This window comes from Tyto alba, unplaced genomic scaffold (assembly GCF_018691265.1).
Source record: "Tyto alba isolate M040663 unplaced genomic scaffold, T.alba_DEE_v4.0 Super-Scaffold_29, whole genome shotgun sequence".
Lineage (NCBI taxonomy): Eukaryota > Metazoa > Chordata > Aves > Strigiformes > Tytonidae > Tyto > Tyto alba.
Window position 1 is genome coordinate 6,108,216 of NW_024881303.1, and position 287,292 is coordinate 6,395,507.

General features: G+C 42.6%; 4 protein-coding genes and 2 long non-coding RNA genes across 22 annotated transcripts; 5 read left to right on the forward strand and 1 right to left on the reverse strand.

The window, feature by feature from the left end:
* Positions 1–3,214: 3,214 nt before the first annotated feature.
* Positions 3,215–51,858, forward strand: LOC104357332 (AT-rich interactive domain-containing protein 4A). Of its 4 annotated transcripts, none has more exons than XM_042799172.1 (24): positions 3,215–3,358; positions 4,343–4,414; positions 5,690–5,800; positions 8,309–8,374; positions 9,327–9,417; positions 19,136–19,215; positions 19,319–19,413; positions 20,038–20,170; positions 22,098–22,177; positions 23,899–23,975; positions 25,811–25,977; positions 34,333–34,405; positions 36,968–37,062; positions 37,207–37,304; positions 38,804–39,032; positions 40,985–41,235; positions 43,102–43,299; positions 44,480–44,564; positions 44,741–44,942; positions 46,313–47,443; positions 47,649–47,753; positions 48,960–49,175; positions 49,402–49,548; positions 50,048–51,858. In XM_042799172.1, the coding sequence occupies exons 2-24, from the start codon at positions 4,409–4,411 to the stop codon at positions 50,149–50,151; spliced, it is 3,840 nt and encodes a 1,279-aa protein (XP_042655106.1). In that variant the 5' UTR covers positions 3,215–3,358; positions 4,343–4,408; the 3' UTR covers positions 50,152–51,858. The 4 variants fall into 4 exon arrangements, with proteins under 4 accessions (XP_042655106.1, XP_042655109.1, XP_042655108.1 ...); XM_042799175.1 differs by having other exon boundaries at positions 44,741–44,873; XM_042799174.1 differs by lacking the exon at positions 3,215–3,358 and adding an exon at positions 3,795–3,813.
* Positions 51,859–52,037: 179 nt separating this feature from the next.
* On the forward strand, positions 52,038–63,161 carry LOC116965620. The gene is made up of 3 exons (XR_004409499.2): positions 52,038–55,203; positions 55,588–56,186; positions 63,033–63,161. It is a non-coding gene; the product is annotated as an uncharacterized LOC116965620 (long non-coding RNA).
* TIMM9 (translocase of inner mitochondrial membrane 9) lies at positions 60,329–68,829 on the reverse strand. Of its 8 annotated transcripts, XM_042799179.1 has the most exons (6): positions 68,709–68,829; positions 65,622–65,701; positions 64,143–64,211; positions 63,709–63,804; positions 63,168–63,263; positions 60,329–61,012 (listed from the first exon to the last, which is right to left on the reverse strand). In XM_042799179.1, exons 3-6 carry the CDS (start codon positions 64,179–64,181, stop codon positions 60,878–60,880), a joined length of 366 nt encoding a protein of 121 aa, XP_042655113.1. In that variant the 5' UTR covers positions 64,182–64,211; positions 65,622–65,701; positions 68,709–68,829; the 3' UTR covers positions 60,329–60,877. The 8 variants fall into 8 exon arrangements, with proteins under 8 accessions (XP_042655113.1, XP_042655110.1, XP_042655112.1 ...); XM_042799176.1 differs by lacking the exon at positions 65,622–65,701 and having other exon boundaries at positions 68,709–68,828; XM_042799178.1 differs by lacking the exon at positions 65,622–65,701 and having other exon boundaries at positions 68,608–68,711.
* A 310-nt stretch (positions 68,830–69,139) lies between these two features.
* KIAA0586 (KIAA0586 ortholog) lies at positions 69,140–142,082 on the forward strand. Of its 4 annotated transcripts, XM_033009756.2 has the most exons (33): positions 69,140–69,501; positions 71,319–71,398; positions 72,478–72,547; positions 73,790–73,856; positions 74,529–74,706; positions 75,074–75,307; positions 75,849–76,020; positions 76,536–76,703; positions 77,743–77,863; positions 78,781–78,925; positions 80,382–80,423; positions 81,873–82,099; positions 83,045–83,117; positions 83,408–83,662; positions 84,105–84,279; positions 89,837–90,025; positions 90,948–91,135; positions 92,385–92,492; positions 93,673–93,753; positions 98,518–98,714; positions 98,916–99,034; positions 99,614–99,795; positions 102,307–102,466; positions 103,061–103,286; positions 103,814–104,055; positions 104,542–104,618; positions 107,304–107,438; positions 109,075–109,255; positions 112,321–112,460; positions 117,136–117,223; positions 137,009–137,074; positions 141,733–141,893; positions 141,933–142,082. In XM_033009756.2, exons 1-32 carry the CDS (start codon positions 69,183–69,185, stop codon positions 141,876–141,878), a joined length of 4,851 nt encoding a protein of 1,616 aa, XP_032865647.2. In that variant the 5' UTR covers positions 69,140–69,182; the 3' UTR covers positions 141,879–141,893; positions 141,933–142,082. The 4 variants fall into 4 exon arrangements, with proteins under 4 accessions (XP_032865647.2, XP_032865646.2, XP_032865648.2 ...); XM_033009755.2 differs by having other exon boundaries at positions 141,733–142,082; XM_033009757.2 differs by having other exon boundaries at positions 112,324–112,460; positions 141,733–142,082.
* A 41,292-nt stretch (positions 142,083–183,374) lies between these two features.
* On the forward strand, positions 183,375–198,242 carry DACT1 (dishevelled binding antagonist of beta catenin 1). 4 transcript variants are annotated; one of them, XM_033009795.2, is made up of 4 exons: positions 183,375–183,800; positions 185,994–186,126; positions 187,751–187,906; positions 190,276–198,242. In XM_033009795.2, exons 1-4 carry the CDS (start codon positions 183,453–183,455, stop codon positions 192,126–192,128), a joined length of 2,490 nt encoding a protein of 829 aa, XP_032865686.2. In that variant the 5' UTR covers positions 183,375–183,452; the 3' UTR covers positions 192,129–198,242. The 4 variants fall into 4 exon arrangements, with proteins under 4 accessions (XP_032865686.2, XP_042655131.1, XP_042655130.1 ...); XM_042799197.1 differs by having other exon boundaries at positions 190,390–198,242; XM_042799196.1 differs by having other exon boundaries at positions 187,751–187,813.
* A 21,109-nt stretch (positions 198,243–219,351) lies between these two features.
* Positions 219,352–237,510, forward strand: LOC116965633. Its single transcript, XR_004409508.2, has 3 exons — positions 219,352–219,427; positions 222,866–222,984; positions 237,433–237,510. It is a non-coding gene; the product is annotated as an uncharacterized LOC116965633 (long non-coding RNA).
* Positions 237,511–287,292: the final 49,782 nt, after the last annotated feature.

Genomic DNA, 287,292 nt, shown 5'->3' on the forward strand with positions numbered 1-287,292 from the left:
CAACAGTTTTATCTGGCTGCTACTTATTCTGCTATTCTTACAAAGAATACTGTAAGATACAGACATTCCTACACTTGCCTTTTCCTATTGAATGCCATATATATGGGAGACTTTGGGCAAAATTTCTGTATATTCTGCAACTAATACACCAAAAACATTTTAAAGTACATTATTTTTCTAAGTCACTTGCAGCCATCACCTAAGCTCTAGAATTATACATGACCAAAGACCCGTGTCACACTTAAGAGTGCCCTGATGCTTTCGTGTGAAGTTTCTAAATTAAGAAGCCTTGCACTGATTTGCACAAGCTAATACCAAAATGCCTATCCCACGTGAACCTCCGTACTGCATTTACAAGACTTTTGGTACCAAGAATGTACACATAATACAAGTACTGCTGCTTTGAACAATGATGTTACAAAATTTTCTACCTTATTGCATGTCTATTTACAGGGAGATTAGGTACTAAAAGGACTTACTATGATTGTCTCATTCTAGAACTTCTGAAGCATGAACCTTGTAAACTAAACAGAGTGGCTCATTGCAAAGTCCACTACTCATTTCTTCCACTCATTCCAACCGTTTCCCTATAAGGAACTGCACTGGGGAATGGGGCACAGCTGTAAGGATCCTGTATAGCCAAGCTGTCTTGAAGTCTCAGGGCTAGTTAACACTGACATACATTTAGGACGTAAAATTTCAATATTGTGGTGTAACTCCGAGTCCTGAAGCTCATTTTCCACTGAAAAGTTATTTTAAACCAAAATTAGACCCCTTCTCAAGGCTTGCCAAAAGCAGAGCTTTTTCATTCCATTATACTAGACATCATCCCCAAGTTGTGCGAGAGTGTTTATGCTCTTTGTTGAGCTGCCTAGCTAGCATTCTTAGGTGCTTTAAATACCATAAAAGAACAAGTCACTTCTCCTGCTGACTGGCTATACAGAAAGAGTCCTTTTGCTCACAACAGCCAGATGGGTGATGTGCCAAGAAATTCATAAGCATGCCAGCTATAACAGATACATTCAGGTAGACAGGCTTTTTCTGCTAGAAATCAGAAACAAGACTGATTAGTTTTATCACAAACTTATTTATTGAATGGTACTACACTTAGTACAGAAATACAAATCGTGCCTCAAAAAAGCTCACAATCTAAGTAATGATTTGGCTAATACATTACATGGAGAGATCAGAAGGTCACATTCAAAGTGAATTTTTGCAACTTTGTTAACATTTGGGTTAGATTTAATATGGTCTAGACAACAACTTGCTCTTCAGTTTATCCACTGCAAAAAATGGAACTACAGCACAGAATCAAAGTTCCCTCAGCACTAAATGCCTCAAACCTTTAAACGTTTTGTATACATACTCAAGAATCTTTACATACAACTGAGGTCCAAATACCAGAAGACATCTCACACAGCCAATTCTAAACATGCCTTCTGTGCATTATGCCTTACTAAACCTTGGGGACTTATCTATACTATAGACTGCTGCTCATTTAACTCTCCAGAGAGCCATCCCTTTGCTTGCTGTTTTCCAAAGCATCAGATTTAATTCAAAAAATAAAAATACAAAACCAAAAACCCACCTTCAAAACAGAACTTACACGGAAACTATACCTAAACTAACAATCCATTTCTGTCAAGTTAGCACAATGGATTGCTCAACTATTGGTAGGTCCCTCCACTGCTGCTTTAGATAAAACTAAGATATGTCTTGCAGCACTGACAAACAGATGCTCATTACTTGTAGAAGAATAATAGATCTGCATTACAGTCAACCATGGGGCATATTTTCTGTCAGAAGTCAAAACGTGAAACTGACGTTAAAATCATTATTTTATTAGAAGCGTCAGTCAGTAACTCCTATTTCGTAGTGCCAAAGCTACCCTCTAAGGCCAAATTCTCTTAGAGGACCTCTAACAGGCACAGACACCCCGCCTCATAAGACTGCGCCTTCCGAAAGCATCCATCGCAGGTACGGAAGGACCGGACAAGACTACAATCCGCCCCACATGCCCCGAAAACCGCTGAGCCCCGTCAACGCTAGGCTTCCCCCGTCCTTGCTGCATCCTCCTGCGAAGAGATGACCTCAGCCGCCTGGAGCGAGGCCAGGCGGCCCCCGCCAACACGTGGAGAAAGCGACCGGGCGGCGGGAGACGGGCACGTCCCCCTCCCCCGGGCTTCACCCCAAATGCGTCACGGGCAGGCGGTTAATGGCGCCGGAGCAACGCCTTCCTCCGGGGGAAGCGCAGCCACCCGCGTCCCGCCCGCACCGGCGGAGGGAATGGGCGGCGCGGGCAGCCCCTACCTGCAGCCCCGGCGGTGTCTCTACTGGGGCGCTCGGCAGCGACCGCGGCGGCGGGCGGCCCCTCGGCGGGGAGCGGCCGGCTCCCCCGCTACCTCCCGGCGGGGCGGGCTCCCCCTGAGGCGCCGCCGCCGCCCCGCCATGGCCGCCGCTTCGCTTCCGGGGCCGCTCCTGCGCCATCGCCGAAGCCGGAGAGAGGGCGACGCGGCTGACGCCCCCCGAGCCAAGGCGGGGATGGCGCTGACAGAGAAGAAACCGAGGCGCGGCCGCTTCAGGAAGGATGATTCCGCCCGCGGGGTGGGTACCGACCGCTCTCGCCGCCGTCCTCCCGCGGCCTAAAATGGGAAAGAGCCTCACACAAAATGGCGCCGGGAGGCCGCGCCGCGCTGCGGCGCATGCGCGCTCCGTGCCCCCCTCCCCTCCGGCCACCGCCTCCCTCCCTTCGCCTTCGTCCCCTTCTCCTTCGTCCCCGCCCCGCCGCGTCTCCAGGAGACGGCCCGTACCAATCACACCGCGCCGCTCTTCTTCCTGTCCCGGCCTGTCGTCCCTCCCCCCCAGGTCTCAGCCAATCGCCGCGCTCAAATCTCCATCCGGATGCAGCTCCGACCAATCAGCCGGCGGGGGTGGTGGGCAGGGGGGGAACGCTGACTTCACTTCAACCTCCGCCAATCCGGAGGAGCGCCAATCAAAAGTCTCCGTGGCGCTACCTGCGCCGCCGGCCGGCCAATGGCCTCCGCCGGCCTCCCTGTGACCAATGGGGGTGCTGTCCGCGGCGCCCAATCCGGGCGGGGCAGAGCCCCCGGGGCGTCAGGAAAGGGCCAATGGGAGCTCAAGCAGGACCGATTCTGCTCAACAGCTTGTTATTGGGCTCGGCGCTGGTGATTCGGTGCGAGTCCGGGCTGGCGGGGGGCGGAGCGGGGCCGCGCTCAGCCGCCGCCGCCGCTGCCGCCGCTCGCGGGGGCTGTCGTCGTCTCGGAGGGGGCCGCGGCGCTGGGGCCGGGCCGGGCCGGGCGGCGCTGGGGGGCTGCGCGATTCTGCTCCTGGTTTGCAGGTAGGGAGGCGGCGAAGGTGGCGGGCAACTCCGCCGCCGGTCCCCCCCTGGCCCCGGGGGGAAAGGGGGTGCGAAGCGGCGTTTCCTCCCCACCCCCCCCCGCTTGTATCCTCCCCTCGCACCAGCGCGCCCTTCCACCCGGGAGGGAGCGGGGACGCCCGCCGCTCCCCTCACGATGGGGCCGGGGCCGGGGGGGTGGGGAACGGGACTCCCTTCCCCGCCGAACTCCACCCGTGTCCCCTCCGAGCGCCCCGGGGCTGCCCCGATGCTTGGCGGTGGGGACCGCCCGTCCGCGCCGACCTCCATCCTTAACCCGCCCCCCCCCCCCCCCCCCCCCCGCCGCCTCAGCCGCGCGGAGCCGGCCCGCCCCCGTCGCACCACCACCCCCCCCCCCCCGCTCCTTCAGCTCCCCGGGCCGGGGGCTGCCTGGGCGGGTGTCCCGGGAAGAAGCGGGGGTGAGGGGGGGAGCAAGAAGTCCGCCCGGCCGGCGGGTGAGGGGAGCGGGGAGGAGGGGCTCAGCGGCGCGTCCCTCCGCGGGCCGCAGAAAGTTGCGAGGGCCGGGGAAGGGGCGGGGGAAGGCGGCGGCGGCGGGCCCCGCCGCCCCTTCCCCCCCCCCCAATCCCCATCCCCGGCGAGGAGCTGCCCGTGTGGGGCCGGTGGGTTTCCTCCCCAACCCCGGGAGGGGTTGAACGCGCGCCCCGGCCCCCTCCGCCCTGAGGCGGGGAGCGGGAGCAATGGCGACGTGACACAACCGAGGGGCCGCCGGGCGGGAAGCGGCGGGCGGCGGCCGCGGCCCGGCGGGGCTGGGACAGGCGGTGGCTCCCGCCCGCCCGCGCTCTGCTCCCCGCGCAGCCCGGCCTCCCCCGCACGGGGAGACCCACGCTCGCAGGGCTGAGCCTTCAGCCTTCCCCCCCCCCCCCCCCCCACCCCCCCCCCCCCCCCCCCCCCCCCCCCCCCCCCCCCCCCCCCCATCTTGTTTTGCAGTGTTTTCCCGTGTGCTCGCGGGGAGGAGAAATCTTTGAGCTGGAATCCCTCAAATAACCTTTAAAGATGAAGGTAAGCTGACTCCGAAGTGGGGAACGGCTCCCTTTCCCCCCCTCGCTCGCTGCTCTGGCGATTTCATTTTTTTTAATCGCATATCTCGGCTGAGCAACAGTAGGTAACGCTGGCCGGGGTTGCGGTGCATGCTGTAAATCCTCTTTCTGCTTTCCAGCGGAGGTCTGGGTGAGCTAAGCTCTTATCGTCTTGCTGTAGTAGTCTGAAAATTCACAATGTCTTTGAGTTGTTGTCCTTTGGGCTACTGTCTTTAAATGCTTCCTGTATCAGCAGCTGCTATTGCAAGTTTGCAAAACCACAGCTTTTGTCCTGCCTTAGTTGCCGTTTTTTTTTTTTCAGTACAAAGGCTCAACAATTGCTGTATCATTTACAAAAGAGAGAAAAACTTTTTTTACCTTCAGAGTTGAAGAAATAACAATAAAGAAAAAAAAACCAAAGAACAAAAAGCACCAGTTATTTTATATTCTGTGCTGATTTTCTGTCTTGATAGGCATTTTCAACGTGGTAATTTTGACCCTGTTTATCAGTTGCTACAAGCACAATAAAGTGAAATGTTGAGTAATAAAGTCCAGACTAAGGAAAGCATGATGAGAAATATTTCTCTCTCTTAAAATGCATAAGCAATTAGGATTTGATAAAGGCTTTTCAGGAAAGAAAAATACTAGTTAACAGCTGTTTGAAAGATTACAGCAGATTTCTATGGATGCTTCCTTTAGTCAACTGGAAAAAAAAATCCTGTATATAGCATGTTACAGACTTAATTGTAAGTATTGGGATAATAGCAATGTAAAACGTTTTAAATAATCAGTGTCATTGGATTGTTTATAGCTGAAAAAAGTGCAACTATCTTTTATACTGCCTTTTTGAAGTTGAAATACTTTCCTTTTGTATGCTGTATAGGAATGTCTTGAATTAATAATTGCTCCTAGATGTTACTACCATTTTTATAAGGAGATGTTCCAAATACCTGTTCAATACTCTGAGTTAATTCTGGGAGAGTAATTAAGCTAGCTGTATTGAGCGGGAATATGGGGGGGTCAATATGTCTGGTAAAACAAAACTTCCTGTAACTTGTTTGTTGGTTTCTTTTTTTTTTTTTTTTTTTTTCTTTTCTTTTAAAGAACAGTCTGATTGCAATTCCAAGTGCAGACATTGCTTATCACTTGAAAGTCAGTAGGTCTAAAAGTTTAGATGTAAAATTGAATACTTAATGATGTAGCTGTAAAAATAAATAAGAAGAACTAAACTTTGTTCTTATTTTTTGTTTCTTAATAGGCAGCAGATGAGCCTGCCTACCTGACAGTGGGAACTGATGTCAGTGCCAAGTACCGTGGTGCCTTCTGTGAGGCAAAGATTAAGACAGTGAAAAGGCTTGTGAAAGTCAAGGTAGTATACTGTGGTCATTGCTGGTTTTATTAAAGCATTGTGTTGAAAGGACTGTCAGAGAAGATCCTGGTTCTGAAGACTAGGAAATGTTCCATCGCCTCACTGTATGAATTTTAGAGAACACTTGAATGTTGTTTTTCATATTTCGGTGTTGAGTTTGAGGGTTCTTTTGTTCTTTTTTTATGGAGGGCTGTGGTGTTTGTTTTCAGATTTTTATTTTTTTTTAAAAGGAGGATGCTGGAACAAGAATGAGCTTTCTGATTACCTATTCTTTCTACTTCTTTCCTGAACACAGTTGTCTTACATTTGTGAATGCATCAGTTCCACAGCAATTGGTTTTGGTGTCACACATAGAAGATTATGGCTTTACATGAGCAATAAGGAATAAGAGCAGCCTCATAAGAAGCAGAAGTTTAATTTCATTCCAACTGATGTTCTCAATTTTATAGCTTGGAACTTAAGAGGCAGTGCCAGGATAAATCAATGTAGCAGCAAAAAAGATGGCAATAATTATTTTCTTAGACGAGGTTTTAGAAATGTCCAGGATAATGTTTGTTAAGTTCTGAGCATCTTGCTGTTGCTTCTAAAATGGCATGCTTTGGCTGTAGCTGAGATTCTACACGTGCATAATACTGGCCCATTAGATTCATCCACATTTATAGGTCTTATGCCAAAACAGCCAAAAAAGAAAGTAATTATTTTGGTGTTGCAGTACTGTTGTAAATGCTACTGTGGGAAAACAAGAATAAAATATAATTAAATAAAAGTTAAGTATTCAAAGTAAGTACAGAAATTTTTCTTCTGCTTTGTTTTGTCAAAATCTTCTCACTTCCTACTTTCTTGTCTACTGTCCAGGATATGTAAATAGGACATTAGTGACCCAAAACCCCCTAGTAAATAGAGATGAAAGCTGCTTTTTATAACTACACATCTATGTTTTTGTGTGCTTTGGTGCTTAGACCAAGCAGAGCAAGCTATCAGCCTCTTCAGTTACATATATAGATTATATATCACTGTATCAGACTGCTTTTCATTAAGAGAAAAAAAAAACAAAAACAAAAAACCAAACCAAACCACCCGATTCAGATATTGGAGTCTTTTTTGCTGTTCTTAATGAGTACTTACAGAAATTTGTGATGTTCTTTGAAATCTGTGTTAATGAGAAGCTCCGTAGGAAGCATTGTGCTGCCCTTCCTGGTCTGACGTCCTTAATTTTCTATCTGTATCTTTGGTCTGATAGAGTATCAAGACTGTTAATAGGTGTGAGGGTTTTTTTCTCATTAGAATCATATGCTGTGTTACTCCATGATAAGATTTGGAAGTATATGAGACTGCTGTGACTTGGTGGAAATGCCTGTCACTGTATCTCAATTATAACAATTGAAGTTTTAACAAGCTAAGCCTGATATTGTAATTAAGAGTGTGTAGGCACACCCCAGTATGCTTGCCAAGAGTGCAAAGAGTCCAAAAAGTCCAGTATTTTCCTGAATAGCAGGACAACCTCTGTTCATCTCAATCCTAATGTAAAATCTTAAATTAAAAATCCATAAAGTGCATTATTAACCTGAATATACCAATACTATTTTAGCATGCCACTAGTGTTGAATTTATAAATACAGCTACAATGTAGACTATGGTTGGGGGATAATTGGGGGAGCCAGAAAACTGAACATCTTTAAAGGTGGAAAGGAAGCTCCTGGAACTTTTGTTTCCTGAAAAGAAATAGGAATTATGGCATTTTTTATTAAAACACCATAGGTGGTTTTGCTATAACAGACAGCAGTGGAACAGTTAACTGTTGACGTCTCAATATTCATGTTTTATGTTTTTAAACTGGGTCTCTGCAAACTCAGGAATTCAAATTGCGTAGGCTCACATTCACGCTGTCTCATCAGTGTTACCTTCTTAAACAGGATTTTAAAGGGAGAAACATAGTTTACTTACACTGTAACTGATCCTTGTTTTCATTACACTTGTACATCTTTACCATAAAAACTTGTTCAAGGTAGTAGAAGTGGTGGTATTGTGATCAGCTTGGTGATTTTTTTTTTTTATATGTATTTAATAGCTTTTTATTTTGGTTGTAGTATAGTACTCAATTTGTTGTCAATAAAGTGCTACGGTTAAAGTAGAGAGACAAAAAGCTGCTTAATTTTCTGATATGACCAAACTCCTGGTATGTCCTGGTTTGCATTAATATCCAAACTCAAGTCAAAATGTATTTTCTTTGCCCTGGGATGGCTGCTGTTTGATTTGCCCCGTTCTTTAATTATGATGTTTCAGATTAAATATTAAGTGTTATGCCTGGGGCTTCCTGTCTGTAAAACTGTCTATGCCAAGTATTTTGCATTCAATAATGTTGGAGTCAGTTTGATTGATAAAGATCTTATTTTCCAGATTAGTATTATAAATACACTTTCATTCGCTTTTTGTATGCTCTTAAAAAGAAGATAGAAAATATATTTTGAAAAAGATATACATGTAAAAAAGCTCTTTAATATCTTTCAGGTGGTCCTGAAGGGGGATAACTCAACTCAGTTAGTGCAAGATGACCAAGTGAAAGGACCTCTGAGAGTATGTATATTGCATGCCTTTTTTTTTTTTTCTTGAAATCACATAATTTATTTGTAAAATTCTAAATTTTGATGTTGTTTACATGGGTACCTGTTCTGCAGAATTTGCATCAACAGAAGGACGCTCTCATTGCTTTAGATCAGATTGATTCTGAGTAATTAGTCTTAACTCTTGTAGCTTGTAGAGTCTGTTTATGCTTTTCCATGTAGTACACTTATGCAGTTCTGCATGCACGATGATTTTTGTATCTTCCTATAAGATACAAAACTCCTTATAAGTCATGAAGCTTTGAAACTTCTTATAAGTAATCGAGAACTTGACTACAAAGCTAAGTTCAAGCCCATTAGACAATAGTAAGTACGATTGCTCTAACAGTGTTCTGAAATAGTTGGTGTATTTTGTATAAAAATATGTGATGATTTGTCTTTTTGTGATATGTAACGGTTGTCTGCTAAAATACATAGCTGTATTATTAAACACTGAACACAGATAGAGCTCTTTAGAGGAAGTTGTCTTTTTTGTATTTGTCTTTTGTCTGTAGCCACTGCAAGAACACCAATGCATGCTGTAGGCTGCTACTGTAGTTCTGATATAGCTGACAGTTTAACAGTGTTTAAAAGGAGTAGTAGTAGTTGCATGCATATCAGTAATAAAGTAATAATTTCTTTGAATATTTATTTCCAATTAGCCTTCTATATTTCTTCTGATAAGTCATGCTGAAATTAGATGTTCTGAGTCTTCTACTGCTTTACTGTCTACTTGCAGTTCAACCATTATAGTTAAGGAACTTTGTTCTTAGAAGCTAAGTAACTAAATTTTAAAGTAACATTTAGCTAAAATGGGTCTAAAAAGTCATAAGTTTAGCTTGCTGGAAGAATTAATGCCTTCGTGTATTTTTCTCCATTATATGAGTTTGGGATTACATGTAACCTTGACATACTCCTTTTTGCAGGTCGGTGCAATGGTTGAAACCAAAATGCCTGATGGATCCTTTCAAGAAGCTGTTATCAGCAAGTTGACAGATGCCAGTTGGTATACTGTAGGTGAGCAGCTTTCGTTTACGGTCTGTAATCTTTGCACAATATATTTTTAATTATAGGTAATAATGTAAGTAATTATATCTTGTATTGTAAGACCTGAGATAAATTTTGGAGGGGACTTCTTAGTCTTGTAGGCCTTGTTTTCTTTTCCACTTAAAAATGGATGATGATTATTTGATGTTCAGGGAAGCTGTTGCACAGGTAATCGCAGGGCTGAACAACGAAGTTTTATTTGGCACAGTGTATATATTCTGATGTCAATTTTGCTTAGTGGAATTTCGGATAATTTTTGCAGTTCTTAAGACAAAGCTTGCAGTTGCACTTCTAGCTGAAAACCTGAGGCATGTAATGACTGAAATGCAAGCCTTCTTTCACTGTATGCAGTCTTGTACACAAGAAAAACATTGGTAGTACCACTATGGAATCTGAAGTTATTCCTCTGTTTTGTGTAGAGTTGAGCGTCATGTTTTGTATGAAATAATAGAAGACAGGATTTAATTTTTTTTTTTTTTTTAAGAGAAGAAATGACATGTCACACCTTAAAAAGAAAAGAGGGGGTGTTAATTTATAGCATGAATAACTGTTTGCTTTAAAATAGTTTTCAATTAAAGATTATATTAAGTGAAATAGAAAACTATTTTGTTTCTCATATTGGAGGCTTATGTGTTTTTCAGTTATTGAAATACAAACCTCAGTGCAGGGTCAGCAAAATTTCACTGTTGAACAAGAATTCATTGCAAGATAAATTTATTTATTTTGAATTATTAGAATTGCTCATTCTGATGTCTAGGCTTTTCTGAAAAAGCTTTCACAGGAGAATGACAAGACCCAGCAACATTGAAGTGATACTAGATAAGCAAATAAAAACCCGCAGTGTTTGAATCAGAGAGCTTTGCAAGTACCTGTCCTTTTTTGCACAACGTTCTTACGGCAGTGGAGTGTTATTTTCATGAATAGTAGCATGGGGGGAACATGCTTCTTGTAGTTGTACTGTACATGCTACTCTTTGGCATTGCTTTTGAGATAGTACTTTTAAATTTAAGCTGACTGTTCCTAACTGCCTTGTATACCACATGTATTTATCTTTACTCTTGAGGAGTCTATCACATGAAGTGTCAAATATTTTGATTCATTAACCCTTTTTTTATGATATAAGGAAGATACTTTAAGTAATCTAACATTTCCATTGCGGTTAGGTGAGGTCATGTCATCTTTGGTGGGATCAGGATAAAGCTCTCACTGCAGATCATTTGGAAGGATTTATTGCTTTATGATTACTACTGTTGCTGCGTGCTTTAAATATAAGCCAGTTGACTTAGCAGTTGACAAAGCTTATTGCTCTTTGCAATTTTCTTCAAGATTATAGCATTGCTGTAGAACTGTAGATTTAGCTGTAAAATTGTAGCATATGTCAGGTCAGGGAGGAAAGGCAGGATTATTTTGGAGTGCAGAAGATTTAAAATCAACTTGGTTTAGCACTATGATGTGACTACTCAGTGAAGAACACTGGACCTTCAACTTTGCTTTGTACTGACTTAGAGGTTCACTTTCTGATACAGAAGAGATAGGAAACACAGTCCTGCACTAACAATTTCATGGTTTATGAATTAGCACTTCCATTTTTAAACTCTTATTTATTTCAGTTTTAAAATATCATTTTTAGCTAATTCTGTTTGAATTTGGACCAGAATATTTATATCAGTAAACCAACTCTACATATTCCTGCTTCAGTGATTAAAAAGGGCTTTAAACTATTAATTGTTAAAACAAGCATATTTGTCTTCTTGCATTTGACAGGTGAACTTTAAATCCCCTGTTTTGGGGGTGAGTTTTGTCTGGGGTTTTTTTGTTTGCTTGTTTTTGTTTTGTTTTTTTCCTTTTGAGCAGTATACTTCTGTCAAAAATTTTAACTTGATGAGCATGTAATTTGAATGGTGAATACATGCTCTGCCCTGTATTAGTGGATTGTTGTTTAGATTTAACAAGTTGTTGAACTTTTGCTGATAATGTGAGAGATAAATCGTGCATGCAATGATTTTTACTTTATACATTTATTAAAGTGCATTTCCTCAGAAACTTGAACCAATGCATTAATTTATTATTGTAATTTTCTTTCCCCCAAAAATATTTTTTGACAGGCGGAATAGGGAAAATAAATTCATATGTTTTCCATATGCAAATGTATTAAGACTGCTAGGATTTTGAAAAAATTTGGAGCTGGGGGTCTGTGTGAGATTTAAGTAATCTTATGGTAAGTTAACATGCAGTACTGTAATACAGCATGTAGAGTATATATATCTATGACTATGAATACACAATTGTATTAAGAACATTTTTGTGAGTTGTATGTGGTGGTGTGCTTATTGGTGTTGATGAAAGCGCAAGCAACATTGACCAGAGTAAGCAGATCGTGAAGTTTGTGTCATTAAAAAAATTGGTTATTTTCCTCTTAAAATTGGGGACATCCTAGGATGAGTACAGAAACAGTGAGGTGTGAAAGATAAGCCTTATCTTTTCCCCGCTGCTTCTGTTGTATCTTTGCAGAAAGTTTTGGATGCGTTTTAGGTATATAGTTCATGTTGCTGTGAAGCAGAGTGTTGAATTGGTTCCTTTTTAATAGATTGCGGGCCATACTACTTGGCAGTCTTCTTGACTGGTTCAGTAAAAGCTAAAGAGTTGAGAGGGAGGTGGATTAAATAGCCTTCAGTTTTCTAGAACGTCTTGCTGTATGTGGTCAGGCGTGAGACGGAAAGCACAAGGGAAAGCTTGTGTTTAGTAGTATGTGTTTTTCTTGTACTATTTACGTTGTGTTAGGTAGGATCTCTTTCTTGGTGATCTAAAATAGACTGATACAGATAGGGAGACCAGCAATGTATACCGACAAACATTTTCTGAGTATTAAATGCAAATACCTAAAAAATACACCAAAACAAACTGCATGCTTGTCTAGTGAGGAGTAATGATGTTCACTTTTACAAATCAGGTTCTGTGTTTCAGATAGGTATCTAAAGAGGAAAAGTCAGTTCAAACAACTTTGCTTTGTTCAGTAAGTTGAACCAGTAGAAATGGTATTGAGTTTGCTGCAATAGGCTACTTTGCCACCAACATAATGAAAGAGCCACAGGGATGATCAGTTAGTCTATTTTAACAGTATCTCCTGACTATTAATGATGTTCAAGTACCCAAAAGAAATGAAGATTTATTTTTATTGTAGCTGCCATGGAATCACTTTCTCACCTATTTTTACATAATAATGATGTTACTGTAGCCATTTAGTCATATGGAAATTTTCAGCTGTGATTTGGAAATACTTTAGACATTACCTTTCAAAGTCAGCTTTTAGGTATAAGTAGGTGAAGAAACAAAAGCTGTTTGGAGTGGAAGTTTAACAATGTCTGGAAGATGGTATTGCACAAGTCAGCCCTCTCATCTGCTCAGTTGGATCTAAAGTGGGGTGACAGTAATAGTGGTATAAGTTCTTTGGACAACAAATGGCTCAGCTGGATGTCTTAATCTTTAAAATGAACTTAATTTACAAATTTTAAAGTGCTGTATTGGTGCTTTTGAAGTGCTGAATATATTGGTGGGTGAGAATTGCATAGCATTAGAATGGTCCATCAGATCTGATTTCAGCTGAGCCAGGTTTGAATTATGGCTTACTTAGTGTACTATCTACCTGATTCCCTGTTGACTAGTGAAATACTTCAGGTAACTACTGAAATAATGTCTGAAATATCTTAAAAAAAAAAAAAAAAAAAAAGCATAACCTAGACCACGTGTTACAAAGTGTACAGCTGTATTTTCCTTCTTTCACATTCTTTCTGGAATCTTACAAGCATTACCAGAATTTCAGAAAACAGAAATCCTTACATTTATGTTCTTTAAGGAGACACTTTTGTATCACTTCTGTACAGAACTAGAAGCAATGTATTGTCTATGTAAAGGTAAGAAACAGTATTTCAGTTGAGTAAGCATCTGAAGAGTTGCTGTTGGAATGGCCTTTTTTATTGCCCCATCAAAACCAGTGTCATCTCTCTTTTGACAAAACTCAGGTCAGTAGTCTGTATGTGCCCAGATCTCATTAAGTGTACGTAATTTAATCATATCTATAACTTTAAACAAAAGAAAAAAACAGATCAAATACATTGAGCCTTGTGCCTTGTATTTTGCTAGATGAAATCATGGAAAAGTGTTTCTGAAGAGAGAAAGAAGAAACATGTATTAATTTTCTGTAGTTTTTCCTCTGAAATGAGTAGGAAATAAGGAGAAAACTCCCAAAACAGTGAGAGGCATTAGCAGTTTCTAGCAGACATTGCTGTCAACAGTAGGACTTCATATATGGTTTAGTGTGAAAGGGAGCAGGAATCCTTATTTTTTGAGAATCGTGGCTTTCAGGCTTCGTCTAGTACTTTTATGTAAAAGAAGATACGTCTTTTACAAAAAGTTACCATGAAATGGCAGAACATTTTAACATAAATAGTAAAGAATTCGTTTATCTCCTTCTTCTCAACGCTGCATGAGGTTGCAAAGCCAACAGAATTTTTCCTCTTTGGCCCCAGTATGGTGTTGTACATCAACACAGCCCAGCTTTGGCTGTGCTGTAAGCCAGATGCTACTTCTGAGACACTTCTGTGAGCTCCATCCCTGTTTGTGGTGCTCTCTGGCCTCATGTCGTGGTACCTTCCTCCCCTCACGTAGTCACTGTGACAGTTTACAGGGAATTCTGAGTGAGTGCGTGCTGAGAGGAGTTCGGTACTTGAGTGCTCGTCCTTGTGCAAGTGAAGTTTTGGGGAGTCTGCTTGAGTTGTTCTGGAAATGGAGTATAGCATCACTTGGGGGTACTGTGTTTAGGAGGGCAGGTGACAGAAATGAGAGGTGTTAAGTATTTGGTTCTAGTCATCTTTCAGGTTGCATGGATTTAGAAAATTCCAGTTCATAATTCTGAGATTATTTATCAGAAAATGAACCAACAGTGATGTCCTAGGACTTTTGGGAGCCGAGTTGCTAACAGGAGCTATTTATCATCATATTTCCATATTTTTTAAATAAGTTTTCCTCTTCCGATGCTTTATGGAGGTACCTATGCTAACAGGAAAAATTGACTTGGTTCTGGCTTCGTTACAACTTTAAGCTCTTAACATGTCTTGTTCTTGCGTGCAGGGTGATAGGAGCTAGCAGTGCCACTGCGGTCAGTTGATTTCATCCATGCCAGAGGCCTGTTGGTTTGTCTTTTTATAACTTGAACAGCACGCATTTTGTAGTATGTGCAAAGCACTAGACATGTTTGTGTGGCTGGTTTGACCAGTTCTTCCCAGCATCCTGTTGAGTTCTACATCCCAGAAGCACCACTTCATCTTCAGGCTGTGCATGTGTCATCCAGGAATCCAAAACCACAAGTGTGTCAGGGGAACCCACCAGTTGCCCCCACTTTGCTGGTGCTGTGTGCCACCCTGACCTGCCATAAATTTGTCCTTTTCATCTTCAAAATGTTGCTTGAGTGATTTTTGAGGAAACCCTGTATTTGCATGGGGTCCTTCCATGGGACATATCATTGTTTAAGTGCACCTGTGGCCCATCAAAACTGGGCAATAGCTGTGTTGGTTGCTTTCTGGAGTATCTAGAAAAAAAAGAATAGCACTGCATTTTGTGCTTACATGTATTTAGCAAACCTGCAGGTAGAGTAGCAGATGTGATGGTGAAAAAGTATATTAACTGAACCATGTTACAAATCAACTGGATAGAGCCCTTGATTATAAAGCTACCTTTGTTACAGTGTGGACTGACTGTTAAAAAAAAATTTAAATTGTGTACAAACAATACTGTCGGGAAAGGAAGGAGATAGATTTTTTTTTTTCTCTAATCTCTGTATATGTAACAATAGTAAGGTTACTGTAACATCTCAGAAAAAACAGTTTCAGACAGTAGGTTTGTGTTTGTAAGGTGATAGTCTGTGAGTAGTCAAAGTTTGCACTTGTGTGTTTTCAGAACTGAGGCTCATTTAAAATGATTTTTAAAAAAAACCCCAAGTTCTGTGGGCTCTCCACTAGCACAATACACTGCAGAATCTTGCTTTTAAGCCCTCATACATTGATGAATCAGTAGTTAGTACAGTCCTTGTCTACAAGGTCATTCAACAAGTATTGCATGATTCTTAGTACTTTCTATTTTTCTTCCACAGCAGAAAACCAAAAATCTGCAAAACTTCTGTACATTCATCTAGACATTCATAGATAGCATCTCTGGTAGTTCACAAATGACTACTTTGACAGGCAGCTAGTGAAAATAATTAAGTATGCATAGTGACACTGGAGCAGTTCTTATTTCTTGGTAGTTACATTCATTGTCTCAGTAGGTTTAAAAGTTTCTGAATGGGATGGAGAAGGAGAAACAAATGTTTACTTGTGCACTGTAGAATCTTTCCTCCTTTGGGCAGCAGCAGTGACATGACTTGTTGGATTTGAAGTTAGCAAGCAGATGCAATCTGGAGGGTTGTTTTCCTATTCACGTGTCTGTTACAGGACTGCTTTGTTCTTGTAACTGTGATTGTGTATAAGTAATATTGTAACTATTATGAGGATATTATCACTGGTGTCCTGTTGTGTTGTCCTTTTTTTTTTTTTAAAATCCTAGGGATATTTATAAATAAGATGTAGTTAAACTGATCTGCAGTATTTTGTGGTAAGTTTCTTCGCAGTTCCTAAAAACTATTTTGATCAGTCAACTTGTTAATATTATATAAATAAATGAGAACCAATGTTGAGATTGTGTTTGTCAGGACAGAGTTAGTATTATTTTTGTTAATGGCATATATGGGCGTGCTGTAGATATGAGCTGTATGAAATAGAGGATTTTTTTTTTCTAACTTTTGGGAAGCATTGCACTGATTCCCACTGGGGAGCTTTGTTTTTCTGTCATAGCTTGAGCTTGCCTAGGCTTCCACAAACAGAAAAAAACCCAATACTGTTTCTTTCCTGTTACTTTTGACAAGATTGGGATGCAGCAGAATTCTGAAAATTTCCATTTTATTTTCACTGTTTAAATATGCTTTGTATGGAGCATATTGAACTCCATTCTTGGGACTAGAACAAGGATTATAACAGAGACTGTTCCTCCAGGTTGTGCTGCTTAGTCATATTTTTTCCCTTCTGTTGGTGTTCGTCATTAAGCAATGTATTTAGAAGGCAGGCCTCCGGCCAGCAGGAACATTGCTTTTCTATCATTCTTACTTCCTTATATTGACTCTTAAATAGTAGTATGTAGGTTCCTGGCTAGTATGTATCATTCCCTTTCCAGAAACATTTACTAACTACTCAGCTGGTACACCCTGATTTCTCAACAAGTGCATGCCCGCTACAAGATGAGGCAATGGTAGTACCTATGGGGCTTCTGCTTTCTCATACTTGTTTCTTTGGAAGGACGGGATTGTAAGTTCCTCTTCTAAGATAAATGTTGTGGCACTGTAAACATACCTTTTGATCACTACATTACATGTGTGTGGGGAGATATCGCCCTGTCTTCCGTTCCTGTTTCATTGCCTCTTTAACACACCTGATACGGAATACAACCTCTAGCATTGCTGCTGGAGAATTTGGAGTTGTAACAATAACCTGGTTAAGCAATGATCAAAGAATTAGTACAAGTTATTCAACAGTAATTTATTAGGTTTTAATCTGCCTGTTTGTTAGGACTAGGCATTTTAACTAGAGTTAAACAGTCTTACTTCTGGATGAGTTTAAAAAGAGGAATGAATTTGCAGCTTGGAGTGTATTAAGTTCTTCTGACATGACTGCTATCATAGTATCAAAGTATTTGGCAAAGGGTAATGATGCTAATCCACTTCAGAGTCTCTTCAGAGTAGTGAGAAATGGCACACACTGTAGGGTGCACAGAACATTTTAAAAAGCAAAAAAAAAACCCTCCAATCAGCCAACCATATTGTTAGCAAATTGTACAGAGAGAGCTGATGAGTGACACATTTGGAGTGGGTAATGAAACTGAAAGGGTTATCACAGAGATTTTTTTAATTTTTTTTTATTAATATAAACTTGTGACAACACTGAACTTCACAATTATTTTGAGCGCTGCTCTCTTCTTTTCACTTAGCTGATCAATGGGTACCAATGCTGAGCTAGTAATGCAGAGGGGAAGAGCTCATATTTTGTTTTCCCAGTTAGTGTGAAGTGTTGCAGTGGTGGCTTCCTTGATCTGTAAGCTAAACTAGAAGATTTTGAGGGTTAACATACTGACGTTGGAGTTGACAGGTCTTACTGGTATTTATATTTTGAAAGTTTAAAAAAGATTATTAGCTGGTATCGCTAATTAGGCATGTAGGTATCTGCTGTTCTTAAAATATTAGTTTTTTGGAGGGGGAAAAAAGTTAGTTGCTTTGTGTGTACAAGTATTATAATATAAGCTATTAAGAATTCAATAGTGGAGCATACCACAGCAGTATCTCTACTCTGAAGATGGAGGAACCTTAAAGCTTAGCTTATCAAGCTTAATTAAATTTGTATTCATACCTTTTTATGTATTTATTATTGCAGTCTATTACTTTAACTTAAGATTACAAGAATGTGACTGTTCTATTTAGTTATTTGACAAATAAAATAAGTGCTTTTCTTGTTGCGACCAGTCTGTGTTTTTGCTAACAATACACATATATTTGATATTCATGCTAGCTCAAGCGATTATTTTTTTTTATTAGTAGAGGTATGCCAAAATTATCATACAAATAGGCACAGCACTTCAAACTTTTTTTTTCTTCCCTTCAAAGTTACTACTGGACAAAGCACATGTGAAGTAGTTTAAATATAGAGTAGAATTCTGCACTTTGACCCCGTACAAATAAACTTTTACCTTATTGGAATGCCAGACTGCAGCCACCTGGTCTCTGCTCTTTGAAAAGGGCTTGTTCACATGGCTCAGACAGTTGGATCTGAACCAGTGCAGGGGAATTAGTGACTTTTCTTTCCTTCTCCTCAAGGAAATTTTAATGAAAATATTTTATTTAAACTGACTAAAGAGTAGATCTTTCTCAGGCAAAGCTTGCAGCGGCCTCATATCATTCTAGTCATACTCAGCTGTGTATTAATGAAAATTAATTGAACTTCCCTTTCACTTATACATGGGTTTTAAGAGAACAGGATGTCTACTAAGTGTTCTTTATAAATTGGTCAGACTTGGAGTTGCAAGTTTCCAGTACTCCCAGTCTGTCGGTAGCACAGTATTGACAGTGTAGCAAAAGCTATCACACACTTGTTTTCTTTCCATTCATTTGTCTTTTTGTGGGGTTGTTTGGAGCAAGATGGAGGATTAAAAGATAGCATAAATAAGGAATAAATGAGTAGCGTGAAAAAAACCCTCAAAACCAAACCAACCCCTAAGATTGTTAGATAATAGTAAATGGTATGCAGCCAGTAGCTATGGTATAAAATGTGCAGTGTATTGATAAGAAGGATGTCTAAATTTAACTGAGACTATTGCATCCAAAAGCCTTACTTTATACTGGCTTGAATCTCTGTGTGAAAAAGTTATCTATTCTTAGACTAAATCTTGAATACCACCCTTCATTTTGCTTGTGAATTAAATAAATGTTTAAATGGAGATCTTGAAAGTCACGTTTTAGAGAATAATCTGGATTATGAGATAAATAGTAGATTTGTCATCTTGGGGAATAGATCTGATCATCTTGTGCCAATGTGTTTTCTTGGTTTCATCATAGTTTTTGATGATGGTGATGAAAGGACCTTGAGACGAACTTCATTATGCTTGAAGGGAGAAAGGCACTTCGCAGAAAGTGAGGTAAGACAATGAAGGTCATGTAATGAAAACTACAGTAGTTAGTTTATTTTTATATAGTAAGAAGACATTGCAAACTAATTTTGTTTCCTCTTTTTCCATGTAGACACTTGATCAACTGCCACTAACCAATCCAGAGCACTTTGGAACTCCAGTTATTGGGAAGAAATCTAATAGAGGAAGAAGATCTTCTCTTCCTGTGTGAGTTTTGATAGTGCTCTGTTGCTTTCCTTTCTTACAGGGTCCGTTGCTGAAACTGAAGTAGTACCATTGAAACTGTAGTGGTCTGAAAGTTCTATCATCTGAGCTGTGTACACAGCTTAGGGACCTAAGTAATTCAGTTCTTGCAGACATGTTCATATGTTAGCAGTATTATGAAATTGATGGTTTTTTTCCTTGTAGTAGCCTTAAGAATGTTCATACTTATTTCATGTAGTAGGAACTAATGAGTGAGGACAAGTAGGATTTTTAACCTTCCTTATATTGCACTACGTAGGAAAAGAAGGTGCTTTTAAATTTCTGGGGTAGAGGCCATTTGTTTTTGTTTCATGTCTGTACACAATCAAATTGCGATTCATGCCTCCAATTCCAACATGATGCTGTTGTAAAATACTACTACCTGGAAAAAATTGCTACAAAATTCCTCTCGTTAAGTAAGTACACTTAATATTTAAGTGTATTTCAAGCAATTTCAGCTCTTAAAATTCTAATTTTGGTTTTGAAGCTTTGCAGAACAGGGAGAAAGATCTGGTTGTAAGCTGTCTTTGCTTTCAAATACTAAATTCAGACAAAAACTTTAAAATACTGTATGTTTTAATAATTTAGTACTGAAGATGAAAAGGAAGAAGAAAGTAGTGAAGAAGAGGATGAAGATAAAAAGCGTCTCAATGATGAATTGCTTGGCAAAGTTGTGAGTGTGACTTGTAATTCTGAGAAGGCAGACTGGTATCCAGCTTTGGTAAGTTGCTTAAGACATTGACATCCTTAGTGTCATGCTGCTACTGTCTCTTTAGACAAGAGTGTTACCTGACTTGTTAAATTGTTTGTACAGCGGTTTGCCTGGATAGGATGGTTTCCAGACTTCACAGCTTTTACAGCAAAGCTGTGAATGCAGTCACGTGCAGCTCTGCTCCCCATACTTGCTGCAAATACAAATATTCTACAATATTTATGAGGAGTAGGAGAGCAAAGATTAACGTATATGTGTAAGTTACAGTTTCATAGCACTTAAGTCTTTCAAAACTGCACACAAAATGATTGGTATGTAACAGTATTTGTCTTCTAAAAATACAATACGTTAGGACTTGCACTCCCAGGCAATTTAAGTACAACTAGATGTATGAATTTTAATTGCAGTGGAATTTTTATCTTTTTGTATTTAATGATTGCCTTTTTCCTTAGACTTTCAATTTTATGAAATACTGGTCTCTCTCATGCTTGCATTTACATAAAGAGCCAGTCACTCTAGCAGTAGAGGTTGGTTATTATTTTTATTTGACTGAATATAAGATGCCGCTGTTCATTGGTATTGCTGATAATAAATATATATTAAATAAATTCAAGTACAAGTAAACTTGCACTGTAAAGGTAGACACTTTTCAGATTCTTCATACACACAAAAGAGTTTAGGGATGCATATTAAAAGTTGCTTTCTGTAGTAAACTTCTTGGTATTGTCAGACAATCCGAATATGCATCTTCTGTTATCTGTCAGAGAGGTGTTTGTTTTTTAAAAAATAAAATTATTTGGAGCATTAAGCAGGCACGTTGGCTTCACTAATTTTTTGGAGATTTTTACCTACTTAACTGTATGTTCTGTAGTTCTTTATTTTGAGTCTTCAGGGTTAGCTGGAACGAGCACAGCTGTTACAATCTTCTAAATTAGTTTAACATTTTACTTCCCTGCATGAATCCAGGATCAAAAGGTAAATTAACTACACAGGCCAGTTGTCTTCCCTTCCTTGAAAGAACATTATGGTGTAATGTAGGGTGAACAGTTGACACTGACTTACCCATCTGTATGTTTCTCAGTTTAAAATGTGAAGTGGGGTATTGTTGTGCATGTTCTGATTGTTCTATATCCCCTTACTAATGACAGATTTTAATTTAACATGGTTCTAACTAGGGGATTAAGTTACTAGAGGCCATGTACCTGTTCTGTTCTCTGCTACCTGAGAAACAGGAATGTCTTATCTTGATTTTTTGGGATAAAACTTCTGACTCATTTGAATGGTGTGTCACAGCCTCCGCTGAGTCCTGATAAATCCAGAAGTTCATCTGCATTTGACATTTTCTGTCTGTATTCGGTCTAGAGCAAAGTGTTAACTTGTTCTGTTTGTGGTAGTACACCTACTGCAAATGTACTTTTATCACCTTTTTAGACTTAGAGATGATGCTGCAATGGAAGGATGTGCTGGATTCCATGCTGGCTTATATTATCCACACCTTAAAAAAACCTGAAAAACCTACTTACCTCTCAGTTTCAATACCAAAGATCAGAAGGTGGTATAAAATAAGTGGGTCTGTGACTTTTTAAATAGGTGCTTTAAACAGGTTTTGGATGAACGAGAAAAAAAAAGCAGAGTGAATAAACAGGTTCCCACGATGTCACCCCAGTAGATTAGTTCTGAATTTACAAATGAAATTGCAAACTTTTCTGACTTGTATTTAGGAAGCAAAGTTAATAGTGCGATGTGAACTGCTTCTTGAAATTTGTCATTGTTGGCCTTAGTAATATAAATTGGAGTAGCTTTCTTTTCTCAGAATTGGAAATTAGAATAGAAGAAACAGGAAAAGAGCGGTTTTCCTGCTGTTCATCTTTCTTTCCTTTTGAGATCAGCTTTTTTTATTTCTCCCTTAAAAAAAGTGTTTTATTTGAAACTTCAGGTTGTGTCTCCCAGCTGTAATGATGACGTCACAGTGAAAAAGGACCAGTGTTTAGTTCGATCCTTTGCAGATTCCAAATTGTAAGTAACAGCTTACTCTCAATAGAAGTATATGGGAGAAAAATGCAAACCGAGAAACAATGTGTAATGAAGACATTATTTCTTCCAAAATGAAAGGGTAGAGTTTCGTGTAATGCTGGTTGTACGTATTTGTCATTCATAATCCATTTCTGCTATTATGCTTACTCGCCCACCTTTACCTTGTGTGTACTGATAAGAGTTCATTGAGTTAGTAAAGTTTCTGGTGTTTCTTCATTTTAAAAAAAAATCAACAACTTTGAAAAAAACCCAGTTGTTAACACTTTAGATGATTCCTGTTCTTTGAAGTGTGAGTTTTGGTTCCAATTATTTCCCTTAATGTCTTAATTGTTATGTCTTTATGGGTGTCTGTTGTAGTAGTTAGGATATCTGACTGACTCATTACCTCTAGTGCCCAGATGTCCACGGCAGTTTAAGTAGCAAAGTTTAAAAGTGTTTAATCTACTTTTTAAAATTAAAAAAGTGAATATAAAGTAGCTTTAATTAAAATTTTTACAGAATCTGAACAAAGATTCCTGCAATAAGAAAGAAGATCCCCAAAAGGGGGGGAGAGGGAACAGAGACAGAGATATGTGTCTTAGTTAAGGAATAATATATTCAAAAGAGTACAAAGACTGTTTTTTAAAGCTATTTCCCTTTATTTTTCCTCACCCTTGCTTCTAATGCATCTGTCTCAACATATTGTAACTAAAAACTTTCTTGCCGAAAGCCAGCTGTCACCTCTCTTTCCCTCTTTCTTTCAAATTGAACAATTTGTGATTTTTTTTTTTTTTTTTTTTTTTTTTTAATAGCCACGATTTTGAGTAGGGTGCAAGTACTTGATTACTGAAATGTATTTCAAGTCACTGAGTTATTTTGGCCTCTTAATGTAGACATGTATCATCAGCCTTCTAGATAATTCTGGGTTTGTATATACTGAAGGTAGAATGTTATTGGAGAAGCATGCAGACTTGCTCTGTTTTACCTTTTTTTTCCCCATAGTCTTATGGCTTTAACTTCAGAAAATGGCTGCCTCCAATTCCTGAGGTTTTACTCCAGTTTTTCTGAAATAATGAAAGAAGAAAAAAAATCTTATTATAATAACTCACTTGTAAGGCTTTCCTTGCAGGTTGGTTAGCATTTCTATTGTAGTAATTCATTAAATATTCAATATAACTTTAGAGCAGAGCAACTTCCATATATTTTGCTCTGAGAACACTTTTGTAATTTAAAAATAAAAATCAACTATTTGTCAATGCAGTTACATGAATTTGGCTTCAATGTTGTTCTGTGCTAGTAGAAATGCATTTTGAAAATAGAGGGCTTGTTTCTTTCATCTTAGCTAGATTGCTATTTTGGGTCGCAACTGTTGATTTGTCTGAATATTTTCAAGTTAGAAAATGTTTTTTGCCTACATAGAGTATTTTATCTTTGCAAATTTGTGAAGGTTAAACATTTAAAATGAACCTTTACAAACTTTTATTAATTATTCAATTACAAGGGGTTTTTTAGTGTCTGAATTTCAAAAAAAGATTGGAAACTTACTCTGGCTTTGAATCTTGTATTAGGACCAACACTAACAACTGCCTTATGCAGTTAGTTCTTAGAAGGGACCTTGAAAGTGAATGATAAATCTTGAAAATTTTAGAACTTGCTGTTTTTCTAAGTCAAATATTTGCTTTACTATGAGTTAAAAATGATAACAGAACCTTATTCTTTTTCAGTTACTCAATAGCAAGAAAAGACATTAAAGAATTAGATGTTCAAAACTTACCAAAATCTGAGTCCTCTCCTAAAAAAGGTAAATAAGAATAAATTCTAGGTGTTTTTTTAAAAAAAAGTAACCTCGTGCAGTAGTGCTTCTAACTTTTGCAGATAAATGATGGCCTGTTGATTTCTGATAATTGCTCTTGGATATTTTGCAAACTATTTTAAATGTCATAAATTAGAGAACTTTGGATACAGCTGCCTTATTATTAAAATAGCACCTAGTAGAAATCTCGTTTGTTTGATTTTATTTCCTTCTTTTGATCCACTTCAAATTCCTGGAAAGCAAATAGAATATTTTCAAGGTAGTGTATTTGAAATGTTGTTGAACAATGGGATATATAGTTACGTCTCCTAACACCAAAGTCTTTACATTAAAAATATCCAGACAGTAAGGTGTAAACTTCATTAGAGCAGCCTGCCTGTGATTAGTGTTTGATTTAAAAGTATAATTTCAGAACTTGATTTCTGGGTGGGTGGATGGATGGATGATGTGACTGCAACAATCCATGTTTTTAGTGAGCTTGTAAAAGGACAGATTCTCAATTTAATGTAAATAATTCTTAAACTTTTAATGTTGTTTCTATTGACCAGACCTCAAAACACAAAATTTGTTAAGGAGAAATGTTTAAAATGTATTTATTAAAAATAAAATCCCAAATCAACAAAAAACAAACACAATAAAAAAACCACCACAAACTCACTCAAGAACAGCAGTTCCTCCAGTTTGAGTAAAGATGTGGAACAGTTCCTTAACAAGTGAAGATTTAACGTGATATAAATGAGAGTTTGAGGTGGGTTTGATTGATTCATGTAATTTTTAAAGATTTCTCTTATACTTGATTCTTAATAACTATTTTGCAGTACAGGGACTTTAGAACAGCCAAAAAAAAACTATCAGATGCCAGGTTTAAGGTAAACTGAAGAAAGGGATTTTTTTTTTTTTTTTTATACAGAACTTAATTGAGATTCATTGCTATGAGGGAATATTGCGGAACCAAAGTACTAATGGTTTCAAAAAGAGTTTAGACAAATTTCTGGAGATTACTCTATCAGCAGCTACTAAAAATTGGTGCCTTTTCCAGCAACACTGTGAATGGTTAATTATAATAGGTCCCTCTTTTGGGTATTTTTCTGAATCATCTTTACTAAAGCCTTTTATTGTGACTAGGGGGCATATTTTGGGGTTATCTGGGTTTGTTTTGCTTTTGCTTTTCCCCTTCGAGCACCTCTTCAAGGAAAAGAATTTGAGGTATTTCCATTGTACAAGTGTGACTTCTCCCTGTCCCATCACTCCCTTATTCACTACTGTATTTTTCTTCTGTTCCAGACATTAATGTAGCATCTATTTAGGCAGTGCTCTTCAACAAAACATTTGTGTTTTTTTTGCAATCTGAATTTTAAAACGTGAAGATATTTTGAAAGGAACATCTAACTGTGATGGGTTTACTTTTATAAATAGCTTTATGAGAGTATTTGTCTCTTCCCTACAGAAACAGAACAGTTCAGTTGCACAGAATATATGTGCATAAGTATAGGTGCTTATCTTTGGTACTGTTCACGTGCATAGGTGTAAACCTTAGTAGTGTTCGTGGGAGACCCATACCTAGAAAACAGCTGGATGCTGTGTGTGGGATGGATGTTCTCTACTCTAAACTTGAGTTGCTGATACTCAATTTTTAAAATTTGACAGTCTTGAAATGTAAAGTGTGTAAACTGGGTGTTTAAAGCTTGAAGTATCTATTTCATTACTTAGTTCCATTTTTGGTTTAAGTTGGCATTATGATTTGCAAGACTGTCAAAAGGAAATTAAAAATGCTTTGACTGAATACTGCAGATGAGGTAAAACCAGGGCCCTTTCTTCTGTAGGGCTACAGGAGGCAAGCATGTTTCTCAGCACAAAGGTGGTTCCTCGGAACTGGAAAATGGACATAAGTGAAATTCTGGAGTCTTCTAGCAGCGATGAGGAAGATGGTGGTGCTGCAGAAACTGATGAAGAGGAAGAAAAGAGAGAGGAGAAAACCGAAGAAGTAGTGGTAAGTCTAAGCAATTTCAGTCATTCTTCAAAGATAGTTGAATAACTTGTATGTCTGGAGATCCTGTGCTTTCCAACATATTATTCTTGGATGGAGCTTGCTCACTTCAGTGACTTTTCAGATCTGTTCATCTTCCCTCTCTATGGTTGTCTTTATTGAGATTTGTGAGCAATGGCAGATTGCTTCCTATTACACAGTGGGGACAAATTGGGGACAAATCTCAGAAATTAAGAATTCAAAGCAGAGAAGAGTGATAGAATCTGGGTCAAAAGGAAAGACATAAGCGGGAAAAAAAAAGATGTTGAGCCTAATATTAGTAATGCAACCTTAAATAAAAGTAACTTTGTATTTTTCTTTTGTGCTTTATGTGTAGGTTATGTAAAAAGTAACTTGTTTCTGAGAACAGTAGTTTGATTTAAAAAAAAAAAGACAAACTATTCAAGAAGTAGGCTGAGGGTCTGAGCTAATGCACAGTGCCTGTTAAAGCTGTTTGGTGTCTCAGGGACTACTGAAGAGCAGTACAGGACTTGCCTTTGTAAGTGCTAGGATTTTTCTGAGCACAGGTTGGGAAGCACAGAATCATACGCTGCGATGTGGATGGGCTTTCAAATGCTTAGAGTAAAATGTTTTTCTGCATTGGAATACTTTGAGTGACTCCTTTTCCACCATGTTAGCCAGTTCATGTCATCAAACCGGTATTTACAGAATTTCCTTTTATTCCAGCTCCCCGTTTTTAACCTTGATGTTACATTTAGAAGGGTGGGTGGGTGCGTTCGGCGGTGCCGTTGGTTGGTAGGTTTTCTCATCGTGCGATTTGCCCAACCCGCTCGGAAACATTCCTTTCTGTAGAAAAACCAAGTGCAGTTTGTCTCCGGAGGAAGGTCAGCCCCCCGTTTCCCTGCCGCTTCCCCCGCAGCGGTGCGGTTTGTCAGCCCGGCCGTGGAATGGCCGCTCGGCCTCGGAGGCGGCCCACAGCGTTGCCACGGCAACCGGCTGTTGGCGGGCAGCGCGCATGCGCGGGGGGGGAGCGGGCGCTGCGCGGAGGCTTGGCCGCCGTCCAGGGGAGGCTTGCCAGATGCTTTGAAATGGGCTGTCCCTTTTCTTTGCCTTTCATGTAATGTCTGGGGGGCTTGTTAATTTTTTTTTTTATTATTTTTTTAATATACATATATATATATATATGGAAGAGAATGTAAGTAATGCCGTATAACTGCGGATGCCGTGCAGGGAGAGGGAAAGCGAGCAGATATTTGGAAGTCAGGCTGAAATATGTCCAGGCAGTGGGCAGATTAGATAGAAAGGAAGTAAAACCATTTTACATTTGAAAGAATGCAGCTCCTAGGTAAGGACTCTGTGTTTTAATCTGTAATGTTAACATGGTTGTTAAGAATGTGGGTTTGACTTAGATTTCTGATCTGGGAACTGTCTGGTGGAGCATGCAGCCAGGGTAGATCTTTCCAGGTAAAAAAAAGACAATAAGAATCTATTTTTAGGTGTTAATTTTATGTCTTGATAACAGTGCTGTGGAAAATGGAGTGGATGTCTGTCTGAGAATAATGGTATGATTAGATAAATGTAAGGATAAATGTGTGCAGAATATAAAATCCTTCGTTTTTTTTCCTCTGTTTGCAGTGAAAAGGACTGGATAGGCCACATTTTGCAGGGTGTGAACTGTTGCAGTCTGTATTGGTCTGTTTGTATTAACATTGGTTAAAATTCCAGAGTATCAGTCACTAAAAATCAAGGATTGCTATACTAGTTTTCTAATATCCATTTTTAATACAATTTTTCGTGACTATTGCATTAAAAGTGCGGTGTGTTTCAAACAAAGAAGGGGGAGGGGGGAGCTTGGTGGTAAAAAAAAAAAAAAAAAAAAGGCATTCTTTTAAAAAAAATAGAGGTTATTTTTAAAGAATAATCTAAATGTAGAGTAGCGAAGCAAAGGATCCTAGACAGGTAGATGTGCTGGTAGGAGAAGCTGTAGAATCCATTATTTCCAGGTGACAAGTAGGCATGTAGAAATAAGGTGAGCATCTTCGTGCTGAAGCTATGTAGCAGAGGATAGATAGTAATCTTTTTAGATTATGTCAGAGCAGAACTGTCATTCCGGCACATTAAATCAAATTCCTGATTCCACCATTACAATACTTATTTTAATTGTGAGCCATGATAGATATTGCAATTAGACAGCATTTAGGGAATTTATCATAATTCCTTTTTTCTTTTCCCTTAGAAAGGCAGTAACACCGGTGGCAGAGAGAATTGACAAGTGAATGATTTTTTGCCGTTATTTGACTGTGGATGCTGAATTACTCAAGTTTTGCATTTGTATTTTGCAGAGCTTCTCCTTTATTAATCAAGGTCAAAAATATATTCTGTCCACCTTCTCCCAGAATATTCTCAGTGGACCTTTTGTTTTAGAATTGCAAATTGTTATATTACTAGAGATGGGAGGGAGATTTTAAAACTTAACTCTCCCTATCTTCTGAAATGTACAGCAGCTTTGCTGTCAAGGCCTGGCCAGCTGCTGACCAGCCATGATAGGCCTTCATTAAATCAGATGGACACAGACCTACTTAATATATAACGAGGGAGTAAAGTCAATCAGAAGAGTCTAATTCTGTGAATGGAAAAGATCCTATTTTTCTGAAGTAGGATTTTTTATCGAGATAATGGAGCAGAGAGATCTACTATATCTGGTGATAATAGATCCTACCATTTTTCCAGTAGCTAGGTTAAAATCAGTAACTTTGTTTTGACAGAGGCTGTCTTTCTAATTATGCTGCCTTTCATGACATCTTAGAGTATGGTAGAATTGATTGATACAACAAGGTTTCCAGGCTTTACGTGGTTGTTCTTTGATGGCTTTTGTAAACTAAGGAGTGGGAACCAGTATGGTAGTGGCAAGATGCTGATCCTCTGCATCAGTGGTAACCGACTTGTGTGGTCCAGAGTTGACTGCCATGGAGAACAGCGTGGAAATGGCTTGACACTGACTTTAACAGGGATTGTGTTACATTGAGTTGCTCACCACGTTAAAATTGTTGGATTTTTGGCAATAATGGTAATATATATGGTGCAACTCAATTACTTGTCATTCACAATGTGAGGTTTGAAGAACAGAAGATATTGCTTGTGTCATAAAAAGTGAAAAAATCTGGAGGTACTATAGAAAAACATTTTTATCAGATGAAAATGTAAAGAATCACTCAATTGGTTTGAATCAAAATAAAAATGTGGATATTGCTTTTGGTTCTTATCCAGTTTTCAACATGTCAGAATAAGAGAATTAACTGTGTTTTGAGGGTACATTTGGCAGTCAAAGAAGGCACTGCAGCTAAAAGGAAAGAGAAAAATCTAAACTCGAGTATCTCCACATAAAAATAGAAGCTTTTGAAATTCTTTAAAAATCAGATTATATATACTACTGTATTTGCTTGTATTTAAGTTGTTCTGTCAGGGAAGAAATCATACCTATTTGTTTCTCAGGATTAAATAGTCAAATACTCCCCATTTTTCAAGGGAGCATGTAGGCAACATTTGGTTTTGCGCCTCAGTCTCTCTGTAGGACATTCTGGTTACAAAAAGAAAAATTAAGATTTTAACATGCAGTTACTTGAAATACATATTCAGTACATGTTATTAATAGATACATTCACATAAGATCAGACTAAAAGTAAGGAATTTGTTGTTTAGAGTTTGAATTTTGCAAGTTTCAAAATTATATCTTTTTATAATGTCAAGAGCTAGAAAAAGGGATTTCTCTTACCTGTAGAATTGATCATAACGCCATGTTTGAGACACTTCCAACTCATTTGTGTGACTTTAATAGTAGTTCCTTGTTCTCTCACTTTTTCCCCTGCTACTCAAGCATTCAAAAAGTGTTTTGGGGGCAAAAAAAATCTAGCTAGCTGGTCTCCATGCTTCTCATTGAAGAAAAAGTTGTAGCACTTTCAGGTGTATGCTTAGAGGAATTTTCTCTTAGTCTTCATTTTGACAGTCATCTGAAGGGTGTATCTATAATATGTTTAATAGTGTGCATTCATTTAAAGTTTGTAGGGTTCTCGCATCACAGCAGCATCAAGAAACATTGGTCTCAGTTGCTTTATGATGTTGAGCAGGGAAAATCCCAGAAGCGTCTTCCAATATACCTACTCTGCAAATAAGGTTCTCATGATAAGTCATTGCCATATATTTTATTAGCACTAAGTTAATAAAGGAGATATGAGTGTATGAAATCCATGATATGAGATTACTACAAATGATCAGTAGTCATCTATTAAAATATTTACATTTTGCTTCAAAGTAGTTCTTGTTTCCCATGTAGTCTTTTCTCTAAGTGACTGTAGGAGACCACATAAAATGATACCTGAATCATCCATTTCTGTTGCAACCTATGTGTATTTTAAGAGAACATTGAAAAAGCTCGCTCTAAAAGTTACATACAGGGATACCATGCTTCATTAACTTTGAAATGACTGTATCTAGAAACAAGTGGTTTATTTCTATATGTAAAAAAACCCTAAGCAGCTGTGATGTGTAATGAGCAGAATACCTTTTAAAAAAATAGCTAACCATTGATTAGCTGGTCATCCTTTCCATGCATGCAGTTGTAGGAGTTTGGGTTACTGTGGAGCATGGCCTGCATCATACCCTGCTCAGATGTTCTTTAGAAAGACTTCCTTGCTCACAATTTTATGCTAACAGGCATTCTCAGAATGTTCCTCAAAGAGCAGCGAAGAAGTTGGAAACTGCTGAGGCACAGCTCTAGAGTATGTCATTGTTGAGGATGGTTGAATTCCAGGTCCTTGCTGGTAGAAATTAACATTTTAAGACCACTCTCATCTCCACATGGTGTAAGACTGTTAACTTGTTGAAATCGGTTTAATGCTTTCCATTTCCTTAATTAGTGTTCAAACTTGGCGTCAGAAAGCAAATGTGCAAGTGATGAAAACACATTTAAGTACTCTACAGCAACAAAATTACATTAACTCTAATTCTGGCAGTTTATCTTGATCATATACTCTTCTGAACTCCAAATCCTGTACATACTGTTCTTCATCTTAGCTTGCATTGATTTCACAGAACAGTTTATGGGATTGTCTGTCATTAATAACATAAAAGAAAGATCTGTCCCTGGTACCTTAGCCCAATATTGATTGAGTATCTGGTGTAAGTGCTTGTAAGTAGGGATTCATTGTTTTGTGAAAGAAACTGTTTAATCCTTTGCGTTCCCACTCAACTCGACGGGTTAGCATTTGTAGAAGATTTAACATCTTTCTGTGGAGTAAACGATGAGTCAGGATAACAGAGCTATATTCTTGTTTAAAATCATGCTAAAGACAGAGGCAAAACTCATGGTGATGAATAAAGTGGCTTGAAACCAAATGAAGCAAAGCCAGTGGCAAGTTTTCTGCAAGTTTGTGTTTCATATTGTGCTTACTTGCTGGTTGTTACTCAATTTTACAAAATACCTGAACACTGTTAGTATTATTCAGAAGCCAACAAGAAACTGAGTTGGGAAAGGAGGATGTCCCTTATACAGAGACCCTGTGTTCATTGTTGATTTCATTGCTTTACTGTTTACGTTATTCTCTAACTGATGTGATCAGCTAGTCAGAAAGAAATCTCAAACCCATACAATTTCAACTTTTTAATTGTAAGCAAAAAAAGGTATCTTGGAGATTACTTTTTTTTTTTTTTTAATTAAGTTCAGCCACTTGCCCTGAGACAAACAATATTTTCTTATGTTGCATTTAGTTATGGGTATTGGGTTAACAACAGAAAGGTCTCAATTTTTAACTCCTGCCACTTAAAAATTTTATATTGTTTTGCTTCTCACTTGGACTTATCTTTGGCTACATTTTCCCCCTTTTGCAACATCTGTATAGGAAAAAAATGAAATGGAGAAACCGAACTCTCTTAAGTAAAACTGACTTGGAATAATCATCACTGTGAATTTACATTATGCCCAGTCTAGAATAGACATAAGTGTCTGGACAGGAGAAGTGAGTTTTGGAGGGTAGCAGTGTCGCCCCAGTGCCTGCTGGAAAGAGATGCTAAGGATTTTAGCTCTCCAGTCGCTTGCTGATGGTGATCACAGGTTGTGGCATCAACATTTCTCAGGTGTTTTCTTGACTTCAGGTGCAGATTTAAGATGTCTGATACAGCAGCTTAGATGGTGGTTGATGTATTTAAAATAAAACTTAACTCTAACTCAGAACAGTAGACACTTCTGGGAATAGATAACCTTGATAAAAAATGACCTCTTGGAAAAATCCATGTATCTTAATGCTGCAATAAGTGTATCCATGAAGGGTTGGTCTTTTTCATTTTGGCCAGTAGCAAAAAAAGACTGAAATAGCTGATAATGATTTATTCCTTGGTGGCAGTTATTCAGGTCTTATTCAGATCACCTCTCAGAAGGATTTGGTGTCTGCTCTGGCATTGGTACCAGGCACAGTTCAGACTCTCTCTGTCAAGGGGTGCCAACCTGGCTCGTGCATCATCAACAGAGAGCAATAGGTACGGGATTCAGGATGTCTCTCACAGGTGGATGAATATTGCAGTCAGGTTTTATGCCCTGGTCCTATAAGTACATAAAAACTTTTAATCTTTCCTCCTTGCTTTTCTTCAGCTGAAAATACTTGGTATCAGTGAAATGGTTAACATTCTGTTTGTAAGAGTGCTATTTCTAACCTGCATCTCTGCTGTTCCTGACCTACAGTTCTGGTTTGGCATTATGCCTACTAAAAAGAAATGGTTTGAATTCAACTATTCAGAAGTATTTCTGAATGTTTACTGTTATTTAGATATATTTAGATTGCATAGTTTGAATTGTATTGCCTTTATTCAGTAAACATTACAGTAGATGGTAGAAATTTCTCGATCTTGAAGTTGGTTCGCAATCTACATGGAGAGAAAAAAGCTGTGGTTTCTATAGCAATAATTCATTTGTTAACCTGGAAGAACACACTAATTCTATAGATAACTGTTTCTCTTTATATAATCCCGATAATATGCAATATGAGCAAATGGTAACAGATGCTGTACAATGTTGTGATGATTTATTTAATTTCCTCCAATTATTTCCCAAGAAAAAAATAGGAAAATAAGAAACAGAGATTGTGTCTGCCTGATTGTAGGTGATCCCTGTTGGGCTTTGAAGCTCAGAAATCACTGAAGCAAGCAGGACTGAAATCCATTCTGATGCTGGGCAGATTGCTTTCTGGTTAACAAGGCAGTAGCATATACGTTTACATTTCACTGCCTATCTTCCTGCCTTGAAGCTTAAAGTTTATAGAATGCAGAGGCGACTGAAATTGAAAATGCTGTTCTGGTTTCCTTCTGGAACTGCTTGTGACTTTCCTGTTATTTTTAATAATGTAATGATAAGATTTTTTTTGACACATACTGTACATCTCTCCTTCAAGACAGCTGCGGTCTTCCTTGTGAAAACTGCCTTACCAGCAATCCCTATGATTGCCAGGCTGGCAGGAAGAAAGTGGCATGTGTAAAGTGTTGCAGGGAAAAGACTTTTTTGTTGTTGTTGTGGGTTTGGTTTTGTTTTTTGTTGGGTTTTGTTTGTTTGTTTGTTTTTTTGTTTTTTAATTTTGGTCTCTGCTAGAATCTCAGAATTCCATGAAGTATATGTAGATACGTAGACATTATTTCCTCTCCCCACACTCCAATAAATTTACTTCATTTTCATGGTTTCCACATAAATAAAATAAAATCTTTATATCACACTGTGGACTGCTTACCATAAAGTTTGTAAGTGTTTGTCTCTTTGAGGCTTTCGGTTGTAAAGATAAAACTAAGGAATTCCGTAATTTATTACTATAAATGACTCTAGAAGTGTTTCCCAATATGAGCTGAACTCAAGTATTGGAGCTTGATCATAAAACAAATACTGTCTGGAACATCAAAAACAGAAACGGTTGGAGAAGGAATTGTTCTGCAACCTTAGCTATAGGTGGGGTAAGGAAGATGAGTTAAACAAAAAAACCCAAACCATCAAACCTAGAGTTCCTGTGAACTGCTTCAGTCTTGTAAATAACAGACCTTTTCTGTATTAGAACATTATGTTAAGTATATTAGTGTTTTCATTTTGAGAATCATGCTTACATTCTTTCTGTCATGGATTCAGGCTTTCCCTGACCTGCATTTTCCTTTTCTCCTGAGGTACACACTTCGGTCTCCTGAATAAATGTTTTCTGCATATTTCACCATTATGTGGGTACAGGGCCAAATGGGAAGCGGCTTGGGTTTAGTTCTTGCTGTTGGGCTTTTGTACAAATAAATTGTTACTTTGCATATTTTCTGTTTTCATTATGACTGCATTTGTTTTTACAGCCTGAGGAAGAGCTTGATCCTGAAGAGAGGGACAACTTCCTCCAACAGCTTTACAAGTTTATGGAAGACAGAGGTAACACTGATTTTTATTTATTCATTTAATCTCTAGTCCACTTTTTAAATGGCTTTTAAAAATCGCTTTTAAATTTAGTGGATGCTATTTACAGGCATATTTTTATGTCAGTGAAAAAAAAAAAAAGCAACAGCTATTTTGGTGCAAGGAAAAATACTTCTACCCATTTTCACATGTGGCAGGTCTGCTTCCAGTACTTTGAAACACAGCACTGAAAGGAAACTCAAATCCTCCCTGAGGTGTTTTGGTTTTATTCTGCTTTCACAAAACCTTTTTTATGTTAACAATCCCTGTTAAATAAGCTCTTGGTTGATTTCTTGTTGTGACAGCCATGGCTGGGAACTCTGCTGCTGTTAATCTCAGGCTGGAACCTGAGGAGGCTATTCATGGATGGTGAAATTCAACCAGCAGAGAATGGGAGATGTGCCATCTTCAAGTCTCCTTGCAGAACATGACTTAGTCATGCGCAGATGTAGCAGTGATATTCACCTCAAGAGAAAACTTAAAAGATTTTATTTTGTCCTGTAGCTAGAGCAAGAAAATAGCATATTTTAGATGTCTGTTTGTACAGAATTAAGTGAGCCTGTAATAAATTGGAATAATTAAAATGCTGGCATAAGAAATATACTGGAAGTGCATGTGCTATGTATAGAGAGCAGGATATACCTGCTGACTTGGGAGAACTGTTGTTGCATAAGCCACTCACATTTGCAGTTGTGATGAGACGATGAGACTGACATTTAAATGGAAGGTTTTCTGTTCCTTGGCTGCACACATTCCTCCCCCCTCACCCAAACCTTTTTTTTCCCTAAGCATATTTAAGCCTGGAAAGAATTTTATCTTTTAGAGTATATTTGTTTATTCATTTTAGTCGTGAACTCGCTATTTCAGTTGGACTACTGTGTTAGTCCTGCAGTAACATCGGTGGAGGTAGATGACACGTGCAACTACTGCCTTTCTACTTTTTTTGTTTGTTTGTTTTTTTTCCTTTCTTGACAAAAGTTACTGGAATGGTATTTCCATAGAAGCATGTAGTACAGCAAATGCCGATGTACTTGAATTTGAAATAACTAAGATTTGAAATTTGAAATTACTAAGAGTAAAATGTAAAGTGCATGTATTGTCTGAATACTTCCCCCTTTCTTTTTTTATTTCGGTTTTAAAATGGGGGGAGGGAGAAACCGAGTTACCTTTGTAAAAAAGGCTCTGCATCCCTTTTAACAAGGTGTTTTCTAGACCACAGAATCATAAAAGAGCAGTTCCAAGTCTGTTCAGTATTGCCAGTGCTTATCACAGGTTTAGAAATTGACTGTGTATTATAGCAAAATACATTGGAGTTCATCCAGTGTAGTATTGAGGCCTCCTGTGTTATAACCAGCATTTCTGGAGAATAACCTGCCTTGGGGGAATAAGAGGCTATGTTGGGGGTGGAAAAAAAAAATCCCTAGGCTGCTGGACTAATCCACAATTTTCTTTCTTTTCTAGTAGCCTGATTGTTCCCCATTTTCTGTTTACCTCCTTGATCACTCCCTTTCTTAAGCACTCTTAGACTACAAACCAAATAGGAATCATGTCAGGAACTTGTAGAGGCAAAAGAAGAGAGCATTTGTGCACTGAATTTGAGGTCAGAAACTATTCTTCAAGCTAGTGTGTCAATTGAGCAATGTACAGGAGTTTTTCAGGACTGCATCTTTCCTTCTGCCTGTCTACTTTTTTTTTCCTCTGTCCTTATAGCAAGATTTCTGTTCCCACCAGATTTGTTCTAAATTCTGTGCTCTCAGTATGAATGTTTTGATTCATGTAATCATGACAGTATTCCCAAAGTCCTATAAAATTATTTTAATGATTCCAAATATAATTGCATGAAGATGAATGAAGATGAAAAGCAGCAGGGAAGAGGTTTGATATTCTTCCTTGCTGGGAAGAATACTGTCTAATTACACAGCCACTTGCCCCAAGTCACCTTTGTTTTCTCCTTTTCCAATTAATTATTGTTCTTCATATCTTTGCCACTCTTCCGATTTGAGTTCTTTCTTTTCCCCAGAACTGTCCCACATCTTCATGTCTTGTCAGGGCTTTGTGTTTTTTCACATTCTGACATTTTGTAGATGTATTTTTTTCTAACCCAACATTTCTGATTCTTTCCCATTCCTTTCAGACTGCAGAGTTTTGAGTTAATCTCTTTGTACATTGCTATATTCCGGCATTCATCAGGTGTTCTGTAGATCTTGTTGCAGTTCTGGCTTTCCCTCCATTCCAGAGACAAACAGCAGGATGCAGCCAATTGGATGAGGTTATAATCTGAAAAGGAGGTTGAGAAATCATAGTTATCAAGCAGCTGGTGCCAGTCTAATAAACCACCCAGAAATAAGGGATGCGTTCAGAAAGAGAGTGAAACCTTAATTGATGGTTGGAAACTACTGACTTGTGACATTTCTTTGAAGTATTAAATACAGATTTAAAAATGGACAAAGATGTTAGTTATCAGATGTGTGCTAAAGGAACAGAAGAAGCAGTTTGCTGTTCTTTGTGATAACTTACTTTTGATTCTGTTATGTTTAGGTACTCCTATCAACAAACCACCTGTTCTGGGCTACAAGGACCTTAATCTCTTCAAACTTTTTAGACTGGTGTATCAGCAGGGTGGGTGTGACAATGTAAGTGTTGGATGTTTCCTGAACTAAGTATGTCTGTTCATTCTTAAAGGCTGTGGCTTGTGGCTGTGTTTAGATATCATTCCTTAATGTTCTTGGTTAACAAAACCTGAAAACTTGCTCTTTTTTCTTTTTTTCTTCCCAAAGATTGAGAGTGGTGCTGTATGGAAGCAAATTTATATGGACCTTGGCATTCCTATTTTGAACTCTGCTGCTTCCTACAATGTAAAAACTGCTTATAGAAAGTAAGTTCTTATATCATATAATGGTGAAAACATTTTTCCTTTTTTTTAGTAGTATGTACAATATTCAAGCAATTTTTGTTAGTTTAGTGAAACAGCAGTTGATATTCTTCAGTTAATGAGCAGTTCTGAGCTTTTTACAGTGCCAAGGATTTAAAAAGTGGAGGAAAGGAGGGAATGGTCAGGGCTGCATAAGTTCCTGTTGCTCTAATACATTAGAATTCCACTCATTTTCTTACCAAGAAGCATTCATTTTCAGCATGTGATGATGCCATTTCAGAGTACAACAATGAAATTTATAAAAAGAGCTTTGGCAAGTGCAGCTTTGCAATTTATGATGATTAACAGGAACAGATTCTGTCCATAGTTGCATGCTGACTGAATGTGTAGATGCTGCATGGAATGAGGAGAAATTTATACCAGTTTCTTTAACTTCCTGAAAACCACTGTTAAAGATAGACGTGTTTCAGATTTTGTATTTCAATATCATCCTTGTGTAATCTGTAGAATAATGGCTTTAGGGCATTACATAACTATGTACGTTGCTATGGTGGATGTGACAATACTGAGTAGTAAAATCACTGCTGCAATAAAAAAATGCACAAATCTTTTTATTCTGACCTTGGTTTTCAGTTGTGTGTTAACTTTTGAAATGGAAACCTTTTAGGAATTACACTTTTCAAGCTCATTTTCTAAATAAAGGTTATTTTTATTATTTATTCTCCTGGAAGTTTGACAAGAAACAGTTGGGCTTTTTGAGTAAAAGGGAAGAATGAGGTTCTCTTGACTTGAACCTAAGGAAATTTGGCTGGTTGAATAGGGATGACTAATGACTCAACTCATGTTAATGTTGATGAAGATGAAACTATTCCGACTATCTTCAGTGGGATTTGAACTGGGCACATATTTAAGGTCTGTATTTTACAGAGAAGAGTATCATATAAAGAGTAATTGGTAAATATGTATAAGGTTGCTGTTACAGTGGAGATAATTATGTTGTACGGCCATGATAGTACATTGTAACTTGCATGTTTATTCTTTAACAAATAAGCAAGTTCCTATTTCTCTTACCTACAACTGGATTAGAGGGGGCACACAGGCAGTTACCAGAGAACAAGCTGATGCATGGCAGTTTGTTACCATGCGGTAACGTATTGTATGCCCATATTCAATTACTAGGCTGATTTTAGCTACCGTGCATTTGCAAAACAGTGTACATGTTCTTAGGCTTTACTGTCATGAATTCTTCACTGAACGGAGATGAAGTTAAATCTGTGGCAAGCAACTGTGTGTATTCTTTATCACCATTTGACTTGTGTACATAATTGTGTCATTTCAAAATCTTCTGGTTTTTTACTTTTTGTGTGGTTTTTTGTTTGTTGTTTTTTTTCTGAAGTTACTGCTCCTCTTGCTTTTCTGTGAGCGGGAAAATAGGGTTTATGCATTTCAATAAATAGAAAATAAAACATGAAATGTAAATGAAACTTTATTTGTATCTGTAGGTATCTTTATGGTTTTGAAGAGTACTGCCGTTCTGCAAACATTCAGTTTAGGACCATCCATCACAATGAACCAAAAGTGGTAGAAGACATACAGAAACACGTGGAACCAATGGAGGAGAGTGTAAAAGAGGAAGAAAAAATGCCCCCAACAGAAGTTAAAAAAGAAGCAGAAGAAAATTATTCCAGCAGTGAAAGTGAAAAAGAAGAAATAGAACTAAAATCCCCAAGGGTAAGTGGTTTGAACTGATTTCTATTTAGTACTTAACAAAACCCCTTTGTATAGTGAACAGTTCACATAATGAGTTTTCCCTTGTGGAGTGATTGTACGTTTGAATTGGCGTACTTGTACCAGCGTAGGACAGGGCTCTGCGAACGCAGAGTTGGTGTTAACTGTTAATTACGTTCTACCTGTGAATAGTATCCGTTTTGATTGCTGCTTCATATTCTAAACCTTCCATGGGATTTGCTCAGTCTGTATTGGATGTCAGATGTGTTTCGATTCAGGCTTGAGAGCTAATGAGAGCTGTGTATCGTCAGCAAAACTCAGCAGAACAGTCTTGGTTGTGGGTGAGAATTTCCACAGGCCCATGGAATATGGACCTTTCTGGCAAGAAGCAGGAATATCAAGGGACTGCTACAGCTTTAAGAATCAAAGGAAGACCCATTTCTCTGAGTTGGTTTTTATCACAATATCGCTCATTTTATTAAAGAAACAGCAATTTTGCAGTATGTAGGGAAAAATAAAAGGAACACTTCAGTTTTGTCATCTTTTGTCTCCAGTCTCACAGGTGGCCACCCCTATAGTCCCTTGCCCTGCTACCAAAAAAATCCCACCACTCACTCAAACCCAGGACAGCTGTAGAGTGAGGGTTGCATTAGTAGTTACACAGATAAGACCAGTGACCCATCAGCTAGCAGATACTGAACTTGATGGAGAATAGAGGAATACTTCTAAGGTATTTGAATGTGACTGGCTTGGTGCTCTGTGGCACTCCTCTTAATTCTGTTGAAAGGACATTCTGTGTTCCTTAATAGAGCATGATTACTGAAGGACAAGGAATTGCTACTTTTTAAATTGTTCAAGTTGTAAGGATTCTGTTCAACTAGAAAGTAACTCTAATAAAGTACTCCTTGCAAACCAGCTTTCCAAACAAGTGTATGACCTTTAAACTAATAGATGAAAACTCTGTGTAAACATAAGTTTAGATTTGTATTACATATTACACTTCTATCTAACTGCAAGTGGTTTTTCCAAGCTGTATCAGCCCTAATGAACTTCCTGGTATGACACTAGCTTTGTTGTTAGTTAATTTTTTTTGGTTTTGGAGAAAACTGTTGAGAGGATGAAGGAATGGGAGAATTTTGTGGTGTGGTTTGTTTGTTTGTTTGTGTTTTTTTAATCATTATCTGTCTATGTTAATTTGTTGATATTGAAATATTATTCTATTTCTTAACCCAGTCACCAGGTACCTATAAATGATTATTTTCCCAGTTTCCTACCATAAATTTTAATTATTATAGTGCCTTCATTACTGTCATCTTTGCATGGCCTTCAAATAATTAATTTTGCATTCATAATGTTTTTTAAATGTTCTGATTACAAAGCAACGGCCTTATACAAGATTAATAGCAAAATGATAAACCCGTGCCAGATCCCCCAAGTTACCAGTCACAGATAGTGCCAGACAGCAGTTGTCTGGCTACTCTACCTTTTAAAAATGTGGTATTTACAGATTCTCCAGAGCTGACAAATTTCTGTTCTGTGAAATCAACAGGTGGCTATCAGGATGGAAGATGCTGAAAGGAAGATGCCTTCTCTCAGCAGTCCTACACAAGAACATAATTAATGCTATTGCTGTAGTTGAACAAGGAATTTTGGTCCTTTCTATTGGGCCAACAGACCTTGCAGGTCTAAATGAATGTCCTGAAATCCTCCAGAAGTTAATCAAAAGCTCATCCTCTCTATTCCAAACCAAGCAGAATGGCTTTATTTTGCTTTTTTTCCTCGATAACAAGACTTAAAGCTATTGCCTTAACACCAAAAAGCAAAATATTCTAAAATGTTATCTCCAGCCTTTCTTCTGTACAGGGATAGTATGTTTCACTTTTAGCTGAGATTTGGAGAGGCTGTACAGAGACCAATTGACAGGAGTCACTAAACTGATCTTACTTTTATTCTAGGGACGAAGAAGACTTGCCCGTGATGCAACCCCTGCTAAAAAAGAAAGTGAAGAGGATAAAACACAAGACAAATTAAAAGACGGTAACAAAGAAAACAAAGATATAGAGGAAACGCCTGATAATGCAGAAAAGAAAGAAAATGAAACTCCACTTGGGAGAAAAAGTACACCAAAGCAAAAAGAGAAAAAAATGAAAAAACAGGAAGATTCTGATAAAGAGTCAGACGAAGAGGAAGAGAGGCAGAGGGAGAGGTAAAGATTAACTTGTGCCACCTTCTTACGAGTATGTCTGTGTCATGGTTGAGCCATAAGCCAAGCAGGAGTATTCACAGAGTTGGAGATCTTACCAACTGCAATGTTGAAACTGGGGGCCTAATTCACTCAGCCAGACAGGAAAGGGAAAATTTTATTTCTAGCTTGTAAAGTCTGTTGCACTTTATGGAACCATCTTTTTCTGGTAGATGCCAGACAGTATTTTTCACTTTCATTTTCTTGAAGGTCTTGCCAAGGTTGTGTTGGTGTTTTATCACGCTGGTACGTACAGACACCAAGTAGCCCAGGCTGTGAGTGTGCCAGGTGCTGCATGGATGGTGAGCAACCATTCGGGCAGATTGTTCGGGGCAGTTGAAATAGAACTGGAAAAGAGAGCCACTCTTCTCACATGCTTTTGTGTGTTTAGTGATGGCTGGTGAACCAGCATTGCTTGTTTTTATTGTTCCTTGGTGTGCTGTAGGCAGGCGGGGAGGGGATCAGCTAATAAGGCAAAGGAGAAGGAAAGAGGGAGTTTGAATGAAACCTGAATGTTTCAACCAGAGGAGGGGAAGGAGAGACATAGAAGGGCAAAGGGAAAATAATATCCAGAGACTAAGCTTGACAAGTTGAATTGGATTTAAAGTCCTGGTTATGAATGAGTTGTGACTAGGTGACTAATTTATTATCAGAGTAGACCTCTTGGCTAACTTTGGCTGTGGTCAAGGGCAGTGTCTTACCTGCTTAAGCTGGCTTTCCTACCTTGTTTTTCTTGTCCATGTGGCTAAGTAGTGTGGACACAAGTTGATACCAAATAAAGCCTGATAGGGGTATTGCATATTTTCTTCTAAAAATCTCTGAGGAATGGGAAAAGCACAGAGTTTTAAAGAAAGTGTCACTGCAGTCTAAAAAAAATAATCTTGCAGTAAACCATAGCATGCAGAAGTACCTCAAATGAAGGTACAGAGTGAGTGTGTAGCAGGTCGCAGAGTTAATGTCAGATGACTAAGGCATCAAAGAGTTTTAAGTGGTGTAGATGGTGCTTGTCCTCTTAATTGTTTGCCACAACAAAATATTTCATCTTTCACTGAAGGCTAGTAGATATATTTAATTAAAAGCAAACACATAGTCTTTTTCAGTATTTTCTCCCTTGATGACTTTTTTTGTAGTTTTAACTTTTACGTTATGCGAAATTCACCCTAAAATAAGGAGAGAAATATAGATAAAAATAAGTTAGATTGTAATTCTTGAAAATATGTTTAAGTAGAATGTTTAAATATTAGATATAGCTATCCTAAGAGGTGGATATAGCTAATAAGAGCTGCGTAGACACTTTCAATTTTGGTTAAACACTGTTGCAATGATCTCTTTTCAATGGAATGGTGTTTGTGAGTGGGTCGCTCTGATGGTGATTCAAACTTAGGTGCACTGTTGGTTAGCTGTAGCCTATTAAGCAAACTGTAGAATATTTTCTTAGATAGTATGTCAAAAGCAAGTCTGTTTTAAAAACTATAGTTCTTCCTGTCTTATTTAGGAGCTAGAAAATGAATTAACTTAGTCCTCTTTTGTATTATCAAAATACTAATTTTAAAAAACTACTTTAAGCTTTGAGGTAGTTATACACCTAATAAATTGTGTTTAAATTATAATTTCTCTGGATATATTTGGCACTTACCCCTATTCTCTCCAAGTTCTTTCCTTGATTTAAAAAGCTGTGTCTGAGCTAGCTTCAGAGGTAGTGCAGGATGCAGAAAATGAAAAAAATTTTTCTTGCAGTCTTTTTCTTTTGTAGTAGCTTGGCTGCACTAGTTAAATGTTAAAACATGATTGTTGATAATTAGTGGGCATTTCAAATACACTTTACTGTAGGGAGGAAATTGAGAACAAAGGAGAATCAGAAGGTGAAGAGGATGAGGAAGACACAGAACCCTGCCTGACTGGAACCAAAGTGAAAGTGAAATATGGACGTGGAAAGACTCAAAAAATTTATGAAGCCAGTATTAAAAGCACAGAAATTGATGATGGAGAAGTCTTATATTTAGTTCATTACTACGGTTGGAATGTAAGGTGAGGATAACAGATTGCTTGTTGTTTCTTTACTTGTTAAAAGGATTACTTGCAAAAGAATTTTTGTCTTAAAGAAAAAAAGACATATGATCAGTGACTTGGCTCCAAATTGAATGACCAACATAATATCAGGATCTGACTCTCTTACACCTTTCAGTGTTAGTTCATGGTATGACACTATTTTATTGAAATCTCAGAAAATACTTATTTGTGTGTTTCCAAATTTCAGTCCGTCTTAAAGCGAGTAATCCTCGCTCCTCAGAGGAGAACCCTTGTAATTTATTGTGTCAGCTAGTGTTAGCACTGTCAGACTGTTTTATTTAAGGGAGTCATTGATAATGATGAAGGCATCTACAATTAAGTGTATCAAGCATTGAAATTTTGGCAACAAAATTTATTCTCGTACTGAGTGTTAACTGTGATTATAAAGAACGGTTGTTACATGTAGAGAGGGTAGGAGAGGGCTAAGCAACAAAGAACTGCAGAAAAAAATCATCAAATGTTCTCTTGGCAGCCGTGCTTTGTATTCAATGTTGCTGTTCTTAAGAGCATTGTGATTATGTAGTCAAAAATAGCACAAAATTGATTATTTTTAAAAAAATAACACTTTGGTATATAACTTGATGGTCCAAATCCATACATTTCAATGTAAACTAAGCGAATTTTGTTACATGGCAACATATGTTTATGTTTGGGGGCGTGTCCCCCAAATACAAACACGTGTCTCTTATTAACTCAGGAGATTTTGAGGAGCACTAGCAGTGTATTTGTGCTTTTCAGAATCTCATACAGTTTGTAGCTATAATTTAAAAACTTTACCTTAAAAAAAGAAAAAGTATATTTTGCTGTTGAGGCATGGTGTGGTAAAAACTGCCTTTTGTATATGATGTGAAATAATTGACAGACTTTATAGCTGACTCAGTCCCCTGAGTTCCAGTGCTTTGCTAGCAAGAGACAGGGAAGTTTGCACCTTCATTCCCCCATCCCATAAATATTTTCTTATGGGCTAGACAGGCAATTCAACTTTCTAATGCCAGATACTTCATGTGTTTGTAAACATATGCTCTGCCTTCCTGTCGTGCCTTAGTAAGTATTTTCTGTAACTCAGTCTTTTAATTCTCATATTGCAAACAACTTTTTTTACATGTAGTGGTAACAGTATGTTGTTGTTCACTTTTAGATATGATGAATGGGTAAAAGCTGATCGGATTATCTGGCCTGTGGACAAAGGAGGACCAAAGAGAAAACAGAAGAAAAAATCAAAAGTAATTGTTATTTCAATAAGTTTCTCGTACAATAATTAATGATTATTGCAGTTCCTTATTCACAAAGTTATTCAGTCCACAGTCTGTTTTTTTAATAGAGGTGTAGAGCAAAAGGAGGAAAGGTTTGATGATCAGCAGTGAAACATATTAATAAAAATTAATTGTTTTACCCTCAGAATAAAGAAGATAGTGAAAAGGATGAGAAGAAGGATGAGGAGAAACAAAAATCCAAGCGTGGGCGACCCCCTCTGAAATCTACTCTTCCATCAAACACATCTTGCAGTTTATCCAAAACACCTAATAGTGAAGGTAAATCAGGAGTCAGGAGTGCACGGAACAACTTGTCAGATTCCTCACCATTACCAAATGGAACAGAAGGTACATCTGGTGCACTCGTGTCTGGCATGGAAGTGCATGTAAACAGTGATGTAATGCGGTGCCGTAACATGACAGCTTCAGCGAACACAGCGCTGCCAGCAGCTTTAAAGTCCTACTTAACCAGTCAGTGAACGAGCAATATAACAAAACACATTTTTGGCCCAGAATTTACTCAATAAAAAATAATACTTTCGATTTGGGTTTTAGCAACACCTCGCAGGCAGACAAGACGTAGCTCAGGAATCTTTGATTCTGGTAGAGGATCAGATGGTCAGTGATCTCAGTCCTGTGTATGCTTTTGAGGTTGTTTTTTTTCAGTACCTTTTTGAAAAGAGGTTTGATTTTTATTTTTCGCTGCTCCTTTTTTTTTTTTTTTTTTTCTCCCTGTGAATTTTACTGAGCATGTAGTTGAGCTGACACTGCTGAGGAGTGCAGTTTGCTCACAGAAGAGCTGTGGCATGAAAATGGCTGTGCAAGTCATTCCATATTCTTTAGCCAGAGCCTTTCAGTCCTAATCTTGAACAGACCAAATCTAGTGGTATAATGATAGTCTTTATTGTGGTAATTAAGTCCTCAACCGCAGCACTACATCATCCAGCAGAGTTGTTAATTATATACAAATGGCAGCAATATTTTTGGTATTTCTAAGCCTCCGTGAATAAGAACCGAAGTGAAATCACTGTCTCCTTTTAGTACAGGTCCCCGAATAATCTTCTGGTAATGTAATAATGTTTGCTCTGTATATGGTGCGTGATTCATACACTGGTTTAGCAATGAAATGTTCATATTGTGGTGTGGAAGGGTTTGGGTTTTTGTTTTGGGTTTTTTTTTGTTTTGTTTTTGTTTGTTTCTTTGTGGGTGCATGGAGGGGAGAAGTCTTGTTTTTTGATTTTGTAATGTCAGGTGGGTGAGGCAGTATCCACAGGTAGATACCAGATTGCGGGAATCTAAAACTATTTCTGCTACTATAAACTGTAATTTGTTTATATTGGCTATGTGGGAAATAGTAGTAGAATCATAGGATATCTCAAGTTGGAAGGGACTCGTAAGGATCATCAGGTCCAGCTCCCTGCTCCTTGCAGGGCTACATAAACATACATACTACATAAAATCATATTCCTAAAAGTGTCATCCAGATGCTCCTTGAACTCTGATAGTACTACTACTATTGTAGTTTCATAGAAATCTTGAGTAAAAATAAGAACTGTAGTAAGTGTGTTGAATAATGCAGGACTTTTTAAAGTTTGAAATTGTTGTAAAATGATGTTAATACCATAGATTACTGAAAAGCTTGTGTGGTTGAAAAAAGAAATTGTGTTGTAATTGATGACTTAGTGTGCTGTTCTCTTCTTTTTTAAATTTTTTTTCAGACTCTGCCTCATCTGACAGTGAAGCAGATGAGTCATCTGAAAAGAATTTGAATGAAGAATTTTCTCCAGAAACTTCAGAACTGGAAAAAAGTGAAAAGCTACATGATGAGAAGCTAGATGAAGAAAACCCAAAGATTCCTCATGTATTGAAAGAAAATGACAGGACTCAAGTACAGCCACTAGAAACACTGAAACTGGAAGTTGAAGAAAGTGAACAAATTGTTCAGATTTTTGGAAATAAAACAGAACAAATAGAAGAAATCAAAAGGGAGGCTGAAAAATCACCTAAAGGAAAAGGGAGAAGGAGCAAGACAAAAGATTCCTCCTTAGAGAATGCAAAGATTTCACCAGGAGGCCAAGAAGAGGTGGCAAATGAATCTCTTACAGAACCTGAAAGATTAGACATGTCTTCCTTGGACTGTAAAGAAATTTCCAGCACTGCTGAAAGTGAAACAGAGCCTTCTACAAAAGATAAGAAACTTTTGAAAAGGAAAACTTTGGAACAGTCATCACCTGAGAAGAGAAATCGGCGAGAGAGCGAGATGGAAGTGCCAAATATTGTATCTGAAGAGAGGACCAATGAATGTACTGGAGCAGAGGAATGTAGAGGGCTGAATGCTGAGGAGTCCCTCAGAACTGAAAATGAGGAAATGCCGTCGCTGGTGGCAGAGTTGGTTCAGCACAGTCAGGAGCTGAGGAACGAGAACTTCGAATGTCCATCTGAAGAAAATGAGAACGTTCCCTTAAAAGATGAGGATGATGCAATGCCTCAGATTGGTCCTGAAACTTTGCTTTGCCATGAAGTCGACTTGGATGACTTGGATGAAAAGGAGAAGAGCGGTAGTGAAGATACAGTATCAGAAAAGCCAGACCCTAACGCTTCAAATCCAAATCCCTCTGCCTTACCCGCTGTGGTCCAGTCGAGCTTTTCAGTGGCCTCGCCCCTTGCTCTCAGTCAGGACGAATCCCGCAGCATCAAGAGCGAAAGCGACGTGACTATTGAAGTCGACAGTGTGGCAGAAGAGTCGCAGGAGGGTCTCTGCGAAAGCGAGTCTGCTAATGGGTTTGAAGCCAGTACTACATCAAGCAATTGTAGTATAGCCGTGCAAGAGAGAGAGATGGGAGAGAAAGGTGAGTATCTCCTGTGAAAAGTCATTCTCTACTGTAATGCTTTCTGAAGTTGTCTGAACTCCGGAGTTACTTTGATAAAAATGGCTTGTTTCTTTTGTTTTCTGATTTTAAATTCCTTTGTTGCTTATAAAAAAAGCTGTTAGTAGCGAAAATATTTGAGGCTTCTTTCTTTTTTTTTTTTTTTTTTCTTTTCTTTCTCATGTAGGTCAAAAAAGACCCAGTGATAGCAATAGTGGAACACTGGCAAAAAAACAGAAGCGTACTCCAAAGCGAACAAGTGCTGCAGCCAAAAATGAAAAGAACGGAACAGGTACATTCCTGGAGGGGGAGAGGGGGAAGGTTACGCTGTCCTGTAAAAGTGTGTCAGGGCCCACTGTTCTCACTGTTACCGGTTATTTCTGTTGGGTGGGACTTCCTTGGCAGGGATTTTCATTATTAATCATGATGATTGGCTGTTAACTGGAGAGAACTTGACAGCTGCGTGGTTGCAGTGTCACTGGGAAAGCTCTTGGCTATTTTTAATTATGTCATTAGGGAAAAGTTTTAATAACTGTATATATTAGCAGTTACTAAACATTTACTGTTATGCTGAGTTTTGTACCTTGGGTTGGTTATGAATTTGGGGGAGGGGAGCTTGTTCTGATTAGAAACATCTCCTTTAAAGACTTACAATAGGTGTTTCTCATGGGAAAAAGTGCATTTCTGAAGTACAGAAAAAATGATGCTAAAGAACAACTTTTCAGCAAAAGGTGTCATGTGTGTTTTTATCTCAAGTATGTGATTATTTTTTTAACTTGCTATGGAAATCTGGATTTTTGTGTTTCTATAGCTCATTTTTGGCGATCGTTGTATTGAATGTGTCAGTGTATTTAGGCCCTGTGGCAGCATTGTTATAACTTTTTAAATCAAACTAAAATAATACGTGACATAACAATTCAGACATATTTAGTGTCCCTGTGTTAAACTTTGCAATTATTGTGGGAATCTAAAATATTTGCCTGTATCAGCTAGAAATTTTCTGTTACATGTTAAAGCTTTTATGCTTCTAGTCATGTTTCAGAACTTGTTCTTTTAGATGTGTAAAGCAATTTGGTAAATATTCACGATCATGTGCGACCTACCTATATTAATAGTTGGACTATTTAAGAAAGGGATTCTAGTGTCTGCTTTATATTAGAAATCCCAAGTATGTGGCTTTGTTAGAGCACTGATAAGCTATCTTTTCTTATTTTAATAAGTTTCTTTATTGCTTCTTTTAAAAAATGTGACAAGGCCTAATGTGAAGAAGCCCTTGGCTTCTCCTGCATTAAGGGTCAGTACACTTGAGCGTTCGGTGCCTGTTGTGTCTGTTAGGGTTATACACTGAATCTGAGACAGTTTTTCCTTGTGTGCATTCTGGGATCTTGTGAGCAAGAAAGAGCAGTTTTTTCTTACTCATTTATTCTGACTATATCTACAGCTTTAAAAATGTCAAGGTTGTTTTTTTTGAAGTCCAAATACATTTCTCTTACTGCAGGACAAAGTAGTGACAGTGAAGACCTTCCTGTCCTGGACAGTTCGAGTAAATGTACTCCTGTAAAACACATAAGCGCGTCCAAACCACAGAAGATCTCTCGATCACCTGCAAGAGTGATTTCACCTCACATCAAAGATGGAGAGAAGGATAAACACAGAGAGAAACACCACCACCAGAACGCTTCGCCTAGAGTATACAAATGGAGTTTTCAGCTCAGTAAGAATTCTTTTAAGTGATTTGTTTAGAGGGAATTTACAAGAAAATTTGTTCTGAAAGAAAAATGTGCAAATTTGGGGATTCTAAATTAGGTATAGGCCCTTCATGGCGTAGTTATGGCAGTGTGTTACCTTTCATGTTGTATCTTACATACTCTTCAAAATTGCATTCATTTGTTTAAAATCACCTTGCTGGAGCTACTTTTTCTTTTCTTCCCACTTTTAAGATGAACTAGACAATATGAGCAGCACTGAAAGGATCTCCTTCTTACAAGAAAAACTACAGGAAATACGAAAATACTACATGTCCTTGAAGTCAGAAGTAGCAACCATAGACAGGAGAAGAAAACGATTAAAAAAGAAAGACAGAGAAGGTAACTTTCAGATTTGCTTTACGCTTCCCATGAGAAGTTGATTTTCTTGAAAATACATAACTCGAGGTACCTGGAGTTTCATTGACAGTATTTTTGGAGGGGGGGGAGGGGAGGGGGAAGTGTTATCATCTGTTTGTAGGTATACATAGTTAGAAGGAATATTTGTGGCTTTTCAGGTCTTGGACCTAACAAAAACATTCAGTATTTTATAACTGTGTATTAGAAACTTGGACTTCCTAGTGCAAGCTCAGTCTGAGTTTTCACTCAGTGTAACGACTCATCCGATTGATCTTTTCAATTGGTCTGTGATGCAGAAAGGGGAAGGTTACGCATCCACTTTATGTGCACATAGCAGCGAAAGCAACTGACAAAAAACCTGTATCAGTTTTCTGTGACGGTGCCACTTTGAGATCTTTTAAACAACCCACTAACCGAGGCAACCTTTGTTCTGTCGTGTACTTCGATAATCTGATGCTGATATGTTGTTCTGTATATTCAGTGTCACATACAGGAGCATCCATGTCATCTGCCTCATCCGACACTGGAATGAGTCCATCATCATCTTCTCCTCCACAAAATGTGCTTGCTGTAGAATGCAGGTGATACACATTTCTCTGCCTTGCCAGCAGCTTGCTGCCATGGACAGAAATCCTGAAATTCAACCACAGAAAAGCACTCAACTGGTTTGACATTGCCAAGTATATTCTGTACACACTTCCACTGCTGGACTGTACCTGTTCTCCCCTCCCACCCTCTTCTTTTGTTTAATTTACTGTTCAGAGAAATTAAGCTCATTGGTAACTGAAGGTCTGTAGGCACAATGTGACATGCTTGTCATTGTGTTTTGTTTTTGTTTTTTTGTTAATGCAGAGAAAGGGCACTTATCAAATTTGAAGTTATGTCCAATGAAGCATTCAGGTGTTCTAGGGAGATCTTAGAAAAGCAAGTGCACCAAGCAGACATCAGAGTATTATCAAAAAGAATTAAGTAACTGCTGCACTTTCACCGAGCTGAGCGTTAACTCTCGGTGAGTAGTTCCTCTTTGTGGAAGCACTTGCTATACAGAACTGCCAAAGTATGTGTTCAGCAATGTGCCCAGTTTTAAAGGTGTAAATGGGACAAAATAAATTGTGAAAGGAAGTGTAGTTGACTGAAAACTACAGTTGTAATAAGTCTTCCACTTTTTATAGGATTTTTGAGCACACAATTATGCAAATATTTTAATGTTTATTAATGTTTACAGTGGAATTGTGAATAGGTTTTCAGTGGACTATCTTATCCCTTGACAAAAATATTTTGTCTTTTTTCTATGTAATTTCAGAGTTTTTATTTTGTTACAAAAAGACAAAAAATGAAATATATAACAACAATGAAGTTATTTAACAAGATTTCTAAAGCTGAAATTTTTGTGTAAAATAAGGTATCTTGCAACTTGTTAAATATATTTATTCAGACATTGGATGTTGTATTTTTATGTATTTTTTAAAATATTAATAAAATTGGAAAAAAAATCCTAGGTTAGTTCACTCTTTCGATAAAACACACATACCAGTTATGGCTCTTAAGGAGGTTTCATCCGGTAGCCGTGCCTGTACGACAGGTGGGTCTGTCTACGTATCCTCCGCAACCTCGATCTGTGAGCGGGCATCTGGGTTAAACTATGACTTTATTTGGAAACTTTGGCAGTCCTAGTACTTACATTGTTTTGAGGAACAAAATTTATTGGGTTGCCCTTAAGATACTTTGTCACAAGTTCTTCTGTTTGCTGTACTGCCGAATGAATTTATATCTCCCGAAGTTGAGATGCAACAATAAAGTAAAGCAACTGTGTATGCTTTGTCTGTGGATTGTCCCACAGGCAGATACAGTTTGTAAATAACTCTTCCAAATCCATGTATTTAAAACAGTTTGCATATACATTATGTATAAAAGTGATTTTTTTATCAATTTTTTTATTCATGTTTGTACATTGAAAGGGGTTCTTAACCCCTTCTTCTGTGTTTAATATGCTGTAGAGTAATAACATAGATGCTCTAGACTGTATATCAGGATATTCTGGTTCACACGGCAGAAAGTCAGAACGAAACACTAGTGATGGCGTAGCATTACTAAAATTGATGTTTCTTGAAATTTCATTTTACAACATTTGTCAACTTGTGATTCCAATTCCTTCCATTTTCGCAGAAAATTAAAGAAAAAGTACTCTTGTAAATGCACTTTTTCTGTCTTTTCTTAAGCAAAGCAGAACTATTTCAATGTAAGATAAATATGGAGCTCACTAGACAGCATTAATAAAGGCCATGTTTTAAACATAGGCTTTATATTCTATTTTTATTTAAGTGATTGTTCTTGTAAATGTCTGGACTTACATAAATAGGAAAATTAATCTCCATAAATTGTTGTAAAGACTTTTTTCAGAGCTAACTTTTACTGTTAATCTTATAGTAGCTATGAATAAAAAGCAATACTCATTCAAAAGGAAATAACATGGGTCACATTTTCTCAGGTTATCTTCCATGTTTAATATTTGCAGAATTAAAATTTAAACCGGCATGGTTCCAGGCAACGTGGAAACCCATTCTGGCAGATGGCTGCTCCTTGACACAGGGAGCTCGCTTCCTTACTTCCTCCTCCCACCTCCTGACCTTGCTCTAGTACTCACCAGACCCACCAACAGTCCCAACCACCCTCGCCGTTCTGGCAGGGCACCCAGCCTGCAGGAGAAGGTGGAGGTTCTGCCCAGCCCCTGGCAAAGCCTCTCGCGTGTTACCGAGTCCCTGGCTTTATCTTCCTGGCAAGAAGCGTCTCGGTTGGCCACGTGATTCCGTAGATGCTTAAAGTAGTTTCTTCCGCCATTTAAAAATACCCCAGGGAAAAGCAGATTAACTGTATGATACGGGACTCTCCTGTAGTAAGGGTGAAATCAACAGAAACCCTGATGGATCTTTTATTTCTAACTTTCCTATAATCCCCTTATTTCTGCTTTGTTGACGTAACTTCCAAAGTGTCTTCCAGTGCCTTGAATGAAAGTTCATGGTGTTGAGGACGCAGGAATGATGATTATACTGAACTGTGAGGGTTTGTTTTTTTTTTTTTTAAACAAGAAATTAGGTATCGTGTTTGCAAGAGCAGTCAAAACTAAAGCACTCTCTTGGCAGGTTTCACGCTGTTCTGCCTTCTAATCTTTTACAGTTTTTCTCAAAATGAGATATGTTATTTCAAGCTTAGTTAGGAGGTAAAAAAAACCATAAGATTATAGGATCACACACTGTTAGAGCTGTTAAAAAGAGCGGGGCTGTAAAAGAATTCAGACTCCCCCCACCTCCTGCAATTGATACAAAGAACTGTCAGGTTTCTGGCAGATTTATTATTTTTGTATTAGCATATATCTGGAAGTTGGAAAGAACTTGAAACATCGCTATGCAAGGATGTAAGGTAAGAAGAGGTCCATTTCCCTACTTGTTTTAGTTTTTACTTTCTCTCCATAAAGTCTACCAGATACATCTGTGCTAACAGGTTTTTATTTTCTCTCTAATGTGTAAGGTTAGCAACAACCAGTAAATCTCCACTTGTTCCTGGCTCCTCCAGCAGATTGCTGCGTTTGAGAAACCTCCTCTTGCTTCATCAGCTTGAGCAGATCAGGCAGGAGAAGCAATGATGTCGGGACAGTAACAACAAGCTATTATTTCAACAGAGGTTAAAACAAGCAGTAATTATCAGTGAAAGAAAAGCATAACAAGGGCAAATAAAAGTGTGTATCTTACTGAAACATAATGTATCTGACCTTCAAAGGGAACAGCAAAGACCTCTGAAGGACAGCAGTAGAAGAGGAAGGTGATTACATCACTGTTTGTGGTATTTTGCACAAGTTCCACTTCAATCTCATGGTTTTTACAGGTGCAATATTAGGATAATCTAGGCAGAAATCTTTTAAATGGATGCATATTCTTATTTTACATGTGGGGAGCCATAGAGTAGTGGCTACCAAAATTACTTAGGATGGCTTTGATGGGGAGCTGGAAAGAGAATGAATTTTAAGATTGTCAACTCCTGTATCTTGGTCAAATTTATCCACTCTTGATAACCTCTCCAGATAGGTTTGTCAACCAGGTGGAATTTCACATTAAAAAAAAAAAAAAAATTCTTACAAAATGCTCTTCTTTTCCACACTGAAAATATGCTTGGATATCTGCGTCAGTCAAATGGGTTTCCTGGGCAGCATTTACTGGAATTCTTTTAGAGCAGTAAGTCTAAGAAATGCTTCTGTTTTAAGAAAAGAGCACGTTTGGTTTGGTTGCTTGAAACAAATCTGACAGATGAGCTGGAAGACAGATTTATAAGCTGAAACAAAAGATGAATGTGTTAACAAAAGTATGTTGAACTGTTTATTTCACCATGCCCTTACGTTTTGCTGATACTGTGCAGTAAAATGTTGGTTATTTTTTACTTCTCTGTACTTGGTATTTTATTATTTGCTACAATGTGCAGGAGAAAGATTACCTCTGGAGATGTAAGGGACATAATAAAGCAGTGGAACCAATGGGGATGTTGCCAGAGACTGACTCGCTATAATTCCAGGGCTTAGGAAAAAGACATTTTATAATTAGCTCACACTATTTATCAAGCTATTGCCCTAAAATTTTGAGAAAACCTGTCACTCTACCATATTATCTTCAACCAAATAGGATGATTTTTTTAAAAGGTCTTTGGGAGAGTTTAAAATTACTCACCATTATTAGTTACTGCTAAGTAGCTGGTATTTATTCAGCTTTGTTTGTTTTGGAAATCAGCAAGTTCCCCAAATTCCACAAGCATTTATTAGTCTCATCCATCGCTTTGGAGGAATATATACATTCAATTTTTCATGTCACAGTGTTGCTGAATATGTGCTTGTTTTAATGCAGTTGAGTGGTGGCTTTTGTGATTGGTCACAGCCCAATGACAAATACTGCATTAGCATTTAAAGAAAACTGCAAAGATAAGGCAATCTTAATTGTGCAAGCAGACAGCTTCTCACCCTTCTTAAGAATAGGACTTTCCAGGCTTCCTCTTTGTTTTGATTTATCTCAGCACTATTTATGTTGCTATTCCTGCTCCTTCCCGTTTTCAGAGCAATCCTACTCTGTGTTTCAGAGCAGGGCTGTGCAGCTGGTTGGTTCTGCTTTAGGTCTGCAATTACCTGCTATTTATATTAGTTAGTGCCCTTATGCTGTTGTTTATCCTATACCAATAGTTTTCAATGGTGAAAAAATGTCTCTGTTTGTTTTATGACTTGGCTTTAATTCACCCGTCCAGCTCACTCATTATGAAAAAAACACAGGAACTTTGGGAAGATTACTTTCTCCAGGTTTCATTGCGTGCCAAAAAAGAAAATGGGTACTAGAGCTCCATTAGAGCTGTGAAAGTCTGCAGGTTGTTTACCAGCAGTGTGTTCGCTTAAGTCTCCCTCCCAGCCTTGCTGGTGAGGGACACGGTTCTGTGTTACTGGCGATGTCTCTCTCTTTCCCTGCTCTTTAGAGTAACCCAACATTTCCATTCCAGCCCTGTCAGTGTCTTCAGCTATTTCTAAACTACTCCTCCTCTAATCCCTCATCTGGGCATGCTTTGACCTAATTTGCCGTGATCCTGCCAGCTATGCCAGTTACGTAAAGAGGGGTAAGATGTGTAATTTGTATGAAATACTTTGTTATATTGCACAGGGGTGTTTGGTGTGGTGTGTTTTGTTTTTTTTTTTTTTTAATCTAACAAGCCACTTGTTTATGTATATGCATGGTTTAAAAACTTCTTGATGCTCATTCATTTCCTGAAAATTACTTCCCTTAGGGATGGGTAAGGCTTAAAACTATTTGAAAATCTAAAAGATTATAAAAACCCCAAACCCTTGATTCCTTCTGCGCACACTCTCCTTCCCCCCAGCCCCGTGCCGTTCCAGCACTTTCTCCGTGGAGTACTGCTGCTTACACTCAAGTCCCCGATTGCCTGCGTTGGGATGGGTTTCTTAATAACTTCTTAGACTATTTTTCCCTCTTTCCCTTTCAGGTTATGGCCCCGTCACGGCGGTAGCTCCAGTTCTGCATCTTTCTCCTGCCGAGCCCCCCGCTCCCTCCCGCCATAGCCGCGCCCTGATCTCCGCCTGCCCCCGGCCGCACCACTGCCCTTCCCTCAGACCCATCCTGACACCCTGAAGGCAATAAAAACCTCCAAACAACCCGGGCTTTTTTTTTTTTTCTTTCTTTCTTTTTTTTCCCACCCCCCCCCATCCTCCACGCACGCTGGCTGCAGGACCCTCCCTCCCCCGGCCCGGCACTGGGCGCCCACCGCGGGTCCCCCACGCGTGAAGGGGCGCGTTACCGGGGGGGCTCCCCGCCGCCCTCCCGGCCCCAGCCCGTCCCTCACGGCGAGGCGGGAGCTCGGCGGCTGAGGGGGCGGCGGCGGGCGGGAGAGCCCTCAGCCCCGGCCGCCATGGCGCTGCGGCCTGCAGGCGGGCTCCCCCCGCCGCCGAGGGGCATTCCGCGGGGCGGGATCCCCGCGTGGGGCTGGGGGGAGCCGGTGGGATCGACTTCCCACAGCTCTTCTCCTCCGCCGTCCCCGGGGGATCCGCGTCCTCCCAGAGGTCGAAGCAGCCCCTACAGCAGTAGGTAAGGTAAGGTGGTGGGTCAGGGCTTGTCTCGCTGCGGTGGAGGCTGGAAACCCTCCTCCCCGCAGCCATGACTCTAACGCGTTCCTGGCGGGTCCCTGGGGCAGCTGCACGCACGGAAATTCAACGTGGGCTTGGGCAGAAAGAGCCGGGGAGAGGGTCCCCGGTTCTATCTCCTAGTAAGGGCAGGATCCGCAAAATACAGAAATAGCCACCAACTGGATTTCTACTTTTGATTATTTGAAATTTAGATAAGTTCCTCTTCATGTTACATAAACACAGTGCTACGTCAAGTGTACTACCTTAAATATTTACACAGTAAGACCTGCTCCCTCAGCAGTCCTCTCACTTTCCCTCAGAAAAGGAACGTGAGCTACAGAATAAATAATTGTAACCAGCCCTGGTGCATTCAGACATTGTGTAAGTGTAGATCCTACACTAAGGAGTGTTAAACGTAATTCAAAAATATTCCAACATTTAGCAGAACTGTAACTTTATTTAGAGTTCTTTTAATGCTATCTTCTTGAAACACAAGGTGCAAGCATAATGCACATTTAGGTGTCATAAACCCTAACTGCTTTTACAGGCTTTAGAGGTTGGCCCAGACTCATTCAAGAAATTACAGAGCTGAGCTTAATGGACTTACCAAGATTTGAACTAGATTCCTCAAATGGTGTGTGCTGACTTCCTAACCCAGTTCATAGGAAACGCTGAAAAAGGAGCTGTTGCTTCAACTCCAGTTCTCAGAGTCAGGTATTTAAGAGTACAGCCACGAGCTACCTCTGGGCATTAGGTATTTAAGGCCCAGGTTCCTTAGAGAAGATTGCAGTCATCCTTTCCCTGCCTTCCAACACAGAGCTCGGTAGTTGAAGCTCTCAGTGGGGATTACAGAAATAAGGATTTTGCTCCTATCACGGAGAGGATTCAAGAAACCTCTATTATAATCTTGCAGATGATTGATCTGGTCACTCTGCCAGTACCGCTGATGTATGGGGCATTCTGGAACAAGGCTCTCATTTGACCCTTCCTGTTGAAATAGTTCTGGTTTTTGTGGGCTGGCTAGTAATCGAATGCTCTTCTGTCATTTTGGTGCAGACACTCATTTCAGCAGGAATGATTTGTGTACTTGTCTCTGCTGCAGTGGACATCACCTCCAAATGAGCGTTTCCTCACTAGCCCAGTCTCCTCAAGCCAGTTTTTGGCAGGCTGCACTCCTGTTGCCTTCTCTCCCCTCCCACCTCCACTCAGGCTCACTTTTTTTTCACAGCTTTCTCAGTACTCCATGCTCAGCAGTTCTCTGTTTCCCAGCTTTTGCTTCTCCTTCCATTAGAATTAGTTCCATTCCTGCACCTAACCTAATACACCTCAAGGTGATTCACCTACTCTCTGCACACCTTATCTTAAATACTATTGCCTTTCAGTTAGGATCCAGAGACTAAGCTGTATTCTCATTTTTATTCTGATTTTGGCTGTGCATTTCATTATGCCATGCAAAGGTGAAGCTATCCAAGAGCAGGGATGGAGAACGCTCCAGATTAAGCTGTGTCATGGAGGTTAGAACACACCGCTTGGAGAGACAACATGCAGCCTGCCCTGCCTTTGTAGACATTCCCAGCCTTCCCAGTGAACATCCACCCAGGCACTGTAGAAATACTGCTTCTTGCATTTGCAGTTAAATATTTTTGAGATTCAGGTGCTGGGAGATCTTGCTCCAAGGAAGAAAGGCCACCTGCAACACTTTGACAATACACGCTGATAAAAAGCACTAGAGGCACTGAAACACTTTGTTTTATGGACCATTCTCAACCCACAAATCCTGTTAACAAAAATCTTACAGGGTGCTATTTTCTGAATAATAAATAACATGATTTGAGCCAGCCATCAGGATGTGCTAACTCAGCAAGGAAGCAAAGGGACATCAGAACTCAGCAAAGCAAGTTAACCTTTTAAGAAAGCTTTTGCTGTTGCTTTCTGCACCACCTGGATGCTTTAGTTAAATGGATGCACTTTATTTCCAAGCTAAAATATATTTGTATCCTCTTCACTCAGTCACCTGGCTTGAAATATATGTGGAAAGATCACAATACTTTTTGAGTAAAATAGAGCTAGGACAAAACTGCTTATCTAAAAGAGCAAGCCAGTGACTCCATCCTTATCTGCATCATTGTGCAGTAGGATTGCAACTTACTTTCCACTCTAGTTCGCTTTGAAACAGCCCTAATTAACAGACACACTCATAAACCAACTACAGTCACTGTAAGCCCTTTGATCCTGTGGAAGTCAAGGGGTTTTGTCTGGCCAGCATCGTTTCAGAGTAGCAGCTCCCAGGCCCATGCTCATACTTCCAGTGACACTTTTCATCCTACCTATTTGTTTAGTGACCATGGGGAGAGGCAGGGGGACACAACATCTAACTAGATTTTAAGAACACATGTTTTCCCTGGATAACAGTGGGTTAAGGCAGCTTTAAAACTGGAGTAAACGGAAATTGGGGAACCTGAAAGCAAGTAATTTATTAACTCGGTTTCTCTAGCACTTGCTTAACCTTTTGTACAGTAAATCTGTCTTAACAAATATTTAAACATCTTCCTACCCCCAACACTGACACACAAGGGAAAATCACTTTTTTTTTTTTAACCCTCCCATGATTCAGCCCCAAGAAGCTTTGCCCAGAAGACATGAACGTCCTCCAGTCCTGTCACTTACGAGCAACTGTTCTATTTGCACATTAAGATATAATGGAAAATGGAATAATTTCAATCATGCATTACTTTCAAATGTTTAACAAAAAGACTGCTTTAAAGAAAGCCTTAAATTGTTACTACGGATATTATTTCTAATTTGCCGTAACTTTTGTGGCCTAATTGTAGGAAACAATCTAGGTATTATTAGCCTGTTACTCCTTCAAAAAAACAGGACATTGGAGGCTTGCTGCCTTATTTGGGCTCTTTTTTAGCCTTTACTATTTTAGAGTTAGCTCTTAGCTATCTCCAAGGTAACAAGGCATGGGCTACGCAGGAAGGAGCTGTGATATCGCCAGTACAAAACACGTGTAAATGAGACTGTAGGAATGTACTTGTTTCTTCCACCTCTGAAAGGCATATGCACAGATTTCTGTGGAGAGCTGGGGCAGCTTTCAGCAGCAGAAAAGAGAGCAGTGTCCAGTGGAAGTGGCAGGTGTACTGTGCTGTGGTCAGGGTCCAGTAATCCACAGCCTGGATAGCCAAGAGTTTGAGTAGTAAAGAAGAAAAATCAGGCAGAAGATCATTCTTTGAAACTGCCACTGGAAATAAAAAGGAACAGAGAAGGTAACAAAAAAGCATGTGGGCAGGCTTCTTGCCATTTCTGTTCCTTATTGTCACCTTTCTACCCAAGAACAGAACTTGGCAGCTGATATGAAATAGCTTTGCTTCAGTCTTCATAGCCTGAAATCTCAAAAATCAATATGGTAATCCTGATGTTCAGGTCCTCTTGTTACTGTATTTTTTTTATTTGTTTTTTTTTTTAGTTAGAACTGAAGTAAAATGTGCCTGTTAGCTATCATTCTACTGTACTAGCAATCTGACTGCAGGATTTCAGCTAGTAAGATCCTTTCAAAGCACTGGTGTTATTTCTAAACCAAAACCACAACATCAGAACAGCTAGCTTCCACAAGCTTCTCTCTGTACTCATCCAGCAGCAAAACAAGACATCGTTTCGTGCATGCTTTGTACTTTCTGTTGGCATTCACACAATTAAAGGAGAAAGCTGCCAGCAAGCTCAGCGCTTGGGGCGCATCATGCTTGCAGCAGGCAAGGCAAGGAAGCTGGGTTTGGAGGACCCCTGGGGTTCCCCGAGGGAAACAAGGAGTGCCTAGAAGTTGCCTTGTGCACAGGTGCCGCTAATGACACACTCCTGTCCCTTGGGAATGACCTGGTGAAGCAGGAGGCAAACATAACCTCGGGATAAGCTGGCAGAGCATCCCTACCTACCTGAACTCATTAGCTACAGCAGTTGTCTGCCACTTACACCACCCTTGGCTTGATGCTCTAGCCATCACCATCCAGCACTCCAGGAGAATTGGTATGATCACAAGGCCCTCTGAGGGAGGCTCAACAGAAGTTCTTCCAAATTAAAGAGAAATAACACATTCACAAATCCCCAGCTGCTGAAACAAAGTCACTAATTCTGTTATCAGCAACTTAAAGCAGCAATGAATGAGCAGAACTCTGTAGTAGCTGAGGATGAATGAGACTGCAACAAACAAAACACTGATCTCAAGCAGTGTCCTAAAAATGTATCTTTGAAAAGAACATACATACCAGTGTAGAGCTCCCATTTATTTTACTTGAATTAAACAAAAAAGTGTGATTCCCATATTACACTTTTTTTTTTTCATCTGAACCAGTCCTTGCAGAAAGGAAATAACCCTCCCACCCCATTGAAATTTAAACATACCAGTCTGTGGGCCCTGGAAAAGTTTGTGTCAATATAACTCCACGGTAGAGTGGAAAGGACCTCAGAAACAGACTCCATTGCCAGTCGACCATGACTAACTTCTTGTTTAACCCTTCATGGTTTCCACTGTCTGAACAGCAGCTAGAACTCTCTTCCGAGTTGCTGGACATACATCCCGACAGTAGAAAATCCAGAGTGTGTTCTTGCCCAGTGAACACTGGCACTGCTTGTCAAGTCTGAACAGAGTGCTCCTGTCTAACGAGGTTGGCCAAGGAGTCCTGCCTTAGCTGCCAGAGCTTCGTTCTGCTGAATATGGTACTCCTGAAACCTCATGGAGATCCTCTGTGTCATTTTTAAATACTTCTGTAGGCAGTGGTCTGAGCACGTCATCTGGAGGAAGAGAGAAACAGAAGGCTTCAAACAGTAATTAAAACACCCAAAACAAACAGGACCCAAAATACAATCATATACAGGGATAAATGATAACGTGACTACATCTCATATTCCACGTTAAGCCTCAAGATGAGAGCCTAACTGTGCAAAGCCCCTCTGTGCAGTGCAACATGTGAAGTTTTGTTTTTGAGGGATGTCTGAAGCATCTTTTCATATTTGTTCTCATATGAAAGTCTTCATGGAAAACATCTCAGATCTAGGAGATAGTACCATTTCATCACTAGGCTCCTCTTGTGAAATTAAAGTACATAAAAGCATTTTATTTTACAAATTTAACAGATTTAGTATTTATTGCATCATTTTTTAAAATTCTGTTTACAAACATATACTATTTTTGACAGCCAAATACGGTCTACTGTGTGCTAGCTCAGTTCAATCTTTTTTCAACCTTGTTCCCATTAGCTCTATCAGTCTTGTACCAGCTTGGTTAAGCTTCACAAAAGCAACCAGAGTACCCTCTGAAGTTTTATTAGTCAGCTGGACAGGGAAATAAATACCAGGGTCTATTCCACCAATGGTATTATTTTTTAAATTTAGAGGGTTTGTTTTTGATTTTTTTTTCTTTCTCTAAGTGTAGGGTAAGGGTTATGAGATAACTTCTGAGCAACAGTTCTACCAACTGGATATTCTGTATCATGGTTCTAAACCTTGTTATCACTGTTAAATTTAGATAGAAAGAAAACTGCTTTGCATGATTACCAGAAAACCAGGAATTCCTTTGATTCTGCTCAATATAAAGGGATGTGAAAAGCACAGGGGCTGAAAACAAACAAGACAAAACAACTATGCAGCTGTACACTCCACCCACAGCCCGCCCATCTCTCTCCTTGACCTGGCATCAGCTACAGCAAAACCTGTTAAGCAGGAGTTAAGTCTGACTAGGAAACAAATTCTGGAAGTACCCCAAGCCTCTGCTCCCAGAGGACGTGGTATTTGTGATATGGTGCCCTGGGAAGTCCAGACTTGCAGCACAGACTTGCTGTAGGGCAAGAGGTGAGAAGCTGTTTTTTCAAATGTAGAATCTCAAAGGAGATTCACGGAGGTATTAATTATTTAATAGGAAGTTACAACTTTGAGTAGGAACATAGGAATTTCTATTCCAGATCAGACCAGTGGTCCCATCTGCACCTGTGTCCTGTTTCCAGCAGGGAACAGAGCCAGAGGCTCTGCGAGTAACCCCGTAATGGAGAATCATGGGCAAAACTTCCCACAAGAAAGTTTCTTCTGAGCCTCTAGTGTTAGCAGATGGCTTCTGTACTGCCAGACATGGCCCCTTTGTAGATCACAGAAGTGAAAAAAAAAGGCAGATCAGAATCTAAGAATATTTTTTGTATCTAAATAATTTTAAATTTAATTCCCTCCAATGAGCAGTCTTTGGTTTTGGATCCCAGGTCTTTAATGCAAGACTATATGAACTGTTAGTTTTAAAGAAGTTCTAGAGACACTTTGGGCAGCAGAAGAAAGAAGTATAATCGTCTACTGGAAATCACATATCCCAGAGAGGTAAAGAAGTTGTGCCACAAACACTTCTGTCAGTTCTGTTAACTGACATTCCTTGTATCATTCATGCAATTCAAAATGGGTTGGTAAAAGACAGTAACAAGGCCTTACCCAGAATAATTCTGACCACCTGTAGTCAATAAAAATTCCACTAAAGCAGATGCAGAGAAGACCAGGGAAACAAGGAATCTGCTCGGGAAACTGAGACAGCTTTGTTTAGCACAACAAAACAGAAGCTGAAAGGAGACAGGATTTTTGCCCGTGCCGAGGAGTTAAACTCCAAGGAGGCAGAAAATGCTCAAAAACAATGGTTAGTTTAAAACTTTAGGTTTTTTTTTTCCCCTGCCAGCAAAGGTTATTAGACTTAACTAACAAATTCTAAAACAGTCTCTCAACAGGAGAGGAGAGGCAAAACCCATGCAATTGATCTTATCAAGAGCTTGTTCTTTTTTTGCAGGTGACTATGGGATGGAGCTCCCTGTAACGCAGAGAAGTGGATTTAACAGCCAGCGCTTTGGAGGCCTATGCTTCTATGACTCACTACAGTGCAGGGAACGTGGGCAGGTAAACAAGTACTTCAGTAGGACTCTACCTTCAAAGAGCGAGATGCACGCTGTAAGTGGGCAACTTCCATGTCCATAAAGATACCACCCATCAGAAGTTGAGGCACAAGAACCTCCACTGATAGCTCAGAGAATGAAATACACAGAATTGCAATAAGCAGCCAGTACTCAAAGGAGATCTGGAAGATTCCCTCAGTCTGTACATACTGAAAAGACAACAGTGAGAAAACCTCAAGAGGCCCTAGCCCATAGATCATCTGCTACAGACAAACACATTAACATGTTTGGCTTTGGTTGGTTGGTTTCTTTTTGTAAACAGACTCTTAGAGCTCAAAGAAGTATCTGTCATCACCTTTGGACCTATCTGGAGAAGCAAAACTACAGACAAGCTATTTATTCCACCAACTCACTTCCTTTCTCACTCGGAAGCTACATGCCAGACACCTATATTTCACTAAAGACTGCTACCTAGCTTTTTAGCTAGTTGAGAAATCAAAACTTTAAGTTGCTTCTGAAATTTGAATGCTACACAGCAATTCTACCAAAGGGTCATTAAAAGCATTTACCTACCTCTTCTGGTTTAACCTCTCTGCTAGTGAAATCCTTTATGCAATCCAGGAAGCAGTTTTCTGTGAGTTTATTGTATGTTCCAAGAAACTCCTTGAACTATAAATAAAAATTGAATGATGATTATTAAAAAAAATATACATTAGTTTTTCTTACACACAGCTGCATGGGCCATCTGGTGACACTAACATTTAAAGGACAAGTCACTAGAAATATTTACTACCAGCCAGAAGATTTCAGCACCAAATGCTGCTAGTACTCAACTCAGATACTATAGAGTGTCTGTTGATGGTCAAGTGTTTAAATTTTGGTTGCTACAGAACTGGTCTTAACTCAGATGATAACAAACTTGTCCTTCTCCATGCCCTACACATTTTAGTCTATGTGACAAAAGAATACGATCTCCAAAGCCACCACTCATGAACACAGCATCTTACCTGCTTGATCTGATCAGATTCCGATATTTGGCCAGCCATATTCTACCACCTCTGACTCACTCACCTAGTCTGGAGATAAAAGTTGAGTTTCACAAAAAAAGCATATAGATGAACTGCAACATTTTACAACAGAATGGAATTCTACATGTTCTTGAAGTGTGTTTAAGTGCAACTTTGCAAGCAAACTTTCAAACCATCCACCTGAAAGTTACCTATTTGAAATGTATTCAGTTAAAAGAACATCCAAGATAATTCCAGGTATGAAACCTTCCCAGATTCACCTGTTAACTGCTGTCCTTTAAACACTTTTTAATCATTTCAAACAGTTAAAAGTGACTTTTTTTTTTTTTTTAAAAAAAAAAGCGTGTTCTATAAAAGCTTTCAAACTCTAAGTAAAACTAGGGCAGGAGTGGCGGAAGGAGCAAGCAGTAACATTTCTTTAGCCTTCTCATTTCAATGACTTTAGATGTCACCTGTAAAAACAGTGAGGAAAAAAGACAAGTATAAAATGGCAGCCACTCTGAATAGGTGCAGCATAAACCAGCTTGCAGCAGAGAAGACGCTGCCTGGTTTTTATGTGGCTGCATTCTCACCAAAATTAATCTAGATCAAGTGATCTGGTCATTGAATATAGTGAATTAAATACAAGGAAATGTAGAAGAATGAGAATGGCCTTAAAGGAAGTGAAACAGACAAAGAAAAAGGGAAGAATGAACAGCAATGGATCCAAGAATTTAAGCATCCTCAAGGAAGACTCACATTCCTAATCCAACACAGTAAACAAGTTAAGACTTGAAAGCTTTCCTGCAGGTTTCCTAGAAGAATACTGAAAGCTAGTCTTCCTTCTCCTTTAATTTACATATTATCTAAGACCTATCACTGATGATAATGCAAGCTAATATTCCATGTTGACAAGAACAAGATTATTCCTTTTAATTCAATTGTGGAAGAAAAATTAGCACTGAAGTGTAATCACTTTGTGAAAAAAGTTCATTTAGCCCTTTAGCAAGGGCTACTTACAATTAATCTTGTGTACGCTTTGCCAAATTTTGAGTGAAACGTTCATGTTTTAGAAAGTTTGAATTATTCTGGGGAGGGAAGGGGTGGACACGAGAGGGCAAGCAAGCCTTCTGAACAAGAACAAAAAGGCATTAATAATTATTTCTACAACAGAAAGAAAACTAAGCAACTGCAAATAGCACTGTGGAGCTCTCACAAGCGTAGGTTCTCCCTACAGACCCTCCCAGCAGCAGAGTAATTAAAACATCTGCCTCAATGTTACACTGTCACTGCACTGGAAGCCAATTCAGGGATTGGAGGTAAAGAGCACATGTGATTCTTGGATTTAAGACACATACTCCCATGACCAAGAATTCCTCAGGGGCAGATAAGTCACACAGGTTACCCTTAAGGAGAACCTACAGGATATGGTTGCTCAGAAGCAGCATGGCATTACTCAGGTTAATGTAAACCTCTAACTTGTTTTAGAAGTGGATGTGGCTGTCATCTGGGACAAAGACTAGTGAAAACGGATGGCAACTCCACTCTCATTTCTCATCCTGTTAGAAGAAAAATCAGTGACAATTCTATAAAGTCAGTTTAAGTAGATTATTAAACAGTTAGAAACCACAGAGAACAGGGAAGACTTTTGTCCTCTCCCAAGCACAGAAAGCTAAAAGCTTCAACTGTCAGTGCTGCTTTCTCACAGTCAGTATTGCTTCATTATGCTTGTTTATTTATAACAAGCCCAATCTTTTGTTCTTCTGGGACTAGCTTGGCAAGATTAAAATTACAGATTTACTGAACTGCAGTTCCACAAAGCTTTTACACTTACACTTGGGAAATAGCTCCGATTTAAATCAGCACAATGGCAATATCTGATTTTAAGTGTCTGAAGCACTTGTCCCTCTACAGGTATTTTCTACTTTCCACAGAGCAGGCAGTGAAATTATATGGCTCTACTGCACCTCTTCAGCAGCTACAAATTACAGGCAGTTGCCTTAGCAGCTAAAAATGTACTACCTGAATGTTACCAGAAATGTGCATATTGGGTTTATTCTGAAAGTCTGTTAAATGTATAATTTCAAGTTTTCCTATTGTTTGTCCCCTTTCTCCTCAGTCTGTGAAACAATGGGGGGAAAAAAAAAAAAAGTGATGAAAGAGCCCATTATGGGGCTTGGCACCTTGACTAACACACCACAGAGCTTCTTACATAGCTACTCTAACAACTCCAGCATGCTTCAGGTTTAAGCCTGCACAGCCTGGATTACTTTCTGCTGGGCTAAATGGTATTTGGAAATTTGGCATTGCACTTTTAAACATGTCACACTGAAGGAAGCAGCTATCTCTGAATAAACCTCTGCAGCAAGGGCCACACGGTCTCGATGTGCTGGTTCACCAGGAAAGCAACAGCTGGGAAGTCTCCCTTCTTGAAGGGCCCTGGAGGTCTTCCAAGTATGTTTTGACATTCTTTTAAGATAAGACTCTGATCAAAATTAGCAGCTAAGGATAATTTGGGGTTTTGATTTCTCATAGTTAGGCATAACGGGTTTTTCATCCTCTTTCCAAAGATAATAGAGGCTTTAGCCTATTCAAACCGATTCTCTAGACAGGATCCATACCAGCTCCCAGCCCTGTTTTAGAATCTGGAAAATGCCTCTAATATTTCCCTCTGCTGCAGCTGCCACTCTCATTGCCCCGGAAACATTAAATCACTACAGAGTGACAGCTTTTTTTAAAAATCTAAAGATTGTTTATTAAATAGAAACAGTGATTATTATTAAGGATTCCTAACTAACCTGGGTCAGTCATCAATCTGTTTCCATGGCAGGAGGAACAGAAGCCAGAACTACAGAGGTCAGAACTCCTCCAAAACTTACTTGTGGGAATACAGCTTCCCCAGCTGTACCTACAGACCTTCAGAAGCAGAGGCCTCATGAACGTAACTTCTAAGCGTTAATAATGGGAACAGAGCTTTTGATTATTATTACTGTACTGCTGGGTAGCTGAAAAGCCTGTCTCCATTTAACAGCCTGGAGTTCTTACAGGTGAGGTATGTCCTGTAAACTAGCGAGGAAGCTGTTTTTCCACTGATGTAGTCAGCATCAGTGTCTATTACCTAATCTTCAGTCAGCTGTACCCTTCCCCATGGAAACTAAGCAAGCACCATGTTTGGGGTTTTTTCAGCTGTTTTGTTAGGAGCTATATTTTACTGGGGAGAAAGGCTATGAAGAGGAACCATAAATCCATCACACTTGTTATCCCAATTAACAATCTGAATTAGGTGTGACTACTCTATACGTAGAAGTCTGCAAATTTTTTTTTAAAGCTTTGCTTCCAATTGTACACACAGAACACCAGGCAAGCATTTCTGCATGTGCGTAAAAAGGACAAAGAAGGATAAAAATATCAAGTTAAAGAAAAGTGTCAAGATAAAACACCCACAGCTTGTAAAGAAGGGTTGTTTTTTTTTTTTTTTTTATAGCTGGAAATTACTAGGCTAGAACTTGACTGACATCAGATTTAAAAAATCTCATTGATTTAAAGAGCTCTTTTACTGAATCTAATCAAACTCCAGATACTCCCAGGGCTGTGTGCCTGAGCACCCAACCCTCCGTCCTGCGCTGGCCCAGAGAGGCAGCAGTGACAGCCCCTGTCCCGGCACAGCCCGGCTCTTCTCCGTGCCTGGAACGGGTCCAGCCACCTTCAGGCCGGTGCTTGCAATATGGTCACGCAAAGTTTCTCTTCCCACTCTGCACGCTACCATCAGCCACGTGGCGAGATGAGAAAGGGCCTGGTCAGAAGGTGAGTGGATAAGAAGATGTACTTGGTGCACAGGTTACTGTAATTCGTGATCTCATGGCTGTGGGCTAGACCCTGCTCTGAAGAAAAAAAAACCAAGGCCACTGGTAGAAAAATGCCTAAGGAGAGTTAACATAGCAAGTGTGAAATCAGACACCCTGTGAGGCTTTTTGAACAAACTGAATGCACACAACAGTGCCTGTCCTGGGAGCAAATACATTTCTTTTCTGTGAGTGGTCTCCTATTTCAGTTATGTTAGGCCTGGCTGATACTTGTGACCCAGAAAGATCCAAACCTGAGCTGGAGAAAAGACAATTTCACCTCGATTTTTTTTAACTACATCCTTCAGTTCTCGCTTTCAAGGGCACCTTGAGTTTTTTTACCTAAAGAAATACTCGCTAAGCCAAGCCCCAGCCCAACAGGCCCTGCGTCCGCCAGGCTGCGGCGGGCACACGAGCGCGCCTTTCTTTCCACCCGAGGCGAGGAAAAGACGCCCCACCACTAGGAAAATCCACACACACACAAGAAGATAGTTCCCCCCCCACCCAACCTCCACCCCTGGGCCCTTTGTCGCCGCTCCCCCCCGCCAGGCCTAGCACCGCCGCACCTCTCCCGGCTGACCCTGGCCTGCCGCCCGCGCAACCCCACGCCCCCCACGCCGTACCCACGGCCCCTGGGGCCACGCCGGGGCTGCCCACGCCCGCGGCCCCCTCAACAACAGCCGCAGCAGCAGCCGCGCGCGCGCGCACTCACTCACTCACTCACCGGCACAGCCGCGAGCCCTCTCGCGTGGGGAGGCCCCGCCGATTCGCCACGCAGCGAATCGGCGAGCGCGAACTCACCCGTGACTCTTACCCGCCCTGCCCGAAGCGCAGCGCTATTATCCGCCCCGCCCCGCCGCGCCGCGCTGCTCCGCTGGGAGCAGGCAGGGCTCGGGCGCCGGTTTCCTTCCGGACACTATTAAGAGGCGGACCGCGCGCCGCCTTGAGGGGGGCGCTGTTGCTATAGCAACGTCCGCTTCCGGTGGCTGGGCGGCGGCGGAGCTTTCTGTCCGCCTTTCTGTCCGCCTTTCTGTCCGCCTTTCTGTCCGCCTTTCTGTCCGCCCGGGCCGCGGCGGGGACTCGCTCCCCAGAGCCTTCAGGCCGCTCACCTCTGCGCGGGGGGCAGGCTGCCGCCGCAGGGATTGGCCTCTTGGCTTGCTGCGTTGGGACTGCCGGAGCTGCGCGATGAGCGATCCGCATGGAAGCTGAAACCGACTCCAGCCTCAGCCGGGACTCCCTGGCCAGCCTGACGGCGGGCGACGTGCTCATTCGCTCCACGGGTGTCCGCAGGGACACCGGAGGAAATCCCCAGCTCCTTGAAGCTGTGGCAGGAGCTGGTGGCCGTGGGAAAAAAGTGACGATCGCTGTTAAGAAGCTGCGTGAAGGGGTTTCTCCCCGCCGGGCAGCTGAGGCGGCTTTTTCTGGAGACGGAGCGCCCTGCGTGCCTCCGGCCGTGCTAGCAAGCGGGGCTCCCTGCGGGGGAGAGCCCCACGGCACCCCACGCGGCGTGGCACCAGGTGCGTGATTTACCCGTGGGCGTTCGGTTTCGGTCTGCGGTAAAATCTCTGTGTGATGTTTTCAGTCACGTAGTAATTTTATCATTAAGGAGCTGTCGTGTTCTGGTACTGCAGATACCATCGCTCTTTCAAAAGTTGTGCTCCTTTGTTTGTTTCCTTTCTCAAACGGTTTTACGGGTGAAAAGCGAGTTGTGCAGGGTGAGGTGGTCAGTCGGAGCTCTGTTAACAGAACTCCAGCCTTGGCGCTGGATTCCTAGTCCTTAACTAATAGGCAGTTATCATCTTGTATCAGAAAAATCATGTCTGTCATTGTGACATTTCACAGATACACGAGGCCAGAAGGGTTTAGTCAGCATCAGAGGATAAAACAGTGTGCACGTGCAGGGATCTAAAGGAGAAAATTAACAAGATTGATCCCTTTCCAGTCTGTCACAGTTTTTAATGCAGTTTGTGGCTCATCTTTTTAGACACCATATGTATCCCTTGAATTTTGTAATCCAAGGTATAGCCAGCAAGCAAATTTGTACTTAACAGATACTGCTCCTTTGGGCAAACAGCTCTGAGTAGTCCCAAACGTTTGGCCCTTCTTTGTGTTTTTATGGAATTTTGTGAATTATTTTGTGGTTTTATACTGGAAGAGAGATCAAAAGTATTTTAAACACGTCTCCTCTTTCCCTGCTTCTTTAAAGATGATTTTTTGTCTGGACAGCTTGAGCTAGTAGATGTTCAAGCTATAGCTGTACAAGCTTGTCTTTTTAAAGAAGTGTTTATCAGACACTTGAAAGGTAATAAATGTTAAATGTTGGAAGTAGACATTCTGAGAAAGTCATTCAGCTCTAAAATTTTTAAATTTGCAATCGTTTTTGCAGGTTTTACAGAACATACTGAGTTTCAGAGTTGGTCAGTTAAACAACTATTCAAAAAACTAAGGGAAGAAAAATTTCCCTGCTATCTAGCATAACTGTGAATTTTGCTTGTTAAAATTGTTTTACTTTCCTGGTAGTCTTGGAAAACAAACAAACCAACCAACCCCCCTAAATCACACCTGCTTGACCCAAACAACATATACTGGTCAACTGCCTGTACCAATGAAGCTCACATAGATGAGTAAACAAAATGAAAAAAATAAATTGCATCATTTTCTGTAACTTTTTAAAAAAAACTATTTGTAGAACTATTAAGTAAATAATTTTAAGTCTTTTAATGAAGTGAGACTGCAGTGATGTATCATGTACTCTTTCAAAACTGATACAATCCGTGCTACTTACCTAGTCAGGTAGAATATTAATTTTGTTTCTTTAAAATACATATCAATTACAGTCTTCAGAGTTTGGGGAAGGGATTTTAGTCTTTTTGGGGTCAAGGTTCAAACAGCTTCAAAAGATGTTATTTTTATAGTGATGGGAAGACGTATTAGTCTCTAACATAACTAAAATGTGTACTGTCCTCTGTGTTCTTCTTCTGTAAGATATGTTATCATGTAATTATAATTGTCTCTCTAGACAAGTAACTTTCTATGTTCCTAAGATCTTTAGACTTGAATTTGAGCTCAACATTGTTGATTTTTTTTTTTTTAATGCTCTGTTTTTCAGAGACTTTTTCATATGTTGTAAAGCAAGTCTATAATCCAGGCTCACAGAATTCATTAACATTCGTAAGCTTAAGCTTGATGGCTGTGGTCATTTGTGTTATCAAAGTCACTATGTTTAGATATTCAAAGATAGAGGCAGAGGAAATGTGGAGATTTGGGTTAGTCAAGGTATATTGAAAATACATAACAAATCATTATGACCACAGTAAAACTGCTTTTATTTTAGGAGTCCCGAGTACTAAAGGACATCCAGAACATATGCGTTCAGTAGAAAATTCTACAGAGCCCATGTTTTCATCACAAATGGTAAGAAAAGTTACTGTTGCTTGCTGCAATCCTGAACTAAGAGAACAGCATTTTTCTCAAAGTTGTAGCTTCTGTAAAAGCATAGCAAATCTTTGGCTCAGCTTCTGCACAGTAACTGTGCAGCTGCTTTCCTCTTGGAGTTGCTGCTAATGTGGTATCAGTGCTGAGGGGTTTAGAGGGGCTTTGTTTACTGTACTGCTACCTCTTGCATAATTAATACCAAGTCTTGTTTTTAAATTTTAGTGTAATTCTTACCTTGAGAAGGCAGTTACACATGACACAGTATTTGTTAAAAACCCTAAAACCTTTTGTAATTTTTTTTTTCTTCATATCATAGGTAATGAAATGGACGCTAGTTTATATGGAACTCTTTAATGCTTACAATTGAAAGACTTATTTCCTTTTCATTTTTTTTTGTTGTGCCTTACACAGACTGGAAACTTGTCTGTAGGGCATGCATAAGGATAAAATTAACCTATTCTGTGAGAGGGTTGCAGCAATATCTCTGCATGGCTTGAAGTAGACCCAGTGAGCTGAATAAAAGTCTCAAAAGTATGGTGGAGTACTCCACCATCAAATAAGGTTAAGTAAGAGAATTTTAGCCTCCTAACTTTCCTTTATGACTCCTCATAGACTTTGGTTATTCATGAATTCCACTTAAAAAAAATTCAGCTCTGCCCCTTCAGTTCTACAGTCAGTGTTATGAGCGCTTAATTCTGTGTGTAGGGGTAGTCCTGAATTGTTTGAGATTACCTACTTGTATAAAGTTAAATGTGTAGTTTCACGACTACTTCTTTGTATGTAAATGAGGAGAATACACTTAATCAGCACTTAGAATATATACTTCTGATTTGAGTTGTATTTCTGGGGGTTTTGTCCCTAAAATGCCATGTGAGTTCTTGACTACAACGTCCAGATGATTCTGTGGTAGAGATCTTAACGTGTTTTGTTCCAAGACCTTGTGTCAGTGTGGGGAGATGCTTACATTTGTGTATTCAGCAGTTCCATCCACTTCTAAAATTTTGGCCAGCGATACCAGAGGCTTTGATGTATGCTTTTCTACTCTTCTTATTCTGAAGGATTATTCTAAAGAAGCTGCAGTACAAGAAGGTCCTTCACTGCTACTGGAAGATAGAAGAAGACCTGAAGGTAAGACACACTGAGGTACTGCTACAGCCCCTTTTTGGTAAGAAAACTGATGAATTAGAGGAAAAGGGAGCTTTAATTTTATCGCAGGTATTTTTCTTCAATATAGAAACTTTTGAGTGAAAATATCAAATCACAATTGTAATTTACATTCTTAAATTTTGCAAATTTTACTTCAGTTTTGCTGGCATTACTCTAGCTTATGTAGGTCTTGTGATTAACTGAGAGGGACTTCTACCAGTGCACCAGGATGCTGAGATTCCTTGTGCTAATCAAACTATTAATGTCTCTGAATTGAGAATTGTGGGGGGGCACACCTTGTTTGGATGCATTTTCCTGCTGTGAGTAATGGTACTATGAATGCATATTTTTCTGACAGCAATTTATGTCATAAAAAAATATATTTTTAATCCTTAAGAATCTAAGAAATTGAATTGTTGATGCCTTTTCCTTTAACTTCCAACTTTGCCCATCAGTTTCAATCAGATTTGGGGAAGTGCAGACTTTTTAAAGAAAATACACTTCTGCAGGTTTCTTGGATAACTGTGGCTGTGTAAAGGAAAGAAACACAAATCAATACTCCCATTTAAGGCTAAAAATCAATATTTTAGTTTCCTCTTTTACGCTTGCAGAGGCAGCAGCTAGCTGGCTTATCAGTATGTGTGTACTAGCCATGTGTAATCAACAGTAGAGAAACAACCAACCTCCCACATCTTGGGTTGTTACCTCTGCCCAGCAAACAGTGGATGAAGGGGATGCAATCCTTTTAGCATAATTTAAAGCTATTAAGAAAATTAGTAGTAATTTATGATGACTGTGGGGAAATATTCGTATCACAGTTCTGTTTTTTTTAATTATTTTTTTTTCAAGTTAGAATTTGCAGGGCTTTATTGAATGGGTTGTCTGAGCTCCTGTTACCATTTATATGACATTTTTCCCCAAATTGTATGAAGGTAAGGTATTTTCATTTTCACAGTGTACCAAAATAGATTTTATTGATACCAACATTCAATACTAAATAAAATTGTGTTGAATGAAGCCTACCCTTACTCTCATCATGATTTAAGTCTGCTACTTAGTGAAGGGAAACAATTTGTTATCGCAATAGATAGTGGTTTGTGCAGGTAACAGATTCTTCTCAGCAGAATTGTACATATTGTTGAAATAACACTTTGTGTCTACCTCTAAACTAGACATTTTGTGGTAGTTAACCTGACAAAGTATATTTTATGTTCTTCCCCACAGACGATGTTTTTATTTCTCAATATGCTACTGGCCAGAAAGAGGCTTTGAGAGCAGTATTAAAGCAAAAGTAAGTATGTGTTGTTGTTAGTGTCTCAGGTGTTCTGTTTGTGTACGGGTATACTAGTTGTTTAGTTTCTGCCAAAATGCATAGCTGGTAATGAAAAAGTACTCTTTATTGTTCTCTGTTAGTATTCTTTCTCTGTTTATGAAGGTGTTTTCAGTTTATTTTATCATTCAGAGCTTACTGAAGTATCTTGTTTATTTTGCATATTTTTGGTAATGCCTTTAGACTAGTTGAATTAATGATTTCATGATACAAATGTCAGGCAAGATCTGCTCTGATAGATGATTCATTTCATGCCAAAACCATAAAATATTTTTAAAGACAGTTAAGGACACACGCTGTTTATCCATAGGCTGGAAATCTCGAAGATCAGAAATTTATTTGGAATTTGATATTAGTACATTGAACTTTGCAAAATGCAACCTGTGAACATACTCTTTGTTGCAATTGCAGTCATCACAGGGAAATGCCTTTTATAATAGAATACGTAACCTAATCCTGATCAATTTCTTACGTCATGGTAAAAGATGAGAATAAAATTGTTTCTTAGGTGTCAAGAGCTTCAAAAAGAAATGCTTGTATAAGTAGTGATATTAATGCAACGTGGGAAATCATGTGCTTGGAGGGGATATGGAGAAAACAATGCTATTTACAGACACTTGTTTATTTTTATAGAACTCAAAATACTCCTGTACTTAAGAAGGTGAAGGTACAGCTCTTAGGAAATGCCTCCACAGAAAAAAAAGAAAGTGTTGATCATGACACCAGGTCAGCACACAGGGAAGTTGATTCTGCAACAACCATCGCAGCAGCAACTGCTGCTGCGATTGCTACTACAGCTCCGCTTCTTAAAGTGAGTAGCTTGGGGTAATGGATGTTCTAAGCAAGCCTGAAATTGTTGGTAGTAGAGTCAGAGAGACTGAATGTGTCTGCTTACAGTTTTCTGCGTGTTAGTAATCTCAGACTTACTGACCAATATACCGAAGAGAACTAATTTGGATTCGGCTAAATGGGCAAATGGACAGAGACCATTTGATTTATCTTTTAGCAGAATTTTGTAGTATTGCTAAACCACCAAACATGAGGACTAACTAGTATTTTATTTGTATCTCTTGGGAAGCAAATCATTCCATGATGATGGGAAGGATGTTTTGTCCTTTATGCTTGCATCTGTTTTGCAGCAAGGTTTTTTCCCTCTTTTTTTTTTTAATCTCTTGCAGGTTCAAAATGATTTGGAAACAAAAGTTAACTCAGTTTCAGCATTACTTCATAAACTGCAGGAGACAGACAGACAACTGCAGCATGTTGCTGAACAGCAAACAAATATGAAGACTCAACACGAGAAGCACCACTGTCATGAAAGAGTCAGTGAGCTTGAAAAACAAATGAATGCTTTCATGGTGCAACGGATTCAGCATTTGGAAAAGTTACAGGAGCAACAAATGAATATTCAGGTATCTAAGTAACAATGCAGAAGCTTTAGCGTAATCATTTTGTCTATATCTCAGTGTTAATGTTACATTAATTTGAATTATACCTTAGTATTAGAAAGAAAGATCCAGTGGCCATCATGCAAGCTTAGATCTTTTTGGGAAAAGTTTTATTTCTGATTCTGTCCCAGATATCTGCTCCCCTCACCCCACCTAATTTTAGCGTCTGTGGAAAGTAAATGCAAAAATTGTGAAATGTTCTCATTACCACTAAGAAATTTAGACCTCTGTTAAATGAGGAAACCTTCATTTAACAAGTAGCCAGTCAGATTACAAATCTAAGAACAGTTACACATAGTTTCTTCGGAGAGTCCTGCGTGCTTTTTTTGAAGGCAGAATAACGTCCAAGCGTGTATGTATCCTGACGTTGTTGTAAACGACTTTTCTCTCAAATAGCATGTCCAAATCTGTTTAATATGATTACATGGCAAGTATTCATGCTTATGAGTTTTGCTTGGGGAAACTAATGCATATATCAGAAATACTTTGTAATTTTGTCTCTTAGTCTCATTTCATTAGCTCTGCAGTCAACACAGGTGGCTTCCAGCAAATTCACATACCTTCCTCCCGTCTCATGATGACAAAACAGTCTGAGAAGCCAGAACAGCGATTTCTTACTAACGAAGTATCTTTGTGCCAGAGGGGTTTATTTCCTACCAGTGGTGCACCTGCCCAAGGTGGAAACAAATTCTTAATATCCTATTTTCAGTATTAGTTTTGCATTAATTTTGGTTCCATTAATATCAGATTGTACATCGTATCAGTAATGAGTAGTAAACATTTCTTTTGTATAACTGATTTTTATTGCCTAATACACTATGTAACATATACCACTTATTCTGAAAATGTTCCAGTTTACATTAAAGTGAGTTTCAAATTTACTAAGTGCTTAGTCTGCACCAGGAAAGGCCTAGACTTAACCTGAAATAATCTTACTGAGAAATATTCTGTATGGAACCTTGTAATGAACTAGTTTATAGTACAGTTGGGGGGGTGTGTGTTTGATCCCTTTATAAGAGCACGCGGAAGTATGAAATTTTCTTCCTGCATACTTTTTAAACTAGTTCTGTAATGTTTTGCGTTTTTGAGAAGAATTCATAATGTTGACATGTTTTTTTTTTTCTTAGATTTCTTTTCCAATGAAGAAAAATGTTAACATTTAAATAACATTTTTTTTCCTTTTCCCCTGAAGTATACTCAAGCCAACTTCAAAATTGTGGGATTCATACACAAAAATCTCCTCTAGAGACACCAATTCCTCGGAGATATGTTCCAGAACCTGTATCAAAAAATGTGAAAATCTCAAAGAAAGAAAATTCTGTAACAGAAAAGGAAAATCTTCCCAAATCCACAAGTGAAGGTATTGTATTGTAAGACACTCTTGTCCTCCACTGGCATGAATAGTATGGCCAGGAGAGTACTTTGTGTAGTCGTCACCTATTCTGAGCTGTTGGGTTGCTGGCACTTACTTTCAAATATTCTGAATATATGTATTTATGTTTGGGAAGGGTTAGTTTTGTGAATAAGTCACTTACACTTAACTAACTAAAGACTTAATGACCGTACTGAATCTAACCTATTGCATCTCAATGTGATTGCTCACTGAAACGTTTTCCTGGGTGAAAAATCAAATGATCCTTTATTGTCAGGTTTAAGGAAGATTATATAGAATAATGGACAACTTGGGAGCTACTCAATAAGTTTGTCTTTATCATTGGTTGAATTTATTTTTTTTTTTCCCAAAAATTGGATCGATAGGGCCTCTGGGCTACTGTAATGAAAAAAGCACATGTAAGACATGGGAAGTAACTTTATTTTACTGCTTTTGATCAGTTTCATGGCATGAAACTCAGTTTTGAACAAAAAAATCAAAAATTAATCTTTTTTAATTGTTTGTGTTTAGAATTGTTTGAGAATCTGAGGTTGAGGAAGAACATTTAAAAGATCCAGCCACTGTATTCAATATCATGGACAAAATGCCTGTTTGTGTCTTTAATAGATCCTTCTCAGACTGCTGCTTCTATCTCTCTTTTACAAAGCTGTCATGTCTTCCTATTGTTCCGTGGGTCCAGGAATAAATGAAGTGAGACAAAGGAAGAACAACAAATCTGTGGCATTATGGACAGAATGTTTCTCTGTGACTCAGTTAATTGTCACCATTTCATTCATTTGTTTTCTGACTTTGCTAATGTAAATCAATCATAATAAGATAGATTAGTGTGAGTGGTTTTATGTGACTTGTCTTATCTGAAGTAAATCTGTATTTTAAAGTTTAAAAAATTATTTTTACTATTCTTGGTGATTATTATATAATGGTGAAATATCTGGAAAGGGAAATAAAGTATTAAATATATTGAACAAACTTAACAGTAAGCATGACTTTCTTTTTTCTGCCTTAGGTGAAGGGAGACTTTATGAGCATATTCTGAATTCTCAAGAAATGCCATTGAGGCAAACTGAGTTTTCCAAGAAGGCAACGTTAAACAATAATAAAATGAGCTGCCATTCTGAGAGAGGCAGGTAAATAAATTTAACAATCCAAAATTGAGGAAGAATTTTTGGTTTGTTCTAATGAAATCAAAAAAGGTGTATTAGATATTGATGGTGTAATAGAGTCACTAACATGGTCCTTGAGACTGACAGAGCTGTGCTTGAAGTAAAACACTGGAGCACTGGTATTTCTGTGCTACTTTTGCATTTCTGTGGTACTGCAGGTAGATGAAAGCTGGTTGCTAAGGTTAGTTTGTGACACCTTTCTCAGAGGTCCGTGGGTGTCACTTGGAGCACTTTTCTGTCTTCTGAGTATAATTCTTCTATTGCAGCAGCTTGTGGAGTGGTGTCAGGAAGCCAGCTATGCAGGCGTTGTGGTAAAGTGGAATTGCCATTGTCGGGGAGACTTCAATCTGCCTGCTTGTGGTTGCTTATGGGAGCTGTATGAGAACACTTGCTTGGGAAGGTGCAGCATCAGCCTACTGGTTTCTAAGCTATAGAAATCACTTTATATATAACTCACTTTATAGTGAGTTAGGAAATATTTTTGGCCATCCAATCGGAAATATATTTTCCCCAGAGAGTAGTTTGATGATGTAATTTCACTAATATAATGAGAAACATCTACATAGATACCCTCTTACTTATGACAGTATCGGCAAAAATATTGCTTCAAATGGAAAGGTGTCCAAAGTTCAAATGTTGCTCTATTAGATCTGAACTTTAAATGTAGTTTCACTGTTCAAAATACAAGGATACAACTCGAGGTGTTAAGTGGTAAACAGACAAAACCCAATAACCAGTCTTTAACCTCTGGTGAAAAAGCAAATTCCATTTTATATAAGGGTTTGGTATTCTTGCACTTTAATGCTCAATTTCAAAGTTGGCTACTTTGTGGGGCCTCATGAGGAGCCATGAGACTTAACCAGGAGTGTTTCTCCCATCAGGCATACTGCTTTGCATACAGACTCATTGCCCACTTTTGAAAGCTCCTTCCAAAATTGCAGTTCAATTGAGAAAACGGTGAAAAAACCAGATGATTTACTTCAAGATCTTGGCCAGTTGCGAAGAGAAATACGTGATATGCTACAGGTAAAGTCCATGCTATCAGAATGACAAAGAGTTTGAAAAAGGGGAATAAAAATTGTGGAGAAAAAAGTAGAAGTCTGGTATCAGTAAAAGTGTTGCCCTTGCTTCTACCTCTGTAAAAAGACTGACAGTTGTTTACAATTACTTGAAATATTGCAGTTGTTGTGTGTGGAAGGGACTAGACTGTAGAGGCTTTTACTGCCATTCTACCAAACATAAATCAGTTGTTTGTTTGTTTGTTTGTTTTTTTAAAAAAGGTGTTTTATTTGTTTGTTTTAGTTTCAGATATTTTCAGTGCCTGTTTTCTGCTTGCTCCCCCTGTGACATTAGAGCTACAGAGCTGATGTAACATACCCATTTGGGAAAGAACAGTGTTCTGTTTTTCTGCAGTTAACTTTAGGGATGACTTAAGCTACTTCCTTTCTCATTTTGCCATTTCTTTTTGTAAAAAGTGCTGTTTCTAAAGAGTTACTTGGTATACATCACTGGATTGTTTCTCATGCTAATGATTTTGTACCTTTGGTGCTAGAATGATTCTCTCTGCTGGCAACATGTAACTTGTGTCTGAATTTTGAAAACTGAGACTTTTATCTGTTTGTTAACCTGGTTCCGTGTGGAATTAAGGTATACCTGATTGTTTAGCCTGTCTGCTGTGGTCCTCTGTGTTCTTGTAAATATAAGTGGTGGGAAAGAAGAAAAACTTTGAATGTCCACAGGTCTGTGAATTGGCTTGGAACATGATAGCATTGATTCTCTTGGTTTGTTTCAGTGTTTGAAGGTTTCAGCTTGTATATTTCCCTAAAAATTCTGTGTATTATGTGCCAGTTATCTGCTGCTGCATCTTTAGAAAAGATAGCTTCATCTGTCATAGTATAGCTGATGAATTGTTTCATAGGTTTTTTAAGATATTAGTGGATTGCATGTTTAACTCTTTGTACTAGTAAGAGAACAGATGCCATGTACCCCATGTATGTTGCAAATACTTGCTTATCACTATTGCTGAAAACTTAATTGAGTAACATACCTTATAGGCAACAGAACAGGATGAGATGGGGGAAGTAATGGCAGGTGAGAAAGACACAGTTGACATAAATGGTTTCAAGTATCTTTTTACTAAAGAGGTCAGAGGTGATGACTTGGGCAAACGTGGAGTTGAGTCAATGAGATAGTCAGCTGTTGACTTCTCATCACTGAGAGATTTGTAGAGTGAGAAAGTAAACGCTTGGGATAAATGCCCGCTAGCTTTGTTATACAAACAAATGAAAGGCCTGAATTAACTGAGATTGCTGTGATGGAACAGAAGGTGGTGCTCTAGTCCAAAAGAAATATGCAGCAAGATTTAGTAGTTCATAGGGAATTCATTGTGCTGGTTTAAATTAATCAAATATCTACTCTAGATTTTTACCTTGACTGGTCTGTCTTTAGATAAGTTTCAACAGCTCTTCTTCTGTCTTTTTAGGAAGCTAATTCGTGGAAATCAGACATGAATGATCTTATTAAGGTATACCTTGAATTTTTATGTGGTGGTGGGTTTTGTTTTGTTTTTTAAATACTGTAATACTGAAATGGTTTTGAATATGCTTGTAATGAGATAACACTACAATAACTTGCATACCTGTATTTCTTGGGAAAGGTTGATATGTACAGATTACATTACTCAAAGTAAGATTTAACTTGTTCTTTGACTTGTCCTGTTCAATCTTAGTGAACTCACTTGTGGGAATAAAACAAATGTCAGACAGAAGGCTGCCATCTCAAATGGATATAGGGTGGACTGCTAATAGATTTACCCATTTCATGATCTAGGTCTAACTGGAAAGTCTACATCTTCTTATGATCTGTATTCCCTACATTTTCTCACAAATTTCACCTGCCTTATTGAGCTAGTATTCGTCAAAAAGTACCATTTTAAAATGAAAACCTACATAAAATTGGTAAATAATTTGGTATATTGTCCTTTTCTCACCACACAAAAACAAGATCGTGAGATCAGTGTGTTGATTTCTATTTTATGTCCATTGTGCTTTGACAGTACACCTGTTACAACATAAGCTTCAGTTTAATTCTTATTTGGTAAAAGAGTAGCCTTAAAGCCAAAATGGATTTCTGATGTGAGATACTTTTTTTTGTTGTTGTTCAATCAGTTGATGCTTTCAGGGTCTACTCAAGTTTGGGTATTTTGTTTTTGTTTCGGGGTTTCTTTTTCTTTATGTACGTTTATCACTTTTTTTTTTGTTTGTTTGTTTCCTTTCTGGAAAATTAAGCACTCTGCTTGGGGACCTCTGGGTTTTTTCAGGAATATGACAACTGTAGCTGTATAGATCCTGTTTTCCCGTGTACTCGTGTCCCTTCCTTGTGTATTTAGCAGCTAATATATGCTCGATTTTTATCTCTCTAAAAGGGTTCTGCAAAGTAAAAGGCTAATAGTTGCTTCATTGTTTCTTCTGAAAAGTAAAAATCAGTGAAAGGAGGATCGTAGTGCTGTTGAGTGGTTTGTTTTGTTGTTGTTAAAACTGACATATATTGCTTGGTGTTTCTTGGGGTAGATTGATGCCAAATGGGTGCATCTGTTTAGAGGACTTGGGTTTTTAATTAGGCTTTTAATTATACTTGAATACTGTTACATGGTGAGATTTGCATGTGATATTTACTTCATGTATCAAATTGCCATCTTTTCACATACTTATTAGCTTCATTAGCCTTGCTTCTCACACATTACATCATTTCGCATTTGGAAGCTTTTGGATGTCTTTCCATTTGCCTGACTTTTAAATATATTTGCAGCATAGTGAATGTTCTTGAGTAATTGAAGTTGCTGATAGTACACTTGTATGGTATTTCATATGATAGGCATTGGTGTGATAATAGATTAATAGGAATTCTGATCAGTGTGTAGAAAATTGAAATTACAATCTCAGATTAAAAGCTAGAGGTTCTGTTTCAATTTTAGTCAAAAAAGCCTACTGTTGCATCTGATCTTCCTGAACATCATCTGCTCAATAAACCATCCATCCTTCAAAATGTTAAAGTGCCAAAATCTATACTGAGGGATGCTGAAAGAATTTTGAGAGGAGTTCAAAACAATAAAAAAGTTCTTGAAGAAAATTTGGAAGCTATTATTCGCGCAAAAGATGGAGATGCCATGTATACTTTTATTAATGCCTTGACTACAAACAGGTTAGAGCCTATAATTCAATGCTTTGTGTGACTACTCATTGTATGTGCTCACTTTTTATCACCTCTCTTTCATTTTTTTTAATTCCGTGCATTGAAGAACTAGTGCATTTCCCTGCAAAAAGTGTTTATTGACTCTTCTTAGCAATCGTTAGATCTCTTGAACTTCAGGTGGTTTTTGACCCTCCTGCTGCGAATTTAATTTTTTGACAGGTACCTGTTACTTCTTGGTAAATCTGAATTCTGAGACTCTATCATCTGGACAAACAGCTCTGATGACAAGGAGGCATTTAGCTTTTTGTAGACAAACTTGCATTAATAGGAAAATTAAAGAGTAATTTCATCGTTCAGAACAGAATAGGTTTCATAAGACTGTAAATGTTGCAGAATTAGTCATCCTACAGCAGATCTTTGGCTTTTGAACTTTTGCTTTGTTAGTTGTGTTAAATGTTCCTGCTTGAATCATACTGAAAGTTTTCCTATTAAAATACAACTTAATCTTGCTCTTTCCTGAGGAAGGTAACTAATCTATTCGTGTAAAGATTTTCTTCAGGCATGATATCTGCTATTATTGTCTTTTAGAGGAAGTAGTAATTTTTATCATCTGTTTTTTGTCTTTGAGTTGGAGTATTTTTGTTGCCTTGTTTTTTCATTTTTTGATCAAAATAGACACTGACGTATGGCTGCCACTTACTTGTAGATGTTTGTAATAATGTTAGTACGTACGAGAGGGGGGTGAGGTTTGCAGGTGGCGTGATGTAAGAACATTTAGGTTTGGGATAATCGGATAAACTATGCCTGCTGCCTTTTGGAGACTAGAGGTACATAATCTTACCATCTGCGTCCTGGGTTTTGTTTTTATAGTGTTTATAGGTCACTACTTTCCCAGGAACAAATCTGTGCAATTTAAGAGGCACTGACCTAAAATAGTTCTTTCTTCTATTTCAGAGATGTATTGGAAGAGATTCGTATCAGAAAGACTGTGGATGAGTGGATTAAGGCAATCTCTGTAGAAATCCAGGTGTGGCTGGAAAAAATTAGTTCAGATTTTTGCATTATGTTTTTCCACCTTACGTTGTGCTTTTATGTCCATAGTTAAACACTCACAACTTGAAAATACAAGAAGACTGCTTATTATTACGAGCATGTAGTATGCTGTAATAAAATATTTACCTCTGTTTTAAAACTGGTCACAGTTGCTGGCTAACATGAAAACCAGGCCATTTCTCAAAACTTCAAAGTTATCCACAGACTATTCTGATAGCCTTGAAGATAAAATCTCCTTTTATTACGTTTACGTTTTATCTTTAGGCTGAAATGGCAAGAAATGATTTAGAACAAGTGAAATATGATCAAAAGGTCCCATGGATCAAGAGAGCCCAAAACATCAAGGCTATGAAGACCAATAAAGAAGCAAAAAGTCAAAAAATCCAAGGATGCTCAACAAAGAAGCCTTTATCTGCAACTAAGCCACTGCAGAAGCAAGCAGAAGATAACACAAACAAACAGAGGTTTAGAACTTACTTTTCTTCTGAAAGTTTGCAGAGGAAAGAAGAAAGGGCAGCTGTGAGTTCCCAAGTAGTTGGTTTCTTTTTTGGCAATGATTGCTATGCTTTAGATCGCAGTATTCATGTGAAAAATTGTTTGTATGTGTAACTGTAATAATTTTAAATGAAAGTGATAGTGCTGTCCTGTGAATTTCTTTTGTCAAAGCTGTCCTTGTTTTCATGTGCTATAGAAGCCTAAGTTGAGTGTGTGTAACAATGTAGAAGTCATTGTCATGTTATCAATTTGTCTTACCCAGCACCTGTTATTTTATTCAGCTGTTAGTAAGCTTCTTGGCTGTATTCTGTGTGCAGACGTTTTCATGTGTGCTTGCAATTTATACTGTTTGTTGCACAACGTCTTACTTTTTTTCCTCTAGACTTTTGAAATGCTACTGATGTGTTCAAATTTTCATACATGAAGAACTCTAAACTACTTTTTTTTTATTTTTGTTGTGTGTCAGGGACCTGTGAATGGAAGAGCAATGGTACAAAATGAAGACTATCTGTGTCAAGTTTATGGGAAACCAGTTTACCAGGGCCATCGTAGTATGCTTAAAAAAGCACCATATCTGAGATTCAACTCTCCGTCTCCCAAATCTAAACCTCAGAGACCAAAAGTGATAGAGTATGTTAGAGGTAAGTCATTCTTTGATGTGAACAAGGTGTTCCTTTCTGTTTTTTCTATTAGGAATTCCATGTATAAATGAAACTATTTAATCATAGTTCACTTCTCTTCAATTTAAAGCTTAACCAACTGCAGTAGGCTTCCTAGAGAGGTGATCAGTGCCCCAAGCCTGTTAGTGCTTGAGGAGTTTGGAAAATGCCCTTAATACCATGCTTCAACTTTTGGTCAGCCATGAAGTAGTCAAGCAGTTGGACTAGATGATCACTGTAGGTCCCTTCCAACTGAACTGTTCTATTCTGAAAGATGCTTCTTTCAAAACGAAGAAACACGCTAAGCAAATTTGAAAATCTTCTGGTGGATCTCACTTATTTTAGATTGTCAAATTAATACTTATTCCTAAATTTAGCAAACATGTTAATACATATTTATTATTTCCCAAGTCTTAAAGAGCTGAATTGCTAGAAGTAATGACATAAGCACCTGCAAGCTGAGTGTAACTCTGCTTTTGGTAAAGGTTGCTGAGACATGTATTCTTTGTTTCAGGTTTATCCAGTCATGTCATTTAAGTGGTTGATTCATTCAGAGTTAAGAAATCTACTGAGATTTGAAAAATTAAGGAAGCCTGTTACTTCATTTCCCACTTCTAATACATTAATTGAAATATGCAAATTTAAATTTATGGGTGTTAACTTGAAAATATTGAAAGACATGTTAATCGGAAGCATTGGTTGAGTTCACTAAATGCAAGTAACTTCTTTTGTTAGTCAAGTCAGGGTTAAAAACAGAATATAACTCATTTGTACTAGCTTGTTAAGGTTATTTAATTGATTGATAAATGTTATTAGTTGATTAATAAGGAATTTCATTCATTAGTTTTGTAGGCAAAGTGATATGATCAGAAGAGTCTAAGTTTTGAACATATTAAAAATATGTAAAAATAATAAAAAAGTGAAACTATGATATCTAACAGGTAAGTGTAGAGAAACTTTATCTTGAGTTATAGGTCACTACTTTCCCATACTATAGAAAGTAATGTTTTGATTTGATCTGTTTTTACTTCCTGGTTATCTTTTCAAAACTTAACTGATTCTTAATATAGAAACTAAGATTAGTCTTTAACTGATAAGTCAGAAAAACTAACGTGTATCATCTTCTCACTGCAGGAGAGGGTGAGCACATTACATTATAGAACATAACGATGGAGGGAAAGAGTGTGTTAAGTGTAAGAGGCAGTTAAAGTGGTAGGGGCACAATCGAGCTAATAGTATGAGCACCAATGGCAAAATATTAGTTGGCTTCTCTCTACACTTCTTGCGCTTATGCTGTTGTTACTCATGCAGGGAAAATACACTTTATGCAGTTTTAACTGCCATATTTTAAAAATTGTGTCTATGTTTTTATTGTAGCTATCGAAATACTATATTCTGTCTGAAATATAAGAGATTAATATGAGGAGGCAGTCATTTGATGAGACCATGTTTTTAGGTCATTAAAATGTATAGTATAAAACACATATATGTCTTTGAAGACAAGCACTGCTGGCTTGGAGGAGGTGGTTTTGACATTATGATGTACATCCACAATGGCAAATCCTCAAAATAGTACGAGAATCTACTGTTAAGCTTAGTGTAGTCTTTATGCCATTCTTGGCACTTTTCTTACCTGTGCTCTGGAGCCTTGTTGTGATCCATGAAGAAAGTGTTATTGGTAGAACATATTTGCAGTTCTTATGACCCTCCTGGAAAATGTGAGTTACAGTCCTGGCAAAACTCTAGACTTCTCAAAACTTTATTTTTTAAAAGGTGAGAACTTGGTATATGAAAACTGCTAGTCTCATTGCTTATATATTTTATTTGACCTCTCTTGACACGCTTATTTTTTTATGAAAAATGCTGGTATACTCCTTTGAAGGTCTAGCATGATATATCACTCCTTTTAACTACTGGCTATGCTGCACACCTGTAATTTAGTTTTTTCTGTACAGAGTTTTTTGAATCCAATGCGTGCTAGTAAGCACTTAGTGTAGCAATAACAATGATAAAATGACCACTAGGATTTGGATTGAGAACAGACACTTCTTTAAAAACATTTAATCAGCAGTTCTGATTTTGCTGAGTCCTAAATGACATTTTTCTTCTACATTTATTGGGCTCTTGTCCTTTATATGAGGTCACAACCTTTCCACGGAGGCCAATTTCATCACTCCAGAAACAATACCTTGTAAAGAGGCAAAAAAAGTGCCCCCTTCTTTCTCAATCTAATTATAATAAATAGGTCATTTGATCCTTTGATACCACTAGTTTTCTACCATTAATGTGTTTAATTCACTAGTGTCAGTGAAATGTAAAGGTACAGGTTGCATGCAGTTGTAATATGCTGCTCCTGCGCTTTAGCTTGTTTTCTGTTGGAGGCGAATAGAAAGGAGAGAACTGTGTACTGGCTCCATGCTGCATTTAGTCTTCCAGAACTCCTGCATGTGACACATACAGTTTAAAAGCTATTTGATTGAAAACAGAATGAACTCTGGATAGCCTTTACCCCAAGTGATTCTCTTCCAAGTCGTTAAGTCATACTGCAGCAGTACAGCAATGTGTGTTTGCAGTAATAAAGCCTCCATAAAATTCATTTATTTCACATCAGACTGCAGTTACAGAAAGTTATAGTTTTGTCTCTAGCTTGACAGTAAATAAAATAAGACACCCTCTTGTATGCTTATCTAAGGGAAGAAAGGAAGAATATGGAATTTTTTGCATGTCACTTACAAGAATAATATTCCAATTAATATGTGTCCTATTTCCAAGTTTTCTGATTTTAATAGCTTTAGACTGAGGTCAGCCTTTGATACTGGTGTTACTTGTCTCTGACTCTTCTTACAAGACAGTTGGTCAAGCTGCTTAATTCTTGTACTTTCCTACATCTTGCCAATAAAACAGAAAAGTAACACTTCAGGGTTTCACATGGGTTTCATGAAGGCAAAATAGTTGAATGCTTTTGAGGACTGCTATTCTGAAATATGCTGTTATGGCAGGAAAGTATAAATAATAAAATTAGGAACAGTTCTGTACTTCTGTATAGTAGGAGTGTAAATAAAATGAAACAAAGTTGAATGAGTACTTTAAAGCACCAAGTTCTGAAAAAAAAAAAAAAAAAAAAAAAGAAATCTTGCTGGCATTAGGCATAGTTACTTCTTTTCTTCATGGATCTGCACCCAGAGGTTCCCTTCCTTGCGTTGATCTACCAGGTGATAAAGGCCCAAAAACTATTGGAAGTCATTGGCCTTGGATTTGATTGGCTGGAAAATCCGGATTTACTAAATTACTCGATTTTGTTAGAGTAGTCCACTGAGCTTGTTTTAAATTAGTGTTAGAATAAGGATGTTTATTTAAGACTGAAATGGTTATCTGGAGAGTCTCTTTTCAGTCATTTTATAACTATCTCAACCATTTTCTTTGCAAATAAACTGTAGTGACTAATACTTGGTTTCTTATGGGATGTTAGGAAAAAATCCAGCTAACACTTTTATGAGTAGGAGAGCATTTCTAAAAAAAGTTGGAGTTGTTTTCTTGCATAATTTGAACTGATAAATACATGTAAACCACTAGGTTTTTAAAGCTAAGTTTAATTAAATGTCTAGTTTCTGCCCAGTGCAAATAAACTTTTTAGGGGGAAATGAAAAGCTGAAAGCAATTAAAATGAGGTGGTGTGTGTATACAGTACTTAATCATTCTTACTGTGAGAACCTTGTTTTTACAAGTTGGCGGTATTACAGATACATTGCCAATTTCTGCTTTTACTCAAAAGTTCAAGGCCAAGGGGGACTGTTAGATCCATGTAGTATGACCTCTTCTAAATCACAAGCCACTGAACTATATCTATTTATGTTACTGAGTCCAGTAATTTGTCTTTGACTAAAGAACAGTCTTTCTGCCTAACCTGTGCCTTGCAGAAAGGCACGTGCTCATCATTTAAAGACATAAGAGATTCTGCCCTTAATTACTTCCTCATATGGCCAGATATGTTATGGTTCAAAATTAAATAGGACACTTCAAATTTAGTATCTGATTTATAGTGAGATTTTGGCTTCAGTTTACAGCTATTTCAGTTTTCAGGTGATCTTCCTTTAAAAATGTAAAAGAACTTGTAATGTCCAATGTATTTTAACATTTAGAGGTACTGAATGCAGTATTATCATATATGGAAGTATTCTCTTGCTCCACCTCACTGACATCCTGTTGAGTTACCTGAGAATTACGTTTATCCCATTGGCCACTGTTTTGTGATTTCTCATTGCATTGCTTATCCAACATGACTTTAAAGCCTTTTTCAGAGACACTTCTTTATGACCTGTATTTTCTCACAGAAGCATTATCACTTGCCATTCTTGTTTCTAGGCTTATAACCCATAATTTGCATGTACAAAAATACCAATTCTTGAGTGAATTGCTTTACTTGTTTGCATTTAAGTCACATTATCAATCATTATTATCCATAAATTTTATAAACCTTGACTTTTATTCTTCAATTAGGAAGCTATTAAATGTGAACAGAGCTAAAAAGTGTTTGTTGCTATGTGTTAACTGGCCATTAATACAGGAAGGGTGATGATTAAAAACAATAGAGGAGTAAGATGACATTTTTCAGCTATAATGAAGATGTGAATTTGGTGACTGATGTGATTCCTTCCAGGTTCATTTTCCTCATTCCTGCAAAGTAGCAGTAGCAGCACTTCACAATTGTTGACTCCTTTTTTGGGAGTGTTTCAGGCAGTTTCTATCCATGTAGATTGAAGTTCATAATTTCCTTAATATCCATTGTTTGCAAAGAATGTAGGTTGAATAAGACCTTGCATGACTGTATAGTGAGAAATACAACATTGCAATAAACGTGCTCCTCCACTACATGCTAAGACGTTGTTACATACAAATTACTTCTGGGTGGCTATTTAACAATACATTTTCAAAACTGGACCAGAAAATTGGTGCTTCCTTGATGTTGCAAGTCAAGACTTAAGGTATTAGTTACGGCTTTACTTTCCAGTAGCAGTGGGTTGTCAAACCAGGAATTTGTAGATTATACCTGTTTCTTTGAGTAATTGTCAGTCTTGTGGCTGGAGGCAAACTGCATGTTTATAAAATTGAGGCAGTAAATCAGATGAACAACAGATGAAATTTTGGCTATATTCTATATTCTGTCTGTTCTTAATGCCAGGCTCGCATGCTCTTCTAATGCTCTATTTCAAACCTAAATAACGGGTTTCTCCTTTGCTGCTAAATCATATGTTTTATTCCAACGTACTACCATACTTGTTTCCTTTTTTCACATTTCCGTGCCTTTATTTGCTAGGTTCAAATGCTCAGAAATTGTAATTTTAACTCGTTCATTGCTGTCAATACTGAGACATCTAACTTAGCAATTTTAGATTCTGCCCTTCCTGTCTCCCTTGTTCCTTCCATCCCACAGCAAAAAGTTCTAATTGTTTTAGTAAAAGAGCTTAAATTAGTAGAGTGTGTGATGTTACTGGGTTTGTACATGTGTTGATGACATGCAGTTTATCTGTTCTGGTTTCAGGTACAAAGGTAAGGTCAGCAAGAACACAGACTTGTTCTCGCATGCAGAAGTTGGTAACCAGCCCTAAGAAACAGCATCCTTTATATGCACTTGCCCAAGAAAATCGGTATCTCTTCAGTCCAAGTCAAGATGCAGTTGCTGTCTGCGGTCCGCTTGAAGGTCACCTAATTCCTATGGCTGTTCCACTAGGTAGGAGCAAATAACCTGTAGAAGGATGTGTGAAAGTTAATTAATGCTACTTCATGGAAATACAACTTAGATCTTCTTAAGTCAGTGATTTACCCTGGCCCATGAGATTTGCATCTGCCCTTCTCGTGGGAAATTTGCATGGGGGGAACAGTTTAAAATGTTCTGGCTCTTCTCATTCTTTGTGCTGGATGTCTGGCAACACCCTGACAGAGCAATTACTTGCTTGGCTCTACATACCTTCTTTGGTACAATTTATGTTTCTAGGGTTCTTGTTCTGGCTTTAAGTTTGGTATCCATGTAAGCAGGAACTGAATCATTGGCCCTTGGATTCAACATTTATGATGACTTCAGCCCAGTGATTTCAGTAGGATTGTGCCAAACGCATTAAAATCACTGTCATGGCTTCTGTATTTTTGAACCTTCAATAGAGCCATTATACAGGGCTTGTTTCAGGAAGGCTTAGTATTATGTTGGCATTTAAAGAAGATAAATATTAAAAAAAAAAAAAAAAGGGTGTCAAAAATTTGTGGGATGCAACACTAAGTTTAATAGTACCTTGACTGTGATTAAGAAAATGTGAAGTGAGTGAAGCATGGTATGTGATTTTTGAACGGCAAATACAGTGTAGTTATTCTAATTTTCAGCAGTAGGTGTCACCATAGTCAAGAAAAGGGAATCATTTTAAAAAATGGCAGTGTTGAATTTACATTTTCTGCTGGGAAAGCCTTAAAATTACCTGGTGAAGCAATCTACTTTAACTGGTGTTGATAGGGGACTTTTTAATTGGTCTGTAATTGCGCATGAGATCTCAGTCTGTCTCATGTGAAACATAGACACCCAGAATTTAATTTGAATTAATTTATTAATTTAGTGACTTTGGAGATTTTATATATATCTTTAATTATTTTTAACCTGTCCTTAGGTCAAACCCAAATTAGCGACATCGCGCTGCAGCCTGCTGAGGTAGTTATAGGCAAACCACACGTTGCTGCAGTTAAAACCTCTCTTCCTCAAGCGCCACCAAAACCACCAGTTGAGATAAAAAAAACAAACATAGCTGTAATAGAGATGAGATCAGAGAAGAAGGATCCACCTCAACTGTCTGTGCAGGTAAACGTTAAGAGTGATGATTATTTGTTTGTTTATTTTAATAAAAGATAATTAAATACAGTCTCATCCATCAGTAACTTACTTTGACATCAGGAGATGGTTTTCAGTAAGCATTAGAAACATACAGAGTGGAGGGACCAAGAAGTTGTCATGCTATGCTAATATTTTTGTTCCTATTTTAACAATTATCTTTATTATTTGACCAAAATAGAAAACTATTTCTTCTGTAAGTCACCTATGCAGGGTGTTTGTAAAATAGTTCTGTGTCACGCTTTCTTTTTTTTTTTTTTTTTTTTTTTTCCTTAAATTGAGATTTTTTAGCCAGAACAAACTTGGAATAAAAGAAGTATTAATATAAATGTCAGTTTTCTTGGATGACTGCTTTGGCCTTTAAGGTTTCTATTTCAAGCATGATAGTCAACCCAAGGAATTCACTCCTGATTAATCAACCATTGCAGTCCTTACCTAGTGAGTTGGGGTTTTTAAAATTTTTTATGAGTCTGTTGTCAAGGAAGTTAATGTTTCTTACATGTTCATTATTTTGGATTCAAATTGTTGAGAAAGTACACACTCCTGCACATACCTTTCAGATCATGATTCACGGAGCTCAGAGTTAAATACAGGTAGAGTAGTATGTGGTTTGTTCCCTTACTGTATTTCTGTATTCCACCCACGTGCAATTTGTTGTTATTTCACCCAGTTCTTAAATGTTTAAGGTGATTTTTCCTCCCCTCAAAGAATTAAGCAATCTTTTACATCTTTGTTCTTAAAAAAACCGCAACACATTTTGGTGCCGTAATGGACATGCCTTTATTACAAACTATATTGTAGTACAATTATCCCTTTATTTTACTGTACCAGGTACATAACAACGTGAAGCCAGTAACCAGCCTACACAGTGGCTTGTAGGCCAACACAGTGTAAATGAATTGCAAATCAAACACATCTGCTATATAAATAGTTATAGGTATACTCACCTTTTGTCACATGCAGGACAAAGTATCAGGGAATTAGAGAACAGGAGAAATCAAGTATTTCAAGAAAAGAGGTGAATATTTCTGGGGTTACTTTTTGTACGTTACAGTATCTTGTTCTTCAGCACCAAGTTGTTATCTGATACAGATATGAGAAAAGGAAGTCAATGAAGTTTAGTGGCTCAGTAGCAAGGGGAAGAGAGCATCTGAAAAGTTCAATGATAGTAGCTGAGCTAATACCTAGATTTTCAGATTGGTGCTTTTTATTGTTCTAGGTGTTACCAAACGTCGATATTGACAGTATTTCAAGTGACAGTGTGAGTGTAAACCACATGCTTCCAGGCTCCGAACCTGCACTTCCTTCTGTTGATGCTGTAATACAGGTATTGATTGGTTTAAATGTCTGTGAATTCAAATTTGTTCAAAACGAAATATGTTAAATTACTACAAAGCTATCTCATTAGAAATTGGGCAGTTCCATGAAAAATTGAATAACTATTCTGAAGAATTTATAATATGAGGTATTTGTATAAGAAAATGAAAAATTGCAGCAAGACACTGTTCTTCCAAGATTAAATAATAACCATAGCAAAACTCTAAGAAAAACAGTGTTTCTCTTTCCTCTTAAGAGTTGTAATCCCTTATTGCCCATGTCTGTCTTATTTATACTGGCTTCAGTGTTCTGGCATGAAGAGTGAGGGTGTTCTTCATTCCTCCGTCTGCTCCTTGGCTGTAGTTGAGTGATTAGTGGCATGTATGCATCGCCTGTTCGCTGGCAGCCTGGTGTGCGTGGGCCTGGCCCGTCTACTCTTACTCTCTTTCCATGTAACTTTCAAAAGTGTTTTTAATCTGATCTAAGCAGTAACGAAGGGGTTTGTGCAACTGCTGCATGCTGAATGATAAGTTTGTAAACTAGGGCACACATTTACAGGTTGGCATATTGTTTCTTCCAGTGGACTTCTATTTTGTGCATTGCACAGACTGGAGGGTGTGAAGACATGGTGATGCAGTGATTATTTTTGTATAGTTATCGAACCTTCTGTTTTCTGTGTGTGTTAGCTGCTGTTCTGACTTAAGGAGTTAGGTCCTCCAGACTCCTGTGGTCAAGGTGTTCACTGAGGAAGACACAGGCTGCACTAAAATAGGGATTATTATTTAGAAATTATACTATTAAATAACACTGTAGAAATTTCACATAAGTAAATTGCATAAGACACTTCTAGACTGTTGTGTGCTATGTTTTACAATATCTTGTCTTACTGATTTTTTTTTTTTTTAAAGAGTGACAGATGTTACCCTAGAACTTTTGATGTTGAGATATTTCACTAGATTTGGTAACAGCAGGTTTTAGTTGTCAGCATACAAGAAAAAGTTTTAACAATATCTCTTTATGCTATGCAGAGAAATCCCTCATAACTTTTAAGGTGGGTAAAGCATTTTTTCTGGATTCAGGCTAGTGACAGTGAGTGGTGATTTAATTGCATTCTTGTCATAAAGTTTTTTGCTAATGCATTTTTTATATCCAATATGAAATAACTAACAATTTCAATCTATCTTTATAAGACTCCAGAAGATATACATAATGAGGAAGAAGACACAGGGTTTCCAGGAACTAAATTAATTGATGCTACTGATGTCATTCAGGTAATTAAATTACAAAGGAGTCTTTCCTTTTAAATGTTTTTATATGTGTTTTATATTGTTCTGCCATAACTGAAAACACAGTGTAGAAGATCAGTTTGCTTTTCTAGCAACTTTAAAAATGCACCTTGTGAGCAATACTGAACTGTTTACAGTGTTATAAAAAATATTAGAAATATTATAAATTTTTAGTTTCAGAAGTACCCTATGTGATTGGAGCGAAGGAGTTAACTCTATTGGGACAACTTTCTTCTGTTTGCACAAAAAGCTTTATTTTATGAAAATAAATAGGAGAGCTATTTAAGAAATCAGTTTATGAACTAGCAAAAAAAATGCTACAGTGTTAACTTTTTTCTATGTGAATAATAGTTATTCATCTTTTCTTTTTTCATTTTTCTCCTGGATTGCTTTTATCTTTTATTTTTGGCAATGGGATATATTTTAACCACAATACCAAAAAAAAACGTTCCAAGTGAAACACATGTTTGGCCTATGACCATACAGACAATATTCTTAAAAATGTGCAAGGCAAACACAATGTGGAAGCATAAAATCAACCTCTGGAGTGGCAGGGGTGTTTAAGACATCAAAAGAAAGCAAAGTTACTGTTACAAAAGAGGCTTCAGATTCATGAAAAAAATCAAATGCTATATAGGAAAATAGCTCATTGTTGTCTTTCCCCCACACCCCTTTTATTATGAAAACTTAATTCTGTTAGAACTGAAGAGGATAAGTATTTGTGTGAAATACCCATTATTTATTATTATTTTCTTTTTTTTCTTTTCATTTTTTTCCCCTCCCCGGTTGCAAAAAGGCCTCAGGATGCTTTTCCTTTTCCTAGGATTTGTTTTACCTTTCCTACTAGAAGATACTTATTTAAGAGACCCGTGGGAGTTGCAGCGCTAGACGCTGGCACTGGTAGCCATGTGGAAGCAAGGCTGCCGCAGCTGCCCGCTCCCAGGCCCAGCCCGTAGTGAGGCTGAGCGCACACACACGCGTGTGCAATACACATACACATACGTGTACAGGAGTGGCTGCACAGGTGAGCAGTCAGACAGCACCAAGGTGCTGATCCTGTTCCCCTCTCTGGCAACTGAGGATGGAGATCTGGGATATATGTGTGTATGTACGTGTGTGTGTGTGTACATATATGTCCACGGGCATGCATACACACACACAGTGTGGATCCCTCCAGTATCTGATGTTAGACACTCAGTCTACCCAGTAGCTGGCCCTGGGTCCTTGCCCTCTCCAGCTCTGGCACTTGGATGTGCACTCCCCTGAAAGCCCCTCGCTCAAGAAAATAGTTGGAAATTGCATTTAGTGAGGCGACTGGACAGACTGCGCTGATCAGGCACAGGCCAAGGCCAGGCAAGCATGCTGACCAGCCACTTTTGTCCCCTTAAGCCCTCTATTTTCCCAAACCTCTACCTCTCCAAACCACCTTGGTCCTTCCCTTTCCACCCCTCTGGTTCCTCCCCATAAACACCACATAAAAAGTGTTGTACCATCGCAAAATATGCTTCCCTGCATCCCCTAATAAGTCATCATGGCATCATGGTGCATCAGTGCACCTGTCCAACCTTAAGAAAGGTGCTGTGGAGAGTCTTTCCATGGGCTCATCTTGCTGGGGCCCACTCCTGGGCTCTGGGGCTGAGCCTTCTCCTGGGATAGTCCTGGGAGTAGCCATGTCGGCCTGCCCGGTGGTTGGATTAGGGTATTCTCCCACCAGTTGTCCCTCTGTGCTCCTTTGTGTGGGTGGAGACAAATGTTTTATAACATAACCCAACAGTAATTTGTTTTAACTGTTTTGAGGACTAATGCAGTGTGCTCCAACTTGTAAAACACAATCCCTGCTGTGGGAAAAGGTGATGGGCCTTGTTTTCCCATTGCAACCTTGCTGTCTAGTGTTTAAATACCCAGAGCTCCATCTTCCAAAATAATTGAATTAGGTGCTCTTATTTCACAATAAGAAAATTCACATGTGGAATAAAGCGGAAAAAGCTGTTACTGCTTTGATTTACACACTTCTTTATTTTTCATCAATGATTGCGTGTACAACAAAGTAGGTTCAGACTTTTTGCACAGAAGAGCCTTTGTAAGGCCAGCCCTTGCCTGGACCCTGCATTATTCCAGAGCGAGCAATTGGCTCAGCTAACATGAACCCAGAACTAACTCAGATTTATTGAGTCTACTCTCCCAACTCTTATGAGCAGTCACATCCTGCGGTACCTTTAGCAAATTTAGGATTTAAGATTAGAGATGCTTTTTCTCTCTCTGAACGTGCTCTCATTGCAAGGTGGGGACTTGTTTCTCAGAATTTTTACTTCCATTTTGAATACCACTGCAAAATATATAACCTGCAGAGATCAGAGTAAATGTATTGCATTCAACCGTGGTTTCCCATAGATTATCTTGGGGCCAGTGATTTTTTTTTTTTTTTTTTTTTTTACACATGTAACTCTTCAGATAAAAGATCACAGGTGGCACCTGCAATGCAGCCTGACCTTGTTTGTGAAAATTGCTTCAGAAATCTGTCAGGAAGAAATCCATGACTAAGTTTTGGATGGCTTTAATAAAAGTTTATGCATATACATGTTTGGTAATGGAACAAAATTCATCTACACCACCTAATAATTTCAAACATTTTTTTAGTTACCTGAATGTAATTTGGGAAATAAAATTCTGGCTTGATACTTTATAGTAAAGTACAGTGATTAATATTCCAATCATATCTGAAAGTCTTTCTAATTTATGCAGTATTTTGATTGGGAGTCATGATAGATATTTTCAACAGTTTCCAGGGAGGTAAAATGCAGAATTGAGTGCAGATTGTTCAGGATTGGTCTACAAGATGATATATGTGCAAGTTCAAACTGAATAGTTAAATACTGACTTTTTATTTATTTCAGCAGAGATAATATATCACTCCAGAATGAATATAATTTCCTTTTTGATTGTGCACTATTAAATATAAAATACTCATGCACATAGTTTAGAAATGCAGGAGAACTGCAAAAGTTTGTCAGAAGTTACTAAATATACGTAAGATTTATTGCATGTACTTGGTTTATTTAATCCAGATGTTTGTATTTTGCATACTTTCAGAAAAGATTATATTAAATAGGCAACATCAAAGAAAATTTATGGAGTAATGCAGTCAGAAGAAAATGCATAACGAAACACTGGACAAAGGCATCTTTACATTTGCTGTCAGAATGAGTTATGGTTAAGAATACGTATACCCCAACAGAATGAACTGCTTATCAACTAGCAAGGCATCCAGTGCCATTCTGAGTTTAACTTTACTGTCTTATTTCTATGCCTAGAATGGTTTAGAGATCTTTGTTTGTCACTGAAATATACATACTCTGTTTTGCCTGCTTTGTAAGTTAGAGCTTTTCTTTTACTATTATTATTACTTAATATTTATTATTTAAAGATCTAGGAAGATCCTGCTTCCCAATAGCTATTTGTTGTAATAACCCATCATGGACCTGTCTGACTTTTCAGTTTTAAAGTATCTTAAGGTAGTAGAGAAGTAGTAATGCTGGGTTGGGGAAGGAGACAGGAAAATAAATGTTGCTATCTTCTTTTTTTTTTTTCCTTCTCTGTTCTTGCTGTGCTTAGTGATTTGTTCTTTTATTCATAGAAAATATATAGGGGTTTTTAAAAATTATTTTGTGGGTTAAAAGTAAATTTAACTTATATAAGGGAAAAAAATAATTCTCCATTTGCTGTGTTGGAGATTAATCTTAGTAAATGTAGATTTACAGTGAGCTCTTTTATGCAACATTGCATACTTCTCACTGGTAATTTAGGGCTCAGCTCTTCATCTCGTTCTGGTATGCCAAATTATCTTCTTAGAGAATCATATTACTATTAGAGACATTTGTTTTTAATACTATGAGTGAAGGATGCAAGTTCTCATCCATCACGAGACATTTCTAAAGTGTTACATTACAATATGATGGGTTGGTGGCTGCTCTTTGGGACTTAGTGCTGTGTATGTGCTCAGGGAGGAAAAGGAGGGTGGCATCTTCAGAAACAGTCAAACATCATAATGCACACTGAGTAACTTCCATATCTTTTTTAGAAATAGCACATTAAGGTTAAGTTCAAAGTGACTATGAGGATCTTGAGAACTGGTCATCCATAAACACCATTTAATGAAAGTGTAAACATACATGTAACATGTGTAAACTAATAATATCTAGTCTTCAGTGCTGGCAGCTTTATTAGAGTTTTGACTGACTTCATGCTCGTTAATTTTGGGGAATGTATCTTTTCAGACAGGAGACTTTTAAGTTCAAATTTTAGTTTCAAAAAAAAACCTAAAACCTAACAAAACCCAACCCAAATCAAAAAACCTAACCCAGCAAGTAACTGTAGAAAGTTTTCTAAACTTTTCTGTTTAAAGGACAAGCATTTCTGGAGTATATATTAAAGAAACCTGAATTATGTCACAAGTAAATTTCTCAAGTATTAGCATTACCATTGGCTCCCTGCCCTGTGCAGCACAGGCAGGAAATATGAGCCAAATCATGTTTTACTTAGCAGTTCCTATAGCTTTATACCTCTACAGATTTATGATTTGCTAAGTTTAGAATTGTATCAATTAACTACAACACACGAAGAAGGGAGAATGTGGTTTGTGTGCTGTGACACATCTACAACTGTTTCTTAAAGAAAAGAAATCTGACGTTTACCTCAGTGACATTGCCTTGCAGAAATGCACCATAACTTAATTTGCTACTTATTTATTAGGATCAGGACGAGGAAAGGGATGAAATTCCAGAATTCTATGAGCCTCTTCTGGAGCTTAATGGGCAGTTTAAAGTTGCCTCGCCAAAATACAATGGTCCTTTGTTTCCTCCAGTGGCTTCTGCTCCTCAGCAGTCTTCTGATGTTTTGGATGAACTGATTCAAAGGAGAGAAACTGTAGAAAACAAGTTGATAAACTGGTGAGTTGCAATGTAACAAAGTGTCAAGAGAATGTATATGGAAGAAAGAATGACTCCATAAGAATACTTTCCCTTTTGTCTTCTCCCTTCCCTTCTGCTTTTTCCTATGAGCTGCCTTGCATTTTATGTCAAGAATGCTCTTTTGTATACTTTTAGGTGTTTTGGTATTTGCTGATAGTTAAACAGGTTTTATTCTGCTAGGGTGGAACAAGAAATAATGGCAAAAATTATCAGTGGGATGTACCCAGTTCAGAAAGAAACAGTGCCCAGCGTTAGCACCTCAGAGAGTGAAGACAGTGAGTCTGTAACCTCTGACATTGGTAAGTAGGAGTTATTGTTCTCAGCAGATGGATCATCTCAATTTTCAGCAAGCTGTGTAGGTAGCTCTTGCCTGAGCTGAAGAGTGGATAATGCTGAACCAGTGAAACTATAAAATGCAAAAGTGCATGCTTTAACTTACGTTGAGACAGAGCAAGCATTATAAGGCCATTGAAATAAATTGTCTAGAAAAAGAACACGTAACACACACCACTGTATAAATCAACTTTTGTTATTTGCCATCTAAATCAGATTTGGATTTTGCTAAGCCTGTAATTTTTGCTTGCCTTTATTTTTTTAATGGATATGTCAAAAATGACCTCTTTTATGAATGTGTGAGAATGGGAGAGAAATTAATTTCTTCTGTGATGTCACTGCCCATTGCTGGTGCCTTATTTTATGATTCTGAATCGCTTCTCTGTTGTTGTTTCTTTATCTGTGAGATAAAAAAATCTCACAGATAAAAACTTTTTGCAAAGGAATGTTTAAAAGTTCATGGAGAATAAAATGAGTGGTTGCAGTACAGTACATGCATTTTAAGAACTGAGGCCTGGATGTGTGCTTTGTTTCTTCATTTTCAGTTGGAGTTTCAGGTGGTAGAGGATTTCAACTCTTTATCGATGCTGGCGTGCCTGTGGACTCAGAGATGATAAGTCATTTTGTAAATGAAGCTCTCAGTGAAACAATTGCAACCATGCTGGGTAACAGGGAGGATGAGAAAGCAGTTCCTGCTACAAATGTTCTTCCAAGTACAGTTGTGATGGTAAGAGTCCATTTTATTTAACCTTTCCTACTGAAGTTCTCATGGATAATTTCTTTGTGGCACGATGATTCAACTATGTGCAAGACAAAGATGATGAAAAAAGGCTGATGAACTGAATGTGGATGATTTGCATTTTTTGGTAATTCCTTATTATACCTCAGCAAGCAACAAGATAAAATCTGTTTCAGTTAAAAAAAAAAAAAATGAAAAGAAAAAAAAAGATTAATTCCTCTGTGCTGCATGCAACATGCTGTATTTATTTATGTACTTTAAGGCTGAGCACAAAACTGATTTCTAAGGGAATGATTTGGTACTTAATTTCATGTTGTCAAAAGACAGATCATGTTATCTTCAACAAAAATAGCTATGCTACTTTCTTGTGAATAAATTAAATATGAAGGAACTAATTTCTTCATATGAGAAGAAATAGAAGCTGAGAGTGATATTATTTTTGGCTTTATGGGCTTGCAGACATTCTTTTAGTATCTTTAAAAATTTGTATTAATTCTTTCTAAGTTTTGAGTTGAGTAGTTTTCAGTAAATGCTTAAATGATTAGTAGAGCTTCCTGTAATACAGGATAATTTTCTCTGTTCCCTTAGATAATCAAATGACAGCTGGCTCTTCTTTTGATAGCAACATGACTGTGTTACAATCTGGTGTTGTATAATGTCTTTGGGATGAATGTGGAAATTGTTGCTCTTAGAAATCCAACTATTCAAAGTTGGTTGAAAGTGAGATCAGTTCTGCTATTCTGCTACAGTGCATATAGACTGAAATACCATCTAATACATGCTATAAGTAACCAACAGATTATTCTATAATCAAAAATAATAATTTCACTGCTGTAAGCTTAAATGCAGCCATCCTGCATCTAAAGAGCTCTTTCTCACTCTATTACAGATTAAGGAGAACATGATGTTAGAGGGACTTTATTTGTAGCTTCTTCTGATACTTAGAAACCTCTTCTAACAACCATTCTACACTTACGAATGGCCTTCTTAAACCTTATTTCTGTACCAACTTAAACTGAAATGTCCTTAGGCTGAAATGGTTGTTTCTCCTTACCATATATATATATATATATATATATTCATTTGTGCACTTAAAGGAATTAGGTTTGTCCTTTATGGCCTTTGTTTGATTAGGCTTAAATAAAGCAATCGTCCGTAAGTGTACTGTCTTTCAACTCATGCTGATGGGCAGCAATTTTATGTTTTCCAATTTAGATTGGTCTTGACCACGGGTAATGCTAATATGCTAGTAGACATTTTTAATAATAATAAAAGACGGAGTTTCCTTAGTGCCTTGTGCTGTAGTAGTGATATTCTCCCACCTTTATTGTAATCTCAGGTAGCTGATTATATTTTTTTAAAGTCTTTTCTCATTTGTGGCTAATAGTTATCCTTTGGGTAGCTTGTACATTCATAAGGGTTTTTTTCTTCTCCTTTTTCCATTTCTGCTCAGCTGATAGCAGTTCTTGATTCACCTCTTCTTACTGTGAAGTTTCCTATCTAGAACTTCAGCTGCCCAGTTACCAAGCTCTTTGGTGTTCACAATGTCATGCAGTTGTGTGTGAACTGCCAAATGTGTTAGCATGTTACGCTTCCTGTAAGAGTTTTTAATAAAAATCATCAGTCTGAGGTTTTATTCTTCAGAAACTAGCCTGGAAGCCTTCTTTTAGCTCCATTATCTTGTTTTCTTTATGAAATGTCAGATAACAGGGCTGGAAAAAACCTGGAAAGATCCATCATACTTTTCCATAGCTGGTTAAATGACAACCGTCATACTTCCTTGTCAGACTTACTTCCATTGCTGTCATTTTTTTAAGGAACATCACAACTATGTGCTTATTTTAGTGCTTTACTGTCTTGGCTATTGCTTTATTTGTAATCTTCCCTTTAGCTGAATCTCTTACCATAAAAGTGTCATAATGACTCAATTTTATCCGTGTCACAAAATATTTTCTTGCTTAACATTGCAGCAAATGTTTAGTAAAATTATATTAATAATATAATTCATATTTAGACTGGACATTAGGAAGTGTTTCTTTACGAAGAGAGTGGCCAAACACTGGAACAGGATTCCTAGAGAGAGGTGGTCAATGCCCCAGGCCTGTCAGTATTTGAGGCATTTGCACGATGCCCTTAACAACATGCTTTAGCTTTTGTTCAGTTCTGATTTGGTCAGGCTGTTGGACTAGATGATCACTGTAGATCCCTTTCAACTGAAATTATTCTATTCTATACATAATGATTTCCAAATGTAACAATTCTAATGCGTAATTTACTGTTTTTTAATTTATTTTGTCCAGGCATACCTTTTAGCTTGGTTCAACTTTATGTTTAGATGGAGGAGTTAGATCCATGAAATGTGTATCTAAGCAACAACTGTTCCTGTTCTGTGATAACCTGCCTTTCTCTCTTCCTCAGCTATCTCTGGGGATGCTTGGAAGATAGGAATTTTGCATTGAGATAATAACTGTGGTTACGATTTTTTTTTTTTTCCCTCAGGAGTCTCTTGTGCCTACTCCATTGCCAACACCCCAGGCCACGCCACCACAAACACCACCTTCAGAAAAAGAATTGCCTTCAGTCAAAACTCCAGAGTCTTCTCCATCTCTTACAGAAATGAGTGGGGATGTTCACGAACATGAAAAAATTAAAGAAACAGGTAGTGAAAATAATAATTGAAGTTTAGAAGTAGCAAATATGCTTTAATCTACTGCCTTTAATTTTCTTCTTCAAAGACACGTTATCTCTCAGGATAAATATTCTTGAGGCTATAATTCAAGTGGGAACTCATGTAGTACAAAAATTATGGGCTAATTCATATAAAAAGCAAACATCTTTTATCTGTTAACAGTTCTGTTTTTTCAAATTTAATGCACATTTCTATTGTCTGTGTGATTTCCACCCCTCCCAGCCCCTCTACACTTTTTCACATCAGAAAAATACCTGTCTCTTGCTCCTTCCTGTGTTTCTAGTGTTAATTAAGCCAAATTTACACTCTCCAAGTAATGCATCTTAGTTTTTAAAATGCAGAGCAGTCTCCCTTATTAAAGGAAGTAAGCAATTAAGGTTTATTCTAGCTCTTTCAGATGCCAACACTGTACTTAAAAGAAACTGGTCTTAACCTAGGCTTGTCTCCATAACTATCAAAAGGTATCACAAAAACTGCCAGTTCTTAGTAGAACTGACTGGCTCTCTGTCTGAGATTTGCTTCCTGCTTTCCTTTCTGATCTGATATATGACTTCACACATGCAGGAGTTGAGATTCCAGCTGCCACTGGTTGTGTTGGCACACCCGTGGTCACCCCTGTCAATACGCCTCCCAGAACAACCACACCAAGCTCTCCTGCCTCGGAATGGGTCTCCGAAGCTGCAAAAATGGGAAGTCCAAAGCCTCCAAACCCATGGGGTGATGCAGAACTTCCTCTGGAAGAAGAGAAACCCAGTCCTTTAACTGAAGAACCATTCCGTTCCAAGGCTGTGTGAGTTGAACAGGCTGCACAGTTTTCTCATTTTTTAAAAAAATGAACATACATATTCTTTCTACATATATCCTCAAAAAGTCAGTAAAAAAAATGCTTAATGTATATGTCAGGGGGCATTGAGATATGACAGAAGTCATTTTTTGAATTGCTTGACTTATATTTTGGAGAAAAATGAGAATTCAGGACCTTTCTCAGGATTTATTGGTCTTTATTCATTGTCCTGCTAAATGTTGTACTTAGTAAACTTTTATTGTTATGCCTGCCAGTAATAAATGTAGTGACAATTAAATATTGTGTTATTAGCATTTTATTTTTTCTATTACCTCAGTGGGAATACACATAGCAATTTTTAGTTATAACCAGAAATTGATTAATAATATTATTTAACCATGTTGATTCTTGGACTATTCTGTAAAATGCTGTGCTCTTGCATTTGAAAAAATACTTGCAAATTAATCTAAGACTTTAGTCTATACTGTTCAATGCTTTTTGGTATATTCATAATGCATATTCTTACATTATAGTGAGATGTCGGTGGCTAATGATGAGGAACCAGAGGCCTTGATTTTACCACCTCAGCAGTCATCAGCAAGGCCCTTTGAATCGATTCCTTGCAATCCACAGGTTCCATCACCTGTGCCTACAGTTAGTTCTGGGCAGTCCACGCAGGAAAGCAGCCTAACCCTCACAGAAACAGAAACTGCAGACAGACCCATCTCAGAAGGGGAGGTACTCTTCAGCTATGGACAGATGCTGGCTGCAAGAGGTAACTGACTAGACAAATTTTTGGAAATTAGAATTTGGATGATTTTTTTTTTCTTTATAAACTTCCAGTCTACAAAGTTACATTTCATACATTTTCTGATAAAACTGCAAGCATTAACCCGGTCCTTAACTTTCAGTCCGTTGGTTTGGATTTAAGAGATCTCATTGCTCTTCTTCTTGTCTCTGAGCAAAATGCTTCTGCTTACTATTGAAAAGAGATTATTCTGCTCTTTTATCATAAAATCAACTTGGAAAATAATTGAGACTGTCTTGCACAAGTACCATGTGGTGCTGTGTACTTACTGAAGGCAAAGTGTAAGAGCGATTTTCGTGGAAGCTGAAAATATGTCTTTATAATACACATCCAGCAGTAGGAATTTCCAACTTTACTAAAGCACTGTGTTGCAATTATTAAAGAATGTGGCCTTGGCCTTCTTTCATATAACTTGCATGTTTTTTAGTATTTGTAACTTAAAATATTTTTCAGCCTTAGCAGAAGGAGGACTCCCTCTTCCAAACCTCGCTGAGAGCTTAACCAGTACTTTACAAGATGCCAATGAAATGGTAAGGGAATGTTTCACAAGGAGACAGAGTTAGTGTGGCATTCGACCTTGAGCATCTTGATAAATTGGATCTACTTTAAGCATTTTCACTTAAAAACTTTTTAAATTTATGTTTTTAAACTGGACACTTACAAAGAATGTTAGAATTTCATAGCTACAAAGAAAAAAACCCAGATTATACAAACTAATTTAATTCTGTAGGTGATAGCTAATATGCATTTTTATTTCTTTATTGTTTTTAGTTTTAAGACGTCTTAAACAGAATAGAACATTGTTATGCTCTGAGCTGTTTCAGTTTTGAGCCATCTTTTAATTGGTTGTATGCTTAAATTATTAAAGTAGATCAGTTGAGGCTGGAGTTAGTTAAAGCTGCTTAAAACTTCAGTATAGTTTCTTACCTGACATCTGCCTCAGTCTGCTGTCCTGGAAGCCTCCTAAGTCAAGGTATTCTCTATTCCTTTTCTCTGTTAACACTTTTCTTTTCCTCAAATGCCTGGCCTTTCCCTCTTTGACTTTGCGTAATGCCTCTTGGTAGGACACAACTGTCATATAAATTACAGGATCAGGTAGAGTAATACTATGCTTAAACAAAACTGTTTTCTTTCTGAAAGAATAAAAAAATTGATAGTGAAATTGTAGCAGTATTGGTTGGAAGGGAACTCCGGAGGGATTTCTAAAATCTTCCTGGACTGCTTCCACAATGCTTTATGGCTCTTCTGGAAGGTGCCCAGACAATTAAAATCTGTCATGAGGAGGAAGACCTGCAATCATCAGACCCCTGTTAATGTTTCATAGAAAGCTTCCTCTTACCTTCTGTTGGTCAGGTGCTCTGAGGCAGACCCTGCCCACAACATCACTGGTGTTCCTTTCGCATCTGATCCTGACTCAGACCATCGGTAGGCACATGGAAGTCTGTGAATTCAAGGAATGATTTGACCTGGGACTGAAAATTGGCTGAGCTACTGGGCTGAAAGGGTTGTGGTCAGTGGTACAAAGTCTAACGGGAGGCCAGTCACTGGTAGGGTATGCCAGGGGTCAGTACTAGTGCCAGTGTTTAACATTTCAGTAATGACTTAGATGATGGCACAGACTGCATCATCATCAAGTTTGCAGATGACACAAAACTGGTTGATACACCAGAAGGTTGTGCCACTGTTCAGAGGGACCTTACTGGGCTTGAGAAATGGGCTGACAGGAATCTCATTAAGTTCAACAAGGAGACATGCCATGTCCTGTACCTAAGGAGGAACAACTCCATCCACCAGTACCTGCTGGGGGCTGACTGGCTGGAAAGCAGCTTTGCAGAAAAGAACCTGGGGATCTTGGTAGGCGAGTTGAATGTGGGCCAGCACTGTGCCCTTGTGGCAAAGAAGGCCACCACCATCTTTTGGTGCATCGGGAAGAGCATTGTCAGGAGGTCAAGGGAGTTGGTCCTTCCTCTTTACTCAGTACTGGTGAGACAGTATTTGGAGTATTGTGTCCATTTATGGGCTCGCCAGTACAAGAAAGATAAGGATTTACTGGAGTGAGTCCAGCAAAGGACTACAAAAATGATTAAAGGATTGGTGCATCTGTCATACTGAGAGAGCTTGGATCCCTCAGCCTGGAGCAAAGAAAGCTCTGAGGGAATCTTACCAATGTGTATAAATACGTGGTGGAAAGAAGTAAGAAAGACAGAGCCAGACTCTTCTGAGTGGTACTCAGTGAAAGACAGGAGACAGTGGACACACTGAAATTCAGGAAATTCCTTTTAAACATAAGAAATGTTTTTACTGTGGGAGTGGCCAAACGCTCAAAGAGGTGCTGCCTTGAGCGGTTGGTTTGGGCTAGATAATCTCCAGAGGTCCCTTCCAACCTCAATAATGCAAAGTTTAAATGTCCTAGAGTAGGAGTCCACTTCTTTTCTCCCTGCCTATCCTTCCTAAACATTCCTACCCATACTTGGCCATACTTTACCTGTGCATACTCTCCCATCTAATATCCACGATTTCATTCATGTCACAGTTGTGAGAATGTGCCCTGAACTTGCAGATCTTTGTCTGTTGTCCAGACTTTGTCTTGTGAATGTACCTCCTGAGGAGAATGTCCTCCCTCTTGAGCAAGATTGTAAAAGTTCCTTTTGCGGGCTTCCCACTGGATGCCTCCTCTGTTTGCCACACTTCTTCTCTTAAACTCTGGGTTTAAGACTCTCTTATCAGGTGAACCTAAATTAAAGTTCTCTTCATCAGGTTAGAAAGCTTGCTTGCTAAGATGTTCTTCCCTGTCTTTGTCAGCAGGGTTGTAACTCCTTCCAATAGTCCTCTGTCCTCAGACTAAGCTCTCTGGTCAAGGAAGTTAAATCCTTGCTGATAAGACCAGCCAGATCATTGTTAGCAATCAGTATGTGTGAGGATTTAACTGTTTCCCTGAAATTTGGTGGCTTAAAGGACACTGTTCTTCTCTAAATATTGCAGTCCTGTGTATCAAACAAAGACTGTGCATGTTTGTGGGTAAAGGGAAAAAGCAGCATGTTGTCAGTTTGCTTATTTTTAAATGCCTAGATTTTCATGGCACTATTTCTCAGTGTGGAAAGTACAAGAACTTAAAAGAAAAAAGCTTAGTTGTGAACTAAAGGAAGAATGATTCAGGTTTCTACAAAAACCCGTTTTGGATCATGTATTAAGTGGATTTTGTTTCTTTGGTTTAGGATTATGATCCTCCCAGTGAAGGGCAAGTGGTGAGAAGACCGGAGAAAGGCTATCACAGGGATCCTGTCCTGACTCTTTTAGCCAAATTAAATCAAGCACCTGTTGCTGCACAAGAAGGAATGTACCGTTTGGAGGTAGCTTACAGTCCTTTTCCTTCCAGTACAGTAGTTTTGAAGTGATACTTTCCTACTCAAAATTAGATAAAATATTTCAAGCTGATCCTTCCTGTTGGCTATGGAACAGGTTCATACGCTTCATTCCCTTCTGGAAGTGATCCCATTACTGTTGGCTCTGTGCTTGTGTAGAACTTTTTAAAAACACTGAAGATTGAGTGTTGTAAACAAATTAGCTGCACATAGTATCACACGTACTTAGTTTTCAAGGTGTGTATGTGACTCTTCCAGTATACCGGATTTGTCCTGTCATTTTGAATACCAGGCAAGTTTTACATCACTTCAGTATAGGTGATATTTTTAACAGTATAAGTTTGTTGCACGTAACAGCTCTATGAGTGCTTTACGGAGGTATAAAGAATAACTCAGCAAATGTTTACATGCACTTTTGCACATGCTGTTGATACGGGTCTTGGAACAAAACCTCAAAATATTCATATTCAGTTGACAGAAAAACAGACTTACAGAAAAATATAACTGTCTACATTACAAAGGACAAAAGTAATTTTTTGTCACACATCTAAGTATTTCCTATGTGGAAAATAGCGGTTTGGACTGGTCATCTATTCTACCTGACATAGCTGGAGGAACATTGCAAGGAAGTGAACTTTAAATACTGCAATATGGTTCATGAACACCTTCATTTACAGCAGATCTTGCTTTTTTGATTTTATTGATGCACATGCAGTTTCTTCCTTCTGTCTTGGTCAGTTTAGTCTAAATAATTAGTAACTTCACTTACCTCCTTAACTGTTCCTTTGTCTGTCTTTATTTCGCTTAATGATCTCTGGTGGATGGACTCAGTGAAAAGCTTTCTACAGTGTCAGCTCTGAGTCTGACTGTAATTGTAGTGACATTTTCTCATCAGCACTGCCGATTACAAATGCATCTCTAATTTGCTTTTTCCCCTTTCCCATAGTCATGGATCGCTCAGTCAGTCCATACATGACACTAATAAACTCCTCCCCCAGATTTTGGCAAGGTGCACAAGCATACCTTCTAATTTATAAGAGAAAGAATATTCTCCTAGATGTTACTAATATTGCCTTAGAATGATACTGTGCGCATGTATGTATGTGTGTTCAACCTGTTTTCCTGCATAGGAGCAAGTTGGTTTTTCTCTGCCGCTTTGAAAGTCAGAATCCAGGAACCATCACTATTTTAGGTGCCACCCAAACCTACTTAACAGTTGAACTTTTTATCTGATGTGCTATACAACAGAGAGTCAATAGCTTTTAGGTGTTTTCGATGTTACAAGGTCAGGCAGTCAACAATGGCCATATGTGTAACGTTAAAGACTTCATGTGCTAAAAATATAACTTAGATTCTGATTGTGTGGGGATACCACTATGAAAATAAATTATGCTGTTTCACTGTAAGTGATTATTTGCTGTTCAGTTTTGATAAATGTAGATCTTTCAACGCCAGTTAGATGATATCTTCTAAGTTTCTGTTTTCTTTATTCAATGCTAATAATGTAGACTTAAGTTTATATATGCTTTAAGGGTTAATGTAATTAGATAACAATGCCTGGTTTTTGAAGAAATACATTGGGATTTTTTTATACCTGCTGTTCTGATGTTGCTGTTCTATGTAGGATTCTGATGAAAGTGTTGGGGAGCTCAGTGAAGGTCAAAGACCGAGGCTGCCCCGAGCAGCAGAGAGAATCCTAATGGGACATTCAGTTTATACGGACCAGCCAGCTGCTCGGAGGTCTGGGAACAGACCACACCAGGGTTTCCGTTCCCCATCGCCAGGGCAGCTTGCCCAAATTGGAGGTACAATTAGACTGTTATTTCTTCTCTGTGATATTTATGTGGACTCTGAGAATTTTCAGTAACGGTATCTGAAAGAATCTCAGAGAATATGTTCAAAATACAAAATAAAAAATTTAAAGGCAATTGCTGCAATGAAATTATTAGCATTCCTTTTCTGAGAACTGGATTCAATTAAAGCCTTGTCTTCACTCTCCTTTGTCTGTAATACTCTACAGTTTGAACAAAAATCATGGCAAGTACCCACTTGCCTATATAAAAGTTGACTTGTAAAGTAGATATTTTATTCTTTTAAGTCAAGTTCAGTTCTCAAAAACACTTCGTTTGACCATTCTTGAAGTTGTTTTCCATAGGACAGGTATGAACACTGACAATTCAAGTTACTTCTCTCTGTCCCTTCACACAGCACTCCTCCTCATTGTTTTTATCACTCCATCAAAGTGATATTGCAGTGTCTCATAATCAGTAATGTATTTTTAGCTTCATATATTCCTATAACAATATGGAAATTATTTTTTACCCAGTTGGGTAGCTGAGGCTTGTACAAAGCAGTGCAGGGATATGTTGCTGTGGTAAATCAGGGAAATCTATTTCTTTTCAGTTGAGACTAGTGCTGTAACCAATGGCTCATCCTTCCTCTCCCTTATTTTTCATCCCAGTTTCTCTATTGTTAACTGAAAATGTACTTCTAAACTTGCTTTACAAAACTGCTGCAAACACGTAGAAACTCTCCATTTTGTTGCCTGTGGTTTTAAATATGATTAAACTAAACTGAAATAATTATTAAGCTGTTACAACACAAATGTGGTTTCACTGATTCATCAAAAGCTGTGTAAACTGAAGCGATCAAACAGCTGGGTTTCTGTCCTTTTTAATTTGCATTTACAAATTTGACAAGAGAAGCATATGCCACATTGTCAACCCCTGACCAGTAGGAAGTGGATTGAAATTTAATGTTTTCAACATGTGGCAAAAATAATCTCAGAGAAATAAGAGTATTTGCTTAGTTTTGAACTGATTTACATTTGAACTGGTACAGAGAGAGTAAGCTTTTTAAGATAACTGTTAACTAATATTTTGGACCAGCTACACCACTATCAGCCTTGAAAATATGTTCTGGTATATTATATATTATCAAACATTTACTTGAAAGTAGTTTGTTGAATGTTATTGGAAGATTGATTACTCTAGGCTCCCTGGCATAAGATATTTCTCCCAGTCACTTGTTTAACACGGTGTTGTTAAAGGACAGTCAGCATTAAGAACTGTGATGTAGGAATAAATGAGTGATTTAGATCAATCTGCGGTAAATCTCTAACAGTGCTCAGGACCCTACAGAGAGTTAGAAGATGCACGTTAATGGAACAACCTGTCTACTAGGGATATTTCCTTCTTACCCTGACTGGCCATAGCTGTATCTGGCATAACATATCTCCTCTATATCTATTTTTTATATGTCTTTAATTTGTCTGTGCTGTAAATATTTAACACTTTCCGAAACCAACTCCTGCTTGTAATGATAATCTATAAGCAGTGTGTTTGTCTAGTAATTTTTTGTGCTAATTTTCTAAATCTTGTAGTATTGTTTTTGTTGTAGTATTTTTTTGAGAGGAGGCAAGTGCCCTGGACTACAATAGGGGAATGCCCTGTGCTTTTACATAATTTGTAATAATCCCTGCCTGAGTTCTGTTGCATTCTGATGATTTTTAACTTCGCTTCCCTCCCTCCTCACCTCAGAATACACAGCACAGTATTCATTGACATTGCTAAGGAAACGACATTGTACAAAAGCTAGGATCTGCTTTCAAGACAAGAGTGTTTTCATATCAGGGAGGAACAGAAAATCTTGTTTCCAAGTCCTTTTGATACAGTCAACACTGAATAGGAAACAATCTGTTCTCAGGGGAGAGGTGGTGGAGGGTGGAAAGAATGATCTGTGATTGTTTCCACTTTTCTTACAAATCTTTTTTGTCCGTCCACTGGTATGTGGGATTGCATGTCCTTCAGTCTACTGCAAGTCAGGACTAAGAGCTATTTCCTGATAGCCGCAACAGTTACAATGCAGGTCCATCATTTTATTTGATAATTATTTTTAGGAGTATATTTAAACAATTGTTACACCAATGGGTGTGGAAGTTTATGTATTTCAGGGTGTGTATCTCTGTACATACAACCTTGCAGTGGGTACTCAGTTTCTCTGTCAGACTGAGTCACTCACAGATCTAGCTGTAAGAGTTGTGGGCATTGCGTGTCTGTGGGTATCTTCAGTTTTGTGACCAGTTTTTATTTGTATTGTGGAAACATGATGTCTATTTGTAGGGTGGCTCAGGTGTTGCTTATGTAGATATATCAGCATCTTGATGATCAGTGTTTCATTTATAAATCCTTGTTTTCAGTGCTTAAAGTCATGGATATGAAAACCAACATGCAAATGAAATATGGCACATGTAGTCTTAAAGTGAACAATAATTACAGTTAATTAAGCAATAATTATAGTTAATTAGGCTTAAAATTCATTCTTTGGCTATGTATGATACCAGAAGGGTAAAGTCAGTTCATGAGCTGTCAGTACATTTTTCATAAAGATGCTTTACATACTTGCAGGCTGCAAAAGTATGATAAATGCTAGAATATATAGCAAATTATCCCTTTACAAAAACCCATATACAGGTTTCTTTTTATTCACTCAACACTGAAACATTTTCATGAAGAAGCCTTTCCAATCCTTTTCCAATATGTGTGATAAAGCTCATTAAGCATATAATATTATGATGAACTATACAGCTTTGAAGCTATCATAAATGCTTGCTGTGTTAGAAGTCTACAGATGATAAAACTGATTTATTTCTTTCAATTTCCACAGACATATATTTCTTATTTCTTTTTTTCCCACAACAATGATTTAAGTGATATACAGTGAGCCATGTAAGGAGGAAATAATACTCTTTAACATTACATGTCCCATTGTCAAATCTTGAAAGGCTCCACATCCTGCCACATGAATTGTCCGGGAGATTATTGCTCCAGCTCATCAAGGAGTTTTTTTTCTCTTTATTTTTCTCTCTCAGCAGAAATTCTTGGAGATGCAGATACAAGTCGTGGTCCAATGCTTATGGCTGAACTGGAATCACAACTAGTTTCAAATCCTGTTCTGCAAGCAGCCCAACCAAGCTGCAGAGTAACATCTCTCTCAGAGGATCTGTCCCAGGTAAACTCAAAGGATCTTTTCTGTGACTAGTCAGAAAGGGCAAACCAAAACCTAGGAAAATACATTTTCCCGGTACACTGCGTTTAAAGTGACACATTCAGATGAGACACTGGTCAAAAGTAAATGTGTGTAATAAAAATGATTGTGTTTACTGTGACAGAATCCTTACAATATGCTTTCTGTTAGGCTCAAACCTTTTCTTTTACGTTTACTGCACTTTCTCACAGCTTCACTGGCCTCACAGGATCTAATACTATACATACTTAGTTCAGATGGGACATTCCAATGTCTTAGGGGCACAGTGCTTCAATTAGAGAAGAATAACATGATGGATATATGGAGAGGAAGCAACAGTAGAGGTTTGGCCTGACAAACTGTAACCCACTAATTCAGCATTTCAGGAGCTTCATTTGTCCTAGTAGGGGCAGGGTTGGAAAGGCAGAAGATGATGTATCTCAGAATACCTGAAGGTAGAGAAAGATCCTATTGATCTCTGCTTGAAACCTATAGAGTTAATCCGTTGCTACTTTATTAGTATGTGCTGTTACCTAGAGATGATGATTTACTCTCCAACTAAAGATAAATTCAAATAACGAGTGGCAAAAGCTAAAAATGAGGTGGCAGACTGCTCTTTAGTGTGTTAAGCTTCACAGTATGTTTGAAAGTAATAATATACTTACCATGGTTGCTAAGTTCATGGGGCATTCTGTCCTTCCCTGATAGTCTGTATTAAAAAGATCCTAAAATATATTGACCTGTCTTTAGTTTTATGTTTTTGAGCCTTGATGTGTATCGTGCCATTGGTGTCTGAGCTGTTCTTAAATATGTCATCTGGTGTGTTGCATCTTCAAAGAGGATTTTAAATGGTATACCTCTTTCACTTTGAGATCACTGGAACATATTATTTCTTGGAATGATGGTTTACAGGCAAGACTGGATTCTGTTAAACTGCTGTCTCTGTTGGGGTGAAGCTTATATCCTTGTTACTGTTTTGCCAGCCAAAAGTAAAAGGGTCAGAGAGGGTAAAACATGTTTCCTTCTTTTAGTACCATTAGCTGTGAAGAACACAGTGGTACCTCTATCTCATGCTCTGGAGAGTTAGCTGATGGGGTTAGGACTGCTTTTTGTTTGCCTGGATACAGGCAAATGATAATGTACCATGTGTAAGATGAGCCATGTAGATAGTCTTACCTGTGCAAGAAATGTAAGGTTATCAGACATAGTGTATTTCATAGACAATATACAGATAGTTATACATTATCATATATTTAATGCACAGGTAGTTATATATTATCTTATCTTTAGAAACTTTTTCTTGCATCTGAACCTTTAGCATGTTGGGGTTTTTTTGCCTGTTGGCATGTAAAACTCACCCTCCTTCCAAGCCAAACAAACAAACCCCCAAACTTTGTGTGTGTGATTTTGTTTGTTTTGTGTTTTTCCCCCCAAATGAAATAATCTCTTCCTTTATTTGGGTGTCCCTGATAAAAGACTCAAAATCACTATTTCTCACAGGCTAACTTTTTAGCTTTTCTGTGACATTGACCATACCTATAAGTGATAACCACAGTAAACATTTATCCTGGATGGGGCAAAGCCATGCTCCGTAAGGTCCTCGACTAGCACCTTATCTGGAAAAAAAAAAAATCCTGTTACCAGATGATTTGAAAGCTTGTTTTGACAGCATCTATCTACTGTGTAACAATGATGAGCCTTTCCCTTAGCTTCAATTAGGAATGGCATCTGTGTTCAGATCTATGGCTGGATCTGCTTTGTCACCTGCTTGTGAGAAACAGATTTTCTGGTACCATAATATCAGCTAAGAGAGCAAGAGGTACTCAGACTTCCAGAATGATTACTTCTATGCAATGTTTAAGGTGATAATCACTCTAAAGTTCTTAAAAGATTTCCTCTGAAGTTAGTCACTGACTCATACATCAGTTGTTTCAGATCTTGTTTTTCATTTCTAGGTAGTGTTTGCCTTCATTGAAATAAAATTAAACTATCAGCTATTTGGGAGGAAAGCTAGGCTTTCAGTGGTGGTTGAGATACTAGAGAAAATACACTGTATTTCAGATGGTGTCCAGCTAGGCCTTGGGTTTGGTAGAGCTTTGGTTCTGATTTAACTGGGAACAATCCTCCTGGATGTTTGGGTTTGTTATGGCAAAACTTGAGTGGCTTCTTTTATCTGTCTGAACAGGATCCTCATTTCAGGGAGGTTGTGGGCAGTGATGTGGAGCTGCCACATACGTACCACTTGTTTGCTCCCTGGCACCGGTGTGTAAATCAGATTTTGACCAACAGAAAGAGCATTGTCTTTTCATGTAGGGCAGGAGCAAATGCCTTTTAGTCGTGAAGAGTGAAGTCTGTGTGGTCACTCACTGCAAAACAAATGGCTTAAGTAATACAGGAATTTTCTTATCTACCCAAATTCCTTGGCTGCTCCTCCATTTCTGGCATTTTTTTTTTTGAGATTTATATATGCTTTTAGCCACTGTTAGACAGAAGGCCAGACTAAATGCATCTTTGGTTTAACCCCTTCTGTCCATTCTTGTGCAACAATACAGGAATTGATTGTTATTTGTAGCCTCTGTGCTCCTAGCTCTAAGAAGCAGGAGAATGACTAGGCAGGAGCTGGGCTCTTCCTATTCTAAGTAAATCGTTTTGATCATGGGAGGGACATGAACATTGAAGTCATATTTGTGTGGCTAAACATTTCAAAGATGGTAAATCTAAATCATTTGAAGTCCCAAATGCACTGTTAAAATCTTAGAAAATCAGTTAGTTGCAAAATATTTTTATAATGTTCTTATAAAAATATGAATGTTATTATACATTCAGCATTTTTTAAGGGGGATTGTCACTTTGGTATTCGCATTAGCTTTAATTTTTAGTATTTCAAAAGACATGGTTTTTTAATCTTCAGGAATGCATAATTGTAGGTTACAAATCTGTGTTATCTCTCAACTTCTGTTTGCACCTCAGTTCAGTTTGAACTGTTTTTTGGTTTGTCTTCTTGAAAATCCAAACAAAACAAAAACCCACTTCAAACGGACTCATGAGTATACTGTTACACTGCTTGCATTTAATGTTCTGTAACATTGGTGGCCTTATATCCCATTTCCATGAGACCTTCCAGCTTTCAGAAAATCATCTCAACTCTTTCTTATCTCGTCAGCTTTAAATGATGAACAGAGTTGGTCAACACTGTGGTGTGTAGAGGTGCCCAAGTTTTAGTGCCAATCTTAATTGGTCTAACCATACAGATAGTGCCTTGTGGAGGTGCACATATATTCACTTTTGTCAGCTTACACTCACAATGGTGTGCTGGTGAGATTGTGTTGGTGCTTGTGAGAGTTGACATGCTAGCTACTAGTGTAGCCCTCTATTCTTTGTTTACTGGGGAGTGTAAACAAATCCATGCAGCCACTGAGGAAAAGACTGACTAGTTTATTTTTTCCTCCTGATTTTTACAACACTGGCTTAAATGATCGTTACGTATGTGAGAAGCAATATCATTACTGTTGAGACTCCTGTTATTGTAGGAGACAGATGTTAGCTGAAAGAAATCAGAAGCCCTGATTGTGTAGTTGGCACCATGCTTATTGTTCACCAGACATAAAAATTTTCTTCTTTTCATCTATATTTTTGGCTGTTTGTTTCCCTTGTGGCCTCCAAAATAGTGCAGGGTTTCTCTTACAGAACTGAAGCATACTTTCCTTTTCTTCTTTTTTAGCGTTTGGGGAGCAAAATACCACTGGTACTTTATCATCAGGTGTTCAAGAGAATACCCATGCCACTGTTTCTCAGGACATACAGTTTTTCCAGAAGTCATACAGCAATCCGGTCCGTAGGCTCCAAATGCTGTGTGACATGCAAACATTTATGATCTTTCTCATGTTCCTCCTTTAAGAATCTTCATTAAAGAACTTACATTAATCCATGGAATCAACAGAATAACTGATGAAATCTAATTTGCATTAGGAAATGCTGACATCTTCTAGGACTCGGTGACTCTGTTTCATACTTCTCATGTTTCCTGGTCACATGTAGTGGAATGTCCGTGGGCCACAATTCCTGTTGCAGTTATCTCATAAGATAAGAAGCATACTTGACAAATATGATGTCTCCCTTTTTAACATGTGGAGTGTTTGCTGCTCCTAAGAAACTGTTTTTCTAGAGATAGACCTAGGTCCTGAAGAGCATTTCAGGAAAAGCGGAAAATGGTTTTAAAAACATGGGCAATGAAATAAATTTCATACTCATCATGGGTTTTCCAACCTGTGTGCTGAAATTTTTATTTTTTTTTTCCCTTTCAACTTTCTTTTTACTCAGGAGGATAATAGCTAGGGAGAAGTCCTGGGTATTGAAGAAAGCCAGAGAAATTGTATGTGCTTTCCACCATATACTTGCAGTAGAAATTGAGGATCTTCTCTGTCTTCAGGTCTAAATGTCACTTTGCCATACGTACCGCTCCCAGGATGTTCATCTAGAGGAAATAGCATTGCAATAGGCTAATTTAGATGTGAATTCTTTTGAAGTTGAAGAACAAGTGCATATCCTTTAATGAATCTTTAAAAACCTCTTTGGGTGTTTCTTGAAGCTCCACATAATTTTACTGTGCTTTTACATCAAAAGTCAGATTTGTAATATGATTTTAATGTGTCATATATAGGAGGAAAGCCGAGGAGCTGCACAGGATGAGACTGTGAGACCCCGAGTTATTCATGTGAGAAGGAAGTCTGAAGAGATGCAACAAGAAGGTAAATCAAAATCAATAGGCAAGCATAGTTTTTTCAGTTAGGCACATTACTTTTAAATGTTGCTATATACTGATGTATGATAAAGTTCTGATTTTTAAAAATTTGGTTTCCATTGCTACCACATTCCCAAAATTTTCAAACATTTATATATAGTGTGTATAAATCTGTGTACATAGTTATGATATTGTTGTGATGCACTGAAAGGATTGGAAATATATCTGTAAGTCATCAGAATCCTTACAATTAAGTATTTATTTAAATTTTTATTTGCCAAGAGCATTAGAATGTCCATATTATGTAGTCAACTGAATCTTAATTGCTTTCTAGAATGCTGTTCAGCAAACAAAATATTCATAATGTTGTGATAGATGGCAGTGGTTCATACGCGTGAGAAAATGCAGGAGTACTAGAGGAGAAGTGAAAGACAATATAAAGTCAAGATCATGCAAATGTGGAAAAAAAAAAAAATAGAGATTTTCAGTGTTTAAAGTGGCCTGGTTTGAGATGGGCTTCAAGCTAGTGTGTAACAGATAGTGATTTGCTTTTGTGAAGGACACTATATATTATCTATGCATAACCATGCTATTTTTGGAGATTACTTAACACTTTTAACAAACACTGCTAAAGATGTTGCATGAGAGGGAGAGAATATTTTTTGTTTATTGTAGTTCAAGTCAGTGTTGAAGTAAGATAAACTTCATATTACTGCCATAATTAATTGTTTTAACAGATAATAAGCTTGTGGAGGTGGTAAGAGTGAGATATGTAGCAGTTTTAATCTTATGTGCTAAGAATAGGAATCTAAAAACCTGCATGTCTACAATATATGCAATTATAATTGCTCCACCCTAGTATAGACAAATTCTTTCTTGAAGCCCTTTTTAAAATAATTCTTTGAACTTCTTCCATTTAATTTTTTCAAAACATCTAATTGAATTATATAGAATTCTGATGGAATTACATTGCTTCAAATATTTATAAGTGGTAAGAAAAGCCCTAGGCCAATGTTATTGGTTGTGGGACTTGGAACCTAATTTCAAAACGATGGTTTACATATGAAGAAAGTTATGAATAATGTAAAACTTAGCTTCTATGGGCAATTAGTGGAAAAGCTTACAGAACTGCAGTGGCACACCTTAGTGCATGTGCTTGGTTTTTTTGTAGGAACATTTATCAACATCTGTTTAAAGTGGGTAAATAAGGACTTTTATTTAATTTTAGTGGAAAACATTGCAATGACTTTTTCTCATTGGGAGAACTGTATTTTTCCTCTGGTGTTCAGAAAATCCAGATTGCCTAAGGAAAGTGAGTTTCCAGCAAGTTGAGTATGACTTCTAAATCACCAGAAAAGGAAATTATGTGACAGGTCTGCCTTGCAGGATTGACTCATTCCAAACTTTAAAAGCAGTTTTCCTTAATGCCAGTTATAGGAATCTTCCACTTCTTCTTCCCAACACTTGCTATTAAGCATCAGAGAAAAGGAGGAATGGAGGAATAGTCTTCCTAACACCATACTTCATGCTTTTACACCTCAGCTTTGTCTCAAAGTGTTAACAAGACAGCACATCCAGCCTGTACCAATGAGTAGGGTGCTAGCAAGGGATAGAAATGGAGTAAAATATTTTTTTATCAAATCTGTTGCTTCTGGAATAGTCATCTTAAAAAAAAACAAACAAACAAAATAAACAAAACAAAAAAAAAAAAAACTAAAACCAACCAACCAAAGCACAAACAAACAACAAAAAACAAAAACAAAACAAAACAAACCCCAAACCAGTTTACCTATACTGTAATACAAGGTATTTGGGCACAGTCCATGTCTGTGTGGCAGATGAAAATGTTTGACCACGAGATGGCAGTAGTCAATTTTCTTTGAGAGGAAGAAACAAAAAAAGATGATTTATATACCAGGATAATTTAAATCTCATTCAAAGTATACATATTTAATTAGCCAATAAAAATCTAGAGGATTTGTAAATGGAAACAACTGTCTGTCAGTTTTAACCAGAAGGTCTTGTCTCTATAAGCTTCATCACAGCAAACTTAATCAGGCAAAAAGTTGAGGGTAAAAAACAATAAGAATCATTTGAAAGAAAAATGAAAACTTGCAACATGATGAGTATATGTGGGTTTTAAGTAAATATAATATTTTAAAATTAAGCACATCTGTTACTGTAAGTTCAAAGCACCCTGTTTATGAAAACTTCATGTCAAATGGTTGCCTTTACTGAGATAGCAAGGGACAATGAGTACTTGCCTGAAAATGGAGAAGCATTTCAGAGTCAGGACCATTTAGGTATTTTTTTCAGAGTTTAAAGAGCAAATGCTTGTATTGGTGTTAGAACTTAGAAAATCTAGAGCGCTGAAATGAAGTGTGAATTCATGGTGTTGGAAGAAAAGGGAAATTGTTTTGGACTTAGAGTTGGATGTGAAAAAAAAACCTTTTTATTTAATTGATAAATACATGACAGGATTTGATTAATCTTTTGTCTATGGTCATAAATATACATAAGATAGAGCTTTCTTTTGTTGTTTAAAAAATTTTTGTGGTCTACAGTGAACATGTGTTTTTACTGAAAGAAAGTTGATTGATGTCTTCTAATGAAAGTTGAAGTTCGGTAGGACTGTTACAATATCATGCCTGAAAGGGTAATGTCTCCTGAAAGTTACAACTGAAAATAAAGCCTGAACGTATTATTAATTGAAATGTGTGCCTTCTCTAGACATAGTGGAGACAGTGGTTTGAAAACTTATATTTGTAGTATATAATACACATGCATATATATTTTGGCTTTATAATACCCTTTAATCTTTATACCATTCTTTCATATATCTTCATAAATTTAATATGATAATAATTGTTGTGGTTGGTGAATCCACATATTTCCAGAATACAAGCGTTTTCAGGCTTACATTAAGATGATTCAGAATTTTTAAATTAAAATTGAAAGAACAGGTGGCAATGCTTGACTGCAGAGCATTTTTAAATTTTAATATGAGCAGCTCAGAACCAAGGGGTAGATGTATTTTCACGTAATTATTTTTCTACAGCGCAGACTCTCAAATGTGACCTAGCAAGCAGAACTTCATGATAGTAATTCCTTTTTATCTCCAGCTAGTGAATTATTTTCAGACAGCCGTAACTACATGGGAAAGTAATATTGGAACACTAAGCAATTGGCTTTGTTGCCACAGAGAGATTGCACAATTGCTTGTGGGAGGAGATGATCTGTGCAGTAAATGAATAAGAGGGCAAGAAGCTCTTAAAACAATCTGTATAGAAAATAAAGCTTCCAGAGTCCCTGTTTGGTATTGAAAATGGGCTACTTCTGTGTTAACATTGACATTATGCTGTACTGAAAGCTGTAATACTGAAAATATGGCTATAACTAAATACTTCTTTGCCTCTCTTCTTCAGCCAGAAATTGCTTTGAGTTAGGTCTGGGGTTATTTTTTCTTAAAACTATTGTGGCATGAAGCAAATCTCTAACAGATGCTTGAAGGAAGGAAGATGATTAGGATAAGGCTAAAGGTCTTTATTTTTTTCTTGGAACTGGAACTGTTTTGGTCAAGCTCTTAACAACTATTCTACTGAAAGTTTACTTTCTCCTTAATATCCTGCTGTTTCTTATTTTGGACTGATTTCACTAAGGGCTTTTGCTAAAGACTGTCCATACCACCCGGAAAACAGCAACTGGTGAAGTAAACCAGAGCTATTCTTTCACACTGTAGAGAGTAGGTACCACCATAAACTGAGAGGCAGAAATAATTTGCGTAGCCTACGTTGCTCCTTGAATTTGACTAATTTCTGAGACATCTTGGAAACTGAAGTAATAAAATCACTTAGCTATAATTGTGGCATTTTTCAAGGATATGTCCTATTAGAGGCTTATGTAAGTTTTTCAGCGCTTCTTTCGAACTCTTATTTCTGGTCCATTTTGACTCTGGTTTTCATATACAGTTACCTCGCTGTGCTATCAGATGGCTCATTGACATAATTCAGTTAATGTATTTTACATTTGGGCAAGTCAGGAAATACAAAGCTGCATTTCCCACAGAAACTCTGTCTTTTCTAGAAGTAGTCGGTAGCTTTTAGGTGCCACAAAGTGGTTTAGAACACCAGTTCTTGAAGAGTTTTTGATTTCTTTTTTTGTACATGTCCATAGCAGTTACATGATAGCCCATGCATTAGAAAACATGCATCTGAGCAGTAAGTATGCATTTTGCATAATAACCCCACTTAAAATCCTCCATAGCCACACTTGACAGTTTCTAATTTGAATTACTGTAAGTCAGTACTTAGCTGTGTTATAGTACATTTGGAACAGCAGTTTTTCATTTCTTGGCTTTTGTAAATATTATTTATCTGTTAAGAAGTGCCATTTATATCTGCGGTTGCTTCTTCTCTCACTGAGTTACTTCGGTTATTTTTCAGACAAAATGTTAAAACAGAAGTTTGTTTTTTTCACAGCTTAATGCAAAGTCTTGTGTAGAATTGTTACTATAGACAATGATATCCTCCTGCTATGGGTGTGTTCTGCAGCTTGAAGTTAGGGTCCTGGGAAACCAAGCACCAGTAACTACTGTGGGTTTCACGGGACTGTGCACATCCTTGCACCCATTCTCAAAAGATCTCTTTCTGGAAAGTGATCCTCCAGTCTCCTAGACCTGTCGTTTCTTCCCCTCACTTATTTGTGCCAAAGACATGAACAACAGGAACTACTAGTGGGTGAAGCATGAATCTCCTTGGTAGGTTTTTTTAGACTCCTAGAAAGTAATTTGATTTTTGGGGGATTTCAATTAATTTAGATTGCCTAAGTAATCAGATGGAGAAATGAAGAACCAAAAAAAAAACAATTTATACTTAAAGAAAACTGTACCAAGGAGGCTCCTATTGCCTTGCACTCTGAGGATATCCTTCCATCATGCTCAGAAGTCATTCTCCTCTGAAGTCCAGTTCCACACCATTGTATCACCTGGCTCTTTTCTTAGAGATCTACATGCATTAGGTTTCTGTTTACTTGGCAATTTTCTTCAACTTCTAAGAGGCTGAGAGTTAGTTCTCCTCTTACTGCATGTCTCCTTAAACAGCACAGAGGGGTACAGTGTTCTCTCACTGCTGCAGTATTGTCAAGACATTTCTCTGACCTTGTGCGGAGGCACTTTCACTGTGGGAGGTATGTGCAAAGGCAGAAAAATTCCCCTTTTAGTCTTCCCTTGGTGCCTGTACAGATGATGCTTCACACCCATGATGAAATCTGCACAGCTTTGTGTATCTTCAAGTTTCCCTTGTGCAGTCTGCATGAGAATCAACTCCTGTGCTGTGCTGGATGTGCGTATGGTTAAATTTTGGAGGGAATGGATTTTGCACTTTTCATACAGTAAAGAGAAGAAAGCAAGAAATCACCCAGTATGGGCTGAAGGAATGTTCCTGGTCAGGAGTTTTAAGTTTGGGAAGATCAGGTTGGCAACTATAGCCCCGTTGCCTGAGCAGGTGAAAGCGGTTCACAGTTGCTTCTTTCTCTCTTTTCATCAGATCTCTGTATTTAAAATACACTTACTTTGCTGAGGTTCAGGGTGTATTCCTGTACCGAGTCCCTTCCCTGGTCTGTACACAGCAGCCGGGGTTTTCACTGAAATTTCAGCACCAGTTGGGTTTTTTTTTCTGTGGAAAGGGAAAGAAAAACTTATTCAAACTAATGTGATCACTACTTAAAGGATTTCTTCCTACAGAGACTGTCAAATTCATGGATTTTTACTTGTCTTTTTTCAGATTTACTGGGGCTCAAGGTAAATATCCAGAAATCTCATCTGATTCCCCTTTCAAGCCTAGATTTTAAAGGATTGCAGGTGATCTAATCCAGTGGCCTGTGGCATCACTCAAAGTGCATTTTATATATCATAAACTAAAGTTCAGGGTAATAACAAAATTAAGCCTGGTATTTCACTCATACGTGGAGGTTGTAATGTGCAAATAATAAGGGACCAGTCCATTTTTCATATCGGTAAGCTGAAAACTGATGGTACTGCTGCATAAAGCATCCAATGTACGTTCTGGAGCTTGTATGATCTTTTTGCCTCAGAATATCATATGGTACCCAGTATGTGTGCCTGCTGAGCATCAGCTGTCTATATCACATCACACAGACACCAAAGGGTTCTGAGGATCTTCTGTTCTTAAGATTTATAGAATCATAGACTGGTTTGGGTTGGAAGGGACCTTAAAGATCATACAGTCCCATCCCCCTGCCCCGGGCAGGGCCCCCTTCCCCCAGCCCAGGGGGCTCCCAGCCCCGTCCAACCTGGCCTTGAACCCTTCCAGGGAGGGGGCACCCACAGCTGCTCTGGGCACCCTGGGCCAGCGCCTCGCCCCCTGCACAGGGGAGAATTTCTTTATTTAATCTAAATGTACCCTCTTTCAGATCAAAACTGTTACCCCTCATTCTATCCCCATACTCCCTGATAAAGGGTCCCTCCCCACCTTTCCTGTCCCCCCTTTCAGCCCTGGGAGGCCGCTCAAAGGTCTCCCCAGGACCTTCTCTTCTCCAGGCTGAACAGCCCCAACGCTCTCAGCCTGGCCTTATAGGGGAGGTGCCCCAGCCCCTTGAGCATCATATCTTAATAATGTAAAGGATTTTACTTCCAAATTTATTAGAATTTCTTTTTTTTTTTAAAAAAAAAAAAGATTCATAATTGCATTTGCTTTTAAAACACTTGTGACTACCTAGTGGAACCAAAGCAGTCCAGACTGTGAGGCAGTTCTACTGAGCTGCGTGCAGCACCACTGCCCGATCCCTGCAATGCAGATTTTTCCATATTTTCCGTTTTTCCATTGTTTTCCCTTTTTGCCACTTCGGGGCGGGGTGGGGAGGTGTGGGGGTGGTGGTGGGGGTGTTTGTTGGTTGGTTGGTTCGAGTTTTTTTTTTGGTTGGTTTGGGTTGTTTTGTAGCTTACGTCTCTAGCCAGCAAGCATACCCTAGGCAGAATTCTCATTAAGAGGAGAGTACCTCTTGCTGCTGCATATTCACTCTTAAGAGTTGTAATATACTAACTGAGAGCCCTAAACTGCTATTTCCACTTTGCCAGTCTACCTTTGATCTTTCACCAGTTCCCATTTCCAGTTGTATAAATCCACCTATTGTCTGCCCATCTGGGGGCCAAGTTATAATGTCATGCTTTTTCTTTTCTTGTGAGATTTTCATGGAGTAGTGAATCAGCTGGAGTCGCTATGCATTGCAAGCAGGGTATGGTCTTGATAGCAAGTATTAAATACAGTCTCAGATCTCCTGGACGCTAACACACTGCTCACCAGCCTATCCAAATTGTTGTGCCAAAGCAGTCTTTCTCACAGCCTGTGTAGGATTCGTAAACACGCTAGGATCTGACTGAAACAGCTTTGTATTGTGTATTATGATTTGTATGCACTTTTACAAACTTACAGTAATTGCTGTTGCCTTCATTGTAAAGAGCAAAAAATAAACACACACAATAAACCCCCTTAATGGGCACTGATCCCACTGGCACTGATCTTGAGTAACTCTGAATAAAAGCAGATGGTAGCAAGCTGACTAGGCTGACCTGCTTTCACCTTCCATGCAAACATTGCTTATATAAATGGGGGACACACACAAAAAATTAATGGGCTTGGGCAAGCCACCTAAGGACAGAGACTCCCCATGTACTTAATGCTTAAATCAGCCTGAGGGCTGTTTCCAGTTAGCTCTTCTCTGGAGGGAGAAGTTTCTCACAAATTAGTGGTTCCACAGCTCTGAGTCCATGGTTTAATAAGAAAGAACTGATGTGCATCTAGAAAGTAAGCATGCTTAGCTGTTTTGTGGCCTGTGTGGTAGGTCACGGAAAACGATCAGAATAGTCTCTGCTGAACCTGCTACTCACTTAGACACATATAGTTGAGACTGAAGTCCCTTTATACATCATCTTCTGTCATAATGTTGTAGAGGCATCCAATTTTTATTATTTTGTACTACTTTAATTCACATGCCTATTTGTTAGCAGTGATGGCAAATGAATTTAAATTGAGATTCCTAGTTGTTCTAAATGATGTGCTTCGGTCTGTCACCATAACAAGATGTGTTGTAGGAAATAGCATTGTCTTATTCAGCAGAGCATTTGGTTGGAGTTATTGCCTCCAGGAGTATGCTACAGCCTGTGTCAGAGATTACAGCCTGCAAAGACAATTTCCTGAACAAGATGTATTTCCACTCCTCAGTCACTATTGTTTTCAGCCTGGTACATCAGTGCCAGCTAAGCTGGAGTCAGGAACCATTCCAGCTGTCTCAGGTAGACCTGCTGCTGACTCTGTGTTAGTTCAGTTGGCAGATGGACTATAGGATCTTCTAGAATGACCGTCTTTACTTGGATTAACAGTCATTTAAGTAGGTCTCTTATCTCACGTTTCTTTTTTAGTGTGAAAGTTGCCTTTCTTTGATAAAAGGCATCAGTATCAGACCAGGAAGTCTTGATGCCTCTGGGTGCTGGCAACACATTGCGTGGATACTGTATGGTGACAGGTGAAGACAAGAAGTATTACAAACACGTATTTCAACTTGGGGAAACATATATAGCACTGCGATAGGAGAAATGTAGGCTTTCTATCTTCAGTATGTGCTGCGTTTGTTTTATTTCTCTGGTTGTCAGGAAAGACAGATGTTGCCTTTTATAATCCAGTCTGAGAGTAATGCGACAGAAGGAGCAGCTTCTGCTTTCCCTGCTATGTTGGTTTTGGTGGTTCTTGGGCAGAGGCAGCTGGTCTCCCTTCAGCTTTACCTGTTCTTAAAGAGCTCTCCATTCAGCTTTTTAGAGCACTACATAAAAACTGGAAGGAGCCAGCTGTTTGTGTGGGGAGTGGCTGGGTAAAAGAGAAATTACTAGGATGAGAGTGTATGCCGAGTGGAGGTAGATTAATGTGAGTGATGAGTAACCTACAGATTCTGCCTGTCTGCTCCCAAACCTCTTTTATAAAGGAGATGGGGGATTTACAAAAGTTGCCATTCTCAGCCATTAAACTTTTTCTTTTTTAATGCTTTGTAAATTTTTGCACTGCTAGCAGAGCCGAGACATAGCTGTAAAGTTATTAATAAAACCTAAATGGCCAATAAAGATGGATATTTAGATGATTGGTGTCCACAGTCAAACTGTAATGTTATTTTTTTAAATTTTGCTGCTTATTATATTGTGAAGGGGCTTGACTTAGAGGCAGTTTTCATGCGCATGAACAGTGTCATTACTAGGTACTTTATTTGCTTACTTTTCTAGATACTTTAGGAACAAACAGGCCTCCTACTTCATGCACTGAAGAGAGGCCAGGTTTTTCCAGCACCCCTTTCTCAATACAGTGATACAGACTGCCTATAATTAAATATAAATGTATGTTCCCAGTGCCCATGTGCTTCATATCTTAAGACTAGGAGCCCAGGAGACTTTCAGATAAGGCAACAGCATGGAGTAAATGTTATCTGGAATGTCTTCCAAATGAAGAACACTATATAAAGTATGGTAATGCTGCTCTTTAACATGCTGATTTTGAGAAATGCAGTCTGCCAAAGTAGCTTTCTTCTTAAAAATAGAGTAAGGACTGGTGAGTGAAGATTAAAGTTGTCACGCATGACCTGTTGCTCACTGCTGAGGTTGCATATGGAATTGTGTGTTGTAATAGTGTTGAATAACATGTGCAAATGTAAAACTTGGTTAAAACACTTTTCATATTCCATAAAATGAATTTTGAAAGTAAAATGCAAAAAACCCTCATCTCTGAAACAGCAGTTGCAAATGTACTTTTGGTGACTGCATTTGCAAGGAACAGTAGTAAATGATGGAGATGGGTTAAATTTTGTCTATGGACTACTATGTTCTGGTTTTTATTGTGAATGCTGTCATTCAGGAAAACACTTAGAAAAATTAATTTAGATTTAGAACCTTTGTATCTGCGTTGTCACTTTAATCTAAAATGTACGGTTTGCTTTTAAAGAACGAAGAACTGTTTTTAAGCACAATTTTCTAAACTACCTGAGTGAAAGCTGTGTGGCACAAAATATGTAGCAGTTCTGTAAAATGCATTTTTTTTTCCCCCCAGTGCTTTGGCCACAGGGAGGTAACTGTATATGGCACAACTTTGATTTTCATTAACTCTTTCTTTTTTAATGTCAGATGGGCATGCAGTTTTAATACAAAATAACAAATCATCAACCATATGCGAACAATGAAAATGTGTATCTCACATTTTCTGAGTCTGGTAGAATTACATTTATGTTTTGGCTCAAAACTATGCATCAAAGCAAGTTTGACTTAATATGGGTTATCCTGCAGACCTCCATCTTAATTCAGGTTGTTACAGTAAAGTAATAATCTCAGGGTTGCATATTGTGGCCTTGTTTTATGCACTGTACATATTACAAGACTTGGGCAGAGCTATATGTATTTAAAGACAGTACAACAGCTGCAGTTTCTGTCCTTGTCAGGCCATTGTATCTTCAGTAGAAGTAAAAAGCATGGAATTTGCTGGCAGTTGCTAAATTTCTGGGTCTTTTCAGTTTGTTTTTATAATCCTAAAACCATAATTACAGATCTTGGGAAATTGTTTTATTTACTTAATAGCTGCCATTGTGCCCTGTTATGGAAATCAAAGTTATAAATGGGAAATATTTACTAGTTTGAGTTACAGTGTAAATATGCGATTAACTTCTTAAAAGTTCATGTAGCTTATTTCAGTAATTGGACCTGCTCCTAGGGACAGGCAAGCAGGAAGATTACACAGGGAATGCTTGTTTCTGAAGATGAAGCTTCCTTCCTGATTAAAAAAAAAAAAAAAAAGAGAGAGAAAAGAAAGGGGGGAGCAGTTTCCTGGTGGAGTCCTCACTTTAGGGGAGGCTGGGCAGTCATGCTTCCCCCAGATCCAGCTGGCCTTTACATGCCGTCCTTTGTGGAGGCGTTCTCTGACGAACGATGTCCAAAACCATTTTTTCAGGAGCAATTGGGGTTTGCCTGTACAAGCAGACGTGGGATTTAAAGAGGGTTCTACTCCTCTCATCTACTTCTAAATGCAAGGCTACGACAGCCAGTATCTCTGAGGTTAAGGCTTGATAAAGGCTGATCTGTTCATAGGATTCATAATCTTCTAGAAATGGCCTAACGAAGACTCAACCCAAAGTTTCAGCTGTATGTAAAAAACGTGTTCTGACCTCAATGTATATGATGTGAAAAATAAATAATAGCAGCACTGCAGGCAAAATCTCTGCTACAATGTGACAACCCACCCCTTCATCTGAGGTTTCAAGAATTTGGCTGTGCTTTTGGAAACAAGCCTCATGATTCTGCTGGAGAGATGTTTTAGCTCAGAGAGAGTGCAGCACACAACGGCTCTGTTGGAGTGTTGGCTCTGTGCTTATAGCAGGAAACTGCAGTAAAACCTTACTGTTCTACCTACAGTATGTGGCAGTTGTTTTGAATGCAGCCAAGGTTGTGTTTTAGTCCTTTTTTTTTTTTTTTTTTTTTTGGAAGAAAACCATGCTCACAGTCTTAAGAACCACAGCTGCTAAAAGCTAGAACCACTTAAGATGGCAATTAGGGCCTGAACTCTATACTTCATTAATTCAGTAGGGGTTTTTTACTTTCTTTGAAGACAAACTCCCTTGCTCTGTCTGTCCAGTGTAAGCTGTTAAATGAGAACCATACAGTCAGTTCTTTAATCCAGCTGCTTTTTGCAAGTCTGCATTGAAAGTGAAGCACTACTTATGAAGAAGAGTAGACTTCATGTGTACCCATCATAGGTCCAAGTGATGTATTTAGGAGATGTTTACGTCATGCAACAACGCTAGCTTGGAAATCCATGAACTAGCCATCAAGCAATCTCCAGAAGCAGTGAAGCTCAGGGGTTATGTGGTGGTCTGCTGAAGTTGATGGGTCCCAGGACGATGTGATTTCATAAGGCATCCAGGACATCTGGATGTCACTGCATTTTGTAGACATACTTGCTTGGGTATCCGAGTATGTGACTGTCTTTCAAAGTGTGCCATCGAACCATTCACACTCGGGTAGAGCACTGCAGTGCAGGGCCTGCCAGAGGGAATATTTTGAAGCATACGAAAAGAAAGTTCAGATGTTTTTTGTCTGAGAGTGAAATTGCAGAAGGCCCTTAGAGGTCTGACTTATTGTGCAATCTCTGTAAGTAATTTGTAATCAAAATACCTTTGCACATGTCACTTTCATATTTCCTGTAATAAAACAGCAAGAGCAATTAAGATTTTGGACCATAATCTTCTACAAGCTTCTAAAAATGAATGGGTTGCGGATATTTTGTGTTATGGCTGAAGTAGCCAATTTTTGAATTTTTGATTGCTTCAAAAAAGTTTGGTAATAGCTATTTTAATAGATTTTTAACTGTGGCCTGACAAACAAAACTGTTATATGGTAACATAATTGATCTGAAGTTTACTTCTGAAAAAAATTAAGTAAGAAACCAGAAGAACTCCTTAGAAAACTGGAAGACATCTGTACTCTGGTAACCCAGCATGTGACCTACTGGGCTTTATGCATTTCAAGTCAGAAAGAATCGGTAAATATACTGCCATATGCATGCAAATGTGTCTAATAACACACTGTGTGCTGTGTATCTGTAATGTTGTTCTGACACGGTTCAGAAAGTTGTCTGTGGTCTTGGCATTCTTCAGGAAACATTAGATTAATATAGCTGCCTTTGTCATACAACTTTTTTCTGGTTAAGTAGGTGTGTGAAGGCTGGTGCTACGTAAATGAATTATATGGAGGACTTTGGAGGAAGAGGGGGCTTGTAAAGGAGACTGAAATTAATGAATATAAGAATTAGAAATCAAAACTTTATGTTTAGTCTGAGGAGAAACAATTCCTTAAGCCGTAACCACATGGCTGTTTCTTGTTTGCATCAACTCTGGTTGACTGTTATTGTCTTCTGTTAATTCTCTGGGGCAGTGGCCTGACTTTGTTGAATGAGCCAATTGTTTTCCTTTGTGTTGCCCATCAAGTAAGTCCCCATCTGGTTTGTATCAGACTGTTTTCACAGCCAACAACTGCTGCCTTTTCTATATCCTGACACTTAAGGGCCCCATGCTATCAAAGCATTGCTGTGATAGCCTGTCTGGCTGGGCCCATACAGCTGTGCCTTGCAGCTTGAAACTATTACCCAAGTAATGGTAACTTAGAACTTGAACTGGCTCTTATTCCCATTGGTGTCGTGTGTACAGTGAACAGAATACATTTTTGTTGAACTCCGTGTTCAACAAAAAAATGCTTTAAAGCTCTCATTTTAGTTTATATGATTGGTTAGTTTTTATTTTCCAGCAGCTTCCTGTATCTAGAGGCAGTTTTGTGTTCTTCTAAAACATTAATGAGTACAAGACAAGCAGTATTTATTTAAGACGCTGTTGTTATTACTTACTTTTATGGTACATTAAAGCTCAATAAGTGAAAATTAAACAAGCAAATGATTCTTAATGAGGATTTTTCTTATCAGATTTAGAATACATTTCCAGGAAGTTTCTGTGCACGATAAACGTAGGTTGTGTGAATAATGCTACACCTTGGCTACTATGAGATCCACTTTCCAAGTAGCTATCTAAAAAAATACAGAGCAGTGGACAATGAGTCTGCATTAACCTGCTTGTCTCCTCTGAAGGACTAGGGAAGGATTGGATCACTGTAACCTGGGCAGTAAAACTGTATTATGGTTTGCACTGCAGAATGACTGGGAGGCCCCAGGCACGATCCAGGCCCCTTTCTGCCAGGCATCCTCCGTGGTAGGAGATGGTCCTGTTTCGAGAGACCTTGCAACATGTGCATTCTCTCCCTCCAAGATTAAAAAAACCCTCCATATTGCATCAACTAACAGTGACATTCAAGTGTTGTCTTGTATAAAGAAAGATGATCTTTAAGCATTTGTTCTCTTCTGCTCTTGTGTAGGCCATGTAGCCAGTGACAGAGTAATGATGAGGGGAAACATATTCCCCAACTTGTATATGTGTTGAATTTTAAGTATATTCTGGACTCGAGTCTTTCATTACATTTAAGAAAAGGAGAGAACGAAAATAATGGATAATGCATTTAAAATTTCTGGTCTTACTGTGAGCGTGTGCAAGAAACTGCTAGAAAGCAGATCGATTTATCTAATACTTGCAGAGTAAGTGTTTCTGAACTTGGGAGTTGCCTGTGTGTGACTATAATGTGAATGAATTTGCTTCAAGTAAAATACTGGGGAGCCATTAAATTCCATGAGACACATGAGCTAAGATTTTTTTGCCTTTGTGCTTTTCCTACTGGTACACGCCGGGTGTCATTGTGGCAGATTAAAATTGTGCTAAATAATTGGGTTTATGTCATTGTCAGGTATACGGAGGGTTTGCAAAAGCTGCTTTCCTAAGGAGCTTTCCATAATTGCTCCTCCTATGAACCCTGTGCAATTCCAGAATTCAGGAGTTTGCAGTGTGTGCTCGAGGGGTGAACAGACCCAGGCATCTGTGCCATTCACCTGCACAAGTCGCAGCCCATCGGCCGGTGGCAGCCCGCACCTCTGCAGGGAAGCTGCTCCCACACACGCCAACTGGATTTCTGTACAAGCTCCTTGGCAGTGCAGGTTTCCTGCATTTCAGCCAGGAATATTTAAACCCAGATAACTGATAAATTATTTTCATTCAGGATGCTTACAAGCTGTATTAATCATGCTTGTGGCCCAAAGCAATGAAGAAAACTATTGATGAACTGAGTGCAAATCAGGTTTGGCGCCAACAGCTTGAACTGAGAAGAGTGAATATCAAAGAGCTGCAATGCTTTCTAAAATAAGTTGGCAGTAGATACTAGAAGGAGTTGTCACTGTCAGTTACTGTAGCCAGCATTCAGAATTTCAACTTGTGTGTGCGGGCCTGTGCAGTTTCAGAGGTAAAGAAACACCTGCCCAAATAAGAACTTAATGTAAATGAGCATTCTCAGTGTCTCAGAAGGCACAGCTCCACTGCTGCTCGAAGATTTGTGCAGGACAGTTTCTGGGTTGCAAACAACAGTTGTTGGTCTCACTGTTGCTGCTGGGGAACCGTTGGTCAGTAGTGAAATCAGTCTCCGAGAGGCACGGTGTTGCTGGGAGCAGCAGGCAGTGTTTTCTCGGCTTTGTACAGCGGTTAGCAGAGATGGAGGTGTGCATCATTGAAATCAGTAGCGATGTGTCTAAGAAGAAGTGAAGAAGGTGGTGTAATGTGCTGAATATGTAGCGTAGATGTAGAGCGATAAGTTTCTGTAGTTCATTTATTCTACTGATTTAGAGCTCAGATTCACCCAAGTATTGCAAAGGAATTTTGTTTTTACTCTTTCCCACGTAGCAGGCCAAGGTTCTTAGATTGTTTGGTTTTGTTGTGTGGTGGGTTTTTTTTTTTGTGTGTGTGGGTTGTTTTTTTTTTTTTTTTTTTTTACAGGGAGGAATGCTTATCTCTGTTGCACAAAGTTTAAACATTTTAGATTTTGACAAACTCTAAAATAGCACAGGATAAAAACATATATTTGCTCTCAGACATTTCCAAGTTTCTGGTCCTGGGCATTAAATTGTAGAGGCAGTGTTACTTGTCGTCACACTGGGTGCTTATTTCAAGAGAAAGTTTAGACCGTCTTTGGCAGAATAGGGTCTGGACACTTACATAATGGCTGTCTCCCAGCAGATCTTCCAGTAAAGACATTTAATGTTTTCCTGATTTTAACATATGCTTACTTATGTAGATTACAACAGTATTCCTTCTGAGCTAATAGAAAAATTGCTTGCCTGTCTAAACTTCCTGAAATTGCTTATTCCTAATATATTTTTCAAAGTTAATTGAAATGCACAAATGGTAAGGCCTTTAGTGGCCATCTTCTGCAGTTAAACAAAGGGCTTGAAAGGAGGTCTTGTTAACAAGTTTGTCAGCATATATGCTGGAAATGTGCATAGAAATATCCCTGTGTTTATTAGAATGTATCACTGGAAAATGCTAACTGTATACGGCTGGTTCTATTCTGTCTTGTGTTTTTTCCTGGGGAAAACATTCACAATCCTTTTAAAAAGGTGTAATTATAAAAATTGAGTAATTGCTCTGTAGGTATAAGCACTTTAATATGCCACATCTTTGTAATGGTAGTACAGTAATAGGAGTCTTGGCAAACTGTTTCCATATGGAGAATACTATGACTTTGTAAGTGAAAATCATCAAAACAAATCATTAGGGTCATGTGAATATTTAGATTTATAAGTATTCAGAAAAGAGAAATACGTCTAGAAAAACACTATTTGAATATTTTTTAATTTTTAGTATATCTTACATAAGCTTTTATTATAAGGATGCATTTAATGACACCATTATATGTGAAGAGTGACTTGCAATGAGAAAGTTCTGCCCTGCAGCACTGTCTGAAGAGCCGTGCATACAGAAAGGTTCCCGTTTTCTTCCCAGTGATGCCCATCCCCTAGCCTACATTCAGATCTGGGTGCCTATTGCAGCCGTGGCTGGAGGCGATGGAACCTCCTGGCCCAGGAAATCCTCTTGGCTGTTTGAGGGCAAGCTCACCAAGGTCTCCCATCACACTTTTAAGTGACAGAAAGTAGGTTGTGGCTTCTCACGCTGATCCACTGGAAGTTGTCCTCTTACATTCCTAACGATTTTTTTAATAGTCGCGCAGCTGAGGAGTTAATAGGACTGGATAGCGTGCGATGCTTAGTAAGCATGGGCAGTACAAGCAGCGCTGCAGATAACGTGCTCAGGCTTGACCTGCAACATACTGAACCTGTCTGATAGGTAGAGATTGTCATTTGCCCCAAATTATCCGCATCGCAAGCGATACCGACAGCCACACATCAAAGACTACGTAAGCGCAGCCCGTTGGAGCAATTGTTGGTAGCTTAACTGTGTGGGCCAAACTGATCTAAACAAGAATGGTGAGGCAGCAAGGGACTCTGGAGTAACCCAATATGTATCCTGGCCTGTGCGCTTACAAAAGAACATCATTTCCTTAGGGGATCCCCTCACTGGGACACCCATCTTCATTTTAAGTGTGACCTGGAATGATGTTCATTTTCAAACCCACTGAAGCTCTAATTTATGATGAAACATCATTGAATTTGTTCATTTGACTTTAATTACTCATGTAAATTAGTTTTTAATTATTTTTAAATAAAACCAGACCATGTAACTTTTAGGAATTAAAAAGAAGCTTTGATAAATTTTTTTTTTTTTTTTTTTTTTGCTTGCCACTCCCCATGTAGGCTATGAATGCTAGCACTGTGGTATGATGTAGATAAGCTGGAGGCAGTATTGCTGCAATTAATATTGTTAAGATACGAGGTCTCAGTGGAGCCAGTCCTACTGCTAGGATTGCAGTGAATGATTCTGCATCCTGAGGGAAATCTGCATAACTTTATCTTAGAATTTAGTGCGAATTCCCACTATCGATCGTTTGGGGGGTTTTTTGAGCTTCTTCATTTTGCTTCAGGTTATGGCATTAAAATGCCTCTTGGATCCCCAAACATTAAGGTGTGAATAACAGAACTGAATATATTATATAAGCATATTTGTAAAATTACCTTCCTGTCCACTTGTGTGTTAGATTTTGCGGAAAATGAGAAAAAGATTGGTATATAGATGATACTTAGTTTTACTGAATAAATAAATTATTAATTACACAATTAGATACGCAGGTTTTTAGTTATCACTTGTCAGATTCTCCTGATTCCACCGGCTGTTTGCCTAGGTTGTGTCTAGGACTTAGAGATTACTTGTCCCCCCAGCCCTTGAACAAGATACACATTTCCTAATGTTTTTCATAGACTTTGTACCAGTAATGAACCAACTCCTCCTCCTTTTTTACTTTGAAATAGAAGCTGCTGCTTCAAGGTTTACCGCAGACCCCTCATCTCATTTCTCCTCAAGAAAATGGTTGCAGTCAAGAAACAGCAATGCTTAAAAGTTAAGACTATTTGTTTCTAGCCAATTGCACATCCAAAAATCACAAGCGTCTGTACAGAAAAATCGTACTGACTTTTAATAATTCTTCTTAGTATTAATAATTGTTGTAGTTATTTGGAAAGGTCATTACATATCTTTTGGAAGTGATTTTCTGGGAAACAGCAGCAAGAGTTGTGGCCGGGGAACACATTTGTTAAGCAATGAGATATTCTGCAGAGCAAAATATGCCAAATCTAAAGGAGCAGAGTAGATTTTTAGGCACCAAGAGGAAATATTTATTTAGTAAACTCTGCAATCTCATTCCTAGATGTTTTTGGAGCTGCTTTTTGTCTGCCCTTCCCTACCGGTCTCTGTGTTAGGATTCTGAAAAAATCTGGTTCTAGTTTATTTTATGCATTTCTAGTTTTTGCTCTGTTTAGTGTTGCTGTTGGTGGGAATATAGCATGTTTTGGAAAACCACTGAACCTTGAACCTCAGACTTGAGAGAAGGAAAAATCATTTTCAAATATTCTGCTTTGAAAAATTTGTTAGCTGCTTAGCCTCTGTCCCACCCTCCTTTACTGACTCGGGATCTGAATGTATTTTCTTTTCAGAAATATTTATAGCTAGGATATACATTAGGGTTTAAACAAACAAACAAAAAAAGAAAAGCGTGTGTGTGTATGCATGCTTATTTTCTGTGTGCTTGTATGCAGAGTTTCTGCAAATATATTACACCATGGGAAGGTGGAATTTGCCAAGTTTAGGTCAAAACTTGAACTGAACTCATACTATATAGTTTTCTGTCTCCACTGGTGTCTGTGGCCCACTTATGGAGGTTTATGAGTTGGCTGAAGCCTTTGAGAACGAAACTGTGTTTTTTCAGCTCAAGCAGTAGACTCATGCTTTTAAATCCAGACATTTTTGGCTCAAGCCCTACAGATGTCAGTCTATTTCTGTAAAACAGCTGAAGTGTTTTAATTGTAAATCTACCCCTTTCATGTAACTCAGGTCTAGAAATTTAGCCTAAGTTAGCCTAGAGTCTTTTCTGTTTGTCATGAAACCGGCTAAGTTAGGGGCAGTCTGGTTTTGAGTTACAAAAGCAGAACTGCATGTATTTGCAGAGCATCTTGTGCATCTTGTTCTTGCTTTCTGTATTCCTGTCCTAGTGGAAGGCAGCGACCTGACCTGCAGCCAGGGGCTCTGTGCTTAGCAAAGCATCTGCACAGTGAGAAGAGAGTCCCTGCCCTAAAAAGCACACATGCTTAAGCACTTTTGCTTCATTTCTGGCAGAGCTGAGAAAGGACACCTTCTTCACAATAACATAAATATGCATATGGATTCAAGGTGGCCAGGGCTAGAAAAATGGAGGAGCTATCATTTCTAATGGATGGAGAATAATTTGTCCAAACAATTGGATTATTTGAGAAACCATTGATGGTCCTGCTTATTCCTGAGAATGCTGTATACTTTACAATGTGGAGGCCATGTGACTAGTTCCTTACCATACCCACTTTCAACTGCATAAGCCATTAAATTCCAGAAGCGTTGAATTTTGTAGCCAATATGCAGGGTATAGCTAGACATGAGCTTGAACTAGAAATACTGTATGCAATTGTAATTATTAACGTGACTGACATTGCAGTGTATTTTCTCCTTTCAGTGAAGCCTTCAGAATTGCTTACATCAAAATATGGATGTTTCTTAACAGGTTACGTTAGCCCAGGAAGTCTGGAATAATTTTAATTTTGCTAAAAATGCTGCTTCTTGGGTTGCTGTACTTGGTAACTTGCCTGTACAACCATGTATGAAAATGAGTGAATTTTTCTTTGCTACAATACAGATATCCATGGAGATGTAGATCGGACACACACTGGCACAAATACATGCTTCACATCTTTACTTACAGGTAAGAGGAGCAGGTAAAGTGTTTCTACTGATAGTGGTTCTGTTGCCTTCAGGCTTGTAGGTATTCTTCTACTTTACTGTCATTACTGTAAAGAATTTCTGACAACTCTGTTTCCCTGCTGATGGTTTTTGTAACTATATCCCAGATGTAAATACTTTTTTGTAAGGAAAAAGCAAGATGGGGGAAAGACACACAAGAGAAAAAAAAAGGCACTTTCATTAAAGATTTTAAGATGCAGAATTCCAGATCTACAGGTGCTGTGCTATCCCCAGTGCTCTGAACACTTGAGATAATGCCATCTGGAGGATGTTATTTGTTGGGACAGGACAGTGTTTTAAACTTTGAAGTCAGTAATAAACAAAGTGAAGCAGCTGGAATCTGGCAGAAGAAGAAACAAGCCATTCATATCAACCCGTGCTATTAAAGGAACGAGAGCACTGCACTGGAGTTGTTTTTACATATGCTTGGAACTTTATTCTTGCTCTAGAAGTTAGCTGCTTCAGTTGTTATGTTAGAGAGTAGAGGGAGGGTTGCTGAGGGATGATGGTTGTTTTTAAATTTTAAGACGTAATATGTAGGTAATTACAGTAATAATGGTTCTGGTTTTATACTGAAACAATAACCAGGGTCCTGATCCGTCAAACCCCTCTCTATTTATTGTCTTGAAGATAGTTCTTTTCACTTACTAGATATGGGTCTGCTTTACCTCCAGATAGATGAAAAATAGAAGTTTTATTTAAAGTATGGACACTGACTGGAAAGAGTTAAAGCACATGGTTTTTATTTGGCTTAAAAGTCAGACTTGTTTAGTCTTTTTATTTTGCCAAATAGAAGAATTTAAAAAGAAAGATTTTAACATTTTTCTTTGTTCTTATTGTTGCCATATGGTATTAGTAACCAAACCTCCCTTCAGCGTGTTTAATTCCTTTTCCATTTGGCATACATTCACAATACACTAGTATATAGCATATTCTCTGTATGACGGTACCTCTTAGAGAAAAACTCCCTTCACAGGTCACTGGATGGTTGACACACCATTAATTTTTATGTTTCTGTTAAACAAAGATCTGGAAATTTAGTACTGTACATGAATTTGTTATAGATTGCCAAGAATGGGAAAAATCTCTAGTCTGAAATCTGACCTTTTCCATCAGTGGGTCACCAAGATGTTTTCAGTCACTGTTGAGTGTCTACCAGGACCCTTACACACTTATTAAGAATGTGTATATGAATGTATTCTATTAGACAGTGACAATGAATTTCGAGAACTGGAGGTCACCTCAGGTCACACGTTCCGTTTATTGGATTTTAACAAGGGAAATTTTTATAAATACATCTAAGTACATGATTACAAAATTGTACTGAGTACTTCCAGAGCCTCTAAAGAGGGGGAAAGAGCTGTGAAGATTACCCGTCTTCCTGCCCTGCACTGCTTTGTAAATGGAGGAATTTTCCATTCCATTTTATGGCATATCAGAAGATTATAAACACCATTGCAATTTGCATATTGGTGGCAGTGAAGAGCTCAGTGTTTAAGAGGAAATGATCTTGGTATTGGTTATGAGCTGTTCTCTGATGGGGGGAAGAACTCAAATGGAAGATCACATTGGTAAAGAAGGAGCTGGCCAGGGACTATACGAGCCCCATCACTGATGGACAGCAAAGGCAGACACAGACATCAGTAAATAGGTACGCGTCAAAACATACCCGAGCAGGAATGAAAACATTTGAACCCATGTGCTTGTATTTGTATATTTATCCACATACCCATCTCTGTATGTAGATATGAATGTGTTTTATGTACAGTGCATGCACGAGGTTAGATTAAGCAAGAGGTGATAATGGTAAAGCACATGTGAGAGTAACTTAGTAGTTGTATTTTTGGGCCAATGTAGAGTTTCAGGACTAGCAGCTTTCTATCTTGGAAAGTTACAGTCATGGAGCAGAATCTCCCATGTAGCTGAAATAGGATATCTGTAGGTTTTTTTACAGTTAAAATTATGAAAATCAAGGGTCTGTATTTTCTGTGTGCATCTAACAAATTCAAAGATCTCAGATTTCTGTCTTTAAAAAAAGGGAAATGTTTACTTTGTGTATTTTTAAGCTTATCGTTAAGGATATTCAGATACTTATTCAGGACTTGGTAACTTTCCTGTTGAGCAAGTAGATGGAATTATTCTTTTAATTTTTCTGTCCTTTTAGCATTTTATATCTATCATAAAACTGAACAGCACTTTGTGAAATATATTACAGTACGTGTCAGGAAGAATGTAGACTAATGTGATACTTTCTTTCAGCACCCCAGAATCAAATACTTGGGAAGTTACTACAGAGCCTTGGGATAAGGGAATATTTTTTTTTTTCCTGCCTTTTTTTTTTTTTTTTTTTTTTAACAAACCTGAACACAGCTGTTGAAACAATGACGTCATGGAATGTGACATGACTGGAAAATATTAACAAAGTCAAGCTTTGAAAGCATCAACCTACATATAGTGTTGGAGAGTGGCGTTAGCGTCTAGGATGATTTACAAAGTTTCCTTGGCCATTACACATTCATGTCTGTACTGTGTGTTAGCTTCACATCTAACCAAATAAACACTGCTTTTCTTCAGTTCCCCTTCTGAAAAAAACGATTTTTATGATGCAAACATGACTACAGACTAAGCTCATGGAATTACTTTTGGAAAAACAAAACACATAGGTTGCTTGCACATCTTTGTGGTGTGACCATAAATGTGCCTTTGGACCCTGTTCAGAAGCTGTGGGACTTCTCATCTCATCTTACTGCTCGTGCGTTAGGATTGCTCAGGCCCATGCCAACCCAAACGTTGGCAGCTTTGCTTTGTAGAGGGATTTGGGCAGGGGGTGATGAAAGCTGTCCAACTCATGAGGATAGTGTAGTGAAACTACGGACGTTGCTTCTTGCCCAGTGCGTAAGCAGCTGTGGCGTGCAGGTGATGTGTTGATTCCCTGGGGACACAAAAAGTGCTCCTGTGCCCCTGCTACCTCCCCAGAGCCCTGCCTTCCGGAAGGGCAGGAGGCTTGGCTGGCACAGGTCACTCCATGTGCTGGCTTTACTGTCTTTGGCCTTGTTTGTGTTTGACTTCCTAGGCTGTTGGCAGCTGTTCTGGCATGAAAAACACCGGATGAAATTTTATTTTAGTAGTGGGTTTTTGTTGTTTTAATTATCCATTTGAAGGGTGATTTGCTACAAGTCAGATGAAAGCAGATTACTACTACAGTGACAGAGTAGATAATTAACTGGGGTGAAAGAAAGCCTAACTTCTTGGGTTTATTGGGAAAATAGTGTTTTAATTACCCAGTCTATCACAGAGGAAGGGAGAATTGTTATAGCTTATTGGAATGAGAACAAACTCCAAGACAGCCTTTGCTGTTGTACACAGACTCATATACGTTTGTTTTGCTTGTAGCTGCTGCACTTTAAATAAATGTCCCTAGGACAACTGAAATCTCAAAATGCTCTTTCTGTAGTTTTGTGAATGTTGTACCATTCATCCAATGCCACTTCTGTCCTTCGTTCTGTGTCTGCACCCTGATTCACGTCTTGGAGCTCCCCCTGCTCCATGAATTGATTTCTCTTGTCTCCTTCCTCTGGCTAAATACGGTACCTCTTGCCCATGACCCCTCTCCCTGCCCATCTCTGGTATCTGGCTCCAGGTTGTTTTCTGCCTCTCCAGTGGTTCCAAGACAGGACTTCTCAGCACTGCAGTCGTCTTTCACAGCTGCTCAGCGGCCAGTGCTGCTGGCAGCTCTGTGGGACGTGTCCCCAGCCCTTGCAGGGGCTGCCAGCACGGCGGGGGCTGGGCTGTGCCGTGGCTTGTCCCTCTCTCAGGATGATCCCACATTTTGCAGGGTCAGATCGCAAGGATGGGAAGTGGCAGGGTGCCACCTTGGACTTGCTGGAAGGTGAATGTGGCTTGTAAAGTCCTGCAAGCCACAGCTCTGGAGTGAGGGCTGTGCACGTTTTCACTGGAGTCTGTTGGAGGATGGAAGAAGGGAGATAAACCACAAAGGAGTAGCAAGGAGGACCATTAGTGAGTCGGGGAAATGGGTTGGAGATAGAAGTTGTTTTACCTCTTCCCTAACTTGTGTTTTGGGCACCCTAGGCAATGATAGGGTATTTTCCTATGTAGAACTTGTAGCCAATGGCTTCAACTTGTGTTGCTTTGCTTTTTATGATTATATATAGATAGGTAGTCTTGAACTACCGAATGTTTTCTAAGGGTTTGATGCAAACAGGCATACATATATAGAGGGAATTTAGAAACACTGTTGGCATCTGCAGATCTCACTTAATTTCTGTGGAAAACACTAGTATAAATATTTGCAATTATTCTGGGCCTACTGGAGATTATATATGTACACGTGTGCATGTGTGTATGTGTGGTGTATCTGTATGTAAATACAACCCAGTCTATATATGCACAGAAATTTGTCTCTTTGTTACCTGATAAAGAGAACTCTCATGGCTGCAACAACATTCTGAAATGCCTCAAAACTGGACAGTAATTGTGTATGTGTCTTTATATTTCCATGGGAGTGATGCAATATGGAGATGACTTCAGTATAGTTTAGTTGTTTGTCATAGACAGCAAATAATGTGTTTTGTTCTGCTTTTTTAATTTTTTTTTTTTTAGGAGAGGATGCTGCCCCACGTTTAAATTCAAGTGTTTCTGCAGCAAAGGTGTCAGTGAAGCTGTCTTCCATGAACATAGATAACCAAACGTGGAGTATGGGTAGTATACATGGTGATTCAGATTCTTCAGGAACAGATACGTTTTAAAGCTTATGGCTTTTTATGACAGTCGCTGTCTGAAGATTTTGCCATTGGTACATTTGTCTGTCTAGTGTGATAGTCTGGGTGTTTAATCAAAATACCAGTCTTTCAGTACTGTCTATTTTCTACTGGTTTTTTAATAATTTTGTTATGATTATAAATTTAAGCAATGATCCTGTTTGCGTATGTCAGATATTTTTTAAGCAAATAAAATGCAATTCTTTCAGAATTGTGTGAAGTTTGTCAATAAGGGCTATTTAAATATTTATTTATCAGTTTTTTTATTGCTTCATTCAGGACAATGTGATCGGTCCAGCAGTGGCTGGCGAGGAAGGTAGGATCATCTGCCCCAAGCAGCATCCAAGTGAAATAAAAAGGGAATTCAGACATGTTCCAGTAGGAAAACTAGGAAAGGAGCTCTTTGCCAAGCAGGGCAAACACAGCTTTTGCTCTGTTCCTCATCCAGTCTCAGCTTTTCATGGGATATCTGTGGAAAAGAGAAGATACTGTGGCACTTCCAAAGACATGGAGCGTGAGGGCATCTCTCAAAAGCTAGGAAAAAATACACCCTTTTGGATGACTTATACTTTGTTGTGACACCGGAGCGTATAACTTCTGCACAGCTTCACTGTATCACTTAATGAGAGGCCCTTTGTTGTTGCAGATACTCATAACATGAACAAGTTCCCATTACTCTTATTTTATGGAGCCTGCACTGATTTCATCTCTCCGTAATAGAGGAGGATTAGAAGTTCCTCTTGGTTTTATTTTGATCTCATTAGTTGAGTTGATTTTCTGCAGAATCTGCAAGGGTAAATGGAAAAAGAGAGCTTCAACCGCTCAAGGCCAGTAATATCCAGGGGGTTCAACTTTAAAGGGTGTCTCTTTAGAATGGTATAGAGTTGATTCCTTGTCTGTCTGGACAGACATCTAAATACCAGGTCTGGGTGAGGGGTAAAAGGATGGCAGGCTCAATGCAAACTGCAACATCACTTCAAAAAAAAAAGGTACAAATGAGACAGCATTACGGAGAGCTGGTTTCCAGCATATGATGCCACGAACATTGTCTCCAGCAGTAAAGCAGCTTCTAGACCTCCCTACACTGTGACAAGCCACCAGGAGCAGAGGAGAAAATCTGCAAGGTCGTGCTGACTGTTGCTGTCTGTGGAACTGTAGGATTATACATCAGACTACTGACGTGGTCGATGCTTAAAAAACCATCAGGTTTTTGGGGGATGGTGGAGATGCTCTTTCACCCTGCAGCAGGTTGCTACAGCGGGGCGTCAAGTGGCTGCACTAGAACAGCTGAGAGGGTAATGAAATGCAGTGGGGAGGGCAAGAGCTTCTTAAACCAGCTTTCCTGCAAGAGAAAACCTTCACGAAACTATGTTCCGAGCACTCTGTCAATCTGCTAGGCTTTTTTAGGATGCTAATATATAATTTAGGTCCCCTTTGTTGCAGTGTCAAAAGCAAATGAGCTGCACTGTTCTTGTGCCCAGAGCTGTAAGCCTGGATCAGGACTGCGCTTTGCTAAACCTTTGTTACAGCAATCAAATTTAGGGCAGGCAGAGATCTGAGAAGCTGAGGGTGAGGCAGGAGGCAGCAGATGGGTACATGGGCAAAGGGAGAGCAGGGGAAGGGATGAGATGGCCCTGGCTGGTGGGAGAGGAGGTCATCTCATCATACCAGGAGAACAACTGTGCTGGGTTTTACTGTCTGCAGTGCTGAGCATCTCAGAGTTTGCTCTAATTCTTTTTCTCTTCTTGGGAACAAATGCATTTAAATCAAAGGTGTTGTCGTGGTCATTGACTGAATCCTATAGAAATGAGCTGTGTTTTTAGGAAAATATATCAGAAAATGCCCAGTGAAGACCCTTTTCAATCAGTTTTGAAGATTCCCTGTAGTTACGTTCTCTCTCAACTCATCGTGGGTTATTGATCTTTTTGGAAGCTTGTGGGTGCCTGAGACTGTGCTTCGAAGATCTGCTGCTGGTGGGGATTACACTGTGGCACTGGGATGTGCAAATTGTTCATCCCCACTACAACTTCCTGTTTCCATTCAAAGAGAATTTTGGAGAGGTGAAGAAAGTGCAAACTGTTGGCTTTTCCTTCCCCAAAATGAAATATCGCACCCCAGAAACATGAGGGGACCTCTGTAAATCTGACACCCCAGGCCTAGATTGTATTACAAGTATTTATGTTCATAGAAAGACCTCACCCCCCGCCGCAATCTTTAGCTTTATTTGCTTTGGTTTTAATCAGAGTCTCCATTTTTCTTTTGAAATAAATTAAAAAAAAAAGTTTCTAGAAATTTATCTATTTCTTACTTTTGGATTCAGTCTTGTATTTCAGATTCCTGTAAATAGTTTTCCGGACTTTGAAATGGTAAGCACATGTTCTGTGAACACAGCCAAGCCGTGATAAGGAATTTGTCTATCTGCGTCTCCAAGTTCCATTTTGTTTCTACAGCTTTTATGATTGAAAATGCACATTTCTCATGGGCACTCACAGAACTGAAACAGCGTGATTTGCAGGCTTGCTAAATGGATTTCTTCCAAGCAAGTCATTGGGGTATGTCATCAAAGCTTAACAGCATCAAATGGAATTCCATCCAGGAAAAGTATTAAAAAAACACCTCTGCACAGCTATAGTTTTCAGTTAATTCTCAACAGCAGAGAAGTGGGGGGGCCGCAGGGGGAGGAGTAGAGGAGTGTTACTGGATTTCAGGATTGTAGTGTGGAAACCAAACCCCTGGTTTTATTTTTCGGTTTGACTGAATTCCTGGTGAAGCTTGCTCATGTCTTGCATTAGGAAAGCACTAGAACGATGGTGTATGTTCATGGATTGGACGTCCAGAATAGGAAGGTGCAAAACTGAAATGTCAGAAGCGTTTACATTTGCAGGGCATCTTTCTCCTACTTGGATAAGTAAAACCTGGCAGTTTGGAAGTGAGGTGCTCAAAATCCAGGTGGTTTTTTTTTTCTCCTCCTCTTCCCCCTCCCTCAATGAAAAAGAGAGATGCTGTATGGTGAGGGTGGCAGCAATAAAGAGAGGGGGGGGATCTACAGGGACGTCGTGTAACTCCTGGCACAGGCGGAGAGCCCCGCTCCCGGCCCAGCACCGGCTTTTGGGACGGGCCCCCAGCCGCAAGCTGGTAGGTAGTTTGTCTGATGCCAGTGTCACCCTGTTCAGCTGGGTTATCTTGGTTTTCAGTGTAGGAAGCAGAAAATTTAATGTGCACACTTAATCTTATCTGAATTATGGGAAATTGGATAGAGAGAGTGTTATTTCTGTTCACCTTCCTAGCTCAGAGATGGAAGTTGTCAAAATTAGCTGTTAAAAACATGTGCTAACCTTCCAAGGTGCTTTAAAAATTGCTACAGGGTAACATTTCTGAGCTGAATGGTGAAGATGTATGTGCCAACCTCCTCCCTGTGAATTAAGTACTCAGATGTTTAAAATTACACATGTGCAAAATTTTGCTGGATCCTGGTCTGCAGCGTAGCCATTTAAGAGCTGGAACCCTGCGGCTGTTTAAGAGCTCGCTGTTAACACTCGACACAAGAGTTTAAGACACAGGCAAGAGGATTGCATCCTGTGGAATCGATACGACATGAGAAGTTCATCCTTTCTATGGGTGTCCAACAGAGTTTTGTATGTGGGACTGAAAACTATTGTATAAGCATTGTGGTATCTGTTCTGGTTGGCAGGCGTGTTCCTATGGAGCTCTCTTTTTTTTTTTTTTTTTTTTTTTCCTCCCCTTCTGCTACTGCGCTCCTGATTTAGATACATGTGTTTCATAAGTTGTCTCCAAAATTTTCATTACTACGATTGTGTGTTAATGCCTCCTCCAACCATCCAGGACTTGGATGTGATTTTGCCTCTTTGATTCTGCAAATGTGGCCAGGTCATTTATCCACATCCTGATGTTGTGGCATCGTTAAGCCAGGTGAGGGAACTGCAACAGAAGCTTTTTCCAAAAATCTCAAAAAAAAAAGAAAAAGGCCAAATCTCACTGTGGTGATGTGGCCAGCTGAGCAGAGGCCATAATGATGCCCTGGGCCCTGCTCCTGTGATGGCAGTAATACAGACCCACAATCCTGTGTCCACGTCTAGAGCTGTTATTATATTTTGGGTAGAAGGTGGAACCTGCTTTTGCCTTTTGCTCTCCTTCTCTCCCTCAAGAGGTGAGCGCAGAAAGTAGACTCTTACACCTTAGGGGTTATTTTTCTTCCTTATACATTGCTTCATATTTAGGTTAGAAATGAGAAGGTAAGAGAAAAGTCAAATCAGAAGTGGAATCAGAAGCCTGTGTGGTGCCTTGTTCATGGAGGAGGTCATTCCCCGGTATTTCCAGTCCAAGAAAGGGCCGTTTTGGGAAGAGGTGCTTTATCACCCCTCTGTAGAGCTTACTTGGGGCAGAGAAGCATCATCGTTCTGATCGGCCTTCATCCCAAAGGCCTGTAGGTTCCAGGCTGATGTGTCCAGCACCGAAGCTGTTGAGTACCTTGAAGAGGTACGTGAAGCCCCTGCAATGGCTTGAACTAAAAACCAGCGGGGTTCTTGCCCTTGTAGCTGCCATGGCAGGTCTAGAGCAGTTCTCAGAAAAATAGTTGGGGAAAAAGAGAGATGCAAAGGTCAGTCATCTTGAAGAGTCGAGTAGATGCTGAGCAAAGAAAACTGTACTGAAACTCCGAAAACTACAACCAACTGGAAAGCCTCAATCCTGCTACTGCTGTCTGCTTGGCTGCTGAGCTGGAAGCTGGGGCAGCAACTGGGAGGAAGGTTTGAGAGGAAGGCTGGGCACTCCCAGCACTGCCCATCTTCATCCTGCCTGCCCCAGGCAGCGGCTCTGACTCTTCAGGCCCTCTCTCGACTGTCTTTTCCTGACGGGAGCACCCAGTCCTGCAATTTAGGGTTGCTCACATTTCTTTTTGCCTTGAACTGGCAGCAGGCAGAGCACCCTGCGCAGCGACATGCTGCGGTTTTATCGGTGGGGTCGTTCCCCGCTCTGCTGTCCCAGCACACCGATTTCTTACTGTCAGCTGAAAAACTCTCCCACGGTTGGTGCCTGTTCCTTAACATACGTAGAGTTGTACTCACCGTGCAGCCTGTTATCACCCCTGGATAGCCGACTGTTTGATCACCAGGTAAAAATTTTGCCACTGAAACGATGACTTGGAGCTTATTTTTAATAGGTTCTCAGAGACACTTCTTGCAGTGACAGGGGATTTTGCTGGGTGAGTGGCATCCTGTCATTTTCCGCCCCCCCCCCCCTTCTTTTTATTCTGACAGTCTTGGAAATTGTGCTCTTCCTTCGTGATGTGCCCTTGGAGAAGGGCATTCAGCATCCTGCATCTGTCACATAAATACCATTTTCCCTTCCGTGCTGCAGAGTCATAGCTCCTTCCCTGCTGCGTTCCTTAATCAGCACCTATGGCAAAGCAGCGGGCACCGAGCCACAGATCAAACGTGGTACTTGCTGTGAAACCCAGCATCTGCTTAAATAGCACTTAGGTCTGTTAATGCTGATTATTTAATGCAGCTTTCTAGGCAGTACAGTGCCAGATGCTGCAGAGTAAGGGATCCCTCTGGCCCATCAGCTTTGCACCTCAAGACTCAGGAGGATTTCCCGTTCTGTGCTTGGGCTGCTGTGCTGTTGCCTCTTTCAAGGCCAGAATTTGAACAGCTGATTCTGTTTTGCTTTGTTGTGTTTCCCCAGATTAATCAGCTAAAGCCATCTTTGCAATAACCATTTTCTTTTTAAAAGCAGTCGCATTTTTGCCTCCTCTAATTTTGATAAGGATGTTTTTCAGGGCAGGGAATGCCAGTGGTTTGGTTTAGGTTCTTATAGTCCTTTATAGGGACAATAGTGGCTGGTTTCTGTAAGACCTGCTAAAACCAGGAGAGTGCAGAGGGATGAGATGGGGACCACACCATGAAGAAGCATCCTTTTGGAAAACAAAGAGCAGGAGTGTGAGTCAGAGGGTGACAGATCCCTTTTTTGTGCTTGTAGCAACAGTTTTGCATCGTCTTTTTGTACTGTTTGGCAGGCAAAGATCCTTTAGGGAGGAACTCTTCTCTTTTTTTCCTCTGCACTGGGCCAGTAAATAACAGCAAAGGACTGTTCATCCCTGCCTACCTGGACTATTTTCGTTGTTATCTTAATTGCTTCATTCTCACAGCACACACTCAATCTTTTCAGAAAATCGAAGCCTTGAACTTCATTCCAGGATCTTGAGGAAATCTCGCATCTCCCTGCTATTTCCCAGCCTCTCTCATCTACAAGAACAAACCCTATCTCTCCTCGCCTAATGTAGTCTGAATTTCCTCAGGGATTATCTAAACAGAGCCCATGTGATCCATTCCTCTCAACCCCTCTACAAATGGCAAAGCGTAAATCATGGGTCCCTACAAATAAACACAACTGGCAAGATATTATTTTTCTCTGTCTGAAGTAACACCAGTTCTTTAATCTGCCGCCTCCTGGAAGCATGTCTGTTCAGAGAAAGTACAACCATTACAATGTATACACAATGTTCTTCTGCCACTTCTCCTTGAAAGCTATAATGGGAACCCCATGCCAGAAACACTGAAAAAAAATGCAGCCAAGTGAATACCTCTTACTGTTTTCACTTCTCTTCTTCAACTTGGCTTTGAAACCAGAAAGCATTCCTTCTTATAAGGAAGGGAACGGCCGGCTAAGAAAGGGAAAATCCTAACCGTGAAATCCCGGTGCAGCTTGATTTTCAGACTGGCGACTTTCGTTCGAGCATCGTGTTATAGCTGGGGGGTTGTTGGGACATCATTAATTCTGAAAATATTCTTTGTAAACTGAAAAAAAGGGTAAGTTCTTGCCGTAACAAAAACAACTCTGAGCTGAACACTTAAAAATGCTTCAAAAACTGGAGATGTTTTTACAGTTAAACCTCATCTGGAGTTCATTTAAAATAATCATGTTTACATGGAGGTGAATTAGTGTGCTGAGCTCTGCCAATGCCTCACTGTAGTTAAAAGTACACAGCCAAGAATTATAACCCTGGTAATTCAGTCCCTGAGTGCTGCCCTCCCAGGTATGTGCAAGAACCCAGAGGCAGAAAGGCCAGTCTCGGGGGGTGGTGGGGAGCAAAAATCACTTTAATCAGTGATGAACCTTGTAGGAATATTTCAGGGGAAATAACTGCTGGGTCCATGCTTAGCCTTTCATTACAAAACAACTGTTTCTGTGTGTGCAAAAGGTAAGTCTAGCCATAGGTCCTGTTGCCATTGTGTCTGCTGAGGGTGGGATTCAGTTTGCTGGGCAATAAAGATGTTCACAAGCCTGCTAGCCCTCTGCACCTCCTAATGGTTTTTGGAGCAGGCCTTCTAGGATGCAAGTGTTCTCTTCTCTTGGAGACATCCCCTTTGGGGTAAGGCAGCTCTTTCCCTTCAGCATCCCTGGATGGCAGGGATCAGGGATGATAGAGATTAACCCACCCCAAGGGTCATTTTCCAATAGCACTGTTGACTCAAGAACCTCCAAGTGAGCAGGCCTCATCTTCCAACCTTTATTTGGGGAGTGTTGGCTGCTGAATATGTATTTGGAGTTATCAGTGACCTGGATGGGTCGCCACGAGCATTTCACTGTTCTACCCTTCAGTTCAGCTACTCCTATTTTAAGGGCTGTCTGCTTGAGAGTAAAATGTACTTATGAAAAGAGTTCTGCATCTGATATGCATGTATAATACCTGGGAATGTCTCTGGCACATCTGTGCTGCGTGGTCTTTCCAGGAGCCTGAGAAAGCTTTTCTCTCGTTAAAATGTTGAATGGCAGGATTGCTTCCCCGCTAAGGTCTGTGAGCAATTGCAGAGAGCAAAGCTGTTGGGTTTTGCTTTGATGGTCAAAAACGCAGTTGCCTTGAGTGTTGGCTGATATGAGAAGGAGCTTTATTTCAGGCAGCCTCTGCTGTTTTCAGTTAATTGAGGCTCATGGCTGTTGCAAGCCCTCTCCTGACCCTCAGCTCGTCTCCTATCTCCATCTGCCGCTATTGAGCTGTTACCGGAGATGCTGTTCCTGCCTGGGCTCTCAGCCTGCTCCTGGAGATGCTGGTCCTGCTCAGCCTGGTCCTGGCAGACTGGCCCTGTCCTTGCCAGGCTGCGTATCAGCAGGGACACGTGGCCTGGCAGCTGCTCCATGCTGGAAACTCAGTTGTTGCCGTCTTCCTTGTTACTGCACCCTGTGCCGGCCAGGAAACGTCAGCCACGGGGCTGCCAGCTTGGGCTTTGCTCAGCCGCCCACACCGCTGCGTGCGTGCACCCCGAAGAGAGAGGGAGGAGCAGGGACAAAGGCAGACGACAAGAAGGAGTGTTACAAACCATACCGAGGAAGGAGCAGAGCAGAGAAGGACAAGTAGGGGATGTGCGTTGGCAGCAGACGGGCTCCGTGCTGGGTGCTCACTCGTTTTGGTCTGAATCTGCGTGACCACCAGATCGATTTCTCCGAGTGACACTAGGCAGGAGGAGGAATCTCCATGAGATCAAAGGGAGATAATACTGTTACAGCAGCCTGCAAGTTCCTTTCTCGTGCATATTGTTGCCTCTTAATGTAGGGGATCCAATTCTCAGCTGATACAAATCTGCATGTAGCTCCATTGATTTTTATGGCACTACGGCCATTCACTGCCTCTTGTGATTTACTGGGTCAGCCAGCTGGAGTCACAACCAGGGGTACATGGCCCTCAGTTGGGTGTTTGCAATCTTCTCCAGAGCATCTTCCGTTAAAGACTTAGTAATTAGACTGCCTTGTATTCCGCAATAAATTTCATGTGTGGACAGCAGACTGTGATCCAAAAGCTACGGACACTACGGCTCTAAACACTGCTCGCTAATTCATTAGCTTTTAATTTGTGTAAATAAAGATTCTTATTAATTTTTTTTTTTTTTTTTTTTTTGTCACTAGTGGGGCTGGGAAAGCTTTTTGCCAGTAGCTTTGCCCAGAGGTTTGTTTCTCCAGATAACAAATTTTGGGACCAGCAGCTGAACCAGGATATGCTGTCATTTTGACGAACTGTAAATTTTGAGAGCATCTTAGCACAGTTGGAGAAAGTATAAATCAGAGGTTACTCCTAATTTCTTTCTTTTTTTTGTTTGTTTCAAAAGTGAACAAGTAGCCAACCATTAGGTTTCTTTCAACGGTGACAGGCTAATTGTTTCAAAATGGGGCCGTGTAATACGTTGAGTGCTGCGATGCGGGATCAGCTGGAACATCTGTTCCTGAAGAAAGCCGTGTAGGAACATCACTTCTGAACAGAGATAAGCCAGTTCGAACAGGATATGAGGGAACATCGCAAAGCTGACAGAATTACTGTCATGACAGCTGTAAAACCAAAAACCTCTTGGAAATGCAGCCTGGGAACGTTGCTCTTAAACAGAAGCAGAGAAAAACTGATCTGGGTTTCAAGGCAGGGCGCTGCGTGGCAGGGAAGCACAGTCCTCTTGCAAAGCCTTTACTGGCGTTAAAATGTTTCTTCCCGGTTCCTGTCTGCACGGGCGTTTCATAAGCTGTGAGATGGCTTAGGAGGCCAGTTCTCACGTGAGGTAATTAGCTGGAAATTCAGATAGTTTTCAGCAAATGTGAGACAGTTGTCACAGATATTTTTTTTTTTTTTCCTGCGCTGTGGGCATCTGCTGGTGGCTGCCACCAAAAACCTCCCCGCAAAATTAGATGGATGCAGGACAGCTGTTACACTTCACCTGTTATTTTTACAGCTATTTCAGTATCTTGCCAGGTATCTTTGTTAGGGGAAAGGTTGTTTTGGGGGTGGTTTTTTTTTTCCAGAGGTGTTTGATGTAATGGGAATTTTTAGCCATGATACTTAACTTTTGCATGGCAAATGAAACATCTGAAGAAAACAGTGCTCAGAAATTGGATAGTTTAAGAGGTGCAAAGCTGAACTCTTACAGCAAGGGATAAATAAGAGTAAAGGTAATGCATACATTTCTGACATGGCCCAAGTACCTGATCAAATGCTGTTTTTCCGTGACTTTGTCCTTGGGAGTATATGACTTGTTTGGGCTGCTGCTGCTAGTAAAACTGACACAGTATCCACACTAAATGGAGAATTTTACTGTGCAAAGGTTTTGAGCAACTTGAAAGAAGCTCTGAAAGGAGCAGGGCTGGGGACAAGCTTAGAAATGTGAAAGTATTTTGGATTACTGCACACAAACCTCAATTTCACAAGATATTTAAAACACATGCCTACATTTAAGCATATGAATACTTGTACTGGCTTCAATGAGACCTTTCTCTTGGGAAAGTTTAGGCATAGGCTCAGATGTCTCACTGGATGAGAAAAGGACTCTGCATACTTCCTCCTCACAGCCCAAAAAGTGACAACTCTGAGTAAATCTCAATTGAGTAGATAAAGCAGATGAGTGCAAAACCCACTGTGATAAATCCTCTACCAGTTCTTAAATCTTGCTGATCTTCAATCTGATAAATCTTCCTCCCTCAGACAAACTGATGGGTATAGTATTTCAGCTCTCAGACTGCATGCCGGTATGCATAGAGGTATTACATGCTGTGTCTCAGGGCAGCGAGCGTATGCAGAAATTAGGAATTTGGGTTGTTCGGTTGGAAATAGACAGTTCTTAAGCTGCCTTTCATTAAGTCTATTATTTAACAGAGACCTTCCTCACTCGGCCAGGAAACGCTTCTTTAGAGGTGCTGTTGCTGCAGAGCCAGTTTACACATGGATTCCTGATGCTCACGGTGGAGATGAAATAAAATAATTTCTCCTGCCGCTCCTTGTCCTCTGCTGCCGTCCTGGCTGAGGGATTTGCTCCAGATGGCAGCGGCGGGTGGGAGCTCTCTGTGCTGGGGGACGGGGAGGGAGGTGCGCTCCGTTCCCTGCGCACCCCCATGGGCCATGTCCGGAGGATGAACGTGCCAGAGCCCCACCACCGTCCGCTCCAGCCAAGCTGAGAAATGGCTGCGAAAGGACCTCCTGCCCCCATCTCCCTCCTGGCATCTTCTGGTCCTTCCCTGCAGCCTTCAGGCATCACCGGAGGTAATGGGGAGTGATGGAAAATCCCTGCGTTTGTGCTTTGTCAGAGGATGGAGCAAACCACCCTGTTTCCTGCCCAGCGCCCCCGGGGCTCCCCCGTTGCTCCCCAGCCTGCGCGGGTCCGTGCTGCTGCATATTGCCCTGCGCAGCAGGGCTGGCGGCCAGCCTGGCTCCCAGCCCCAGTGGGAATATCCTTCTCCATTTGAAAACAACTTTTTAAAATAAGTATTTTAAATTTCAGGACTCCTGATCAAAGATATTGGAGATGTGACGGGTCGGGTTGGCGGAGCAGCTCCCGGATGAGGCACCGGCATCCCGCCGAGAGGCACCACGGCTCCGGGAGCTGCTGGCTCTCGGCTGGGCTGTGGCCCAGGGTTTCTGAAAGTAAGAGGCAGGTGGGGAAGCGAAGCCTCTCCATCGATTTCAGCCCGGAGAGGCCAAGGACAGGCAGGTAGCCGCTGACACAGCCTGGCAGGGCCAGCACGGGAAAGGCAAAGCAGCCACGAGGCCCTGCTCCTTTCCCTGCTGCAGATGAGCGGGCAGCTGGCTGGGAAAACAGTCAGAGGGGACCATTAGGAGAGCTTTAAACAGAGCAGGTCCCCAGATGTGAAAACTTCGCCTCTGGCTGGAGAATTAGGGATCTCCTGCAGACTGTGCTCTATGGAGAGCTGATGCCAGTGCTTTGCTGCCATTATCTGCCAGCTGGGACACATGTGGAGTGACAAATACTGGCTCTCACAAGGCTGTGGTTAGGTGACTAGCTCAGCCCATTTTACTGCTGCTAGCCACTGCCTCTGCCCTCCCGTGCTGGTGTTCCCCGGGCACTTTGCCCACTGTTGGGGTGCTCAGACTGGCCCGACCCTTCCTTCACGCTGGCTCGGGGTTTCGTGCTCCTGCGTCCCCTCAGGTCGGGTTGAGCTGCTCTGTCCTCTGCAGACTGGGGCTGCAATTAGCTGGTGCAGCACAGCTTTCTTTAAACCTCAAATATCCCCATTTATGTGGATGATGGTCATCTGGACAGCAGCTCCTAGAGGAGTTTCGAAGCCCGTTCTTCAGCAAGGTGCGCGGAAGTCACCGGCATTATGTTTGCTCTTCCTGATAAAGACTGGTTGCAATGCCAAAATGTCTATATGAATTAAAATAGTTTATTTTTTGATAGTTGGGCTTCATGCTACCACTGAGAAGAGAGGTTTCTGACAAGCTTCTGGAGTAGGGGAGCTTTATGCAGCAGCAGAGCCTGTTCCTACTGACTTCTTTTTGTGAAGAGGATTTCAGAAGATCCATGGCTCCTGCAGCCAAAAAGAAGTGACACAGGAGCTTTGTGTAAAAGTTGATTTAAAGCCTTTTATTTGGTTACAGGTTAATAAAGGCAAACTGGAGCTGCTGCTTGGGGCATCAGATGTCGACTTTTCTGTGTAGAAGCTCAGGAACTGAACTAAAGTCCCAACTCGGAGGACACCTTGTCGTGGTTTGAACCCGTTGGCAGCCAAACACCATGCAGCCACTTGCCCACCCTTTCCCCAACGGGGTAAGCGCTACTGTCACAAAAACTTCTGTGCTTTTGTCTGTGTCTTCTATAGGATCTTGCAGCGCTCTCTCTGCTCTCCCGCATGCAAGCACCCTCCAAGCACCACGGCGATTTGGGAGCTTTGATTTTTGTGTTGGATTCCTCCTCACACAGCGAGGAGATAAGATCAGCCTTGATTCCAGCCCTGTTTTCCGGCTGCGTTTTCTAAGTGCTGCTTTGGACCCAGGCAGTCTGTTGTTTCCAAAGCCCTCGCTAACTGGCCGGGCTGGGGGCTGCTCACGTATCCCTGTCGATCCGCTCACACGTCCAGCTGAGTTCATTTGGCTGCTCTGGCTACTTCGTTGATCCCCACATTAATCTGCCTGCAGACTCCTCTTTCAGCCGCTTTGCAGCTTCTCGGCAGCTTTGCCTGCAGCAGGAACATATTTTTCATCTTTCTGCTGAGTTTACACGAGGTGAATTTAGAGAGCTGCCAACGCCTGCAAACTTCCCAGGCTGCAGCAGAGGCGTTGCTACCTTTAAGTGAAAACCCAAGGCTGAATTGGTTTTCTCTTGTTTCACTAATTGGCTTAGTGCTGTGGGTTGGTATTTATTGCTTTTGTGCTGGTCCTTGATTTCTAGGTCTCTCTGTCATGTTATGCTGCTCCCATAAAACATGGGAATATGTTCACGCTTTCCTTGGGATATGCCAACAACTCGGGAAGGGGGCGAGTGTAACTGAACAGATTTCCCACCTTCAGGAGCAGGGAAACTGCTGAACTGTTGCCTGCCTTTTGTTAAGCATGTAGACTGCTGTATAAATCTTATTTATTGTGCTTATTTCTCCAAAGAGAGACAGCAAAGAAAGACTTCTGCCTTCATCATGCTGTAGGTCCAGGCGTCTTGCTTGGTTCACAGGGGGTTGTTTGAAAGGGGTTGTCCTCGCCTTGTCCTCTGCCAATCCACTCCTCACTTCTGAACAGAGAGAGGGAGACCCCTGCTCCTTCAAAAGAAGTGGCGTTAAGTGGTTATGAGGCTATAAAAAAAGAAAATAAAAATGCTCCGAGAAATTTTGCAGAATCTCCAATGATGCATATGTGACCAGCAATGGGAAAATGCACTTGGGCTGCTCCTCTGAAGCTTTTGCCAGTGGTTAACTTCTGGCAAAGCCACCCTCCAATCAGGCTGGTGTCGGTGGCAGGGCAATCATACCTGCACAGAGGTCCCCATGCCCCCCTCCCCACCCCGGCCCAGATCCTTTGCAGAATGGGAACAAACAATTTCCTTTATTTTTCTCTTGTAACTTTTCAGTTTGCTCTTGGCAAACGTGGGCTGGCAAGAGAGAGGGAAACCGTTGTGTGCACAACTGGAGGTGAGGGCACGATTGATCGTCTGCCTGCATCTGTTGCTAAATCGAGCCTTGTGAAGCCATCCCTCAGTGGGAGTCAACACACAGCAGACCCTTTGCAGGAGGGAAGGTGGGGGCTGCATGGCTGTGGCAGGGGCACGGTGGTGTTTTGGGGAGGTGAAGGCAAGAGCGATGATGCTGAGCTGCCTGATTTGGCATTTCCCCTGGGTTCAGCTGCCCTGAGTTCATCGGGAGTGTGTCGGGGAAGCTATCGCCTTTCTTACCCACTCGGTTCCCCCCTCATGCTTTAAGGCAAGGGCTTTTTCCCCGTGGCACAGCTGTAAAACGTATAGTTTAACAGCAGCCTCTTTATAACTTTTTATGCAGCCACATTCTAATTAAAAAACAAAACTTGTCAGAAATTGCTTTCCAAGGGACCTACCCCAAGTGGGGATTGAGGGCATTTGCCATACGGCAGCCAAAACTTTTTAAAATGTTTGGTTTAGAGTGCAGCAATTTCTGCACATGGGAATGGGCTATTTCAGATCACGGGAATTCACTAGTCCCTACCAGGGAGCCCTGAACAGTGCTTTGCTAAGGACAAAAAGAATCTTAGAAAGTACAGAAATCCCCTTTAGCTCAAGCACTCAGTGGATGGTCGTGCTGGGAAAGTGAAGGGAAAGTTACTCCTTGATGGTCTGGAAGGATGTTGGCATTTTTCAGACCCAGCCATCTGGCAGGTTTCATTCCATGCGCTCGCTCCCCATTTGAGTGGATCCTAAAGACACTATGATACTCGCTCCTTGGTGACCTTCCAGGTCTCATATATCAAAAACCAAGCAAGAAGTAGGGTGTCACCCCCGAAATAACAACTGAAAAAAATGTGTAAGAAAAAAATCCCTATGTAAGGACAGGATTGCTTGTGCTTCTTATTTGCTTCTGGCATTGAAAGTCTAGGGGCCAATGTGCTTCTAGTGTTTTTCACCCCACAATCATGAGAGCCATAGACTTGCTCTGTTTTGTTAACGGGAGTTGGTGTGATGTGATCCGAGACAGGCAGGCGATGCTTTAGAGCTGTGCTAAATACAGTGACTAAGTACCGTGACATTTTTGATGGCACCAAGTGACTCAGAATGTTCTTTGTAGCCAGCGGCTGGTGGAACTGTGGTGACAATATGGCCCTGGGTCGGGGCACTTGGTTAAGGGCATGGTGGCACCTAAGTCACTTAGTTTTGAAGGGTTTTGTGAATGTCCTGAGCCCTCCACTCCAATGCTATCCCAGGTTTTAACATTTTAAAATATTGGGGTTTAGCATGGTGCAGTGTCTCTAAGCTTTTCCTAGCTTAATTCGTCCATCCACATCCACGGCAGAACTTCTCCATTCCCTGGACAAAGATGCTGGGCTCCAATTTTGCTACTATTCATAAAGTAACATCAAAACCCCAGTGCTCCAGGTCAGGCCTCTTGCCAAACCCTGCCCGTTCATAGGTGAGTCACCGCATTGTTCACTATAAAATTAAAATACTTGTACCAAGCTTCTGTGTTGGGGTGAGCGGGGCTTGAGAATTCTGGGGCTGCGGTGTCTTAGCAGAGACTCCGCTTTCAGCAAGCGAGAAAATTTTCCAAGGTAGTGGAGAAATTGAAGACCTTAAACCTGACTTTGAAATGCTTTCCAATTCAGGGCAAGGGAGGGAGCAGTTTGAGGTGGGGGGGGTGATGTGGGGCCATGCCCTTGGATACCCACGTCTTAGGGAGTCTCAGGGCACCACCTGTATATGAATATAAATATATACATATCTATATATGTGTATTATATGTTGCAATCATTCTTTCTGCAGGCAGCTGCTGACATGGGCAGTCCATCTCCTCCCAGGGAGGGAAAAATGAGCCAGAGTCTGCTGAGAAGAGAGAAAAGGATACTGAAGTCCACTAAGAAAACTAACGAAAACAAAAGAAAAAGGCTGATCTGCAGCTGGACATGCTGGGGCACAAACTGTTTTTTTTGTGGTTTTTCTCCCTTTTCCCCACCTGCCTGTCTCCCTGGCCAAGCTCTTGCCCATTCTGGCTGCCAGCTTGCTTTCCTGCAGCCTGTTGCTCTTCTCCAGTGCCCGGGAACCTCCTGCAAAGGTGAGTAGAGATGAGTTTGGTGGTGCTGCTGGCAGCCGGCTGCCCGCAAAGCAGCGCTGCCGGTGAGGCAGCCGGTCGTGGAAAAAAAACAGTTGCAGATTTTTCTTGAGCCCCGAAGCCCTCCCTCTCCTTTCTCCCACAACTGTTCACATAAATCTCACCTCCCGCTCACAGAGAGCGCCTGTCTCTCTCGCTGCCCCCCTCCCCACGCTCCCCCGCCAGCCCGGAAAGGGAGACGGCGATCAGTGGAGCTGCAGCTTTTGCTGCTTCAGGATGCAAGATCAGACAGTAAGCTTTGATGCAGTTGACTGAAAAAAGCCTGGAGTGCTGCAGAACCGAGCTGCAATGACTATAATAAAGCTGTGAGCATCTGCACCCCCCCTGTCCCACCCGCAGTGGGGACTTGCCTTTGGCAAAGGGCCCCAGCAGAGGTGCTGGGCGGCATCCTCTGGGCAGGCTCGGGGCCACGGAGAAATGCTCTGAAGCTCCTTCAAACTGGACCCTGCTTCCTGCACGGGATAGAAACAAGTGGTTTGGTAATTTTTTTTTTTTTTTTTTCTCCTCGGGAGCGATTTCCCTGCCTTGCCTTTCCGCGTGACACGGCATCGTCTGCTCTCGGCAGCCGGACGAGGAGGGGAACCGATGAGCGCGAAGGCTCGCAGCGGCGGGGGGGCCGTGAGGCTGCTGGGGTGCTCGGTCCCGGAACGGGGCAGGGAGAGGTATTGCCCCCCAGCCCAGCCTGTCAGCTCAGAGCTCCCTCACCAGGGGCTTGACCTAAATTTCTTATTCAAAACTTGTGTTCTCCTTGCGATGGAAGCATTTTTGCTTTAAGGAAAAGGATGGTAGCTGTAAACTACCTTTCATTTTCTGCTCCCCCACCCAGAAAAAGTTAATCTCATTTGGAAAATGAAATCATGGGGAAATGATGTGTCTAAGTGATACACACGCATTTTTAATGCTCTGAGGGTTCATCACAACAAGCACCTTATGTATCCCCATCTATTTATAAAGAAAAGTCTTGTCCATGTTGTAAGTGGCTGCCTTGAGGTTGCTCCAGCAGCTAAGGCCAGAGCCTGGGGAAAACCTTCCCTTTTTTTAATCCTCATCTGTACTTTGAAGAAGGCAGGATTTCTCCTGCTGAGTTTGTTTTCAAATCAGGACCAGGCAGGGACACATCTGAGTTACTGGGGATCTCATCCTACTGTAGAATTATTCATTTTATTTCATAAATATTCATTATCTTCCCTTTTTTTAGGGCATGTTCTCCCCTGTGCTATTGGCTCAGCATCATCAGGCCTGTCCATAAGACCAACACCACATTTTTCTTCTGGTCACTGAAATTTAATCTCAGGCTCAGACAGAGCATTAACAGCCACCTGTGTGCAGGGGACACATGCCGTTCATTTTATTGCAGTGTGGAGGGAAATGCCTCATGCGCTGCTGGGTTACATGGTTCCCCCCATCAGATCTATTATTAAAGATACTCCTGCCACTGAGCTCATTAAGAAATGCGTTCCCCAGCTCCTTCTCGCTTGGCCCTGCCTCTTTTAAAATTGAACCTTTTAATTTGAATGAATCTTTAATTCAATTCTGTCTCCTTTTGTGCTCTCCTTTTAAAGAGCTGTTCCCCAGGTTCCTTAGGCTGAGGAGTTATTTGATCAGGTTTAAATGCGGATGTGTAACCGTGGAATTGATCTAATTTTGTTGATGTGGCTGCAGGATTTTATTGCCTTCTTGTAGCAGGCATGTATAATCATAAAAGAGCGAGAGAATGGGAAGTCCTGGGGTTTCTTGGTCTGCACTGCTCATCTCCAATGGATTTAGCACATGGGGCAGTAAAGGGAAGGGCTCAGTACTGGGTTGGTTTCCTTGTTTTCTCAGGGGGATGCTTCATTTTCAGCTGTGCATTTTTTTGTGCTAGAGCTCTCCATGCAACAGGATACTGGGAGGAAGGGGGAGCAGAGAGAGAGAGTGTTTAGCAACAAAAATTAATCCACGGGGACTTTTGGGAGGGGGGGGCTAATGGCTACTTTTAGGTCCTGATCCTATTTCTGTGAAGTAAACAGCCGCAGGGCTTGAGCCTTTTGTCTCCAGAGGAATGAACCGAGCTGGGGAGCAGAGCCAGGCTGGAGTGTGGCGAGAGGCTCTCTGTTTGTGGGCTTTTGGGTTTGACTACAGGTTCGATATCCAGCTGGCGAGCGTGTTGGGTAATGCCGCTGCAATTAAACGCGCGTGGCCGCGGGCCTGATCCGGGCAAAGCGTCTCTGATCCAGGCAAACCACCAGCACGGCCTGATGTGCCGCGGTGCGGTGTGATAGGGACGAAATCCCTCTCCTGCCCAGCCCACAGCGCCTTCCTGCAAACTCTTTCTTGTCTGACAGCGGAGATGGAAGAGGTGGTTACAGCTGATAAGCGGGGAAATCCTGCGTGTTCTCTTCCTTCCGCTCACAGGGCTCTCCTAGACGTCTCTTAACCACATCACCACGTTTGTCAAATTGATGTACAGAAAAGCATCTTCCCTGCTTCTCATCACCTCGGGACAAGCGGCATGGCATTGCTTTGCTCAGCAGTGTATGCACTCCTGATTTACAGCCCTGGAGGTGAGATCTGGCCTCTGACCACGCTTATCCCAAGTGCCTTCGTACCAAAATGACAAAAGTCATCTCAGCTCCAGGCTCCCACCCTGGGGTGAGCTGGTGCCTCTGCAGCACCTCCAGCCCACTCCAGTTCCCAAGATGCTGAAGACTTTACTTAAAATCTCCTCCACAGGGTGTTTTCCCCAAGGAGCCCTGCCCGGGTGTGTGTCCCTGGGGACAGGGCCAGCACTGAGTTGTCTGTAAACAGCCCCCAGGCCAACGGGCGCTGCCTTTAATGCTCCGCTGTGATTTCTCCATCCTTCCCAGCCGCCAGATTGCCACCCTCTCCCCACTCCCTGCCAGGTGGTGCAATGGGGTTTGTGGGAGCAACCCCTTTTCGGGGAACAGCACAGCCCAGTTGCATCAGGTCTCTCCCCCCCCCCCACCCAGGACACCAACCCTTCGCGCCCCCTTCGCTGGCACAGCTGGGGCCCAGGGGTTGCTGCAGATCAGCTGTGCCCCTGTAGCTCAGTCTGGGGGGCTCTGCCTTGGGGCAGAGCTGGTGGCACTTTGTCATAAACTGTTCATAAAGAGGATCAAAAAACTCAAGTGGGAGCCCTGGGCAGGGGGGGAGAAGTGGGGCGAGCTCTGCAGAGGTGGGGAGGTGGGTTGTTTCTCTCTCTCTCCCTCCTGCTGCTACCCAGAGACAGAACTTGCCCATCTGTGGCCAGGGCAAGCCAAAGAAAATGAGAACCTTCTGGAACATCTTGTTGCGTAAGTGTAAAAAAGACGACACCCCCACCTATGTTTTTGTCGACCCACCACCTAGGGATCAAGCTTGCCACTCTACGACAACGCGACATCCAAAGGGTGGTGATTCCCTGCTTCCTATCCCCCCTCCTTCTCTTTCCTCTTTCTTGCTCTCTCTCTTTCTTCTTACATATATTCTGGTATATAAGATTTGTACAAACTGCGACGGGTTGTTAGGAAAATAGTCTCTCTGCCAAAGTGCCTTTATTCGTTCTCCATAGGTTATCAGCTGATCGTTGCCAAATTGTCTCCATTCACTCACTAAAACTGTCGGTTAGTAAAGGTAACAGCTAAATTGTTCCTCTGAGTCGATGACGTGACTCGGCCCTGCCCTGCAGCCCGGATTGTCCCTCGGTACCCGGATTGTCCCCTGGTACACAGGCCCTTGGGGAATTCAGATTTACCCCCCTCGCAACCCACCGAGTGGGATGAGACACGCTCGGTTCGTGTCACCACTTGCTGCTGCTGCAAGGTCTCCCCGCAGCCGGACGGGCTCCTGCGGACACCGGCTGTGGGTGTGGGCTTCACGCTTCTGCCTGCTCAGGCACTAAACCGCCCTGAAAACTCCCTTTAACTGGCATCAGAGCATGCTACGGGTGGGATAAACTGTGATAACCAGCCTCAGCCTAATGGAGCTGGGCAAGAGGATGGACTTCCCAGTACGTAGCTGTGACTGTACCCCATAAGGGTGCACCCGAAACCAGCCCCTGGGCTCCAGCAAAGCTCCCGGGCACTCCCTGCATCCCCCCAGCTCCTCGAGGAGAGCCGTGACCGAGCTGTGGGGCTTTGCCTTCAATTCCCTCAGCTCCCCTCCCCGTTTGCCCAGGACTAGCAGCTTGCGCACCCCACTCGGGACGACACGGCGAGATTGCTCCCAGGGGACACAGACCGTGACACTTTGGAAGACTTAAACTAGCCCCAAACCCCAGGCCTGGCTTTGTGCACGAATCCTGTGAAAACCCCCATCTGCTGAACAGCTTATTTCCCATCCAGGGTAGGTGGACAGCACAGTGGAAAAAAATGCAGTTTTTGTGCTGCTGGATCCAAATCGCCATCTGTGTTTAAGAGCTCAGCTACTATAAACGCGGGTGGTGAAACCTGGTTAACCCGTGCTTGGGGTCTCTGGGAGCACTGGCAGCTGAAATGGGCACGTGGTTGTGCTGGCCCTGGCTCTGAGGGTGGGAAGACGGAGGTGCTCTGGACTCCTTTAGTTTTAGGTGCCAGCGATACAGATAAAACCGGACTTTGCGGCTGATTTAGATGAAATTTGACCAGCAACACCATTCCCAGCCTGATTTTATACCTCCTTTCCTCTCCCTCCTTCAAATGTTTTATGGATTATGCAGCTCCTGCCAAAGGATTTAAGTTTGAAACCATACTATATTTTGGCCTGTAAAGATGTTGAATGAACGATTTAAAACTCTGAGTCATTAAAACTGTCCAGGAGAACCTAATGAATGTTATTTACTGTGCTTCCCAGCTCAGCTAAAATCCAGCTTTTCCTTCTCCTGCTTTCTATATTTTTATTTTAAAAACAGCAGCCAAAATTGTCTGGAAAGCATTCCTTGCTAGAAACAAACTGGATCAGTAAGTGGAAATGTCAGTTTTTAAGAATCTCTACCACTTCTTTGAAGTAACTTCATTTTTTTTGTTTGATTGCTCTAATTCAAAAGCTTTATCTTCTAGGCTATCTCTTAAAAAAAGGAAATCTGGTGACTGCAGCTAGCATTAAAAAAAAAAAAAAAAAAAGCTGCCAAATCCTTATCTTTTGATGATAGTCTCTTCAGAAGGCTGCCTAGGTGGGCTGGCTCCTGAGCTCCCGCTCTGGCTGGGCAGCGCTGCTGAGCTGAACGCAGTTACTCCCCATTCCTCTGATGCCGGGGAGGTGAGAATAGGACCCCCTCTCTTTAATTTCTGTTTGTGTTGCTGAGCTTAGCCTTGGAAATGGAAATCTGACTTGAAAAGAAGCTACTTGCGATTAGAGGCTGTGAAAAAAAATAATCTAATGAGTTGCTGCTTTTAATTCCACATCTGAAAGGCAATCTATTACTGTCTTTTATCACTTCTGTCTCCTGTTAGAGAAGCAATCTCATGCTGGGACTCTTTCAACACCCAGGCAGTTAATATACATTATAATTATTGCCTAATGTATGAATAGCCTGGTGTGCCCAAGTTCTCTGTTCATTTTTACTCAGCTCCTGGAAAACCCATGCAGTACGTAAGCAGGACTGGAGTAAGGATCTCATGAGATTCATGAAGGTTTTATTTTAAATTATTTATGTTTTGCATTACACTGTTGTCTGAGAAGCCCTGTTTGAGAACAAATACAGAATACTCATGTAGGAAGAGATGATTCCTGCCCTAGAGAGGTTACAGAGAGGGAAAGGAAAGCGGAGAAGTCTCAAGAGATCAGCAGGGGATGGTACTGAGGACATCCGTCGGCTGTGAGCTCGGGAGGTCTGAGTTTATGCTAGACTTACCAGTGCTGTTAAAAAACAAAAAGAAAACAAAAAAGTGATGACATTTTAAAGAGGAAAACATTCCCAAAATTTCTTTTCATCCCAAGCAAAGATATTTTTTCTCCTTGATTTATAAATCTATGCTCGTTTTCAGGGGCTCTTTTTAGCCAGTTTTAAAGTAAAAAGTGGAAGAAAAAGGCTAGTATTTTCAAAGCAACATACTCTGGATGCAGACTGTCAAAGTGAAACCTCCCTCCCCACACCCACAGAGGGGTTTGGTTTCACCCCGGGCCCCCCAGCTGCAGTCTTGCTGCCGGAAGGTGCTCGGGACCAGCGCGGGGCTGCCGCTCGGTGCCCCGACCGGTGAGCGACACAGCCATTAAGCCCCAACCTCCCCGTGCCCCGGCACGTGGGTTTTCAGAGAAGCCAGAAGCTCACAGCAGGTTGTGAAAATCCTTTATTCCTCACCACATGTTGGACACAGCTTGATGCAAGGATGCACTTTTGGTGCAGCAATGAGTGCTGGGCAGCGTGGCACAGCTTAATCCCTTGAGCCTTCAGCTGAACCTTCTCTCAAGGCTATTTGCAAACTCCTTCTTCTCCCTTTTCCTCATGGCAGCTTCTCTGAGGGCCATCCACACCCAAGGATGATATGAACCCCGGACCTGGCTGATCAACCACCCCATGAACCACCATTGCTGGGGGACCAAGGGCTGGGCTGTTCCCTCCACCCTGAGGACAGCTCATCTCGTCTCTGCCAGGAGCCTGCATTGGTCAAAACACCAGGGTCAGCTGGAGCAGCCCAAACCCACAGGATAACTTATGTGCCCCTTCCTAAAACTCTTAGAGTGTGGGTAATTATGTACAAGCCTTAACACGTATGGCCACACAGACCCAAGGATAGAAGGGCATTAAAATTCCTCCTGATGCTCACCAGGCCTGACTAATAAAATAATGCCCAACAAGGACATCAATTAGCTGCCAATTCGCTAACGCATTGCGAGGCTAATGACAGCTGGAGTGAGGAATTTGAAACCAGAGTAATTTCTCCAGCCTGCACTGGGGTGCCAGGGATAAAAGGTTAGTCATGTGTACCAAATGCAGCATGAGCTCCTCCATTATTTATGTGTGTCAAACAGACAAGGAGCATTTCAATGCCTGCAGTCACTCTATGGTAATTTGTATTATATAAACAGATATAATCTGGTCATTAATGCACATAATTCTGAGTGAACTGACAGTAATGAATCTGGAGTATATTATTCCATTGACTTGTTCCCTTGCTAAATAACAGTCCGTATTAATAAGAACCGATATACTGCAGCCAGCAACACCCAGGAGCATGGTGGGGTTCATGGTGGACTCAAGGTATGTAGCTTTGTTTTTGGCTTTTTGTCCTAAAGTTTTCAGCCAGGCCCTAGCTACAGACTATACACTGTTTAGGCTCCTCTTTCAGCAGGCCAGGTCTCTACTGTTTACTGGCTCAGGACTGCTCACGTTGCAGCAAGCGCTGCTTGGCACTGCACGCCCCACATCTCTGGCTCTGGTAAGCTGGGTTGGGCTCATCGGCTTTCCTGTTCCTTCCCACCTCTCAGGAGAATGCTTTCATTAATAGTTAATAACTGAGGGTTGTTGGTTTTTTTGTTTTTTTTTTTGTTTTGTTTTTTTGTAGTGGCATAACAGGCGTTTTCTGGGAAAGTGGAGGTGGGTGTGTATGGACATTGTTTAGAGACTTGTCTCTGCACAAATACGGCAGATCTGTGCCACTCTCTGTAGATTCACTTCTTTCCTAAGGCACTGAAAACTGAAGATACCAACTGGTACACACCTCTGCACGTTTACCATGAGTGGGACGGCTCAACTATTGACTGCTGGGCCAACAGTGGCCCATGGGCCACATTTACGTGGGCTGATTTCCATCCAGCTGCAGTGGCAATGGGGACAGCTTCGTGGGTCAGGAGCAGGACGGCCACCATCACGCAGCAGTGCCGTGAAGGATCAGTCCCCCCATCTTGAAAAGAGCATCTGCCTGCCTGCGTGGGAAGGTGGTCAGCGTGGGCTCGGTCAGGAGGTGGAGAGCAGAGCGATGCCATGTCCTGGAAGCGAGCCCGGCCACGTGCTCATTGAGCTGCCCTGGGCTCACCCTTCCTCTGGATCTGTCTCCATCAGTAAAAAGTTTCAGTGACTAACTCTGCCTTTCCAACAACCCTGAAGATGTTCTGGGAGCTCCCTGGAGGGCCGCAGCTCTGCTAAAGAGCAGGGAAGAGGCTGAGGGATTATTTATATGGAGTGTCTAAACCGGCTTTGCAATAAACAATCTCTGTTAACAAACCCAGATGAAGTGGGTTTGGGAGCGTCCAGCTGGAAAGGCAAACACTTGATCCCACAGTGAGTCCCAGGCCCCGGAGCTGTAGGGGAGTGTCAGCAAGATCCTGTCCCACCCAATGCCCTGGTCCTTCTTGCTGTTCCGAGGGCCAGAGTCCAGCAACATCAGTATGGGCTCCTCGTAAGATGTAATCTTCAGGATTCAGGAGGCAAACCCCACTGCTCTTTATGAGGACAGGAAAGATCTGTTTGCCAATGGTACAACTGGCTCGTATCTACCAGTGGAGATATGGGAGAGATTTACTGTAAGGCTACTCCCAGTGTTTTAGGTGTTGCATTACCCATCTTGCCTAACATACTTTTTACCATGCCTCTGCCTGGAAACTCCCAGTGCTGCTCATGTCAACAAGGCAGCAACGGGAAATGTCAAGGTAAAAGCCCAGCATAGACAGTTCTGCCTAGCTGCAGGGTGTACAAACTCGTTTATTTAAAAATATCTAGCCTCTGTCTAACGATCACCCTAGTTACCAGTGGAGTGAAAAGTATGTCATCAGCCTATATGATGTAACCTTACCATCTGGCTGTTTTCGAAGGACACACACCAAAAATGTTGCTTTTACATTGCTGCCTTTCTGCAGGGTTATTGCCCCCCACCATGTAAAACAAGAAGTTTCCCTGTACTTAAAAGAAAAAAAATGCTGCAATTGCCCTAATTCTCTTGGCTGTTTCCTGCTTCTTGTGCCCTTTTGTTTCTCATATGGATGATCTATAGATCCCACTTTCTGATTTGTATTCACTGCCTTCGGCTTCCGTGTTCCCCATTTGTTTCATAAAGGATATTTGTATTCTCCTCTTGGTGAAGAAGGGGTTGTTGGTTGTTGTTTTAACCACTCTCAGTTGTTGGATTGTGGCTTTTGGTCAGTATAGAGACCTGTTCTTCAGTATTCCCCAATTATAATTTTGGAGTTGTTTTGGTTTTTTTTTTTTGTTTTGGTTTGGTTTGTTTTTTTTTTTTTTTTTCTGTTTAAATTCTTTCTCTGAAGTGATTTGGCTCATGATTGTTTTCAGGTTTGCAACACCAGCCTGAGAGAACAGCAAGGCAATATCTTACTCAGTTTGATTTTTTTCTGTCTGCACATAACATATGTTTTCAAGTGGCAATCACTTCCTACCTAAGCTACTGTGCGTTTTTAGTCCTGTGATCAAATTCTCTGTATCTGCCAAGAAAAAAGGTCTAATATACAATTCTCCCCTGTTGGATGTGTGAGTTCTTTTGAAACAGGAAATAATCACCATCATCTTTACAAATAAGGAGGCTGTTTCAGCACTGGAAGCAGCTTTCCTGCGGAATTCACTCCATTTGAAGTTTCTCCCTGACAATCTGGCCCTTTCCCCCTCCTTGTATTTGGCAGCTGCTCAGGGAGATGTTCAGATGTTTTGCAGGTTTGATTTTGTGCCCCACTGCAGATACTGGTTGGTCTATTTTGTGCTTTCTATTTTACATTGTTGAGCCATCAATTTTTAGATTCATTTACTACTGAATACAATAACCTGGATGTTTATGATCTTATTTCTAACAGTTGTCCATCTTGTCCCCACTTTAGCCTTCCTAAAAGCTATGATTTTAACACTCCAATCCCACCAGGTTTCCATCTTTCCAGATAGGCCAACTTTTTGCCTGTACAACACTGATTCCTGTTTATTAGCCAGGACCTACCTTTGGTAGATAGGCAATGAAAGAATTTCTCTCCACTTCCTTCTTTGCTTTGATTAATTTTGTTCTTGGCACCTTCATTATGTGCTAAATGAGTTTCCATTTGTTCCCTCTTTGCACCTTTCCCTTTTGTTGTTAGTCTAACACCTCCCTGACTAAGGCATCTTGTCTTTGCCTCAGAAAATTGGTTTCCAATTTGGGAAGAAAGCTTCCAAAATCCTCCAAACTCTCTCATGGAGAGGCAAGATTAGTGCTTTACAAATGACGCCCGTCTTGCCACTTCCATGGTCAGCTTCCCCATTGAACACCTTCTGTTTTAATTCATCTACCAAAGAGGAGGGTTCTCTGAAACCTCCTTTGGGCACCTTTTCAGTATCCTTTCAAGTGATGTGGCCTATAAAATATGACAGAGGCTGTGATTTAGGGACATTGGTGCAGGTATCGAGTTGGATCTGGGCTCCTGGCTTCCTGTCTTGGTGGTGTACCTGCTGCTACCTACCACAACTACCTACTATGGCTTTCTGTAGGAATGGATCTGACTCCTTGAAAAGCTGGTTTGGCTTGTTAAAATAGCAGAAAACTTACGTGGGGAAAGAAAAAAAAAGAAAAAAATTGTGCTCTGCTGGGCTAGGGAGAGGATAAGACTCTGCAGTCAGGAGAGGGAGAGAGGAAAAGAAGGAATGATCCTTCTGCAGCTCAGTCACCACAGAGAGCCCAGCCCCAGCCCTTCCAGTGACTACTCTTCTTGCAGAATCCAGCCATCTTCCCAGGACAGCCAAAAACCCCTTTGCAGGCAGGCTGGATCTACTTAGTATCAATTTATAATTGTAATGCAATTAATTTCACTGTATTTGTGCCATCAGCTCTGTCCCAGCTGTGCCCTGTGCATCGGTGTGAGTCCTGCCGGCCCCTCCGCCACACTTTATCACCTGCAAGTACAGGGAGAGATTTTGTCATTTTCACGTGAAGAACTTAGAGACAGTGGGGAACTCCTTATGACACTGAGTTTTTAATTGTATTTTTTTTTCCTCCGGACAGTCATTTCCTCTCTTCTGGACAGAAATGATAACATGGGATGATCAGTTAGAATCATTGCTTTTGACTGCCAATCAGAAAAATGCTTCCTCTCCCTCCCAAGGCCGTAAGCATCTGTAAGCATCCTACTCATCAACAAACACTCCAGCAGATGCAAAGCATCCCTTGGAAACCATGGTGAGAGCTGCACACATGCTTAGGTGCTCCACTGAACTGAGGCCTCTCTAAACAAGAAGAGACCATTAGTTTTGGCTCATTAGCTTAACCAAGATGACTATTAAATCCCACTGCTCCCGCCACTTTCTGCAAAATAAACTTAGAAATGAGCCATCTTTGCAGCTGTGACTAGTAATAAATCCAATTAATTTCCACGTCCTTAGTGTTAATATATGCATTATATGTGTCAGCTCTGCCTTTTTGTTTCCTTCATGGAAAAGCTTGTCTCTGAAATTCCCTTCTAAATAGAATGGGAATTTGCTCCTTTGTGGATATGTTCCTCCAGGAAGACACTTACTGAGATACAGCATCTTCAGTCACAGGGAAGAGTGTTGTTATTTGTTTAGTGGGTTTTTTTTAAATGCATATTGCAATTAGTATCACAACAAATTCATACTTCCTCTGCTAATTTAAGGGTTAAGGAAAAAAAACACTTTGTCCTGTGAAGATGTCACCAAACAAAGCAGAAACCAAAGGCACAGATGCACTTCTCTTTGAAATCTGCATAGTAATTACTGTTTACCTCCCTTCCTCCTTCATTGATGACTCCAATACAAAGAGTACAGTAAACAGCTGTGTGGGATTCATGGTCAGATTCATTAGCAGAATCTAGTATTTCGACTGAGTGCAAGTCTCATGCCAGTTGGATAATAAGCTGAGAGGAAAAACCACACAGGTCACAGCTGTGTAGCAAAGTCTTTTAGAAAGTATTGCTGATAGTGCTCTGGATTACAGGCAGATCAGAGCCCCAGCACAGATGGAGGGGCAAAGTGCACAGGCTCCAGTGAAGCCTGTGAAAGTTTATCAGCCCTTGTACTCCAAAAACTGCCCATAGGTGCCTCGTATCTGTATGTCGAAGAGCTTAGCCCACTCAAAACAGGAGCCCAAGACTACTGGTGCAGACCTCAAGTCACCATGTGCTCTGTAGATAGAAGAAACTGGAACTCGAGTCCTGTGCAGAAGCAATTTTTGATTGTATTGCGTCCAAGAGAAAATTGGCCCAGAAGCCAAATTTACATGAACAAACTCTGCTACCAACTTCCTTTCCTCCCCTCACTCTCCCATGACTAACTCTTCTTCTCCACCCTTACAAATAATGCAGACTCCCAGGTTCATTTTCTGAGATTTCCCAGAGCACTGCAGATGCTTTCCTTTCTGCCTGTCTCTCATGTTACATCCAGGAGTGGCTGTTCCTCCTTGCAAAGGTTATCTGTTTGAAGCCTCCTCCCCATGGACAGAATCATAAGGTCTCTGATGAGGAACAGCAGGTCTTTGTTCATTCTCAATACATGGGGCTGTAAATCCTCTGAGGGTGACCAGGGAAACCAAGAGCTTGCTGCCCTCATAAATCTCCCAGGGTGGCTGCTGCAGCTATCGTGTGCTCTCCAAGGGCTGCAGGTTTCTGATGGTCTCTGCAATTGCAGGATAGAAAATAAGCCAGTATACGTACTAGGGGACAATAACGAAATATGGTTTTTTGGTCATTTTAGTTAAAAGGTCGCCTGGATAAGCTCCTAAGGGTGGTTGGGAAAGGCAAGAGAGTGTAACAGCCTTTGGAGCTTTTCCCCTGATTCTTGACTAAACCACTATTGGTCATCTGGGCTTTGTGCATTACCTGCTGTGGTAAATCCGGAGTTGCATCCACATTTGGGGTTGGTCCACCCACTCGGAAATTACCTGTGACCTGAGGAATGGTGGGGAAGGTCTGAGCAGACCAGTACAGTCCAGCCAGCACCCTATGGTCTGGATGTGGCTCTTGGGCTGGGTCCATCCTCTCCCTACCTTTTATCTTGCTCTGGTTTCAGAGCAGGATGGGAGAGGACAGGGAGAGGACAGGGAATGGGCTTGAAGGCAGTGAGTGACACCCAGGAGCCAAACCCTTGTTATTGTACCAACACTTGCCATCCAGTCCTTCCCAACACTGTGGCCCTCTCAAATATGCTGTGGTTAGGGCCTTCAGATACCTGTCCATGAAAGAGAAAGCTCTTGCCTCACCACAACCACACAGGGTGTTGTGCTTGTCTCTTGCAATGCAGTGGGGCAATTTTGCGAGCGCGTTGCACCGGGATGTCATCCACTTGCAAAGGCTGGGGAATCATCTGCTGACCCAGCACACCTCGGCATCGCCACGGCAAACGCCGAGAGGCGGCTGACAGCACCACTTCCCAGCGACACGGCTCGGCCCAGCCGAGTGTGGTGGGCTCTCAAAGTGCTGCTGAGCTGTTGATTTTTATTTTTTTTTTATTTTTTCCTTCCAATTTTTCCAAGTCTGATCTTTCCCAGGAGGAATCCCTGTCTAGCTGTGTCATCCAGTGGTGTGAAGGAGCCTGATTTTGCGGCCGTAGTGCCAGAGGATAAGATTTGTGTGCGTGTGCCTGCTCTGTTCTCTGCTCTGTGTCTTAGCTCAAGCAGGTCTCCCCATCTCTGCTTCCCTCTCGGTAAGACGGGGCACTGACTGCAGACTCTTTATCTGCCACCCAAATGAAGGATGCTCGGTGTCTCCAGCCCATGTGCTTTTGTCCAGAGCAGGTACAGTGGAAAGCCAATTAACAGGGCAGGTTTCAGGCAGGTATTGCCCACAAGGCAGTTGTCATGCCTGCCTCTCCTCATTACCACTCTCATATTTAGTCTTTGTGCCAGACTCCCCCTGAGTCGTGCTGCCTGTGAAGGACAGGAGCTGTTTCTCTGGATGTCTGTCAGTCCCCAGCAGCGGTGGAGGGAAACCTGAGTGAACTGGTCCCTCCAGCTGCTCTGACTTTCCTGGTGCACTCGCTGGTGTGACCAACAAGGAAGGATCTCCTGGTTCCCTGGGCCTTTTGTTGCTCAAAGTGACAGGCTCCTTATTGGCCCTATAGCTCTTGGCTGGATGCTCCTTCTTCCTCTTCTCCTTCTGGTAACCATTTAATAAGCAAACCTTCCAGTGATGCTCTTTCTGGCAGGCCCACGATGCAGATATTTGAATTCTCCCTTTTCTTTTTAACCAGGTTCATTTTCTTCCTCCTCCAGGCAATTTGGAATGCTTATGGGAAGGCTCTCACCTCCTCCTGCTGCCTTAGATGTCTGAGTACCACTTTCCTGGCTCGCCCAGACAACTGGCAGTCTATTTGTTTTCAGTATCCCTGGAACAAGCCCGGCCTTTTATTTTGTAGCTTTATTCTGCCCTGCCAGCATCCCTGGAGCTCCCTTGCCAAAGCAAGAGAGAAGAAGAGTTGAGCTCCATGCGCTGAGATGAGACTGGCACTGGTGTGAGATGGGAAGCGGGCTCGGATTTGGCCACGTGGACCAGATGTTTTTGTTTTGATCTATTTGTTTGCTACTTTTCCTGATGCCTGCTGCTTTGCTCTGGAGGATCTCAGCTTTTGTTATAAACAAATCAAAATTCGAAATGAAATGAAACAAAACAAAAACAAAAAAAAAAAAAAAAGGGAAAAGAAGGTGTTGGAGGAAGCAGCGACATTTGGAAATGTGCGCAAAGCAATGATGTGGTGACATTTGCCTCAGTCTGCCAAAAGCTTGAAACAACAGCTCGGAGGCAGATCCAGGCTCTCCCTCTTGGCTGTCAGTCCTCTTCCTCGGCTGCATCCCCCGGCGGGCTCACAGCATGCTGGGCTCATTCCCTTGCACTTTCCCTCTGCAACCGCGAAGTGAATGCTATACGGCATTTTAATAATAAGGAAAGGCTGAGGATTTCACACGACTTTGGGAGATGGGCTACAGAGCTGGGCTGTGGTGGGTTTACATTTTTGGAAGAGCAACCAAATTGAAGGAGGGCTGCAAATCCTGCATACTCCTAGGCTGAGCATAACGTACACTGAGGTGGTGCCTCAGTTTTGCATCTCAGTTAGGTGGAGCTGGGGAAAGTATCATCAATTTAAACCTTGTACAGAAACAGGGTTTAACAGCCCCCTGACTGCAGTTCAATCTCTTTAATGAACATAAGCATAGATCAGAGTGAGGCCCAAGCTGAAGAACTCAGATCCCAATTCAAAACACAAATGTGCCAGCATTTGGGTGTGTAGGTCTGGAGCTGGAGTCTAACTCACTTACAAATAGGGACCCTTTGCAAAACATGGATCAAGGTTCAAATTCCTGTCCCTCCTCTAAAATTAAATAAAGGTTGAAGAAATTCTGAGAACTCAGTGTTTTGGTTCTGGGCCATCTAAGAGGGGTGAAGTATGTGCTTAAGTGCTTTGTTGAATAGGAAGAGACTTGAGCATGTGCTTAATGTTATTAAGTGCTTAGCTGTTTTTGTTGAATCAGGGCCCCTGGCTTTTAAAGTCAATACTAACCCCTTAGGCTGCATCTGAAAGGATTTGGAAAAGAAGTGGCATCCAGATACTGCTGGATGTTTGGCTGCTGAGCTCTGCATTCCTGCTTTGAAGGCTTGTTCCTCTAAATCTGCTCTCATTGCTATTCCAAATCATCTAAACGACTTGTCCCTGGCCACCAGGTGATTATGCAAGAGAGGACAGGGAGTTATGGATATTAATGCATGCCATGGCACAATTGCTGAAGTTCAGCTGCAGTTTCCATCAGTGATCTCAAGGCAGCACGGTAACGCCAGGATGTGGAAGCGTGATGCTGTTTTGCTGGCCCAACTGAAGCAGCACACTGCAGGCCTTCTCATGTCCTCTTTTGGTGGCTGCTGTGCTGCTCCCTGTAACCATCTTCTCCTTGTTGTGAGAGGCCCTGAAGTCACTTTGGTTCAAAGGAGTGGGTGAGCATGAGCTAAGCTGGCTCCCTGCAGGTGACGTGGGTTAGGGAGTGATCACAGGAACATAGCTGGCTGATCCAGCACCCACAGCAGGGAACAGAGAGTAGCTGCAGGCAGTGAACTTTTCAGCCAAGGTAGATGCTGCTGGGAAAGAAGTGTCCCCAAATGTCTATAACAAGACGGTGGATATGAACCTCAGCCCCTGAAATAGTGTTTTGGTGGCACAAGAGCTGGAACTGGCGAGCAGTGTTTGAGAGAAATGAGACTTCAGAAAAAAGTGGGGAAAATAAGAATTTTTTCTGCTTTACAGGTAAAAGAATGTCTGAGACCAGAACGGAAATAGATGGAAAACTTATGCACAGATGAAAGGCTTGAAATGAAATACATTATTCATGAGACTAACAGTTGGAATCTGAGAGCCACTTGGAGGTAATCATCTGAAAAGCGGGAACAGTTCTGGGCAACAATTTCAGCCTGTTGCAGAGGTACCAAATGGTTACCAGAAACTAGATTTCCTTTTAAAGGAAAGATAAAGTTAAAATCTCAGGACTGGACTGGCCTTCTCCAGACAGCCCACGTGCAGCCCTCCCTCCCCTGTGCCCTCTGCCAGGTCTGGGGGGATAGGCAGGGTGGCTGCTGAGCCGGGCCCGGGACAAGGCTGGCAGTGCTGTCCCATCACTAGCAGTGCCATAGGAGAGAGAGGCTTTGATCTCCAACGCTAACATCTTTTGAAACGAAATAACTTCCCTAGTGCTGCCTTGCTATTGTAGGCTATTTAAAAAAACCCAACAATTAATGTTCCTGTCTGCATATCTGACGCTAGTACAGCAAATGGTAACGCAAAGATGCAGCGTGCCCTGAATCAACAGTTCAGCTGTGAGATTCAGATTAAAGTTGTGGGCCAATAATTTCTGGAAATTGAAATGCCATTCTTTTCTCTTGCAGGTTTCCAGATGCCTTGGTTGATAGAAAATGTGTTTTTCCTGGACTAAGCCTTCATTAAAGAAGATTAAAAAGTGGTATGTCTTCTTAAGCCAATATTGGTAAGAGGCTCAATACTCAAAAAATGATGTAACAATGGAAACAATGGTAATTCCAGTACCAATGCTGGTCAGTTTGCACTTAAATTCAAAGCCAGCCTTTCACGTGCAACAGTTTCTCAGCTCAGGTTTTAAGTTAAGGCTCAGAGACTGACAGCAAGTGCCTCCAGAGACCCTATCTGTTCCAATTCAGATCCTGCTGTTTATGTGTCACAGGCTCCATGACTGCACACCTGACGTTCCAAGTTTTATGGGACTCACTGATGCAAAGCCTGGAGCCAGTGACACTTTCCTTCCTTCAGGCATGTGCCTTAAGCAACAGCAAGAGGTCTGTGTCTGTTCTCCCTAGCACAGTAGAAAGGGAATTATTTCAGGCAAATAGATTTATGTTGGTTTTTTTTTAGTGGTTCCTTGACCTGTTGTTGTTATACACTAAATGACACTCTCTCCTGTTAACCCTCTGAGCATGGAAAACCAGCAGGGAGGCAATGTGTGGGGATAAAGCTGAAAAATTTAGGCTAGGTTCTTAAATGCAAAATTAAGTTCTTAGATGTAAAGAACGCGAGAGTGAGATAGTGAGAGCAAAATGATGCACTGAGGACCACCTTGCAGACCAATACTACCACAATGTCTTTTGAGCCTTCTTCCTTTACCTGTGACATCAGGTTTAAAGGGAGAGCCCAAATGACAGGGGATGGTACACCTAATCTCTTCTGCCTCTGACACTGAAGTCTTGTGACATTCATTGAGTTATTTTGCTCATTTCATCTTCCCCCTGCCCAGAAGAAGGTTAAAAGTCTGTTCATAAAATGTGTTGTTTGGTGCAAACAAGATACATGCAGGTTGCCTCTGATTCATTTTTAAGGGCCATTTTTCACTGGCGGTGGAGCTGATGTAAAGGGGCCTTTGCCCAAGTGAGCATCAGCTGAGACTGAATGAAATCCCTTAAAGGCTAAAGGGTTAGAATTTGCTGAGGAAAAAAAAAAAAAAAAAAAAAAAAAAGCAATAGTCCTTGCTGTTGCTGTCAGTTTTGTATGAACTAAAACATGTTGTGGGTGCAGTTTGATCTTGCTCAGCTTCCCATGGCATGCAGGAAGGTTTGATTGGAATGGAAAGCCTTCCCATGAGCATTTCTGCCCAGCTCCAGGCTCCCGTCACATTGCCTGCTTTAGCTGAGCGGTCCCAAGGCCATCCAAAGAGTGCACCTGCAGCCAGCTCTGCCTTCATTGCAGGCAGTTTGAATGCAAATTGTACTGCAAATTATGTCCTTTCATCTGGGAAGGGTTTACTGCTTTGAACACGAACCTCTCTGGTCCTGGGTTGAATGCTGGGCTGTGGCTGTTTATGGATGTGTGGTGATGTAGGAGCAATGATTCAGCTAGCAAGGAGAGCATGAAATATATAAGCCTGTTTGGGACAAAACATATAGGCCACACAGCTGTCACTATTGCTATACCTTCACTATTGACCATACATTAGCTGGCTAGGTCAGCCCTGTATGGGTTAAGTGGTCACACAGGCTGAAACGGTGCCACACTACTGCATAACACGAGAGCTGTTGCTATACTTACGTACAGTAGCAATGTTACCATGGCTTTGTAGTGTCCCCAGAGGAGAGCTGGCCCCAGAATCGCCTCTCTTGGCTGGCTGCGCTTTTCTTCCCTCCTTTCTACCCCTACATGGAGGTCCTTCCACTGCAACCCAGGGAAGAAGGAGGGCTGGAGGTGAGACCCACTCTGCCCTTCCACCTCCTGGCAGAGAGCTGGAGCAGAGCGGGGCTGCTGGGCACATGGGGCTGAGAGGGGAACACAGATGGGTTTTGCAGAGGGAGCAGAGGATCTTAGCAACGTGAAGGAGCAAGGGAGGGCTCAGCAGCACGAGTGGTCCTCTGTGAAGCTGCATGGGTAGGTCTCTGAAGCTAGATCAGGGGTATTGGCAACGGCAGGAGGAAGAGATCTCTGGCTAGCCAAGCACAGGTATGGTGGGACTCCTCTCCCTGGTGAGCAAGGATGTGTGCTTCTCTAGGGGAGGTGGAGTGCTGAAGGCAGAGGGAGAGGAGAAGGGGAGGGAGCCAGTGGTAGGGTTGAGTCTGGACTTTGCATGGACTTTTGCTTTGGTGGCCTGGTTGTCATTGGAGCCTTTGTTAATGAGCATGAGCTCATGCTCAGCACATTTTGTACCTTGAAGAGTCTTTATCAATCCTGACATATCCATGCCTAACCTTTTCTCAAAGACACCTTATGATGGAGAACCTTTCTCCTCCTCAGGCTGTTCCAGTTTCTTCTGCTGGGAATTTTTCCCAGGCTGTCTAAATCTCAAGCTGTAATTTAAGCCCATCATTTCCAGTCTTCCACTGTCAGTGGCTGATTATTCACAGTTTAATAGATATTCTTCTGCAAAGGCCATACTGGTGAGGGCTGTTCCCAGCCTGATGTGCTGAGATGAACACTGGCAGCATGGGTGCAAGAAGGCATTAAACAAAGCAGAAGTCTGTGTCACCAAAGGTTAGGCATTTTTAAATGTAAATATGAAACCCAGGCCAGGAGAAGAAAAGGAGTCAAAGTACAAGAACATCAGACATGATATTGTAAGGATGAATCAAAAGTAATTGCAGCAGAGCTCAGCTAACATCATCTGCTTGGTGATGAAAGAGAAAGGAGAAAAAAAAGCAAGAAAGAGTCACTTGGAGTAGTCCAGCTCTGATTTCATTTGAACAGTGTCCATGAGCTTGGGGAGGGAATGCAGTGCCCACCAGTTAGCGTTAGACATGATGTATTAGGTGATTTGCTAAAATGCTGGTAAAGTTTCTTTATAGTGAACAATGAAGGGGGATAGCTTCAAGCTCTGCTTCTTGTCAGCTGTGAACATCACAAGTAACACTGGTTTGTTTAACTCCATGTTCCTCCTCCCCATGTTGCCCTTATCAGACCCTCTCTTATCCTTAAAACAGAGGTAAAAATGGAGCTGATCTTGCCTGACTTTTCACCCTTTCCACTCAATACTCCTGCACGCCTTCCCTAATCTAGGGACTAGAAGCAAGTTTTGCATATTCTTTGCCAGTCTGACACCTGAGGTGGGCAGTAGGCATTGCTGGAGCAGCACTGCAATACCTCTCTGGGCTCGGGGGGTCACCAACCTTCCAGAGGTTCTGCCCTGCTCTGGATCCTTTGCTAAGCAGAATTGGGCCTTTCATGGCCTTGGGGAACACCACACCATTTGAGGCAGCAATGGGTGTTTCAAAATCAGTCCTCTTCCTGACTCAACAGATGGGCTGCTGCCTGCAAAAAGGAAATGAATGTCTTTGCATGGCTTGTAGTCTGACAGGAATGTCTGGAGAAGCTCTGATGTTGCTTCCCCACAAGCAGCTGTCGTCTGCATCCTCTTCCACAGCCTCCTGGGTGACTTCTTGTTTTGCAAATGGTCCATCCTTCCTTCCACATTCCCTCTGGATGGAGCTTATTGCTGGAGGGTTTCCTGTTCTTCTCTCTTCATTCCTCTGTGGCTCTGCCTTCTCAGCTGTGCCAGTGCAACTGCTCATGCTTAAAAGTGGATCGCTGAAATATCTGGGCTAACAAAAAGGAAATAAATTAGTTTTTTTAACTCAGATCAGGGTAGTGATCTGTTTTCCAGTCATGGTCCCTGCACAGTGGGATGATGATCTGCAGCAGAGGAATAGCCAAATGTAGGAAATGCTCAAACTAACGGTCAGGAGCAGGGAAAGTGGCAGCATCGCTGTCCTCCCTGGTTCCAGCCTCTTGTTTGTCAGAGCAGGGCAGTCAGATCATTGCAGTCACCCCGTGGGAAATGTCTGTCCCTTCACCTGGCACATGGGCAGTGGCACTGGAGGTGAGGGAAAGTGGGAGGGTGCCTTTTGATGGGAGACCACAGTCAGATCAGATCAGAGTAAGGGCAAGCAGGACCCTTGAGGGACCTAATCAAGTTGTCAATGACTCCTCATGTAGCATTCACTGGCAGTTTTTGCTGTACAATACAAATGTGGTAATGTTTTGACAGGCTGGGGTAGTGCCTGCCATCTGAATATCGTGAGTTTGTGTTAAAGATCCTATTCCACATTTAGGGAATTGGGCCTCTGCATCTTGTTGACAGCATGGAAATGTTTCAATGCCGTACAAATGCAAGGAAATAAATGTAGGCTGCAGAAGTCTGAGAAGGGTAAAATGCATCATAGATATGCTGCAGTTACCTATCACCCGGAGAAATTGGTTTTGTTTGACAAGAAATGGAAATGCTGCCAGGATATTTTGCTTCAGTTTAGGTTATATGCTAGGATTGTTTGTGGTTAGTAATGAACACAAGGTTCACTTGTAATAATAATGTAACCATGGTAATATGATAACACAAACTGATGTCAGTCTGATTTGCTGATAAGATTTATACCCTATTATATTATCCAATGCAATTAAGAAATGTTTTGAAAATTAACATTAGAATAGATTAAAATAAAGTATCAGAGGCGTAGCGACAGCTGTGGGTCTTAAGCAGAGTCCCCAAGTGGATGTTTCCAGATAACATATCACCCTGCATCCGACGGGCTGTGTTACAACAAGCAAGGAAAGCAATTGCCTTCATTTTACGAAGAGGGAATTGCAATGTTCCTCTTAATTTCTGCAATTTCCTGCACTCATTTTAGTGTGACTGGTCAGAAATGAACCTAGGAAAAGTATCAACTGTTAATTGGCCTCATTTAATCTAAACTGAATTTAATGATCTGCAGGGGTGGAAGAGGGAAAGACAAATGTATGCATTGGGATGTAGGGGTTCACCCCCAGTGGGGAGGAAATTAATGGCAAGATGGGGTCAGAAACTCTTACTCCTTACCTATGTGTTTTGGATTCACTGCCCGTCGTGCCAAGCGCTTCTTTCTCATGGCTCCTTTTACATTATCAGTGGCAGCCACCGGCATTTCTGGTCTTGTAACCTCCGTAGGGCAGAGACCACCTGTTTATTCCCTATATATGAACACAGCATTTCTACCACCTAATAATATAATCATAAGAGATGAGCCAGGATAATCATAAGAGATGAGCCATTTCATAACCGCCTCTGTACCAGCCAGAATTACACCTCTCATAACATCCTAGCAACAGACCTCCTCAATAATTGTCTCTGCTCCTTCCCTGCAGATAACTCACTGCCTCCCTTCTTACAGTTTCTGTGTTAGAGTTTAGGATGGGGAATCTGGGATTATTTGTTTTTGAATTCCAGCTGATTACCCCAGTGAAGGAATAGCAACTTTGCAAAGGAGTGTAAGAGCAAGACCTTCAGCTGTTGCCACAAGCCAGGAGAGGAATGGAAGACAGTTTTGGACTCGGAGATTTTCTTTCATGTGAGAGTCCTATTACTTAGCCCTTGCTAAAAGTTTTGAGATGTTTGGTTTGCTGAGATAAGGCCCCCAACGGTTGTCCAGTCAGAGCTAATCTGGGGATTGGGGCCTCCCTCTTATCTCAGACTAGTTTTTCACCGGGGTGATCAACTGCAGTGTAACTGAGAGGGAAGAAACAATCTTAGTCTATTCTTCCTTCTGTGCTTAAAATATCTGTTTTACTTGAGGACGATACCTAGCAAAGGCACCCTTTTCTCCATCTTCTCACTTTATTGTCCTCTTCTGGTTCTGCCTTTCATCTATATTCCACCACCTATGGCCAGACTTTTTCTCTTGCTGCTTATGGACTCTTTATTTTGTTGTTTTCTAAACAATGTCTTCCTGAGTAAATTAAAGGGACTGTATTTTATGATCAGTGTCTTTGCTCCTTCTGCTGCCTTCACACCCTGCCTTTCTGGACTCTCCCTCCCCTTGTCTTCATGACCTACAGTCTGCTGAGCTGCATTCTAGCTCTTGAATAGTCTTCTGTGGCCCTCCCTTCACTCATGATGTCTTAGATCACATCTTGTTTTCCTTCTATTATTCACATAATTTGACATTCTTGCTGGCTGCTCGCTTGCACATCTCCTCCCATGCTGTCCAGCCTCCTCATTCCCACTGCTTCACTGGCACCTTATTATTCTTCCATCTACGGGGTGAAACCTGAGCTCTTCTTTTTCAGATCCCCCTTCCCTTCCTCTCTGCTGATCCTAGCCACACAGGGAGTCTGGTTCAGTTGAAGCTGCATTCTCCTCTCCATGTGATGTAGGTAGCTGACTGTTTTGGCAGTTCTTGTGTTTCTTTTCCTTCCTGTAACCAATGCACTGTGAAGGATGAACACAGAAATATCAGCAGGGAGTACAGGAGACTAGCAGCATTTTAGACTCTTCAGAGTAGAAGAGGTGACTTGGGAGGGAGGAATCAGACCAAAATCTACCAAATGATAAGTGGCAAAATAAATAAATCTGAACATTAAGACAGATTTTATTTAGCGCTGTGATTTATTTTTTGAAACAACATCTACATTGCACAGCACACAACAGCACAGAAATAGTTGAAATAGCTTTGCATAAATATTGCATGAAGCTTTGTGTACAAACGCATACAAGGCACAGAGCTACATGCAAAATCTGTCTAAAAAGGGTGAAGGAAAATGTGGGAGCTCTCTGCTTCCATATCTAGAGAGTTTCTGGTATCCGCCTGGGAAAGTAACTCTGCATTGCAACCCGGCTTTCAGCATAAACATGCTCAGAGGGTGCTGCATGCCAAGCTCCACGCGGGAGGGAAAGCCATGGAGCAGGTTTTTAGGTCAGCAGTGGTGGCCTGTAGGTTGTGGGGCAGGAGCTGAACTTACTTCTGGCCTTTTATGGGCCCAGATACATAAAATGAATAGAGAGAGACTATGGTCTAATATGGGACTTGGGTTTCATTTCCAGTTTTGCTTAGCAACCTCAGTCAATCCTTTGCCCTTGGGGCATCCCTTGTCCTTTCTCTGTTTGTCAGTTCTCTTCGTGGCTGCAATTTCATGGTCTCTTGAATCTGGCAGGTTTGACACTGCTCCCCAATGAAGCGGCCCTGCCTTCTCTGGCTGTGCCGCCTCACTTTCCCTCTTTTGCTGGCACACACATCTACGTCTGCATCAGCAGCCAGGACAGCACAGCAGGCATGGATTTACCAAGCAGTACGGCTGTGCTGAGGACCCGCCATCCACGCTGTAGGTATTTCAAAGGTGTTACTTTGGACTATCTGTGTTCTCATCCCACAGATCGAATGTCCATTAATGAACATCCATCAGTGGTTGGAGTGCTTTAGGTGTGCTCCCTTCTTCTGCTTTTGTTTTACCCCAAATCAGCTCAGTTCATTTGTTCTCAAATCTCCCTGTGATGTGAATCACTGCATGGTTAAGCCGGAACGATCTAGAGAGTTGGTTCAAAAAGGCACTCCTATCCCAAACTGAAATATTAACATAGATGTGAACCAGCTCTGGGAAGAGATCAAAAGCAAAAAGAAATGGAGCTAGCTTTGCCTTCGACCATCCTCTGAGCTGATACCTGTGACCAGCATTTGGGAGGGACCAAGGGCTGGTTACAAGCTGCAGGAGGAACATGGATCTCCTTTTGAGAAAGCACTTTACATTGCTTTAAGATGACTGTGGAATAATGATCTGTGTCAGCTGCAGGCTCTTGGAACAAGGACCAACACCTACAGTGGATGAAGTAGGTGTATGGCACACCGCAATATATTGTCTACTGCAAAAAGCGTGGGAATGGGGAGACGAACTTCATCTGAGACCTCTCAGTACCACAAACCATCATACTCTTCTGAGGAACAGAGGGAGAGCGTGAAAGAGCATTTCATTATGCTCATAACGTCCGTGAGAGCTGCTGTGTGGCAGGCTCACATCTTTCCAAACAAACCCCATATTGTGAAGGGCTCCCTCAATGCTTTCTTCTTCCTCTTCCATCCTCCCCCCTCAGAACATGTCTGGAGCTCAGCTGGTGCTCTATTTTGATACTAGCATTTTTCTTTTTTCCTTTGGCATCTGCATTTCCTCCCCTCCCTCTTTCTACCACGCGCCCATTGAGAACCTAATTGCGGATCCCTCGCTGCAGCTAGTTATGAAGTTCACTACATTATGGCTTTTTTTGGCCAGCGGACCCAAAGGGGCTTTGAAGCAACACCTCGCTGGCGCTTCGATCCTCGTGCCGACGCCGTGGCCAGCACCCTGGTGCCAGGGCTGCCACGCTCTCCCTGCTTCCCACCATTCCCTCCCCACTCCGCATCCCCTCATGCCTTCACGCCAGGATTTTTTTTTTTTTTTTTTTTTTTTCCCCCCATTTACGCTCCTGCTTCAGACCTTTGGGGCTCTACGGGCCAGACGGCACCACAACGGGATGTTGTGACTGCGCCGTGCGGGGCTCCAGAGGTCACCGCCGGAGTTTTTTTTTGGCGAGGGCGGTGGGTAGCAAGCCCGGCGTACCCCACCTTCCCACGCACCCCACCACCGGCCCCGCGGTGTGTGTGTGTGTGTGTGGGGGGGGGGGGGGGGGGGGGGGGGGGGGGGAAAGACGAGGAGGAGGAGGAGGAAGGCGGCGGAGCGGGGAGGGCGGGAGGCGGGCGGTGGGCGGGCGCGGGGCGGCGGCAGCCGCGGAGGGAACCGGGCGCCCCGCGGCCCATTCGCGACCGGCGGCGGCGGCGGCGGCGGCAGCGCGGAGCTCGGCGGCGCTCGGCCCCCCCCCGCGGGCAGCGCCTGTCAGCGGCGGCCGCCCCCCCTCCCCGGCGATGAAGGCGAACCCCGCGGCGGCCGCCGTGGCGGCGGCGGCGGCGGGGCCGGGGCAAAGCGGGGGGCCGCGGGAGCCCGATGCGCGCTGGCGGGAGAAAGGCGAAGCGGAGGCGGAGCGGCAGCGCACCCGGGAGCGGCTGGAAGCCACGCTTGCCGGGCTGGGCGAGCTGGAGTACCTGAGGCAGCGGCAGGAGCTGCTGGTGAAGAGCCTCTTGCTGCGGCGGCCGGCGGGAGCGCTGCCCGGGGTGCAGGGCGGGCGCGGGGAGCCGGCGGGCGAGGGGCCGCCGCCGCGCAGCCTGGAGGAGAAGTTCCTGGAGGAGAACATCCTCCTCCTGCGGAGGCAGCTGGTGAGCGGGGGGCGGGGGTGCTGGGGAGGGGTGGGGGGTGTGGGGGTGTTTGTGTGGGGGGGTGAGGTGTTGAGGGGGTGAGCGCTTGCCGCGGTCCCCGCGGGGCGGTGTGACCCGCGGGGGGGGGGGCTCCCCACGGAGGGGTCGCGGTGTTCCCCCCCCCCCCTCACCCCCACGCCGCTGTCACGCCGGGCCGGCAGCCCCGCAGCCCGGGGGCAGGTGAGGCGGCGGGGAGCTGGGGGCCCCCCGGGGCTTCGGGCGGAGCGGTGACAAAGCGGCGGCGGGATTTCGCCGGCGTTTTTGCCGGTGCCGGTTTTTCCCTTTGGGTTGCCAGAGGCCCGACTTCCATTCAAGGCAAGAGAAGGCGCTGCCGGTGCCTCGAATGGAAGTTGGGAGCGAGGTCCCGGGTCGCGACCCCGAGAGGAGGTAACGAGGTAACGAGCGCTCCGGCCCCGGCGGGATCAGGCCCCTTAAAATAAGGGATGCTTTTGTTGAAGGACGCGCTTTGTAGCTGGTGTGGGAAGAGATGGAGGGCGGCATGAAGCGGCAGATCATTTTTCAATGAAAATAGCGTACAGCTGTGCCTGGCGGTCTTTGTGCACGGCTCAGCATTTGCTTTCACCCAGGGAGAAGTTGGATTGCGTGATTTATTTGCCTGATTTCTTCATTTCCCCAAGCCATCCCCCCCCCCCTTTTTTTTTTTTTTTTTTTTTTTTTTTTTCTTGTTAGCCTTTTGGTTTACTTATTTTTTAGGATTATTTCCTTTTTTAAAAAGTAAAAATATTTTTTTTTTCCCTGCTGCGAAGGGGCTGGCTGCCAAAGGGCAGTAGTGAAGGACCAGGCAATCATTACTCAAAAAAAAAAAAAAAAAATCCCCCAAAACCCAGAGATTTGTGGTAGCACTTTAATTTGTGCACTTGACCTTGCAGATTGGAACCAGACACGGGGGGAGCGGAGACGCTGGTGGCAGTAGGTGGCAGAGTGAGTTGCCGCTTGAGCCCATCACAGCTGCCAGCCTGGCTTCCAGCCAGTTCCCGGCTCCCCTTAGAAATGTGGGAGAAGACCTGGGATCGCCCCTTTGGTTCTCCAAGGACGGTGTTAAATGCCGGCATGTCTTCAAACAGCCTCGCTAACACTATTAACATTTGCTTTCCCTTTGCCCGAGGACTGGCCCACCCCAGGGGAAGGGTTGCCCTGGATTTAGTGGGTTTAGAACTAGTCCAATTATGAGCCTCAAAACTCTTTGCGATGAGTGTATCAGAGCATCGCTGGGCACCGATCAAATGATGCACTTAAAAAAAAAAAAAAAAAAAAAAAGAGATAAACCTTCCTTCTGTCTCCTCCACTTTCCCCAAAGCCAGAACAATTAAAGGGTATGAAGCTGAATAGATGATGGATAAGCAACATTATAATACACACAGGGAAACTGATTGCGTTGACCGTGGGTTAATGAGAGCCTTACAAAATAATTTCTTATTGCTTATTTTATGCCATCAAATTACCTTCATAAATAGCCTTAAAATTCATCTCACAGCAATTTTGTACGATTATACTGGGCGAAGAGGACGAATTACTCTTCCTTCCTGCTGCACTGCAAAACTAATAAAAGGGCCATGATCCCAGCCCTGGGAATCTTACTGTCTATATCGTAGTCTAGAAGCTCATAATGTGCAGCAGAACAAGGCGGTTCCCACATTACTTGTTGGCAGAGCTGGTTCATCCCATTGTGTGAACAGATGTGATCTTTGACTAACATCACTGTGGTGGTGAGCGTCCCCTATGACACTGGCGAAGCTGCCCTTTCGCTGAAGTAGCCTGTTTCATGTGCACGGGGCTGGTCTGACCGTATCATATGATACAGCTTTGTTGTTACATCTGTGGTTCTGCGAAGGAGCGCTTTGCCAACATAGTGTGTTGGTCTTTCTAGATTGTGGACTGTGCTCCTTACGTAAAACTGGCAGGAGGAGGCTGGAACAAAGTGCCCGTGTAATTCTTCAGTTAAGTGTTTATCCAGAGCATCTACCTGGAATTTCAGGGCTTTGTTCTTTGCTTTTTTTTTTTTTTTTTTTAAATAAAAAAATATCAACATGTTATTTCCATGATGCTCAGATTGGAGAAGACTGATTGTCTTTGGAGCCTTTTCACATCTGCCTCGCCGAAGGAGCTGATGTTTTTTGTCTTCTTGTTTTCCAGAACTGCTTGAGGAGGAGGGACGCCGGCCTACTAAATCAGTTACAAGAGCTAGATAAGCAAATAAGTGATCTCCGCCTGGACGTGGAAAAAACGACAGATGAACACCTTGAGACAGACAGTCGTCCAAGTTCAGGTAAGGCCAATATTCAGCAACATGGAGCCTCCCTTGGTACCTGGAATGAAACGGGATGTAGTTTTCAGTACTACAGCAGTAAATGTCTATAGCGTGTTCTCACTCTGATAATTAATGCCTATTAATAAAGTTCAGCTGCCACTGGAAAGGTTGCTGTTTGTAGACAACATATTCAGAGGAGTATTTCCAGCTTAATTAGATTCTTAGTGTTTGGGGCATTTTTTGTTTTCAAGGCCACCCACAAATTAGTTCAAGAAATTCTAATTTTCCTGCATATTGGGAAGGATGCTGTGGGGAAAAATGGTGAAAGGAAGCACCACCATCAGGAGGAAGATGTCAGAACTGATCTTAAGCCAGAAGGGAACATTGACTCAAACAATTTGGTCTTCCCTGTATTGAATTTCATCCCATTCTAACCGTGTTGAAGCCAGTAAATGGCATTTAACTATGGGGAACCTTTCCTCAAGGCATCTAGACTTGTTCTGAAGGCACCAAAAAGTGGAGAATCCACCAACTTGCAGTTGTTAAAACCATTGCTGATTTCTAATCTGAATTTGACTCGTTCCCTCACTGATTTTTTTTTATATATGCTTTTCTACCATAGACTAAGGTCTTTTCTAGTACCCAGCTTTTTCTTCTCTTAGAGGGGCTATACAGTATTAATTCCTGACTATTTTTGATGAGCTAAACAGGTCAAGTTCATTAAGTCATTTGTTTTAAGGCAGTTTTCCAAGCTCTTAAATAGCTTTATGGCCTCTTTCCAATTTTTTAGCTTTGTTTTAGGCGTGCTGGAGTCAAGGACTAGGCATACTGTTCCAATGTCTTTCTTAGCAGTGCTGTATAGACTGCTGAAGTCATTTCTCTACTGCTATTCATTAGTCTCTTTGTACATCCAACAATCTCATTAGCTTTTTTTTTTTGCCATATCATTAAGCTTGATTGAGCTGCTTTTCCATGCTGACTAAGTCCTTTTCAAGATTTTTTTTTTTTTTTCCAGGATGCATCCCTATTCTGTATACATGCCCTGCATTCCTTTTTCCTAAATTTAAATCTTGATTATGGTATGTCATATTTTTCTTGAGTAGACCCAGCTCATCAAGAAATACAGTTTTCTTTGTCTGGACATTATTTGCCATTTTCTTTCTTTCATGTCATCCACTATTTATCTCCAGAGCTTCGATGAAAATAATGGGTAGCATTGGGCCCAGCACTTGATAAAAAATTTGTAGTCCAGTAATAGCTGGAGAGTTTGTCTTGGAAGTATAATACACTATTAAATGAATGGGGTGTCAAACATGGCTTGAATCCTTCTTGCTAAAATATGAAAACCCCTGTAAGTGTTAAACCCCAACCCCTGTAAAGGTTAAAAAAAAGTTCAAAATTTCATATGCTAAGTAAAGTTCTGCTTTTTTACTTTTAAGTGCTTTACTTTTAAACAGAATCCTTCATAGCAATAAGGATATTACTAAATTGCGCACTGTTTTTTGGGTGACTGAATGAAATCCCATAACTAATTGCAATAGAGTAAGCCAACATAAACATGAGCCTGACTGCCTTTCTAGGGACACAAATGGTAACTTTGTGTAGACATAACTAATATAAATCCAAACTCTTATTTTTATAGGGTTTTATGAGCTGAGTGATGGAGCTTCTGGATCGCTCTCCAATTCATCTAACTCTGTCTTCAGTGAGTGTTTATCCAGTTGCCATTCTAGCACTTGCTTTTGCAGCCCTTTGGAGGCAACACTGAATATCTCAGATGGACGCCCTAAATCTGCAGGTATAGTAAAAGCAGGTCGAATGCATCATACTCCAGGAGGTGGCTTTGGCTTTGGAAATACTGCCTCAGGAGTATCTGGGTTGGATTAACCCTTCTTCCTTTCACTTGACTTAGTGTGCTCTGAAAAGATTCCAGTGCCTATCACGTACATGGGTCACGAGGCAGGACTGTTTGCCTTCCACTGCTCCAGCCTTACATGTGAATATCTCGCTCTAAACACATGAAAATAACATGTGAAAATATGACAGCTGCTCTACCCAGTAGAGGGCAGTGGTACCTATGCGCACAACCACATTAGTCGGCTAGTTTCTCATGGTTTCCTTTAGAAAAGCATTTTTACTAAATAGCAATAATGAGAGATACCTGAACAGCCCTGTCCTCATTAGTGACAGAACAAGGAGCTAGCTACAGGTTTTAGGAGGTCAGGGTGCATGTCAGTCTGTTTGTAGCTGTCATTTTGTCAGTTCAGTTCTCAACCCCCAGGTGACCGTGCTGAGGTGTGTCCTGCACTTATATAGTAGATTACTAAGTATTATTATTAAATAGACATTATGAACAGGGAGAAAGTCTTTTGTCCATTTGGCAGAGAGCTGTTGCATTTCCTTTGACATTAGGCTGAAGATGCAAGCCTTAACATGTGGGATGGTTAAATAGGAAGGTCTCCTCTGCCTGTTGTCCAGAAAGGACACTTCAGTAGAACTTCTGTGATCATATGTTACTGGTTGCAGACATACTCATTCAAAAACCTTAGTTCATTCTGGGTTGTGGAGGATGCTTCTAACCATAGCATTTCCAATTTCCATTTTGCTCTTTAAGGTTAATTTATAGTGGCTTTTTTTGTGACTCGAGGACAAAATAATTCAAGTTCTTCTGACTCTAAAGTGGAAAAATACAGCCTGGAATACATTCATTCTGAGATGCTGCGAAGTCCTCTAATTTATCCTTTGAGCAGCTTGAGGTAATTTAATGCTCCTTGATGTAAGGTATATGTGATCTTCATTGGCCATACATAAATCAGAAAAACATACACAAGGATTTCCAGCAGATTGTATTGCTGTTTGTTTCTGTATGCATCATGAAAACCTAAAACTTGCATTAATCATACCATCTCACTTTTAGAGATGAAATTTCACGAGTTGGCATGTTTCAGAGAAGTCTTTTTGGCAACATATCCTGACTCTGACATAGAATTTAGGAAATGTGAGAAAACTGTGAGCTGATCTGGAGGAAGTTCCTGCTTTTAACTTCCTTATTATTCCTTTCCTGCCCACACAGGAACATTATCAGCGAATTTTATCAAAGTCTGTGAGACCTCTCTTGAAATACATCTTAGATAAATAATGAGCACTGAGCATTCAAATTTGAGTACCTTGACTGAAGTTTCTAGCCCAAGAGTAGAAAACAGGAATGAGGGTGATCTGGAAGGATCATGTAGAATGTACCCCTACCCAAGAAGACAAGGGCAACATAAGCTTAAGAAAATAATAATCTTAGGTGTTGTGTTGAAATCCTGCTCCTAAGGTCGCTTACCTCCTAAATAAGTGCCCTGGCCATTAAATCTGACTCATGCATCTTGAAACGCACTGGATTTCTCTTACAGAACTCTCTTTGCAGAGCCAAGGCTGGGATGTTAGCTGGAGTGACCTGCAGTCCTTGTACTTATATGGAAAGATAGCCTGTTGCCCATTCTTTAACCCTTTATTCCTCAAAAGAAGTATCAGTTGTTATTATTAGCATTATTATAATTATAAAAGAACCATGATGATAATAGTAATAATGATGATAATAATAACAATGATAAAATTAAATCTGCTTTTTTTTTCTGCCCCAAGTTGTGCTTGAAAAAATCTGGAAGTGAAATTTGTCAATAAGATAAAAGAATTCATTGGTCTCTTGTCTATATGTTTATGCTTCTCTTTGGATTTAGCAAAATAAAATATAAAATTCATAGGTGCTGAGGCCTGCAGTGAGTTTTACAGGTGACTATGTAACACATAAATATGAGACCTGTACAGACTTCTGGGTGGCTTGGATGTAAAATAGGAAGCTCTTAGCAACCTAGGCACAGGTTTGAAATCAATGTAAATGTTCTCATTAGGGCTGTGATTTTTATTTTTTCAACCACGTAATCATATCGGGGCAAATCCTGCATAGATGCAGTTACAAATAAACCCGCAGAAGAGTAGAGCTGCTTTTATCTTGCTTGAACAGCATCCCTAGTTGCAAAATTTCTACTGTTTGAACAGCGCTGCTCTAGTTAAAACTTTGCATCGTATGCGTAGATGGGACCGGCGTCCTTGGCAGCACGTGAAAAACATAGCAGAACTGTCCCTGGCAGGCTCTCTAAACTCTTCTAAAATGCCTTTCAGATCTCATAGGCTGGATGGACTATAATAAGGAAGGCCAGCATGAGGACCAGACCGCAGGCTCTGTCTGTCGCTCTTTGTCCACACCGCACTCAAATTCCCTCGATGTCGTTGCAGATGTACATCCAAAGTACCAGTGCGATCTGGTGTCTAAAAACGGGAACGATGTCTACCGGTACCCCAGCCCACTCCATGCCGTAGCTGTGCAGAGTCCCATGTTTCTTCTCCCCGTGACCGAAAACCCCCAACGAGAAGAGGAGAGGCTTGGTTGCGATATTGGTGACGTTTGTGCCGGATCTGAAACGGACTCGGGAAAATCCACCACCGCCTTTCTCCCACAAAGCTCCTGGCCAGCTCCATGCCCTTCCACCAGCAAGAGGATAGACGGGTACATCTTAAGCCTGGTTCAGAGAAAGACTCACGCGGTAAGGACTAACAAACCGAGGACGAGTCTCAACACCGATCCCACCAAAGGGATCTTGAGGCATGGAAGCATGTGTGTCAGGCAGCCTGCGGGGGTGGTGGCTCATGGTAACATCGTGAACCTGAAGAACTCCAAGCAAGCGTGCTTGCCTTCTGGTGGGACCACTGCTCTGGACCACGCGGCACCCTCCCCGTTAAAGCAGAGGCCGAGGGAGCCGGCTGGCGAGCAGCTGGAGAGTAGGAAGGCACCTTTGCTGGCGGCTTTCCCGCCCAGCGCGACAAGCGAACTTCAGAGCAAGCAACGGGGCATCAAACCGGCACCTCCGGAGCTCAACCGCAACGCAGTGGCCGCGGCGGGGGATGTCCCCAAGGAGAACGGCCAGCAATTTGCCGCGTCTCCCAAAGAGAGCCCGGGGAAACCCGTGGTGCTGCAGCCGGAGAGCAGGGTCGGCCAACCTCCCAAAAAAGTCCTGCTGAAGAGCAGCTTGCAGGCGGCTCGCTCCTCGTCGCCTGCTGTTGAGGAGAGGCCCACGCTGGATTTCAAAAGCGAGGGCTCTTCCTCCCAGAGCCTGGATGATGGGTTGCTGGTGAACGCCCAGTACATACCAGCCCAGCAGCAAAGTGTGAAGCTTCACAGAGGCACCCGAAATGTCAAGATTTTGAAAAGCTCCATGTTGAAACACAGGCCCCACCTTGCCAACGGGCTGGAAAACGGTTCGCAGACCTTGCGGGAGAAAACCAAGCCGGTCAGCAAGAAGTGCCGCTTTCCTGATGAGTTGGATACAAATAAGAAACTGAAAAAACCCTCGTCGCGGGGGAAGAGAGGCAGCGGCTTGCAGCCAGAGTCGGGCCTCCAGAGTCGGCAGGCTGGCCTGCACAAATCCGCCATCCGATCCCACGGGCACGGCCGAGAGGTGGTGGTGGCCAAACCTAAGCACAAGCGGGCTGACTACCGCCGGTGGAAGTCGTCGGCAGAGATTTCCTATGAGGAGGCCCTGCGGAGGGCGAGGAGGAACCGGCGGGAAGGTGTGGGGGTCTACTCACAGGTTCCCCTGCCCTACGTCAGCCCGTATGCCTACGTGGCCAGCGACTCGGAGTACTCGGCAGAGTGCGAGTCCTTGTTCCACTCCACCGTGGTGGACACGAGTGAGGACGAGCAGAGCAACTACACGACGAACTGCTTTGGAGACAGTGAGTCCAGTCTGAGTGAGGTGGAGTTCGTAGGGGAGAGCACGACCACCAGTGACTCTGATGAGAGCGGGGGCCTTATTTGGTCTCAGTTTGTCCAGACGCTCCCCATTCAAACGGTCACGGCGCCGGAGCTGCATGAAAATGCGGCAAAGGCCTTTGTCAAAATCAAAGCCTCTCATAACCTCAAGAAGAAAATCCTCCGCTTTCGGTCAGGTTCCCTGAAGCTCATGACAACCGTCTAGTGAGGTGACTTGGTGGAATGTATCTGCTTCTGCTTTCAGAAGCAAGGTGCTTTTGTGTACATAATTTCCACAGATTTTTTTTTTTTTATACAAATATTTAAAACTTAAGGTAAATTATGTCACTTGTCTTCAGAACTTGGGTGGATACTAGTGCCTTTTACGTGGAAATAAAAGACCATTATACTCGTTAAAAAAAAAAAAAAACATAACACTGCTATTTCAGTGGTGAACAGCCTCCAGTGCATGGTTTCAGAAGGCTTTGAAAAAAGGCTAATGTTTCTGGGAATGGATCTTTCTTGCCTAGTTTTTCCAGTTCTGGGTCTTATACAGGATGTTGACAGCTTAAGGTCATGAGTTTTTAGGTGATAAGGCGGAGGGAGTGCGGGTGGTCTTCATGTTTTTGCTTGTCCCTTTCTTCTGCTCCCATTGCCACATCTTGAACTTTTTTCTCCTGCTAGTCTGGCCTGGTTTTTATTCTTTTCTTGTTGATTCTCTTCTTGTAACTCACCCCTGTCTTCCCTGAGCCTTCCCCTGCCAGGAAAGGGCTCCTGTTCAACCTGTCTCCAAAGTTAAGTTGCCTTCTCTGGAATGCACTCTGCTCCGATCTCCTGGGAGTCCCGCTGCAGACGGCAGTGGTGTTCAGAGTAAACCGTTGGAGCAGCTGACCAAGGCTTAGTAACTTCAGTATATTGTGTAAAACTGCTTTTGAAAAAGAAAAAAAAACATATGCATGTCACGTGCATGAGTATCAGTAGTTTTAATATTCCTGTTGATGTCCAATTTACTGTACATCATCAATGGCTGTTTTTATATATATATCATTGTGTAAATTAATATAACACATCATATGCTGTAATAAACAGTCTGTTTTAATACTTTTTTAAAGTTTGTTACATTGGTGCAGACCCATTCAATGGTTTTATATTGGCGTTTTCACCACTTAGATGTCCCTGATGTGACCTGCTAATGTTCCTTGCATTTAGCCAAGCAGAAAACGGAGCAAGTTTAAAATGTTGCGGTGGATGTGACTTGTGCTTTGAGGAAAATGGATTGTCCTGGATCCTCTTGTTCTTCCTGTAACTTGCATTTTTTAAAGGCAAGGTGGGATTTAGGAGCTCAGAGGCATCTTCAGGTTGTTGCTTATGGGCAGCTCAAGTTGCAGAGCAGATGGAAATGTATTATTAATCCTTCTTGCTGTCAGGGTGCTTGCAGACTTTGGTTGGTACAACACAGGGGCAGATGGCAGGTTTCTGTAACCAAATAGATCTGTGTAAAGCACAGGGGTCCCTCTGAAATGTCCAGTAAATGCAGTCCCAAGAGCTGGGTGCTCTGGGAGCTGGGCTGGGTGGAGGAGAGCATAGACTTGCTGTCCCTGGTGCCCTCTTTAGGTATGGTAGCTGACTGTCACAACCCTGACAAGGTTATGGAAAGAAGTGACAGTTGTGTCACCCACCAGTCTCTGTCTCAGTTTCTTTCTTCCCGTAGGACTGGAGGTGAATCTGCCAGCAAAGGAGAGAGGAGCTAACTGTAGACAGCACTGCTTCCCTTTGCAGCAACAGCTTTGGGGCTGCCTGGTGGGAAGTCTGGAGGTTTATGGCAGGCATGGCTGGTGGAGCAGGCCCAGAGCTTGCTCTGGTTTCAGCAGGTTTGTCTTCTGCTCTGGCATCCATGAAGCAGTGGACATACAACTTATGTGGATGCTGTCACTGGTGTGAATTTCAGGGATATGCGTGCAGCCTGTCTGTTCCATAGCAAGATCTGCTGAGAAGACACCTGTCTCTGTGGTTCCTCTGTGTCCTTCCTGCTGTCACCCACCTGAAAGGCAAGGCAGGTTTTTTCTCAGGTTTCCTTGCATTGCAAGTGTAGGAAGGACAGACCCACCCAGAATTAAATGTCTCTGGGAGCAGCTTCTGAGACAGTGGTTACGCTTTTTCAAATTGGCAGATTTTGTTTTTTAACCTGCAGTGTAGTAAATCCCTACCTATGAAGTGTCTCATATTATTTTTCTCCTTTTTTTAATAGAGAAATGTAAATTTCTCTAAGTGGTCTTGCAGTATGGTCACAGGATTTTGGATTCAGTGGCCCAGAAATCCTTGCACTTCCATCTCCCATGATACAGGAAAAGCTGTAACTCATCTTATTGCTTTACTCAACTCGTTGCTTTACACATGGAAGGGCATCTTGTGTAGATGTATATATATTTATAAAAATTTTATATACTGATATAGAATAATTCATCCAGAGATTACTGGACAATGGCTGCCAATACAGAGAGGGGAGAGAAGTAATATTTGTTATTAAACATGGCGTTACTAAGGCTAAGCAGCAGTTTAATGCATTATCATTAATAACTGATGGATGTTATATCAAACAAAGGGAATGTCAAGAAGCTTGTCAAAGCTAGTAGTTTCTTTCCTAGAATCTCTCTCAATCGTGCCACATCATCTCTTTTTGGGCGAGAAAGCCACATGCAAATCCCTGTAAATCTGCTCAAAGGTGTAGCAGGGTAGCAGAGAGGATCTTCAGATGTGCACTCTGTGTCTCTGATTGTAAAGGAGTCACTGGTGAGAAGACAAACCAACCAGCAGCTTTGGGATGATTAGTTTCTAATTGCAGTGCTTTAGCATATTGTTTTGTACCAGGTGAGGGAGACTGGTCTGCAAGAGTGAGCTGCTGAATAGTTTCTTTTTAGATAATTGAGTAAAAAAAAAAAAAAAGAGAAAATAACCACCTAAGTATCATTTAGACTATATCAGCTGCAACCACTGTATTCTGCAGTACTCTTGCTGAATAGCTTAATACCAGATGGGGAAATGGGCTGATGCTATCTCCGTCTTAATTGCACCTGAGTCTTTTCAGTTTGGGCAAGGAATTTTCCTTTTCTTACATGATTTAGGTAAGCATCCAGAATCCTTTAAACAGGCCTAGCTTTTTCTCTCTACATTCTCCTCTTCCCCCCCACCCCTCCCTTTTTTTAAAATAAAAGATCTTACAGTGCTGGAAAAGTACTTGATATGGTCCCAATACACAACACACATTGTCTTCTCTGGTTCTGATTTAGGAAACACATCTAAGTTAGTAAGTTTTTGCAATGTTAGGTTGGAAAACATCTGCTAATCTTGGAGACCAGTTAAATATCTGTCACTTCTTTAAGCTACCTGGCTTTCTAGTTCCACAGCCTTGAGTCCTTGCCAGTGTATTTTTCATAATGTTCGCATTTTAATTTTCCCCAGTGTTTATGGTAGTCTTTGGAAGCTTGAAGCAGGAACATTTGTCTTCAGTGCACTGGGGCCTATTTCAAGGTGGGGGCAGGTTGTGACAGGGAGGTTTGGGATTAGCTAACCTTGTGCTCCATCTATAACTGAGTGCAGGAATACACAGAAGCATAAGCTTAACATGAAGAACAAGAGCAGACCCCATTAGCCAAATTCCTTGTGATTCAGATTAAATAGCGTCACTGCACGTCTCTCAAGTGCCACTTCCCCAGTGCAGGAATCGACATCACTCACACTATGAAGGGATGAGAGCATCCCTGGTCTGTCTGCCTTTCAGCAGGCTTTTTGGGTCTGTCTTCTGCTCCCTAATCCCAGCCACCAGCTGTGGCTCAGCAGATCACGAAGCAAGCTGTGTCTGTTGTGTGCAGGGTCGGAGAGAGACCCTGGCATTGTGCCTAGACGTCCCAACTGCATGGGGCCCCTGCTGTGGCTATCACGCTTGTGAGAAATTCAGTGTGGTGCAAGGATTTGGACAGCTGGGTCTGAAGGAAGGTAGCAACGGTGAGCCCTATAAATGGAGTGGTCTGATCGTGATTCATCTGTATTTCCAGGAGAGACTGAAAGAAGAGGTGTTTCAGTCTAATGCTTAGCTCAGTTAAGTTGGACTGGACTAAACAGGGTCCTCTGGGGGACTCTGACTCATTTTTTCCAATACTCCTTAAATGACTAAGGCCACTGTCAGCACTGCCAGTTGCTGAGGTGGTTTAACCATCTGGCCAAGACCTGAACAAGCTTTACTGGGACAATTGATAAGTTCCAGTCCCACAGGTGTGGTTTTGACCTTCCATAGCACAATCCCTGCTTGCAGAGAGCCTAGAGGTCCCAGCCCTTTGCAGCTTTCCCTGCCCTGGGGCTTCAGAGGGAATCTGTCCATCATTTACAAGTTTTCTAGTTTTCTTCTGGCTTGGGGTTCATCCTTGATAAGGACTGACAGCAGAGTCTCCACCACAGAGTCCTGTGCCTTCACTAAACCCAAATCTGTCTGTTGGCTCAGAGAAAGGTCAGGTGCTCCTCAGGTGGCAGCCAGCAAAGCCATCCCTGGGGGACCTCCGTCCCTTTCTGCCACCAAGGGCAGCAAAGGCTTTTATTAGCTGTGATTGCCACTCAGCAGATGACTTGTCACACCGGGCACAGCTCTCCCCCAGCATGTGATTTTTCTCACAGGAGGGAACAAGGATGTGAACATTTTGAGGAAGCAGAAACAGCTAAAGACATTTTTAATAGCTAACTTCAGCATCTAGTATGTACCTTTGGAGTAGCCAACAATAATACGTACAACTGAGCTGTTAGTGTGAAGAAACAGAACCATTCTCAACTCTTTGCAATGTTCTGCACAGTGCAGAGAAGATACAAAGACTGCAAACCAATTAAGACAATTCATAAACCCCAGGCCTATCTTTCAAATTTGTTTTTCTCCTGAATTTCACTGAACTGCCTAGGAATTGTGTTCAGGCTCCTTGCATGGCATGATTTTTCTTTCTCCAACTAAACATAGGTGGAGCACTGTGGTGCAAAACAGTTGTTCTGGGGTTTAAAAAATCCCACAATGTTGAAATGAGTGGAGACATGGAAACAAGTAGGAGATCCGTTTAAAAGGAATAATAGAAAGTGCTTTTTTACGCAGCAGGGAATTTGCTGCCACAGGAAATAGCGAGGCAGATAAAATATCAGCAAGTTTGAAGGGGTTAGAGAAAGTAGGGAAGGATGTGTGCTTTCTCATCTCCAGTCAGTGACTGTGGATGCTAGGAGGAGCGTGAGGTGAAGGGATTGCAAATAGTGGCCAGGTTTGTGTGCTCCCCCTAAAGATTATTTTTTTCCTGCAACTGCTGAAGTACCGTTAGCTGGAGAAGATGTACCATCCTGCTGACCCAGCAGACCATTTTCTGTGCTCCTGTGATCTTGGTGTAGCTGATGGGAGTTGTCTATGCAGTTGAATTTCCTCACCCTTCATTAGTCTTTTGTCCTCCCAGCTGCTGCTGAAGACAAGTCTTGCGTTGCTTTGCAAAGAAGTTCACTTTGCACACTTGGCTGATGGTGGCATGCATTTATCCAATCTATGGACATGTTTCTGGTCACTCTTGTCCTATGGCAGAATAATTTCATCCACTCTTTCACATGGGCAGTCTGTGCCAAAGCCCTCTGTTATTGTGAACATCATCGCCCTGTAATGCAAACACTGTTATGGACACAGTCCATATATTAGTCTACTGTGGGAGTCAGGCAGCAATTTTACATCTTACAGTTGCTTCTAAACTGTAGGAAAAGCTGATGGCCTCCAAACCAAACGAACCATCCTAGTGACAGAGTGTATCTACTACACCCTGTCTTGGGACTTTGCTGTCCTTGAAGATTTTTTCTCTCCCTCTGAGAATGTCTGCATTCGTGCTTTTGTTTGGAGCAACAGAGCCATCTGGAAGCAAATCCTGTGGTTCATTTCCACTTCCTGCGTATTGGTTTGGACAGCAGAGCAGTTCTGGTGCACACTAGCTAGATGGCTTTGGAACGCTAACCCAGATGGTCCACTCCAGGGGCACAGAAAATGTGCTTCTACCTGGGCAGGGACATGGGGGTCTGAAGCAGTGATGGCTCCCTAGAATAGCTTCCAGTCAAAAAATGTGGACAAGTTTGGTGCAAATGACATTGGGGACCAGACTAAATCTAGGCTGAAGTAAACACTTGAACTGCATATATTGTACTTGTGGGGACCGTAGCTTGGATCTGCTCCTTTTGTGCTGAATGACTTGTTAATGTAAGCAGAGCCTCTCTCTCAATTAATGGCCTTTGTTTCCGTGCTGTATTCCTTTAAGATCAATAAAGTCTATTAATATTTAGAACTTTATTTCACTGAGCCAAGCTCTGAAAATCTGGCTTTTGTTCTTTTTAAAGGAGTTGGAGTTGAAAGTCCTGGGAACTAAGATTTTCATTACAGTACTGAAGGAAAAACTATATGATTTGGACTCTGACCTCATGATGTAATGGCTTTGTAAGCAAATTAAGTGTTTTCTCCCCCAGAAAGGTTCAAGTCTTCTGTGGGCAAGGGCAGGAAGCTGGAAAACTTGCAACCTGCTGAAAAATATGTTCCCTATGTCTCCTTGCACTCTGTGAGTCTTGTGTCTTCAGAAGTGAGATTTTCATGAGGAGGGGAAACATGAGGAGAAGGACCTAATCAATCTTAATCTCTGAAGTACTCATGCAGTAAGTGTTTAAGCATGTGATTAATCCCATTCTTACTCAGCGAAGCATTTTAGTGCATGCTTTGGGTACTTCGTGGTTGGGATGAATTAAACACGTGCTCAGGAATGCTGGTGGATCAAGGTCTCTAAGCTTGTCTTTGCAAGCGTCTTACGGTCTGTTTGTACAAGCTGTCCCAGTGACTTCTCGTGGCTAATGTTGGAAGAACTCCCTGCTCTCCCTTAAGAGCCAGACCCTGTATAGTGAAACTTGATTCAAACTGTTAATCTGAATTTGGGAGAAGCAGTGTCTTGAGTCCACGCTTTAAGCAGTAATAGAAAGAACTGCTTTTCAAGGAAGAGATACATTTGCTATTTGTTGTATTTGAGGACACTGAGCTAAAAACACTTAGAGATATATAAGAGTGAAAATGTTTGCACTCTGTATCAATAGCTGGACTTTGTGTAAACCCGGGGAATGGCACTCAGGAAGAGACAGAATGACCCTTTTTACATTCACTCCCTTCCCTTGGATGTCCAGGTGGAGCTGGGAGAATGATGCAGGCAAGGAGGGCCAGGCACAGACACCAAACCTGTAGGGCCTGGAGCACCACCCATTCATGTATCTGGCTAATCTTACTTGAATTCCAGTTTCAGGCAGCGGGATTAGCAAAACAGTGGGATCTCTGGGCTGCCCAGAGCTGGAGGACAGAGCTAGGAAGTGTAGAGAAGGTGACTTTGCCTGGCTTCAAGGAAAACTGCAGTTTGACTAAGCAAACAGTAGAGGCAAGGGAAGGGTTAAAAGTTTGTCTTCCCTTCCCAGACACATTATTTACAGTGGGTTGGTTTCCTTTTGGAAGGGTCCACTGTAAAAGGAGACATTCCCAGTGTTTCTGCGGGTTAGACCTGTATCGCATTACAGTTTTCTTTCCTGGACTCTCGACTGACACGATTTCCTGAAGTTGCTCTTCTCTCAGGAAGGTGAACTCAGGAAAGAGTAGGAGTTTGCTAAAAGTCCAGAGCCTTGGAAGGCAGAAACATGGCGATGTCCTTTTCTTTCCTAGACATAAGGTCCTCAATGCTGCATCATGCGCTGTATCTCCCAGTGCAGGGCAAGGGCTGGGAAAGGAGTGGGAGAGGAAATCCATCAGGTTTGATAAGAGAGCAGTCTGTAAATCCTGTTGGGGCAGCTTGCAAAGGCCGTAGCACCAACCACAGGAGCAGTGCCTGCCTGCGTCATGCAGGCAGCCATCTCACCCAGTGAGGTCAAGGGCAGTGTTGGCTGCTGACCTGGATATCCCCATCTCTGCTATTGCTCCAACCACCTTCATGCCTCTAGGCCACAGCAGACAGCGTGCTCATCCTGGTAAGTGTTTCCTTTAATGCTTTTTTCTTCTTCATGAAATAAATTGTGGCTTGGCATTAAAGCACAAGCGCTGAATGAAATTGAAGTTCTGGCTTGTTTCTCCTGTCAAACACCTCATGATGGTGTTTTCCTTGATGTTCAGTTGCTTGGAAGGAAGAGAAACTATCCCCTTCTCATCTACAACATATCCATTTTTTACAGGTGTCTTTTTAATGGCTTATATGGAACAATACATGGAGGCAACACATCGCTGTCTTCAACACTGTGGAGGACACCCTGAAGCAGCCCTGCATCTGCACAATCCACAGCTACTCCAAGATATTTTTCTGACAGGGATATCAGGATTGGGAGGTTTGGATCTGACTCATCCCACCTGAAGCCCATCAGTGCTTAGGTTGATGAGGCAGGGAGAAGAGGAAGTACTCTCAGAAATGTTTATTATTACCGTTAAATGACAAGTTGCCTTTCTTTCCTCTCTCCTTCCCTGCCATGGAGATAGTGATCTCTGCTGTGGTCCCTGCTGTGGTCCCTGCTGCTTCCTTTTTCCTGTGTTGATCTACGGTAAGACTTGCTGCTCTTGAAGGGTGGTCTTAGCCCTGAGAGAGGCTTTTATTGCTGAGCCTCTGATTTGATTCAGAGCATGTCTCTTCCCCTGGGCCTGTTGCAGATACCCACCATCACCCTGAGTAGGTTTCCTGGGCTCATGTACACAGTAACGTGGGTGCTCTGAGCCTTCCTCCCTTCCCTCTTCTTTGCCATGGAAGTGGAATTGTTTAACTTTCATCCTCTGTCCTGTTGACTTCCATCCAAAGTCATCCAGCTCTGGAGGTGTTCCTCGTGACTTCAGAGCACAGTATGTATGTTTTTGGTCTAAGTAAACTTTGTGGATCCATTGCAAAAATATGAAATAAGCAATGCATTTCATATTAGAAAAAAAAGGTGGAGAGTTGGGTTTTCTTTCTATTGTGTTTCCCCCCTCTATTAGCTTCTCCAAACAAGCATCATGATATGGACAGGAAATAGAGCAAAAGTGAAAATAATATATCAGCATCTTTACTGTATTGCAAAGAGTCAAGGAATTTGCTTGTGGGAAGAAAACAAAGGCCCTTTGTCCTACCAAAGGATCTTCATTGATAGTAATCTAAAAACTCAAATAAATTACTGATCTACAATTAGGAGGGGTAGCAAAATGGATACATGGGAGTTGTGAAGCTGGGAAAAATGTAGCTGATCCTTGTGCTAGAAACTAATTCCTCTGGCTGCTCTATCCACTCTTGTTCCTGTTGATTGATTTTGAGATCATTTTCCTGGTGGTCAGGGCCGCTTTCAGAAACACTTATGGTGCACTGATGAAAAGGCCAATTTTGTGAGTAAACATCCTAATAAGCAGGTCTTGACAGATGGTTTGTTGCTCAAGCCCCACATAACCCTACAGCTGGTGTCAGTGTCTCCCACAGAGGTTTCCCAGGAGAACTTCCCCGCAGCGTGCTCGGGAGCTCTCAGCTTTCGCAGCATGCCCGGCTGCATCCCAAGGAGGAGCCTCCGCGCTTGTTCGACACGTTGCAGGTATGTCTTTGGGAACAACACAGACTTCTGGAAACATGTTTCTCATAGTGTAGATAAAAGCGGAGCCTCTTGGTGACTGGAGAAGGTAAGCAAGGGTGTCTGTGCACAGCAGCTACTGCTGCTATCTCTTGGTCCATGAGCAGTGAGAAATGTCCGGTGTTACCTGACATACAACAAAAAACCTCTTGTATCCTTCAGTCCCTTTTGTTTTGGTATTGCCTCATCTCAGCCTTTCTAAAATCTGTCCCCCATATTTTCTAGCAAATCATAGAAAAAATGTCATTTAGGCAGTGATTCTTCCAAGTGAATCTCTCCCTTTTTCCCCATTTCCTTTGTCTGTGAGTCTGATGAACTGGTCTGAGCCCTGGAATCAGCCTGTAGTCACTCACAATATCAGGTGTGTAGTCCTCAGGCAGATCAAGTATTTTCATTAAAAGCTGATGGATAAACTACAGAGATTTTACCTCATTCTGCTCCCTTGGGGAGCTCACGGGAATGTAAGTGAGTTTGTATCATCTGCCTTCCAGACCAGGCAACGTAGATTGGACTGAAACACAACTGGTGTGCAGAGGCAGCTGTTGAGAGGGAAATAGCTACGACTTTCCTGTGAGGGTGTCTGCTGGGAATGGGCTTTAAAAAGATGGTTCTGTTTTGGGAAGAAGTTTAGTTTTGTTGAAATTAGGCTGGATTCCCTCCAAAGTGGAGCAAAACACAACCAGGTAGAAATTCTGCAGAAGGGAATAGTGTGCCAGCTTGGACTGTGGCCTGTCTCAAGAGCTGGTGTCTGGAGCGCTGGGACTCATGGGCTCGCCATCTGTGGATGCTCTTGTGTTTTCTCCCTGAGACAGTCTAACGTCTGGGACACCCCAAACTGAGAAGTATGGGAGCAGTGGAATCCCCTCTTGTGAAGCAGCATATTTGGCAGCAGGCTGCCCCAGGGCCCTGGAAACCTGAACGGTGGAGGAACCAGATGGGTGACCAGGCAGGAAACTCAGCAGGTTTCTGATGTTTGGATCCCTGTGAGAGTTTCATGGGAACCTGGGCAAAATTGACTCACCTTGTTGAGATTTTGCTGAATTGGTGAATTCCTCTGAAATGCTGTTTTGCCTGAAACCTTCTGAGCAGGTGCAGTATCTTCAGCTATCTTTTGAAGACAGAGACAATGCGTTCCCCTGCGCTTTGTAGCACGGGTCTTCTGGGAGTCAAAGAAGCACTCGTCTTTGCTATTGAGCCCTCTTGCCAGCGTTCACACTCTTGAAGTGATGTTGAGGAGGGAGGATACAGGAACTTGGCAGTGACAAGTGAAGGATGCTGGCAGGCTATTCAGATCCTTAGAAAATCATTGTGTTCTTCTCATTACACTACGCCTCATCCACCTACTCTGTTTTGTCCTATAGACTATAAATTCTCCATATTAAATTAATTTCCCAAGTTCTCTCTTTGTTTTCACAGCCTCTAGCTGAGTTTCCTAGGTGCTACCCTAATATAAACAGTAATAAAGACTGCTCTGTCCTGCTGCAAGCCACTTCTGAGGATGTTCCCTCTAATTCTCTTCCTTGTTTAGCGTTGTATCATTAAAAGGCATGAGGTGGTTAATTGGAAGCTTACAGCTTTTGTGACTGATGCAAATCAGCGTGTGTGTAATTGCTTGCTGCAAACGCTCAGGTGAAGGCTTTAAAAGAAAAGGGGGAGGATGCAGATGGCCATGAGCAGAAGGTTGCCTGCAAAAGGTCACAGGAAAAGGTTAGTGATAGGGTTGCCCCGAAGCTGGGAAAAAGCACCTAATACCTGGACAACTGGTGAAGAGTCTGGCTAGACCGAGGCTTTGTTCCCTAAAGGGGGCTGCTGCTTTGGCAGAGACTCCTACATCAAAGCTCTCATAACAAAACACAGCAGAGATCGGTATCACCCAGCCTGTGGCACTGGCGGGAAATGGATTGGTTGACAAGTCGGAGGCCGCCGCTCTGGGCAGATGGCTGGGTAGGAGTTACTGGCTGCTTGCAAAATCTCGGAAGGAGCCTTTAATCTGCTTGTGATACTGTATGTTTTAGCGAACATCTAGATGTTTATCTCCGCTGCATTAGTCACCAGGAGAGTCTGCTCTCAACCTTTTCTCTTCTGTACCTTAGCTGCAGGCTCCTTCCCCCAGTTTTTTTAAAAGATGTGAGCTGAATGCTGTAGGATTTGTTGGGCTTTTTGTAATTTTAATGGGGAAATATAACAGGGACAGATTTTCTTGGTAATACTCTGCAGAGCATCTTTAGTGCTGTGACTTTGTGTGTGCTGTGATAGACTTGGAGAGCCTTACCCCGGGAGCCAGCGGTCTGCAAATTCTTATCATGCTCCTAAACAAATAGCTCTGTCTTGAATCCCATTAGAATAACAACTACAAAGCTGGGCTTCTCCCAACCTGATGTTAAATGCCTTGCTGTGCTGAAGGTAAACATGATCAATCGATCATCCTCCCGGGGACCATCTAATGGCAGTCCATGAATCAAGCCTGGCTTTTGAGGTCATTTTTATCCGTCTTGGGGTGTGTAGGCTGACCAATTTGGGGTCTTGCTCTGCATGTGCAGGCTGAAAAGTGCAAGTTTGGGTCTGGCAGGGTGTGTTAATTAGGTAGAGCCAGTGTAAATATATCTGTTATGATGGAGTCTTCAAATTGATGAGGCCTGAGCATGCAGGCTCTGGCCATCTCTGCTCTCCTACAAGGCTAATATTGCCTTAGTGAATCTGCTGGCTTGGCCAAACAACAGTTCGATGCTGCTTTTACTTCTGTGCTTTTGTACCTATGGTGTATTGTTTGTCTTCTTTTGACTACGCGAAAAAGGAGCTTAGCTCAGTGGGGAAACCAAACTCCTAGCAATGTCTGAAGAATATAGACGATTTAATATTCTGAAGTTTTGCTAATCCAGACAGTAACATGATCTCAGGGTGTTCGGCTGAGGTCCCACTATAACTTTTCACATCATCCAGTGAGATTTAGAGCCTACCAGGTCACAGGCTGTGTATGCAATTAAAAAGCTCCTTTCCCCAAGGAGTTCACAATGGAGAGACAAAATATTATCCTCCCAATTAGTTTATTGCAGCAGACGGGGGCACAGAAGTCAGATTATCTGGGGGCATGCTAAGACCATTTGTGTGCCATTGAACTTGGAAAAGGCATTTTTCACAACATCTGGTTTCAATCAATTTGTCGTCAATTCAGAGTGCCAGACTCATTTTCTGGGACCAGTAAAGTACACAGCACTGACACGGGGTTACGGCTGTAATCCAAACATGGGTATCCAAAGTAAGAGTCCTGCTACCTCTCGCCGGTGACTGTGTAGAGGATGAGAATCTAGCAGCCATGCTCTTCTGAATACAGCTCCTTCTCCCATTTGAGAAAGCTTCAGGCTGGACCATCACCTTCAGTTGTGCCGTACGCAGCTTGGTCATATGTGTGGCGCCTGGACAGACCTTAGCAGGGACGCAGTGTCCATGTGTCGAGGATATTCATGCCAAGTGTTACAGAAACCTTTGCAAAGCCTCTGTCCTACATGAAGCAGGCTCCTTCCCCAGCCTATCTCTGCATTTTGCTTTTAGCGCCCCAACCACTGTCTTGTGCAAGCAGCCCATTGTGACTGTGATTCTGCCAATATGGGAATGCGCTGTGAGGAGCCTGGTTCATTTGAATGTGTGCAACCACAGCTCATGCTTTTACAGCATATACTGGGTGAAGCAATGCCTTTATCTGCGATGCTTAGCCTTTATCTAACATCTTTTCAGTCTAAAGCTTTTTTTGAAACGCAGATTAAGTAATAACAACGTAGGATAATTGAGTGCATTTTTTCACAGTGACATAATGATACTTATCTATGGCTACTGAAAAGCAAGGATAATATACTATGTGAGCACTGTATTATCTTGCTTCTGAAATAGACCAAGTTTGGCATTAGGGCTTAAGTAATTGAAATACAGCTCCTTGTACCAAAGCCTGTTTGTTTAGAATAAAGCCTAATACGTCTTTCTAATGGACTTTGCAATGTCAGAAGCACTGACATGATTGCTGACTCTTTGCAACCTGCGAGGTTGGTAGTGTATTGAGTGTGGAGGTCATACCATGTAAGAGCTACATCTGATGTGTCTCCCGCTATGTGACAGCAAAATTCATCTTGTCGTGAGAGGAGTTGACTTTGGGGATCAGTGTTTGTAATGTGTGTTAATTTTTTGGATGTCAGGTGAGATGCAGTTCTGATCATGCTCTGCTTAGCATCATCATGGCTTTTGTGGGTAATTAGTTATAACACTGTTATGAGCAGACCTTACAAGCCCACTGGGTGATTTTATTTGCATAGGAGGCCTGGTGGAATAAAATGACAGGCTGGCATGATGAAACAAGCTGGACTCCCTTTGAATCCTACTGATGAGGAGGAAAACATAAATTAACCCCCCCTCTCCAAAGCCTCAGCCACACAGGTCTCTTCCACAGCAAAACAGCCCGTGCATCTTCCAGAAAATCTGGAGGATCGATGGGAAAACACTTAGTTTTAAATTGACTTACTGTCCAAAGTGGTATTTTAGTCCCTCTTGCATTTGTTCAAACAGAACATGATGGGGTGTCTCTAGATAATTTTCCACCTGCCTGTTTTGGATATCGGATGGAAGCATTTAGCTAGTGAACTGGAATGATGCCAAATTTTGCAAGAGCTTTTTCTCCTGAGTTCTGCTGTTTTTGTAACTACTTAGACAGAATTACCCAAGCATGCTCCCGGCTGGCACAGGGTAAATGCTGAGCAACACAACATGAATCAACTCTTCATATGTCAACACAATTCCATAGTTAATGTCAAGGAACAAGCTACTAGGGCTTATTTAACTGTAATTCATAGGTTCTCAAAGGGCCAGAAGAGTATTTGATGTTATATGAACCTGCGGAATGGCACTGGCCCATCAGCAAAGTAATTTCAGAATCTGAAAAAACCTTTCACACTATTTTCTTGATGGATTTCTGTGCAGTGTAACCCAATGTGAATGACAACTGTGTTGCTGAACATGACTGAAAGCTGCTTATTCTTTTAAGCATCCTCTAATAGGGTGGAAGTAGGGGTTAATTCAGCCAGGTAATGTGGCACTTTGAAGTTACAGAATCTGTTAAGACTTTAGCTGTATATATATGCACATTGGATAACTGGAATACTGATGTTAGGACTCCTGCTTGGCTCACCTATTTGTTCCTTGTGCTGTTTGATTGGCTTTAATCATGAGGAAGGAGTTAATGGTGCTGCCAACTGCTTTCCCTAGTGGAAAATGAGTAGGATCAACCCCATTCTCACATTTGGTTAGTATCTCCATAGTGCAAGAATTTGTTAGCTTAAAGCTTCTCTCTAAATGGGTGACAACTCTTCTCTGATAAGCTTTGGTTGCCCTGCATGTGAGACCTCAGACACCAAATAAACAGTGCTGGCATCAGATAATTCTGTTTAGAATGCTGTGGCCTTAGAAGTACCCTATCTTTTGAAATGCAATGTTTTTTTCATGGGTTGTTTACATCTTCCTACAGTGACTTCGTGTCATCTCTAGTTCTTCAATGTCTATGAAAGCTTAAGCCACTGATCCTAGAAAGTATTTGCAGGATTTGATTTCTTTTTCTAGGGCTTTTGGGGGATGACTTATCTATAATTCTTCCTCCTGCCCCTAAAAAGTCTGCTGGAGTGCTGATGGGCGAAACAGAGCTCGCAATCATTAGAGATGTAGCATTTCTGGAAAAGGCTTTACTTGGTGACGTGCTCTGAGGGTGAATGCTGTGGTTGATGAGATGGCATTGGGAAATGACACAGATGTTCTTATGCTCAAAGTGTAAAGCCTTAGGTCTGCTGGCCTCGAAGCATTATTGAGATTTCTGTTTGCTCTCTTTAAAACATAGGGTGCAAACTGCCATTGTAAAGATCACAACCTTTTGCAATTTGAGAGAAGACGTGTTATTTGGGATGGAAACCTCTAATGCTTAGGAAGCTGTGAGCAAACAAGACTGAAGCTGGCTGTGTGAAATCACAGAGTACGTCAAGCGTAGAAGAGAAAGCACCAAAAAGCTGAGAGTTTTGAAACTGTTTATCTAAGTTTCTTGCATGGCTCCTCTTATCACAGCATCGCAGCACCTCCCAGATGGTAATATGTTTTATCTTCTTGCCAACACCCTCACAGGGTTCCTATCCCTATTTTACAGTTAGAAGACCCAAGTGCAGGCGCTGAGTGATATGCCCAGTGGCACTTGGGGTTTCTGTGGCAGATCAAGGAATGAAGCTCAACTTTCCCATGCCCCAGGCTAATTCCTTAACCCCGTGAGATCCTCCTGGAAATGAGCAGAACAACTTAGCAAAACACAGCAGCATGTGGAAATAATGCTCAAATGCAGTATGAGAGCCATATCTAAAAATGTAAGTATTGGCATTTAACTCTTGGTCTTTCAGAGCAAGTTGATGCTGCGTAGTGGAGAGCTGAAGTTGGCTCTGGAATGAGAGGAATACAGCTGCATCAAGCAAGGTTTATTCATGTGAGTACAGCACTGTGCTGACCAGGCTGTGCCACTTTGGTGGCTGAAATGAGCTGCTGTGCATAACGCTGGGTGTGTGGCTCTTACTGCCCATGCAGAGCAACTGGGATTTCAGGCTCTCTCATCACTTCGGGCCAGAGCTGCATCTCCTTGGCTGCTGGCAGGTCAGTGGATTCTCCTGTGCTCTTTGCCCTTGAGAAGACCCTATCCCAGGTAGCTGTTTTGCAAAAGCTCATTTCCAGGATGGATCTGGCAGTTTCAGCCTTTGATCTGCTAGTTGCCCATGAGTTACTCTGAGCTCTTTCTCCTCCCTTACTATCCCCCTTCCATCTCTTGATCCCTGCTTTTCCCATTCCTACAGCTGCAGAATACCTTTATCCTGACAAAATATTTTAGAATCACAACATTTTTTAGAATCACAAAATGTTTTAGAATCACCAAATGTTGGTGTAAGGGAATGAGTAATACAGGGAGAGAGTGAATATTTGGTGCGTTTGGGTTATTACCTAATAATTGCCTGCTTCATTCACTGATAATGTTTGAACTATTCAAAATTGCAGCACTTAATAAATGCTACTAAATAGTGCCATGCCCATAACTTGATTGCAATAATCCATCAGGGAACATGTTTCAGAATGTCAACATTTCTCAGCAGTTAGCTGGAAAACTAGTTCTTAGTGTGAGTGTTGGGATAATCCGGTGTTTCAGATACTACTGGGTGTGTTAGATGCTGATTCTGAAACGGTGGCTGCACCTTCTTTCTTACTCTGCGCTGTACCAAGTGTCCAAAGCCCCTTTCAGAAGACCAGAGTAATAATGTATAAACAGGCAGCCAGCCTCAGCCCGAAGCCTGCAGCTTTGGTTAGAAGGGTAAGTGAGGTTGCAAGATGAAAGGAAGGTGAAGATGAGCACAGGAGGCAGCAACCTCCGCTGGCTGCCTGCCTACTTCTCACTGCCGTTCACAGTGGTTTCGCTGAACAGGCGAACTGGTGTGCTGTCAGTTGGGAATGCTGTCAGCTCCTCAAAACCTTGGTTTCTGAGCACTTGCTCTCCTATGCACACTCAGCAAATCTCCAGGATGAGCAAAAAACATCTTTCATTGTCACTGTAAGGCAGGCAGTGCATCACGAAGTCTTCATCTAAGAAGATCCTAGATGAGTGTCTCATTTGCATGTCTAACAAAGCTTTGGGTAATCACCAGGAGGATGCTGGACTCAGTTAAAAGACTTGGACGATAGCACTAGGTATTTGGAAAGAGGCATCTGTGTAGGGTGATTCCTTGATCTGCCTCATATTTGAGTTTGTGCACTCGCCTTGCAAAAGGATGTCGCAGCAGCTTCACAATGTATCTGGAAATTCCAGATTTTTGTGGAAGGCATGGGATTGGGAGTTGGGAGGTCTGGGACACCTTACAGCTTGTTTTCTTAAGAACTCTCCTCTGGCAAAAACAGTATCAGCAGTGTAAGGTCTTCCCTGATTCAGCAGCAGAAGGGAGGAATAACCGGGGGCTGCTCACACAGTGGGGCTCACCAAAGGAGATCCCGAGTCCAGATCTGGCTGGTTGCTGCAACTTTGTTATGACATTATGCAAAGTCCTTTGAAGATTTCCTCTTGGCAGAACCTGCCACGTTGAGCAGGGAACGGTCTAAACCTTGTTAGGGATTGTAAAGCACTCAGAATGCTGGCTGCAAAATTATCCTATTGGCTATATGGTGAATGGTGTAGCAGAAGACTTGAACAGGCTGGCACTGGCCTTGAGATGCAAATGAGAATAAGAAAAGAAGATGGGTTAAGGTGTCTGGAGAATGGAGAGATGAGCAGAGTGCAGTTCTTATGCAGAAATACCTCTTTTTCTGAAGTTCCACAAAGCATATTTCCACCTGAAGCACAATAATCTCTCTTTCAGCCCTCTTTTTTTAATCTCATGAGTCACAGGTATAGTTTTGCTTTTACCAGCCACTGTGTATCACTGATAGCTCATGATGTTATCCCAAGGTGACTGCCCACATCTGGGTCTGATCATGCTCTGACTGTGGAGGTGACAGTGGCGTGACCAGGATACTCTCTGGGCTTAATTTCCTGCCATCGCCCCTCATTTGGGGGTGTCACATCCTTCAGGCTGATCAGTGGACCCCAGCACAGAGGTCCTTAGCTTCACAAAGACATCTTTCACACCTCACACCATCTAATTCCCCACCATATGCTTCTCGTGCTTACCTTTCCTGATAAAACTTGTTCCCAGTCTCTCTGCCCACATTTGTTCCCTCTCTGACTATTGAGCTCTGAGGAAAGTCAATGGGAGAAATCCCATGGGTGGCTGAAAATATTGCATCACATCCCTCTTCTTAATTTTGATTTACATCACTGCAGAACAGGTAGCATTTCTTAGAAACAGCAACATGCCTTCTTCAGCATCCTAGCTCTTTTAAGATAAAATTGAGGAACTGAAATGTTTAGGGCAACTCTTCATTTGTAAACTCTATAGCTTTCATTTTCTTTCTGCCATCCACTAAAATATTAACATTTTCTGTAATAGGACCTCCCTCTGCAAGTTTTCCAGACAATGTCATGTTGTGTTGGGACCAAGTATCTCTGTGTCTTGCTGTTTGTGCCAAGCTGTTCCTCTCCTTGCAGATTAAAAAGCCTTCCACAGAGTAGGGAGATGATGACTGTGCTGGGAATCCCCTGTTTCCTCAGAAAACCTCCTGTTATTTCCACACCTTGCAGGGAGATTTCAGAGGGATTGCTCTGACTCAAGCTATGCCCTCCCGGCACTAGCAATCCTCTATTTTCATAATGGGTAAAAATGACCATTTCCAGGGGGAATGTTTTGAAGCAGGCATTGAATCCTTCTCCTTTCTGAACCGGCTTTATTAAATAGTAGGGTACAAACACAAATTGCTTAGTGCTTGTTGAAAGACAATTGAACAAATGCCTTCAAAAAGCCCAGCGTCTAGTATGGTTTTTGGTTGTGCTGTAGTTCCTGGTGGTCCCATTGTGTGGGATTGTGAGTTTAGCTGAGAGCGAACGTTGTTTCATTACGAGGTAGTTTGCCTGGGAGACACTTCAAAATCATTAAAGCTGGTAATTTACCCTGCTGATTGCGTTAGCTGAGCTGCTGGGGTGTGTGTGCTTAGTGCTGCTGGACCGAGGGAAAGGCGTCTGTATTGCATAGCACAGGCACCTCTCCCTCTCCCCCACTCCCCAAGCAGAAGATTTAATTTTTTCAGATATAGCCCATGTTTTCTCTCTTCCTAAAGCACACAGTTGAGATGGAAGTTGCCATAGCCCAGGCAGTTCAGGACCATTATAATTATTGTTGTGCAATTGTGTAACATTATGTTCTTTCAGTAATCAAACCATAGGCTGCTTTATGCTACTGTTGCCTGAGAATAATCATAGGTCGGTATTTCAATGGTACGAATTTGGTTCTGGGCTGGTGCCTCATCCTGAGCTATTGCTGATTCTGTGGATTTGCTGCATACGCACCGCAGGGGTGGCATAGACGGCTCTTTGTGGCAGGCTGGCAGTGCTCTGTTGTGCCAGGTGCTCTGTTTTTAACAAGAGTGGCGATTTTTATTTTTTTTAGAAGAATGACTAAATTAGCTCATAACCTGTAATTGGTATTAATTCCTTTGAATGCTCTTGAGTGAGTTACAGCTGATTACTGTTGTCTGACCCTAGTTAAGGCCATTTCTAGAAAACACTTTGTGTGTACAGCTGAAAGGAATGCAGCTTTCCCCTAATTACATACTGGTAATGCAAGAGGAGACATTTCTAGTTCTGCTTCTGAAAGTATTTCCTTTGAGCACTGATGAGCCAGTGATAGCAGTAACCTCTGAAACCGTTTTGAAAAGGAGAGACAAGGCAGGAGCTAATACAGTTTCATCACTTGAAGCCTTGAATAGATTGTAGCAGCAATTGAGCCATCAGTAAGTCACTGGGGATAATATCTTTGAACTGCTCTGTATTTTAATAAGATTAAATTGATTAAGGTCTTTGCCAGCCTTTTCAAAGCCAGTGCTGTAGGGTGGTCAGTAGCTCAGCCATCTCTGTGCTGGGAAGCAAAGAACTGAAGATTCATGTGTTTGAATTGAAGAACTCCCCCAACATTTTTATGTGCAGTGTATAGCCTTAGATGTATACAAAAATTACCCCTGTATAAGCAAGTCACATTTCCTAATCAGCTATGCCTATCTGATTTTTCTACAGCCTTTGTTCTCAGCTCTTTAATTTTATTTAGATCTCCTGTCAGGACCGTGAAGGCATTTCTTACTGTTGGTGCTGCAAATACAATGAATTTCTTACAGAAGTGAGTTTAATTGTCAATACCATTTATTACAGTATTAGTTAAGGAGCTGTGAATAAATCAAAAGGATTAACATTATCTCTTGGGTAGAATAGAGGAACAGAACATTATATTGCTCATGTATCATTGATGGACAACATTTTTCCAAATTTTCATTTGTAGAAATGAAATGGGTTTCTCTAATGTAGGTTCTTTTCTGTGAGCTTGAACTGGTAACACAATTTTTACCATTTAATCTTTAAAAAGTGTGTTTGAATCACCATTATATTTTTCTTACAGCTAATTATTACTTTATTTAAATATATTTCAGATGCTGTGTCAATGCGTTTAACATTTCCTGAGTTGAGCATTTAATTAATGAATTATTGTCTCCAATGCAATCAGACGAAAGCAAAAGAATATATATGAGTTTATCACTGTTCTTGAGCTGTGTTATAGATATAAATATAATCCTGTGTTAGCTCTGAGTGAAGGGCGTTTGTGCGGACATTTACTGAACCTCAGCTGACCTGTGGCAACTGCCGCTTATTAGAGAGCAGCAACATCCCTGCATGTACAGACCTACAACGCAGCTGGTGGTGAATATATTATTATTCAGTAACCCCCCTGGTTTAGCTGATCAAAGAGGTTAGGAGATGACTTGATTGTGGTCTTGGAGTACCTGTGTATGGAAGAAATTTCTAATAGGAGGTGATGCTTCATTCTAGCAGAAAAGGTTACAATGGAAATGAGAGTCAGCTTAATTAGAGCTGTAGGACTTGGAGCAAGGAAGGCAGCTCACCTTGGAACAGTAATTCAAGGGCAAGTTGGATTTTCCATCTTCTAAGTCTTTATGTTGAGTCTGCATATTTCCCTGAGGATGGGTCATAGCTCAGTCATAAGTTATGGGCTTGAGGCAGAAACTGTTATATGTTGTGCAGAAGGTCAGGTGAGACAGTTGTTTAAGATCTCCTTGGGCTCTTAAAGTCTATAGATTCCAGTGAGAATTATTGCAGTTTCACCATAGCTGGGCTTGAACTTGGTGCAAACATTAATTGCCAAATACTGCATGTCTGAGATACCTTATAAATGAAAAAGTGATATAGCAGTGTTGCCCTACAGCTCGTTTATAACATGGCATATGATGCTGAAGTCTATATCAGGTTATAGCATGACCTTGGAGTTAAGCCATGGTGGGACTCACAGGATCCTGGTTCTGTCACAGGCTTTCTATTTGATCTGGGCTAAGCTTTTCATCTTTGCTTCATGCGGGTATTTATTTTCTCATTATCCAACATGAAGCACTCATGCATCTTGCAAGAGATAACTAACAGTGTATAGACTGCAGTTCAAATAATTTCCAACTTTTTCATCTCTAGAGATTCTGCAAGTCAGTAGAAGTTCCCAGAAATGTATTTTCAGTCCTTCTGATTTTGAGCAGCACAGAAGCTGGGCAGTTTTTATTGAATCTGGTTTTAATTTGCATAATCCCTACAGTACAATTCAATGATATTTTAGTCCCTAAAAGAGTGACATGAATGGCACATGAAATGTGCTTATTTCTTTAAAGTGCCATTTAAAAATAACTTCTCGTTAGGACTGTGTCCAAAAAACACAGGATTTAAAAATAACTCTGTGTTAATGAGAGCGGATTGGAAGTAGCAGTGTTATAGGTTAGATTTCGTGCGTGTGTGTCTGTGAGTGTGCCCTCTCCAATAATCAGCCCTGGCTTTCTGTGGCAGCAGCAGAGACGTGGTGCCCTTGGTCCTATGTTGTTTTTCTCTGTGTCTTGGAAACTCAAAGGTCTCTAGAGACATCTTTGAAAGCTGCCTCAATAATGGCCTTGAAAACCTGCACCCCAGTAAAATCCCCCAAGCAGGGGCTCTGTTGTACCAAACACGTCGCATCCATGGAGAAAGCTCTTCTATTGCTGAATGGGTCCTGCTGTGCATGGAAATATGAAAGATGCCCTCGAAAATCAACCTTTCAGGTTACAGTACAGATGGAGCGAGGCTGAAAATGAGTTTCAGCTTTCAAGTGACTTTATGCTGTCTCCTTGATTGACTTGCCGGTTTTAATACTGTAAATTGGGGGATTGCGTGTAATGCATTCATGCTGTCCTTGTCTGGAATGAAGCAGGAACATAATTTATGGGGATATTCTCATCTCAGCCTTTGAGGAATTAGCTTCAATTAACTCTGTTGGGAATTGCATGTGTCGGGTGTCAGAAAGCCATCAAGTTTTCTTTAGAAATGCCGGCTGCTGTATGCACTTCATTCTTTGGCTGTCTGAGGGGCTTTAGCAATGGATAAGGATTCAAAGCTTGGGAAATGCAGATCTGGGTGACCAAGTTTCACAGGGTTAATGCCACGCACAGATGATGGACAAGACTGTAGCTGAATACATTGCAGGTTGTTATAATTTATAGACCTTCAGCATGTTGGGGAGAGAGGGTTTGGGGAGGGTGCAGTAGCTTGTGAACCCAGAGTGCTGAAAGAGCAAATACAACAGAAGACACGGGCTTTAAAATAAGATCTCTCCAGATAAATCTTTCTGACATCCATGAGAATTAGGAAGGACATAAATTTCAGGCAGAGTGCAGCCAGTGCTTCTGGATCTGAGACCTTTAGGTTGTGATCTGTGCGTCTGTGCTGCTGCCCAATTTGAGGCCAGCCCTGGAGAAGTGGGGTGGTAAGTGTGTGGGAGCGGGATCCCAGAAGTTTTCAGTGCTTGGGTGCTGTGGCAGAGTCCGTAGTGGTGTTGTGTCACTCCAGGGTCCTGCTCAGCTTCGGGAGGCTTTGCCACCATGCGATGGGCAACTGGAGGAAGGTGGCTGAATCAGACAGTTTTAGGAATGGGGAAAAATCACGGCTTTGGAGAAAGAAGCCTTCTGGAAGAAGCACACCCAACCTCCTTGCTGTTTGCAAGATAAGAGCATGCTGGGGATCATTTCCCCTTGTCAGACACTGCAGACTCAGATGGGAGAAGCTCATCATTGGATTAAACCCAAGACCCGGTGTCTCTTGCTTGTGTGATGCTGCTTGTCACCCTTGCTGAAACGGAAGGGATGCATGGCCTGCCAGACTTCATTAGGCAGCTGGATCAAAATACAGCACAGGAGAGCTGTGAGGTTCAAACAGCCCAAGCAACGCTCCCTGTGCCTTGGCTTGCCAGTGATGACTCCGTATTTCCCCTAGCAAGCATCATTTTAAATCCAAGAAGAGTGAAGGGTGCTTATTTTCACTCTTAGCACACATTCCTCAGCATGTTTCTAATTTCTGCGCTAGTGGAGACAGAATCAGGCAAAGATGTCTGGTGCTTCTGGAAAGCCCAAAATCCCCCCTCTGCCCCCACGCCCCTGATTATCACTTCATTATCTAGCAGCCACTCGCCAGATCAGACACAGAAGTCATTTTGTGGCTGGTGCTGGCAAACTGTTTCCCAGCAATGCATTTCTATCTAAACGGTTAATTCTCTATCCACAGCTTATCCCAAAGATTAAAAAACCAACCAGGCTAGATCTGAGCAAATCCAAAGCAGGAATCCTAATCAGTCCTGTCGCTAAAAGTGCATTAGTATGGCACGAGAGAGAGCATGGCTTTCTTCCAGCAGATACAACAATCACAGCTCATTTGGGCGGGGAATTTTTCTACTGCTGTGTATTGACACAAAGGAGCACTTAGCTTGATAATGCCTCTTGGCTGCTGCCACAATCTGAATATTAAGAACAAATTAAGGTGTAAGATTAAACTCTGGAAGTTGTTACCTGTTCACAGTGAGGTAACAGTTGCTTCTTTAGCTTTTTCACACCAAAATATTGGCTGTCAGCACTTGGAGTTTAAAAATAAAATTAAGCTCCTACCTTACGCAGGAAACAATCAGGATCTCAAGTCTCTTGTAATATTTCTGCTGCGGAATTTCTAATCTGCAATTAAATCTGTCATGGGCTGTAATATGACTGACTGCAATCCCCATGAACTCTAGCTTGTCAGGGTGGTTTACTCATGCAGGCAGTTCAAAGCGTCACAGATATGGCAGCTCGCATAAATTGAAAGCCAGCTCAAAGTTTGTCACGGCCACAAAAATCCCAAGGCTGGAGAGGCTGACACTGCTGCCAGTCGTGGGTATCGCTGTGCACTGGGTCTCTGCTGTCTGGGCTGGGCAGTCTTTGGGCTGGCCAGCATTGCAACTGGGGTGGCCAGTGTTGTGCACCGTGACCGTGGTCACACCACCAACCAAACTAGAAGTCCGTGCTGTTGTGGGGAATGGGAAAGGAGGCAGCAATTGCCATACTTCCCCAAAGTGTAAGTTGTGTTGAGACTGAGTTAGAAGTGAGTAAACTCTGCCTACACTACCCTTAACAACAGTATTGACAGCCATAATTGCAGGGGGACGTGTAGCTGGGACGAAAGATGTCTCTCTTGGGTTACAGATGGGGCTGGTGATAAATCTGGCCAAACATGGTGCCTTCGTAAATGACCTCGGTGCTAAATGCAGTGTAGTCAAACCTGCAGTCACTGTGGCACTGGGAGGAACCAAGAGAAATGAGCAACAGAGGAGATCAAGACTTGCTTTGGAAATACTTAAGCTAAACAACATGGCTAAAAATAACCTTCTCTTTAATGAGATAGGGAAGTTGGAAAAAGCATGGAGAAATTTTGGTAGAAGATCTTATGAAGGATGAATTCTAGGAGATGGCAGCAAAACTGCTGGGTGATGGGCTAGGTTGTATGTGCAGATAGATGCTCTGTGCTGGGGAGAACATGAGCTGCAAGGCCTTCTCTGATGAGCTCGTTTGATCCCACCAGAGCATCCGTGTCCCTTTCTTGGCACCCACCCATGGAGACGTGGTGATGAGTGGCAGGAATTCAGAGAATAGCATCGGCAACATGCTGGAGCTGAGGAGACTGATTTATGTGGTGATGCTGACATCAAGCTATGTGCGTAGCTTAGCTAAGCACTGGTCTCCACATCAGCTGAGGAGTAGGTGAGAGATTAGGCAAGAGCCTGCAGTCATCTGAAAGCCTGAAGTACTGGTGAGGAAGAAGGGATATTTTAGGTGGTGAGAGAGATAATGAAGAAAACAATGGTGTGGTTAAAAAAAAAAAAAAAAAAAAAAGAGAAAAAGTATGACGAGGACATCTATTAAGGCATTAAATAGCTTTCAAAAGGGAATGACTGAAGTCTCATAGTGTGAAATCTGGATACCACAGTACAAGTGTACTGTCAGGAATTGTTCCATGATGAGGATGGAAAGAAATGAAGTTTCCTCCCCTCTGTTTTGAAGGAGTGCCTTGCACCATCCTGTCCTACTCAGTGGTACCAGAGGATTGCTTGTTCTTAGCAGATCTCTGATAACATCAAATGAAAAATTTTGCTTCCAAAATACTGAGGTGACTTGGAAAGAGATCTCCTCTAGGTAAGCAACACATCGATAATACTTCAGTTATGTGTGTCCTGGCTGAGCTGGAGCACTCGTGACTTTAGCCTCTCCAGGGACACAGTGTCTAGATGAAATGAACTTTCTTCCCAGATTCCTTTTGGAAACTTGACTGTTTTGCTCCATAATGGTCAAGAATTGCTACAAATGCTACCAGCCACACAGTAGCTCAGCGTTTCTCCCAGCAACACAGATTTGCTGAGGCTACTGGAAATGAGCAGCTGGATTGGGAAATGCAGGAAATGTATCAGTATGTGGCTGGGCAGCAGTTTAGCAAATCTTGCCAAAATCTCTCTGGCTTCCTCTGTGTTTTCTGTCCTTTCATCTTCATTAACCTTTTATAACTCTGTCTGATTACTGCAGCATTCCCACAATTTCCTACCTAAATGTCACGCTAATAGCTTTGTTATGGGCAGCCAATATTAACGTTGGCCATTGCAGGGTTGTTAACATCTAAGAGAGTGATTGAGATGGGATGGAGCTGTCTGAGAGCAATGCTGACTGTCAAACCCTCACCGAGGTTGCGAGGAATGCATGTTGGAGGGGAGTGGGAGCATGTTAACAGAAATCACTGTATGTAATGCGCCTTGGTGGGTCTACCAGATCGCTGATAGCATTGTGAGAAATTCAACAGCTTCTGGAACTCATTGAACCATTGCATAAGTTGCCAGCTTTGCTCTTTTGCAACTGATTTTTGGGGCCAAGTTTAAAACAACAACAACAACAAAAACCCTCAAAAAATGTTCCTGCTTAAAAAGATGCTTGTCAGCTGCTGCAGTCTTTGTGAGCCTGGGTGTGGCTTTTTTTGGTATAACTCAGAAATTTCCATTGTCTAGCAGCTAGCTAGGGCATTAAATTGTCACGGATCACATCTTTTTCATCACACGTGCACAAATCTGGAAGATTAATTATATTCCCTTTTGTAAAACGCGGTATCCCAAGTGATTAGGGAAGAAATGAATCAAGAATATGAATTTAAGTACCTAAAAGCAACACAGCCATAGCCTGATTTGAAAGAAAACAGCTGCCAAGAAAAACAGTAAGGAAAAAATGTGGAGCAGCGTCTCTGAGGCTGGGGGAGGGAAGAGGACTGAGGATGCTCCCAGAAGAGTGTTTAGACTGACCTGAGGCCCTGACACCTTCAGATGGGATTTCATCAGCTCTTAGCAGGGGGAAGCTCATGTGGAGTTTCTCTAAGTGACAGGCAGGCTAAACTGTGGGCTTTGCAGTAGATGGTATTTTCCCTTTCAGTTAGGACTGAAAAAATCCTCGCATGTCAGTGATTGCAGCCTTGCAGCTAAGGCTTAATGAGTCTTTGCTGGTGTTAAAAGGAAAAGAGGGTGTCAGTGTGCTAGCTCCAGGAATTTATGCAGCATATTTTGTCTTCTGCTATTCCTGCGACGCAACTTCTTGCAGGCTTTAGTTCCTCCCTTGCGTTTTAAAGGCTCTGCGAGAGGAGGTGCAGTGAGGGCTGGGAGCACGAGCCCTCCCATCAGGGGCTCCCACGCAGGGTGTTGGTGCGGCGGTGCAAACCGCTGGCGGGGCACATTTGTTCAGTGGGTGCAGCAGCAGCGGGGCCGACGTGTGTTCCTGGCCGCAGCGGTGACCTCCAGCAGAGGAGCTGCAGCTACGTGGGTGGAAAAGGTGCTTTGCTTGGTGCAGGTGAGTCATGTTACAAGGTGCTGTCGTATGCAGAGGCCACGCTCCACATGTGAGGGGGAGCACTGAGTGAGGATCACAACAAATAATGAAAGAAGGCCATATTCAGACCAGTTATATCTTCAGGCTGATGCTGGGAGCATGTGGTTTTGATCCAGTATGTGCTTGGTCTGTTTTTATAACTAAGTCTCTTTGTCTGACCTCCTGAAAATCTTTGAAAGAGCATTAAAAATGGAAAAATAATGCAAAACACAGTCTTGCAAGTGTGTGCCAGCCCAGAGGTGGGAATGGGATGCTGGGGCTGTTAGCAGCAGTCAAGTTGTGATGCAAAATATCGCTGGGGTTTCATAGTGCCTGGCCCTGGTGCCCCTGCTGAGACCTGCACTATTTTCTTGCTACCACCAGTTCACCAACAAATGAGCCATGTCATCCACTCCTCCCAGCACCGTCACCAGCTCTCCTTTGTGCATTATGGCCAACCACTGACTCTTTGTTTTTTCCAGAACAAACTGCCACTGTTTGTCTAGAAAAGAGACGCAAACATATCAGAGCCCGAGTGGGAGACGTAACCATCTCCAGATGTGCGCTGCAAGTGGGATGGAAATGAAGTGTTCCCTGTGTCTGTCGGGGACAGGAAAGTGCCTAGGCTTAAACTGCAGTGAGGGACATCTAAGTCCAGGAAAAGCTTTGAAGGGTGAATAGGAGAGAGTCACGAGAAGCAGTTGCCCAGGAAGACTGGAGTTTCAGCCAATGGATATTTTTAGCACTGGGTTGGGCAATAAGCTGTAATTTGACCCTGGCTTGGGGGGTGAAATAGGAGACCACTTCAGGTCCCTTATGACCCCATTTGCTGTATTGTATTTATTTACTTGTGTTTATGTAGCATTTAAAGGCTCTTTTTTTGGGTTTATGAGTATCAGTTTCTGTGCACACACATATAGGCAAGGGGCAGGGGGTTCACAGTGTGACCAGACATATATCAGAGTGCTTATCAGTAACTATGTGCAGATAAGGGAGCTATAAAGCTCTCATTTTAGAGAAGAGAAAGTTTTCAAATGAGGCAGTGAGTGAGAAGAAAGACCAGCAGAAGTCCCACACTCCCTTCCCTCCCCTCTCATCCTCCTTTTCCCAGGGCTTATCTCACCTGGGCTCCATGATTGGTGGGACCCGTCCGAGAGCTGATATGACTCACGAGGATGGGAGAACATCAACCCAACAAGGGCCCAGGCACTTGTCCTGAGTTAATGAGTTGAGGTGGCTTGGGAAAGAGTCTGGTGAGCATCAAACCTGGGGGAGGGAGGAGTGAGATGGCTAGCTGGAAACTGTGGGAGATGTGGGAGGCTCCCCAAGCCTTTCATTGGCAAACCTAGGTGGCAAAAATGACTTGGCTAAGACCGCAGAAATCTATGATGTGACAGAGCTTTTACCTATGCGCTTTTCTCTCTGAGCTGCATTTAGGGAGAAGTAATGTTAGAAAACAGCATTGTCTTTGGCTATTTCTGCACCAGAACGTTTATTGCAAATATTCTGTGCAGGTATTTGGACAGTTTGTGTGAGCAGCCCGGGTGGGCTGTGATCCTCTGTGAGGCTGCACAGCTCATCCCAGCAGTGCCTGCTGCCAGCTCTGCGCAGAGGTGCTGGCTGAGATCTTTGGGATGAAAATCACAATCTATAATTGTAACACATCAGCCTTCTTAAACACAGAGAACAAAAAAAAAGAAAAGAGAAGAAAGAAATCTTTTTCTTCCTCCTGGGAGGAGCTCTTTATCTGATTCCTGATGATTGTTTTAGTGTCTGTGCTATTTTTGTAGCTGGAAGTGCAGTCTGAAAATGAGCAAGCAATGCTGAGAACCTCCGAGAAATTCATTACAAAAGTAGGAGGCCAAAAGTTGAGCAGGGACGTGGAAAGCAAACAATCACATGTTTTGCAGCCTCTGAATTTGATCTCCCTCTCTCAAGTCCTACCAGCCTTATGGCTCCTGAGCTCAGAGACAGCTGGGCTGGAGCAAACACCCTTGACACGGAGATCTGGTAGGCAGGATAAAGTTACTTGAACATCTTTGCCCCATCCCTGTCTAAGATGTCACATTTGGAGTCCATTATCAACTTCTAGGGCTTGGGATCCTTATGGCCACAAACCTGTAGATCAGAATTAACTCCTGACCTTTTGGGAAGTGACGGTGCTGAGCTGCAGAGTACAACACTTCACCACTTTGCTGCCCTAGCTTTCCAGGCTGGCCATGTGTATGCAGCGGCCCACCGCTGCCCTGAAATGTCAGAGGGAAATAACTCAGACAAATGGGCCCCTCTTTGCTCTTTTCCAAAATGGTAAGGGGTGCTGTGATAAATATGGGATACAGGGCTGTTTCACTTCTGCTCACTCAGAAAAAAGGGGGAGAGCTGCCAGTTTATTTTATTTTATTTTTTTTTTCGCACAGCATCTGAGAATCATGTGTTTGAAAATCTTGCAGAAGGTGTTTTTCTATTCCTATTTTATTTTTTTTTTTTGTAATGCACAATAATGCACAATCCAAAGCAATGATCTTTTGATGTATGACTGCTGACAGGTGCCCATCTGGTCCCCTGGAAGCTCGTCTTTCATGCCTCTTTTCCTCTTGCGTGTGAGATGGGGTGAAGCAGCGTCAGGCTGGCGCGTGTGCTCAGGGCACAGCAGAGCGGCTCTGCCGGGTGTCTGCAGCCAAGTGGGACGCGGGATGCAAGATTGCATCTCTCCACAGACGGTTGTCATGCAACCGAGTCTGCTCATCCCTGCTGGTGTCAGAAATGTTGCTTTCTGCGTTGCTTGTGCATGCAGGGAAAGGGGGAGAAGAAAAATGACACTGCTGCAAAGGCAAGAATGTGTTCATCACGCACGTGAACGCTGTGGCCCTGTCTTTGCTGGGTATGGGACATCCATGCACTGCCAGCAGGGAAGAGGTTAAATTTTGATAGTATTGCTATTAAGCCAGGAAAAGTTTGACCTCTGCCTGTTCTTTCCTTCTAACTGAATTTGGGAGATTATGACAAAGACTGTGTAGGCGTGTTCCCAGTGTTTAGTTTCCAAAAGATGGAAATATCATCTTCCTTGACCTTCAGTGGTTTTAGCAGCGGGAGCTGGAGCGCTGCGTTCTTGGCGCAGGGGCCATGGTGCAGCCTGAGAGCCCCCAGCTCCTGCACCCTGCTTTCCTCCCACCGGCTCCGCAGCCTCCTCGCTGTCGACGGCAGGGCAGGGTTTGCTGTAATTATGGCAGCGGGGAAGCCGGGGCAGGAGGCAAATCTTGCTGCATCTTGCTTTCCTGCTGAAAGTGATTTATGGCATTTTTGGGGGTCACGGAGAAGCCAAAGGGTGCTCACACGCTTTCTCTCCCTCCTCTATGTGTATATATAAATATATTTGAATGCTGCTACTGCTGGCTTCTGAATGTATTAATATTTGTTTAGCCCTGGATTCATCCCACCCTAAATTTGCCTGAGGTGCCTGTCTCCGGAGCACAGACATACTTGGGCTCCCTCTGTTGTCGATGGAGCGAAGCACCTGCGGAAGGTGACCCAGCTCTCAGGTGAGTGGTTCAGTTAATTTGCTTCTGGTTTATTCCAATCCAGCAAAGTGCCCACAGGCAACTGGGCAGGACCCACACGTCCTGCATGGCCGGGAGCCTCAGCTGGGCCCTGCCCTGATGGGTGCTGAGCATACATGGGGCAGGAAGGTGGCCCTGCCCGAGGGAGCTTGTGATCTGATGGTGCAACTGCCCAGATGGGTGCAAAGCCAGGAGCATCAGGTCACAGAATCATAGACTCATGGAATGGTTGGGGTTGGAAGGGACCTTAAAGACCATCCAGTCCCAGCCCCCTGCCCCGGGCAGGGCCCCCTTCCCCCAGCCCAGGGGGCTCCCAGCCCCGTCCAACCTGGCCTTGAACCCTTCCAGGGAGGGGGCAGCCACAGCTGCTCTGGGCACCCTGGGCCAGCACCTCACCCCCCGCACAGAGAAGAACTTCTTCCTCACATCTAATCTAAGCCTACCCTCCTTCAGTTTAAAGCCATTACCCTTCATCCAATCACTACATGTCCTTGTAGAAAGTCCCTCCCCACCTTTCCCGCCCCCCCCTTTAAGCCCTGGGAGGCCGCTCGAAGGTCTCCCCAGAGCCTTCCCTTCTCCAGGCTGAACCCCCCCAACTCTCTCAGCCTGTCCTTACAAGGGAGGTGCTCCAGCCCCTCAATCATCTTCGTGGCCTCCTCTGGACCCACTTGAGCAGGTCCATGTCCTGATGTTGGGGCCCCAGAGCTGGACAGAGCACTGCAGGGGGTGGTTCTCATGAGAGTAGAGTAGAGGGGGAGAATCCCCTCCCGCAACCTGCTGCCCACACTTCTCTTGATGTAGCCCAGGACATGGCTGGCTTTCTGGGCTGGAGTGCACATTATCAGGTTGTGCACATTCTTGTCAACCAACAGTGCCAAGTCCTTCTCCTCAGGGCTGTTCTCACTCCATTTTATGTCCAGCCTGTACTTGTGCATGGGATTGACCTGACCCATGTGCAAGACCTTGCACTTGGTGTTGTTGAACTTCATGAAATTTGCATGGGCGCATCTCTCAAGACTCTCAAGGTTCCTCTGGAGAGCCAGATTAGGGTAGAAGCAGAGGAGTTCATGCTTGTCTGGACCAGCTGAAGAAGACTGAGGTCCTGAAAGCACCTGCCTCATACTCCCAATTCCTGTGACACCCCCTTGTCCATTGGTTCACAGTAAAGGAGAGTTGGAGGAAGGGCAGTGAGATGCCTTCACAGAAGGCTCTGGGGTGACATGTCTGCAGTGGGAAGCTGTCAGCCCAAGCCCAATGAGATGGTGGTGGGCTTATTTTAGAGCCGCTCAGGTAGGGAAGCTGGCATCTGGAGAGCAAGGAGAAATGAAACAGTGAGGAGAGATGAGAGATAGGGCAAGGCACACCTTGAGATGAAAGACTTGTGGTTTGTGTTTGAGGAGTAGTGACGTTCTGTGGAGAGGAGGATTTATTTCTTCATTAACTTGGTGCCTGAACAAGTTTATCTTGAAGCACTGAACAAGTGTCATTAATGATTCCTTTGAGCAAACAAGGCTCTTTGATAATGCCTACCCTCTTTTGACCTTTATTTTAATTTTGAATGCTACTAATTAACACTGATCATTCATTCAGACACTAAAGTGGTTGTTCCTGCTAAATGCAAGGCAAATGCCTTGTGGTCAGGAGCAAAATGGGGGCAGGCTTCTGTAAGGAAACTCCAAGGTTGCGGGACACCATATGCAAACCAGGGACTGTTATATTCAAACAGGGGAGTTTCCTCTCTGGTCCTTTAGGAGGACCTGGGAATAACACATCCCATAGGAAAGGAAGATGACCTGTGGAGGCAGTGCCAGGACTCAGGACCATCTAAACCTGTTTTTTTTTTTTTTTGTTTTCTTCTGAAGTGTCTCATTTTTAGCTCCCTTGGCAAGTGTGTGTGGTGGCTGCTGAAGAGCACAGTATTTCTCTGCTGCCAACCCCTTCCCCATTATTTCTCAGAGTGCTGACATAGGATGCGCAGCCTCTTGTCAAAGGGAATGATCCTTCCTGCTCAGAGGAAGGTAGGAAGGCTCATCCACGCTATGCATCAATCTCAGCCACCTCTCCAGAGAAAACCTGCCTGCCCACCAACCCCACCAAAAATCCTCAGACCTGTGCTTGGAGCTTGCCTTCACCCAATTTGTCCAAACTGCAGGCAGAGAGGCAGGGCTCAGTTGGTGCCAGAGGGTGCCTGTGGCCAGATCTGGGATGAGTTTTGGGGAGCAGGAAGAAATTTTACCAAGGGACAATAGGGGTCAGGGTCTCCTTTCTCTGCAGAAGTCCTACCCTTGTGTTTTATCAGTTGGAGAGCTAATGGAGATTGAGATCTCCTAGAGTGAGAATTGCTCCCTGGTGCATCCATAATGGGGATGCTGGTGGTGTGAAGGAGGAACTGGGCATTTGCCCACATTTCCTACACAGGTTTAGGAGACAAAACAGGATTCTGGGCTCCAGCTTAAAACCCTCTCTGTTTCATATGAGTATGAGTAACCACTATGGCTAGGTAGACTGTGTCAAGGAGATAGAGGCTAGGGATTTGGAGACCAAAATCTTCTTTTGGCTATAGCAGCGCAATCGCTGGTGCATCACAGCCAGTGGGGTCAGTTGGGTGGTATCTGCAGACAGGGCTGAAGCCCCACTATAAACCTCTTATGCGACTGGAAGCAGCTCTGCCAGGGCTTTAGTTCCCCTGCTGAGGAATGGGGCTACCAGACTTCCCTGCAGAGAGTCCTGGATCTACACCACCAAAGTGATTTTTATCTCAGGTCTCAGAGAGACACGTAGGTTCACCCCAGACCTCCATGAACCATGTGTAATCACAGCTCTCTCCCAAAATACTTAGCAATTTTACCAACTGGTATCTGGCCCGTTTTCTGGAAAGAAGAAGCAAATGAGACTGAAAACTTAGCAGCACCAGCATCACTACTCAATGACAGGACCCATCTATTTTGATCCAATGATGACTGCACTATCCAGCAGTCTGCCATCATTGTGGTCCCATGATATTTCTAGCACAAGCAAGGAATGATAAAGCATCCGTTGGCAATGAATGTTGAGCCTGTAACAGCTTCCAGAGCAGGCCGGCAGATATAAATATGACTTCCTAGTTTCCACACACTAACATCTCAGCACAGCTAAACAAAACCTCTTTTCTGTCCACCACGAGACTTTTTAGAACCCATGGAACAATCCATTTTGCACAAATCCATGTCTGCTAGAAACTCAGCCTGCCTTTTGCCATGCCACCTTAGCCTGTAAGTCCTATGAGTCTGATTTTAAGCAACACAGTAAAGCAAGATAGTTTAAACTTTTCATTCAAGAGCTCTACCACATCAGAGGGCAGCAAATGAATCACGTACATTCCTTTATCTGATGGTGTGTTTGTGTAAAAGGAAGGACATGCAGTGAGGAACTTGCTGTTGCAGGGAATTTGTGTTTACATAAATTGCCAGCCCACATAGGTTTTTTTTTATCTCTACCATTCCCTGTATGTAAAATCCTCATTGGGAGCTACTTAAAAACCATCAGCATTTAAATAGTTTACAAAATGGAGCTGCAAAGGGGGAGGAAATGCATGATTGCAAAGGGATGCAGTGTTTAGGGAGCTGGTTTTCTGGTTCTAAGTGTTTTGGTTTTGTTTTTTTTTAATGCGGAAAGAAGGTTGTATGTTAAATGTCCACGAAGGTACCCATACCTACAGACATCAGTAGCATATTATCTCTACTCTTGACAAGAGTTAATCTATTTATTATGCATCAAGACAATGCTGCTGGCCTTGAACTGTGCAAGGGGTCTGAAGCAGAGAGGATCCCAGATCTGCAACAACACTTAAGAACCCCCCTGAAGCCTTGAGATCCGGCTCTGAAATTCCACTGATTTATATGATTTGGCTAACTCCTGATTCCCACCCTGGTGTCTTGCTCCAAACATCTCCCATCAAAACAACTCCTGTACCCTCAGTTTCAGAGGCTCTTGTGCACAAGATGGCATGCTTGCCAAGCCAAGCAGTTCAAAGTTGGGGAATACCAGATATGACTTTGCTCAGGCAGCCCTGATTTCCTCTCCCTGCCCATGCTTTTCCCCTATGTCTGCCTGGGGCAACCTATCTCCCACTCATAGTTTCCTTGCCTGGTCCTGCCATTGCATCCTACCCAAATCCAGGTTTCCCTTTCCTCCATATGCTTATGCTTTCCTGAGCAGAGTTAAAAAGGGAAAAAGAAACCTCATCAGATTTGGGCAGAAGGCTCACTCCTGATACAGGGACTCACTCATTTCCCACCCTTTGCTTTCTGCAGCAGGGAAGGCCAAAGAGAAGGCCATCAGAGTGTCTTAGGGTAGGTTAAATCAGGCAGTTTTTCTAATCCTGTGTATGAAGCAGGGGAATCACTGTCTGCAATAACCAACAGTTTTCATCCCCACCTCAGGCTGATGCTGTGTGCAAAGAGCACTGTCTAGGGCACATGAAAACAGGGTTTGTGACTTGGAGGTGTCCAGCAGCCTTACAGACCAGCAGCCTAATGCCATGGCTCTACGCCTCGCATGGATTAAATCATCGACGCCCAGCTGTGTCCTGGCACACACACACCCCCTGATTCTGCCTCAGCACAGATGCAATGGGCCCAGCAATGGACTCATTTCCTTAATTGCCCTCATTTTTCTCACGTATTCTTTGTATCTCATTCCCATTAAATGCAGGAGTGGAAGAGCGTGTGCCGTATCAGCAGTAGGAGGCCAATGATAACATCCAGGATGGGCATGGGGGTTTCCTTTGCCTCTGTTGCCCCTGAAAAACTGTAGATTGCTGCCAGGGTTATTCATTCATCACCCGTACTGCAAACAGTAGAAGAAGCCACGTGCAAAGGTTGTGGCTATAAATGTTCCTGGTGAGCACCGTGGTCTGGTATCTAACCACAACGGGACTTGTGCGAAGTGGCAATGGCAGGAATCCAGAGCCCCCACTGTGGTTGCACTGCTGCATCCCAGGAAAGCCTTTCTCTGGGCAGCCCCTTGCCTCCCAGCTGATCACTAGCCACCACTTAAAAACACTTTTCCTTCTAATGAACACAACAGCCTCTAGTCCTGAGGGCTCCCTCCTTCGCGGGTGAGGCTGACAGTGTGGTTACTACAGATGGTCTGGAAAATCCCCTTTGATGGAGCAACCTCTCCTCCCCAGAACTTGCCTGAGTGCTTTTGCAGCAGGGAGCCTCTGCTCCTGCATTACCGATGGAGGACAATGCCAGTCCCATGCCCCTTTTTTGGTGGTGTCCCATGCATCCTCTTGGAGGGTAGTCTTGCCACAAAGAGCAGTTCCCTTCCCAAGCTTTATGCCAGGATCAGCCTAGTTCTGGGAAAACCCTTTGGCTCACACATCACTAAGTGCTGGCATGGAGCCTTTGTTTTCAGGATGCTGAATGCATCTGGTGCTGCGTGCGTGGGTTTCGATTATGGTGGTGATAGTTTATCATCAGCTACTTAACCCTACCTTAGACTAGCATGTTGTACTGCCCCAGGTTACTCTGTTCACTGGTTTTGCTGCAGGGAATAACAGCTTGTGCATGCAGACATTAAAGGCAAGCTCGTATGTACAGCAATATGCAATAGATGGGTTGCACTAATAGGTTTTGCCTATCATTAGCATTACAGTGGTACTCAAGGCTCCAGCTGGGATTGTCATGCTTGGTGCTGTGCAGGTACATGGGAAAGAAATTTTGGTGTGACATGAGCAGTAGGTAGTTTGCAAGAGAGTTCTGTGAGGGGTTTGTGGTGTGGGTGTCTGTGAGCCGGTCACTGCTCTACAGAGGTTTGGCTTGAGTTTTTTTCTGTGCCAGGAAAGAGGTTACTCAAATGCCGATGAATGCTTGAGCTGGCAGCAGGGTGGAGTCTCTGTCTGCTCCCGTTGCAGGAGTCCTGACCCTATGCAATGGGCTGGGAAGGAGGAAGAAAGCAGAGATGGCAAGGGGACTTGCTCCACTCTTTTTGTTGGTGGGTCAGTATGATGATTTGTTGGGCAGAGCAGCTCAGTCAATGGACCACAGGCTTCACCCCTTTGAGGCTGGGCTGCAAGTTCAAAAGGAAAACAGCTAGAAGTAGACAGCAGGGAGCCCTGCCAGGAGTGGTGCAAAGGAGGTGGGGACAAGAGCAGGAGCAGAGAGGAGTAAAGAGGGAAGCAGTGAAAACTGAAAAAGTGAATATGGGTTATTCCTGTGGATATTTTTGGGGCACTTGTTTGCATAAGGATCCAACCAGAGACATTCCTCGGCGGACGCTTTTCATGGCACTCTCTGTCCTTTCTGTTGGCTGCAGCCGTCTCAGCAGTAACTCCTGCAAACTGTAGAGAGCCTATTTAAACCCAAGCAACAAGTGATTCATCTCTCAACCAGGCTTCCTGCATGTCTCCCAGACACCCCACCAGGAGTGTGGATTCAGCAAGACCAGGGGTTAGCCCAGCCTCCTCCAAAGCCAGGTCAACCCTTGGGTCGTCTCATCCAGCGGGGAAGAGAAGTGTTGCAACAGCCTGAGAGCAATTAGGGGTGAGGACTCCAAGGAATGTGCTCAACACTCGATTGCTCTATGCTTGGGCAGAGGAGGTGTTTATAAAAAAACCCATCTTGGATGAGAGCCCTTTGCTTGAAACAGGAGGGGAAGGAAGCCTTGGAATATTAAAGAATATCATAGATTTGCTATTTGCCTCACAAAATAAAAAACAACCCTCTCACAGTGTTTCCATAACTACGCAGATATAAACATACAAATTCCAAGGTTACTTCTGATGGATTTCTTTAGTCCTCAGAACAGACTCTTTCCGGAGACGAAGCATTACTAGGGAAGTCTTGTTCCAGCAGGAGTGCTCTTAACAGTGCTGTTTATTGAGGCAAGGCCTTTATTTTGCAACGAGCTGTACCAAGCTGGAAAACACGGGGGCTTGTGATTTCAGGGACTAATCTGCTTGTTCAAACTGTGGTGGGGAAAGTAGATATTTAGGGTGATTTTAATGGCTGGAGCAGCTGGGTCGTAAATAACCCATGTAGAACTGAGTCTAAATTTTCCCTGAACAGGATGCTCCTGCAGATGTGACAATTAATCACAGCGATCAGTGTTTCTGTACAAGTATTTCCAGATAAATTAAAATGATGGGTTCTTGCTCTTTCAAGGTGTTGAATCAGAAATTCGGTGTGGAGGCTTAACACTTAGTCAATACTTCCCCAGAAATGGAGGATACTGAAAGAGAGAAATTACTATGTGAGAAATGTCTCTTGGACTTGCAGTCCAAAGGCTGCAGCTGAGATTTCTTGGAAATGTCTTTGCAGTTGCCATGGCATTTACTGTGCCTATAAAAGGTCTTCCAGGTGATGCTCTTTGGCATTAGAAGTACTAAGTACAAAGGGAAGCAGGTAATCAGATTTCTTTGAGAGGTGAAACACAAGAGGGCCCAGGCTGATAAGGAATTGTAGTATCTCCACAAGAGTTTGCCAGATGAGCATCTCAAAACTCACTTATACCATGGATGCCCCCTTGTACACTGCTGCTTGAGCACTGATTTCCCAATTTGCTGTTGGCATGTTGACAGAGAAGAAGAAAATGCTGCAGAAGTGGCCATTTTTCTCTACGTATCTCCATGAAAACTACCTTAGAGGGGGCTGGTGGACCCTCCCGAGGATGGCTGCATAGCAGGCCTGAGGCCAAGCATGAGCAGGCAGGGTTGTCATGCACTGGGTGTAAGGGGTTGGCTGTAGGGACAGATTCATACCCCTGTGTGTTTACCATTGTAATAAGCTGCTGGACTCTGTGCTGCTTGGCAGACAAGAATCCAGGTCAATGCTGCCTGGATTAATGCTGTCCACTTGGCATTTTCATGTCCTGGACCACCAGACCTGGCTGCTCAATCTGTGTTGCTCCAGTCCTTGACCTTGTGCAGATGCATGCCTTGGGCTCTGCACTGAGCATGTGGATCTTCTGAGCCACCTCCAGCACGGGGTTTGCATGGATCTGTTGGGATCCAGGGTGGTTTGGAGTGGAACAGGCTGTGGGGTGTCTTGTTCTGCTGTCTGGCTTTGGGATACTCCTTCTCCCTGAGGTTGTGTGGCTTTCAAGTGTGAGCTGCCTTGGCACAGTCGCCTGGCTATCAACAGGGACTGGTGATACTGGGGAGGAAAGCAGTGCAGAGACATCATTGTTACAAGAGCTATCTTGGGATCTGGGAAAAATTCTACTACTTTCATTTATGCTTCTCTTATCTGAACCACCCTGGGTGATCATGGAGCAATTCCTGGAGTCCAGACTTTGCTAATCAGGGGATGCTACAGGTCCAGGCTATGAGGGAGCAAAGATGTCACCCTTGGTTTTGGGATCAGTCCTGAAGTCTGCTCCCAGCTGGAGAAGAGGCTGCTTCCCTTTGGTGAGTTGGCTGAAGCCTTTGCCGCAGCCTCCTCCTCTGTCAGACACTGGCCTGCCTGGGGAGCACCACTGTGTGTGGAGGGGCTGGAGGAAGGCTTGGACCATTGCTTGGGAGTTTCTCCATCCTGCCCACCCACTGCGGTCAGCCCGTTTAATTTTGTCAGGCAGTGATTGCCTCCCTCCAGGACTGATCGTATCACGCAACCATGTGTCACCCAGGCAGGTTAGGATTTATTATCGTGCTGGTCTCTCCAAGAGGTCGTATTTTACAAGCCTGAGTCAGGGGAAGGGGAGGAGAAATTTCTTTTCTCCCTAGCTGTAAGCCTACCCGCAGTAGCCTGTGGCAAGACAGAGGTTAGGGAACTGGATCCCATGCTGAAGGCAACTCCCCAGCTGGGTCCCCATCCCCAGAGCTGGCATGGGAATCTGAGGGAAGGAAATTTGTGCCCAAAGTGCCTGCAGTGTCCTGTACCTCTGGGCCACATCTGCACCCTCACCCGCTATCAATCCCTGCTCCCAAAGGGAAGAGGTGTGCAGTCCTTGTGAGCACCTATTGGGGTTGCAGATGTGGGATTTTGTCCTGGCTGTCGACCTCTGAGAAGCAGAAAAGCTGTGGTTAATGGCACATGAAACAGGGGGTTCCCATTACCTGCGCTATGTCCCTCCTGCTGCTCTGGGATGAAGCAGATGAAGTAATGTGTGCCTGGATAACCCTGGATATAAAACAGACCAATGTGGGTGAACTGGCATGTGGAGTGAAAAGAACGGTAAATAATCCCTATACAAAAATGTTGGGGTTTTTTGTTGTTTTTTTTTGTTAATTTACATGCCAGTGTTTTTCTTTAGAAGCCAAATAATCACATCCACGCTTGGGATTTTCCATCCTGCTGAGAGCTATCAGTTTTGATTAGCACATTAAGTACCTGCTGAAATTAAAATTAACAGCAGTTAAAAGATGACCTGAATGATGAGATAAGATACAAACCTTCTAAGAAAAAAGCATCTTTGTGAATGAAATGAGATGGAGAAAGGTCTTGTTTTTCTCCCAGGAGTATGTGCAGGACTGCTCATATTTCTTGCTTCTTCCCTCTGCTGTCGCTTGTCTTCCCATGCTGACTCTCACATTGCTTGGTTGCCACTGGACTCCTGATGGACATTTTCACAGCCATTAATTGAATACTGACATGTGACAAATGCTTCACAGTGAAGCTGTGCTGCCTTGACCCTTCACCTGACTTAAAGGAAAGAAGCTCAAGACATGAAATATCTCATTACCAGAGCAAAGGTCATCCTTCACGTTGGCCAAGAGGAGCCTTATGATCAGCCTTCTAGGATCCCATGTGAGAGTCAGGTCCTCCACTGCTGTTGCAGATGTGGGAGGCCCTTTTGTGACTTCTGTGGAGGTGAGAATGTCAAGGAGGGGCAATTACATCCAATTGCTCCAGCCCGCATTGGCCAGGTTGGGCCTGTGGGTGATGTTGCTGAGCTGGCAGTGAGCAGCAGGTCACGTCACTGCTTGCTCTTCGCTGGCCTCAGTTTTAACTTGTTCATTCCCCATGGCTGCAAGCAAGATGAGAGGGTTTTGTGGGCATAGTGTGTGCCAGAGCTGCACTGTCTCTGCCCAGACCCAGTGAAGCCGTTCCACTTCTTCATGATTGCCATTGTTCAATTTCTGTAGCTCTGGATTTCCAGTTTTAATGACTTGAGTCCAAACCTGCATCTATGTGATGTCATTCTGCCTCTGCCAGTTGGGAGAGGCTCCAGTACTGGAAAATGTCTCTTCTTCCAATACTTACAGGCCTCAACGTTGGCATCTTTTGCATTCTGCTGCATTAGTTGAGCAGATTGACTTTCCAACTTGTCACTCAAGACTAGCTTTCCCCCTTTATTAGAGCTCTTCCCTGAAACATTTGCATCTTTTCAACTTTCTTTGTGAAGTAAAAACCCCAGGCATGGATATGTTTTTCCAGCAGCAAATAGCAAATGGTCTCTTTCCCCTCTTGGCATCCCACATATATTCACATCCCAGGACCCCGTTTGCTCTCTGGACTTCAGCAACAAGAGCTGGGGGGACACCACCAGTCACCAGCCAGGCCTATGTCTAGTGGTTCAGTGGAAATTAAACATTCTTGTATTAGGTCTTGCAGGGATGGAGTTAAGTCAGCTCCCCCCAACTATTTCATTTTGATGGGTCTGGGGCTGTGCTGTTTTCTGGTAATGATGTTCAAAGAAACAGTCCTCCAATTTGTAGTTATTACCTCTATTCCTCAGACATTGATCCTGACTTTGAATTGAGCCATATTAAAATAAAAATCTCCTACTGATTTCACTGGGAGAAGAGCCCAGCTGACACGTTTGCGTCCGACAATGCTGTGGTAGATTTGGAGATGCTGTGTTACATTACTGACCCTACAGTGTCTCTCTTGGCTTATGGGCAATGATACAGACTGAGTCGAGTCTGAAACTTAATTAATGAGAACATATACTGCAGGAAAATGGCTTCAGCATTTGCAAGAAGACAGACAGCCTCAGGCATTTTGTGGCTTTTGACAGCTGGGAGCCATGAATGTCTGTTGTCTTTTTCTTTTTTTTTTTTTTTTTTTTTTTAAGAAAAAACCTTTGTAGAATGAACACATTCAGCAAATGGGGGGGAAAACAAAAAAAAAAAAAAAAAGAAAACATTACTCCCGGCTGGGGTGAGAAAACTCAAGTCTATCAGCGAGATTGTCTCAGTGGCTAAAAGGCAGCTTCCTGGGTTTTTTAAAGTTGGTGGGTTCATTCTCTGCATTCCTCCTTTCTTTCTTTAGAGAGCTGGTTAAATTCCTCTTTCCTGTCATTGAGGAAAGACATCTGAGCTATGCTGCAGACCAAATTCCCCTGTGAGCACACTGCATGGACTGGGGTGCTCTCAGTGAGCATCACACTCTCTGGTGAGCCCTGAAAGTTTGGTAGGAGTGACATTCCTGTTTGAGATCCAGAGGAACCATGGCGGGACAAAGCAAGAATTTGGGCGTACTGTCCCAGATTCATTGTGTGGGATGGGAAGGATGACTTCTGACTTCCATCTGAAAGGAGAGGGTCCGTGGTATTTGCCCCTCAGCACCATTGCTGGTGGGTGCCCACACAGACAGACAGATGCTGCTGCGCTGGTTGCACCATGTTTCTGGTCTTTGCAGTCAGGAATGCAAGAAAAATAATTTATGGAATGAAAATATAGTTCTGGAGAGTATGACACATAGCGCATGGTGAATGTATTGTGCAGGTTGGAGCTGGCCAACAGATCGTGTGTTTGGCATGTCTGTTCTAAAATTAATCATGTGTTTGAGTGATATCCTGATTGGGGATGCTTTCCCGAGTTTGGGACATAAAATGCAACTATAGGGAAGACTTCCTTAATCCAACAAATAAATCTGTTGCAGACGTATGAGTGTTTTCTGTTGTTTTTCATGGAGCTCTTTATAGCTTTCAGATGGGACACTCCCAGCTTCCTCCAGAAATTTCACTTGCAGTGAGTTCAACTTTTGGTCAGCACTGAAAATCCATGAAGAATATCAAGATGTTCAGGGCCCCAGATACAAAAGCCAAGAAGGACTAGTGATACTTAGTAGTGATTACATTTGTTTCCTTTCCATAGAAAAGGATTGATTTCTGTGTTAAAAGGAGTGCATTTCTTACAGAGCAGGCAGCATGATGGATGAACATATTAATAATATAGGATTTCTTCTCTAAGATGTGGGAATGGGCTAGAGACTCTCCTCTTCCTCCTCTTCCCTTACAAAAGGGACAATAAAGGCTAATTTATAAAGATAGACTGCCGTGCGTGATGTCTGGCAGAACATCTGACCGATCACTCCGTGCATGGATATTGTATTATTAGGTCTCAATAATGGGTCCCCAAGGTCCCTTATGTCCCAGCCTGGGGACAGGTCCCTCTGCTGCTGTGATTTGCTATGCCTCCCACAGCCGCCAGTTCTGCTGCCAGCCCGACACCTCTCCCAAAGGTCTTTTTAGTGCCTGCTGCTGACTTTCAGGACCGGATGCATGTTTCCTCCAAGGTCCGTGGGACGTGCGTGTGGGTTTGAGGAGAGAGATCCCTTGACCCAGCCAGCACTTGTGGCAGTGAAGCCTTTGCTGACTGCTCCAGCATAGTACAAGAAAAATGGGGCCAGAGGCTTTGTACGGCGAGTGGGAGGCTGAGGAGAGCTGGCAGGGCTAGGAGTGGGAAGCCGAGATGGCAATTTTCTTGCTCTGATCTGCCTTGCTTGTAAATAGATATTTCCAGCACGTGAGAGTGGTCTGCACATAGGATACATCAGCTGTATGCTGGTTCCCCCAGGACTGGGTTCAAAGTAAAGGCAATGCTTCATCAGAAAGCTAATTGAGGAACTGAGCCTGAAGTCTGGTTGCAGAGCAACCTGTTTCCTCCATCCTGTTTGATTTCAATTCAGCTTGCCTGGAAAACTCAGATCCGTGCATAGCATGCCAGCTATGTTCACTTCCCTATGGCACCACACAGCTTGCCACAAATTATTGAGGCGATGCTCATGGTTGCACTTTCTTGTTATCCTTTGGTTGCTCGTATTTAATATTTGTAATAACCTGTGTCGTGTTTCCTGCAGTTGTAGCTGTGCATTTCACTGGCTAAAGCCAATGTTGTTTAAAGGCGAATTATTTTTTCCATTCTGGGAGGGAGATTTTGCTGCTTATATATCAATATGATGGCTTGCAGTGTTCTGGCAAGCTGGAGAAAGGAGATAAGAATGAAAGAAATGCTACATTTCATAACCCAGTGGCTTTTGCTCTGTGTGCTTCACTGTGGACATTTGACAATCACAAGAAGGTCTTCAGTGACCCTTAAAATATCCACATCTTTAATGTAAATGAATCAGAACCATTTTTTCATGGCTGGGTCATGCGACTCCAGAGTCAGAGGGGATAACAGTGGGTATATTGTATGTATGGATGAAAAGAGAGAGCCCCAGTGCTGGAGCAGACACTTGGTAGAGATATAATGAGACAGCTAACTAGCCTCACGTGTTTTATTTCTGTGTTATATTTGGTTTCTTTTCTGAGTACTCCTGAAATGCAGAGCAATTTGTGCAGGTCAATAGGGTGCTGAGCCCAGGATTGGGAGCTGGCTCAGTTCTCAAAGCTGCTGCTACCTTGTTGGGTGATTTTAGGTACGTCTTCTCCCTCTTCATTTCCATCCTAGCTGTTCTCTCTTGCTCAGCCATACAATAAATGTTGTGGGGCAGCGATCATCTGTCCCTCTGTGGTTACTCAGTGCCTGGGATCATGAGGTTTTTCTCTGCTCTCCGTTATGTCTGTAATATAATAATTATGAGAGTCCTGACTCATGCAAGCACATGAATGGTGCATCTGCCTAAGGAGAAAAAGGACAGGACTCGCAGGTGTCTTCCTTATAGACCTGAGGCTAGGTTCACTGCTGACTAGTCAAGAATGGGCAGGTTGGGGTAGATCCTGACTACAGCTTCTCCATGTAGTCAGGATCTACCCCTCTGACAGAATCTGGCAGACATCAACTTGCCATTTGCATCAAGGATGCTATGTCAGTACTCAGTGTTACAGAGCAAACCCAGAAATGCAGTGGAGGGAAGGAGCCCACCAGCCCCATTGCTCCTGGGTGGGGGTGACACTTGCAGGGCTTCTGCCCCAGCCACAGCATGGCCCTTTTGCCTGGCCAGGGAGATGCCACAAGAAATGGAAATACATTAATGAAAATATGGAATCCAGACAAATTACATTCTTGGAGGTAGACCCCACTGGTTCAGACAAAGTAGTTGCTGCTGTGCTTTGTGTCCCATCCCACACCCTAAAGGGCTGCTGATCTGTTTTGTGCATGGCTTTCTGTGCTTTCAGGAGCTTGTTAGGTCCCTTAAGAAGAGCAAAGCGTTTTTGCTCAAGGTCATGCTTTCAGTGTGACAGCAGGAGAAGCTGTGTAAATGAAAGGTTTGCATAAAAAATGAGAAAGGTGGAGACATCCTGGAAAAGACATTTTTTTTTTTTTCTCCTGGGCAGGTCGCTTGCATTTCACAAGAGTCTTGTCTATGTCCATGATGATGAGTGTGGCGGGGCCAAATCCATGGGACATCTGGGGCCAGCTCTTTATATCAGCGACAGGTAAGAGGCTCTGAAGTATGCTGGTGGTATTATGGAGCTGCGTGTGACTTTTCAGTATGCCCTCCATGGATTTCATGCTATCAGTGTGCACGGCTGAGATGCACATGCAGCCTTCCAGCATACTGATGAGCCCGTGGCATTAGTATTCAGCGCCAAAAGCCAGAGCTGTTAGACGAGGAATGATGGTGTGAAGGGGAGAACTGTTAAATGATTAGGCTGTATTATAATATTGGCAGTGCTGACCCAGCTCCCCCGCAAAAGAGATTTACCAAGTATCAGTTTAGAGCCTTAGCACTGTAAATAAGTGATCGTGGAGGATATGTGTGGTTTTGGTGCTGGGCTTGTCACTGGGGAATTTGCAGAGAGGGAAACAGAAGATTGACAAGGAGCTAAAAAAATCATCAGGGCACAGGCTCCTCTGTTTGACTGCACCACATGGTTTTGATTAGCGGGGCACGCAAGCACCCACCCCTACTCGGCACAATACTTGGCACTAAGTTAACTTAAAATTAGGCTCAGGTTGAGGTGCTTTTGTTGAACTGGGCCCTAACTACATGATCACATGTAGTACTTTGGGCTCAGAGTGCAAGGGGACTGCTGGCAGCCTGATGCATTCCAGATGTTTCAACTGAAGGTGAAATTGCCTCTTTGCCCTCCGAATTTGGGTTAAATCGCTGGGGTTGGGGTTGCCCAAGGTGTTTGATATAGGGGCAGGTGGAGCGTACAGACTGAAGGTTACTGTGCAGGAGTGCCCTGCAGCTGTGGGAGTCACAAACAGAATTCATGGGTAAATTAATTTAAACAGGTGAACAACTTTGCTCTGGTTTGTTGTGATTAACCTTCACTGCAGTCGACAGTTTATCTAGGCCTGTGGATAAACAAAAGAAAAGCCCAGAGGCTAAACCAATGTGATGGTTTTTGTCTAGTTTTCAAACAGAGATGATTTATACTGAGCACAAAAATATGAGTGAGTGGTTATGCTTTTTAAAAATAAAGACAACATTTGCAATGAATGGAGCACATGACTTAGCCAACTTTTTCTGAGCACTTTTTATGAGAACAATAGTGAGGAACAGCCTCTGTTTTTATGATTAGCTGGAAATGGTTGTGAACGTTTCCTTGACACCAGAGGCAGACGTGAAGCGTCATGAATTAATATTTGCAAGGTGGCATTTTGAGGTCTCTGAGCTCAGCAGACCCGTAATAAAACAAGGAGCAGTGATCATTACTTTTGTTTGCAAAGCTCAGGGTAGGTAGTAGCTGGGGAGCAATCTCTAAAATTATCTAGTTGTGGTAGATGTAATTGGGGAGCAGGCGGGGGATTTCCAATGGACTGGATTCGCTCCCTGTTGGTGAAGCAGGAGATGGAGAGAGACTCACCGGTGGTATCTATCACATGCAGCAGACATCTTTGACAGTGATCTGCACTGCGGCAATTTTCTCTTGGCCGGGCGATTATTACTTGTCAGTGCCAGATGTTACCTGGAGGACCCCAGTTATCAATTACTTCAGGGCGTTCTCCCCAGCATCGATTATTTTATTAGCTCCATGACAAATCATCTGAGCCTTGGAGATCAACCTCTGGTGGGTGTCAACACCAAGTCATCTACTGCAGCTTCCCGAGAGGCAGGAGGTTGCTGCGGGTCACCTTCCCCCTTGTGAAGGTTCTGGCAGGACCCCTCGCCCCCCTGCCTACTGCAGGATTCTCGTGGATGCCTCATCTGGATCCTTTTTCAGAGCCACCATGCGGGTGCCAGGCGGGAGGGGGGGAGCGTGACTGTCCCATCGCCCTGAACAGATGGTGCGGCAGAGCTGCGCCCTGGCCTCCGACAGCAAACACCAGGCCCCATTGTTTCCAGGGCCCCGAGAAAATAGATGGGTGACACACAGCCAGCTGCAGAAAATGTTCTCCAGACTGTGCTTGTGCAATGGATTTAAAAAGAAAAAAAGAAAGAAAAAAAGACTAGTTATTCATTTCTTTTTAATGATGAGCTGTTCCTGCTGGGAGCGCTGAGCCAGCAGAGGAGACGGTCTGGAAGCAGTAGATGCACGTTGCAGCAACATCTCTTGGTTTGCCTTATTTTTAACCCAGGATCTGCAGGAGCTCCGTGCCTCCCTGTTCAGCACTGCCTGCTCCTAATCAGTGCCCTCAGGCATAATAGCAGAAGAAAGGACCAATGTCACCTGGCAAGCGCATTCCCACCTCATCCTCGCAGAGGAGCTGCAGGCAAGGAGTTTGTCGATCTGCAAGTGTGGAACATGATGGCTTTTTGAGCAATGCCACTGCCCACAGCCCTTGTGCAGCTTCAACTGAAGCAGTCAGAGGAGACACCAGGCTCGTGCTGTGCACAGCCACTTGGTACCTACCTCCCCTTAGGCCATCAGGGTGGCAAACACCACATCTTCAAAATATTTAAACTACCCTGCCTTGTTGTGGCAGCAGTGGGTTTGGGAATGACTGCTCTGTCCACACGACAGATGCAGAATAAACCAGTGCCTGGGACCAGGTTCAAGGAGCAGACACCTGAAAGTGGCAAGTCTAGATGGGAGGATTTCCAGTTTGCTTCAGATACTGCAGTCAGCTTGTGCATGTTTGGCTCCTTCTCAGTATCACACAGATCTTCAGAGCAGAGAGAAAAGATCCAGCACAGTGAAAATCTTTGAAAGAGGGGAAAAAGAGCCTAGGAAGCCTGCCTGAAAAAACCCACCAACACAAACAAAAGGCAGAGAGGAAATGGGAAGCAGTGGATGGTATGTTACACAGTGTACGAGCCAACAAGCAATATCTGCAGGTCATCCATTCCTCTCAGCCGCAGAAAGGGCATAGGTCCTTGGGTTAAATTACAGCAGCCCCTTTCCCCCTGGTCTCTAATATTTTGTCTCCAAATGCCCAGCAACAACAGTTACAAAAACAGTTTGCAAAGGCTGACAAAAATCTTGATGTCCCAAAGTTTTGCCAAACCTTTTTTCAAGTATAAAGTGCTCTGGCTGTTACTCCTCAACCCAGCACTGACCTTCTGGCTGCTCCGTCCCTTCCTGCTCCGACGGAGAGGTAGAAATATTCGGTATTAACAAACATGCCGCCAGCCCTTCAAAGCTGTCTTCCTAGCTGTGCCCCTCGATTATTATTTTTATTCCTTTTCCTGAATGTGTTGCCCTTGAAGTGAGATTTTCTTTGGTTTGTAGTATTTCACACTTAATATTTCCTTTAGGGCTGGGGAGCTGTGGAAAGGGAGCAATGGGGGAGTGCTGAAAGCAGCCTCTGAAGGGACGTCGTCAGGCTTTTTGGGCAGCCCCGCAGCAGGGAGGGCCTGCTCTCGGCATGCAGCAAGCGTGTCGGGCTCCCACCCTGTCGCAGGGATGCAGTAAGGAGCAGATTCAGCTCCTTTGGTCATTCTTCATTTTGCAGACGACAGACTAAATTGTCTAAAGTGAAGCAATTACCTTAATAAAGATAATTTCAGCTTTACTGGGATGATTGAAAAGGACTCACAGAAAACAAGAATGTTTAGCAGTGACTAATTTTTGCAGTTCATTTCTGGGAGTATTTATTTACTTGCTGAGCACTGAGCTGGGAGTTGCAAAGCGGAAAGCTCTGAGATGTAGTGGGTAAATGGAGGGAATAAACAGATATCCTCCTTGCTTTGAATTGCAGTTGATTATCCAGCTTGTTGCTATGCTTGCTCCCCCTGCAGCTTTTTTCTTATTTACTTTTTCTATTTTTTTTCTCCTTGGTAATTTGCTGACAGAGGAAACTACTGTCAGGCCACCTTGGATTTCATACAGCCGTGCTGGCTCGTGCAGCGGTGATACAGATGGAGAGGACACTTTTGCTGCTTCACCGAGTGGGCTGGCTGGGTTTATCTGGCAGCACTGGAGATCTAATGAGACACCCTCAGCATAATCCCAGACCTAACGAAAGGCAGATGATCTGCCTCAGAGTGTGTGGTCTTTGATGCTAACGAGGCCAGGTATTAGGAGCTGTTGTAGAGTGTGAAGCACTGCTGTGGCAATTGCCTGGTTTGCTGCCCTCACTGCATTTTCGGCTCATTTCTGCCAAGGACATTGCAGAGGGTGAAGAACTTCATGAAAGCTTCTTGTGAGCTTTCCCTGTGACTGGCTTGGATTTAGACCAATTCCTTCTCCTTAGAAGGACATGAGGTGGAGAGAGGAGTATCTCCTGCACTCCTGCTAGAGCAGACATGAAGAACAGGAGACAGGTCTAGAGGCAGGGTCCTGCCTGCTCCCAAACAAGCCTGAAGTTCCTCAGATGTGCACAGAGAAGAGAAGAAGTCACTTAAAAGGAAGTGACAAATGCACAACACTGAGGTTTTCATAGGCATCTGCCAGGCTTGTTCTTTCTTTCCCGTTCTTGGCATCATGGTAGTGTTTGAAGACCATATCTGGGAGATGGTGTGTCCTGTGTTGCTCAGACAAATTAGACCAACAGCTCTGCCTCAGAGAGCCTACATCTTGCCTCAGATAGAAGAACTGCATGCAAGCTTGTGTGCAAGGCTTTTTGGACATGGGACACCGAAGGGGGAAGAAACTTCTTCAAAAGTATGCAGGCAGTTGTGTGACTAATGAACCTAAAGTCTGCTGAGCAGCCTGGCATCCCTTACTGTAACTGCAACTCTATTTTTAGGTTCCTGGTGAATCTAACAACCTGGCTAAGAGTGCCTAGGTCACTACTGCAAATGGGAATTTGGTTCTTTAGTCACACCAACAAGATTCATTTTAGCTAATCTACCCAGCTAACAGCCAAGCATTTAGCTGAAGCAACTTCTCTGAGCTGTGTGGTTGGTGGAAAGGGACACATGGCTAGAAGGTGATTTTTCTCTTCCCAGGATGGCTGTCCAGTTTAGGATAGACATGTTTACCTGATAGAGGGGCTTGTCTCTGCCCTTTGTTTGCGAAGGAGCCTTGAAGACTTCAGTCATCTCTAACTTGGGTGTCTAGTATAAGGCATGCTGTCTGTAGATGGATAAAATTAGATAAAATTAATCTTCCACGTAGACGCTGCTACAAGTTTTACCGTGTGTTTTAAATAGTTTTGTATAAATAACACCAGGGAATGACACAATCCAGGTTAACAAGGCATTAGTGCTCTGTGGCATGCTGTACATTTCACATTGAATGCTGTTAGCAGCAGAGGAAAGGTTAAGCCAGACCTTAAAATCTAAGCATACTCAAGTTTTGGAAAAATCTGGATCTGGAGGAGGATTTGAAGTTTCCTTCTGGCCTCTATCTTTTGGCATCTATCTTTACAAGGAGACAAACCAACCTGTCCAGTGTTGCTGAGCCTTTCAATAGTTCCATAACTATTTCAATCCAGCTGCTGAAGCCCTGGATCCATCTCAACTCTGGCAAGATCCAGATGAGTCTTTCTTATCTCTTACTGCTTCATGAATACACAGCACACAGTAGTTGTGCAGGGCTTTCCTAGACCTTAGGTTCTGTAGGGTCTGTAGAGTCACCTTGGATTAAGCAAAGAAGTAGGTGGCCTCAGGTATAGACCTGAATTACGTTTACAAAATGGACGTGGTGCAAAATGTCCACACAAAGACATAAACTGGCAGAATGGCTCCAGTAACATCAGCATCTGCTGTGGGAAACACTGCGTGTAGGGCATGGCTACTTGATCAGGTGCTGCTGTATTGCTATGCCTTCACTAGTCACCACACTTCAGCTGAGTGATGGCAACTGCGTGTTTCACCTGTCCCATGCACAAATAAAACACTTATATTTAAGCTGCTGTCATGGATTAATTTTACTTTGCAGACAGGGAACACTAAGAGCCTGTGATCACTACCAGCCCTTGGCTGCAGGGCAGTATCTTCTGAGGCTGCCCCTGCTCAGCCAGCAGAACTCACTCTAACAATGCCCTTGGAGGATCCGAGTGCTGCCCATTTTATCTGCGACTGTTTGTACGTACCATGAACCCTGGGGACAGCACATGGAAGTTTTTACCTGGAAACCTACATGCCAGACGTGGTAAGTGGTATCTCTCATGCAGGTTGTTCTGCGGGTGTCTCTGTTCTTTCCGTGGGCTCAGTTTTGTATCGCCCTGAAAATCTTACTCTCCCCATTTTTCCTGGTGTTATTTTCAGCTTTTTGGTTTGCTTTGCTGCTGCGAGGAGTCTTGCCCTACACACCATGAGAAGAGATTGCACAAGCCCTGAGCATTGCTTGTGGCTGAGCCATCCAACATGGCAAGACAACGATGCAGGAGTGCGGGTGTTTTTGGATTTTGTATTGGTATTAGTAAATCCTGGCTGGGGAATCTCATATTTTTTCCAAGTACTACAGGCTGACAGGAGGTGGGAAAGACCTGGAGGGGAGGAAAAAATGTGTGTGCCTCCTTGTGAAAGGTCTGCAAGGATTGGAGGGGAATAGCTGGGGAAGGCGAGTGGCTGTGATGCAGCTGGAGTCTGCCCAGGTGAGGATACAGGACAAGTTGGCTGATTTATTGGGGTCTGAGTGCAAGGCTTGCAATGCTGGTGCTGTGCCATAGGCAAAAAACTTCACAGCCCAGGGCTGCTGCACTGGCAGATGGGTCAGATAACACCTACACCCACAAATGCACGTTCATGCACACATATACACTTCTTCAGCAAGTCTGTGCTGCTCATTTGAGCTCCAGTGTAGGTCCACAGAGGATTTCCCTTTTCTGAGTCATGGGGTAAAGGACTTCATAGCATAACACGGCTGTCCTGAGAAGCAGAGGAGATAACGTAAGACTGAATTTGAATCTGCTTCTGGAGTTATGAAATACACCCATAACTGTATCTGTAACTTTAGACAGCTCAAACAGACTGAGGAAATTACAGTATGCTTCCACATGCTTTAAATCTAGGGCTGTCCTGTGTTCCTCTGTGTATAACCAGGGTTGAGTCCTTCTCCTTGCTGTTTTCCTTTAATTTAATATTCCTTGCTATAGGACTGTTCCTCTTAATGTGCCTAATATAAAACACACTTGTTTGCTGATTGTGGCAGGAGTCTCTGGCTCAGGCTACCCTGCACGTCGCCGTGGAGTCTGATGCTGGGGAGGGTAAGGACTCTGGGAAGTTTGACACTGAAACGACATATTGGGAGTATTTACTGGGCAGGGTAAGGGAGATTAATTATTTTGTTCTAAATGATTAGATCTGGGCTGGCTCAAAATGCAGAATAAGGCTTGCTTTTAGACTGGATGCTGGAGAATGCTAATTTTTAGGGAAGTGGATTCTTTCCTAGATGCCTCCATTTGAAGACCATGTTTGTGTTCTTTTTCAATAAAGTCAAAGCAAGTCTGCCCTGTGCTGAAAGCCCAGGCCAGCCACTCTCCCAATCACAGGCTCGCAACCCCAAGCAGGGTTTCTAGGATGTGCAAGGGAGCACAACAGGGTCCTGCTGGCAGGAGGGGGGGTCCCCCCTGGAAGCAGTTTACAGGACTGGGTCCCCAGGGTAGAGGTTGGCTCAGGGAAGGGTGAGCAGTGGTTCCAGACAGAGTGGAATGAACTCATCCGTCATTGTCATTTTTAAATTGTTTTCTGTGTTTTACTGCTGATCTTTTAATAGGGCATGATCCGAAACATGCTTCTTTGCTGTGGGTGGCATGTGTCCCTGGTCCCTGACTGTCTCGGCACAGACTGATGGGGGGGATGATCTGGGGACAGTCTGCCTTGTAAGGACATGTCAGAAATCTCCACCCTTGACTAATGCTGAGCAGAAATGTCCCCTGTTCCTGATGGGCAATGAATTTCGATGAAGGGACACGTCCCCTTAGGCTGTGGTTTCACAACTATATTAACACTCTCTTAAAGTCTTTCCAGCTGCTCACTCCTGCCTTTTTTGTCATGCTAGTGGACTGTGGAGATCATCGAGGTACAAAACTGCCTTTTTTTTTTTTTTTTTTTCATCATAAAGAGGCTTTCTTCCCAAATCACATGCATTCCCTGAGCAGAGGTGCACAACCAGATGCTCTACAGTGGGCAGAGGACGGGGGACTCACCTGAAGCAGATCTGCCACTGCATGTGAGACCACAGCTTCAATGCCCTTTTTTCCTTACTATTTATAGCAGATTTGTGTGGTTCTCAGCCATCCCTGCAAAGAGCTCATAGGTCTCCAGGGCTTGAATTTGCAATCAGCTCATGTCCAGTGGAACAGTATGGTCTGAATAGCAGAAAGTTGCACAGCTGCATGGACACCTGCAGTATCAGTCCTGTGGGTGGGATTGCAGCCCTGCAGCATCCCATGAAAACAAAGGTGAGTTTAAGAGTCACAAAAGACTTTTGGTTAACATGAGAGATTTTACTCCCCTTTGTTTTTAGATCTTTGTGGCAATTTTGTTCAGGGTTTACTATTTTCTTTCCAACAATGTGTTTCTCTTAACAAGTCACATAACTCCACAAATCAGACATTTAAGATATGCCCTTTCAAAACTGGGTCTGATGAGGCAAGAGAGCAACTGACAAGGACACAAGCAGAAATTCCCAGCCTCAGAGATGCTGCTGATGCTGATTCACTTTGCAGCCAGGGCAGGAGACAGTAAGAGCACATTTGCTCAGCGGGTCCCCTTCTTTACACTTTACCAGAGTGGCTGCCATCAGCTGAAACACACGCAGGGATTTCCAGGGACTAATCATAACGCTTCATAATCCCCCTCAGCTCTGCAGCCAGCACGACGTGTGCCACCGCCGGGCCGGGACGTGGGTGTCTTTGTGTGTGTCCCAGCCCAGTCAGGCAGCTGACTTCTAAGAGCCCACGAAGCTTATGCAGGTCAGCAAGAAGCCAATGTGCTGCTATCCCAGCACGTTCTTATTAGGGGAACTGATACCCTGTTAATTATACCCTCCTCTTGTCAGTCTGTCACTGCTCCCACACCCTTCCCCTCCTGCCTGCCAGGCATTTCTGATCAGCAAGGAGACTCGGTCCTTTGCTTCTTGCTCATCAAGTCTTCACCTTCTTGCTAACTGCCTGACAGCTTGTCTCTTTGTTCCCTAGCTCCTTGTCCCTTTCCTGTCTGTCTGTCTGTCTGTCTCTGGCGGTCTTGGATGTCTCCCCTCCTCTGTGGGAAGCACCCAGCGACCCTCCCCAGCATGCAGACCTGGTGTGCAGAATGTGGCTGCTCGCTCCTGCTTAATCCCACTTTGCTTCTACTCCTGAAGGTTGTGATTGAAGAAGGATTTGCCAGAGAAGCCTTCCTTTTGCTCAGATTGTATAACTGCGTGGTGGGGGGTGGGAGAGAAGTTTCTGAGCACATAAGCCTTTCCTTAGGTCTGAAACAGAAACACTAATCTCTGAGCTGTGTAGCAGGTCGGGGAGGCTGCTGGATTTTACTTCACGTGATGGGAAAAGATTGGGGATTGCGTGGGGAGCAGTTTCTGGAGCAATTGCACACCAACATGGTCTTCCACCTGAGCAGCTGGGAATGGCAAAGCGGGTGTCCCCATGTCCCTTTTCTCCAGCAGTATCTACAAGCCTGAGAGCACCCAGCACCCTCCAAGCAGCCAGAAGAAATACCAACACAGACACACAGGGACCAACATGCTCTGATGGGAAGATCCTGCTGACCTGAGACGTTTGAGGCTTGTCGGTAGAGCCCTGGAAGCTGTGCTTCTGGCTTTGGTGGGTTGATGGGACAGTGCTCCAGCCCCAGGGGTCTAAATGTCCCCAAAATGTGCCCTTATCTGGTGCAGCAGGAGCAAAGAGAAAGCGAGCTGCTATCTTGCGGATCCCTGCTGGGACAACTCCCCTTGTTTTTTGCTTTGATATTCTCATGCTGGAACAGCCCTGGTTTCTCTGGGCCTGCTTTTTGCACAGCCTGGCTGGGACTTAAGCCCTGTGTTTCTCAAAAAGGGTTGGGGAATCTTATCAGTCCGCTATTATTATTTTCTTTTTCCTTCCCCTTTGAATTCCAGTCGGTTGCTGACTGAAAGCACAACAAGAGGCTCAAATCAGACAGCCCTCGGCATATTCAAATTGGCACCAGTTTGTTTGTTTTGGGGCTAAATCCAGAGTGAGAAAGCCGGGGCTTTGAGATGCTATTGGAATCACCTGGGAAAATACACACTCCTTTCATCTTGCCTCATCCCCCGTGGTCAGGACGGCTCTCTGCTCCCAGCTGGGCTCCCCAGCCCCCTTCTCCTTTTTTTCAGTGGCGGGACTCTCGCTGTGCCTGGGGACAGGCACTTAGCAGTGGCCATATGACATGGAGTGAAAGTCCCAAGGGAACAGATGTTTCTCTTTCAAGGAGCGTGGGGGCCACGGGGGGAGCATTGGACAAGGTATCAAATACCTTTCAGGCTTTCAAAAATCGATGCTGGAAGCTGCTTCTCTTGATCCTGGCAGTGAGCTGCTGGTAACACCTAAACCCTGGCAATGCTCCAAAAGAGGGACATGAATGCATGTCCCTCTTTGTAGGGTCTTTTTTTTTTTTGCCCCTGCAGAAATGACATGTCCACAGACATGGAGGTACTGGGAAGAGCTCTCTGGGCAATTCTTTTTTAGGCTTGTGAAAATTCGCATGCATCTTTCTGAGCCCATAAAAACAGTGATTCTTTCCCCCTGGTAAGAACTGGGGGGCAAACTCCCTGCAGTGGAAATAGCTCCATTGTCCCTGCACATCAGCCCCAGTGTCACCCCTGTTTGATTGTCTTCCACGCTCCCAGGTCCCTTGCTAGAAGATGATGGGAACAATTATTTGCATGAAGCTTAAGGGATTGCATCAACCATTTCTCTGCTCAATGCTGTCTTTTCTGCAAACAGCCACAAGCGCTTATTTCCTGTTCCCCCAAGCCCTCAGCTTTTTCAGATTCCTTTATCTTCTTTCACCAAACCTTTTTCCTCTTTTTCCTTTGTTTCATTCAAGATTGTATCAGTTTTCAGGACACAGATCTGCTGCAGACCAGGGATTTGCCCTTACTGGATCCTTATAGCCTGTATACACCACTGTTACTGAGTGATTGATATGAGTTCAGCCCAGCAGCCCTGGGTTTGAAAAAGGAGGTTTCAGCTGGAGAGCAACATCCCTTTACACATTTATCAAATTGAGAGATGAAATGGCCCCTCTGAAGAGGGCACTGAATGTTTATACAAACCTCGCTGCCCAGCTGCGAGCTTGGTTCTTTTTAGGTGTTTCGGCCAGAAAGGTGTGATCCCACAGGATGCTCTGGCAGTGCCCTCAGCTCTGCATGGCTCCTCGTCTTCAAATGCACCGTCACCCAATCTGTGACACAGGGAGCTGGCTCTGACCCTGGGTTTTGAACATCTCAGCAATGACGGTGTTTGTCAGAAGCTTCTGCTCTACTTTTCCAGTTAAGGACACTTGTCCCCAGGTCCTGTTTCTCCCACTTAGCCAAAACCTAGTTACAGGCAATTTGTTTTCTTGCCATTTTTTTCAACATTCCTGATACTGTTCCCTATAGGCCTTAAATAAGAATTTGACATTGAGCAGTCAAAATGCCTGAGAAAAGTGTCTCATAAGTTTCATATATGATTGAGACCAAAATGTGTTTAATCTATGTTTGCCAGGAAGTGGATTTGGGATTTCTTTCCTTTGCTTATTATCTTCCTTCTGCGTTAACTCCCGTGGAAGTGCTGGCAAAAAGCATTGCACAGTCAGTCAAATTTTGCTGTGTGAGTAACTCACAGTTTAAGGACTGGTATTTACCCTGCAGCAGATAGCACTATTGCCAGTGCTTCCCACCCGGCCAAGAAGCACACCGATGGGTGCTGGTGATCTGGGCTGGCTTTAGAAACACGGAGCTGTGGGTTAACCCAGCAGCTCTGGATGGGAAAGTGCAGAATTTGTCCATGGTGTTTAGCAGGTGCCTATGGAGCAGGACAGATTTTGGCTGGAGGCCCGTTTGGTTTCAAAACACTTGTCTAAGGAAGAAGGCTAAAAGGTACTGAAAGAATCAGCCTGAGATGCATTTGGAGTCATCTTCATGTGGTTGAAAACTGTCTTACACTAATCTGGCCCACATGGGACAGTGCCTTGGTGGAGGCGTTCAGACCTTGTGCAGGACATGTAGAGCCCTGGTGGCAGTGGAAGCAGCCCCTTATGCCATGCTGCAGGATAAGGCCCAACCCAACCACCGTGACACTGCAGGGCTGCAGACAGAAGCCAAACTTCATTAATTAGAAAATTAAAACCCAGTAAAGTTCTTTTTCTGGACCCAGGTGGTTGTGAGAGGAGCAGCCTCCCCCAGAGAGGGGCTGGGGTGCCCTTGGGCTGCCCCTCTCAGCAGCTCCTTCCCTTTCCAGCTGCGACAGTGCATCTCCCATCCCAGCTGGTCTGGTGGGGAGCATTGCTGAGAGGGGCTCCTGCTTGGAGCACGCTGCCTTTTGTTCAGGTGAAGCTGCAGAAGAAATCCAGCAAGCTTCAGCTTCCTCATCATGCTCAGGAATGCTTTTCCCTTCCTCACTGCCTTTAGCCCAAACCTTGAAGTTCTTGTTTTGGGAAAGCACAGGGTGTAAAGCATACAAGAAACTGCCTGCAGCTGCAGGGAAGGTCATAAAAATAGGGATTACATCCTTTCCACATGGCAGCCTGCTTCCTCCCTCCATGGTCTGTGAAGCCTTCCGAGAAGGCTGCAAAGACACATGTGTGTTCCTAGGAAAGCAACAGCATGTTAAATGAACACCACAGCTCAAAAACAAGGCTGGGGCTTGCTGGTGGAGCAGCTGGTGGAGTAGCCGGTGGATCAGGGTTGGGAAGCATCAGCTATGTCGTGCTTCTGCAGCACTGGCTGAGTGGGGCTGAGGTGATCTGTCAGGACCAGAATGTTTGCTTGGACATGAAGCTCAGCAGAGGATCTCAGAGTGCTGATCTGATCATGCTCTGGGTGTACAAGGCCATGAACGGAGCCACATCTAGTTTGTACAATTGCTATAAAAGCTCAGCATTTTAAAAGTATTGAGCTATTCATTTTAGGTTCCCTTTATTTTGCCTTCCTTGGGTTTTCAGGCTTTGGTTCCCAAATTTATAAATACAGAGCAAGCCAAGATACAAAGTGGAATGATTTCAAGGTAAAAGACCAAGCCAGTGGATTAAATTTTGGCACTGTTTCATTTGTGTGTAATGGAACAATCGTTTTATTGTAAGCAACAGATGCTTTCTGTTGCCACAGTAAAAACCTAGCCCAGGTGAAGATCAATTTGGAGATGATCTGAGATCTCTCCATCTTATGCACTATCATTGCAGCCCTGGTGACATAGGTGAAATATCTCCTAAGGACTCCCAGGGCATGGGCAGACTGCTGTTCCCAGGAAAGGGTGAGAAACTGAGCGCTGATGGAGGGGTCTACTTGACCCAGACCACCAAATAAATGCGTGAACAAATCTGACAGGGGCTTTCAACTGGGGAGCAGAAATCCCATACTTGCAACATAACCCAGTGCCACCCAGCTAGGGAAAGAGCCTGCTGTGAGAAAATGGTCAAGAGTTTCTGTTCACGTCCAGCCTGGTGGTGGCTTAATTTTCTGTGCAGGAGAGATGTGACCTTTTGAGAGCAAGGACCTGTCAGGATCTCCAGACTCCAAGGTGGGAGCGTAGCCTGAGGCACTGTGCTCTCTTTGAGAGCTGCAACATGCACTCTGTGACAAAGCTTAAAATGGCTTTTCAGCATCACCTGTAGCTTTTTCTTCTATCAGATTTGGCTCCTTGTCCGAGAGACAGTCTCTGAACCACACCAAGGCACCATGATGATTTAGTGGTTGTGTTAAATCTGTGGGTTTTATTATGGTATTTGTTCCTCTAGCAGTTCATCCCTGAATTCAAAGCGGGCAAGGCTTTCTCTCCATAGTAACTACACATGACTGGCAGCCTCTGTTCAACAGTTTATCTGCTTCTGGGGTGAGGCTATGGGCCATGTGGCTGGTACAAGAAATGCTACCTTTGGACAATACTTGGTTGTAGAGCTGTAGGAATGATTTTACAGCAAATTCCCTATTTTGCAGTCAGCAGGCTGTGTGTTTTTTGCTTCCCTGGTAATTACCAGCTCCCTGTGTCATCATATCTGTTTCAGTGGCTTTCAAAGCACTCATGCCTTCTTCTTCAGCTAATAGCAGGGCAGTGTTCTCTAAGACATGGACACTTCTGGAAAAAGAGCTCATTTTTTTTTGCCAAGTTGCTATGCCTCCTCTGCACATCTCAGAGGCACTCAGTGGCTCACAGCCCAAACACCATTACACAGGTATTACCATCCTCTGTGTCGCGGGGGAACTGTGCAGGGGGCTTATCCCAGCCACTCTGCCTGGCATGCAGTTGACCCTGATAATGCAGGGCACGCTTAAGGGTTTCAAAACCTGCCTGAAGTCCTTGGAGAGCTCGCCAAATTCCCATCCTGTCCACAGGGCGCTGCTGGCTCCCTACACAATGCCCAGTCCCGTGCAGCCTTTTATTGTCCCCAAGCCCTACTAGCACCATCCTACCCATGCCCTGTGCAAGTGACTTTGCTGCCGGTGAGCTTGCTTGGAGGGAAAAAGCCCTTCAGGATAAGACTTACGCTTCCCACCAGCCTCTTCCGGAAATCAGTATTAAGCAAAAAAGACAGTGGGATGATCCAGCTGGTCTTTCACCCCTAACGAGAGGCTCCTAATGAGAGCCTCCTCCTTCTGCCATGGAGCTGTGCCATTGTCCCTCTCTATATTGTTGTAGTAGAGCAAAGGAGGAGGGGGGAAAGGATCATTTAGCACGTGAAAGGCACCTCTTGTATGGGGCTACATGCATGGCACAGTTCAGCTGGGGTGAGCAATCAGCTCCTGCCAAGCCGTGATGTATGAGGCAGAAAGGTCAAAAGTTCTTTTTTACAATCATCAAGAAAGGAGAAGGCAGGCAACGGTCACTTAATTTGTGGGTTTTTCCCTCTACTTGTCAAGAGCAGTTTGGGCTGTGGTGATGGATGAGTCATCAATTAAAGTCTGAAGCTTGGTCTTTTGTCTTGGTTCTTAAACTGCCCAATTCAAGCCCCGGCCAAGTCGATGGGAGTCCATCCACTGATGTTAGCGGGTCCTGGATTGGGACCATGAAGGCTGCAGAGCAACTGGGTTAAACAGCCTGCCTTTCTCCATGCTCAGCATTGTGCTTCTCGGCTCTCCAGTTGCTGCTGTTATTGGGCAGGACATTTCCAGAACTGAGTCTTGCTAACATTTGCCACCAATTCCTTACATTTCTTTGCCTGGTCCCTCTACATGCAGATGCTTTGATGTGCAGCAGGAGCAAGCAGCAAGCCGTGCCATGCAGCAGCTCCTTGCTCACGCCTTCCTGCTTATCTGACCACATCTACTGCTAATATTTCCTCTAAGGCACTCAACTCCCATGATAGCACTGCTTTATCAACAAAAAGCCTTTAAACATTTTGCTGGGAAAGGAATATTTCCAGTTTTATTGCAGTATATATAGCCCCTGGTGGTTTGATCCTGTGGGCCCTGCTCTGCAATCAGCTCACACAGTCCTACACAAGCTCCCCCTTCGTTAGGATGTATTGTCCCATGTTCCTCATGGCACACACAGGCCTAGGAAAACTGAGTCTGTGCTCATGCTTGGCGGGGAGTCCTTGTTCTTAGGTGCTTATACCAGTTTCTCTCCATGTGGGAATGAGACCTCAGTGTGTGCACCAGACACTTCCTCCTCCCGTGTCCCGGTGGCCAGGTATTCAAGCAGGAGAGATGCTCCAGTGTGCTCTCCCCTCTGACCAGATCTGTGCAATGCAGGATCTGAACCACAAACAAGTGGAGGTCACCACCTCCACAAGTGGGACTTATTTTCACTTGAGGCCTGGTCCAGGCACAGACTTTCTGAGATTAGTATAGAGCAAATAAGAGATAACATGAATTTTCTCTATTGTTCCCCTGTGTCAACCTCATCTGGGGTGAACGTGCTTCCAACCACATAACATGGGCATGGCCAAGTGGTTCCCTTCATGAAAGGGTATAATTAGGACACTGAACACATTTCTCATCATCACTAGTCTTAGCTGGCCCGAGTAAAAACACCTCCCTTTAAAATAGATGCCCAGGCTGTTTGTGTTGCGCAGGCTGTGTGAAGATTGCTTCTCCTCAGTCTGGATGGAGAGGTTGGGGACAATGGGATTTTCTCACAGCACTGGCTGGAAAACCATCATTGTCTGGTCGGAGTCTGCAGACACTGTCACATGCCTGAATACTCACAGACTGCATGGTTTGTATTGGCCTGGGATGAACAGACACTAATCTTGTCTCTGCTACATGTCTCCTTGGAGAGTTAGTCCACTTTGCTCTTTGCTGGCCCTCATCAGGACCTGTCATAAAATGCTATGACAAACTGTTTTCTATGGTAGTGGAACTGAAGCTGGGTTTGTATTTTTCAGTCAGCCCCTTTTCTTACAGTGACACTCATGGGGAGGACATAGTTTTGACTTCCACTGAATGGATAGCTTGGCATTTTGATTTTGAATGAGTGAAAGCATTTTGGAAGTCACCAATTAAAATGGTTTAGATAATAAGTCAATACACAAAAGAAATATTAAAAATAATTGGAAAGTCCATGGAGACATGTTGCTCCTAAGGCCAAGCTGGCATTTGTAGTCCTCATGTCTATGCCATGGTTGTTTCTGGAATACTGCAATTCCATGAGAATATTCTAATACCAGTAAATGTATGTGCATGCATATTTTATGTGAAGGACTGGATGGCGTCCCAGAGCTGTATTTTCCAGGGTCCTGTTCCTTAATGCCTGGGACCATGTTCAAGAGGTCAGAGGAGCTCAGATCTCCTGATCAGAACATGGCCAGAAGAGTCCTGGAAGACTGTCTAGCCTTGGGGACTGTTCAAGTTCTGAGTGTTGTTTTTGGATGATGGCAAAGGTTTAATAAATGCTGCAGCTGTAGAAAGCACCCTCACTGGAGAGTACAACTCTCCATGTCAATATATGATTTACATTTCTAGCCTGCATGTATCCAGCCTGCATGACTCAGTCAATGGGGTGGGCAGATCCAGCGCTTACTTTGGCAGAATACCTCTTCAAGTCTAGTTTAATTAGAACTCAGACCAGCTTCCTGGAGATTGTGGGAACCTTATTAGAAGCACAAATAGAAACTTGAAGAGGCCAACTCAGTGGGAAAATATTGCTTGCTAAGAACTTTACTTACCAAGAATTAAACCTCTTCAAGAGTGTGTGTCTCAGGTACAGCAGAAGGTTTTATGGCTGGAATACAAGTTCTCTTACAACCTTCCAAATGTTAGAGGATTTTTTTCAATGTGAATTAAACCCTCTCAAAATAGACAAAATCTTTTTTGGTTCAACAGTCTCCAGTTATTCTTAGGTGTCCTCTCTTGAATTGGTTTTAATTCTTGGTATCTATCTTGATGATCTCCCACCATTTGGAGATACTGATTGCTGATCTGTTGTCCTCATCATTGTCTGACTTGGCAATGTTACCTTGTATTTTAGTATATGTTGGTCTGTAACAAACCCAGGTTTTTTAATATTGAAGATGTGATAGCAAGATTTTAGACACCTGGCTCACATATAGACACCTAAATTTAGTTCGCTTAATCTCAGATGACATCTCACCTACTGTGTCTTGAGAAGGATTTAGAGAGGTCTTCCCATGAAGGCTAAGCTGACAAGCTCTGACCGTCTGTCTGCTTCAGGACTGGCATAGAAGAGAGCTGTAAAGCACAATTAGAGTGCTTACATTTTGATCAGTAAATGCAAGTACTTGCGTGTGTTTGTGAGAACTGGATGGGATCTCAGGGCTATGTTTTGCAGTTGTTCTGTTCTCTAATTTTGGAGCTATGCCGAAGAGGCTAAAGGGACCCAGATCTGTTGAGCAGAACAAGCCCAGAAGAATCCTGGAAGAGCGGATGATTGTTCATTTCCTATCCCCATCCTAGCCTCATGCTGGCAACGTTGACATATATTTCAGAGGAGAAATATGTGTTGGTCTATAAAAAAATCCCTTCTTTTTTTTTTTTTTTTTTTTTTTTTTTTCCTGCCCTAAAGACATGATTATCCTCCTGCTTCTTTGGCCTCATCAGATATGGAGAGGGAAAAACAGGATGCCTGAATCTACCTACCACTACAGCATTGTTTACAAAGTCATGAGGATGAATGAAGTTGGTGTTTGGTTCTTTTTCTTGTTAATTAAATGCATCCCACCCAATCAGGAAAGAAATCAAATCTCCAGTTAAAATAAAGGAAGATCAAATAAACATACTGTATGTTTTGAAAGACAATATTGTCAGTGGGAGGGGGACTGATCAGGGAAGAAAGACCAAGCAGTCTTTCCAGAGGAAAGACCTTTTCACAGGCAATTCCTGCAAGACATGAAAAAGGCTTTCTGCTGCAATTTTCTCTTCTGGAATTATCCCAGGCTGAAAGAACTTTGGTCTCATGTTGATGAAAGACAAAGCACAGGGGCAAGATTTCTCAAATCCCTGTCATTATTGTGCTGGAGAAATAATCCTGGTTTGCCAAGTTGTTTTGAATCTTTCCTACTGTTGCCAATAAATGTAACTTATTGCAATGATTACAAAAAAGTTTCCCCAGACCAAATATCCACTACAAAGAAAGTGGTTTGCAAAAATAAAAGAGAGAGAGACTTGCTGCCTTGATTACAGCAAACCACTAAATGCTTAAAGGAAAGATGGAGCACATTGTGTTTCTTAGTGCTTCCCACAGCCTCTGCTGCCTTCAGGTAGGGACAGATCCTGCCTTCTCTGCAAAGATGAGACAAACCACATCTGTTCCCCTGTGCTTATACTACTGGATTTTTCCCCCCAAACCTACAGGATGCCTTCTGGGGTCTGCACCAATGACAATGGACCAAGGCATGTCCCAGTCTGTTCATGCAGCTGGTGTCACCGGACCACGTTTGCTGCTTTGTAACTGCTGTGGTCTTGCTCTAGCTCCTACTGGTTGGCATTTTGCTTAAGCTTGATCTGCAAAATTAAATTGGTGGTGTGGCTTCACCACCTGCTTAAGTTCCTGTGTCAAGGCTACGTCAGTAATGTGGTTATAAATGCTCCTTGCCCTGATGCTTCTGTGTGTGGTCTCGCTCCTGTAAGGGTGCATTTGCAGGTGTGACACACTTGTTCTCTATCCTGCCTTCCTCTTCATGGTAAGATAGCATTGCCTCCTCCCAGCTCCTCTAAGTGTCTTTTATGGGCCCAAACGAGTCTAGGGCTTCAGCAATCTACATAGAATGCAGTTTTCAGGAATGCTACCCAAAAATGGAGCTTCTCCCCAGGTTTTAGTCACCCCCCATGGGACCAGCCTGTGCCTGGGGGACAAAACAGAAGGGAAAACCCAGAAAGATTTGAGAGAAGTAGATCTGCTGCTCTGCTGCTGTGCATGGGGAATGCTGTGCAGATGTGAGCTGTGTGAGGTCATGGCTTAACACGGAGAAATGCTGCCTGTGGAGATGTCAACTTGGCTGAAAACTCACCCTGAGAGCTTGATCCTGGGGAGTCAAGGAGGAGCCGGGGGGGCTATAGCTGGTTTTTCTAATGTTTTGAGTGGAGCCCTGATGCTCACTAGATAAGACTAGGACTTTTATTTATATTAATAAACATTCGGCATGGACTTGTGTGTTTGTGTACACACACCTCTATATTTAACTATCCAGGCGTGTGCTCCAGAGCTGAGTTTTCACGCTTCTTTTATTTGATTTTTATCACTATCTTGAGCATAGAAATTTCCGCACAATTAATTGAAGTGACATATGCTTGCCAGCAGCCAAGTCTTAATCCCATCCTTCCCTTTCACCACATTTCTGATTATGCTGATGGCAAATCCTCCTCGTTTGACTCAGCTTTGCACTCATAGTAGATGCAACAGGAGCCAAATCTCTTAGAAGCACAGAGATATTTGCCGAATGTCCCGCGGGGTCTCAAGTTTTTGCAGTAATAAACAAGTGTTTCGTTGGCTTCTGAGACTGATGCAAGCAGTTATCAGAAACTGCAAGCAGTAACCAGCTCTTAAATCACATGCCTGGTAATCCAGAGCCATTATTAGTGATAAGCATACTTTGGTAGGGTCTAGTATTCTTGAATGTAGCCCTCATTTTGCTACATGCTTCAGACATTTGACAAAACACAGTCTTGCCTGACATAACTCGTGAGGTTTTATGGCCAGGGACAACCCCCCCCCACAGCACTCACACCCATTCTGAGCTACAAGTTGGGCAGGAGACCCAAATCCCAAGCAATGACACAGTTAATAGAGGACATCCAGATCCAGAGGCTGCCCTGCATTGCTGCAGAGAGCACAGAAATGTGAATTTCAAATCCCTGGAATGGGACTGAATGCAAATGCTGTCAATGCCCGGGCGTCAGGATGTACAGACAGGTGCAGCCCGCTGTGAGCATCCTTTGTGAGTCATGGCAGAAAGTGATTTATGCTAAGCACAAACCACTTTGCTGATCTTCCCAACCAAAGTCCCCAGAGCTCTAATCATTGCACTGATGGTGGAGGTGAAAAGACAGCAATTTTTACTGTGTGAGAAGCTTTGATTTCCTGTGAATCACTTCCTACTATAAATCAGCTATAGGCAGCTGCATCCACTTGCTCCTTGGGATAGAAAAATATACCCTGCTGCTAGACAGCAACACAGGCGCCAAAAACATCACAGGATCAAAGGGCACTGCGATTTATCCCAAGCAGAATCTAAACAATCCTGTCAGCTTGCCTGGACCATTTGTTTATTTTAGCTGTGGACATCCATGTCCACTCAGTGTCGGTAGATGGTTTTATCATTGGCATCATTTGTCCCGTGTCTGAGCTCGCTCTAAATGTCCATTTCATTGAGCATCCTGATGGCTGGTACCAAATCTGCACAGGGAGCATTTTCCAAGGGCTCAGCACTGCAAGACGAAGCGCAGCTCTCATCTGTGCTGGGGGCTGTCTGATCAGCTTAGAGAGGGAAGTGTTAATGTTTCAGATGCTCTTTCTTCTTTTCCTAACAAAGCCCAACCAAGATTGTTGCCCAAAAAAGTTATTGTCCAGAAACACCAATAGCTTGGGCTAGTCTCAGTGTGGGAAAAAGCTTTTGTTTCTTTTCCCCCTATCCACACTTCTCTGGAGGGAACTGTTTTGCAGTCTTTCCTGTTTCCTGGTCAAGAGAACTCAGTGCCTCCTCTGAATCCCTCTGAACTTCCCAGAACTGTGGAGGTTTTCTCTGGAAATGCAGGGTGAGTGCTGTGCTTGTCTGGAGAAGGTCAAACATCCTTCTGGTTTCCCAGGATCAGACCTGCCAAGTCAAGTGATGTTTTGGGTTTCTTTTTTCCCTACTTTATGTAAACTCTACATAGGGCACAGGAGGTTTGGCCTTTTTCTCTGGGAGATTCAAGTGACAGTTGTTTTTTCTGATGCTATCTCTTTGGCACTCAGAGCAGGGCTGTTTCAAAGGACAGAGGAATGGGGTTGGGCTGTGAGAAAAAAATAGGTTTAACAACACAGTGTCTCCTTGTCTCCCGCAGCCACCATCGTTCTCTTGCACAGTGTTGCTCTTTCATCATGACGACTATGAGAAGAAAACAGCCTGGAGCTTCTGGGCATGGATAATACAGCAACCAGCAAATTAAGTGACCCTAATTACACCAACCCTTCTTTCTTGTGGGGCGGTAGTGTATGCAGAGTAGAGCAAAATGAATGTTTGTCAAAACCTGGGGCTAGCTGGCGTTCAGTGCTGCTGTGTGGGTCCAGGTATTCACAGAGCCCAGCTCTGTGCTTGCAGGCAGCGTTTCAAAGCCCTCTGGTATCTGGGGGCTTCTGAAAATACCACCAAAGGTGCCTACATTAATTGACCTCTGTGTGAATGGGAAGCCTGTTTAAAAATCCCTGTGGCAGTCTTGCAGAAAAACATCCCTCCACTTTGAAGGGCTGAAAAGACAGTCTCTCTCGCACCTCCAACAGAGCGTGCCTGTGCGCACAGAGGAGCACGGCAGGAGACCTGCAGCCATGCGGGCACAGGCGGTGGCTTGGCCATATGGTCACACTGGCCCACCGGCTCCTAGCGCCTGGGCCAAGCGTGACTACGTGGTGTCCCAGGTCTTTCTGTGCTACTGCGTGCACATCATCTGCACCCGTCATGGAGGCCTGTCACGGATGGATGGAGAGGAGGACATCCATTGTACATGGAGGGATGGTCATCCACCGTGGAGGGGTGGATACCCACAGGAGTTGATTCCAAAGGCTCCATTGACCAGCCATCATCTACCTCTTACATTGCTACATAAACCCAATTTCCATTGGAGTTAGGGGTTGTGAGACACCTATTGCCTTTAAAATTTTAGATCCTATAGCTAGCATCAGGAACGTAGCTGGATCTAAGGAGATCTACCTCACAGGTGGATGATGTGTATCTCAAGCATTTCTCACCCAGACCTCCACTTTCTTACTCTCTTCTTGCAGGAAAGATCTGAGGCTGTAAGAGGAAGAGAGTTGATGAATAGCACTGGCAAGGGGAGGTAGAGGGAAGAAATGAATGGTATGGGAATCTCTTCTGGACATGTTTTTAAAGCTGTAACCCCAATGCCTTAATCAATCTGGTCTGTGACATTCAAAGCATCTTTTTTAGTTTGAGAAAGGACTGTGGCTCCTTGGTAAACCAGGCCTGTTCACACAGTGTGCATTTGAACATCTCATTCCAGATCCAGCAAGAAGCAGCGGTCACTAGTGCTAAATGAGTTGTCACCTCCTGAAGACACTGTGGTCATGATCCAGAGAACGCGGGGATGGTGACAGAGATTGTCCTGCAGCACAGAAGGGCTGGACCAAGCTGTGGAGCAGAAATAACTGCTTCTTTTTCACTGCCTTACAAAGCCAGATTAGGCCATTGGTCCCTGGAGAAAGGAGGCACAGAAGTTACTTGAGGACTGGAGAAGATGTTTTGCACCATGAGGCTTACGGAGCTTTATCTGTTTTCTTCGCAGAAAGAAGACGATGAGGTGACCTTATTATCCCTGCAGCATCTCCCTGGAGAGAAATCTCTGAGTACTTCACAGGAAGGACAGAGCAAGGACCTGTGGCTGATAGCAGACAGACACAAGCCAAAATTAAGCTGCGCATTTATCACGGTAAAATGATTAGCCACTGGAACAACCAATGAAGGAAATGGTTGATTCTTTTTCTCTTGAAGTGTTTTCCTGTCAAACAGAAGGGATCGGGTTCACAGTGAGAGCAGGAGGAATTGTAAGAGTCAGATGCTGACAGGTGATCCAATGGTATTCTGGCCTTAGGCTCTTGGAATAGGTGATGTGAATAGGATTTCATCACCTTCATATGCTTGGATGAACAGTGTTCTATGCTTTTAACCTGATGTGTTCAAAATCTTAAATAATGATGCAGTAACAGTGCCATGTTGGCATCTCTCCATGCAATAATCAGATTCTTAAGCCAGCTCTTTGAAAATTCAGCAAATGCATCTATTTCTAATAGGCGTATGATATATAACGTTTGCAAATGTTCTCACAGCTGGGCCATCAAAGAAAGCTCTCTGTAGTGCTAACAGAATATTTTATCAATAGCTACTATCCGAGCTGCTGTTGTTGGTATGAAATAGCCATTATGGCCAATGGTAAACAATTTCCAATTCCTAGAGCACAGACTTGGCAGAGCAGGGCTGGGCTTGCTTTCAACCTGCTCTGATCACATCCACTGCAGGCTGCAAGGGTGCATAATCCATAAATGAAATGGCCCCTCTGCATCCGAGAATGGGCAACATTTAGAGAAACAGAGGTATAGAAATGCAATCTCACGCTGTTGAGGCAGAACAACAACATTAAAAATTCCTACTGTGCGGTGGCCTCAGAGTCAGTCATCTAATACAAAATAAAACTCTGTGTGCTGATGCAGCGCACCAGTATTTTTCAGGGAGGTGGTACTGAAGAGTGGTTATACTAAACAGCACTTTGTTGATCCCCACCTGAAATCCCAGGTTCTCTAGTCTTTGCACTGAGCACAACAAAGGAAAAAACAGCAATGTTTGGACCCTACTGGGAGGTGGGACCATTTGTTCCTGCTCTCCCTCAGACATGGATGCCCTAGGGCTCAGAGAAGATCGTCTCTCCCCTTAAGGACCCGTTCTGCTCTGCAGGTTGCATGGTGAGCTCTTTGGTGGTGGTGATCAAAAGGCAATGACTCTGTTGGACTCACTGGTCTGCAGAAGTGCTATGGCCTTTCCCTGGAGCCACCACCATGCCTGGGGCCAGTCCCAGTGGGATGACCTATGGTCTCTGACTGTCATCCGAAAATGGTATCTAAGAAGGGGAGCAGAGCCCTTGGCTTGTTCTCAGGGAGGACAGTTCTTAATTTTTGACTGAGACCATATTTTGTCTGCCATTCTGCAATCCCATTACTGCCTCTGCCTCTGCTTTGCCCTTCGGGCTAGTAGGATCTGCCCTGTTTGACAGTCAAACATCTTGCGCTGAGGCACTGGGATCCATACCACAGGAATTACGATACATTAGGGCACTTAATTTTCTTTCATGTGCAATGATGATTGATGTGGTTCCCTGCACACTGTAGCCTTCTGCCAAGGTGTTTGGATGGCAGAGTGGTGGAAACTTCACAGTGGAGAGTGTGTGAATTGGGATGTGTGTGCTTATAACATGGCATGATGCCAGGAGGCAGCACTTGAGGGGCCCTTGAGAGGTCGTCCAGACTGAAAAAGGACAGCAATATCATTCTGTAGAAACCTGCCACATTATTGTCAAGGTGAAGACCTCTGAAGGAACCCTACCCACATCACTTGCCGGTTTCCTAGGCTATCTGTTTCAGACCCCTCAGAAAGGGTTCACAGATTCCCCCCCAAATCTCAAATTTTTTTTTCTCCAAAACCTTCTTCTTCCTCTTGCCTGTGCTTCCAGTACCTGATAAGTAATGTGCTCCTGAGGCACCGCTTAAAGCTGTGTAACTGGTGTTCCCCTCCCCTCAACCTTGTCACAGAGAACATGATTTTGAAAATAGGAGAAAATCCATTAAAAACAAAACTGGAAAGAGGATAACAAAGAGGCAGAACAAACTTTTACTGAAATTTTAGTGGAGTTTATGCACATTGACCATTTCCAGATTTTTTGCAGATGGACTCCCGGGTCTTAGCTCTCTGTTTGTGTATATGTAGAACATAAAAACAAACCAAGCCCAATTCCTACATGGGGAGACTGGTATGAGCAGGGACCTCTCCCCCATTTCTGGGAAAAGGAATGAAGTCCCGTGGGGTGGGCGTGGGGCTGTAATTAGCTCTCCAGCTGCTGGCAGGATGTACTTGATGGTTCATCAAGCAATGGGAGGCTGACCCCTCTCCCTGTAATAAAATGTTAAATATGTTTCAATGTGTAATAATTTGGTCTTGCTCTGACCCTGACTCTGATAAGTCTTGTGCATGGTGGTTCAGCTGTTTTAGGCAAGATGGTCTATTCTGTCTCCTCTGTAGATGGCCACAGGGCAGGGAAAAGAAATGCCAAATGTGCTATCACTAGGGAGAGGAACAGTTGATGCATCTTGACCTTTTTTTTTCTGTATCTGATTCTTTTAATCAGTTGTCATTGGTCCACATCCACAAAAGTTACTGCTGAATTCACTGATGAACCCAAATTTTTCTTTGTAATAGCAACAAAGAACTTCATGGCAGGCTGATGGATGTTTGGAGGGCCATGGACAGTGCTGTTGGAAAGAGGCTGAGGAAGTAAATCTCACCAATCATGTCTATGGTGCTAAGATAACACAGAACATTTTTTAAAATGCTTGTGATATTCACAGTCTGAATGCACCTTTATGTATCATGGGCTTGTTCATTAATTGTGTCCCTGCAGTGATTACAAGGGTGAGGTGTATTGTGCGCTATTTATATACAATTTTTCTCATGCTGAAGAGGCCCCGTCACGGGCTGCTCCAAATGAAAGGATATTTGTGTGCAAGAAAGCAGCCCCATCATAGCTCAAGACAAGAGCCCTCAGATGATGACAGACAGAGTGAGAAGTGCAATGAAATAATGACAAAGTATTGAACGGCCAGAGGTCTTAGCACATGACTAGCCTTATTCATGCCTTTCTGTAGGCATCTTGGTAAGGGACAGTCTCAGAAGGGAGCTGACACTGCTCACAGCATAATTCTGGAGAGCACAAGGACTGACTAAGAAGTTGGGAAAAAAAAAGGAAAGATCCGAGTCATGAGGCCAAGGGAGGAAAGACTTGAAAATGAAGAGCACAGCTGGCTGTTTCACAGTCACTGGGAGGACACAGCTGGAAAACTGGTCCTGAGAAATGACATGGCAGAGAATCAGCCCTGGAGATGGAGACTGCAGGGTGGGAGCTGGTCTGGAGCTAAGCTGGGGTGGAAATTGGAGGAGAGGGACTCTGGCAGTGATTGTGGCTGAAGATCAGGTGAGAGATTAAAGAGAGATGGCAGCTGAACAGGCAAGAAGAGATGCAAGATGGAACACAAAGGGAAGGAAATGAAGAGCCTGGCACCCACAGCTCAGTGAGGTCTGAGAGAGAAGAAATGGGTACAGAGGCAGTGTCAGGGCTCTAGGATCCAGGCCTGGGAGAGAGCAAGATAGGAAGAAATCTTAAGCAGGACTGATGCACATGAGCCCCTCTGACCTAGAAGCCACACAGCCCCTAGCACTTAAACAGGAGGATGCTTGGAAAACTGGGTGCTGCAGGTATACACTGGGGTTCCTGTAGGTGATCGCTAGCCCATAGAAATGTGATGAGATGGAAATTCCCATCTGGCCCTTTTGCTGTTGATAGACTGGGTGGGAAAGAGGATGGCACATCTTTTCAGGTGCCAGGAGAGAGATGATGTTGTGACTGGCTCTAGCTATCCTCATAAACTCACCACAGAGAAATCAGCCAAAGCCCTGTTCCCACTTTTACAGCTGCCACCTGTACCAGCATGAGAGATGACAGAAAAGTGTCCCAGACAGTCCATCCACTGCACAAAGGACTGCAGAGTGGCAAGTGCTTGGCCGCATCAGCGGGACCTACCACGAGGAATTCCCTGGCCAAAAGCACTCAGGCTAATGCTGCACAGATCCTGCATCTGCATGTCTGTGTGTGTCCCTGTGTCAGTGTGTGAATATTTTTGGCATGAGTGATCTTTCCCTCCCCCTCTGTCCTCTCCCCTGTGCGCTTCAGTCTCCCACCCAGCGCAGCACTGAAGAAGAGGAGCCGACACGGAGTCAGAGCTGGGAAGGGAAGAGGAAACCTGGGGGTCGAGCTGTTGACCTTGGAGCCACGGGAAAGATTCATACAGCTGAGCTGATCTGTGCATCCCTCCTCCCCCTTCCCTTTTCCAAGCCCTGAATGCTGCAGCTGGCAGGGGCTGGCTTGCAAACTCAGAGACACGTGTGTCACCCACGTCCCCGTGCCCCTCCAGGCCATCTGTGATCCGCACCTTGTGCCAGCAGCTTGATCACACCATGGAGGGGACGGAGCCAGGGCTGGGGAGGGCACGTGTAAGGCAGAGCCGTGCCTTCCCTTGCCCCTGCTCGCCGCCTCCGTCCCCCACGTGCCATGGCGATGCTGTTGAATGCTGATGAGGCAATGACTGGCTTCTCTCCAATCTGTCATATTCTGGGGGAGGGTTTGCTGAGGAGGGATGCAGCAGTGGGGAGAGGAGGATTGTTTCTTTCTGCTCTGGAGGACCGACAGGCATTTTTGTTCTTCTAAGAAGTCTGGGCCTGACCTGTCCCTGTCTCTCTTGTCACAAGATGAGTTCCTTTACCCCTGTGTCTGTTCTCCTTTGCTCCTACTCTGTCTGTCTGAGGGTGGGGAATGAGAGGGGGTTTATCTCACCAAAATCAAAGAAAAATAAATTCTAGGGAAAAAAAAAAACAAAAAAGCAAACTAAGAAGTTGAAAACACAAAACTTCCTTTCTCTTTCTGGATCCTCCACAAACTCTCCTTCTTCCCAGGCAATACAAAGAACATACCCTCTCTCTAAGCTTTTTCTTGGGGAGCAGAACTATATGGCCCAATTAAACAAACAAGCACTTGACATCTGTGCAGCTCGGTGGGTCTGTGGGGTTATTTCTCTGACGCCATCTTCTGAGATGCTCGGACAGTCTCAGCTCGGCCCCTGCTCTGAGCATTTTCTGCTGCACACATGAACTTGGCTGCAGTCGATCCTGCTGGTTTGCTCGATCCATCACACTGACAGGCAGACGCTGGTGCCACTGCGAGTGCCGTGCCCCTGTATGTGGTCCCAGGCCACCAGCCACGTGCTGGCCTGGTGGGACCTGCAATAGGGTCATGAAGGGGCTCTGGGCCAGGCTGTGCTGGTATGAGCAACATCCAGAAATGCACCCTCCTTGCTCTTCCCATTGCTTGCAAGAATCCTTTTGGCATTGTCCTGCCCTTTTTCCCTGCTCTCACATCGCCTCGGAGTTAGGCTTCCAATGCAGAAATGCATCCAGGCTTTTGTCTGGTGTCTTAAAGCCTGATCCAGCTGGCAATGAGATTTATTGAACAAATAGTGGCATGGAAACTGTGAAATATGAGCTCCCCTCAAAAATCTTTCCCAGCTCAACCAGAAAACCCAGTTCTTGAACGCCTTTCAACTTCCAGAAACCCCTTTGTAGCAGGAGGGGCAACAGCTATTCACCCTCCTCAGTTACCCAGAGAATACAGCAAAATGTGACTCCTAAAAACGCAGGCTCAGTAACCTTGCTGGTGGATCTGCGTGAGCAGTTGTCACCTTGCTTTGTCCCTTGGGGTGTGTGCAAATCCAGGAGCCCCAGATGCCACCCAGACCCAGAGTGGGGTGCCTGGGTACCACCTCCTCGAGGACGCTGCAGCTTTCTCTGACTCCCATTGCAGTTCTGTGTGTCTAATCCACCCTCCTGGGTTTCCAAAGCTCTGATGCAGACAGTAGTAGTGCACAGGTAGAACCATGATGTTAATGCCCCTCCCCAGTGTCTCTTCAAGCAACAGGAGCATCTTCTTTCCCGCTCCTTTTATTTATTTATTTTTTTTTTTTTTCCCCCCAGGACTGCAAGTGTAACTTTCCCAAAGCAGACTGCATTCCTGTTTAATCAGCTAAAGGAGCGATACTGTGCAAGAGCCCCCCGACTGGCCACTCTGCAACAGGAATCAATCAGGTCCCATCTCTCGAGCCATGTAGCCTGGTAACACTCTGTCTCTTGTGACCAGCCGCCCTTGCTCAGCAATGATGGGTATTTCCTCAAATCTTTTATAGAGCTATTCCTGCAACACAGCTCTTCAGCTGGTGAGGAGATCTTGCAGCGATGCGCTGAGCAGCAAGGAGGGGGACTGGAGGTTTCATCACTTTTTCCATTCTAAAATACCTTTCCCTCTCCCTCTTCCCCTGCCCTTCCCTTCTCCCCCAGGGATCACCGCAAATTGACATGAAGTTGCAATGGGCTATTCAGAGGCTTGATCTCATCCCTGTTTAAGGAGAAACCCGGCGGGTTATTTTTAACATTTATACACATCTGAAAAATGTGAATGTGGTCTGTTGTGCTGTGAGCCATGAGCGCTCCAGAGACTCAGGGCTAAAAAGAGAAACAGCTTTTATATATTAAGTGGGAGGCACTTGTCCGACCTCTTCTAGATAGATACGTGCTTGCTACATCATGTCTTCATCTGGGCCAAGCTGGGGCCTCTGCCTCCTCCTGCATCGCTGCCTTTGGTCCCTGTTGACTCCTGAGGAAGGAGAGATGAAGATGTGTTCTGCCTCCAGGACTCTCTCAACACCTTCCCTGGCATGGCCAGGTCCCAGCCTGAGACACAAGCAGTGGTACAGGAGGGGCTGCACACCCTGGGATCTGGTGGGCCACTGACTGGGACACGGCCCCGGTGTGGAGGGGCACTGATGTCTGTGGGAGCTTTTCAAGGTTGGGGGGATCAGTTGCTAGAGGAGATGATGTTGGTGATTGAAGTGCAGCTATTTGTGTGCACATTTCCAGAGTGGGCTGTAGGATTTGCAGAAGCAAATGAGTAATTACTTGTTTGCTTTTTTTCATTAGACTCACTTGTGATTGCAAGTCAAAATTAATAACTCAGTGGAGACAAACACAAGCACTTTGGACGTAGTGGGGCTGTGTTCTTCCCTCCCTCTTCTCCCCTTGATATAAACCCCAAACTGGAGCTTTGGCACACAATGTCTGGTCCATACCCAAGATCTCTTAGTAGTGCTGCCCCGTTCCCTTACCCATAGTGGAGCAGTTTCTCCTCCTGCAAGTAGCACAAGGTCCCTCAAGGAGAGGAGACATGGGAGCAGCCAGTATCTATGGATGTGGGTGCATAAAGCTCTCAGCTTTCTCCATGACAGCTCTCAGCTTTCTCCATGACAGCTCTCAGAGTCCCACTGGGATGTTGTCAAAAGTGCAGGTGAGCCCAGAGCCACAATGGCAGCATTAGCACTGCACTGAGATGTGTGCCACATCTGAAATCTCTTGGGGAGCCAGGGCGTTGATGAATCACTTACACAACTTGCTATCTAGGTTATTCCGGTGTTTAGTTATGTGAACTAGAAAGGTACTCTGAAAAAATAAGACTCTGCTCTTATCACATGAGCATCCTTTGCATGAGCTTTTAGTATCAGAGGTAGTGGTTTATATAGCCAAAAAGCAATCAACTAATCCAACATAATTTCTATTGTTTTGTGTGATATCCAATCTCAGTTTAAGTAATGCCACTGATAGACAATCCCTTGTGGCCTTGGGGATAAAGTCCCACCATTTAAAACAAAACTGTGCCTCATTTCTAATTGCAAATCATTGTCAGCTGAATTAGGTCTTGGCTGAAATCCAGCCCTGATTGTATTTACAGCTATTCAATTGGAAGAATGTGGCAAGAATTTACCTTATCTCACTGGGGGATACTCATTACAGCCTGGATCCCTCATTGCCGTGACTGCAATCAGTGCAAGCCATGTGTACTGGGGCAGGCACAGCGGAGGACTCCTGCTCGCTTACACTCCTCTCCTATTGCCAGAGAAAACATTTCACCTTTTCCCAATTTTGTGTCCCACCTCCTATTTAGTGAGCATGACCCTCTTGGGGGAAGGCACAACACTCCCCCCCCCCCCCCGTCCCCTGTCCCCCACCATCCCCCCCTCCAATGAGAAGAAGCTCTTCTTCTAGGATGATTGTTGTTCTCATAAAAGACAGATGGCTTGGAGACTTTGTGCTGGTCCCAGTCCTTGGCAGTGCCCAGAGCTGCAGTTAAAGGCTGCAGTTTGCAGTGAAGAGTCCGTGAGTACCTCTTGCACTTGGAAAGAGGCATTTGTTAGTGGAAGCCTTAGAGATCTGGGTCTGCGAGTGGCCAGAAATGCTGGTGGAGATAGTCACGCATGGTAGCATCAAGGAAATGACTGCTGTAGGGGAGCCTGGCTGGGGACTGAGGTTGTCTTGCTGCTAGAAAGTAGGAGAGCCGTGGTGGGGTCAGGAGAAGGGTGGGAGAGAGGGGCTGGTGGAGAAGGACAGTGGGTTGCTCAGGGTGATAAGTGTCTGCTGCATGGTGTGTACCTCTCCTGGCCTCACACAGTGATCCTGTCCTTGCCCTGAGAGCCTGGCATCACTGAAGATGTGAGAGAGTATCTGTCTGTCGTGCCAGGTGCTATCGTGGAGGCCAGCACTAAGGGTGGTTAAAATAGAAATGGTAAAATGCACGAGAAAGGACTTAGGGATACACAAGCTATAAATCACCAAGATTTTTGGAGGTAGGATAACAGCTATTAAGTGATGAAGAATCTTTATTAGGTGAACTATTTTTAAATAATGTTTTACCCATAAAATCTTTAATTGCTAAGCTTTTCTCTGCAGCAGCTGTTTGAGTCGGAGGCAGGACACTGGTGACAGTTTCTGCTGGATCAAGGCTGCTTCCTCTGGCTTTACACAGCCTGTCTGAATTGTGACTGTATTTGAAAACTCCATGCCTGTGAATGGACAATGGAGGAAAAAATGTAGTTTGCTAAGCCATAGCTGAACTGTGGCAGTTGCCCAAGCATATACCCCCAGTGTGTGGTGAGCACGAATGGTGATGATCTGAGATTTATGTCAATGTAAAGGGATGCACCTTTCCCAGTATCACTGCCAGCTAAAGGGATGCTTCTGGGCTCTGCTCTACTGCTGTGCAGTGATTCATGAAGCTGAGGCTTAAGACAGGGGCTGGATAGATCTAGGAAATGAAAATGTCTGTCGCTCATTTGTTGCCTGCCTGGAGGAAGTCTTCTGCACATAAAATGGGTCTGCTGCTATTGATTTTGGATGGCTGTGCTTCTGGGGGCTTCACCTTTCCTTGATGTGACTGCCACTGTTTCATTTTCCAGCTACATTGCTTTGCAGTGCACACAGGGCTGTGAGCTGCAGATATAAGGGAAGAGCTGGCTTTTGAAGGGCTGGGATGCCCCAATGTGCTTTCTGATATGAAAGAAAAGTCCTGCAGAGGTCAAGTCTCCTGTGTGGATAAATTAGGGGGAACTGAAATGGAGAAAAGAGCCTCTAAAACCGTCAAACTGGAGAAATGTCACTGTGACTGGATAGGAGTAATAGAACTCTGTGGGGGAATATCTTCCTCTGGAAAACAACGCCCTTGTCGCCAGTACTATATGCAGCTGTGATGTGAGGGACATGCAGGCAGTGTAGTGGAAACTGTAGCTTGCTCTCAGGGCAAAATATCACCTCCTTTATTGTGGGTTGGAACTGTTCTTTCCTGGAGCTTCCTCCTCTTTGGAAAGCCTGTGGTAGTTGTCAGTGGTTGCACCTTTAAACAGTAAATACTCCAGTTTCCAAGAAGAGGTATTAAGGAGCGGACACTTGCAGGTGTTTTCTCACTGTCAGTTCCACACTCACGTCAAGCTCTGAGTGAGGTCCTCTGTGTAGATGAAGGCTCCCTTACGTGGTGAGATGAAAGGGGGTTGACTGATAGACTTGAAATGTTTATAATGAATGCCTATGTCAGCACGTAAGATTTCCTCCCCCCCACCCCCCCCACTGCAGGATGCTGCACACCAAAATAGAACATATGGTAAATGGACTGGAAGAATTAACTTTTGTCTTCTGACTGCTAGAGATCTGTGCTATTTTGGGGATCTACTTAAACTCAACCTGCCATAGACATGGGGGAACATCTGTTTTGGTCTGGCAAAAGCCAGTGAAGTTATGCTAATGTAAACCCCAAACTTCTGCATGTGTGGCCCGATTTGGCTGAAGCTGTAATCAAAGCAAATTACTTCTCTCCTCGTACAGTAATGAAAAGCCCTTGTTCCCATCACAGGAAGCCCCTATAATAGAGCTCTGCTTGACACATCTGGAAGTCTGGGCTGGGTGCATCTGTAGGAAAGAGGAGTTGTTTCAGGTGGGAGGGATGTCTGTGCCCTCACCCTGCTCACAGAAAAGGGGTCTGGGCTCCAGCAGACTTTGATTCCAGCAAACTGAGCCTGCTGGTGGGCTGGCCTGCTGGCAGGGGCAGGATTAGCAGAGCTGAGATAAATATGGCACTAGGTTGGCTTGTTTAGGATGGGATCACTCTTGTGGAAGTCATTAGTGCTGTTATCTTCATATTCCGGTCATATTCAAACTGGCTTGTCTTCAGCATTCAACTGCAGCTCTCAGAAATCTGTCTTTTGTGAAGGTTGGTACTGAATTATTGAAGCAGCTGTATGCACATCTGTTGAGTTTGGGGAGGGAATGTGGGAATGACTCCCATGGTACCCATTCGAAGAAAATATTTACTCACTTCTGAAGATAGCATCCTTTTGTCAATCTAGCTTTGGGACATAACACTCACAGCTTCAGAATAAAGTTCCCTTGTGTGCAAGCTAATTTTCAAACAAATGCAGGAGCAGGGCTGTTATGGTGGGTTGGGAGCCTGTGTAGAACCAAGTAGAGCTAAAAATAAATAAAATGGAAATGAATGCAGCTTGCATGCCCTTACAGCAAATGCAAAAGCACAAAGGCAGATGAAATGCAAAATTGTTTCCCCTTCCCTCCCACTCCTCTACAAGTCTGCCAGTGGTTTCTGGTGTGAGGACAGACTTTGGAAAATCCAGGCCAGGTCCCCCAAGGATGGGGTGTTAGCACATGTCTGTATATGTTAGTGATGAAAATGGAAAGTACGACTGGGGAGGGCAAGAGGTGCCAGGGTGATGCCTTAGCTCCTTGCTTCATAGTGGAGGGGTTAGTTGGTGAAGGCTACTCCAGGGAGTTTTGCCCGTAAAGTAGTGAGTCCTGAAAAGGATCACCTAAAATAAGTCTGCCAGTTGCCCTTCCCATGCCTGTCTCTGCTTTGCGAAGCCTCTCATTGCCACTGTCACCTCATTAGTGTCCACGGCTTCTGAGGCTGACCACAGCACATGCCTGCTGTCTGCCAGAGAGCCGCAGCCCCACAGTTCTGACACATCTTGGTGTAATTCCATGAAATGTTCTTTTTAGGCATTTTTTTTTTTTTTTGCAGAGTGAAGCTGGGAGTTGTACCAAAGAGAGAGGAGGAAAAAAAAAAAAAAAAATCACAACAAAAAAAACCAAACAAACAAACAAAAAAAAAAAACAAAAAAAAAAAACCAACAAACCAAACCAGCAAATGTTCTCCAGAAGGTCTGGTCACAGCACAATGGCCAGCACGTTGCAGCAGCTTTGTGGAGTCCTCTGTCGGTGGATAAGCTGCATGGGGAATATTTTAAATGCATGTTTAAACACTCAAGTTCCTTTTCACACTGGCTAGTTAATTTGAAATCTGGCATATACTTGGGTTAATGTTTAACTCTTCAGCCTCTGACCCTGGCTGAATGGTTCACAGCACTGGAGATGTGTGGTTCCCTTATAAAAGGAAAGAGTTGATGTCCATGATAGCTAGTGCCCCAAAGGATGGAGCATCTCGGTCAGCTGCAGGGAAACATTGGGCTGAGTGGGACAGGTGAGTGCCCTCACCTCACTGATAGTGGCCGTATTATTGGCTTGGCGTGCAAGTAGACAACTGAACTTCAGCTTCTCTGGTGCAGCAGAGATCAAATCCACAGCTCTGAAGGCTCAGTCTCTGCCCTGTGTCTTCATTTGCACCAAATGGTTTGGCTACGATCTCCTGAACAATTTTGCATGCTCAGCAGGAAAAGTGAGGGGGTGAATAAGGAGAATTTCAGCTCAAACAGGGGTTTGTTCCTGCCTCTTGGCTTGCGTTGACTTCAGCTCCTACCATTTCCCTGTCTCCTTCTGAATTATAACTTGTCATGGCATTGCGTGGAACTAACTCAATTACTCTTGATGATTTTTCCATGATGTTAAAGCCTGGATCATAGTCACAGAGTCTCACTTTTTCTGTAAAAGCCATGACCTGGTGAGGGGGAGTGTCATAAAATGGGATGCAGGATTCATACATGTGGGACAGGTAAACTGTGTCTCCTGGATACTCTTGCACGACTTGCATTAAATTCTGCATCCAGGCAGTGCAGTGGGAAGAGTAACTTGTTGAACTCAGTGCAGGTCTTGCTGCTCACGTGTGATGTCTACCAGCTGTTTGCAATCAATGTTTTTTCCAACTCTTGCTGGTCTCTATACTGTGATTTCAAAGCTCAAAGTTGCTTCTCAGACTTTACCATATCTGTAATGATTTATGTCAATATTGAGCCTACAGAGGACATAGATTTTTTTTTTTTTTTTGGTAACAAAATACCCCTTTAACAGTGAGTATGGGCTTTCTGAACACCAGTTCAAACTGTGTATGAATGGTGTCCCAATTTAGACACAATTCTGTGTCTCCAAAGACTTCTGGGATGATGTTGCTGGAAAAATATTCCTGTGGCCACTGTTGTGCCAATGTTTTAATCCATCTTTTAATAAACTGTAACTGAAGAACAGAGTGTGGAATTCATCAAATGGTGTGTTGTACCTCACTGGGGAGCAGGGTGTTAGAGCCAAAACTGAAGGCAGCTGTTGCAACTGCTGCCTGTAATTCATCCTCACCAAAATATTGACTATTGTTACTTGTGCCCCAACATGGAAAGCATTTAGTTTAATATCAGTATTGGCAACACTGTCATTGTTGAAGTTAGGACTCTGGAGTCAGTCGAGCGAGCTCAGCCCCTGTGGATCTGGGGAGAGGTGGGGGAAGATGGCTGGATATAAACAGCAGCTTTTGAAACGCCATGCAATCCGTGTTGATCATCTGTTCTTCATAGAAAAAGGGGAAGAGTTATTATGAGAGAATAATTAAACCAGCTGAAAAGTGTTGGCAGACTGCAACCTCCCTGCACAGACCACACAACAGCTTGCTACGATCAGCAGAAAGGGCCGAGAAGCCCGGGGGGAGAAGCAGGAGGGATGCTGGCGTGGTCCTGCAAGACCCTCCTCTCACCCCGCTCTGGAGCGCAAACCCAGCCAGGGCTGTGCCGATGCTCCTCACCACTGAGGTGATCTCCAGCAATAGCAATGCTTAACTCAGGCTTCCAAGTTGCTTCCTCTGGAGCAACAAGGAAAAACAAGGAAACAAGGAAAATTCTGATTTGGTATTAGGGAAAATTTTTTCACCATGAGGGTGATCAAACATTGAAACAGTCATGAATTTCATTCCTTATTAAAGGACTACTAAAAGATATTAAAAACCTCAACTAGAAAAATGCCCTGAGAAACCTGCTCTAAGCTGGCTTTGCCCTGAGCAGGAACTTGGAACAGACCCCTCCAGAAGTGTCCTCCAACTTCAATTATTCTGTCATTCCTGTGCTTCCACCACCTGGCTGGGGCACAAAATGGCCAGAGATACTTCCAGGAAAGGTCTGGCCAAGTGTCACCTCTTTATTCTATGTAAGAGACAGACAGATCCTCTTGTTTAAATATTGGCTTGGTGGGGACTGTGGAAATTACCCATTGGTCCCTGGGTTCATGTTGGGAAGCAGTGTGTGGCTATTGCCCACCTCCAGAAAAAATCTTCACTTAAAGACTCCCAAGAGGTTCACGTCTTTCCTTGGTGGCTGAGTCAAATAGTTAATTGGCTTCATTCTTTGAAACATCTCATTTTTTTTTTTTAAATCAGAATTGTATCTGAACTCTAGTTGCTGTTTCAGGTTTGTTGCTTTACCTGACAATTTATCATTGGAAAGGCTACTATAAACCCCATCTCCTCCTTCTCAGGAATGTGAACTCCAGTAAGCCTCAGTGTGATATCTTTAGCTTGTGACAGAAGAGCAATTTGTCTCACTCCTCTTTTATCGGTGGGGGACCAGGAGCACGTGAACTGCTGTTGCACAGTAACGCCTTGCCCAGCAGCCCCTTGAATTGCTCTTAGCTCTTAATCTCTGCAATGAAATTGTGTCTGAAAATTATTTGTGTGTTTAGCTGGTGTTTTCTTCCTCCTCTGTGATGAAGCAGCCTGTGACCCTGGTTCCAGGGCTTCTGCCTGTGCCTGTGTTCCAGGTACCAACACGTGAAGGGCTGAGATGGAAAAAAAAAAAAAGAGATGCTCCAAGGACACTGTTGCTTCTGGGAGCAAAACCAGCCTTGTGGTATCTCTCATTGTGGTGTGTCACAGGGTCAAGTTCTGCTTGTCTCACCCAGCTCTTCCCTAGCCAGCTTGGGGACTAGCTTTTTGGCCATTGCAGAGCTCACTGCAGCCCCACTGATCATCTCACTTCAGGGTCAAGGCTCAACATGCCCTGGGCTGTGCTGGCAGTGTAAATGCACTCTGGATAAATCCCAGTTTACATCAGGGAGCACAGCAAGAAATGAGCTGTCTTTCTGTCCCACAAATGAGTTTCCCAGAAGTATTGTTGGGAGTCAAACAACAGCCTGACTGTAGGGTTGCAAGCTGGTTGGTGTAACAGTTGCAAGGCAAGACTGTAGGAAATAGCTGGTACCTCTGTTCTGACTAAAATGTACAGAGTTATCACCATCTCCATTTTGCACCTGGAGAAACACAGCCTTATCATTCTCTTACCTACAGCTGACTGATACAACTGATTGTCTTGCCTACAACTGACAGGATAAAACAGTGACCAAGGCAGATTTTTGCTCCTCTTTTCATGCCTTGTGGTCTGTATGGTCTGAGATGGAAGCCTAGGTTGCTAGGGTGCAAAACTGTAGTTGTTATTTCACAGTTGTCCCAGTGTCCCTTACCCTGGTGCTAATCAGTGCTCCTGAGGGTGTCCGTGCCAGGTAAATGCAGATGAGACCCCTCTCTGTGCGTCCTCTGGTGTCAGGACAGGTCTCCTTGCCATGCATCACTGTGTGACCTTGAAGGATAGATTTGACTTTAAATGTGTCCCTGTAGATATATGAAGATAAAAGTGGTGACTGAAGGAGGTGGGGCTTGCAGGGGAAGCAATCCTCCCTCCTGAGATAGAAGGAAATATTGAGCCTCTGACTTTCACTTACATATCAAGTGTTTTGTATGTGCCATGGCACATCTGGAATTTGTTTCTGTGGTGGTATTTCCTGTCCTGCAGCCCCATTGGTAAAGGAAATGTTCATCCCAGCATTCATGGTGCTGCTGTAACTGGGAGAAGGATCAGGCTGCAGCCACTGTCCCCAGTGCTGCCTTTGCCTCCACCCTGTGAAGCCCTTGGACTGATGCAGCAGAGCAGAGAGAGCAAATTCTCCCATCACAGGTGGGAAATAGGAGATTGGAATGCAGTCAGGCTCTTTAAGAAGATTATTCAGCTATTGAAGTATTTGTATCTACTAGAAGACCTGCCTTCCATTCCCTTCATTCCCCAAAAGATTTTAATAATAATGTAAGACCTATTATCCTCCTTTTATAGTGAACTGTATGCTGATGACAGCTTGAGCTTGGAACTATGAAATGAGAAGTGTTTCCTGGAAAGCTGGCAAATAAGACAGACTCTAAGGTTTAGTTCTTGCTGGCTTCCAGATATGTTTTCAGGCTTTGGGCAGCCAATATGAGACAAAAATCCCAACATACTGTGGTCATTCCCTAAATATTTGAATAGGAGTCTTGTGTCAACATCGGCCTGATTTTCAGCTCTTGGATTCTCCTTTGCAACTTCAGCCTGCTTGAGAGCAACAGTGATATTCTGCTTTGGTGAGCTTGCTCCATACATGGTGGCTGGTGATTTCCTTCTGCTCTTCTCCCTCTCCTGCCCAAGCTAATGGCTGTTTTATACCTTGCACTGCTGCACTACTTCCAGCCAACAAAGGCTGTCTATCAAGACAGGGAACAGAGCAGTCTCTGCAGGTGCTGCAGAAATACAAATAACATACCACTTTATCTTGACCGTCTCACACTTAGCTATTTCCAGCCATTAGTTTAAGGATTCTGATTAAATTATTCCTGAAACTCTTTATTATATGCCCTATAAGCAAATAGCTGTTTATGCTGTGTTGCCAGAGTACTGCTGATGTATGGACTCCAGAGCTGGTAACGCCTCTAGCAAACTCCAGCTATGGGAAGTCTGGGAACATCAACTCCAGTTTCCTTTCTCATTTTTGCTGATAAGTAAGAAATGACCTATTTCAGCTACTCAGATGTCCTGTGTTCCTCCATGAAACTGGGAGCTTTGGAAGAATATAACTTCAGCACTAAGTCCACACTGAAGAGATGGGCAAAGGGACGGTAGCCAAGAGCATGTCTCTTGGGATCTGCAGTCAAAGAAGAGAGTTGAGAGAGCTGCCCACAAAGCAGAAGGGATAACTAGTATATTACAGATATTTTATTTCAGGTCTGACTTTCATGTAAATATGCATGACGAGGACACCTGAGTCCTAGCTACTTCCTCTGCCCATGGACCATGATGAGGAGAGCCAGGACACTGTCCTAAGCACTTGGCCAGCAGTTCCAAAACAAGAGCATGGGACTGACATTTGTAGAGCTTGTAACATGGAGAAAGGCTGTTAGTGGTAATGGGAAGTGGGCTGAGTACTACTTGGTATTAGAAAAAAGATATAGTATTAGAAACTGAATTTGCAGGAGAACGATGTCAGAGCTTTGCAGTTGGAGAAGCTTCTGTGCACTCATAAAGTGTATAAAATGAAGAGCTCTTTCACCCAGTTGAGTGCCTTTTTGTATTACTCAGATCTCACAGCTTTATAAAAGTTTGGTCTTCAATGCCCTCTGGCTATTAAACAAGAGAGAAGATATTTTGAAAGTCCCTAAATCTAGACTGAATCTTCTCTTTTGTGCTGCATGATGTTGGCCCCAAGCATTTTCCAGTCTTTTAGAAAATGTCATCATCTCACCTGCTGACTATAATGTTAAACCAGCACTTTTTACTCAGCAACTTAAACCATCTTACATTTTCTCATTGGAATGAGCTTCCAGTAAATGTATCTTGCTCTCCTGATCCTAAATGTCTCTTCCAAATCCTGTCTGCTGTCACGCTTAAGCAGCTTGGTGATAATATCGTGACTTCCCATGGAGAAAGCGAAGAGTGTCTGAATGCTGTGCAATGAAAGCTTTAATTTTATTTGGCAGGTATGGAGCATGCTGCGGTTTTCATTTAACCTTGCAAGAGAATGACCTGTGTGAATAATGGATTCAAGGGAAAGTTTTGAAAATGGAAAGAACAGAGGTTGCTGTTCTCTGGCTTCACGTTGGGGCCATCTGGTTTCTGTGGCTAATATGAAATGTTATTGCTGGTAACAAAAGATACAGAGTGGGGGGGGTGGGACTGCAAAACCTCATGAGCTCCTGCCTTGTGTCAGTGAGTTTGTTTGGCAACTGGTGTTGGGCAAGTAGCAAAAATGAGGATGGTGTCTCACTCAGGCAGGTAGCCCAAACAAACTCCTTTCGCTATGTGCTCCGCGTCAGCCCAGCCAGCTGGGGAGGGTACACGAGTACACCCACCTCCTTTGGTTGCTCCGGCAGTTTGAAAGGGCCATAAAACTCATGGACATGACCATGAGATGTGGCCATGTTGTGGGCTGTTTTTTCCCAGAGTTGTGGAGCTCCTGCAGAGCAGACACCAGAAACAACCTCCCTTTTGGGGCTAAAACAGATGTGCTGGGCTACCAGAGCTGACACGGCAGACTTTGTACAGCTCAGCAAACTCTGCTGGTTCTTGAGCCACTGCTGAGCTCAGTTGCCCACGCTTGTGCCATGACGTGCCTATGTTTGCATCCACTTGCCTCTTGCTGTTTAGTGCAAAGCTGGCTGACCACTTGCTACCACTTTGATCAAGTCCAGCAGCCCTGGACACTGCTTCCTTTCCTGCCCTCAGAGCAAGAATAGAAATCCCTGTGTTCAGGAGGTCAGGTAGTGCAGTGGGTGCCTGTGGCTGCCCATTCCCCATTGTAGTTTTTTCTTGATGCTGAATCGAGAAGGAGAATTTAGTCTCTTCTCATTGCTGCCTAGAGAAAGCTAACCATAAAAAAAAAAAAAAAAAAAAAAAAAAAAAAAAAAGAGAGAAAAAATATGGCACTCTCATGAGTGCCTCTTTGCTTCTTTTATTTTTTATTTTGAAGATTTAGTTGGAGACAGGAGGTACTTTTAATACACTTAACACTTAACTGGTGCCTGCCAGTTACATCTCTCTGAAGCCAGCAGTCTTTTTCCAAAACAAAAGCTTTTACCTTTTCCCTTGTGGCTCTCCCCTGTTACGGTCAATAAAAAATGAAATTGTAGAAAAGCTTTCTCGTCTTCCACACTGTGTTTGTTTTACATTTATATATAAGCTTATACAAACACATGCACTCAGAAGCCCCTAATGAAGCTATTACCTGCATCTCTGGACTTTTAATCTTAAAGCTACTGTGTAATTTGTATCTGAGTTATTTTATAAGCCTCAAATTCCAGTGTATAGACTCCAATGTCATAAAGATACCTATATTTTAGGTCATCAAATGAAAAGGGACAAGCTTGTTACCCAATGACAACATTTTTATTCTGCACTGCTTCCCATCTGTTAATATCTTTTGTGAACTGACTGCTATAATAAACAAACTGTGCATTTTCTTAGGTCTGACTTTATCTGCACCTCCCAGGGGATTTGAAGGAAGGATCGTGTACTGTTGGCACTCATGGGCAATGGAGGGAAGAGGTGCTCTCTGGGCTGGGATCCCCAAGGTGGATAGCAACTGGAAAACTCCTAAAGTCTCCAATAATTTCCAAAGGTGTGGCTGTTGCCCAGAGCTGATGTACCACAGCTAAGAAAATGCTGCTTCAAAAAGCCTTGCCTTAGAATCATATTATAGCATCATAGCATGGTTTGGGTTGGAAGGGACCTTAAAGATCATCCAGTCCCAGCCCCCTGCCCCGGGCAGGGCCCCCTTCCCCCAGCCCAGGGGGCTCCCAGCCCCGTCCAACCTGGCCTTGAACCCTTCCAGGGAGGGGGCAGCCACAGCTGCTCTGGGCACCCTGGGCCAGCACCTCGCCCCCCGCACAGGGGAGAATTTCTCCCTTACATCTGATTTAAATCTATCCTTCTTCAGTTTAAAGCCATTACCCCTTGTCCTATCACTACATGCCTGTCCTGGTTTCAGCTGGGATAAGCTTCATTTTCTTCCTAATAGCTGATATAGTGCTGTATTTTGGATTTAGTATGAGAATAATGTTGATAACATGCTGATGTTTTGGTTAGTTGCTAAGTAGCACTTATCCTAAGTCAAGGACTTTTCAGTTTCCCATGCTCTGCAAGCAAGTAGATGCACAAGAAACTGGGAGGGAGCATGGCCAGGACAGCTGACCTGAACTAGCCAAAGGGATATTCCATACCATAGAACATCCTGCTCAGTATACAGACTGGGGAGAGTTGGCCAGAAGGGACCGATTGCTGCTCAGGGAATGGTTGGATATCAGTTAGCGGGTGGTGAGCAATTGCACTGTGCACCACTTGTCTTCCTTGGGTTTTATTTTTCTCTCTTTTTGTTATCTTCCTTTTTATTACAATAATAGTAGTAATATTAATACTACTAATAACAACAGCAACCACAACAATAACAATAATATTAATGCATTTTATTTCAATTATTTAATTGTTCTTATCTCAACCCATGAGTTTGGTTTGTTTTTTTTTTTTTTTTTTTTTTTTTGTTTTGTTTTTTTTTGTTTGATACTCCTCACCATCTCACCAAGGGCAGGGGAGAAGTGAGCAAGTGGCTGCACGGTGCTTAGTCGCCAGCTGGGGTAAAACCACGACAATACCTTTGTAAAAAGTCCTTCCCATCTTTCCTGTATCCTCCTTCAGATACTGGAAGGCTGCTATAAGGCCTCCCCAAAGCCTTCCTTTCTCCAGGCTGAACACCCCCAACTCTCTCAGCCTGTCCTCATAGGGGAGATGCTCCAGCCCCCCGAGCATCTTCGTGGCCTCCTCTGGACCTGCTTGAGCAGGTCCATGTCCTTCTGCTGTTGGGGGCCTTAGATCTGAACACAGTATTGGGGTCTCACGAGAGTGGAGTAGAGGGGGACAATCCCCTCCCTTGACCTGCTGCCCACACTTCTCTTGATGCAGCCCAGGGCACGGTTGGCTTTCTAAGCTGTGAGCACACATTGCTGGCTAACGTTCAGTTTTCTATCCACTAATGCCCCCAAGTCCTTCCCCACAGGGCTGCTCTCCAGCCACTCCTTGCCCAGCCTGGATTTGTGCTTGGGATTGCCCCGACCCATGGGCAGGACCTTGCACTTGGCCTTGTTGAACTTCACGAGGTTCACACATTTCTGATTCACGCCTGGTGAAAACTTTTGACTCCCAACAGGATGTGAGGGGATGAGCCATGTGTGACCCTGTTCCTCGTGGAACATGGGCTGCTGTTGCCCAGCCCAAGCCTGTGTTCAAGGCGCAGCACCCATCCAGTGCAATTCTTATTGCATAAATGATACTCATCGCATATGGTCAGGCAGACAGCATGGCTCCAGACTGCAAATCTCTTCCAGGAGTCAAGCTCCCAGACTTGTAAACATGGAATCCGTCAAGCCAGAGGACATAAGGCCTCCAGGTCATTATTAGCCAATATGAAGCTTATAAAAGACTCTATAAACCAACCCGTGATAAATAATTTCACAAGTAAGGCTGTGGTGGTATAGAGCTTGTTTAGAGTTTGAAAGCCACTGTAATGTGCTGCCAGGAGGATTAAATGCTATCACTGTGTTGCAGGCATTTTACAGTGTGCTGGGAGGGTGGGTGGGTACATGTTTTTTGTTTGTTTGTTTGGTGAGGAGTTAGTGTAAGAAGTGGAGAGAGCAGAGGAGGTCCCACACATGCACAGCGTAAGGAGGAGCAGGCTCTGGGGGCCAGGCACTGACAAACTCTGTGGGACAACCTTGCAGAAAGTGACCTGGGCATGTTGTAATACATATTTTATCTATTATCTTTCAGCCAAACCTCACAGGCTGGAGATCTTTGACATTGTTTCAGGCAAAGGATTATCTATGGGATAAAGCAGCACGGTGAGCTTGAGGAAACTGGAGCTGAGACCCAGAGAGTTGCTAGCTGGTGGCTGGCTCCACCGTCCTCCTCCCTTTGCCAGCATGTGGAGAGTGATGCAGACCTTCATGCTGGGTTTTAACCTGCAGCCTGTGGTTTCTAGTGTTTGGGGGAGACTGAATGCAGTTTTTTGGGAAGAAGCTTAGCCCCACCGCTGGCAGTACACTCCTACGTGTGCACAGGTTAGCTGCAGAGGTGATGGTGGCTTCAGTGGTATGCCCTGAGGTTTCACTACTGCAGGCTCCTGGTAGCTGGAGACTGAATTGGGTCCTAGAAGGAATAAGGGCAAGTTGTACTCCTTCTGTGACCCATCTCTCCTGGCTTTCTCGTTGCAGTGTTTGGCTGTGCTGCCTTCAAGGCAGTAAATTATTGCCTTCCAACAGTCCTCAAAACAGTGTGAATCATTTTTGTACGATGCATGTTTTGTTTCCATGGTTATTAGAGCTAGGTTCACGTTACATCCATCCTTCCTTGGCATAAAATGTTTATGTTGTCTTTTCAACTTGTGTATTTGTCCGGGCTTCTGTTACTGCTCCAAGATAATAAATATTTTTAAAGGAAAATGTAACCAAAAGGTATGAAACTCCCAGTTCAGAAACTAAGATGGGTATAAAATCAACATGACATTCTTCAGAAAACGAGTGGATGTTTGAATCAGCTATAGTTCAGCTCATCATGTGAAACTGTTGCCCTTGGCAATTGGATAAATCTCTTTCCCCATTGAAAATGCCACTTTGGTTGGTTTGTTTGTTTCAAACACATGACTCCTAGGAAGAAGACTCAGCTTGAAAAGCAGGAGTGGAAGATTCTGACCTACAGCTGGTACAGAGGAGTAGGGGGTATTCAGGGGGAAGGTTACTTCTCTTGTTGAATAAAACCATTGCTTATTATACAGCTCTGCTTGGGCCTGTTCCAGATCCATTAAAGTAAATGGAAAATCTTCACTTGACACAAATGGGAGCTGGCCCCAGCTCCAGAGATTAAATCACATATAGGGTCTCAGGTGGATCTACACATAGGAACAAATCATGCTCCTGTTGAGCCAGTCCCTGCTGAGTTTATCTTACATTCTTGTAATTTGTTGACCTTGTGGGTTTTATACGTTGCCTTCTGCTGTGTTGCTTGTAATCAGCTACCGAGGTCACTGTGATCCTCATCCAGCTGTTAGCACCTGAACTGTGGCTACATGCCCAAATTGGTGCTGAGCTCTCAGGGCACCAGCTACAGCACCCCTGGGGACGTGTGTGAGGCCTGCTCCAAAGATGGGGAAGGTAACCTCACAATTAAGTAAGATGCAAACCGCTGGATGAGGTGATGCCTTTCTGCATGTTGTAGATCCTGGTTGGTAACAACCAATTCTCCACAAGCAGCTTGCTGTGAGCTGTGAGAGCTGGCACCAGAGAGGGATCGGGGGGGTTGACTTTGTTCTACTGCCTTTGCTGGGTCTGGAAGCTCACCTGGTATAACACCTAGGAGGCTCTGCATAAATAATAAATATCGAAGAAAGATGTCACAGATATAGGAGGATATACCTGGGAAATGGCTTCTGTCAAATGGTGCTGTAAAAGCAGCAACTCAGATTGGAGAAAATGGGTTTAAGTGCTTCCTGCTTTTCCAGATGGAAGTCCTTTCTGCAGGTTCTTCTTCCTTCCTGCTTCCCCATGCTTTCTTGCCCTTTAGAGTATTTTCCTTTTTAACCTTAATTTGAGAAGATTTTTTTCCCCTTGGCCCACTACAACAAGCAGAGCCAAGATGAATTTTTCATTGTTCATCTTTCACTATTGCGGGGCTGAGGCTGGGGACCAAACATGCTCCTGAGATGAGGAGAGCCTTCCCTAAGTCTCTTCCTTGAAGGAAATGGTGACTTCAGCACCACAGGAGGCATTTCCCCTTAGTGCCAAACATCTCTAGTTTCCAGCCTCCTGGGAGGAGGCCATAAAAGCCCCAGGTCATCCATGCAACTGTGGTAATCTGCATGACCCGCTATGCCACACACTGAGCAATCAGCAGCTCTGCACACATGGTTGGTGCACAGGAGGATGGTCCTTGGACAGATGTAAATACTGGTGACATCGGTTAGGAAACAGCCATGTGGCAAGCATGGGTGGTTAAGGAGTTTCCCCATAAAGCAAACCTCACAGCGCCCGTAGAACATCAGCAGAAGACGTGAAGGAGTTGCTTCAAGTCAGGGAAATCTCTGGTGGTTGGTGCTCCAGGGAGAATTCCTGGAGCATCTGGTGGCACGAGGAAGGGCGAGTGCCCTTGCCTGGACAGCAAGGGGTCATGAGAAGAGAAGAAAAACATCAGGATGTTATATTAAAAGCACATCTGTGCACAGTCTGGTAAATACATTTTCAGACTCTCCTCATAAAGCTGCAGTGTTTAAAAGTGCTGATAAAGTGCATTCCAATGTCCTTAAAGTATTGCAGTGCGCCACACACACTACACAGTGTTTATACGAGAGACAGCCAGCGCTGCGAAGAACGGCGAGATGAATGGGCTTATATGTGTGAAGGGGAAGGATTTGTGGATTGTCACCAGAAAACGGGGTCCAGCTGGCTTGTGCTGTCCTGTCCCTCAGAACCCTGGGGCTCTCGATCGCACTGTGCCCGGGACAGGCTGGGAAGCTGCTGGCACGGCAGGGAGGGACCGAGCAGTGCTCAGCATCCTTCACTGCTGCCTCGTTTTGTATGGGAAACTGCAGTCCATAATGGCAGCCCCTCTTTGTAAGAGAGGTGTTCACAGATTTTTGTGGCTGATGCTGCTCTCCTTCCTGTGCCAGGTTTTTCTTGTAGGTTTATTAACCCTCTTTGTGTCACGGAATTTCTGTCAGATTCCCCTTCTTATTCCTCCTGGCTCCCTTTCCTTGTGCAGTCAGGAGCCTTGGATGGGGGGGTGTTGCTGTCACAGGAGCTATTTGCTCTCCCCTGGCCCACAGAGGAGCATCCATTCTTCCCACCATATAAGAAAAAATCCCTATTAAGACTGTCCCTCAGATTAAGATAGTCTTTTTAGAGCAGTTTGAAAAAGAGGTTTGAAAACCCTGTTTGCAGCACAAAGCATGAGGTGAAGATAGATGCTTTGGAAGGCAGCTGTGGAGTTGGTCCAACACCTTTCTGAGGCTGGGCCATGCTCTGGGTTTAGTGGAAGCTGTGATTTATTACAAACCTCAACAACTTGCAATGCAAGGGCTGGGCAAGGACTGCTGAGTAGTTTATCACTTAACAAAATATTTCAGATTTGAAATGCCTTGGACTATGCAGTGTTGCAAAGCATTTCTTGATGCTATTGTGTTGCGTCTGCCTAGTTAAGGATCTTTACATTAAATTGCTTAAAAATGACTAGAGCTGGAGGCAGACGAAGCAATAGAGCTGGGGAAGGAGCTGAATTCAAGAAGGTGATCGTGTTGGCAAGAGGGAGAAGATAAAGTGCCAGGCATGAGAGGCAGCATGAGGGATGGTCAAGGCTGGAAAGGGGGAAGGCTGCAGGGGAAATGCTGTAATGTCTTGGTCTTGCCTGAGAGATGGTGTGGGAAGGAGTGAGAGAGGTGGTGAAGGCTGAATTGAGAGGCAAACAGAAGCCAAGAAGGTAGGAGTTTCAGAAACAGAAGGTGGCGGGGGTACAGCAGTTTCTTGTGACACAAGCTGCAAAAATGGCAGGCAAAACATGAAATGTCAGCATGCTTATGATGCCCAATTTCCCAGGTCTGATGTAAGTGGATATAACTCCCCAGAGTCTTGTAACTCTTCATGTCTTGCACTTCTGGAGCATACTTTCCTGACTGCTGACATCTGTCATGCCACCTCACGCTCATGGTGCCACCCCGCCACCTGCCCAAATTCACTAACACTTCTGCTCCTATGAAATGTATGAATCATAACTTCCATGCCACGGCTTTCTGCAAGATGGTGTTTCCAGAAATAGCATCTCGCAAGCCAAGAGACGTGATATTGCCCTTATGGTGGTGGAGGCCCAAGGAGAGGGAGCACAGAGGGAGTGTAAATAAAACAATCCACCCAATGGCGCAGGGGGAGGACAGAAAGCACTGTGCAGGATCCAGCCCTTCGTCTGGGTTTTTCTGAGTTCGGAAGTTGAAACTATCAGAATTTCAGTGCATGATGAGATTTGGAAATGGATCCTCTATTGGTGAAATAATCATTGCATTACAAAACCATATCCACTGACACATTAACCTAGGCTAATGAAGAAATACTGTTGTACCTGAAATACTGTTTGATATTTTACTGTAACTTGCAGTCTTTTCTAGTACAGTAATTTTCTCCTTGTGTAGATTTCACCTTAGACTTTTCAGTAAGTACAGTATTCTTTTAACCAACTCTAAATCAATCAGATGTATTATGGCTGTATTTTTTATCTGAAATTATGTGAGGAACAACTTCTGAGGTGTAGAAGAGACATAAAAACTGTACAGCTAGCAGCATATTTGTAATTTATTCTTAGTGTTTTGACTTCTTCCTCATCCACATGCTGTTGTTTATAGTCCCTGGCCAGGTCCTCTAACACTTTGCAAGATATTTCCACGTGAAATGAACTTAGCTGAGTCTTAATGCAAGTCCTAATGCACACTTTTATTTTTGGTTAATCAGCATCACAGATACCCATTAGAAGTAGAGCTACGTTTATATGAATACTGTCACATATTAAAAATGTCAGGGCCTTATAGTAAAATCTGAGCTGAGGTGAAATCAAAATAGTGTACCTGTCTAATCAGCTGCAACAGGTGTTTTGCATAAAATTGGGGCCGAAGATACTGTTTTGATGCTGCTTATTCACAAAGACAAAAAATGCTTTTGCACTGCATGCAAGAAGTGTTATTTATAGAAGTAATTCTGATTTCCATAGGGTAAATACTTATTAGGCTCTCTCATTTCACTGATTATATCCCGTTCTCTAAGCAAGTCTTCACCTGATACTTTTCAGCAATACAGAAAAATATGTAACATCATTGTGGCCTGTAACTAGAGTTTTACTGTTGAAACTTGCTCTTCTCCTGACATATAAATTCTGGTTTGGTACAGTACAACCAGGGATGGATTTAGCACATCAAATTCACCTGCCAAAACAATGAGGGGAGAAAAAAAGAGGCAGGAAAAAATGGAAAAGATGTATGAAAGGCAAGATTATTTTTCTTCTCATAGCTGCTATTTCACTCTCCTCACACACATCTACCTTTTGTTCTGCTAACTTAAGAGCCATGTTATGTGAAATTAGCCAGTAAAAGTTCCATACTTGCCAGATGTTCAGCTGAGTAAAACTTGCAGTCAAGATTTTCAGAGAACCACTCATTTACCCTCTCAGTGTCTTCTTCCTGGAGAAGCTGCCTTTCCTCTGACATCCAAATCAAGTTCTCAGCTTGGTGCATCTTTTGATCAAATGCTAGCCACAATTTCTGTAATTCAGTTTTGTTGGATGCATAGAGGAATGAAAGAATTGACCAA

What these genes read in the sequence shown, in the direction of transcription:
- KIAA0586 (XM_033009755.2), top strand. Translation starts at nt 69,183, where the DNA reads ATGGAAGCTGAAACCGACTCCAGCCTCAGCCGGGACTCCCTGGCCAGC. An exon ending in AGAGCAGTATTAAAGCAAAA is followed by an intron (nt 73,857 to 74,528) that starts GTAAGTATGTGT and finishes TTATTTTTATAG; the next exon opens with AACTCAAAATACTCCTGTAC. An exon ending in CTGTTGATGCTGTAATACAG is followed by an intron (nt 92,493 to 93,672) that starts GTATTGATTGGT and finishes TATCTTTATAAG; the next exon opens with ACTCCAGAAGATATACATAA.
- TIMM9 (XM_042799179.1), bottom strand. Translation starts at nt 64,181, where the DNA reads ATGGCTGGCCAAATATCGGAATCTGATCAGATCAAGCAG. An exon ending in GAGAGGTTAAACCAGAAGAG is followed by an intron (nt 63,264 to 63,708) that starts GTAGGTAAATGC and finishes TCATTCTCTGAG; the next exon opens with CTATCAGTGGAGGTTCTTGT. An exon ending in GTGCATCTCGCTCTTTGAAG is followed by an intron (nt 61,013 to 63,167) that starts GTAGAGTCCTAC and finishes CTCTTCCTCCAG; the next exon opens with ATGACGTGCTCAGACCACTG.
- DACT1 (XM_033009795.2), top strand. Translation starts at nt 183,453, where the DNA reads ATGAAGGCGAACCCCGCGGCGGCCGCCGTGGCGGCGGCGGCGGCGGGG. An exon ending in TCCTCCTGCGGAGGCAGCTG is followed by an intron (nt 183,801 to 185,993) that starts GTGAGCGGGGGG and finishes CTTGTTTTCCAG; the next exon opens with AACTGCTTGAGGAGGAGGGA. An exon ending in TGGACGCCCTAAATCTGCAG is followed by an intron (nt 187,907 to 190,275) that starts GTATAGTAAAAG and finishes AATGCCTTTCAG; the next exon opens with ATCTCATAGGCTGGATGGAC.
- LOC104357332 (XM_042799172.1), top strand. An exon ending in CAGACTGGTATCCAGCTTTG is followed by an intron (nt 20,171 to 22,097) that starts GTAAGTTGCTTA and finishes TTGAAACTTCAG; the next exon opens with GTTGTGTCTCCCAGCTGTAA. An exon ending in AAATGAAAAGAACGGAACAG is followed by an intron (nt 47,754 to 48,959) that starts GTACATTCCTGG and finishes CTCTTACTGCAG; the next exon opens with GACAAAGTAGTGACAGTGAA.